The 288,358-nt window shown below is 43.1% G+C and overlaps 1 protein-coding gene and 1 non-coding gene across 2 annotated transcripts; one reads left to right on the top strand and one right to left on the bottom strand.

The window, feature by feature from the left end:
* Positions 1-101,916: 101,916 nt before the first annotated feature.
* Positions 101,917-236,004, bottom strand: LOC124606540 (nuclease SbcCD subunit C-like). Its single transcript, XM_047138525.1, has 5 exons — positions 235,997-236,004; positions 222,195-223,523; positions 221,225-221,708; positions 120,783-120,896; positions 101,917-102,096 (listed from the first exon to the last, which is right to left on the bottom strand). Exons 1-5 carry the CDS (start codon positions 236,002-236,004, stop codon positions 101,917-101,919), a joined length of 2,115 nt encoding a protein of 704 aa, XP_046994481.1.
* A 28,457-nt stretch (positions 236,005-264,461) lies between these two features.
* Trnas-cga lies at positions 264,462-264,536 on the top strand. Its single transcript has one exon. It is a non-coding gene; the product is annotated as a tRNA-Ser (tRNA).
* The last annotated feature ends 23,822 nt before the right edge of the window (positions 264,537-288,358 follow it).

The raw sequence follows: 288,358 nt of genomic DNA, 5'->3' as shown, positions 1-288,358 counted from the left end.
TGTGGGTTCCTCTTCATAACACAAACTTATCCCTTTAAATTCTTCCTCTTCTTTTATTGCACTACCCTCAGCAAATTTTAACCTCTTCTCTTCTCCCTTTCTTCCTTTGACCTTGATAGTACCGTCATCAAAATTCACTATCGCTTCAACTTCATTCAACCAATATATTCCTAAAATAATTGATGTGTTCAGTCCAGCCACCACCAAAAATATTGCTTCGTATTCGTCTCCCTCTATCTCGAAGGTAATCAACACTTGATCTTTAATAGGTTTACTCCCTGCACCCAACGCATTCACAATTCTCACTCCACTCACTGGGAAACTGGGCAAGCCAATGTTTGCTTTCAGTACCTGTTCATATTGCCTCTTGGATATTGCACATGATTCACTTCCTGTGTCATCAAATGCCTCAATATTCAGTCCACATAGTTTGATCCCTATCATGGGTAGTATGTGTTCTTTGGGAATCCTACTTCTTTCCTCCAGTAGATCTCCTCTTAGATCTCCACCATTGTCGTGTCTTAGTAGGTTTATTATGGTCCTTGTCGCTCTCACTCCTGACCGGACCTCATCTGGAGTGTCATTCAGTTTTCCGGTCTCTCTGCCTCTTCTATATGCACTGTGTCATTCATTCGCCTATCCCTTCCTCTCTCATGATCTCTCGGTTCTTCACTCCTTCTCCAATCATTTCTCCATTGCCGTTCACCACCATGGTTCCTATACCTATGGCCACCACCACTTCCTCTATAATCAGACGAATTATTAAAATGATTCCTTTGGTCACTACTTCCCTCTCGGTTTTGATCATTAGCTTGGTTGTGTTCCTGTGATTGAACAGATTCCAACTGTTCCAGTATCTCCATCAAGGCCTCCCTATCTTTAATTAGGCTCCCAGATACAGTTTCTTGCATTCTCCGGCTCAATCTTCTTTTTATCGCTGATACCATTATGTCATCACTCAGGGGTTGTTCCAAGGTCTCGTTTAATTCCCACAAATGTTCGGCAAACTCTCTCAACGTTCCTCTTCATGTATTAAGTGACTTGCGGTGTAATAGGTCCTCAAGTACTGCACACTGATGACTTTTGGACCAGTATTTCTTCAAGAATTCCCCTTCAAACTGATCATAATTAGTAATCCCTTCCTTCTTCCTGACTCCCCAAGTGAAGGCCTCACCTTCCATCCTATCTATTGCAAATTGAATCTTGTCTGCGCCTTTGAAATTTGCTGGGAAAACTCCTTTTAACCATTTCATAAATATCATTGGGTGCACCCCTCCTTTTGGTTTCTGCCCTGTATTGTTTTGGATGTACCGACTATTACTGCTCATCAAGGTAACGACTCTAACTTCCCCAACGGTTAAAGTTGCATTGCTAATTCGTTTATCAATTTCTTCTGTCTTGCTCTCCAATTGTTGCACTCCATGTTGTAATTGCCTGACCTCCATTGCGACCCTCTTGTTATCCTCTTCTCGTTGCACAGCTATAGCATTTTTCAGATTGACAGCCAGTTGGTTTTGCCTATCTCCTATCCCCTTAACCACATCATTGCATTGTTTCTGCATCTGCGTCACCTCGGCGATTTGATGATTGCAATTTGTTTCCACTTCGGTGATCCTTTCTTCCAATATCGTGTTCTATGTTTCTTGTTAACTTTCCTTCCATCTTCTCCGCATGTCCCTGGACTTGGTCTATGCTCTTCTGTAGCTTTCTCTCTCGTTGATGTCCATCTTCAGTCGATCTTGTAACTCCTGCATTTCCTTCTTCAGATTATATTCTATCTTCATTTGCGATGTTTTGATTTCTTGTGCTAGAGTTTCCTTAAATGATTTTTCTAAGCTTTCTTTTGTTTCTTGTAAATCTTCCTTTAATGATTTGAGAAACATTTCTTCCCTTTCTTTAGTTTCTTGTAAACCTTCCTTTAATGATTTGCAGAATATTTCTTCCCTTTCTCTAGTTTCTTGTAAACCTTCCTCTAATATTTTGCGGAATATTTCTTCCCTTTGTCTAGTTTCTTGTAAACCTTCCTTTAATGATTTGCGGAATATTTCTTCCCTTTCTCTAGTTTCTTCTAATTTCTCTTTTGTTGCCTTGGTTTCCTTTAGCGAGTCTGCTAACATCGACCGTATATCCTCACCCTCTGAAACTGGCTTATCTCTCGTCGTTTGTCCCAGTGTCTCGGGGTAACTAGTTGAATGTGATAATGGGCTTTCTAATGACAATCCATAATCACTGATTCCTGAATCATCTCTGTCTTCCTGTCCTATCTCTTTCCTTTCAGCTACTGCCTCACAAACCTGCTTATCTTCAGTAGACATGTTTGGTTTATTCTTAATGCACAAGCAAGTAATATAAAATAACCTCTTGTAACCCAAAACACTCCTAATTACCACTAAACAAATAAAACAGTAACTGCAGTATCTTCAGTTAACCCCAAAATAGATACAATACGTATGAGTACTGAACATAACGACTCTCAAAACCTAATAAATTCAAATATCAATTTTCACACACTCAGTTTATGTAAAATGTTTTAAATAAGACAAATCATACCATTCATTTAATCTATAAATGTAAAATCTCCAAAAACAATTAGCATATCTGTATAATCACCATTTAGACAGTGCAGTATGCATAAATAAGCATGCTATATTTCAGGGTATGTTTCGTATAATTCTCTGAAATTACTGTAATTGGGCCACTTGTCCTAAGGCAAAACAGAGTTTGAAACTGTTTATTTATTGTGAAGATAGTATATTGCAATTTAATGTTATGCTAACCAGTTGTCTTCACTCACCAACTGATGTTACCATGAGTCACGATGTTTTGACGTTTGAAGTGGGCGTGGCGCTTTTGTGACGCACCGCTGTACTGCTGCCAGAGTCGCGCTGAAGATCTGTGGTGAGTCGTCGTAGTTCTCAGTCGGCCGCTCCGTGGCGCTGCAGGCGGGCGTAGTTTGTAGTTCGGCTGCTAGATGCCGGGTTGGCGCTCGGTGTCTCAAAGTCGCGCTGGTAGCTGTCCAGTGTAGTGCGTGTGCGTCTGACCTACTCCTTGCACAGGTAGTTGAGATGATGTGTGATCACCTCGCAGATCGAAGATCTTTGGCGCAGCTGCTGCACGGGTCTGCGTGACGTCATTCAACAATTGCGTCGCCACATAAATTGTCGCCTGCATAACAGTTTATGGGTCCACATGAATTTGCTCGATTTTCGTCATTCAAAAAGCAATTTCGGTCACAACATTACTATTAAACACTTCTTTAAAAGCTTTCGTGACGAATTCTTGGCTCGTTTTGTTGTGGTAATCTTCACACGTGTCTTTCTTTGGTGTTCACTTTTCACAGTTTTTCGCGCGGATTTACGCGTTTGCACATTATAACACAGTTTATCGACACTACTACTCTTATCTAATATGGTGAAGAAACAGTTTATTCACAATCGTATTTCAACAATGGCCTTCACACACACACACCATTCCCGCTAACCACACAGGCGCAACTCGACACTCGCTCTCTCAACACGCCACAATCGATTGTTCGCCCTATCGACCTGTGCCGAGTGCAAAGTTATAGTAAGGGCCTACGGACCCCTTACAACTCGCAGGGAGAACTATGTAGCCAAACCACAGGATTTAAAGTTCACTGTTAGTTTATTCAGATGAAACACAAGTTACTTCAGTTTGTGGCCTTATTCAGGCATGTATTTAATTGCAGCAAGCAACAAGAGACTAATCAACCGAGCTAACAGAGCAAGCCGAATATCCACACACACTGACAAACATAAGCCAAAGCCAGCGCACCCAAATTACTCAAACCGAATAAAATACCTACATTTCAATAAGTACATTCAAGACTATATACAATAATCAGCTCAATATTGCAAGGTTCAGTCAATGAAAGCTATACTAGCACTCACTGTCCAATCTAAGTTCTGAAACTGTTCCATTAAAATTTTAATAACAGGGTAAGACCACCAAATCGATGTCATATTTTAAGGACTAAAAGGCACACTTGCAAGATGCCAACCCCAGCAGTCGCTCCAGCGCGAAAGTTTGGACTATAATTGCTATAACAGGCAGTTGTGATCTGCTGAATGTACGGATTTTCAACCTCACGAGCACCGGTCGTTGCTCCACCTCTCTGCAGCCGCTGAACGCTTGTGCGCGAAGTACTGTCACAACCAGAGGCCACCTCTTTGTGCCATATTGACGAAGGAAAGAGCAGAGGGTCACTCCTGCCTAACGTTTTACAAGGAAAGAGAGTCCAGTACATCAACCTTACGCGCTTATATATTTCAGGGAATTACATTTTACCTGGAAAAATCAAGGAAACCTCAGGCATTTGAGAACATTTATCGTGGAGAACAGTGGTTTTTCTTAGTACTTTAAAATGAAGGTAAACAGCCTCGAGCGCAAGAAACCTTTTTTTTTGTGGTTACCGGTTTCGGTCTCTTTCTGACCATCTTTAGACCTCACACCATGATGGTGGGCGGTGGCGGTTAACGGAGCAAGCGTTACTAACTCCATGATCGTCAACTGCCACGCCTACCATCATGGTACGAGTTCTGAAGTTGGTCACAAACTGACCAACACCGGTAACCAAAAAAATAGGTTTCTTGCGGTCGGGGCTGTTTATGTTCATTTTAAATCTGAGGGAATTTCATAAAATCTCAGGAAATATCATAAAATCTCAGGGAATTCTGGGAAAAAAAGAAATTCCTCCTTCCTTACTCTCACAAAGTATGTATATGCACAGAAACATAATTAAATAGAATTACACACATAAAAAAGGCCGGCCGGAGTGGCCGATTGGTTCTAGGCGCTTCAGTCTGGAACCGCGCGACCGCTACGGTCGCAGGTTCGAATCCTGCCTCGGGCATGGATGTGTGTGTCGTCCTTAGGTTAGTTAGGTTTAAGTAGTTCTAAGTTCTAGGGGACTGATGACCTCAGATGTTAAGTCCCATAGTGTTCAGAGCCATTTGAACCATTTTTGAACGCATACAAAAATAAATAAATAGAAAAGGTTGTAGGTCAAAGACAAAGTAGTGGAAAGGTTATGTCGGCAACACTACAAAACACAAACCACAACACATACTTAAAATTTCCCGATGTAAGCGAGAAATCAAGCGAAAATCACTGTAAGTACAAATCAACATATTTCTAACGATCAGTTTTTCGATCTAGAAGCAAATCCAAATGTAAACAATTTAATTACAGATCACTGATGATGCATTACCTCAATAAAGGGAAACGCATCTGGTGAAAAAAATTACTCATTTTTGTAGTTAGAATGACAGAACAAAAATACCCTAAAGAAGAGTAAATATTGTTATTACATATCAGGTGATAGAAACTGATCTATGTGTAATTTAATTTTAGTGAAATATTACGCTACAAGAATTATGTAGTACTTTTGTGTCGTATCAAATTTGGTATTTATATACTACTTACATGTTTTTACTTATATCCTTCGACAGTCGAGAAGGATAGAATTTGCTGTTGTTTAGTATGATAAATTGGCTTAATTATAGGTCACTGCATGCTATTGCTTTTCACTGAAGAGCCAAAGAAACTGGTACACCTGCCTAATATCGTGTATGGCCCCCGTGAGCACGCAGAAGTACCGCAACACGACGTGGCAGGCACTCCACTAGTGTCTGAAATAGTGCTGGAAGGAACTGTCATCATGAATCCTGCAGGGCTTTCCATAAATCCGTTCAGAGTGAGAGGAGATGGAGATCTCTTCTGAACAGCACGTTGCAAGGCATCCCAGATATGCTCAATAATGTTCGTGTCTGGGGAGTTTGGAGGGCAGCGGAAGTGTATAAACTCAGAAGAGTGTTCCCTAGCCACTATGTAGCAATTCTGGACGTGTGGAGTGTCGCATTGTGACGCTGGAATAGCAGAAGTCCGTCGGAATGCACAATGGACATGACTATATTCAGGCGATCAGACAGGACGCTTACATAAGTGTCACTTGTCATGATCGTACCTAGACGTATCAGGGGTCCAATATCACTCCAACTGTACACACCGCACGCCATTACAGAGCCTCCACCAGCTTCAACAGTGCCCTGATGACATGCAGGCTCCATGGTTTCATGAGGTTGTCTTCATACCCGCACCCGTCCATTCGCTCGATTCAATTTGAAACGAGACTCGTCCGACCAGGCAACATCTTTCCAGTCATCAACAGTCCAATGTCGGTGTTGATGAGCCCGGGCGAGGCGTAAAAGTTTGTGTTGTGCAGTCATCAAGGGTACACGAGTGGGCCGTCGGTTCCAAGCCCGTGTCCATGATGTTTTGTTGAGTGGATCGCAAGCTGACACTTATTGATGGTCCAGCATTGAAATCTGCAGCTATCTGCGGAAGCGTTGGACTTCTGTCACGTTGGACGATTCTCTTCAGTTGTCGTAGGTCTTGTTCTTGCAGGATCTTTTCCAGCCGCAAGGTTGTCGGAGATGTTTTAACGGATTCCAGATATACACGGTACACTCGTGAAATGGTCATAAGGCAAAATCCAGACTTCTTCGCTACCTCTGAAATGCTGTGTGCCATCGCTCGTGTGCTGACCATAACACCACGTTCAGACTCACATAAATCATGATAACCAGCATTTGTAGAAGCAATAAATGATCTAACAACTGCGCTAGACACTTGTTGTCTTATACAGGCGTTGCCGATCGCACCGCCGTATCCTGCCTGTTTACGTATCATTGTATTTGAATATGCATGCCTATACCAGTTTCTTTGGCGCTTCAGTGTATTACTACCAGAGATGCCAATGTCACAAATGTGTTAGAAAAGAAACAGTGTTAATTATGTAGCATTTACTGGTGTATCTGTACATATGACTGTAACAACCGAGTCCGATCCATGTATGCTGCTCTCATATTCTATCTAAAAGACACTTACAGACCTGCACAAGTATTCAGCTCTCTATCAACAGCATATTAGTACTACTTTAGATGCTTATACCTTAATATGGATTGAATTCGGAATATCTGAAACTTTCCAGATGTGATTTATCATTTCTTAGTATGTTCCCCCCAACTGCCTTGCCGCAGTGATAACACTGGTTCCCGTCAGATCATCGAATTTAAGCGCAATATTTTAACACGGCTGTTTCGTTCAGTGACCATTCCAAATAAAAATTGAAACAAATGAGCCCTCGGTCACTGTTATCTTTAGTCTTATTGACCAGGTTTCAACACTTCTAAGAGTGCCTACGTCAGAATTAAAACAATTAAAATGGCCTATAACATAGTTACAAATTTATAGGAAAAGACATTTTTTTGTTCTTTATATCTAGATGTAAAGGCACATCCTCAAAAAGAAAACTACTAAAAGAGTTACTATGATCGGCAACTCTATCATTGAATCTAACCCAAAAATCTATTCCTTTCTTGGGGCTCATCTCCTATCAGATCCAACACCTTCTTCGTAATAAATACAATGGCAACGTTGCATTTTCTCCCAATAATAATTTGAAAAAGAAATTGATTCATAATTTAAAATCGATCCTTTCCCCTTTAGAAAGTTCTGTCGTCTATAAGATCATCTGTTATACAGCTCTTCTTACTACATAGGACCAATAGGGCGTGCCTTTACATCCAGATATAAAGAACACCTTTTAAGAAAAAATGGCACTACCCCCCAAAATTCGCTTTTTCCGATCATCTTCTGATTACAGGTCACTCGCCTAAAGCTATTTGCGATATCAGCATTTTGCATACCGAGAAGAAAGGACGTAGATTAGATATTCTGGAAGAATTAGAGATTTTTAAACATGTTTCTCGAAGTGGTAGTCTCATTCTCAATGGACAGCTGCAGTTGCGTAATAAAAATTTATAGTATAAAGCCGTTACTTGACATTTAATTTCGGCTCTCCTTGTACAGTGAAACGTCCCCTTTTGAACAATTATACACGAGACTGTGCTTAAATTGACACACAATATTTTTAGCGCAACGCAATCTGACTTCCAAAAATCCCTACAAAAAAATGGCCCTGACTAACATTAACCTATACGTTTCACAAATCGCTTACCTCACAAAAATCTTGGTTACTCGAACTACTGCAATACAGCGAGCGCCACTACTGCCAGCTAAATAAAAGATTCAAACTACGGAAGGCACTAACTACCGATAGGGATAGTTAGCAAATGAAAGATTTTAATAGAGAACAATCAATGTATGTACCTTAATATCATCAAAAGTCATAATATATATAGCAGTTCATGACATCCAGTCTTACAAATTTCAAAACTCCACCATCTCTCTCCCCATATCCACCACTGCTGGCGCCTCACCTCCAACTGCGCAACGCTACGCGCTGTTCACATCCAGCTGCCCAACACTACAATGGCAGACAACAACGCAAACTAGCCACAGACTGCACACAGCACAGCCAGTGATTTTCATACAGAGCGCTACGTGGCGTTACCGATAAGAAAACATAAACAGCCTACTTACATAGCCCCCATGCTCCCCACAAAAAATTTTACAAAATATTTTGGGCACTGGCCAATACAGATTTGAAAATTTTTTTCATAATTACAGTAAGAAAGATATCAAATGCACACAGTTATTAATACAATATTGGTCAAAAGCTAAAATTTTCTCACAGTCCATAAAGACAATCCTGATCATTCATCACAGTAAAATAGCAGTGTTTTTCTCAAAGTCTGAGCAGTAGAAGAAAATGCACACAGAAGTAGTGGATTTCCATGCAGTCTTGAAGAAGTAGTGTTGTCCTTCCAACGAAAAGACAGTGCTGACTCTTGACATGCAGACAGGTAATGGGCCACAACAGAGCAAACCACCGCAGAGTCAGTCGAAGTTTTGAAGAATATTGGTAGGTAAGTCATCACAGAGTAGACCCACTGTAGTCCTGGTGGAGATTACGGTATTGGTGGGCCACCAGATGTGCAGACCCACTGTAGTCCTGGTAGAGATTGTGGTATTGGTGGGCTACCAGAGGTGTAGACCCACTGTAGTCCTTGTAGAGATGACGGTATTGGTGGGTCATCAAAGATGCAGACCCACTGTAGTCCTTGAAGAGATGGCCAGCAGCCATCTGTTGTGACTGTGCAGGTGCACAATCACCACTAAAGAGTCTTGCGGATAATATAGCAAGTCCATAACCACCACTTGTGCACTCACAAAGTTTTTGGAATTGTCCTTAGAACCAGCAATTCTGTTATCCAGTGCCTTGCTGAATTATTAACACACGTGCAAACACTAACAGTCCCTACTTCTCACATATTGTCCATATACTGTGACCAACAGAAATGTGTGCAGTGAAATGAATGCTTACAAGTTACTGAATTTGATGAACTGGTGTCAATTACAATATTATAACATGAAAATACAATAACAAAGGTACAAAATACATCATTAAAAACATAACAATACAGATAACATTTGTAGTAATAGGGGCTTTACAAAAGAATAGAAATAAACATATACATCAGTGTTACAGGAATTATGACATAAGTAAATACATAAAAGATCAGAATAATTACTGAAACATCAACTTTACACATGAGCATTAAAACAGAACAGAATTAATAATGTCTAACATCTCTACAACATAAATAACATATTATTAATGCAAATTATATTTGAGGATAACAGTATTCCTCACCATAGTAAATGTAGCTTAGTACTAGAAAAATTCTACAACATAAATCTTATTAGCTAAACACATAAAGACAGGAAAAACATAAAAATGCAAGAGTACACAAACACATAGCACAATAACACAGGGGGAAAGGACAGGGTTTGTTTTCTGTGTAACATTTGGTACTGCAGTATTTTGCAAACAAAGCCTTTTTTTTTTCTTGGAGATCCCCCTTCGTTCATCATTATTCACAAAAGGTCCTATCTATACCTGCTTTCTGTACTTTTTTCGTATAACTTCTCAATGCATTTCTTCCAATTCATCGCAACTCATTCTCTTATATAGTCTACCCCCTCTTAAGCTAACTTAAATCTACTGAGCTCAGATGCTTAACTAAGGGACGAGGCAATGCAGCAGTACAAAACAATTAACACAAACAGCAATGACAAAATATTCAAATTGGCCAAGCAATCAGCAATATTACAACTAATATGAGCCAATGTGCAGCAGCAAGAAAAATAAATCAGTAGTAAAACTAGCTTAACGGAGTAATACAAAGTGAAATTTAGTAGCACTATGCCTGGCAAACAGCAGCAGCAAATGCAATAACTTATATCTAAACATGACAAAGCTCAATTAGAAAAAATATTACACTAAAGATGGCCATGTCTAATACCTATGTCATATCTTAATACTAGAGTGATGCATCACGATAAGTTACTGTAGCAGACAAGTTACCAAATCGTTTAAAAAATTATTTATGCAGTTCCTGTGAAGGGAAATGTCTATTTGTGCTCTCTTTTCTAAGAAAGTATATCATAAATGTATTCTCTCCTGGGTCTGTAGACAGAAAATAGTGATATTAGTACATCTATTAAATTTTATAATATCCAATGCTGCAGTGCAACTAGAAACTACAAATTCACCTTGACGAGAAGGCCCTGCCCTGTTTGAAGCTCGCCAGTTATGATGGAATAATTCAGGTCTGTCGTTTTGTCGGTAGTTTACATAGTTTCTTGTTTGTCGGTCATGTGGTGGAGAATTTCTCCCGGAATAGTAACTGCGTGGTGGACCGTTGCGTCTGAAGTTATTCTGTCTCCCTTGATAATAATTATTTTGGTTCCCATATTGTCTGTTTCTATGGTTGTCTCTGTCACATTCATTACTATGGAAAAGCGATCTTTCTCTGTAACTATTATTCTGCCAACGGTTGTCATACGGATAGTGTCCTTTTTGGTCACGATTTGTGTTATGAGAATAGCCTTGTCGTGTCCAGTTATTATTTCTTTCGTCGCGGAATTGTGACGGATGTGACCTGTAATTTTTGTGTTCCTGTTTTTGCGTTCCGCGATTTCCGCGATTGTCAGTGTCAATTTCCAGTTCTTGTAAGAGTCCCTGAAAAGCTTCAATGTCGTCTTTGCAACGTCCTGCTAAAATAATATGTCGTAAATGTTCAGGCAATTTGATTAAGCAAATGCGGATGAGTTCTGAAGGGCTGTATGGGTTTGAAAGATATTGATTCTTATGCAACATGTCTTCAAAATATGTGACAAGACTGGAAAATTCAGATTGTTCAAAGCGTTTCATCATCATGATGCTATGTTTTACTCTGTCTTGTGTAGCTTGAGACCAATATGCTGAGAGGAAGGCATGATAAAATTCTCCTTCACTGTGACAATCGTGAATGACCGATCGCATTCTTACACCTGGTTCATTCTCTAAGTAGCCACACATAAATTCTAATCTGTGTTCTAATGACCAGTTGGGAGGAAAACAATGAGAGAATTGATGAAGCCACGCTTCTGGATGAATGTCGTTGCCAGAAATCTTAAATGTTTTGAATTTACGCGTAGTAATGAACAGCTTATAGTCAAAATCATCATGTCGGCGAGTCGCATGTCGGTCATTGTTACGTCGTTTCGGCGGTTCCATCTCAAAATTCGGTGTACCTTGCCAATTTCTTTCATAATTTCCGAAGTGCCCTGTGTTATTATTTTGTGGCTGTTCCGTATTTCTATGTCCCTCTTCCCGTATTGGAGCGCGAGTGTCCTCTGAAATACGTAATTCTTGTATTACCTGTGTCAGCTGATCTTGTACTTCCCGGATTTCTCATTGGTGTTGCGTATTAATTTGATTCAGATTTTGTTTGAATTTCCTAATTTGTTCGTACTCTTCTGTGTCATTAAAGGCTACCGGTTTTGTGTCATTCAGATTATCATCTACCTTCGTAGATAAATTATTTAGCTGATCTGAAAGTTCACCTACTTTCTCTGATAATGAACTAATTTCCTCCATGTGTCTTTCTACTGCGTCCTTTAAGTTTTCTTGCGTTTTTGCAAGTTGCGTAACCGAATCGGTAGATGCAACTGAGTCAATTTTAGCTTGCAAGGTCTCATGATTTTGATGAACAATAGTTTGCAGTTCTTTTATGGCTGCTTCGTGATTCTGTAATGCATTTTCATGCCGCGAAAAAATAGGTTGAAAATGCTCACAAATCTGTGTTTTTACGTCATTACAGACTTTTTGATACTTCGATTCAATGTTATGTAACTCACTAGTTAAATCTTCACGTGTTTGTTCAAGTGTGGTGTCTAACTTTTGAAGCTTTTGCTGTGTTTGTCTCTGATTTTGTTCCATTGTGTCTAACTTTTGAAGATTTTTTTCCATTGTGTCTAACTTTTGAAGCTTTTGTCCCATTTGTTGCATTAATTGTAATAACAATGCACTGGTGTCTGAAACATGTTCCTCAGTGCTATTCGGCAATGCATTTGAACCGGCAATATTCGCAGTTTGAAAAGCAGAAAATGTGTCTTGACTTATTTGAGGAAACGGTGAGGATGCAAAACCTGAATCTACAGTATTTGCAAGATTGTGTCCTGTCATTTCGGATTCCTGAGGCAAGCTGTTGCCGACCCATCGATCGATAATGCTTCCCTGTTCACTAATTGTTTCACTGTCTACACCATTGTTTGCAGCCCACTCCATTTCCCTATGTACAAGTACCAAATTACTACATTGAACATTAGTTAATTCATTACTCGGTGGCGCTAACACACTGCTTTCGTCTTCACTGTCATTTCTCAGTTTACTTTGGAGCCTAGTATTACGTTTTTCACACGCCATTATTGTCACAATATTTCACACGATAACACAGAAAAGCACAATCTGAAGAGCGAAATAAGAGAACACATTAACATAGCACTGAAAATAATATCTAGTTAATTGCAAGCGCAGCTGCGAAATACTTGCTGCAAATCTACATGCATGCCACAACTGTTTTACTGTACAACAATGAAAAACTACAACTACAAAGGAAATTCTCTCTATGATTACGCGCTAGCAATAAACAAAAGCTACACTAATTACACAAACTACAAGAAAAAATCAGAAGATTCCAGTGAGGTATCCTCGGCTAAGGGTCGCCATATGAAACGTCCCCTTTTTGAACAATTATACACGAGACTGTGCTTAAACTGACACACAATATTTTTAGCGCAACGCAGTCTGACTTCAAAAAAACCCCACAAAAAAATGGCCCTGACTAACATTAACCTATACGTTTCACAAATCGCTTACCTCACAAAAATCTTGGTTACTCGAACTACTGCAATACAGCGAGCGCCACTACTGCCAGCTAAATAAAAGATTCAAACTACGGAAGGTACTAACTACTGATAAAGATAGGGATAGTTAGCAAATGAAAGATTTTAATAGAGAACAATCAATGTATTTACCTTAATATCATCAAAAGTCATAATATATATAGCAGTTCATGACATCCAGTCTTACAAATTTCAAAACTCCGCCATCTCTCTCCCCACATCCACCATTGCTGGCGGCTCACCTCCAACTGCGCAACGCTACGCGCTGTTCACATCCAGCTGCCCAACACTACAATGGCAGACAACAACGCAAACTAGCCACAGACTGCACACAGCACAGCCAGTGATTTTCATACAGAGCGCTACGTGGCGTTACCAATAAGAAAACATAAACAGCCTACTTACAACAGTTTACCGAAATGTTTTTTTCCATCTAAGTCAACTCATAATTTTTCATTTACTAAATGGTTTATTGGCTGTATTTCATGTTATATCGATTTCCACAAGCTGTGTCATTCAGCCCTTCCTGTATTTTCTATAATGACGTTTGTATGCTTCAGAACAATATTCATTATACTTTTCGTCTGTCTACACTTGAATGTTAAGTAGCCAAGTTGTACTTGCGACTACTAGATGGCACTCTCGATGCAATGTCATGTTCACCTGCGCGCACTTGTTGACGTGGGCGCGTCAGTCCGTTGCAACCTTTGGCTGTACAGGTAAGAGCAGCCCGTAGTGGCTCACCTTCACGCATTCCTTTTTATATATTTTGTGACTAAAGCCCTTTTGGCCTGTTAATTATTTTATATGTGACTTGTAAGTACTGCCTCTGTCTTTTGTTAGTCAGTGCTTATACTTTTTAGATAAAAATGTCTTTTCCTATAGCCGGGCGCGGTGGCTGTGCGGTTCTAGGCGCTCCAGTCCGGAGCCGCGCTGCTGCTACGGTCGCAGGTTCGAATCCTGCTTCGGTTAGTTAGGTTTAAGTAGTTTTAAGTTCTAGGGGACTGATGACCACAGCCGTTGAGTCCCATAGTGCTCAGAGCCATTTGAACCATTTTTTGTCTTTTCCTATAAATTGGTAACTATGTTATAGGCCATTTTAATTGTTTTAATTCTGATGAAGGCACTCTTAGAAATGTTGAAACCTGGTCAGTAAGACTAAAAATAATAGTGACCGAGGGCTCATTTGTTTCAATTTTAATTTGAATCTAAGCGCTGTCGGGCTGGGGTCACCGTCCGGGTCTGCTTAATGCTGTTGGCAAACGGGATGCACTCAGCCCTTGTGAGGCTGATGAGCTGCTTAACTGAGCCTTAGCGTCTCCGGTCACGAAAACTGACAACGGCTAGGATAGCGGTGAGCTGACCACATGCCCTTCCTTGATGCGTAAGGTTTGAGGATGACAGGGTGGCCGGTCGTTACCTTTGCGTCTTCAAGGCCTTTACGGACTATGTATTACTTTACCAGCAGCCTTTTTATATCCTGTGTTACATTTTGTCTAGTGTGTTCATTTCAGTTTCCGTGGATGTAAAATTTGTTTAATGTCAGAATCTGTCCTTTGTTAAGCCTATGTAACGTTGTACCAGGGTACTACTTAAACTAATGTATACTCTGATTTATCTAAACAAATTCTAAAATAACATTTCGAGGGTCCGACAGACAATAAAGTAAATAAAAAAAATTGTGCTGCAAACTAGCAGGCTGCATGGTCTACGTAAAACAAAAGTCAATAAAAAACGGAATCATCGTATGATATTTGCAGGAACATTAAGGGCAGCGAGGAAGCATTAAATCAACAAAGAATATTGTCAACATTAACCCACTGTCATTTTTTCTGCGCTACTTCAAAAATGGTTCAAATGGCTCTGAGCACTATGGGACTTATCATCTGTGGTCATCAGTCCCCTAGAACTTAGAACTACTTAAACCTAACTAACCTAAGGACATCACATACATCCATGCCCGAGGCAGGATTCGAACCTGCAACCGTAGTGGTCCCGCGGTTCCAGACTGAAGCGGCTAGAACCGCTCAGCCACACCGGCCGGCTCTGCGCTACTTCTCCACGGAGCACGCAATATAAGCGTTCATACCGCAGCTTTACAAATCGAATTAAGTTTGACGTTGGGCATTTGCCAACAGAATTACCCGTAAACCAATATGATGTGATACGTCGTAATGAGCCATCGCGCTCCATTTGAGAGCGCATGTTATCGCAGTCAAACGCAGCACACACCGGCCAACCTGATTTAGCCGGCGGAAATTGCGTGCATTAGCGCCGTGTCCGTGTGTCCGTGTGTGTGAGTGTGTGTGTGTGTCACATCGCCGCACTCCCGTGGTATTAATATCTTCAATTATATGGACAGAGTGGAATTAAAACCGTTGCTGGGGTCACTCGGGTTCGCTATCCAGCTTGAACTTTGCAAAGATGATCTGCGCTGCTGACCTAAAAGCACCAGAAAGTCGTCGGCGTAAAGAGATTTTTCGCCAGCAATGACTGGGTGGAAAAGTTCCCCGAATGATTTTCGAAGGGCGTCAGTTCTCAGTAGAGCTCTGCGAACTCCCATGCCGCAAATAGCCTGCTTACTAATGTATGTCACTGCTAAATGTGGAACCCGAGATGAAGGAGAATAAAGTGCATCAGTGTTGCAGGGGCCATTTCCAATTATTGAGGCAGAAAAAGAGTATGGTCGACATTTACGTTCCTCAAAAGGGGTGGCAGGGTATACTATCATTTATTTTTCCCCATAAGATCTTCTAATGGAACAACATACGCTGCTTATTAAAATTTTCAATTCTTTGTCCACATATGAATAAATCAGTACACTACAAAAGTGGAGTTCTCATCTTTTTGAAAAGTTTGAAATATTAATTTTCATTTATGCCTGTCTTCATTTTATCATGTGCCAATCGTACTGTCATTTCATCTTACTCGGAGCTTGAACTTTCACGAATAATGTAGAACACTAGCGCTAGTAATTTGCATTTGGATTTTGGTAGGCAGCTCGAAGGGGCGCAGGTTAGTCGGTTGGAATCTTTGTTTATACCGAGACATTGAATATGTAAACTTGGAACCCACATTGTGAAGAAACACGCTAGGCGGAATGTTGCTGCACTAGTGCCGATTTGTAAGTTCTGTGTCTAGTGTACAGAATGTCCCAAGAAGAATGGTCAATATTCAGAGATATGATAGGAAAGATAATTTGAGGCGAAAAGCTTCATATGGACATACGTCCTATTCCGAATGGTTTCCGAGACAACACATTAGACGTACGTTGCTTTTTATTTTCTGTATTATTCAATACATTGTGGGTTTACACTTGTACAACAGTTAGTAAAAATTACAACACGAGTATTACAAAGCATCAAACTGAAAAATAAGTGTGTGTAGCAAATCAACGTTTAAGCATTATCGTACTCGTCAGCTTACAGCTGGTGTACAGTTCACAACAAATATTTGAATATTCCCGCGTCAACTTCATTGCGTTTGTGCACTCTTGGGAAAAAAATGTTGTGTTGCTTATATGGATGCCTCTGAACGTCCCCTAATGAGGACAGGAGGGTCCATAATGTGACCAAGCGGTTCATCTCGCGTATTTACCTTTCCAAGGCCCCTCCCGCCGGAGGTTCGAGTCCTCCCTCGGGCATGTGTGTGTTGTTCTTCGCATAAGTTAGTTTAAGTAGTGTGTAAGTCTAGGGACCGATGACCTAAGCAGTTTGGTCCCTTAGGAATTCACACACACTTGAACATTCACCTTTCGAATCTACATCTCAGACTTCATCCTATGCCCGCATCTCGTGGTCGTGCGGTAGCGTTCTCGCTTCCCACGCCCGGGTTCCCGGGTTCGATTCCCGGCGGGGTCAGGAATTTTCTCTGCCTCGTGATGGCTGGGTGTTGTGTGCTGTCCTTGGGTTAGTTAGGTTTAAGTAGTTCTAAGTTCTAGGGGACTGATGACCATAGATGTTGAGTCCCATAGTGCTCAGAGCCAGCCACTTCATCCTATCCAATAAACAAAAGTCTAATGCCGTAAGGTACGGCGATGCTGGTGGCCAGTTAAGTGTACTACCACGACCAATCCAGCGATTAGGGTAAGTGCGGTTGAGACATTCCCTGTCATGTCTGGTAAAATGTGGAGGGATTTCGTCATGCTGGAAGTACACTGCAGTCCGTGTGGCCATAGGAACGTACTCAAGGTGTTCAACAAATGCATTTTGTAAAAATGTAACTCATACTGGCCCGTAATTCGCTCTTCTAAAATAACTGGACCTATCAACATGTTACCGATCATGCCGCACCAAGTACTGATCGAAAACCGAACTTGGATATTGGTTTCTACTGTAGCGTCCAGATTTTTCTGCGACCATCAATGATTATGCCGTGTGTGGTTGATTCCATTCCGTGTAACCATGGCTTCGTCAGTGAATAGTACTAATGTAAGTAGGATGTTTAGGTTTTTATGTTGGTAACGCCACTTAGCGGTCTGTATGAAAATCACTGACTGTGCTGTGTGCAGTCTGTGGCTGGTTGTTATCGTTGGAATATTCAGTATTGTAGTGTTGGGCAGTTGGATGTGAACAGCGCGTAGCGTTGCGCAGTTGGAGGTGAGCCTCCAGCTGTGGTGGATGTGGGGAGAGAGATGGCAGAGTTTTGAGAGCGGACGATCTGGACGTTTGTCCGTCAGAAAAAGGAAATTTGTAAGACTGGATGTCATGAACTGATATATATGACTTTTGAACACTATTAAGGTAAATACATCGTTTGTTCTCTAACAAAATCTTTCATTTGCTAACTATGCCTTTCACTAGTTAATGCCTTCAGTAGTTAGAATCTTTCATTTAGCTGGCAATATTGGCGCTCGCTGTATTGCAGTAGTTCGAGTAACGAAGATTTTTGTGAGGTAAGTGATTCATGAAAGGTATAGGTTATTGTTAGTCAGGGATTATTGGAAGTCAGATTAGGTTACGCTAAAAAAAAAAAAAAAAAAAAAAAAAAAAAAATTGTGTGTGAGTTTAGTGATGAACAGAATAAGTAAAGAGAGAAATGTCTGAGTACGTTCAGTTTTGCTCATCTGTTTGAAAATCAAATAACGTAAGAGGCTTATCAGCACAGTCATTTATAATTTTTCTAAGGGGACGTTACACTAATGGAAACAAATGACGATTGTCATTTAACCAGTGACAAAATTCAAGTCTTGTGGCTTGTCGCCCATGTGAACATTGTGGACACGCAGTCTGTGGATGGATACAAGTTTTCTGCATGGAATGTTCGCCATACACATGCTCGTTGGACATTGATAACTGCAGAAAAGCGCTGTCTGCTGGCAGTAGTATTACGCTGCACCTTTTCAGCAATGTGTTGCTGTCCATGCACAAGTTGTCGTGCTACACGTTCAGAAGAAAAATGGGAATGTGGAAGAATGCCTGTTTCACGCAATTTACTGAAAACTCTGGTAGATACTCTACGATCAGTAATTCGACTGTATGGAAAACACCGACGGTATTCTTCGACAGCAACACGAGCGCTGTCATCGCAGAAACCGTCAACAGACACCATATCTTCATATTCTTCATTAGTGTAGATGTGAGATGTTTTAGCCAGCGCGAACCTTCTCTCTGATAGACACTCGATACTCCGCAGTATTTCACTCACAGCACACCACGGACAAATGCGCGTTCAGCGGGAGAGTTTTATGGCAGAGAGACAGCCCGAACAAAGAAACTGAATGCAAAGAGGTTGGCTGGACTAAAGTAAAACATCAAAGAGTAAGTAGGTAAGGCATATACGCGCGCGCCACTAGCCCGGGAACAAATGTACCTTAAAGGGGGATGTAACGGAAAACGTAAACATTTATTTAAAAAATCAGTACAGACATATTTATTAATGTACAAATCTAAAATTTTGCATATGTAAAGCAACAGAGCTGTGGTTTAACAGAAAAATATAATAAAATATGCAGGATTAATATTATGCCAGAACTTAGAATTTTTAATTTCTTGTTCTCTTTTTTTATAAAAAGCCATAATTCTAATTCTAATCATGCAATTAATCTGAAAATTTTATTGTAGTGTCCTGAGAAGGTTATACGAGAACTGAACTGCCGTTATTAATCTACGGTACAAAGTGTATCATTAACAGAGTTTTTAATTTTGCAAAATTAACTTTTTTCTACGTACATACAGAATCAGCAACACGTTGCGAACAGTTTCTGAAAATTTCATAGCATCAGCACATATACTATTTGAGAAAAGGCTTCTAATAACGTAATAAATGTAACAGAGAAAATGAGGTTCAAAGACTTTCTCCTCACACTTCTACATGTAATAAGCTTAACTCAATTTTAAAATCCTCCACACTGACACTCCTCATTCTCCAGGTTTCTCTTCCAATCTGCCTGGCCTGTATTTGTAGTTAACGCACTGATCAGTTAGCTTTCTTGACCCTACTCTCGTCTGTGGTGTAAAGTGCTCTTGTTGTAAGTACACCAGGATCTACACCAACTCGCTTCAGCACTTAAATTCTGCCATTATTTCTGTTATTGCAACATAAAACTGCATCATAGACACCTATTTTGAGTACTTCAAGTCCACAGAATGTCCTCTCTGAACATCTAATCCAAATTAAATTATTTAGGTTTTTATTTGCATTTTGTGTCTTTCCGTGAAGACACTGCCTCAATAAATCAGGGTTTACAAGAAACGTGCATGTGGGCTTCATTGCATTCATAACAGGTTCTGATAATGAGTATTTGTGTGGATACGTCTCATTTCTGTTGTTGAACATACACCAATCATCTTTCGGACACAGACTGTGCATTGGTGTTTGGTAAGTGGATAGGTTGTGGAAAAAAATTGCCCACACAGCACGCGTCATTGTCTCTAATTTACGTGTGTTTTTCCTGATAGGTCTCCCATAAAATAACTAAAGAGAATCAGTTTCTTTCAGAGTACGCCTGCCTTTTCCTCCTAGTAGTTTTCCATCCTCAAGCACTTCACCTTTCTTCTCTTTCAGCAAGCGATGAAGCCTACCAAAAAGCGTCTTTCGGTTGTGGCCAACACGTTCCAACTTTTCTATTTTGTATTGTACGGATTTTTATCTGTTACAGCTTTGAACGAAGACGAGTCCCCGTCACCAAGGTATTTAGTATATCTAACACTATACTGGTCCTCAGATCTGGAGAACACCCTCACAACTGCAGCAGCCTCTATGCCCGCACTTGAGACACTATAATTTTTAGAGCATACATACACCCCAGGATATATTTCTGTTTGGTTTATTTCCACCAATTCAGCCACTGCTTTCTTCATAGAAACTTGGCAGTGTCGCCTACAACAGCAGACACTTCTTTATTTATTTTTTCAGATCTTGCACAAGGTGGAGGCATGTTCGGAAAAGCTGCTCTGAAAAGCTAATTATTTGCATACCACAGCATCTTCTTCCTGTCGGTTAAATTTCGCTTCTGTGGCACGTCATCTTCGTGGTGTAGCAATTTTAATGGCCAGTAGTGTACTTTTATGCCACGCATGCTAACAGTTGTTCTGCTTTCGAATTCTGGAATATTTACTTTGTCTTCTTTCGTGAAGGAATTTCGGAAAACTGTATTTAGTAACTCCGCACTGGGAGAAGCCCGCGCATGGAGAGACTGCACTGGAGACGACCCGCATGCAGCCATCGAAGCCGTACTAAAAGCAACCGACTGGCGCTTCTACATCTACATCCACACTCGGCAAGCCACCTGACGGTGTGTGGCAGAGGGTACCTTGAGTACCTCTATCGGTTCTCCCTTCTACTCCAGTCTCGTATTGTTTGTGGAAAGAAATATTGTCGGTATGCCTCTGTGGGAGTTCTAATCTATCTGATTTTATCCTCATGGTCTCTTCGTGAGATAAACGTCGGAGGGAGCTATATACTGCTTGACTCCTCGCTGAAGGTATGTTCTCGAAACTTCAACGAAAGTCCGTACCGAGCTGCTGAGCGTCTCTCTCGCAGTCTTCCACTGGAGTTTATCTATCATCTCTGTAACGCTTTCACGATTACTAAATGATCCTGTAACGAAGCGCGCTGCTCTCCGTTGGATCTTCTCTATCTCTTCTATCAACCCTATCTGGTACGGATCCCACACCGGTGAGCAGTATTCAAGCAGTGGGCGAACAAGCGTACTGTAACCTACTTCCTTTGTTTGCGGACTGCACTTCCTTAGGATTCCTCCAATGAATCTCAGTCTGGCACCTGATTTACCGAAGATTAATTTTATATGATCATTCCCTTTTAAATCACTCCTAATGCCTACTCTCGGATAATTTATGGAATTAACTGCTTCCAGTTGTTGACCTGCTATATTGTAGCTAAATGATAAAGGATCTTTATTTCTGCGTATTCGCAGCACATTACACTTGTCTACATTGAGATTCAATTGCCATTTCCTGCACCATGCGTCTATTCGTTGCAGCTCCTCCTGCATTTCAATACAATTTTCCATTGTTACAACCTCTCGATGTACTACAGCATCGTCAGCAAAAAGCCTCAGTGAACTTCTGATGTTATCCACAAGGCCATTTATAAATATTGTGTACAGCAACGGTCCTACAACACTCCCCCGCAGCACACCCGTACTTCGGAAGACTTCTCTTCATTGAGAATGACATACTGCGTTCTCTTATATGGGAACTCTTCAGTCCAATCACACAATTGGTCTGATAGTCCATATGCTCTTACTTTGTTCATTAAACGACTGTGGGGAACTGTACCAAATGCCTTGCGAAAGTCAAGAAACACGGCATCTACCTGGGAACCCGTGTCTATGGCCCTCTGAGTCTCGCGGCTGTCAAGAGAGGAACATGTGATGCCTTCAGTGACTGCCGTAGCAGAATATTGTCAAATGATGTTTCACAAAACCCAAAGAAATTCCGGTCATATGCAAAGGCTGTTAGTGGTACCAAAGATAGTTTCCAAGGCAGGAACTGAAATTTGAGTGTAGCAAAGCAAGATGGCACTCCACGCAGAGATGGAGGCAGCCTGCCAAATGCTGAGAGAGGCGTACCACCGCAGGCCGCGTATGGAAGCGACGGTGGTGCGCAACTGTGCATTATTGCAGCGTCCCAGACAGAAGACCGTATGGCACAAGATCAAGCCATGCAGACCAGCACACAAAAGAATATGATAGCAAATCGCACCTCACACACGAAGAGCGGCGGCAGAGAAGACGAGATGACGCACGCGCTGACACTGCCCGACAAGGAAGTGCGGACGGAAGAGTTCGCCACAGACATTAGCTTTCTGGTGAACATCGAACTACTGGAAATAAATTATCCAAATACAAAAGATCCAAAAGGCTACGAAAGCTGCTGGTCGGAGTTATGGAAGAAGAGGTAAACAAGAAACAGAAGAAGAAATACGGGGACAGCACCTCGACAGATACAGTTACCGCTGCCAGGTGTGGCGAAATAAATAAAAAAGAATTAAATTTATTGATTTTCTGAAAAGAGAAAAAAATTATGGATATGGCACTTTAACTTTAAAATCTCTGAAAGGCTTTTTTCAGACTGTATTGACCGGCTTGAATGCGGACAAATTCAATGCTGTGTGAAATTCGCCTGTAATATAATTTACCATTCCGATTAATTACATTTTTGAATTCTACGTCATTGTTGATTTATTCAGAGTTCTCGCCTTAGACGTAGGATTCGTCCTTCTGCCACAATATTAATTCATTAGTCGCCATCGATGTTCTTTTCTTTCTTGACCGTGTGTATCTTCCTTAGTCGGCATCGGTCCACTTCACGAAGACGGTTGAAACCAAGGAATACAATGCTACTTCGCTTTAAATAATTTTCGTAAAACTTAGATACTTCTCACTATTTTTTTATTCACAAGACAATAAGACTTGCTCTGATCGTCGCACAAACCATAAATACTAACAAGATGGATGCCCTTCCGCACACCCCAAAAATTACGTCCATCCTCTACAAGGTAACAATCGAAAGTGTCTCTTAACTCCTTCTTGGAGTACGAAACAAAAGAGAATCCAATATGAACATTACAGAGGTTATATTCTACATCCCTCTCAATTTAATCTTTGGCGCAGCCTTTAGGGTATTGTATGTCTCTGCGTCGGAATGTGTCATTACAACTGCCCCCCTACTGTATACTGTCACTAGAAAATTTTATTTGGTTGACAGGATACAGCAGTCGACCTTGCAATTGATAGGTTTGGGGGGTCTTTTATTTACAAACTTCATTTTCACTGTCTCGTTTACGTGGCACTGTGAATTCTGTGGTATTACTGAGTGTGTGTCAGGTTTTTGGCATAATTATGCTAATATTTACAAACCTTAATCCTAATACACAAACTTTTGATTTGTACTGAGAAAACGACGTCACTTAGTAAAGTTCGTACAATAAAATATACAATGAATACAACGTTACTTACAAATGTTTCCTTCCTCATCAGAGGTGAAAATTAAGTCGTTGTATTGCTTTCTGTATTTATTCTGGGGCGACGAGCTTTGTTGGTTAGCCCCAATGTTGAATATGGGCGGGCGATACGCGCGCCTCATTGTTTGGTCGTCCGTTAGCGCAGTGAATATACATCGATGTGCGGGTACCGTCTAGACTTCCGAACCTCAGTATGCGTGTGCTTTTTGTAGTTCCTTCCAGTACTTAGACTGGATACGACGAGGTACATTGGAATATGTGCCCCGAAGAACACACCACACTATGTGCGAGGCGGAGGGCGATCCCGTCGATGCAGCTCCAGGTAAGAAGCCTACGATGTCAAACTGGTTTGGCATTGTCGTTTCTTATTGTGACGCCATGGGTCGTTTGACGATACAAGCTTCAATTTTCCATGTCACTTGTTTAGGCTCGCTGACACTTGCATCGTAGCACTACTTTGCACAATTTTAATTTCTACACACACCACTTTAACCGGGAGTATTGCGATCAAAACTTTCTTTTTCACTACACTTTTTTCTTTGCGTTAACCCCTTTTACCTATTCCACCGAGATTCATTCCCCTCAATAGTTCTGGTCAATCTACATAAGTATTCACAAATTTGTAAGTCGCGGGACTTGGCATGAAATACAAAATACATCACATACAATGGAATAACATATAACACATACAATACATTGTTTACATTAATTACAGGAAAAAACTATCGACGAAAATTGAAAATTTTTCGACCACTCATAGTGGCTTCTTCGTCTTGGATTTTACTGACACACACACCTTTTTCCATTAATCTGTTAGAAGGAACAAGTCCTTTGTTTTCATTCTTGAACTCGAGTGTAAGTTAAGGTTTACCTTCCGTTACGTATTCTTCTTACGCAACTACATGCATCAGCATGCAGAGAATACACCTGTAGCCGCTCCACTGAAGCTTGGGAAGGGAATTTTCTACCTTCTACTTAGGGTAATGGCAACGACTACGTGTATTCTACGGTTTTTTTACGTATAAAATCTGAAAATGCACGAAATAATCATTTATATGCAGCATAACCCTAATATGTACAGTGTTTTGTGCTTAAGCACGTTCTGGTGTGCTTGTAAATCATTACCCCTAATAAAACTTCCCACATTAACATGGACATATAAACCGTACCTTCCTTCTGCATACATGAGTGAAGGATCGCTAATGTTGCACTGTGTATCAGGTTTTTCGTATTTTCTCGTAAACTCGTAGAGTCTCACGGTTTTCATTAAGCTGTTTCTTGACGTTAGGTATACATATTCATACGAGGTTGTCTTAGAGTTTAATTTTCCTTAAACACTTCTATGATGCTTAGGTTCCGTACATGTACAGAGCTTCTTTCGCCTTTCACATATTCATACATACGTTTATACACACAAGAAATATCTACCACCATAATATACACTTTGCTGGTGGGGCCCTTTTTCGGTACCCTGCACCATTCCCTCAATATTCCAAAATAATTCAGGGTGTGCTGAGCATCGTCCCCTCATACTAATAATACTTAAACTAAATATTTCTTCTTACATACATAACTGACTTACGGTCCATTAATGCGCAATCATTCCATATTTTCCTCCTTTACACTTTAGCTTTCGTACATGTACCCTCGTGTATAGGTTATATATTCTACAAAGTTGTTTGCTGAGTGCTTTAGGTGTTTCCTAACGTTAATATGTTTCTCTCTCTATAAAGCCTAGGTATTTGTTTTGAGGGCGATTCAGTTCATTACTCACGTTGCATGGATCTGTTTATTATTTTCCTATTTTAAAGCTTGTGTCATTCGCTTCCTTAGTCACAAAAATTCACCCGTTTATGTTGTTGCACATTCTGAAAATCGCTCGCTACTGTGTAATGAAGAAGTATGCGTTATCTCTTTGCTTTCCTCTTTGCTACTAGCTTTTCCCTATATGTAATTGTGTGTTGTTCTCGTGTACATAGCCTTTCTTCCGGTTATGTAGCTGCATTATTTATTTGTTCTATTGTGCTATTTTCTTTCTCCTTCCGTACAAGCTAAGATTTTAATCATTATAATATAATATTACAACACCGTCCATGACCGGTATGTAGTTGTATGTTCACTTTTATTACTTAGTACCAGCTCATAATTAAATTTTCTAAGCTACTATTTACAAGACTTGTGAACCCTTTTCTTTCTTGTTTTTGAATGACTTTCGTCACAGCGTCTCATAGTGAGCGTGGTCTCAAAAACTTTTAAACGTTCCGCGCATGCGCGCTTATGTACCACGACTGTACTGTAGGCGCGGGGAAAACTCTGCATTGTTGGTGAACATTATTCGTGATAGCCGCCATCGTGTAATATGAGTCACGTGTCAACTGGACTCGACCGCGCATGCGCCTTCGCGCTTTGTATACACTCAGCTGATCGGACAGGGAAGAGGGAAGATTTCCTCCCGGCTCGCTGCCTACAGCGCGGCCAATGCCCTCGTCTTGCCATGCAGCTATCGCGTGCTCATGAGCTGAGCGTTGGATTGCAACTTCGACGCGTGGTTTCTTGCTCGTCTCAAGCGAACAAACTCTGACCTTCGCGCTAATTTGTTCCTCTCTCTTAAATAACTGAGTTACACTACACAAGTACCGTATGGTTTATTTTATAGTGTTAAGACTCACAGTAACACATGTTTCACTAGGTGTCGTTAACTATGCGTTTTTAAGCTGGCATATGCCCCCAGTTGCTTACTAGTTTCGATGTTTAATTGACACTTCAGTTATGTTTTCTAGTTTAATGCATGTTTTTCACTAACTGACTGTAATTTTCAATGTACTTCTTAAACTACGAACACCAGACTTAGAGTATTTTTTTCGTGTTCGCAAGTTTCTTAGGTTAATGCCAGCAATTTTACTATGTGATCCAAGGTTGTATAATTTCAATTTTGTTAAAATAGCATATAACCTTTAATGAAAAAATTCCTTGATATCCTTGTGGGGGATAACCCTTTCACCTTGCCCGTTCGTGTGTTACCTAACAGATAACATCCTGGGTGAGGTTTGTCTATTATAATGAAAGGGCCATCATACAACAACTGCCACTTTTTGTTTAATGCCTTAATTTTAGATCATTTTGGGTGGGTACGTAATAGTACTTCCTGTCCAATGTTAAATTCTGTAACCTTTCTTTTTCTTGAACTGTTTTCTCCTTATTTCTGCTTGTTCTTCCATGTGTAGCAATGATTGACGTACCTTTTCGTCTAGTGTTATTTCCTTTGTGGCTAATTTAGGTAGAGGTTTAGCCCATTCGTCAAGTTCTGTGCCATGAAACATTAACTCTGTAGTTGCAAAGCCTGTTGAAGTATGAATTAAATTATTTACAATATGCTGAAATCTACCCATTTTGTCTGTTTTCTTATAAAGCGATTAAATTCTTTAAAATTTCTCTCACTTGGACTCGATTCTGGGTGAAATTTGGATACCAATACATGTTTTATGTTTTGAGATTCGAGAAATGTTTTCCATTTATTACAAGTGAAGTTTGTTGCAATATCAGTTAATATAATTTTCGGTTTTTCCCGCTAGTGGTATGTAGTCTTCCATCATGCGTTTGATTATTGATCCCGACAGTACTGCTTTTATAGCATACATTTTTAAGTACTTTGTGAAGACATCATAAAATGCGATCACATATCTAACTCCTCCCCTAGCTCGTGGATATGGTCCTGCTGCGTCCACGGAAACTAGTTCTCTTTGTCTAGTTGGAATGATAGGGTGTAATACGTCCTAACAAGATCTATTAAGATGTTTAACCTTCTGGCATATTGTACACTTTTTTATTATTTGTTCAATCCTGCGTCTGAGATTCGGAAAGTAACAATACATTGATATTTTCGCTGTACATTTTGATACACCATAGTGTCCCCATACTCTATATGTGTGTCTTATCAAATTGTCTACGTATTCTTCCGGGATGCATACACACCAGGTGTTGGATTGTGGATTGCGCCTGTAGAAAAGAGCATCGTTTGACAGTGTGTAATATTGTTTCAGTATACTATTATCATCTGCCTGCAGTTTTTGTATAACTTGTCTCCATCTATTGTCCTCATTTTGTAGTTTGCTCATGTCCTTACACATCTTTCTGTAATATGGTTGAAATGTGCCATCATGCATCAGAAAAACTGTAAAATCGAAAGTCTGTTCGAACAATTCATTCCACTCGCTCAAGCCTTGTGGAAGAAGCGATAATGCGTCGGCAATTACATTCTGTTCACCCTTGATATAAACTATCTCAAAATCAAATTCCTGGAGGAACAAACACCAGCCGGCCGCGGTGGTCTCGCGGTTAAGGCGCTCAGTCCGGAACCGCGCGACTGCTACGGTCGCAGGTTCGAATCCTGCCTCGGGCATGGATGTGTGTGATGTCCTTAGGTTAGTTAGGTTTAAGTAGTTCTACGTTCTAGGGGACTGATGACCACAGATGTTAAGTCCCATAGTGCTCAGAGCCATTTAAACCATTATTTAAATAAACACCAACATGCAATCCGTTTTTGCAGCAATTTACATGTGAGTAGAAACGTTAATGCTTGATGGTCACAAAACACTCGTGTATGCCTTCGCCAGAGATAGTATTGGAACTTGCGGAAAACCCACACTACAGCTAACGCTTCAAGTTCAGTTGCCGAATAGGTTCTTTCGCATTCTGTTAACGTTCTACTGGCAAAACTAATTATGTTTACTTTCTGTTCTCCATTATCATTTACTGATTGGAACAGACAAGCGCCTAATCCCTGACATGAGGCGTCCGTGCTCAAACAAAAGTTGTAGTTCATGTTAGGACGCTTCAAAATGGGTGCGTTTATGAGTGCCTGTTTGATTTTTACGAAATCTTACTCACATTTTTCTGTCCACAACCACGTGTGGTTTTTCCTTAAAAGGTTGAGTAGGGAATCACTATTCAGTAACTGTTTGGGCACGAATTTTCGGAAAAATGACATGACCCCCAGAAAAGCTTTCAATTGTTTACATGCTTGTGGTGAGGGGAAATATTTTATGGCATCAAGCTTTTTTGGATGTGGTAAAATTCCGCCTGGTGAAATAATGTGGCCTAAAAATTTTATTCGATTCCTTCCGAATTCGGACCTCTTAAAATTTGCTGAGACGTCATATTCTCGGAACTTTTGGAACACCTTGTGTACCAATTCTATATCCTCTTGCCAGGTCTCCGTGGCTATCAAGAGATCGTCTACATACAACGTCACTTTGCTAATCAGTTCTGGACCCAATACTCTGACTAAAACCTCTATAAACACCCCAGCACGAGTCCGAATGGCAGCACTTGGAACTGATAGCTTCTACCAGCATAAATGAACGCAGTATATTTTCTAACACTATGTAGGGCTATTTGCCAATACGAAACCTTCATGCCAACGGATGTTAAATACTTCACTCCATGAAATATAAGCAATTGCTCATCTAAGTTTTCCGGCCTAGTGCGTGTTGGTGCGATGATCTTATTAATTTCCCGCGCATCAAGTACTAATCTGACTGACCCGTCAGGATTGCTGACAGCTAGGATGGGACTGCAGTACGGTGAATGTGAAGGTTCTATCACCTTCCACAGAACCATTCTATCTATTTCTTTGCGAACCGCTTCCTTCTTTGCCCATGGTATCGCATATGATTTATGGCAGTACGTTTTATGTGGGTAGACTTCCATTTTGTATTCATAATTTTTGATTATTGTCGGCTGTTTTCTAAAAATGTCTCGGTATTCATAAATAAGATCTGCTAGTTCATTTTGTTGAGTTTCTGAAAGACAAGTGGATTTTCCTACCTTCTCGTGGGCGGCCTGTTCGTTAATTATTTCTGTGTCTAATTGTTCGGGGAAAGGAATATCTATCAATAACACTTGTGGGTAAACTAATTTTACTTCAGCTTGTTTCTGTAATTGGCCATTACGCTCTATTGTTGACTTTACAAGATTGACCTTCACACTACGACTGCCCACTCGGAAATAGCAAGTCCACTGCCTATGTCGATGTTTACTTTATACTGCCGGAAAACTTCCATACCTAAAATACAATTAACGATTATATTGTAACAAATAAGCCCTCGGTCACAAATATTAAGCCAAAATTGACCTGGTTTCGACGCTGCTATGAACGTCGTCTTCAGAATTAGACTAACTGTACTAAAACATTAGGTATATAGTACATTAATACAATTAAAGTTTGTACTGACTCGAAACGATGCAGTACTTACAAGTCACATATTAAAAAACATCTCGGCCGGAAAGGCGACGTCATGAACACCTGTCAGATGGCGAGCCGCTAAGGGCTGCTCGTACTGTGGACAGGGGTTGCAACAAGACTGAGGTGCCCACTTTAGAAAGTGTGGGCAAGTAAACATGGTGTTGCTACGAGCGCCATCTAGTAGCCGCAGAAACAACTAGGCTACTGTACAATCAAAATTGGACACATGAAATTGTGATGCAGCTGATCCAGGCACAACGTAAGCATTAATAATAACAGGATGAAGTTACATATTTATCTGCTTTAACTAGAGATACATTTTGTAACGTAAAACGTTAATTATGACATACAAGAAAACAGCAAAGATGTGACAGGAAAACAACATTTCGGTAAACTGCATGAGGAAATCTGAATCAAAGATCAAGCAATGGCTTTATACAGTCAAAAAAGTTTTTATTTCGCAGCTGCAGCTGTTCGTTTAGAATGAGGGCATCATGACGAGTGAGATGGTCCTCTAAGACATCTAACCTACGCCCCTTCTTTTCGGTATGCAGAATATTGTTATCGCCAATGGTTTTAGGCACGTGTCCAGTAATTAAGAGATGATCGGCAAAGGATGAATTTAGGGGACTGGTGCCGTTCTTTCTCAAAAGATGTTCTTTATATCTGGTGGTAAAGCACGTCCGGTTTGCCCTATATAATAGGAGGAGCAGGTATCGCAGATGATCTTATAAACGCCAGAACTTTCTGTAGGGCAGCGAATGGATTTCAAATTATGAATGAAGCTTCTCTTTAGATTATTATTAGTAGAGAAGGCAACATTGCAGTTGTATTTGTTGCGAAGCATGCGCTGAATCTGAGAGGAAATGGGTCCTATGAAAGGAATAGAAAAACGTTTTTTGGATTAATTTCAGTGCATGAGGTGTTGAGCGTGGTGGTTCTTGCAGTTTTCTTTTTTAGGATATCGTCCACTATGTTAGGCGTATATTCATTATTGACTGCTATGGTTTTAAGTAAATTAATCTCCTCATTAAACTTTTCTGTTGAAAGTGGTATGGAGGTGGCTCGGTGGACGGCAGAGTGAAAAAGGCTATTTTTTGAGACTGTGGATGAAAAGAGGGAGCAGGCACGATTTCGTCAGTATACGTTTCTTTTCGAAAAATATTGAAAGTGATGTTATTGTCTTCTATTGTAAGCGTCAAGTCTAAATAATTTAATTGGCGGTTATCGTTTTCGAGTTCAACAGTGAAAGAAATTTTTTTATAACGGACCCGCCGATAGAATTGATCATATTTAAACTTTTTAACGACCTCCATGAAAAAATTCTGACACGGTCACTGAACCTTTGCAGCCATGTTCAAAAATTAACGATTAACTTGTCAACGATTAAGAATGTACAGTTTATTGTGACATCGCTAATGGTAACAGGTATTTGCGTCTGCCACTTAATACTTTTTGACTTGTTACCCACAGCTGTCATGATTTTACAATTTTCCGTTGGTAACACTGGTACTTTTAATGCTTTCGAAACTTCTTTAAATAAACTGTTAGAAATAATATTCGTAGATGCACCTGTATCTAAAATTACGTTGGTAATTATAGTTCCTGTCTTTGTTGTTATTACAGCCTGCACGAGGTCACTTACCTTGTTCGGTGCTTTCATCTCTTTTTCACATAGATCTTCTTCTACGGTAGCATCCTGATCATATCTTAAGATGTAGTGTGTGCTTGTTTGTGACCCCTGTTGTCAAATTGGTCGGCCGGTGGGGGCTCATTGCGACCGATTGTTGTTTACCGCGGGGGGGGGGGGGGGGGGCAACGGCGTTGCTTGATTACTGTCCGTTACCTCTACGAAGTGTACTGAGTGATTATTCTGCCGCCAATTAGTTTCCAGACCGCTGCATGCAACATTTTCTTGCGGCCGGCCGTCGCTATTTCTCCTTGGTCGGTCATTCCTATTACTGTAACTATTGTAATTTTCATTTGTGTGCCGCCTTTCATAACGCGGACCTGACCTATCATTAACGTGATTTCTATCATTTCCATACCGGCGTGGACCGTAATCTGTATTATATCTTCGGTCTTCACGTCTCTGTGGCGCCGAATTCCTCCGATTTCCGTAATTCCAGTTTCCATTATTTGGCCTTGTCGCATACGGATGCCAACTGTGTTGGTTTTGTCCTCTGCCATTAAAATGATTCCCGTTACCGTTGCTTTGATTGGTTACGGAGTGTTCATTCCGATTACTTGTGTTCGGCTCTTCTTCGTATGTTAGATCAATTGAGTCAAGCCCGGAAAGAAAGTATTCAAGGTCGTTCCCCGGTATGGTTACCAATTTTTCGCGTAAGTTCGCGGGTAGTCTGTTTTTCAGAATTTTGAGAACATCTACCTGCGGTATTGGATTGTTCCAATAGCACGTCTTATTCAAATACTTATCGAAATACTTTCTCAACCCGCCGTTTTTTAGGTTGAACGGTTGTGGGTTGAATACCTCACGTCGCAATCTTTCTTGGACCCCAGTAGACCAATATTTCTCCAAGAAAGCCTGTTCGAATTGTTCTTAGGTGACGCACTGTTCAGCCATGTCTGTGGCCTACAAAAGTGCGTCGCCTTGTGTGAAGCCTACTACATATATAATCTTCTGTGCCTCACTCCAGTTTCTTGGTAAGACATTTTTAAATGCTCTTGCGAATACGACTTGATGGGTTTTTCTGGATTCTGTGGAGAAAACTGAAAACTGTCTATGTTTTAACAGGCTCTCATCGACTACAATTGTCGAGATACAAGGCGGCATGCCTACTGCCTGTTGCAGCACCGCGTTTGGCGAATAGCCATTGTTTGCCTGCGCCGGTGCGTGCACATACGCCGGACTGGGCGCGTGATGTTCTGCGTAAATGACGTCTAATCTGGCACGGCCGAATAAGTGTCACGCTGCCTGTTGCTTGACGTAGGCAAGTCATTTGAAACATTCAGTCTACCCGCAATTTACTTACGTATTCTGTCCTCGGCTACTTTGATTTCATTACCTAATTTCTCAAAAAGTTTTGTTTCCCGGTCAGTTATTGCTTCATTTACATAACCGGTTTCTAACGTTTCATGTATTTTGATAATGTCCGCGTTAATATGTCGAGTCTCCTGTTTCAGAAGACCGACTTCTTCGTTAACTTTATTAACTTGGTCAAGTATTTCTTCACATACGGACTGTACTCTGGTTAAATTTAATTGAATAGCCTCTACGTTTTCATGTATTTCTTTTTGTACCGTTTGTGTTTGATTGTGTGTTTCTACGATTTCTGACAGTTCCTGTTCCCGTTTCTTTGTAAGATCCGAAAATTTCTTTTCTATATCATTTGCCAATACATTGTATACACTATTGACTGTTTTGATGTCTTGATCTTCGATCTTTTGATCGATTTAATTGGTGAGTTTATTTAAGCGTTGATCGAAATGTTTGTGCATATTTTCAAATTGCGTGTTTACACTTGAAAACTGCTGTTTGAATCCAATTTCCATGCTTGACAATTTTGTGTTTGTCAAGTTGTGACTGATATCTAGAGTCGACAGTTTTGTGTTCGTTATGTTGTGACTGATCTTTAAATCAGTGTGCTCACGTTTGACATCAGACCATATAATGCCTCAAACGTAACTGACGAAGCTTGTGTGTTTGTGTTTATACCATTATTTTTAACCATTGTTTCTCTACCACGTTCTGATTGAATCGAAACCGGGCTAGGATCACGGATTTCACGCGAAATATTTTCATCTGATCTGATAATCGATGCTTCATCGACTGTGTACAAGGTTTCATTTGCAAGTGAATCGTTATTGTTAATCCCTTTGGAGTGCAATTGAATTGTATTTACTTCTACATTATGTTGTGCTGGAAAACTAGCTGCGTCGTCATTTACTTCACTATTGTCTGAATCGGTGACGTGTCCATGAACATTTGTCAAATTAAAATTCTCCGATTCCAGATATTATTTTTATCTGGACTTTACTGTTAATCTAAATCTTTAAATTCTCTCGCAGTTGAATTAATAAAAAATATCTCGCGATTGTTATTTGTTGCGCGTCAGAAATTTACAAGAAGGAGCACTACGTCTAATAATTCTGCGATCCCAGAATGAGATTTTCGCTCTGCAGCGGAGTGTGCGCTGATATGAAACTTACTGGCAGATTAAAACTGTGTGCCCGACCGAGACTCGAACTCGGGACCTTTGTCTTTCGCGGGCAAGTGCTCTACCAACTGAGCTACCGAAGCACGGCTCACGGCACGTACTCACAGCTGTACTTCTGCCAGTACCTCGTCTCCTACCTTCCACACTTTACAGAAGCATGGCTAAGCCATGTCTCCGCAATATCCTTTCTTTCAGGAGTGCTAGTTCTGCAAGGTTCGTAGGAGAGCTTCTGTAAAGTTTGGAAGGTAGGAGACGAGGTACTGGCAGAAGTAAAGCTGTGAGTAGCGGCCGTGAGTCGTGCTTCGGTAGCTCAGTTGGTAGAGCACTTGCCCGCGAAAGGCAAAGGTCCCGAGTTCGAGTCTCGGTCGGGCACACAGTTTTAATCTGCCAGGAAGTTTCAATTCTGCGATTGTTTAACATAAAGAAGTAATTATCAAAGTGTAATTGTGTGTTGCCACCAACACTACCAGGATTTTAATATGGAAAGGGAAAGGTTCTGCTTTAAGTGGAGATAAGCCAAGGTACAGTCGCTGCACGCGTTTGCGCTTTCCTACCTTAATTCCGGCTGAACTGCGTCACTCACGATTACGATAGTTTTGGATATCCTTGCCCTTGTTCCTTCTGGTTATTGTGCCATCCTTTTATACAATTAACATTGTTTCACCTTATTCGTCATTTTCCATGTGCGTCATGTATCAGAGAAAGAATAATTAGTACTAGTACATTTGTAGTACAACAATCAAGTACTTATTCTTTGTTCCACCAGCAATGTCCTGTCACGGTCGCCAGAGTGGCGAAATAAATAAAAAAATTAAAATTATTGATTTTTTGAAAAGAGAAAAAAATTATGGATATGGCACTTTAACTTTAAAATCTCTGAAAGGCTTTTTTTCGGACTGTATTGACCGGCTTGAATGCGGACAAATTCAGTGCTGTGTGAAATTCGCCTGTAATATAATTTATCATTCCGATTAATTACATTTTTGAATTCTACGTCATTGTTGGTTTGTTCAGAGTTCTCACTTTAGACGTAGAATTCGTCCTTCTGCCACAATATTAATTCGTTAGTCGCCATCGATGTTCTTCTCTTTGTTGACCGTGTGTATCTCCCTGAGTCGACATCGGTTCACTTCACGAAGACGATGGAAACCAAGGAATACAATGCTACTTCGCTTTAAATAATTTTCGTAAAACTTAGATACTTCTCACTATTTTTTTATTCACAAGACAATAAGACTTGCTCTGATCGTCGCACAAACCATAAATGCTAACAAGATGGATGCCTTTCCGCACACCCCAAAAATTACGTCCATCCTCTACAAGGTAACAATCTAAAGTGTCTCTTAACTCCTTCATGGAGTATGAAACAAAAGAGAATCCAATATGAACATTACAGAGATTATATTCTACATCCCTCTCAATTTAATCTTTGGCGCAGCCTTTAGGGTATTGTATGTCTCTGCGTCGGAATGTGTCATTACACAGGCCAACTACGAACACTGGCGTTGAGATGAGAGCGACGTAGGGGTACTTTCGCCACGCGAAACGAGGCAGCCGCACCAGCACTGACGAACCGAGACGAATGACGACGTAGCTCTCCCAGAGAGGACGTGCGAGAAGCAGCAAATGTTGGCAACACCAGCAGCTCCAGCCAGGCTTGGAGGTTTTCCCTCAGCGGTAAGGTGAATGCCGGAAATGTTCCCAACATTCTCCTCTTTTTCCCAATTGAGAGAAACGAAGACTCAGTTCCTCAAAAGGCCTAGAAGCCAAAAAACGGAAACCAACCCGTAACCCCAGGAAATATGAAACAAACAGATGAAAAACCGATCGGAAATCCTACCCTAGCCTGGCTGAATACGGAATACGCACGCATTCGAAAGCTTCTAAAAGCACGCTCGCCTCCTTAAGAGGCAGAAATATATACGCTCAGGAGCTCAGTTCGTCAGGGCACCTGACGATGACGACATGTTTGATCGCCAAAATTTTGTGCTCGTTGGACACTATGAATCGGCAGTATACCTGTGGCGGACTCTTCAAGCATGTGAAACTACTTCATTCGTATCAAAGAATAATTTGAAATTATCATCCCATGGAATTATAATGTTCCAGAAATCATGAACGTTTATCAGATCATGTACACATATCATCAGCAGAAAAAGCTGAGTAGCGCAGTCACTGTAGTGTAATAGTTGTAATACTAGACCGTTGTATCGGGGGTCCTGAGTTCAAAACACAGGTGAACTGTGAAATTTTAATTTCTATATTCGGTTCGAGTACTTTCTAGAATCATCCACAAATGTCAAGAATCACTGTACTGGAATGTTCTGTAAATGTACGTATATACACCGTATGTGTTCTGGGCGGAGGCAGTTCGCTCCGCGCTCTTGTATGTGGAAGTGCTGAATAAACCTTTGCTAAGTGAAGTTAGCGTTCGTCATTCATCTAATTACACCTTCTTCTACGTGACATTATTCTGGTGGAGACGCTGGGTATTGGAACTTTTGACAGTGCACATTATCGACATCAGGCCACGCCAGAGCTGCCGTTTACGTGGCGAGAAACCCCAGTTCGAGCCATATTCAACAGATCACAACACACCGGAGACAGAAGAAGAAGAGGACGTTATGATGACTGCGATGATGTGCCACCACATGAGACATCCTTCCGGGTTCTCTGGTGACGATGGCCAAGATCCAAACAAGTGGCTGAAGGTATGTGAGTGTACAGCCAAATTTAACAAATGTGATGACACTGTGTGTTTGGGTAACGTATTTTTCTACTTGGAGGGCACTGTCAGGCAATGGTATGAGAACAACGAGGACAAGTTCACAAGCTGCGAAGTATTCCAGGCGGAACTGCGCAAGTATTTCGGCGACACACAAAGACAGAAGTGCAAGGCTGAAAATAAATTAAAGTACAGGCCACAGCGTCCAGGAGAAACTATATCATCCTACATTCAAGAGTCTTTTAGCTGTATAAAATAGTGGATCCTAGAATGAAGGAGGAAGATAAGGTTACACATCGCATGAAGGATGTTGCTGAGGACATGTATCAAGCCCTACTCCTGAAGGAGGTTTAGACAACAGACGACTTCATAAAATGATGCACTATATCGAGATAATGCTTCACAAAAGAATTACACGCAATAAGTTTGAATAGCTTCCAAACGTCGTATAGATGTCTGTGATGGAGGAAGCAACTGATTTCACAAGTGTTCTTCGTCAGATAGAGAGAGAGGAAGTTCAGAAGGCACTTGGATTCCACGCCGAGCAACAAAGCGAGACGCTTCAAGATGTCATAAGGGAGGAAGTGGAACCCAATCTCTCGTCCTTCATTTCGCTTAAAAACGGTGAAAAAGTCGAGACCCAGGCGAAGTTACGTTCCTACAAGGCCGCATGAGGAGCCTGTTTGGGCACCAAGGAGGACTGACTTCTGGAGGACCCAGGATAACCAACCAGTTTGTTTCTACTGCGGACGACCGGGACATGTGGTGCGCTATTGTACAGAAAGGCGGTGGATATATGATGACGGCCGCGCCACAAGACAGCAGACCCATCTTAGCCGACGCCAACTCCGGGACGACGAAAATGAACAAGAAGATGTGGGTGCAGGACGACGTAGGTCACCATAGCCACAAGCTAGCCGCTGGAGAGGACGCTGCCCAACACGCCGATCAAGGTCTCCATCGCCGTTTAGAAGCTCCAGCCGATCACCTAGCCGCCGCAACCTGGAAAACTCCTTGAAGGTGAGGCCACCGAAGAAAAAAATCCTCCGCCGTCGATCACTACAAAAACGATAGGAAACTACGTCGATGTCCTCATGGATGGCCGACCAGCCCAAGCTCTTGTGCACTCTGGAGCATCTTATTCAGTTGCAGAAAGTCGTATTCGTCGACAACAAAACATCTCTGCTGAAGGTGGCTAATGGGAAATACGTAAAACCTACAGGAAGATGTGTCATTCGTGTGGGTATAAGTGGCCATACACAGCCCTTAGAATGCATCGTCTTACAAGAGTGTAGACATGACTTCATTATCGAATGAGACTTTTTGAAAGCTTCTCAGGCAGTTATAGATGGAGGTCGCTCGAAGATTATGCTAGACGAGATGAGATACTGTGGACTGAAAAATGCGCAAAATGGTTCAAATGGCTCTGAGCACTATGGGACTTAACATCTGAGGTCATCAGTCCCCTAGAACTTAGAACTACTTAAACCTAACTAACCTAAGGACATCACACACATCCATACCGGAGGCACGATTCGAACTTGGGACCGTAGCAGTCACGCGGTTCCGGACTGAAACTCCTAGAAGATGCGCATCCGACTGAGTGGAGACTATGTGTGCTGGATGAAGTGATCATTCCTGCAGTCAGCGCTAGAAAGGTGACTGTCATGTGTCATGCCATGCATCAACCCATGGATCTTGTAGTGGAATGTAAGAGAAGCATACCGCTGAAGAATAACTGGGTCATCTCAGCCTCTGTCGTCTCGTTTAAGAACGGATTCAGTGAATCGTGGATAGTTAACTGTCGCCGAGAACCGCAGGTACTTCCAAGACGCATGTGTGTAGCAAACGCTGAGCCGTTAATTGAAGAACAGCTGAGAGTCATAACCCCCCCCCCCCCCCCTATGCCGAGTCTGTGGGCGAAATTGGCGCTACCACTACGAGACAAGATCTTCTCGCTCTTCTATCACCAGATCTGACTAAGGAACAACTGAAGAAGCTACTTGCCATTCTTCAAAAGTTCTCTGAATGCTTCAATCCACAGGTGAAGAGAAAATTAGACAAATCGACGGTGAAGCACCGGATTAGCACTGGAACCCATCAAAAAATAAACCAGAGAGCATACCGTGTTCAGCAATGGAACGTAGAATAATTCGCGACGAAGTAGAGAAAATTATGAAAAGTCACATATTTAGCCTTTGCAGAGCACATGGTCGTCACCAGAGGTTCTCGTCAGGAAGAAGGATGGCAGTTGGTGCTTTTGTTTTGATTACAGGAAGCTTAATAAGATAACTAAAATGGACGTTTACCCCTTTCCACGTATTGACGATACACTAGATTGTCTGAAGGGAACTAATTTTTTCTCAACTATGGACGTGTGTTCGGGATACTGGCAAATCGAAGTAGATGAGGCTGATCGTTAGAAAACTGCATTCATCACCCTTGAGGGCCTGTATGAGTTTAAGGTGATGCCATTTGGTTGGTTTAATGCACCAGCAACTTTTGAACGGATGATGGATAATCTAAGTCACCTGAAGTGGACGGTGTATCTTTGTTATTTAGATGACATTATAGTGTTCTCAGAGACATTTGATGAACACGTAAAAAGACTGAGGGCCATTTTTAAGTGTCTCCAACAAGGTGGACTGAAACTTAATTCAAGAAGGTGTCTCTTTGGAGCAAAAGAAATCAAAATACTTGCACACCTTGTGTCAAACGAAGGTGAGCGGCCAGACCCAGGAAAGGTGAGATCTATAACGGAATTTCCTAGTCCAAAAGTATTAGAGATGTGAGAAGATTCCTAGGATTATATTCTTATTACCGTCGTTTTATAAAAGACTTTTGTATCAAAGCCAGGCGACTCCAAGAGTTGTTAAAAGCCATGCTACATACTCGTATATCTGGGGTGGTGTTCAACAAGATTATTTCGATGTGCTGCGAAGAGTCTGACGACTGACCCTATACTTGGTCTGTATGATGAGAGAGCACTTACAGAACCACACACAGAAGCCAGTGGGTATGGAATAGGTGCTGTTCTGTTCCAAATTTCGGCTGGAGAAGAGGAGGTTATTATCTATGCTTCTAGGACGCTTACAAAAGCCAAGAGAAACTACTCAACTATAGAAAGAGAATGTCTTGCTGAGATCTGGGCAATGTGGAGATTTCGACAGTATCTCTAAGGAAGGCCATTCACAGTTATTACAGACCATCATTCACTTTGTTGGTTGTGTAACCACCCTGTTAAATAGTTGGAAGCTTAGTCAGCCTGTGTCGTAATTTTGAAATGAGAGTTGTTATGGTGGTCGCGTAATAAATTGGTTGACAGGTCTTAAGGATCCAACAGGACGACTCGCCAGGTGTGCACTACGTCTTCAAGAGTATGACATTACCATAGTGCACAAAAGTGGAGGAAAACACCAAGATGCCGACTGTCTCTCAAGTAACCCCTTGCAAGACCATCAAGACTTTGATGAAGATAATGACTGTCTCGCTGCCCTTCAGGATCTCTCTGCTGTGCAGAAGAAGGACGCCAAGATATCTCAAATTATGCTTGCCTTAAATCGGTCAGAGGATGTTAAAGGACAATTTGAGGTAGATAACTTATTACTTTGCAAAAACTTTGATCCGTTTGGAAAGAGGTGGCTACCAGTGATTCCTAAACACATGCTCTTAGACGTTCTAGAGAAATTCCATGAGACACCTGAGGGCGGACATTTAGGATTTATTAAGACATACGATAGGACCCGCAAGAGATTTTTCTGGCCAGATTTATTTAGGAGTGTTCGTCACTACGTGTCGCACTGTCGAGAGTGCCAGAGGAGAAGGCAGTTCCACAGAAACCAATACCACCAGTCGAAACACCTTTCCATCGTGTTCGGATTGACTTCCTAGGACGATTTCCAACGTCTGCTAGTGGAAATAGATGGCCTATTGTTTGCACTAATTATCTGACACGCTATGCCATTACAAAAGCCGTGAAAACAGCCGAAGCATTCGAGGTAGTCAAATTCATCGTGGAAGATGTTGTATTAAAATACTGTGCCCCAAGATCGTTAATTACGGATCGAGGGAAAGTTTTTCAATTGAATCTTGTGACAGAGATAAACCGTCGGCGCAAGATTACTCATCACAAGACGGCTGCCTACTATCCGGAAACTTACGGGCTTACTGAACGCCTTAATAAGACATGCTATCAATATTCGCCAATGTTGGGCAGAGCAACTGGGATGAGGTGCTACCTTTCGTGACGTTTGCCTTCAACACCCCCAAACGAGACACTACAGGATTTACGCCGTTTTTCCTGGTGCATGGGCGTGAGGTGACTACGACGATGGGCCGGCCTCGGTGGCCGAGCGGTTCTAGGCGCTTCAGTCCGCAACCGCGCGACTGCTACGGTCGCAGGTTCGAATCCTGCCTTGGGCATGGATGTATGTGATGTCCTTAGGTTAGTTAGGTTTAAGTAGTTCTAAGTTCTAGGGGACTGATGACCACAGATGTTAAGTCCCATAGTGCTCAGAGCCATTTGAACCATTTTTGAACTACGACGATGCACACTGTGTGTCCGTTACATCCTGATGATGTGGACGACGACTACACCGGCTAGGTGTTAACCAGAGCTGACAAAGCTCGGCAGTTAGTTGGACTCCGCACCCTGCAGGCTCAAAAAAACGATCGCTGAAGGTATGAAGTGAGCCACCGCCCTGTAGTCTACCAGCCTTTTGGCCTCGTCTGTATCTTTACTCCCGCTGGGAAGGTTGGTCTCTCTGAGAAGCTCCTCAGGCGCTACTTTGGACCTTATAAGGTTGTAAAACAGTTGTTTGATGTTACTTATGAAGTTGAAGATTTCGACCCCGACACAAGACGACGAAAGATCAGAGACACGGTCCACGTCCTTCGAATGAAGCCCTATAAAGATCCTGCAACCCAGGGTAAACTCGAAGCTCCAGCGACAGGCAACAAGGTGAAAGGTGATGAAGAGCGTAGCGGCAAATGAAGTTCTAAGAAGATCACCGCCGAGGCGAGCATCAGTCATCGGGAGTCGGAGTATGCAAGACCGACCACTCGTTCCCGGACTAGGACGACACACCACCGAGACGCTGTTCTCTTAAGGAGGGAGCAATGTCGCAGAAGAAGCAGAGTAGAACAGCCATCGTGGTGTAGTGGTTGTGGTACTAGACTGTTGCATGGAGGGTCGTCGCTTCGAAACTCACCTGAAAGGAAAAATTTTAATTTCTGTATTCGGTTCGAGTACATTCTAGAAGTATCCACAAATATCAAGAATCATTGTACTGGAATTTTCTGTGTATATATACAGTATGTGTTGTGGCCGGAGGCAGTTGGCTCCGCGCTCTTGTATGTGCAAGTACTCAATAAATCTTCGTTAAGTGAAGTTAGTGTTCGTCATTCATCGAATTAGACGTTCTTCTACGTGACAATATTATTAATAAACTTTGATAAGAAACTGTTGGGCATTCAGATTGCAATGTCATCGAGGCATCATGCAATAAATGCCAAATTTACATGAAACGCATTAGTTGCTTTGATATTTTGCAGCGATTAGCACAACACAGTCGATGTCCTGCTCCATTCAGCAGGTAATGCTGAGGCTGTAGAAAGTTTCTCGCTGCAGGCGGGAGGGCGTGTGGATCATCAAAGGAGTCCGCTGTTTAAAGGCCGGTTCCCACTAGAGCGCGGCAGCGCGTCGTGCGGCAACGGTAGCGGTACGCGTTTTCCGCGTTGACGCGGCGGCTTGCGGAATTGGCGTTCCCATCTGGTAGCGGCAGACGCTAGCGGTAGCCAATGACGGACAGCCACTGAGGTACGGGGCGAGACCCACCGAAACGACCGGTGTGTTTGGATAACTATATCTTACACCTACATGAAGGAAAGACGAAGTTGGGTGAAGACATACCATGTTTTCACTTTCTGTACAAATGTACTCTTTCACATATTTCATTATTCATGTTTTCTCATTTCACCATAAACAGATTTGATAACTACCGTTCATGATTGTTCACTATCTCCTAACACATTGAAACAATGTACGACAAAAGAGATTATTCAGATAGTTAAGCGAGACAAAAATTTAAAATGTGATACGGTAGCAGGTACAGGGAAACAGTAAGAACACAAAGGCTTGGGGGGAAGGGATGAAAGTGGAAGCCACCAGATAGAATTTCGCACAGAGCATAATGTAATCATCGCCACCACCTTCCTTAAGAATCATGAAAGAATAATACATATTTGGAACAAAGTTTTCAAAACCAGATTTTAAATTATAAGACATTTCCTGGTGCAGGCGCAAACCTACAATAATTAGTTGTAAACCGCAGCTCGTAACCAATAAAAGAGACAGTAAACGGTGGCAAATTAAGGAAACGGAACTTGAATAAGTCAAGACCCACAGTTATTCGATAATCTTAAAGTTACCGTAATGCAACGACTGACTGAAACAGAGGAAGGAATCCGCTAGAATACGAATGGATATCTTTGAGAGAAGAAGTGGTCAATGCAGCAGAGTATGTGAATGGGAAGAAGGTACAGTAGAAATCATTAGATAAAACGTGATATATTAAATTTGATACGAGGGAAAAATATAAAAATGCAGCAAATAAAGTAGGCCATAGGAAATAGAAATGCCTAAACATGACGTTGACAGAAAGTCCAAAATTGCAACGCGATTTTGCACTTGGAAAACATAAGGGAATGAAACTGAGAAAGAACAAAGAAAACTTTGCTTGAAGGAGAAGCAACTGTCAAGAACTCATTTGGCAAGTCAGAACTAAGCAAATAAGAGAAGGCTAGAAAGTGGAAGGAATATGCAGAGAGGAGAGGGGGAGGGGTTGTACAAACTAAAATAAGCACAATGTTAGATTCCTGTGAGATGTCTGAACACGCAAGGCAATACTGATCCTACCACTTAGCTAAGTAGACAAACTGAAGAACTGCGAAACTTTGTTTATAGCATTTGCATGTTAAGAGAGAGATTTTGACAATCTTCATTAAAACATTCTTTGAAGCTCTGGAGATGTCATCGATAAAACACAGGGCCACAAGATTATCTGCAACTTGTACTGAAACCAAACTGCATTTCTAAGACTTCAATGACTTGAAAGGGAAGCAGTAATTGAGAAGGCAGAAGTAGAGAGGATATAAAATGAAGTCAGTGAATAGCAAGAAAAGCGTTCTAAAAAAGAAAATTTGTTCACATGGAATATAAATTCTAATGATTGGATACTATTTTACAAAGGTATTTGTGTGGTGTGCAGCCTCGTATGTAAGTGAAATGTGGGTGATGAACAGTGCTGTCAAGAAGACAATGGACACTTTCAAAATGTGATGATCAATTAGAATACTGAAGATTAGATATGAGGATCGTGTAACTAAAGAAGAGGTACGGAATTAAATAGAGGAGGAAGAGGAAATTATGGCACAACTCTGACTTCAAGAGGGGTAAGTTGACACGACATATTATGAGGCATCAAAGATTGAGGACCAAAGGGGTTGGGTGATAGTATTCTGATAATAATCATCTGTTGAAATGCTGTTCTACTATTTTATCTATTAATGTAAGCAGTGAATTTACTTTTCCATGCACTCCTCCACAAAACATTTAAACCAAAACTGAAAGTGAATGCAGTAGTTGTCAGACAGTAGTTGAAAGATTTGGTGTTCAGCTGATTTCAACTTTCTATAACTATCACTGGCTAGCCACACACACATACAGATATAAGAACAGAAATAAACAAACATTAGTTTCCAGCATATAATACTTTAGGCTGGCAACATGTACATAAACAAACCAAACAGGAAGGGACATAAGGTGGACACACTAGTTACGACTTCAATTCAGTGTTTTCGGTAAAATGTCTACAGCTAGTTACAGAAGAAAAAAGAGAGAACACGAAAATGTGCCTATGTTCCACAAACTAAGTTTTAGCTCAACCCCCAGCATGTGACCAGGTGAGGAGAAACGCAGATGTCCGCCAAAAACTCGATTCACTGTAAGTAATCAGTTATTCACGTAAAAAAAAAGTGAACTGTTTTATAATCTGCAAGCATCACATATCAAAACAAAACAATCATTCTAGATTCCACCGAAGATGCCTTAAAGTAAAAGGCAAAACGCGTCTTGAACCAATAAAGTACACTGGATATAGAAAAAAACGTTTGCTACTTCCAAAGGAAATAATCAATAGCTGTGGATACTTAGCAAATTACATCTTATGACATGCCAGCAAATTAGTCTCGGTTTCACTTCTCATTCCACATGCTATTAAATGCCGTTTAAAAAATTCATCTATCCCTTCTGAAAAACTGTGGTTACTTTCATATCTTGGTAGATAAACAGATTTTGGATATTTATCAGGCGATGAAATACATGACTTTTTACAAGTTATCGTTTGCAAAAAAACGCGTTTCGATTTCTTGAACCGTTTACGAAATTTGCGGTTGATACAACCACATGGTTTACGACGAGCAGGACGAAGTATCGGTCGCGTCGCGAGCGACCGCGCGCGGTCACGGCATAGCCCGTCCGCCGACATTACAGTCAATATCTCGAGAACGGTGATAGCTATCGATCTGCTCTCAGCTTTAAAAACAATTTCGATATGTTGACTAAATTTCATACGCAATAATGTATTACCTAAAATGAACTGTACGCAAAGTCCACGCAATGCGTTTTTACCTCTGCACACTCATTAAAATTTCGTGTAAAGGTTTACGTAAATGCGATACAGCAAGTAACCACGACGAATAACGAAAAGAAATTCGGTCCTTTATCGAGAGAAGATATCAGGCTGTAACATGTCCAAGAATCAAATTTTTCTACCGAATAGTTTCCTTGGAATCGGATGATAAGTATTTCATAGCTGCCGCCGCGTCCGCGCCAGCGCTTCGGCGGAAGTTCGTGTGGCCCGGGGTGCCGTACCTGACGTCACGCTCAGCGCGATCTGTGATTGGCGGCGCGCACCTGGAGCGCGTCACGCGGTAGCGGAAGCGGTTCGACATGGGCAAACCGCGACGCAGAGCCCGCCGCGCCTTGCCGCTGACGCCTTAAAGGCCGGTTCCCACTAGAGCGCGGCAGCGCGGCGTGCGGCAACGGCGGCGGCAAGCGTTTTCCGCGTTGACGCGGCGGCTCGCGGAATTGGCGTTCCCATCTGGAAGCGGCAGACGCTAGCGGTAGCCAATAACGGACAGCCACTGAGGTACGGGGCGGGACCCACTGAAACGCCCGGTGCGTTTGATTAACTATATCTTACACCTACAAGAAGGAAAGACGAAGTTGGGTGAAGACATACCAATTTTTCATTTTCTGTACAATGTACTCTTTCACATATTTCATTATTCATGTTTTCTCATTTCACCATAAACAGATTTCATGACTACCGTTCACGATTGTTCACTATCTCCTAACACATTGAAACAATGTACGACAAAAGAGATTATTCAGATAGTTAAGCGAGACAAAAATTTAAAATGTGATACGGTAGCAGGTACATGAAAACAGTAAGAACACAAAGGCTAGGTGGAAGGGATGAAAGTGGAAGCCACCTGATAGAATTTCCCACAGAGCATAATGTAATCATCGCCAGCACCTTGCTTAAGAATCACGAAAGAATAATATATATTTGGAACAGTTTTCGAAACCAGATTTTAAATTGTAAGGCATTTCCTGGTGCAGACGCAAACCTGACTGAAGACTGTCAATAGCAAGAAAAGCGTTCTGAAAAAGAAAATTTGTTCACACCGAATATAAATGCTAATGGTTGGATACTATTTTACAAAGGTATTTGTGTGGAGTGCAGCCTCGTATGTAAGTGAAACGTGGACGATGAACACTTCTGTCAAGAAGACAATGGACGCTTTCAAAACGTGGTGATTCATAAGAATGCTGAACTTTAGATACGAGGATCGTGTGACTAAAGAAGAGGTACGGAATTAAATAGAGGAGGAAGAGGAAATTATGGCACAACTTTGACGACAATAGGGGTTAGTTGACAGGGCGTATTGTGGGGCGTCAAAGAGTGAGGACAAAGGGGTTGGGTGATAGTATTCTGATAATAATCATCGGTTGAAACACTATTCTACTATTTTATCTATTAATGTAAGCAGTGAATTTACTCTTCCACGCACTCCTTAAAACATTTAAACCAAAACTGAAATCAGCTGAACACCAAATCTTTCAACCACTGTCTGACAACTACTGGACTCACTTTCAACTTTCTATAACTATCACTGGCTAGCCACACACACATACAGATATAAGGAGAACAAAAATAAACAAACATTAGTTTTCAGCATATAATTCTGCAGGTTGGCAACATGTACATAAACAAACCAGACAGGAAGGGACATGAGGTGAACACACTGTAGTTACGACTTTAAATCAGAGTTTTCGGTAAAACGTCTACTGCTAGTGACAGAAGAAAAAAGAGCGAACATGAAAATGTGCATATGTTCCATAATCTAAGTTTTAGTTCAACCTCCAGCATGTGAGCAGGTGAGGGGAAACGTATATGTCCGCCAAAAACTCAATTCACTGTAAGTAATCAGTCATTCATGTAAACAAAGATGTGAACTGTTTTATAATCTGCAAGTATCACAGATCAAAACAAAACTGAGTCATTCTAGATTCCACCGAAGATGCCTTAAAGTAAAAGGCGAAACGCGTCTTGAATCAGTAAAGTACACTGGATAAAGAAAAAAGAAAGGAAATAATCAATAGCTCTACATATTTAGTAAATTACATCTTATGACATACCAGCAAATTAGTTTCGGGTTAACTTCTCATTCGACATGCTATTAATGCCATTTAAAAAAATTCATCTATCCCTTCTGAAAAACAGTAGTTACTTCCATATCTTGGTAGATAAACAGATTTAGGATATTTATCATGCGACGAAATACATGACTTTTCACAAGTTATCGTTTGCAAAAAAAAAAAAAAAAAAAAAAAAAAAAAAAAAAAAAATTTCGATTTCTTGAACCGTTTACGAAATTTGCGGTTGATACAACCACAAAGGTTTACGACGAGCAGGGCGAAGTACCGGTCGCGTCGCCGAGCAACCCGCGCGCGGTCACGGCATAGCCCGTCCGCCGACATATCAGACAATATCTCGAGAACGGTGATAGCTATCGATCTGCTCTCAGCTTTAAAAACAATTTCGATATGTTGACTAAATTTCATACGCAATAATGTGTTACCTAAAATGAACTGTACGCAAAGTCCACGCAATGCGTTTTTACCTCTGCACACTCATTAAAATTTCGTGTAAAGGTTTACGTAAATGCGATACAGCAAGTAACCACGACGAATAACGAAAAGAAATTCGGTCCTTTATCGAGAGAAGATATCAGGCTGTAACATGCCCAAGAATCAAATTTTTCTACCGAATAGTTTCCTTGGAATCGGATGATAAGTATTTCATAGCTGCCGCCGCGTCCGCGCCAGCGGTTCGGCGAAAGTTCGTGTGGCCCGGGACGTCACGCTCAGCGCGATCTGTGATTGGCGGCGCGCACCTGGAGCGCGGCACGCGGCAGCGGAAGCGGTTCGAAATGGTCAAACCGCGATGCAGAGCCCGCCGCGCCTTGCCGCTGACGCCATTTCCATGGCAACCACGCCGCTGACGCGCCGTTTTGACGCGCGGCAGCCCTAGTGGGAACCGGCCCACTAGGGCTGCCGCGCGTCAAAACGGCGCGTCAGCGGCGTGGTTGCCATGGAAACGGCGTCAGCGGCACGCCGCGGCGGGCTCTGCATCGCGGTTTGCCCATGTCGAACCGCTGCCGCGTTACGCACTCCAGGTGCGCGCCGCCAATCACAGAACGCGCTGAGCGTGACGTCAGGTACGGCACCCCGGGCCACACGAACTTCCGCCGAAGCGCTGGCGCGGACGCGGCGGCAGCTATGAAAAACATATCATCCGATTCCAAGGAAACTATTCGGTAGAAAAATTTGATTCTTGGGCATGTTATAGCCTGATATCTTCTCTCGATAAAGGACCAAATTTCTTTTCGTTATTCGTCGTAGTTATTTGCTGTATCGCATTTACGTACACCTTTACACGAAATTTTAGTGAGTGTGCAGAGGTGAAAACGCATTGCGTGGACTTTCCGTACAGTTCATTTTAGGTTATACATTATTGCGTATGAAATTTAGTCAACATATCGAAATTGTTTTTAAAGCTGAGAGCAGATCGATAGCTATCACCGTTCTCGAGATATTGAATGATATGTCGGCTGACGGGCTGTGCCGTGACCGCGCGCGGGTTGCTCGCGACGTGACCGATACTTCGTCCTGCTCGTCGTAAACCATGTGGTTGTATCACCCGCAAATTTCGTAAACGGTTCAAGAAATCGAAACGTGTGTTTTTGCAAACGATAACTTGTGAAAAGTCATGTATTTCGTCGCATGATAAATATCCTAAATCTGTTTATCTACCGAGATATGAAAGTAACTACAGTTTTTCAGAAGGGATAGATGAAATTTTTTAAACGGCATTAATAGCATGTCGAATGAGAGGTTAAACCGAAACTAATTTGCTGGTATGTCATAAGATGTAATTTACTAAATATGTAGAGCTATTGATTATTTCCTTTCTTTTTTCTTTATCCAGTGTACTTTACTGATTCAAGACGCGTTTCGCCTTTTACTTTAAGGCATCTTCGGTGGAATCTAGAATGATTCAGTTTTGTTTTGATATGTGATACTTGCAGATTATAAAACAGTTCATATCTTTTTTTACGTGAATGACTGATTACTTTCAGTGAATCGAGTTTTTGGCGGACATATACGTTTCCCCTCACCTGGTCACATGCTGGAGGTTGAACTAAAACTTAGATTATGGAACATAAGCACATTTTCATGTTCTCTCTTTTTTCTTCTGTCACTAGCAGTAGACGTTTTACTGAAAACTCTGATTTGACGTCGTAACTACAGTGTGTTCACCTCATGTCTCTTCCTGTCTGGTTTGTTTATGTACATGTTGCCAAACTGCAGAATTATATGCTGAAAACTAATGTTTGTTTATTTTCGTTCTCCTTATATCTGTATGTGTGTGTGGCTAGCCAGTGATAGTTATAGAAAGTTGAAAGTGAATCCAGTAGTTGTCAGACAGTGGTTGAAAGATTTGGTGTTCAGCTGATTTCAGTTTTGGTTTAAGTGTTTTGTGGAGGAGTGCATGGAAGAGTAAATTCACTGCTTACATTAACAGATAAAATAGTAGAATAGTATTTCAACAGATGATTATTATCAGAATTGTATCAACCAACCCCTTTGTCCTCACTCTTTGACGCCCCATAATACGTCCTGTCAACTAACCCCTATTGTTGTCAAAGTTGTGCCGTAATTTCCTCTTCCTCCTCTATTTAATTCCGTACCTCTTCTTTAGTCACACGATCCTCGTATCTAATGTTCAGCATTCTTATGAATCACCACGTTTTGAAAGCGTCTATTGTCTTTTTGACAAAACTGTTCATCATCCACGTTTCACTTACGTACAAGGCTGCACTCCACACAAATACCTTTGTAAAATAGTATCCAACCATTAGAATTTATATTCGGCATGAACAAATTTTCTTTTTCAGAACGCTTTTCTTGCTATTGACAGTCTTCAGTCAGGTTTGCGTCTGCATCAGGAAATGCCTTACAATTTAAAATCTGGTTTCGAAAACTGTTCGAAATATATATTATTCTTTCGTGATTTTAAGCAAGGTGCTGGCGATGATTACATTATGCTCTGTGGGAAATTCTATCAGGTGGCTTCCACTTTCATCCCTTCCACCTAGCCTTTGTGTTCTTACTGTTATCGTGTACCTGCTACCGTATCACATTTTAAATTTTTGTCTTGCTTAACTATCTGAATAATCTCTTTTATCGTACATTGTTTCAATGTGTTAGGGGATAGTGAACAATCATGAACGGTAGTCATGACATCTGTTTATGTTGAAATGAGAAAACATGAATAATGAAATATGTGAAAGAGTACATTGTACAGAAAATGAAAAATTGGTATGTCTTCACCCAACTTCGTCTTTCCTTCATGTAGGTGTAAGATATCGTTATTCAGACACACCGGTCGTTTCGGTGGGTCCCAGCCCGTACCTCAGTGGCTGTCCGTCATTGGCTACCGCTAGCGTCTGCCGCTTCCAGGTGGGAACGCCAATTCCGCGAGCCGCCGCGTCAACGCGGAAAACGCGTACCGCTACCGTTGCCGCACGCCGCGCTGCCGCGCTCTAGTGGGAACCGGCCTTTAACGTCGCTAGCGTCACGGGGCGAGCGTCTGCACTCTAGCCGAGAGAAGCGAGACGAGCGGGACAGTCGGAGCAACAGCACGAGGGAGGTGCCTGGCGGCGGGCAGCTTAAGGGGAAGGCAACGTGGAGACGCTGCCGACGACTGCACGGGGGTCACCTGTCCTCACGCCCGAGAGGTGTGTGGCCGAGTGCTCGGCCACTGGCGTGCCTCGTGCTGGACGCCCTGTTTTCAGGAATCTCCACGTTACTCTTTACAGGCCTATGCTTTGTTGTTCTGACACAGAATTGTCCGAATGTAACACCCAGCAGTACGTCTGGAATGATATCTATTTCAGTTCATGTGTTGTTGTGGTCTTCAGCCCGAAGACTGGTTTGATGAAGCTCTCGACGCTACTCTATCCTGTGCAAGCATCTTAATCTCTAAAAACCTACTGCCACCTACATCCTTCCGAATCTGCTTTCTGTTTTCATCTCTTGGTCTCCCTCTACTTATTTCATCTCCTACACTTCCCTCAAATATTACATTGGTGAACCCTTGATTTCTTAGAATATGTCCTATCAACGAACCCCTTCTTCTACGCAGATTGTGTCACAAACTTCTTTTCTCCCGAATTCTGTTCAATAACTCCTCATTAGTTACTTGATCTCCCACATACTGCAGTGTATTTGTAGTGATGTGCTGGTTTCCTGTTGAAGTTACTGGACGCATTACCTCCAGTATTCACCAGGTTCTATGTTTCCTAGATCACCTAATTTTTAACCATCGTAAAGATTTTGTACGTAATTCGCTGTAAATGAATGACCAAAAATCCTGCACGTGAGCAGCATGACTCTCTAAGCCGTCTGCATGCTTCCCACACAGCCACTGCACACTTTCTTAGCGCAAGTAGGGGGAAGAGGGGGAAACTGCGAAAGCTCTGCATTTAAATGGAGATGTAGTCGCGCAACAAATGATTTCGTATTTCTCAACATCATAGAACACAAAAAAACAAATTTTCAGTATTATTTTATTATTTTTGGCGCACTGAAAACATAATATAATTGTCTGGTACACACTGTCGACGTGTGGATAGACTTAGACAACTGCACAGATTATCGAGTTCAGGTTGCCACATAATGGTAATTATCGAAGTCTTTCACATACACATTAATCTAAGTATTTTCTCACGCTTGCAACCTCATTATGGTGACGTGGACGCTCTTCCCGAGGACGATATAGAAATCTTGGACAGTATTATAGCAAAATACTTTGCCTTTTAATAGGGACTTGCACTGCAGATCAATCGGTCCCATCAGCATTTGTACAAAGGTGCTTTCAACTAAAACAGCAAACAGTCTCCAAATCAGTTTAAAAACAGATGTAAGATTGACAAAACGCTTAGAAAAATATTCCTGTCGCTCTTTCAACGCCACAATGAATTCTGCAAAATTCGATTCTTGTTTAAAGCCAGCGGGCTCTGGGAAATGGATGTTGTTTTTTTTTCATGAGAAGTTGCCCCATCCACCATGCGATTTTCTTTTTGAATGTATCCCCAATAAATCAGAAATGTTTCTTCCCTTGGAACATCTTAATGTGAGTGCTGTGCTGTCACATCCCCTCAAAATAAGAGATCTGCAATCCATTCCGGATGTTCCACTTTTCGTTCGTGCACTCCTTTTTCCTTCATAAATTAAACAATAGCGGGTTTTAAATCGAAAAATCTTTCCTGGTCATCTAACTTTGCAGTTTTATCTTAATACTTGATACTCTTCGTTCAGTTCTATCGAAACTGTTCCAACTGATGGTGGAACAATGCATGCGATTACAGATAATTTACTATCCGTACTACCAATTGTACCACGTCCTCCACGCCTGCAAATTTAGTACATAGTGCTTCTTCATGTATCAACCAATAAACCCCGTCTGTCGATCGTAGAAATTTCTTACTCCTTCATCATCAGCAAAATCTTTAAATTCCTTCTGCATAGTGTTGTGATGTTGTTCCATAACAAATCTGCAGTAACCATCGATTATGCGACTGTATTTCGCATAGCAGATACTGAGAATTCTTATCCTTTAAAATCTAGTGACGGTAGATCACAAGGCTGCATTTTTATGTGCAAATGCCTCCTCGTCTGTGTATTTCTTTTACCGGGTGATCAGAAAGTCAGTATAAATTTGAAAACTGAATAAATCACGGAATAATGTAGATAGAGAGGTACAAATTGACACACATGCTTGGAATGACGTGGGCTTTTCCTAGAACCAAAAAAATACAAAAGTTCAAAAAATGTCCGACAGATGGCACTTCATCTGATCAGAATAGTAATAATTAGCATAACAAAGTAAGACAAAGCAAAGATGATGTTCTTTACAGGAAATGCTCAATATGTCCACCATCGTTCCTCAACAATAGCTGTAGTCGAGGAATAATGTTGTGAACAGCACTGTAAAACATGTCCGGAGTTGTGGTGAGGCATTGGCGTCGGATGTTGTCTTTCAGCATCCCTAGAGATGTCGGTCGATCACGATACACTTGCGACTTCAGGTAACCGCAAAGACAATAATCGCACGGACTCAGGTCTGGGGACGTGGGAGGCCAAGGATGACGAAAGTGGCGGCTGAGCACACAATCATCACCAAACGACGCGCACCAGGGATCTTTCACGCGTCTAACGATATGGGGTGGAGCGCCATCCTGCATAAACATCGTACGTTCCAGCAGGTGTTTATGAACCAGGCTGGGGATGATGCGATTCTGTAACATATCGGCGTACCTCCTACCCGTCACGGTAGCAGGTTACAAAACCAGAATCACGCATTTCCTCGAAGAAAAAAGGCCTGATAACGGTAGGTGTGGTAAATCCGACCCATACCGTGAGTTTCTCGTCGTGCAATGGAGTTTCCACAACAGTACTAGTATTTTCGGTAGCCCAAATTCTACAGTTGTGGGCGTAGACAGACCCTCGGAGCGTGAAATGAGCTTTGTCGGTCCACAACACGTTACTCAACCAATCGTCATCTTCCGCCATCTTTTGAAACGCCCACACCGCAAATGCCATCCGCTTCACTAAATCGCCACGTAACAGTTCGTGATGCCGATGGATTTTGTACGGATAGCATCGGAGGGTACGCCTAAGTGCCAACCAAACAGTAGTGTATGGAATGCTGGTGCGACGTGCGACTGCACGAGCGCTGACTTCCCCGTGCATAGACGAACCCGCTGCAGACTCCATTTATTCCTGAACTGTCTCAGCAGCATTACGCCTTGTGCTCGGTCGGCCACTACGCGGTCTATCGTCTAAACAATCCGTGGCTTCGAACTTCGAAATCATCCTCGCCACAGCTGCATTTGTCAACGGACCTTTACCCGTTCGAATCCCCTTCCTATGACGATAGGATCGTAACGCTGAACTAGCATATTCCCAATTCTGATAATACAGCTTCACTAAAGGCGACTTTTCAGATAACGTCAACATGCTGCGACTGCTGGCGCATCTGATTCTCTCTCTCATTACAGCTCCTTTTATACACGATTGTCATGCGCAGTCACTGACGTTTTGCTGTCCAGCGCCATCTGTCGGACATTTTGTGAACTTTGTTTTTTTTTGGTTCTAATAAAACACATGTCATTCCAAGCATGTGTATTAATTTTTATCTCTCTATCTACATTATTCCGTGGTTTATTAAGTTCTCAAATTTATACTGACTTTTTGATCACCCGGTATATTGGGAACATGCAGCGATCGTGATGTCAGCGCTGTTTACCAGTTCTCCCGAACTGAAGAAAGCAGCGACCATCGAAAAATGGCGCACTACAATCCTAAAAGGAATGCCTCGCTGAACCGAGACCTTACGAGAACTAGCGGCCAAAGCTGACACAGGGCGAGTCTCTGCACTTACGCGGTCCTCACATCTGGTTCACGAGCAGTTTGGCACGCCGAGGGCGGCCCTGGTTTACAACATGCAAGTAATCAGATGTATACATCGATATGAATACATTTGTTTGTTTATCATATGTATCAGATGGCATTGATGATGGGCTACATTTCCGAATACTTGGTTAAACCCCACATAGCCTCCGGAAACGCCTTATAGTTTAAAATCTGGTCCCGTTATACAATCAGCCTGAAACGTTCTAGTGTCTCCAGGTCTCTTCGACGTATTCAAACTTCCTTGAGTATTGCTCCTCAATATAAGATCTCTTTTACACTTTGATTAAGAAAAACGATAGATACATCATAAAAGGTGATAAAAAAGTTTCCGGTCGAAACCCCTATAGTCAAAATCGGTATGCCATTACCGTCTTTTAGCGGTGCTTTGTATTTGACGGACAACGACTGTTAAGAAAAAAAACGAGCTTTTCCGCTCTAATGTTTTAATCATATATCACCTGAAGATGTGGCTTTAACACCACGAAGCCGGTAGTGGTACAGTAATAAAGAACCAAAACATAGCTGAAGCGGTTATTAATGCCCAAGATGAAAAACACCGTGAGCACTGAGGCAATCACGGTACCGACGCACCAGGTGAAGATACCTGTTTGGTAAAACGCCGTGTCCCACTGAGTGAAGAGCTTCGTAACTGCCTGCTTCACATCCTCGTGCGACAGTAATCGACGAACCCTCAAGGTTTTTTTTTGTTTAAAACTCTGAAGATGTGATAATCACATGGGAAGAGATCAGGGCTATAGAATGAGTGCTCGCGTGCCTCCAAGTTAATGGATGAGACTGACCTCCCAGATCGACCAGCGTCTGGTGTCGAACCGCGACCAGCACAGAACTTGGTGCACCATTCCATAATGATGGTTTTCGACAGACAGGCTGCCCCATACAAATTATTTGTTCTCTGATGGATGTCTACCGGTCTATGTTCATCGGCAGCCAAGAAAAGAATAATAGCACGTTGGTCCATTTTGGACTCATTTGGTAATAACGTCGCCACAGTTCACTGTTCCTCATTTACTGCCCAAACGTAAAAAAAAAAGAGAGTGCGATGCTGATCCCTTGCTTCTTTGACGTTTTTAGTCCTGAGAATGCATAAGCACATAAGGCAGAGCACTATAAGGGGCTGAGTGGATCTGACGCCTTAGGATTGATTGAAAACGCCAAAGGAGGATGTGCGCGTCTTAGATTAACCATGCAGCGGTTTACATGACAGCGTTACGCTGGCCATTGGAGAGTTCGTAATTGTGACAAAACCTTACACTTTATGCGTGAGGGTAACTGCTACACAAGACGATCTACGATAAAAGATAAGACACGGAACATTTTGCAATCTTTGGTCACAATGAACAGATCTTTAGTGGCAAGCATCATGCTCTATGAATGACCATGTCAACTTCAATACGCCCCATCTGAATACTAACCTCAACTGGCTCAAGTACTAATTAATGAAAATAAAATAATATACACTATGTGATCAAAAGTATCCAGAAACCTGGCTGAAAATGACTTACAAGCCCTCCTTCGGTAATGCTAGAATTCAATATAGTGTTGGCCCACCCTTAGCCTTGATGACAGCTTCCACTCTCCCAGGCATACGTTCAGTCAGGTTCTGGAAGGTTTCTTGGGGAATGGCAGCTCATTGTTCAAGGAGTGCTGCACTGAGGAGACTATCGATGTCGGTCGGTGAGGCCTGGCACGAAGTCGGCGTTCCAAAACATCCCAAAGTTGTTCTGTAGGATACAGGAGTCCGTGCAGGCCAGTCCATTACAGGGATTTTATTGCCCTGTAACCACTCCGCCACATCCCATGCATCATGAACAGGTGCTCGATCGTGTTGAAATATGCAGTCGCCATCCCCGAATTGCTCTTCAACAGTGGGAAGCGAGAAGGTGCTTAAAACATCAATGTGACACTGCCACGCAAAACAACAAGGGACGCAAGTCCCCTCCATGAAAGATACGGCCACACCGTAACACCACCGCCTCCGAATTTTGCTGATGACACTACACACGCTGACAGATGACGTTCATTGGGCATTCGCCATACCCACACCCCGTCATCGGATCGCCACATTGTGTACCGTGATTCGTCACACCACACAACGTTTTTCCACTGTTTAATCGTCCATTGTTTATGCTCCTTACAGCAAGCAAGGCACATTTACCGGCGTGATGTGTGGCTTATGAGCAGTCGCTCGACCATGAAATCCAAGTTTTCTCACCTCCCGCCTAACTGTCATAGTAGGTACAGTGGATCCTGATGCAATTTGTAATTCCTGTGTGATGGTCTGGATAGATGTCTGCCTATTGCACATTACGACCCTCTTCAACTGTCGGCAGTCTCTGCCAGTCAACAGACGAGATCGGCCTGCACGCTTTTGTGCTGTACGTGTCCCTTCACGTTTCCATTTCACAATCACATCGGAAGCAGCGGACTTGGAGATGTTTAGGAGTGTGGAAATGTTGCGTACAGACGTATGACACAAGTGACGCCCAATCACCCGACCGCGTTCGAAGTCGGTGAGTTCCACGGAGCGCCCAATTCTGCTCTCTCACTATGTCTGATGACTACTGAGGTCACTGATATGGAGTACCTGGCAGTAGGGGCAGCACAATGTACCTTATATGAAAAACGTATGTTTTGGGCGGTGTCCGGATACTTTTGATCACATAGTGTAGCATTATTGAGCAGTTGCAAAAATGGTTCTGAGCACTATGCGACTTAACTTCTGAGGTCATCAGTCGCCTAGCACTTAGAACTAATTAAACCTAACTAACCTAAGGACATCGCACACATCCATTCCCGAGCCAGGATTCGAACCTGCGACCGTAGCGGTCGCTCGGTTCCAGACTGTAGCGCCTAGAACCGCACGGTCACTCTAACCGGCTGACCAGTTGCAGATGTCTGTGGATATAAGTCGTTTAATATACAGCCACAGTTGAAAGCGTAATGTTAGTGTCTGTTTACATTCACCCTGAGTTACATTGAGCAGGTTTCATCTTAACTTTTGTCATATAGTTTTATTAATCTTTGTCTGGCGGTGTGCTTCAATATTTCTATAATTGCTGACGATCTCGCTACCTTCTTTGATTCAGTGCTTGTTGGTAATTATTCGTGAGTTGTCCCAATTATTTATTCATTAAGTTAGTTACTTTAATCACGAGTTAATCAAATCAACGCAATGGATAACGGATAAGGAGGGAAAAACCAACGAAAGGAGATAACTGAATGGAAGCATCTGCGCCACACTCTGACACGATAAATAACCACACGAGATTATCATTCAATTAATAACTCAATCAATGTTCTTTCAGGTGATAAATCTGTTTAGGTTTGCATTATTAAATGGGGTCGGGTGACAGAATTTACAAACGTGAACAATGATAAAGATGCAATTTGTTATGGGGGTTTGCCCAAATCTCATGGGAGGAAAAAACATTCAAGTTTAATGCGCTGAGTGCGCTTGAAGTTTTTACCTAAGCGGTCTCGTAATTTACTGTGCATGGGATTCGGTGGAAGAAATGTTGCTGTAGGGATTATGGTGTTTCTCAGGCGTAACCTTCATACCCACGCCACCCGTACACTGGTTAATGGCTACCATTACAAACATTCATGCACTCAACGTGGCTACTGAATGTCTAAATAGATTTGGCGGGTAAAATAAGTACATTAGCACAAGGTATCATAGGGAGGCAAGTGATGGTGAGAGTGTGGTTGTTTGAGGAAGGAGACCAGACAGCAAGGTCATCGGTCGATGGTGAAGCTGAGAAAAATACACGGCACACAGTTCATATAATTCAGCAGTAGATAATAACAAACCTTCACATCATCACATGCTTGGTCTGTCATGAAATTCTTCAAGAACGATCATCGCTCATTAACTGTGCAGCTAAGACCATTGGTTGATTGGGAGTCAACGGCAAAATTATGTACCCACCAGACTGCATCGTTGTTAGATTATTAGCAAAACTGCACAATAAGCACATGCAAGTCATACTTTAACTAATTTGGGAAGCTGATGATCCTTTCTCCCTCAAGTTATGCTCTTGTGAGAAAATGGAGCCAATGACCAAGCAAGATAAAACAAATAAAAGTCTAATTCCAGATGCAAATATAGTTAAATATCTCACACTGTTGACTCGATTATAAGTCTAAATTGAAACAAACGTATAAAAGTGCCCACTCTTCGTTACAATGGTTGCGACCACATGGTTGCCTGCCAGACAATGAGTGAGACCCAAATCACAAAGAAAAAACGTCAAAAAATTTGCAAAAAAGTTAATCAAACTGAATAAACTGGAGTTCACTGTGATGTAAAGTCGTCAAACATTAAATGTGTTGAAGGTGCAACCTAATTAACTTCATTCTGGTGGACTGAAATGAACATAATTGTCTACTTGGAAACCTAAGTCCTAACGAGTAAATTAACTTGGGAAAAAATCGCAGAAGACGGTTGCCACATAATCTTAACTACGACTGCCTTGAAAAACCCGTGTTAATGATTTTAAATACAATATACTTCATACTCTAAATTTACCAATAAACCTGATGGAGACGCACACAGAGCCCGACCACAGAGACATTTCAGCACTTTAAAATACACTAATGGCCATTAAAATTGCTATACCACGAAGATGACGTGCTACAGACGCGAAATTTAACCGACAGGAAGAAGATGCCTTGATATGCAAATGATTAGCTTTTCAGAACATTCGCGCAAGGTTGGCACCGGTGACGACACCTACAACGTGCTGACATGAGGAAAGTTTCCAACCGATTTCTCACACACAAACAACAGTTGACCAGCGTTGCCTGGTGAAACGTTGTTGTGGTGCCTCGTGTAAGGAGGAGAAATGCGTACCATAACATTTCCGATGTCGATAAAGGTCGGATTGTAGCCTATCGCGATTGCGGTTTATCGTATCGCGACATTGCTGCTGGCGTTGGTCGAGATCCAATGACTGTTAGCAGAATATGGAATCGGTGGGTTCAGGACGGTAATACGGAACTCTGTGCTGGATCCCAACGGCCTCGTATCACTAGCAGTCGAGATGACAGGCATCTTATTCGCATGGCTGTAACGGATCGTGCAGCCACGTCTCGACCCCTGAGTCAACAGATGTGGACGTTTGCAAGACAACAACCATCTACACGAACAGTTCGACGACGTTTGCAGCAACATGGACTATCAGCTCGGAGGCCATGGCTGCGGTTACCCTTGACGCTGCATCACAGACAGTAGCGCCTGCGATGGTGCACTCAACGACGAACGTGGGTGCACGAATGGCAAAACGTCATTTTTTCGGATGAATCCAGGTTCTGTTTACAGCATCATGATGGTCGCATCCGTGTTTGGCGACATTGCGGTGAACGTACATTGGAAGCGTGTATTCGTCATCTCCATACTGGCGTATCACCCGGCGTGATGATATGGGATGCCATTGGTTACACGTCTCGGTCACCTCTTGTTCGCATTGACGTCACTTTGAACAGTGGACGTTACATTTCAGATGTGTTACGACCCGTAGCTCTACCGTCCCATTTGATCCCTGCGAAACCCTCTATTTCAGCAGGATAATGCACGACCGCATGTTGCAGGTCCTGTACGGGCCTTTCTGGATACAGAAAATGTTCGACTGCTGCCCTGGCCAGCACATTCTCCGAATCTCTCACCAATTGAAAACGTCTGGTCAATGGTTGCCGAGCAACTGGTTCGTCACAATACGCCAGTCACTACTTTTGATGAACTGTGGTATCGTGTTGAAGCTGCATGGGGAGCTGTACCTGTACTCGCCATCCAAGCTCTGTTTGACTCAATGCCCACGCGTATCAAGGCCGTTATTACGGCCAGAGATGGTTGTTCTGGGTACTGATTTCTCAGGATCTTTGCACCCAAATTGCTCGAAAATGTAATCACATGTCAGTTATTGCATGATATATTTGTCCAATGGATACCCGTTTATCATCTGCGTCTGTTCTTGGTGTAGCAATTTTAATGGCCAGTAGTGTAATTTTCTTCTGTTTTAACCATTCGACTAAGAGTGAATGTGCATCGTAAATATGTAGCAATGTATGTTTGCTGGTAAGAGCATAAACTAGGGCTCTGGGTTCGAGATCCGGTCCGGCACACAGTTTTAATCGCACAGAAAATTTCAAAGTATGAAGGATGTTACACGTGATGAGCCTACTCTCTGAAGCAGTGATCCTCTGTCCTTAAAACCGTGAATGCTATTCTCGCGAACGAGACGTCCGCAGTAGTGGAACGTTGGTTCGGTTCGCCAGGACGGAGCCGGTCGGGCGGAAATTCCCGCAGCTTGTGGTACCTGCCGCGCGCCTTAGCGGCCCGGAGAGCTCTCAGGGGGCGCACTGCGCCGCAAAGAGGCTGGACTGGGGCAGAGCCGCTTAGCGGCCGGCTCCCGGCACTTGGCTCCTCCAGCCCACACCTCACCTCACCCTCGTCTCACCACACCAGCTTCCACTGACCTGTCCTGTCGTGACGAAGAAGTTCTTCGTAAAAAAAGAAAAGAAATCGTTGTCAAGACCTGCTAATTCCCTATATCCTTCCTAACACGAAGGACCTTCAATAAGTAATGCCACATCCTTTTTTTTTTTTTTTTTTGTTCGAAAAAGACGCAGTCAGGTGTGGGACTCAGTGGAATATTGCTACTTCAGCATTTATGGTTTCATGAATTTCCAATAGCTGGGGGATCTATAAGTACCCTTCAAAATAGCGCCCGTAATGGAGGCAGAGAGCTGTCACTAAGTTTCTTTTGGCAGAAAACGCGAGTAATCCAGATATTCGTAGGCACTTGTAGAATGTATACGGAGACCTGGCCGTGAACAAAAGCACGGTGAGTCATTGGACGAGGCATCTGTCATCATCGTAACAAGGTGGCGCAAATCTGTCCGATCTCTCCCACATGCCAGCCATTCGCACCCAGCTCTTAGGACGTACGGAACTCACATTCGAGGTGATCGACAGATGATGATGATGTCTGGTTTGTGGGGCGCTCAACTGTGTGGTTATCAGCGCCCATAGAAATTCCCAACCTTTGCTCAGTCGAATCTCGCCAGTATCATGAATGATGATGAAATGATGTCATCTCGAAGCAGATGAAAATCTCTGACCCCGCCAGGAATCGAACCCGGGACCCCGTGCTCGGGAAGCGAGAACGCGACCGGGAGACCACGAGCTGCGGACCCGACAGATGACAATCCGCTAGAAGTCTCTGTAGATCGTACTGACACACTCGTCTATAGGTTGGAGTACTTAAAGTGAGCAGTGCCGGCTCGTATTTATTGATCAATCGGTTCGGCATGGTGTGATCTTTGGGCTCGGCCGTTTGACGTGGCTTTTGGCCGCGACGGGCGTGTGGCGCTAGAGAGGGACAGCCGAAGAGCCGCGGAATCGGGGGGAGCGTCGTTGAGCAGGCCGGGGCACGACGCAGAGGTTGTGGTGTGTCTGACACGTCTGCAAGACCGAACCTGGCTTGTAGTGTGGGAACTGGACTCGGCCACATTACCCGAAACGAGTCGTGCGGCCCTGATTTGGATCTGTAAAGGATTTCATAAAAGATTTGGCGAGAATTGCTTGTCATGTTTTTGGTGCGCATATTATACTGATCCTTGCTCCCCAAGTATCGGCACCATGTCCGGAAACTGTTGTCTTGCCAACCAAAAGGTCCCATCTATTTAGTGCTGTTTAAGTAAACTCGTGTTATTGTGTTTGGTTAAAGCTCTATCTGGATTTTGTGATGTGTTACAGTCCGAGCAAGCGAGGTGTATTAATTGGTACTATTGCTGTTCGGAGTGACGGACGGCATAAGCCAGTATGGTGAAACTGTAATATTTTTCCTGGTACAGTGAGCCGTGTGGACGTTGTTATAGTTGGTTCAAAGCACAGGCTTAACATTGAATCTGTACGTTCTCTGTTATCTAATTGCATTACTTGCTCACTCGTAAACAGTGAAATGGTAGCCTTACTTTACTGTTTAAGAAGTTTATCAGTATCCTGTTAAGGGGTAATTTAAATGAGCTCCCCAGTTTCTGTGAGCATATGTTAACCTACCAGTGTAGTTTAAATTTCTAAGCTGACTTGGTATTATGCTATTCCCCCTCGTCCTTTAAGGTTACGTCAAGGGCATTAATTATTGATCCAGCCTTGACTATTTTATTTCAATGTTCGTGAAATAGGCTATCATTTTATTTCTCCCCCCCCCCCCCCCCCCCCTTCCTCGGAAATAGTGTAGTAGCACGGGCTCTAAGACCTTTTTTTCAGTGTGTTACAGTGTACTGTGTGCGCCACCCTGTCCAGCTATGAGTTCTGGGTCTAGACGCCTCTGATCTGGGTCCAGTGGGCCCCCCTACTGCTACTTGAATTAGCTCGTGCCTATGTGACGTCACCTGTTGTGAAAATGTGTCACGAAGGGGTGTATCTGTTTGTATTTTATTTTGTGTTAAAAAATTGTGGTAGCCATTATTGGTTAAGTTTATCTCATTATTGTAGTCTCATTTTGGGAGTTTTACTGTGTACAGAATTTAATTAACTTGCGAGTCACTTAATGCTTGTTTAAAGATTAGTGTTGTTGTTTGAATAGGACGGTTGCCCGTGCTTGTAAGGATTTTTTGCTAAATTATCTTATCACAAAAATTATAAAGATAAAATTTTATTTTGACAAAACAATTTAATAAAAGTGTTGTTGTCATAAACTGTGAATGTTGCATATATGGCCCGGCCCTCCCGCTCAACAGCAATTGGCTAATTAGGGTGTGTGCCCGGTGGGTTCCTCTCTGCTAACGGAGGATCATAAAGAGCAAGAACGCCATCTGTGCGGAATTGCTTACACGTTACGAACGCCGGCCGGAGTGGCCGAGCGGTTCTAGGCGCTGCAGTCCGGAACCGCGCGGCCGCTACCGTCGCAGGTTCGAATCCTGTCTCGGGCATGGATGCGTGTGATGTCGTTAGTTAGGTTTGAGTAGTTCTAAGTTCTAGGGGACTGATGACCTCAGAAGTTAAGTCCCATAGTGCTCAGAGCCATTTTTTTAAACGACCCTTGTACACTATCCGTTCAAAAGTATCCATATATCCCCGTGCATGACCACTAGATGTCACGAGAGGGGCACTCGTCAGTGTGGAAGGAGGTGCAGAGTATTGTGTTGTCAGTAAAGACAACCATTCCTCCTCAAGGGCCGAAACCAGAGAAGTTACTGATGTAGGACCCTGTGGTCTCGAGCGAAGTCGACCTAAGCATCTGAAAGGTGTTCCATTGGGTTCCGGTTGGCACTCTGAGCAGAGCATCCGTTTCAAGGATGTTAATATTCTCACACCATTGCCTTACAAATCCTACTCTATGACAGGGTTTATTGTCAGGCTGTTACAGTCAGTGCCTCCGAATGTTCCCCTACTGTACGCAGTACATAGGGCTGAAAATCGAGTCATATCCTCCCACATTTACCGTTTTCGAAAGCACAATAACGGGACGACACCCTAAACACGAGAAACACCCCTATATCATAACACTAACTCATCTGTACGTCACTGCTTCCTGTCCAGTTGACGGCAGGTAACGGTCTCACGGGATTTGTCAAACTGAGACTCTTCTACTGGATTATCGAGGGGTATAGCGTGATTTTCCACTCCAAATCACTCGTTTCCAGTTATCCATTGTCCAATGGAGTCTCTATTTACAGCAGCTCAAACGTCGCTTAGCATTGACTTCGGAAATATGTGGCTTACGGGCTACTTGACCATTGTACCCCATTCTTTTCAGTTCACTATGCTCAGTCACTGTGCCACATGAACTGGTAGTAGCACTGTGGAACTTACGAGAGATTCCTGTTTCAGAACCACCCTCCACAGTACTCGACGGTTATTGTTCGTTATCAAATTGCCTTGATTTATCTGTGGTTGTTCCTTCGGTTTTACATTTCACAGACACATCACCAACAGTTGATTTGACCAGCTTTAGAACTGTTGAAATGTCTCTGCAGTATTTGTTACTCAGGTGACACCCAATGACTTGTTCACGTTCAAAGTCACTGAGCTGCCATGATCGACCACTTGTCTTTACTGACAACACAATAGACTGCACCTCCTTCCATACTGACATTCCAATACCTCACAGAAAGTATCCCCAGTAGAGTTCAAGTCATCATAAAGATCAGGAGTGGACACACCCCATATTAAAGTCCACTAATAGGTCTCCGCATACTATTGATCAGATACTGTATGTCTGACCCACCATGAACGTTCCTTATCACTTAAACGTGCCTGTTTAGTATAAAATTGGGGAGCAGAATCACGTTTGATGTTGACATTACCTCGATGGTACCCCAATATCAAAAATAATATTAGACGGTTTAATCTTTCACTCACTCTCCTTTAGTTTTTCATTGACAATGTTCTCAAAAAGGGGATATCAGAAAATTATTTTGGAGCTAAATTAGATAAATAGACCCACAGAATTACACTATTACTTGCAGGTGATGAAGTAATGGTGCAAGAAAATGAACTCCAGATAATAATACATCGGCTACACTAAACATGTACAAAATACAACACAAAACTCTCATTGAATAACACAAAATTATTTGGCCTTCCACGTACCCAGTACATCCAAATACACTAGTTAAAAAGAAATAATCTCACGAGAGTCAAAGTTTAAATATCTGTGCTGCGACACGAATTGTGACAATGATTCCCTCTGAAGGGAATTTTGTTGAGTTGACCGTGATATATCTAACGGAGGTGGCTTATCGGAAGTGAAACTCAGAATTAATTAAATATTTAAATAGTAACAAACAATAATTTACCTATCCACACTGTCCAAATGATAATAAAAACTGTCACCAGCCTAATTAGGCATAAGAATGAGTAACATTCTTGTCCAAGAAACTGAAAACAAGTAACTTCAATGGGCAAACATAGCCTATACTTTCTCACACGAGAGTGCAATGAACTCGGGTACATGCATATGTTAACGTTAAGATTGGAGCTAGCAGTTAGAGCAGAACAAACTATTTGCATAAATATAGCAGATAATGATACACACTATTACCTTCAGGGCTTAGTCAAACTGAATGGTCTCAATAATATTACTATTAATATTCACTGCAAAATTATGAACTGGGCATAGGTTAAGTCTCTCTCATCTAAATACTTTTCTATTTAGAATGAAAGTTAAATGTATTTCACTAACAAACACTTTCTCACTGACCTCTGAATAAAAGAAGTTACTGTTTTCATAGATAGTGGTCTTTCGATTAATCGTTATTTAGCTTGAGCACAATAGACAAGCTGTGGGTCCTGTTACACTATCAATAAGCACTTTCAATACACAAAAGGAACCCATTACTGTACGGAACTTGACATGAATAGCAAGAGTAACTGAAACTTTCTATAATTAAGTAACTTTGTGCATTTGGACTCCTTTCAATTGGGGGGGGGGGCGGGGGGACCCTTAATCTTGACCACTGTGTAGAGAAAACTAAACGCACTTTCATTACATTAGTGAAACAAGCACTTTGCAAGCATGAACATGTAACTTTCAACAGTTGCAGTTCTGAACTTTTACACTCGGTAAGCACTTTAGCATGGGAGGGGCCCTAAGTGGATATGCGACTGAGGATAAGTCACGGTAGGTACAAGAGTTCAGGTATAATTTACCTTACATTTGAGCACACTGAAATATCCAGTGAGCTGATCCTTCACTGTACAATTCTACTAGTCCATGGTCCCTTTTCAGTGATTGGTCAATATGCTGGCTAGTGCATGTTGTTGGATGTAGGTGCAGATATACAAGCTGGACTCTGTCATTTCTTGGTGGCAAAGATTGATATGAATTTCAGAGTATTGCCAGGATATTAAAACGGCACTAAAAGCTCCTCTCGGCACCAGCACAAATCACATCCTTTACATGAGCTGTTGGCGGTTCAGTAGATCGTTTCCGACTGACCCTTTCTATCCGTGACAACCACATTTTGTGCGCGCTACACAGTTACGTTCCCAAGGGGAACCACACCAATTTTTACATACATATTAACTCAGAATCCTAAGTGAGGATCAGCAATTACATAATAGCAACCGAATATATTAAATAAAATAGATCAGTTACACATATTGGTATTTCTGCAAAAAATTATTCACACGGAAATTAAAATTATATACAGTAAGTTTTGTCCGCCTCCAAATGGAGCAAAGAATTTAAATGATAGATACACTACATTACGTATGATTAAATCAGGACATCAAAGTTACTACAAACTAAAAAGCGAACACTCTTGTGGTATCAGTACAAACAATATTTACAATATCTTAATGACAGAAAGTAGAACAGACAAAAAGGAAAATTTATGTCAGTAGAGCTGTGGAGCTCTGGTGTTACACTACGAGAAGGAAATCGCACGAGTCAACTGCTGGATTGGAATGGCAGAGCCTTATGGACTTGCATCGGCTGCTATCAAGGGCACTCACAGCTTTGGACTGGATGTGGGTCGACGCAGCTACGGTTTCCCAACAAGCGTCGTCACAGAAGCGAACTACGGAGAGGCAAAAAGGAAAGCTCAGCCGCCTTTCGCAACAATAACACTGTGCAGACCACAGATCCTCAGAACGCACCGACATCAACTTGATGTGCAATGTCGGCGCTTAAGAAAGGACTTAATTTCACACCTCCACCGCGGGATATTCATATGTGTGACAATAAGTGGTGTCGAACAGGCAGACCACAATTTCCCATACGAAACAGCGGATGAAATATGGCGTGAAACGAGCTGTGTTCTCACGAAAGCAAAGGTACCAGCACCCAGCATGGCCAGAACTGAGCGCAATGTCCTGCGACCACTGTGTAATGATGAAAGCATTGTGGTTCTTCCTGCTGGGAATGCAGCCGTACTTATGGAATTCAGGGACTATGGTACGACGATCTGCGCGCTGCTCGACGGAGATACTTATTGGAAGCTCCCACGCTATCCAACATCGGTAATAATAAGAAAGACATATGAACTCCCCCAGCGCTCCTCGGTCAAAGACACTGTTGTCAAGGATCCTCTCCCAGAGGCACCTAGACCAGCTACTGCTTATGCTTTACAGAAGTTCTACAACGACGGGACGCCATTCCGCCGCATCTTACCCACCATTTGTTCATCAACATACAAGCTGGTGAAGTACTTGGCCAATCTCCTCGCTCCACACGTGGGGCGCTGCGAACATCATATTAAAATTTGAGCAGATTTTGTCAACCGAATTAACCGTCTTCGACTTAGTGAGTGAGACATTATCGTCAGTTTTGATGTTCTGGTGCTGTTTACGAATGTGCCTATTACAGACTAGTATCCCAGTTCTTTGTAAGTGAAGTGGTCGAGCTATTTAGGCGCCCTCTTACGTCATATTTTCTGTACATTGGCCAATATTACGACTATTCGGACGGCGTCGTAATGGATAATTAATGGGTAGCCCATTAGCTCCAGCTATTGCAAACTTCCTCATGGAGAATGGTGAGGATATTGTCTTAGACAAGCGACATTACAGCCTAGCTATTTCTTTTGGTACGTTGATGACACGATCGTTATTTGACCCCAAGGACGCGAGAAACTTAGCCAACGGCCTTGCCGCAGTGGTAACGCCGGTTTCCGTCAGGTCACCGAAGTTAAGCGCTGTCGAGCTGGGCTATCACCTGGATAGGTGACCATCAGGTCTGCCGAGTGCTGCTGGCAACCGGGGTGCACTCAGCCTTTGTGAGGCAAACTGAGGAGCTACTTGACTGAGGAGTAGCAGCTCCGGTCTCGTAAACTTACAAAGTCCGGGAGAGCGGTGCTGATCTCATGATCCTCCAGTGACACATGTGGGCTGAGGATGATACGGTGGCTTGTCGGTACTGTTGGGCCTTCATGGCCTGTTCGGGCGGTGTTTGGTTTTAGTTTAGACGTGAGAAAGTTGACGAGTTTTTGGAACACTTCAATGGCATTACAGTAACATCCAGTTTACCAGGGAGGTAGAAAAAGAAGATGTATTGCCCTTTGTCGACGACCTCGTCCGGCGCAGACGAAATCGGCGTCCTGGCAACAGCATCTATAGAAAACCCACCAACACCGATCTGCACTTGCACGCCAGCACTTATCATCACTCGGCACATAAGTGCACCGTTTTACAAACATTGCTGCATCGCGAAAGAATGATATCAGACGCTGATAACCTGCCTCATGAGCTGAGCCACCTACGCAAGATCTTAAGAAACAACGGCTGTATTGCCATTAGGTAAACGAAGTGATTTCAAGCAAGACCACCGACGAGGAGAAGGAAAATAAACTTGCATTTTTGGCGTTCTGTGGCTCCGTGTCGGCCAAGATAAGCCCAGAGATCAGTAAAAGACGCTACAGGTCTCAGAATACGAGGAGTCTACAAGATACCTTGCGAGTGTGGTCAGTCTTACGTCTGGCAAACAGTACGCACTGTGGAACAACGCAGGAAGTAGCAGGAGAGTCGTTTTATCGCCTACACAAACCCGAGAAATCTGCTGTAGCTGACCATGCTTTAGAAAACGACGGCAGTATAAAATTTGGCGAAAGATCCGTCATGGCTCGCACAAACGGCTTTTGGGATTGTGTAATTAAAGAAGCCGTTGAAATAACATCATCCATACTCTCGAAGCCTTCAGCGATATCAAATGGGGAATGGCAGTCCATCAATTCTATCTGGATTGCTAAACCATGATTGTAATTTCTTTGGATCTGGTGTAAGGCACGCAGCCCTAGAATTCACTTTTGAGGGAAACAGTCAGGAAACAAAACTGGCATCAATGTCCCAAATATTTAGCAATTTCCGACATCCCAGGGGCGTCTACGAATAATCGCTGGCAGTTGCGTTTTGATGCAGGCGATTATAGTATTTTGATGAATATTAACTCACTGCGTTGTATGTTTAAAAAATCTTATATAATTTCGGTGCATATATTTTTTTGACAAACCCTTTATGTTGAACCGTGATTCTACGCAGTGCAATGCAGTATCAGAACGATGCAGGATAATCAGAAAAGTGAAGACCAAACTGAAAACGAGAAATTCACTCACACATTCGTATCAGCTCACAAATCTGTACACGCATGAGCAAAAATGACTATGAGCACAATACGAAATACTGCTGCCGTGCGCCAGCCGTGGTGGTCTAGCGGTTCTAGGCACGCAGTCCGGAACCGCGCGACTGCTACGGTCGCAGGTTCGAATCCTGCCTCGGGCATGGATGTGTGTGATGTCCTTAGGTTAGTTAGGTTTAAGTAGTTCTAAGTTCTAGGTGACTGATGACCACAGTAGTTAAGTCCCATAGTGCTCAGAGCCATTTTTTGCTGCCGTGCAATGCAGCTGCATTGATGAAAGTATTTTTTAAAGCTGTGAAATTGAAATTAAAATACGTTTTATTTAAAATCCACTCGTACATGCATTAATCAGCCGCACTGAAACCATATTTATCATCATCATTACCACCGATCATGTGACAACCGCTTCTAAGTAAAGGTTCCCGTAGACTTTTCTGTACGTTATGATATTGTACTATTTGTATAATTTTAAACTCCTGCCTGTTTTCTGAAATCATCTACCAACTTTTCATTACTCATCAGTAGCTGTTATCGTTAAATAAATCTGTAGAGAGCAACAGGACAATAACTAGAGGGCAACAACACTTCAAATGCATCTAACTGATACGCATTCGGATCTGTTTTGATATTCAAAAATCAGACAAAATTCCTGAGTCATGCTTACGTAATTATATAATGGCTTTATTAACAGCAGCAACAATGCGACGTTATCCCTTTGTGTTGTAGTAGTTATTCCCTCGTCAAATGTGCATTCAATGGGTTTCTCCACATTATTCTCACACCAGTGTCTTCGCTGTGATACTAAGAACAACCAAACCGTTTTCTGACTGGTTTCCTGCTGGAGGTTCACAATCTGCAGTAACTACCAACTACCTGCCAATGTTCAAATGGTTCAAATGGCTCTGAGCACTATGGGACTCAACTGCTGAGATCATAAGTCCCCTAGAACTTAGAAGTACTTAAACCTAACTAACCTAAGGACATCACTCACACATCCATGCCCGAGGCAGGATTCGAACCTGCGACCGTAGCGGTCGCGCGGTTCCAGACTGTAGCGCCTAGAACCGCTCGGCCACAGCGACCGGCTTACCTGCCAATGTCACACTCTATCTAATAACTACTAAGTAAAAGAAAAGAAAAATTTGAAGTGGGAAACACATCGAAATCTGCAAGCGGTTAGCAAAAATTTTTATTCATCCTCCTATTGCTGTCTTTGTAATACCGTCGTACGACTATTCTACCATAATGACATCATCAATGACCAGGTCTACTGCTTCCGTAGCAATAAACTAGCTTAAAAGCAGATGTACACAACGCCGAGACTACCAAAGAACAGGCCATTCAACAGCAGCATTGATTCAATTGTAGGATCTACTCTAACACTGCGTCAAACGCCACAGTCATATATTTCTGTTCACTCATGTAAGAGGTCAAGACGAATTTGCGATATTGGCCACCGAGTGTGTAGTAATGATAATGGCTGGTATGGCGCTAGTTAGTATTTTAAATATATAACATTGTTAGTTTTACGTTTTCGTTCATTTCAAATGGTAATGACTAAAGTGATACAAATTTTGCACATTTTGAACTGTACTTTTCTACAGCGGTGTTAGTTTCAAATTTCGCTGACTTGGAAAAAAAATTATTTTTTAGTCAGTGCTGTGTGTTAGAAATAAATAATGTATTTTCTGTTCGAGCTGTAATTTTAAAATTTCGTCGAGTTACAAGTCTTTTGTACTGTGAAATATGGTGGGTGCAAGTTCTAATTCTGTTGTTATTCTTGAAGCCAGCGGTACGACGGCCAGTAATATCTTGAAAACTATTATCCTCTACAATAACGGTTTCGTGTCACTCCTGATACGTATGGTAGTAACGGTGTATTGTTGACTGCGCTTGAGATACACGTAAATGTGTATGAAAATCTCATGGATTAATGTAGACTATCACCTGAAGTGAAATTAACACACAACTACACAAGCAAAGAAAATGTCATCAGCAGACTGTGCCCTTAGAAAGCTGTCATCAGTGTGTCACAGTTAATGCCTTACGGTAACATACTATTCATATATACACTCCGTCTTTACTTATGAAATCACTTTTTTGCTCTTACATACGAAATATTGACCTAGTCTTCAAACTACAGAAAAGGGCGATTAAAATAATAACTAAAGCACCAAGCGAACTCCCATAATTATCTGTTTGAACAGATGAGGATTCTGAGTGCATCGTTTAAGTACTTCTACCAATCTGTTATGAAGATCAGCAATTATCTCACTAACGACGGCATTCATGATCATGGAACGTGAGCCAGAGTTAAATTTATGTTTCCGAAGAATAAGAAACAGGAAACACTACACACAATTTCATACAAGTGCATGAAACTGCATAACAAATTGTCCAAGGAGTTCACATGGACAACTGAAATACAAATATTTAAAAAACCAATAGGAGCATATCTCTTACGTAATTCGTACTAAACAGTCAAAGATTATTAAATAATACAAACTAGAGTATGGTAAAAAATAGACATAATTTAATAATAAATAACTGTCGTTCTACAGCAGTCTGTAGTAGTTTAATGAGTCCTACTGTAGAATCCTGTGCCTAGGATCTGACGGATAATTCTAACCTTTTTACATTTTCTGGAGGTCAGCATCTCACTCACTGTGCTAATCAACCTTTACAAACTACCCATGGGGACATCACGAAGAATTCAGTAGAATGGGGAAGTAACTTCAAGAATCTTACACCAACCGAATGTGCGTGTGTGAACCGAAAGTGTGTGTGTGTGTGTGTGTCTGTGTGTGTGTGTGTGGGGGGGGGGGGGGGGGTTGTGTGTGTGTATGTGTGTGTTTGTTTGCTCCAGAACAATACGTCAGAGAACGCTGATGTTTTGAAGCTAATTAACTTTCGCAACCTAATGGAAATAAGCGTCAATGTTTAATGCAACAAGCGTCCTCAGTATTCCCCCCCCTCCCCCCTCCCAGTCCCTCTGTGTCGCTACAGATGACGCGCGTCTGTCAACATCTGTACTGTAAATTCAGAGCATGTGAGTGGCCTAGTTGTACTCTGCTGCATCAAAGCGGATTACGCAATTTCTAAGTCTGTTCACATACCTGCTGTCTTCTGCAAATGTCCCTGCACAGAAGCAGCATCAGAATTCCGTACTGAGTATTGCAAAAATATGCAATTTAAGTAATACATCATAATAAAATTGTCTAAACACCTAGTGTCTTCCTTCCTAAAATGGCATCCTGTCAGTTTGTTTGTCTTTTCGCTATGATGTGTGTAACTATGGTCTCTTCCCGTTGCATATTTTGTAATTAGATGTTGGTGTTATTTAGCAGCTGATTATAGAAAAAACAGTTTTAGAGAGCCTTGATACCATAGTTCGAATTGATAAATATCACATCCTTCGTCGAAAGCTCGTTTTGTAGTTAACCTCTACTACGCCTAGTTTAAAAGAAAATAAAACGCAATATTAGGCTGTTAACAGCATCCATTATATTTTCTAGCGTTAAACCTGATGCATTATCTTTACTTCCCCCACCTCTCACCCCCCTCCCGACCTAAAAGCCGGCCGGACTGGCCGTGCGGTTCTAGGAGCTACAGTCTGGGACAGAGCGACCGCTACGGTCGCAGGTTCGAATCCTGCCTCGGGCATGGATGTGTGTGATGTCCTTAGGTTAGTTATGTTTAATTAGTTCTAAATTCTAGGCGACTGATGACCTCAGAAGTTAAGTCGCATAGTGTTCAGGGCCATTTGAGCCAGCCAACTTAAAATTGTGCTTGCTGGGGTGAAGCATTAATGAAAAACTTGTGAAAACGATAGATCACGACAGTACATTCTACGACCAACCAACAATATTTCCTGAGGTTGAAATGACGACACGCTTTACGTATTTCAGACCTAGAAATACCACAGCAACACCCAAAAAGCACCACAGAATAATTTAGATTTGGAAATATATAATTTGAGGTTGCATTTCGTTATGTACCAAGAACAGGCTATATAATGGAATTAAATAAATTCTACCAAGAGATGCCAGTAATTCAGACCTTCTGTTTATTTATGTATTTGCCTGATTAGCATAATGTTTTAGCTACCATGTGTTTTCTGCAGTAATGAGACTGGTCAGGTTAGTTTTGATATGTCGATCATTGAGATCTGTTTCGAAATGTCATCTGTCTGTTCATCAAGTTATTTGTAACTATTTACGCATGGAAATCCCATTGGGGTGCTTAATTTAGAGTTCAAAACAATATTTTTGGCACCAGTTTGCTGTGTGTGTGTGTTTAAAATAACACTGTAATACTTGATGTCAGGAAGGAACTTTTTTTATGTTGCTGGCTTATTTTGCAGACATTTTAGACACGGAAAAAACATTGTGACACTTGACAAGGATCTAGACCAGTTTAGATATGGAAAATAATTAACTGCTGAGTCTTACACCATCTATGGTACATTAATTGGACTATGAACATTGCCATCTGTTGGCGATGATAAGCAACAGGAACAGAAATCAGCAGTTTATTTTATATTGCCCTTTGTACAATAGTAGTTGAATTAAAATTCGTCATTCGCAGCTGTGTATAATAACATTGCATAAGTGGAGACCGGTTTTCAACTATTTAATAGCTATTAAGAATTATCGTCCCTCTTTCCTGTCATTCCCATTCGTTTTTAATGGGTTGTGACGACAGATCGCTAGAGTGTATCTTTTTGTGCAAATGTCCATTAGATCTGAGAATTTCCTTCTAGCGAAGGGTAAATACGTAGCGCTGACACCGAACTGAAGGGATTTGTGCCGGCTGAAAAGTGCCACACCGCAATGCTAAATGAAACGTCGCGCTGTGCCGAGTACTAACGAGGAGGAACGAGAAAAGACGATACAGGCTATTCCTTGGCTCGCACGCGGGCCTGCGCGCTCTCCCGCAGTGTTGCCAACAGTTAAAGTGAGCTTCCCACCAGTTTCAAGGGCAAAAACCACCAGAAAACTACAAACAAAAGTGCCCCTACTCTCATAATCGCTAAAATTTTCATTAAAACTTTTTGAAACAATTATATTAGTAATTAGTCTCCTTTATTATTAAGTAATAAAATATTCACAGTCATTAAATGAACATACAATAAATAAATCCGCAAGTCAAGGTCAGAGCATATCCCATCAGTCTTCAAACCTCCATATTGACTCTTGAAACTGTACCATAAAATTCGCTCTTCGCTACCTTACCGGTTGTTGCACTCCGTGCACCTGCGCAAGCCGCCTTCGCTCGGAAATGAACTGTAATTAAGTGCTACTAAATACTGTTCATTCTACAGGGAATCCCCGCTTATAGTCTATTGAGTCTGATGGTTCGTTTGGTGTGAGATTGTATTGCATCAGTGTTGTCTTCGCGGTAAAAGTTCAACACTCCTGAAATCAAATAAAGTAGAAATAACGTATTTCGAAACATAAATAGCTTAGTGACTGAGAGCGTATTTTCAGAACTGAAACTAAATTCTTCTAAACCACTATAAAACCCACCATCCACTAGAAGCCATATTTCGCCGCTAAAAGGAGGGTAGAAACCACCAGTTTTAAGGGTGTATGTGTTGTCCTTAGCATAAGTTAGTTTAAGTTAGATTAAGCAGTGTGTAAGCTTAGGAACCGATGACCTCAGCAGTTTAGTCCATAAGACCTTACCTTCTTACGTGATCTGGGCCTTACCACAAATTTCCAAATTCCACCAATTTGGCAAACACTTCTCGCCCGCGTGAAGTTTGTCGTGTCGTGGTCTACCCTGATACGCTGATGTATAGTTCAAACCGAAAATATGTAACACCTGTGTGTGGAATAAGTAGTTCAAATAAGGCTGCAATTAGTGTCGCCTCAACACTGTTATTTACACAAATGACACTCACGCCACACTTGTTGTTCCTACCTGTAACTCTTACACGTTTCCACCCTTTAGCTGAGATAGTTCTTAACATAGTGTCTTATGGTGCCATTGTAACACCGCCAAACGAGCGATGTGTCATAATGATGAATCTTCTAATTCAGTTTGTAATTTATACGTACTGTTCATTTAAACTTAAGGCGATTGTTCACTGCATTGGGAGTCCCTCACGCAATGCTGTTTCTGTCTGCTATTAAACCACATATTTTATTAACTGATTGAATTAGGTTCATGTATGTAAAGCAGTGCAAAAAATTTAGCCTGAAACTGGGAAGTAAAAACTGAATGGACTGCTACTTTGGAAATTTGTGGTAATGTCTTACTGTTATGGACTGGTACTGTTATGTATATCAAACTATAGAACTTCATTTACGAAACTTGTATTTCGAATAAAATTTTGTGAGGGAAATAACAAGAAATTGATATTTTAGTATTCATCTCTTAAATAATTCATACTACTTCCTGCGGCCACTCAAGTGGCGCGAGAACTTTAAAAGGATGTCTTAAAAAATATGAAGAAAAATGATGCAGTGCTTTCACATCAAGCCTGGTGGGATTGGTTGATGTGTGTGAATGAAAACACATAGCGAAAATTTTAATCACATGGTGACAATTAATTGAGCAAGTATAAAAATTTTTTTTAAAAAAAAGACATAAAATTTCGAGGAAATTTTTTATGTAGTCGAAAGCGTATATTGAATTACACCATAAAGAAATTTCGGTTAAAGAAACCAGGAGTTTTATTAGATATCCATTGAGTCCTTGCTGTCAATCTTTGAATGAATACGTCACATGCCACTAGGGCTACCATTGCTTCTGAAATTCGTTGAAACAACAGCTGCATTATAGGCGCTCTCCCTACAAAATAAGTACGTCTGTCTGTATTTATTTTACAGAAATGAGTTGCAGATCACCAATGGTCGGCTTGAGCTCGCTTATCAGCGAAGCGGTCCCGTTTCCTCCAACATGGCGGCCTTCCCCGCCAGACAGTTGGAGCCGTTATTTGTTTTAAGGCCGTCACGTGCCGCGGCAGTTTGCGCGCTCGTTCCGGCAGCAGTTCGTCTTTTATTTCGCGCTGTAAAGGCCGCGACAGATGCTTACGAGCTAGCGCAGTATTACTTCCAAATCGCCCGCTTCTCTTAAGTGCTCGCTGCGAAACAAAAAGAGCTACTTCTTGGCGTCGGTGCACAGTTTAATAACCGTAGCCAGGTTTTCCTTTTTACACGTTTCTTGGAACTGCAGGGAGAACAACGACAAGTGAATGTTTCTACTCAAATTGCAAATTGCGTCTGCAAGATTTAAACTGCTGTAAGATTCCTATTCATTTATTAAAAAATTAACGTTATATGCAAGTATTGCTTCGTTGTACTTAAAAATTCAAAATTATTTTTACTGTTTCTTGGTCATTTTAGTTTTACCAACCACAGTTTCTGCTAATTTTCAGTCTTTCCCGTGGCTACATAGACACCTATCACTTCTACCTTATGCTAAAGCATTTTCTGTATTCTTTTTTCTTTTCTCCAAAATGTTTTTAATATTAATGCTATGAGTTTAGATCTTTTTTATATCATCAATTTTCCGTTATTTTGAAACTGTGCTCAGTCTCTTTTTATTTTATACCAATCTAATCGTGTCTACACACATTAATAAGTCAATACACTCAGTAGTTTGTTTACTGCACTCTTTCCTTTGTCTGTCCATTAGTTCATGCCCTCGAACTTTTCCTTTCTTCTGGTAAGGAGTGTCAGTAGAAGTCTTTGGTTCACTACCCTTTCTAGGATCTATTCATTTCACACTTAATCATTACGCTGAATTTTAACAATCTTCAACAGTATATTTTTATACGACTATACTGCCAACAGAATAAACTGTACATACCTTTTTTATGTTGACACTAAAATACATCACTCACACACAAATACACACATTGCAGAAGCCTATAATTCACCACTGTTGGCAACATCATTACATGGTCTTTGTACTCGTCACTTCTTTTCACACATTCTATGCTTATTTCATCTTATCTAAAGTGGAGGGTATAGAGTAAATACGGTGTGGAAAATCACGTGATTACAGAATTACAGATTACGTAAATATTTGATGTCTTTGTGCCATATCACATCATATGCTTTACTAGCACGCAGTTCGCAAGCTCCCTCTTTCTCTTCCTGTCTCTCTCTCTCTTCTTCTTCTTCTTCTGCTTTTCTTATTTAGCCTTCAGTATTCAGTATTGAGGTTGGATTGCAGAAATCCACCGTTCCATTCTTCTTCTGCGTTCTTCATTTCCACATACGTAGCACACCAGCACTCATAAGCTGCTGCACGTATGATATTCTCGGTCTTCTCTAAATAGTGCCTTCTGCTATTTTTCCAGTGATACTGTTGTGTCTTTCAATGGGTCCTAAGAATTTGTCTCTTCTTGATATTGAAATTTGTGGTAAGATCCTAGGGGACCAAACTGCTGAGGTCATCGGTCTCTAAGCTTACACACTACTTAATCTAACTTAAACTAACTTACGTTAAGGACAACACACACACCCATGCCCGAGGGAGGAGTCGAACCTCCGACGGTGGCAAGACGCCTCAGACCAAGCGGCTTCCCTGCGCGGCTGTCTCTTTTTATTTGGATGTTCATCAAGAGAAGTCTGTTTTCCTGATGTCTTTGGATGCATAGACAAACAACAAGGGACAAACTCTCTCTCCCTATATATATACACATTTTGGAATTGCACAGCAGTGTTTCGAAAATAAATTCAACATCATTAAAATCCCCAGTTCTGGTCAAGGTTTCAGGGTGGTTTCCCTTGATTGTAGGGAAAATTACAGAACTGGCAATCCCCTCTCATTCATTCCCAGTTGTGTGTATCTTTGTCCAGTGCCAATCGCCTGGTATTTGACTGAAAAGATCCGCGTTTCTCTAATGGGTTGGATCTCGAATACCCCGCTATAGAAAATGGATGGAAAGTGTGATTCCGTCCTGCGTTGTGTATGATTTTTGGAATAAATAAAATTATGCTCATGTATCGATGCATTTAAGAGCTAAAAAGGATTTTCTGTCTAATTGGGTATAGCCCCATAAATTTTCTTCAGTCACCGATCCCAAAGCGGAAAGAAAACATGATTGCTTGAAATTCATACAGCTAGAAGTTTTTTAAAATACATGTATTAAAGCTATTAAAATAAAACCGAATGTAATGTCCAATGGTCCGCTGTAGCCGTATTTGTTCAGGTGACTTATTAACCCACACAACCGGTTTCGCAACTTTTCGGTTGCATCTTCTGGTGCAAATATAAATGCTATGTCGTAGGTTACAGAATGCCACAGAGTAATAACTGCCGTGGTTAGGCAAAGTTTTCAATCGGTACGGTGCTGTTCAAATAACTGATGAAAATACAGCCGGTTGACGCTGCTGTTCCGACAGGTGCACACCCTGTCATTTTCAAGGCAGAATAATTTCAGCTAGTAAGTGCTATGCGGGGGTATTTAACACCTCTCTTTGCAGAGTAATTCTGAAAAGATAACACACACACACACACACACACACACACACACACACACACACATTAAACACTAGCGCCATCACACAACCAAAGGTGACCGACATCAGAAGTTATCGATAATGAAAATATATTACCAACGGGTGAAGTACACTTAATTATGTCCCTCTGTTTTTTGACGACGGACATAGCAGGATTCCATGCAGAATTTCAACAAAATCCACCTTCTCTACTCATAAGGTTACTCACTAATTTATTTTCAGCAGCTTCCTTAATAACACTATCCCATGCTAGAATCTGTGTAGGTACATAATGAAAGACCCTCAGGACATCGTAAAGTTAAAATTTATTAAAAATAAAATATGAAACACCGATCGACCATAGGCGTTGGCAAAGACGTTAATTATGAAAGCGAGGTAAGACGCAGACAAATGAAAGAAACGATCATTCATTTTTTTGTACATGATTTTGTTTCTCAATCTCTCGTATGCAGAAGTTCTGTTAAGACGTGCCGTTCTGAGGATGAAGGGGTACGATTGTTTTGTATCATACATGTTTCGGAATAAGAGGAAATTCGATACCAGTATAAAGTTTTCTTTTTATTCAAGTGAAGTGAAATCAAGTAAGGAGGATTTTCTTATGTATGAGAGACGCTGGTGTACGTGAAGTCAGCTGCCTGCATCTACAACTGCAATGTGAGAGAAGAAGTCCGATAGCCTAAAAATTCGTACAAGCACAGAACATTTCCAGTAATGCAATTGCATTATCCTCTTAAATTTTTCTCATATTTATTTATTTATTTATTTACTTTACCACACAAATGTGCGTGATGTTGTTTTCCATAGGATGACGGGTGCCACGGAAACGTTCTGCAATAGCAGATAATTTCGGCTGTTGTAGGCGTGTGAAACTTATGCTCCATACGTCGGTCCTCCAAAGTCCTGTTAGCGAGACCAACAAATGATATGCGGTAACTGCAAGCAATACGGTAGACACTCGCCTTATGCAAACCATGATCATCCTTTATCAAACCTAAAGGGACTCTAATTTTAGAGGGTAGTTCTATTTCCTTAAAACAGAGCAATAACGTTGGAAATACTCCCCGAGTAAGAAAAAAAGACCCACACGTCATCTGAGACCCTGAGAGTTTGTCAGTCGAAGTAGTCAGCTGATTTTCTGTCAAAACGGTTATAGTGAAAGACAGGTCAGACGTGCGTTGCACTATCGACCAGTCGTGCACTGGGGGAGTGATGATAATACCGAGGCACCGACGTTATGGCGTTTCTAATTACACAGGGAGCATGATATTAGTTGCGAAGACCATATCCTCGTAACTATATGGATGTCGTTACATACACCTTTTGTAGCCAACGGCACAGTACTAGAAGCTGGAAACATCATGCACGCCACCCACAACGTGCGAATAACATTAGGAGGTCTCTATATTATTGTGGATGGGATAGAGGGACGGAAATGTCAGTCACATCACTGGCCAAGGAAAACGAGTGGAAACGAAAGAAGATGAGGTGTCGTAAGAAGAATGAAACACTAGATTCAGTTCGTACTATGACTGTCGAAACAATGAAAATTTGATGTAGTTTCAGTGATCAAGCAGTTATTAATAGACAGACTGACGCATATAGTTCCAGTGAAATTGACGAGTTTAATTGCAAGTTCTTATATACATTGCTGTTATGGGCCGGTGCTCATTGACTTGTATCAGAAATGGTGACACAACACTGGCACATTAACTGTGGCATTTTATTATCCCAAAACCTTCAAAGTGTAGAGAAGTCTGCATTCAAGTGAAAGAATGATCACTAGCGACTCACTTTTTTAAAAATTCTTTTCATTCTCGAGGTTTTTTCTAATTACGAACCACCGTGCAGTCATTGTATTTTTGGCAAATAGCAGTGATGTAAAATTGAGGAAGAAGGAGTGCCAGTTGGGAAAGAATTTTTATTTCTGGGATTTGCCTTACAACCAATGGAACCTTCCCGAAACTTTTGGTCAGAATCGTACGATGGGAATATTGTTAACTTACATCTGCAAAAACAGAACCAGAAAAAATTATGAAAACCTAGTGTACAACTGAGTCTTCCGTTTTGTGTATATACGGTAAAGTAAATGACCTACCAGAACTGTGAAGCATATTTACGTCTATACACTGAGGTGACAAAGGTAATGCGATAGTAATAGACACTTATACAGATGGCGGTAACATCGCGTACACAAGGTACAAAAGGGCAGTGTGCTGACGGAGCTGTCACTTGCACTCAGGGGGTTGATTTGAAAAGGTTTCCTACTGATTATTGCAGCACGACTGGAATTAAGAGATTCTGAACGCGGAATGGTAGTCGGAGTTGACGCAGGGAACATTCCACTCCGCGAATCGTTACGGAATTCAGTATTCCGAGATCCACAATGTCAAGAGGGTGCCGAGAATACCCAATTTCAGGCATTACCTCTCACCACGGACAACGCAGTGGCCGACAGCTTTCTCTTAACGGCCGAGAGCAGTAGTGTTTGCGTAGCGTTGTTAGTGCTAACAGACAAGCAACACTGTGTGAAATAACCGTAGAAATCAATGTAGAACATACGACGCACGTCTCCGTTAGGACAGTGCGGCGAAATTTGGTGTTACTCGGCAGCAGACGGCCGACGCGAGTGGCTTTGCTAACAGCACGACATCGTCTGCAGCCCTTCTTTCTGACCATATCGTTTAGACTATAGACAACTAGAAGACAGTGATCTGTTCAGATGAGTCCCAATTTCAGATAGTAGGAGCAACAACCAAGAGGGAATAATAAGAGTGTACGATCAAGAACGAAGTGCTCGTATTAAGAAGGGTGTAAGACAAGGGCCGGCCGAAGTGACCGTGCGGTTAAAGGCGCTGCAGTCTGGAACCGCAAGACCGCTACGGTCGCAGGTTCGAATCCTGCCTCGGGCATGGATGTGTGTGATGTCCTTAGGTTAGTTAGGTTTAACTAGTTCTAAGTTCTAGGGGACTAATGACCTCAGCAGTTGAGTCCCATAGTGCTCAGAGCCATTTTGTAAGACAAGGCTGCAGCCTTTCGCCCCTACTCTTCAATCTGTACATCGAGGAAGCAATGACGGAAATAAAAGAAAGGTTCAGGAGTGGAATTAAAATACAAGGTGAAAGGATATCAATGATACGATTCGCTGATGACATTGCTATCCTGAGTGAAAGTGAAGAAGAATTAAATTATCTGCTGAACGGAATGAACAGTCTAATGAGTACACAGTATGGTTTGAGAGTAAATCGGAGAAAGACGAAGGTAATGAGAAGTAGTAGAAATGAGAACAGCGAGAAACTTAACATCAGGATTGATGGTCACGAAGTCAATGAAGTTAAGGAATTCTGCTACCTATGCAGTAAAACAACCAATGACGGACGGAGCAAGGAGGACATCAAAAGCAGACTCGCTATGGCAAAAAAGGCATTTCTGGCCAAGAGAAGTCTACTAATATCAAATACCGGCCTTAATTTGAGGAAGAAATTTCTAAGGATATACGTCTGGAGTACAGCATTGTATGGTAGTGAAACATGGACTGTCGGAAAACCGGAACAGAAGAGAATCGAAGCATTTGAGATGTGGTGCTATAGACGAATGTTGAAAATTAGGTGGACTGATAACGTAAGGAATGAGGAGGTTCTACGCAGGATCGGAGAGGAAAGGAATGTGTGGAAAGCACTGATAAGGAGAAGGGACAGGATGATAGGACATCTGCTAAGACATGAGGGAATGACTTCCATGGTACTAGAGGGAGCTGTAGAGGGCAAAAACTGTAGAGGAAGACAGAGATTGGAATACGTCAAGCGAACAATTGAGGACGAAGGTTGCTAGTGCTACTCTGAGATGAAGAGGTTAGCACAGGAAAGGAATTCGTGGCGGACCGCATCAAACCAGTCAGTAGACTGATGACAAAAAAAAGGAGCAAATGTTAGCGTTCGGGTGTGGCGCAGACTCCACGAAATCACAGACCCAAATTATCAACAAGGCACTGTGCATGCTGGTGGTGGTTCCACGATGCTGTGAGCTGTGTTTACATGGAATTGACTGGGTTCTCTGGTCCAAGACTGGGTTCTCTGGTCAAACTGAACCGATCATTGACCGGAAATGGTTATGTTCGCCTACATGCAGATCACGTGGAGCCAAACCATTTTTATAAATGTCAGTGCGTCGTACCACCAGGAGCAATTGTTCGTGATTTGTTTGAGGAATATTCTGGACAGTTCAAGCGAATGATTTGGTCACCCAGATCACCCTACATGAACCCTATCGAACATTTATGGGACTTAATTCGAGATGTCAATTTGCAGAAAATCCTGCACCGGCAACATCTTCGCAGTTATGGATGACTGTGGAGGCTGCATGGCTGAAAATTTCTACGAGGGACTTCCAAAGAGCTGTCCATACCACGTGGGTTCGCTGCGCTTTGCCGAGCAAAAGGAGGTCAGACACGATATTAGGAGGTATCTCACGACCTTTGTTACCGATGTCAGGCGTTGATATCGACAGCGACTTGTGCCGAACCAGTCACTTTTTCCACCGCTGGTTTGTTTGTTCAATAACACCATACCGGTTTCTGGCTCTCTTAGGACGTCTTCGGTGGTGCACAGACATTTAATGGAGACGCATTATCTTAGTTACAGTATTTTCTATTGACACATTCTTGTGTCTAACGGTCGAACAGTCGAAGACCAAGCGCATTTACACTGGTTCTTTAACACAGTAATTTTTGAGAGATTACATTGTTCCTAATGCATCGACATTAATTGCTCGTATCCAGCTAGATCGAACTAGGAGAGACTGAAACCGATATGGTGTTGCCGAAAAAATACATAAAAGACAATAGCAGTGACAAGTTTTCCATTTATGCATCCCGTTTCCCACTCCAACACCATTCTCCCACTCGCAGAGCTATAGACACATTTATCCATATTAGGGCTCATCTCTCCATCGTTGCTACTCACAGAGCCTGTTCTGGGAACAGAACTTGACTGAGCTGCTGCATGCGTCATTATCGTTACCGCCAACGTTACCGGAACAGTCACCGTCAATGTCTTAGCACGATCCACGCCATCTCCATTAGCTTTATAAATAACCATCAGTGGGAATAATTTTTATTGTATTTGAAACTTAGTATTCTAATACTTACATGCAGAAATGCTCCGCTATGTACAGGGTGTCCCTAATGATTATATAAAGTACAATCACCCACAATGCGACAATCTTCCAAAGAAGAAGGACCACTAGCCTTCACCCATAAGTGAACGCTGGAATCAGAATTTATTTTACATCGTCTACGACAAGACAAAGACAAACTCCCGTGCGGTAAAAGGTAGGAACCCTCACTAGCAATAGTAATCTCAGAAACAGGTACAGTACGGTAAGCCAAGATTTCACGAGTTTCAAAGGATTCCAAACCGGCTCTCCCTGCATTGTTACAAGCAACGAAAGCAACTGTTATCCATCCGTTACCCAAACTAGAGGAAGAAGAAACTTTCATTAAAGAAGAATTTAACCTCGCACCACAAAATAAAGTAGGTTCATGAATGAGAACAAATTGAGTAGTTTTACCAACTCCTCTTCTTTCGTTCTTTTTACCCTTCGCAGAAGATGTCGAAGCACCAAGAGTGCCGTCCACATTGACAAGTGATTTGTAAACCAGCATTCGCCGGCGACGACGAAAACAACGTTTACGCATCATTGTAAGAAGCAGTGCCTCAGTGGCTGTAGAAAGAGAACCGCTGCTCAGAATGATGTCAGATTTGAACAGCATATTATTGTCACAGGGAGAAACATCGTGGAGAAACAATTAACGAAAATCTGACCAACAGATGGTGTTGCAAGAGTAAGAATATGCCCGCCAATAGACGCGTAGTACAGGCCTGTTCCTCTGTATGCATCCAATACGCCCAACATGACTGTCCATTATGGATCGCGCGCTGCTGGTAAAGCAATTTTACAAGAACGATGACTGTGCGCCAATAGCCCTACAGAAGTTTCGGACACTCACGGGTATGAAAAAAAGGCATTGGTCCGACGTCCGCTAAGTGTGTGGAGAAAATTATTACAACTTTCGAAAAGACTGGTTGTTTTGAAATGCTATGTGGCAGAAGGAGGAAAGTAGATGGTATGACGCTGTCGACGATGTGGCCCCAACATGCAGGAGGGGTCAGGCAGTGGTGTGCAAAACATGCCGTGCACAAGTCATTGCCCTACCATTCCGAATGAAATGCGTTTGGCTGTCAAGAGAGCAATGCGTAATGCATTCAGTGACCACCGTAGCAGAATATTGTCAAATAATATTTCAGAAAATGCAAAGATATTCTGATCGTGTGTAAAGGCTGTTAGTGGCGCCAAAGTCCCTAGTGAATGAGACAGGAACTGAAATTGACGGTTGCAAAGCAAAAGCTGAAATGCTTAACTCAGTTTTCAAATGTTACGTTATAAAGGAAAACGCAGGACAACTGTCCCAGTTTAATACTCATACCACTGAAAAGATGAATGAAATAAGTGTTAGTGTCCGTGGTGTTGAGAAGCAGCTGAAATCGTTAAAATTTAACATAGCTCCAAGACTCGATGGAATCGCTACCAGATTCTATACTACATTTGCGGATGAGTTAGCCCCGTTTCAAACAATAATCTATCGTAGATCCCTCGAACAAAAAGCCGTTCCCAGTTTCTGGAAGAAAAGGACAGGTCACACCCGCCTTCATGAAGGGTACTAGATGTCGTCCACAGAACTACTGTCCAATATCCTTGGCATCGACTTGTTATAGAATCTTAGCACATATTCTGCGCTCAAACATAATGAGGTATCTTGAAGAGAAAGACCTCCTCTATGGCACCAGCCTGGATTCTGGAAACATAGATCATGTGAAACCCAATTTGCACTTTTCCCACATGACATACTGAAAGCTTTGGATCAACACAGTCAGATAGATGCAGTATTTCTTGATTTCCTCAGAGCATTCGACTCAGTACCACACTTACGCTTATCGTCAAAAGTTCGACTGTATGGGGTATCAAGTGAAATTTGTGACTGGATTGAGGGCTTTTTGTAGGGAGGACGCGGAATGTTACCTTGGAGGGAGAGTCATCGTCAGATGTAGAAGTAACTTTCGGTGTGCCCAGGAAGTGTGTTGGGACAACTGCTGTTCACGTTGTATATTAATGATATTGCAGATAATATTAATAGTAATCGCAGACTTTTTGCAGGTGGTCTGTATGAAATAAACTGCATAAATATTGAGCCAGATCTTGATAAGATTTCAAAGTGGTGCAAAGATAGGCAACTTGCTATAACTGTTCAGAAATGTAACACTGAGCATTTCAAAAAACGATAAGCGTAGTATCATATGACTATAATATCAGTGGGTCATTGCTGGAATCGGCCAACTCATGCAAATACCTTTGTAGAGATATGAAATAGAATGATAACATTTGTTCAGTTGTGAGTAAAGTAGGTGGTAGACTTTGGTTTATTGATAGAATACTGGGGATGCAATCAGCTTACAAAGGAGACTGCTTACCAATCGCTCCAACGACCAGTTCTAGAATATTGCTCAAGTGTGTGGGACCAACACCAAATAGAACTAACAGGGGATATTGAACGTATACAGGGAAGGGCAGCACGAATGGCCACAGATTTGTTTGGTCCGAGTCACAGAAATAGCGAAGGAACTCAACTGGCAGATTCTTGAAGATAGACGTACACTATCCCAAAAAATTCAAGTTTCAAGAACAGGCTTTAAATGATGATTCTAATCATATAGTACAACCCTGTACGTATCGCTCACATAGGTATCGCGAGGATAAGATTCGAATAATTACAGCACGCAGAGTGTCATTCAAACAATCATTCTTCCCGGGCTGCATACTTGAATGGAACGGGAAGGAACCATAATAACTTTTACAATGGTACGTACCATCTGCCATGCGCCTCACTGTGGTTTGCAGAGTACAGAGGTAGATGCAGATGTAGACATTACTGCGAAAAAGCTGCATAAAATACTACGAAACATCCTGCATTGTTATCCACAGAAAGTCACCCATTTTCAGGAGTTGCTTCCTGCTGACCTGCCAGCAAGACAGACCTTCGCTCGGGAATTCCTTGCTCGTATGGATGTGGACGAAGAATGATCGTGGAACATTCTCTGAACAGATAAAGTCCATTTCTCCAAGGGTATGTCAGTATACAGAGTTGCAGAATATGCGCAACGGTAAATCTGGACGCACGTCAACCGATACCACTTCATTCTGGAAAGGTGATTGTGCAGTGCGGGTTGACAGCATCGTTTATTGTGGGATCGTATTTTTTCGAGGAGATAAGTCCTGTGCGTCTTGTCACCTGTACTGTTACTGGTAAACGCTATGCAGCAGCGTCATTCCAACCATTCAATAGCGTGGATGTGTAATACGTCATTTGCCTACAGCCTGGCTGTCCAGATCATCGGATCTTAATGCGTGTGGCTTCTGGCTGTGGGGTATTCTGAACGATGTCGTGTTCAGTGCCCCAGTAACTCCGAACTTTTGTGGTACATACTGTTTCTCGATTTGAACGCCGCGCAGGGTAGCTGCGCGGTCTAAGGCGCCCTTGCAACGGTTCGCGCGGCTCCACCCGTCGGGGGTTCGAGTCCTCCCTCGGGCATGGGTGTGTGTCTGTTGTCCTTAGCGTAAGTTAGTTTAAGTTAGATTAAGTAGAGTGTAAGTCTAGGGACCGATGACCTCAGCAGTTTGGTCCCATAGGATCTTACCACAAATTTCCAAATTTTTTTCGTTTTCAACATGTGGTAGAAAACGGTGGGCTGCATACTGCGCCAGTCTCACGACAATTAGAAACTGATGTTATGTTGCTTTTTATGCAGTTTTTGGCACCAGGAAAATTAAAAACCGTTGCGGTTCTTGGCATCAGGACTATTAGAAATCGATTATTCCTATCCGATGTGGTACTACCTTGCCATAAAGGATGGGTTTACCTAAGTAACTATAAAGAGGCAAAGGACTCCACTGAATGTCGCTGAATTCGAACGTTCGTTCTCTGCGGCGCGGCAGAAAGGGGATGGCGGGGGTGTGTCCACGGATGGCTCCTGATGACAGAACAACATTTATTGATAAACTGCAATACATTGTTTGTTGGTCCTCTGGGCGAGGTTTGCTTCCTCTCTTAATATTCCCGGCGGCGACAAAGATGGCCGGCGAACACTCACACGTGCGCCCATTGTTTCGACTGTAGCTGCGCTGGTGTAACTGGTCTCCAATGCCTCGGCAGCGGCGCTGCGGTCTCGTGGGTCGTAACGCAGCGGTTAGAACCACCGTTACGGAACTCCGTTGTGATGATGGCAGCGGCGGCTGTGGGACAGATCTGTGCCCAGCCTCAGGGAGCATCCCCAGCCGCGGCTGTCTACCAGGGTCCCCAGTTCTGGCCCCGGTCACGGTGTTTGTGGAAGCAGCACCTAGGCTCCAGAATGAGATTTTCACTCTGCAGCGGAGTGTGCGCTGATATGAAACTTCCTGGCAGATTAAAACTGTGTGCCCGACCGAGACTCGAACTCGGGACCTTTGCCTTTCGCGGGCAAGTGCTCTACCATCTGAGCTACCGAAGCACGATTCACGCCCGGTACTCGCAGCTTTACTTCTGCCAGTATCTCGTCTCCTACCTTCCAAACTTTACAGAAGCTCTCCTGCGAAACTTGCAGAACTAGCACTCCTGAAAGAAAGGATATAGCGGAGACATAGCTTAGCCACAGCCTGGGGGATGTTTCCAGAATGAGATTTTCACTCTGCAGCGGAGTGTGCGCTGATATGAAACTTCCTGGCAGATTAAAACTGTGTGCCCGACCGAGACTCGAACTCGGGACCTTTGCCTTTCGCGGGCAAGTGCTCTACCATCTGAGCTACCGAAGCACGACTCACGCCCGGTGCTCAGATGGTAGAGCACTTGCCCGCGAAAGGCAAAGGTCCCGAGTTCGAGTCTCGGTCGGGCACACAGTTTTAATCTGCCAGGAAGTTTCAGCACCTAGGCTGATGGCGACAGTTGGTTACCACAGTGAACTCCAGGCGATGACTCCCATGTTAGGTGAATGCCTGCTGACGGCGTCAAACGATAGCGACTGTGATGGTTACAGCGGTGGCGTCACTCTGGCTCCCCCTAGCCGACGACCTGCATTGTCACGATGGCTGCGGTGACAGTGACAACTCTGAACTGGTGGCGGCGCTGTATGACTCAAGCTCTGCATCATTCCAACTCCTCACGACAGTCGCTGATGACGAGCTGGCTGCTGCTCTTTAAATACGGCTCTCTGCCACTGATGTTCGCTATTTTCCTCTCCAGAGATTCGGTGAAATATTCTGAGCTGGCACAACACACCCGATTGCCATCCTCGATGTTGATATCCTGGCGTGCAGCGAGCTGCTTCTTGTCACATCCTCCGTTGGTCAGTGATACAGTGTTCTCCTTCGTGTTGGCACTTCGCTGACCCACGTGCGTCATGGTACCATACCTCTGAGCTGCGCAACAGAACGTAACACATGTTCGACTTCTGTCTCCTAATATTCCTTTACATTTCAACTAACTTCATCACTACAACACTCCTACCCTTAAGTAGCTTGATCGCTCTAACCATTTGACCCTCTACATAACAGTGCCACATCTGTAGACTGGGGAATTCTTGCAGTGATGCATGCTGAACGGTGAGCGTGGTATAATTAGCAACTCAAACTATTGTGATCATATTGCGATTCATTAGGCATTTGTAAATTTTGGTTTGGTCCATGACTCTTCCCCCTGTGCCAATAATATGCTCTTCAAACTTGACGTCATTCTGAGCAGTGGCTATTTTTCTACAGCGTTTTCAAAGTGAAACTTTAACTATGGATACACTGTATATACGCTAACACCATCCAGTTCAAATGGCTCTGAGCACTATGGGACTTAACTTCTGAGGTCATCAGTCCCCTAGAACGTAGAACTACTTAAACCTAACTAACATAAGGACATCACACACATCCATGCCCCAGGCAGGATTCGAACCTGCGACCGTAGGGGTCGCGCGTTCCAGACTGTAGCGCCTAGAACCACTTGGCCACCACGGCCGGCTGACAAGTTTGATCAAAAGATGTAACTAGTATGCAAGAAGCCATACACAAGGCTACACCAGCGCTCCGAGGCCACGACAGGAACCCAGCAAATTATATTTCAAGATTTTAAACATGGCTGCAGCAGCAACTGTTAAAATTCTTCACAATAAAGGATGGCTCTTACAGCACACGCCAAGAGAACTGGACGACGTAGAGCTGCTTCATGAAGCTGATAAAGGTGACAAACTAGACTTGCTCGAAGAATTAGAGATTTTCAAGCATCTGTCTCTAAAAGATGGTTTTGTTCTTAATGAACAGGTGCAGCTTCGAAACAAAAATTTTTTAGACAGTTTCAAACCCCTCATTGCCTTAATGTAATATAGTCTGGCTGACTAGGAGTTATTTTCTTGCTTGTTGATGCCGGTGAAATGCGCTTTTCCTATCTTGTTGGGATCTACATATTGTGATGTTTGTTAATTATGAATTTCAATGTGTATGTGTGGTTAAATGACTACTATGTTTTATTCATACAGACAGATGGTTTCGTTTTATTATAACATTTTGGTTGTTTCGCTAGTATGTATTTCACTGCCTACGTTACGCGAGACTCTCGCGCATCACAGTAGTGCCCTCTCTCGTTAGATGTTCCAAGCGCAAGCTTTATCCGTTTGACACTAGGACACAGGTAAATTTGGTTCTATATTTCTAGTTTACATAAATGTCTTTAATTGGCGTGATACGCTTTATTTATTAAGACAAAGTTTGAATTAACACAACCTTTAATAATTTTTGATGCGCTTATGTATGTATTTATGGATTGTAATATGCGCGAGTCTGGCACATGCAAGTGCCCTCTCTCGGCGAAACAATCTACCTTAGTGCCTTCACACTCGTGTCTCAACAGTTCATAGGCGAAGTAACATTGTTAAACTGTTCGCTTTGATCCTGTGCCCATTACACATGTTGTACAAATGGAGATGATATTTTAATTACTGACGACGCCTTTTGGCATAATTGTTTCATTATTCTCCAGTGCATGATGTAATTTTAGTAAGTACTAAAGATTGTGTGCCTGTATTACTTTAGCAATTTCACCGTTATTTAAGCTTCTGTTTCTCACTTTCGTTGATATGGCTTTTCTAATGAATGTGTCTTTCTATTCAGGAAGTTTACTTCTGATGAAGGTATATTTATATGTACCGAAACCTTGGTCAAGAATTTTAATAAAAAAATTCTATCCTGCAACTGTTTTTGGCTGCCATCCTTTATTGTGAAAAATTATATTTCATTTTTAAAAACAGTTCCTAATAGCTGCATTCTGCAACCCCGTTGCACCGTAGAGTTCTTTCGCTTTTTTTTAAATTATTTTCCCTTGGCTGAGCAGAACAAAACATATGCAGAAAAGTAAACGGCATCTGTGTCCACACTTGTGATATACATTTTCCTTACAAACTATAGTATCGCCTGAATTGTCTTATGTTGAGAAATGAGAGTGAGCGATGTTCAAAATGGTTCAAATGGCTCTGAGCACTATGGGACTTAACTGCTGTGGTCATCAGTCCCCTAGAACTTAGAACTACGTAAACCTAACTAACCTAAGGACATCACACACATTAATGCCCGAGGCAGGATTCGAACCTGCGACCGTAGCGGTCACGCGGTTCCAGACTGTAGCGTCTAGAACCGCACGGCCACTCCGGCCGGCGGTGAGCGATGTGTTTTACGCGATAAAAACCTTTCTACGGCCAACATCACATAAATACTTCTTTATTATCGACAACTGGTTAGTACAGAGTTTGCCACAATCTGATGTTCAAAAAGTTTTGTCACGAAACGTGTTCGTTTTAAGTGGGAATGTCCTGTCAAGTTGTCATATTAGTGGATAAAATGTAACACATTATCCAAAGGCTGGTTAGAAATAAAACATTTACAATAAAAAATCACCCTGTGGACGTAGCTATGTTCGTAGATGTAGCAATCACAGATGATTGTCAAGTATTGAAACTCACGATATACTTGGGCATTCCCATTGGCACATCTGTTTACGTTAGCTCGACATGTTTCATTCATTGATGATCCAACACGAATGTCAATAATGAAGAGGTATTTACGTGATCTTGGCTATAAAAAGTTTTTTACTTTAATATCGCATTCACACAACATGTATGTTTTAATATTATTTTTCGTTATGTAATGTATTTAATACTACACATCTTGTAAACTATAATCTAACCTGTTGGATGCTTAGCACTAGTGATGACCGCTCGATTTGACATTTCTCACCTAACGTTATGACCAAAGACGCTGTGTGTGTTAGCGGTATATTCGTGCCTATCATTTGGCTTGTTTCATTAGTGTTTCTCATCCGACGATGGCCCAAGAAGTCGGTAACCAGTTCGAAATAAACAAATATTAACAGAACAAAAGCACAGTTTTTCAGACTTAAAAACGAAATTGTTCTCACAGAAGTTAAGTGGAATCCATGAATTTTTAATTGTTTCTTACCATTTTTATTAAGTCATCAGTCTTCTGACTGATGCGGATCTCCAGGAATTCCTCTCCTGCACCATCCGGATGAAGAGGAAAAACAATGTTGATATCACCCTCCTCTCCCTCCCCACTGTGTGTCCATGTGGTGGTGGGGGGGGGGGGGGAGGAGGGGGCGGAATGGGTGCTGGGATGAAGTGATTAATAAAGAAAGAGAAAAGACCGGTTAGCTTTATTTCATTCATTTTAATTCTACAGTTCATCTGATTCGTCCCTTCATTATGGATAAAACATTCAGAATGTTTTCAGTAGGAGAGCGTGATACGCACGTACAGACTGCCATGATTTATTTGTTTCTATAGCTGACAAACAAAGACTCAAGACTTCGATGTGGAACCTACATGAAAGCCTCAGCCACTGACGTCAGCAGTGCATGTCTGATCGCAGCAGTCGCACGCCACGGAAGCGGTAAACAAAGCCGCACGCTCTGAGTGACGTCACCTGGGCTGGAAGCGAATAGCTGCCGGCCAGGAGCCCGGGACAATGATCCAGGTACAACAATTCCGTCTGTAGCGCCATACTCGCTACCACAGACACGGCAACATACTCCTCCCACCTCCGCCCCCCTTTACTGCTGCTGTGAATTCGTGAAGTATGTAGTGAAGTGTCGTATGGAAGTCAAGTACTCCCCTCACCCCAAAGTGCAAGAAAAGTAATCAAAATCTAATAGCCGATTTGGTGTAGTGATAAGTTGTTGCTACAACGGACCTTAGTTTTATGTCTCTAATTATTTTCTTCCTGTCGAATTTTCACATAAAGAAACAGTAAATACAGTTACGTCATCTGTAAAGACGAGTAATTTGAGTTAGCAGTTCCAAAACCCATCATGTAGATCGAAATTTATCTGGAGTTTTCGGCATCGCCTTACAGATGGCTCTGTTTTATAACATTTTAAACTACAGTTAGGGACTTATATTCATGTTACAACGCTGGAGCAAAACCAATTAGCTGTAGTAGAAAAATACTCTCTAGGAGTTGCTGTGCCAGAGTACACTCTGTTCACACATCTCCTAGGGCATTTAACTGGAACTAATAAAACTCTTTAAACTATGCATACAAAATTGTAGTGTTTATTACTATGTAGCTTCCTAATATCAGCCGGTATCTGATGTGGCGGTATGTTGGTACAACTGTAAATTGTATGTGATTTGTCACTAAGCAGAGACACTGCGAGTCGAAAACTGTGACACTCAGTATGGTCTTTCTCCTTTCTTCAGCAGCAATTATTTCTCTTAAGTTTACTTAATATTTCTACTGCAAGACTGCACTGGACTTGGGGTATGTTTTGGAAGGCGACAGGCGATTTACGGCCCTGACAGCAATCACTTTAACTAATAAACCTCGCACTTGAATACCTGCCCCATGCGTCCGCTAAACTGATTTTGCCTTTTAACTGTATTTGTTGCTGATAGCCTCCTTTGGAGGTTATCACGGTTACCAGAAACTAAATGAATTTGAATGCTGAAATAGTATTAATGAAATGATAGGCCTGCCATTACTTTTGTCAATTATTGATGGGTGATTAATATATCAAAACTGGACAGTTATTATAATAGTTGTACCATACGTTTATTGATTAAAAATTGGATAACAATATACATTAAGGCTGATTACAAAAATCAAACACGACCTGACTGCAGCACAAATATACATCGAACAGTTAACAACCCTGTGTGGCGGCTGGTTGGCAAAGACTAAGCTCCGTCTGATTGATTTACTTTGACTCAAAATATGGATAACTCCATCTGAAATTATCTAACACTGAATATAGAGAGCATGGTGGATTTATTCTACGCAGAAGCTGTACCATGCTGGTGCAGTTGAAAACAAGTGGTGAGACTGTGATCTTGTTTTCCCTAACAAGGTGGAGCAGCGATACAGCACCTCTTTTCTGGATGTGCGGCGCTGTCCCAAGTGGCAGTAGTGGTTCAAGCGTCTGCAGAGCACCGATATCCGGCGCCTGTAATTCCCTATTGCCGGCACGAAAAATCCAAAGCTGCGGCTGGCGATCTGTTAGACGGATCGCAGTCACTCTCTAATGAAGTCCTGAAATCTCGGCAGACTCCATCGCGTAACATTCCCGTTCACTGGTCACGCACCAATTTGACTCACTTATACGGCGGTGCGCACGAGGAGATCAACGTCAGAGCGTAGACTTGTCACGAATAAGATTGCCCACAGCACAGCGAGTTTTCCGAGATGACTGAGGTCTAAATTGTCGGTACAGTAGAGCCCCCACCACAGGCTCCCCAGTCAAGACAAATGCCAGTGCAAAGACACGCCCAGGACAAGTACCCCTAGTGCAACCCACGTATAACACAAATCGAGACCACAATCCTCTCCAGACTGGAGACTGAATCAGAAGACCCACTCCAGCCCGGATTATGAATCGGAAGACCAGGTTTCTCTTGCCCTCACTTCCCATCAAACCTCGGTAAACTGCCCGAAAGCACTCACGCAGCCTGTCCAGTCCCAAGAAAAAACAAATTAATAATGATTTTATTAAGCAATATTTGTCAGATAAAATGAGCGGAGAACAATTGTCACTTCTTGAAGTTAGAAGCCTCGGAGTTTAAACATTGAGAAACCCTAGTGGAGGATATTTGTGAAGGGGAGAGAGAGAAGACGCATACGATCAAAAGCCGGTCGGAGTGGCCGAGTGGTTCTAGGCGCTACAGTCTGGAACCACGCGACTGCTACGGTCGCAGGTTCGAATCCTGCCTCGGGCATGGATGTGTGTGATGTCTTTAGGTTCGTTAGGTTTAAGTATTTCTAAGTTCTAGGGGACTGATGACCTCAGAAGTTAAGTCCCATAGTGCTCAGAGACATTTGAACCATTTTGAACCATACGATCAAGACACGCACATTAAGACATTAGTTGAACCGCAGTTGGACGACAACCGAAGTTTTCCGTATGTTATGTAAAGTAGGGACCTCCAGTAGCCCGCCAGATCACAGACTAAACACGTGATGGAACTATTTGAGACTGTGCCATGGGATACAAACCCTGACGTCAACTTTCCAGTGTACGTAAGTGGGAACATCGAGTGGAAACCTCTAGCAGAAATCAAAGCGAGGGTCAGCCGCGACTTAAACGGTATATAAGAGATAAAATGAGAAGAGTCAGAATGATGGAGAATTCTGGTGGAGTAGTCCGATGGAGGAGTCCGAAAGCAGTAGTACGCCAGTCCACCGCGCAACATGAGTACGCAGAAGTGATATCCGCAGCGAGAAGTCGGTGATCAGATCTGGAGACACACACAGCAACTGCAAGATAACTAATCATTATCTATTCTGGGGAATAGCTCTGAACAGAGACGTTCTGTCTTTGTCTCAGGGAACAGCTAGCCATTTGTAGCTTCGTAATTAACATGAACAATTTACGGAATATGTAATTGTCTCTTGTAAGCTTAGTCGAGTGGCCTGCTGATAAAGAGTAAACTGAGTCTGATAAGTAGTGCAGAAAGGGGTTAGGAACTGTCACCTCTTTTATTAGTTATCAAAGAGAATAAATTTATTACTTAAATGAATACTGAATTCTTCAGCATACCCAGCCTGCCATTAATCCTAAAAGATTACCACTGTAACGAATTACCACCCTGTCTACCTCGGAGAGCTTTCTCCCTCTCATCTCCGACAATAAAGGTGGACACTTAAACAACCCTCAGATTGTCGTCAACGTTCCGATCACACTACAAAACTGTGCCGGGACGCGGCAGACCATCACCCGCAAAGGTTTCGTGCATGTCTCTACTAGCCGGCTAGTCTTAATCGAAGTAAACAATATGCTTCTCTGTTCAGGAGAAGCAGCCAATCGTTGACTCGCAAATTCCCGCGCAGAGAGGAGATGTTGTACTGCTGACGGGCAGTAATGCTTCAATATTTTCACTCTTCACATTTGCGTCCGTTTTTAATAATTAGTTTCTGTGGAGATGTGTTTCCTTCAGTGGGTCTCGCAATTTCGGCTCAACTAAAAGAAAAATAAAGAAAGTACGTAACTGCATAATACTCATAGTTTACCACCTGAATGTTTACTTGGAGCTTATAACACACAATTGACTAATCCAAGCCTGCAGGTCGAGGTATCTACAGCAGAATTCGTCAAAGAACCAGTGAAACCTCTGGTTTAGACTCTCCATTGTAGACCCCACAACACTGAAACAACTGTGCTGAGCCCTTACGAGTGAGTTTAGTTGCCTTCCCCACTTCCACCAGTCTCTGGAAATAATCGAGAATACTCTCAGAATCTAGACGATTGATGTCTATGGCGCTATTGAGAGCGACAGTCTGCTTCAAATGACTGCAACCCATACTTTCCAGTGCTCCGAGGATGGTATTTTCCACCTGCTGGATAATTTCGCTCGGCATATGCATCGATACACTTTAAGTTCGTTCCTTTCCTGCTGTTTTAATAAAAAGGAACACATCACGCACCTTGCTTTCAAGCTGCCTGCAGCTGACAGTTCTTTCTCTTCACTTTGTGACAATTTGCACCTTGAAAAAGGACCGAGCGGCAGCACTATGGGACTTAATTCTGAGGTCATCAGTCCCCTAGAACTTGGAACTACTTAAACCTAACTAACCTAAGGACATCACACACATCCATGCCCAAGGCAGGATTCGAACCTGCGACCATAGTGCTCAGAGCCATTTGAACCTTGAAAAAGGAGAGAAAATTGCTTGAGGAGGAGACTGAAAGCCACCGACTCAGCTCCATTATCTTCGGAGAAAGGAAAAACTCTGGCCCGTTTATGTACAGGTCGTTTTACCTCATAAAAGTGAAACAGTTCCTGATCTAGGCACCACCCCCAAGTGACCATTTGGTGTCAGATCGCAGTGCTCTGAGCCATTTGAACCATTTTTTTCAGCATTCTTCTGCAATACCACATTCCAAAGATGCTCATCTGTTCTAGTCTGAGCTGTTTATCGTTTACATTCCACTTCCGTATAAGAGTACTGTCTAGACGAATACCTACAGAAAATAGTCCGCAGTTCACAGCGGCCGTATGAGGCGGATCAACTGTTGCCAGTTCAGCATCGAAGTGTTTGGAGACAGCAGTCAGTTACTCCATCGGGATACGTCAATGGCCGCAATTACGTAGCTACGTGAACTTGCAAGGACAGAAACAAGTAAAAGAATTAAGGACATTGACCGAAGTCAAAAGCTGGATACTGACTACGTCTACACACAAGCACATAAAGAACTAAACTAGCGACAATGCACATGCCACCAGATCTCATGATATTTGTGAGTTTCAGTGGACAGCAGGACATTCTGTTCTGTCGTTTAAGAGTACTCAAAATCCACCCAAAAGAGTCCCTTTAAAGAAGCTAAAAATATCTTTGAAAATCATGTGCCGTGTCGAACGACACGCTCGATTACCACGCCACCACAGATTCTTTCCGAGTACAGTGTCGTACTTGTGTCACGAGAGGACGAGCAGCGCGGGCCCATGATGGACATGAGTTTTGCCGTAGCTGAGTGGGGCGCAGGCGTGGACGGAGAAAGTCGGTCACCTGGAGCGACGGTAAATGGCAACATATTCTGAGGCCGGTACTGCATCGCATTGCCCGAGGCTGGTTTGGTGCATCGGCCGAGGTGTCAGTAACGGCGGACTGGGCCTAAGGTTTTTGGAGTGGTCAGTTGGAGGAATGACCCGATGAACACTGTTCCAAGGCGGACCCAAGTCCAAGGGCCTCAAGTAGTTGGTGAACGGGACAGCTACCGGACGAGACGATGGTCAGTACGTGCGGTGTTGCTGTGTGGAGTTACAGCCTGGTGCTGCGGTTGCTATCTTTTCTGGATAGACACGTAGCAGCTCCAATGGAGACAAAGGAACGGCTTTGGCCTCTGATAAGGAGTACTAGCTGAGTGCTTTTGAGACTTATGGTGACGTCCGGGTGGCGTTGTGACTGAGGCTGTTGTTGCCAGATAAAACGGCTATCGTCCAGCCACAATGGTGGGTTCTGTGATCGGTCTGGAAGCTAGCTCATTGGACCTACAACATTTGAAATATTAGTTCACTTTATTACATGAGTGAATAAAAAGGTATACTTAACATTATACAGCCATTTGCCAGGAGTACTTGATAATTTATGACTGTCAGTGATTGTTAAAGCATCCCTTGATGCACTAATTCCGTAAATGTTCTCTTGCGGTATAATATTCAACATTTACCAAAGTACATTTACGTCTGAGATTTGAATAACTCTGTAACGCTGCTCAATGATGTTAACTAATTCAGCTGAAGTCAAGGACCAGGAGAGAGTGCTCTCGAGCTCGGCTCTATGTTGACCTCCGTACGAGGGTGCTGCTGTGCTGAGACTGAAGGTGTGTCGCCTTCGGCCTCACTCATTCATCGTTACGTCTGTAGTATCGATGCGCGTTGGCAACTTTGGTGTGGCGCCGCAGTCTCTCGACGATACCGCAGAAGTGGAGCACCGTGTTCCGTGTGAACCGTGCATTCAGTGTAGCCACTTGTAAACTTGCTGCTCAGCCGTTTGTGGATGACGTGTAGCTAGTTGCTTGTTTTTTTTTTTTATGACATGTAGGGTGAGCGACAGTGTGATCTGCGAGGCAGAGACGGCATAATTGTGTTATTTCACCCTGTGGGCACGATTTAGTGCATTAAGTAGAAACAGAGTCTTTGTTGCTGTGAGTGCAAAACTTGGTGACTCCAGTGGCCTTAAGAGTTAATTGTGTTATTGATTTTACGTGACGGAGTCTGTGGCTCACTCTTGTTGTATTAATATTTTGTTATTTCTGCTACGAATGAGCTGCTAGGTATGTTACTGTATGAGTAGTTATTCAGAAATGAGCGTGGCTAGGTTTGTACTGGTGTGGGTAGCCAGTGTTTTAGTTGCCTGGTGACGGTTGTAATACCAGATCAAGGTGTAATTAGACGTAATATTCCGTGATCCTAGATAAGGTTAAGTATTCTTTGGCATAATAGGTTTTATAGTTTTTATTTCTGGAGATGGCCGAGTGTCAGCCACTTAAGTCATTATGTTGTTGCCCAGCTATCTGCATGGGCAAGATTGAAATTGTTGTTGATTTCGAATTTATTCTGTTATTGTTATAAGGATAATAGTTCTGTTGCTTAATTTATCCATAATTAAAATTCATTTGTATTACAGAAATACGTCTTTTGTTTTGTTGTAGGTGGTTTTCTGTTCTGTTATTTGAAGTTTAGATGCTTACTGAAATAACGGCTACACTGAGCCTCGTGTCTGCACAACGTCTTTCCTCTCCTCTCCACTTTAGTTCTCCATCACGGTCATGAAGCGGTTCAAATTTTGAAAATATTTTTCTTTTTAGAATTCCTCATCGTAGCCAGCATATTGTGTGATAAATTCTACGCTTATTTAACGAGCTGCATAACTATGATATACAACTCTGATACCCAATATCCAAGGTTGCAAAAGCGAACCCTCTACTAAAGAGGAGTAGTTGCTGTACAAGGTAGATGGCTTCTCCGCTAGCGACTGATATGCTCACAGGGTGTTATTTCCTCTCCTTGAACTTAATTTCGCTTTCTAAACTCCTCCTTGCTTACCTTTACTGGTTGCTCAATGTACAGACTGAATATCATAAGGGATAGTGTAGTGGGACGCGAAATTGAAGCGTCACCCATCCACCAGTGTCAGCCCAGTTTGCAGGTGAATATAAGTTTACTTTAGTTTTGTTTATGTAATTTTTGTAATATTTGTGAATTGTCTAAAGTTTTGTATTTATTTTTGTTTCATGTACGGAGAGGGCGGCGCAACGAACGGAGACAGCATCTTCGGTGCCGGGACCAGACAGAAAATTGCTGGCCACTATACGTCGCGGGTCGACAGCCAAAGAGCGACAGAAGATTCTGAAACCGATTTGTTGCGTCGTGCTTCTAAAAATTGAAAATGAATAATTTGTAATGTTTTGTACAACAATGACGTCGTAGAGAGTTTAATCTCATTGATAATGTTAGTTTTGTCTCGTCAAGGCTCAGGTTCACGTCTGTATGTAGGAAGATAATAAACTAGTGGATGCTACTAGAGTTGAAATACGTGTTCTGAGGATTTATTTATGAAGAATTATGTGAATGAATTAATAATATATTTGACAAGATTATTGAATTTTGATAGCGTTCATCGCGATTTCGAATCTCAAAAAGTTTATTCAATGTGGTTCTAATATCGATTAAATCAGATAACGTGTATCAATATAATTTCTGAGGAGAAACAAACGTCATCTAAAATTGAAAAGTTTTACGCAAACCAATTGGACTGAGTGACGTAATTCTGTGCATACGACTCAAATGATGTTTTACAGTTTCGTTCAAGAACCATTCTGAGACAATTTAAAAAGAATATAGATAATTTTGAAGTGTGTTGTAACTAACGTAGGTGACGAAGTCTGCACATGGTCATATGTCGAAATGAAAATCATTTAAACAAATCTATACGTCGTTACACTACACCGTGGCGACCTTATAAACAGGACTTGTGTGCAACTAAGGCACACAGGTACGAAACAATTAAAACATCAAGAGTCCTTCGGAAGTCCACGCGAGTTTTCGTGGAGCCTTCACCAGCCAGCGGCGACTTCGCGGGTGTGGGCATCTGACGGAGCGCAGCCAAGCAGTACGGTCACGCAGTTATTCCACGAGAAGGCGCATCTGTTGGGCAGCAGCTGAACGCTGCAAACCCCGACAACCCTTTTTCTCCCTGAACTAACAGGCCCAGTACGTCAGCTGGGGGGCGTTCCTCCGGCTGGTATTAGAGGTGTTGCTGAGGGCTTCGCCTGTCAACGGTGGGCCGGGCGTGGTTGCAGCCAGTGACGTCTCCGGTGTTCGACTCAGCGTCCTGCCGGTTGCGGAAGCGGGGTCGCAGCATCTCAGCGGCTGCATCGTCGGCTGTTACATCTGCAGCCCATAGCAGCACACTGATAATCGAGAACTACAAATTACAATATTAGTGTCCGGTGAGTCTGTTTTAAGTTGGAAGTGGTGTGTTGTATGTAGGGAGTGTGCTTTTATAGGATTGTTGATTACAAGTCTGCGTGTGTAACTAGTTAATATCTTACAATAATGTCGGGAAGTGAAATGTCAGACGAAGAGCAATCCATGTCCGATAGGAGCATGAGATCCCTTTTCAGGGCGATCGCTAAATTAAAACAATCTAACGGGGATTTTCTGGCTGAATTAAAACAGTCTAACGAAGAATCTACTGCTAGATTAAAACAGTCTAACGAAGAATCTTCTGCTAGATTAAAAGAGGAACTAAAACAGGAATTAAAACAGTCTAACGAAGAATGTATGACTAGATTAAAACAGTCCAACGACGAATCTACGGCTAGATTAAAAGAGGAACTAAAGGGGAGCTAACAAAGTCGACAGACAGGTTACAGGAACATCTTAATGAAAGCAGTCGAGAATTAAGTGATAAAATAGAGGCTTCTAAAGTTGAAATGCAGGAAAAACTAGTAGGACTTAGTAATTGTAAAAGGTTAGAAGAACATATCCAAAATCACGTGAGGAAAAAGCTCGCATGCGAAATGATATTATTGACTTAACCGAGAGACTAGATAATGTCAATATCTTAGTTGTAAATGAAATAGAGAAAAATAACGATAAGTTACGAGATCAATTTTCTATGCAAACAGAAACTGTTCGTAGAGAATTATTAGAATCTATTAAAGAGGTTTCTACCAAACCTGTAGAGATTTCTTCAATAGATAATGTAGAATTAGAGATACTAACTCATCGAGTAGAAAAAGATCATACTGAAATAGAAAACATGAAATATTTAATTACAGAAATATGCAGTAACCTAGAAACTTCCAAAGATAATAACATTGATGAAGGTACAGAGCGTTCACATCGTGAACACAGTGAAGAATCGATATTAGCTAATCGTGTATCCAATACAGAAATGCGAATACAGGAAATTACTAAACGGTTATCGGAATTAGATAATAATGAAAACATTTCAAGTAGTAGAAGCAATAACGTAATCAGACACAACAGTCGCATCGAGTTTGCTAGCTTGGACGCCAACAATGCGAATAAAGAAATCATGGCAAGCCAATCCGATGCAACTCCGTCTCTGCAATCTAAACAAAATCCAACTATGTCTCTCGCAGAATGTTTGGATGATATAACGACAAATTCAAATGTAGGAAGTCGATTTCCTGTATTCAAACCAGGAGGCGAACTTCACCCTATAATCTTTATAAGAGCTTTTGAAACTTCATTATGTCCTAAATGGAGTAATGAGAAACGGATTCAATTTGTAATAGGACATTTAGAAGCAGAAGCTGCGGAATGGGCAGTACTGCATAGAACTGAATTTGGGGACTGGGATGATTTTGTTAAGCAGTTTAAACAAAATTATTGGTCAAGAGGAAAGCAACAACACTTAACTTTAGAGTTGTTAGACCCTCCTCCTTATTCTAAACGATGGAGAGGTTATAGAAATTATTTCAAATGGCATTTAAACCGTGCTAAATTAATTGAAGAACCAATTATTGAAAGTCATCTAATACGAGTCCTGATTAGTAGGTTACCGTATTACATAAGTGAAAGAAAAATCTTATTCTACGAATTGTCTATCCGAACAAGAAAAGGAAGAGTTGGAATCTTTGTTGTTAGAACTTAGAGCCGTCTTCTCAGATGAACCGGGGAGAATTAAAGATTACGTTTGTAAACTTAAGATTAAAGATCAAAAACCATTCTTTAAGAAACCTTATCCTATTCCAGTAAAATTCAAAGAACCGGCTAGTAGAGAAATAAGTAAGATGCTAGAACAAAACATTATCGAACGATCATGTAGCGCTTTTAACAGTCCTCTGTGGGTAGTTAAGAAAGCTACTGGTGGGGTACGACTGGTTCTGGATGCCCGTGAATTAAATAAAATTATAGAGATGGAAAGAGACAGACCTATTCCTATGGAGGACGTACTTCTTAAGATTGCTGGTTCTCGTTATGAGTACAATGGATTTAACTGCTGGCTACCATCTAGTAATATTACACCCGGATTCACGGCAATATACGGCTTTTCTTTTTGAAGGCAGATCATATCAGTTCCAAGTTTTACCTTTTGGACTTAATATATCAGTGTCAACTTTTATTAGGGCATTAGATTCTGCTTTGGGTCAGCAATTATTACAAAAGATTATTTTATATGTAGATGATATTTTCGTAGCCACTAAAACGTGGGAAGAACACGTAACGATATTACGGGAATTGTTTAACCGTTTAATTGATAGAGGAATTACTTTAAAATTATCTAAGTCTTACTTCGGAAAGGAGGAAGTGAGATTTTTGGGGCATATAGTGGACAGTAAAGGTATTAGGCCAGACCCAGCACATATTGAAGCTATTGCTCGATGCCCGAGTCCTAGAAATCGGAAACAACTGAAATCATTCTTAGGAATGGTAGGATTTCTGAGAAGGTTTCTTCCAGAGCAGGATATTGTTAATCCTAAATTACTGGATTTATTAAAAGATAAGTCAGTATGGCTCTGGGGAAAAGAGGAAGAGGAAGTTTTTAATAAGATAAAAGGAGCGTTAACAGAAGCCAAAATGTTATACCACCCAGATTTCAAGCAGGACTTTTGCATGTGTACGGATGCCTCTGATTATGGTGTGTCTTGCGTAATATTCCAAGGTGATCTGACCAATGAAAAGGGATTGTATCGGCCTATTGGATTCGCTAGTAGAACTTTAACTAAACATGAAAGAAATTATTTTGTAACCGAGAAGGAAGCTCTCGCAGTGGTATGGGGTTTTCAACGATTTAGAGGATTATTAATGGGATGAAAAACAATTGTATATACTGATCATCAGGCTTTAACCTTTTTGAACAATTGTCGGTTACTTCACCGTAGATTGTTACGTTGGGTATTATGCTTGCAAGAATTTCAATACGAGATTAGGTATATAAAAGGATCTCAAAATGTAGTTTCGGATGATTTGTCGAGACTTCCAGTAGGAATGCAGAATATTAACATTGCAGAAGAACCAGGAACAAATTACCATGTTTATTTCCTTTTAACTCAGGAGATCGAACGTAAGGTTAAACGGATAGTAACTGCTATTAGATGCAATCAAAGAAATGACGATCAATATAGGTGAGCCTTTACTAGCTGCTCTACCTTGGCCACCAGTAAATGAGATCCAACAATGCATCCCAGACGAAAAAGTTTGTGAACAGATTGTTAAAAATGCTGAACGGAGAATTAAAAGTTGTAATCAACACGCTATAGAACCCTCATTTCAGGTAGGAGATCTTGTGTTAGTACGGTCTCATCCTAAAAGTTCGAAGAACAATAAGGAATGTAGAAAATTCTTCTTTATCTTTGAAGGTCCATATGTTGTACATAAGATTGTACATCCCAAATCGTTACTTCTTATGGAACCTTCATCAGGTGTAATTAAAGGATTATATAGTGTTGATGAAATGAAACCCTTCATTCCTAAATAAGTTAATATTTAGTATATGTTACATACGGAAGAGCGTTCATAGTTTATTTATGTGAAGTTTTCGTGATAGTTACGTGTTATTTTAAAGAAATGACAGGAAGCTTAAACAAGTGTTCTACAATAATCTACCGGTACTCCAAAAAGAGAAAGGTAACTAAAAGGGGATTTATATGGAAGAAATTTTGTTATTAGGTCAGAAGGAATTTTGTATATTTTTATATTTACTCGGATAGTAGGAACCAAAGGGGATGGTTAATAATTTTAGGGACCATGGGCGTCCAGAGCTATATGGCTCACGAGAACATAGCAGAGTGCCTTTAATAGAGATTTGTAATAGTGTTAATATAGAACACACCAAACGGGGCTCTCTCGCTTGGTTCTCCTAAATAAATTGCCATTACCCAACAAGGTGTCCGAAGGTAAAGAAAGCCGTGCCGAGATTCTAAAGAAAGTTTTGCTTGATTTCTTCTTGACCTCAGGCATAAACAGGGCATTAGGGAAAAGAATGACGTAAAGTAAATAGTACTATTAGTTATTGTGAGAAACTTATTAGTAATATACATTTTTGGAAAGAATAACTCTAGTAAACGAATAAAACTGAAACTAATCTATCACAATTTGAACGCTCTGTCCTAACGTAACAACGTTAAAGAACGTTCTAAATTAGTATTTACTAGCAACTATTAAATGAAAAGGAGTAATCTCCATATATTCGGTTATGAATTACTATAATAGCACAATTAAGAGTAAATGACAAATAGTCACAACAATATCGTAGTAAAAGGATTAAATCTATCTAAGAGCAAGAACTCTAGATTACGTAAAATGTGAGGAAAATGTATTAACAGTCAAATATTGTACATAGAAAAAGTTTTATTTTCGGTTAAAACCTGACAAACTGAGCTTGTGGGTGGGGTATGTAGTGGGACGCGAAATTGAAGCGTCACCCATCCACCAGTGTCAGCCCAGTTTGCAGGTGAATATAAGTTTAATTTAGTTTTGTTTATGTAATTTTTGTAATATTTGTGAATTGTATAAAGTTTTGTATTTATTTTTATGTTTCATGTACGGAGAGGGCGGCGCAACGAACGGAGACAGCATCTTCGGTGTCGGGACCAGACAGAAAATTGCTGGCCACTATACGTCGCGGGTCGACAGCCAAAGAGCGACAGAAGATTCTGAAACCGATTTGTTGCGTCGTGCTTCTAAAAATTGAAAATGAATAATTTGTAATGTTTTGTACAACAATGACGTCGTAGAGAGTTTAATCTTATTGATAATGTTAGTTTTGTCTCGTCAAGGCTCAGGTTCACGTCTGTATGTAGGAAGATAATAAACTAGTGGATGCTACTAAAGTTGAAATACGTGTTCTGAGGATTTATTTATGAAGAATTATGTGAATGAATTAATAATATATTTGACAAGATTATTGAATTTTGATAGCGTTCATCGCGACTTTGAATCTCAAAAAGTTTATTCAATGTGGTTCTAATATCGATTAAATCAGATAACGTGTATCAATATAATTTCTGAGGAGAAACAAACGTCATCTAAAATTGAAAAGTTTTACGCAAACCAATTGGACTGAGTGACGTAATTCTGTGCATACGACTCAAATGATGTTTTACAGTTTCGTTCAAGAACCATTCTGAGACAATTTAAAAAGAATATAGATAATTTTGAAGTGTGTTGTAACTAACGTAGGTGACGAAGTCTGCACATGGTCATATGTCGAAATGAAAATCATTTAAACAAATCTATACGTCGTTACACTACAATAGGCTATTACCATGTCCCTCTCCCTTCTCAATGACCGCTTCCATTTCACGTCCTTCGACTCATACATGCTGTTGGTTTCTGTACAAGTTACAGGTAACCTAGCAGTCCTTTTATTTTATCCCTGCTACCTTCAAAGTATCAATCAGTATTGTTAAACGCTGCCTATAAATGTACAAATGTTAGCAATGGAGGTTTAGCTTTCATCAGTCTGTCTTCTGAGATAAGACATGGGGTCAGTATCGTCTTACGTATCTCTTCATTTCTGCGGAGTAGAAAGTGATCTTCACCGAGGTTGGCTTCTACCAGTTCTTTTTTTTCATTCTCCTGAAAATAATTCCTGTAAATATTTTGGAACTGTGGCTTATTAAACAGCTGATCAAGTGGTATTCACACCTGACAGGAACCTTCCTTTATTGGAAATGGAGTTATTAAATTCTGCTTGAAATCTATTTCACATTTCTTGCGCAATAGATGGAGTAGTTTTGTTATGGCTGGCCCCCGAAGGATCGGAATAATTCTGTAAAAATTTCGTCTGTTTCAGGGGCCTTACTTCCACTTTGCAGTTTCAGTGATCTGCCAAATTCTTCTTGCACTATCGTGTCTTACATAATATTTGCACCTATTTCCTCCTCTCTTTTTATAATAATGTCCTCAACTTTGCTTCCGTTGTGTAGACCCTCCGCATACCGGTTGGTCAGTAACAGTCTAAAAACCTTGTAAGGGTTCAGTAGGGGAGGTTGCGCTGAAAAATAATTGTTCAGAAAAACATTCGATACGTTGCGCCGTTTCCGAGATGTTTAGCATCGAAGTTAGCCAATCAGGTCGTCGGACGGGCAAATCCAAGCAGCCTGCCAGAATGCGCGTTGCCAAATGTGGTTTTCGTTTGATTTCCTCAAGTCGAACGAACTTAGCGTTTGCTCACCTAGATAAAATCTATCCCTTCCAAAAAGACACATTTTAACTGGTAATGAGCATTACAATATGTGTTAATGCACGGGCCGACATATGTGGGTGCATTACCGGGGTTTAGTGCGAGAAAGTGTTTGAATTTGCGCGCCGGAAGACGTGATTGGCTAAAGTCATTGCGAAATAATTCGATAACGGGGCTATCAATGTTTTTTCTTGACAACTTGACAAACCGTCCCCCCCCCCCCCCCCCCCCCCGACCCTGCAAAACCCTTACTAGCTTTTCAGACTGTTTCTTACCAGCCTCCACACTTCAACTTGTGCTTCATTGTTTAGCACTGGCTTTTTAATGTGAGCTCTTGATATTGATGGAGCTGGTCTTCTTTTCGATTTTTCTGTAGGTGAAACCTATCGTTCATCTATCCAAGCATGTTTCCACAGTCGTCTAGCCCTTTTTGGTTAGCCATTTTGCATTTAGACGCATATAAATGAATGGACAAACGATTTAACATGTCCTACAAATTAAAACTGACAAAAATAATGAAAAGTTACAGAAAATCAGATTTCTGAATATAAAAATTGTTAAACAAACAGTAAAAGGCACCAGAAGAGATGAGACAACAGGAGATGACATAATGAAAAGTAAGAAAAAGAAGTTCACTTTGACAAAGAGCTCAATGGAGTGCAAAATTTAACATGCCATTGTAAAAGATGTCAGGAAGTTCAAATCAGGAACAAAGATCGTGAAGAAGTTTAAAACATTTGTCAATAGTTCAGAAGCTTATAATTTTATTACCACCTATTTATTACCACTGTCAGCCATCTAGTTTGCGTGCACAGCGCGGATGCTACTGACACATCAGGCTGGAATGCTAAGTAGTTCAACGATTGCATCGAAGAGCGATCCTAATTCAGGTTCGGCTAAAGCCGATACACTATCTGCTTCGAGAACGATCTGGAGCATGTGCAGTGATCGGACCTGCCTGCTTGGCTTTAGTGCACCGGACACAGCGTTCAATTTCACATAGAATATCTTCATGTGCCTAATTATACTAGCTCTTCGTTCCATTTTGTCTCAAAGTTATTCATTCCTTACACGATCAGTTCATCTTCAACAGTCTCCTGTTAGAGAAGATTTCAAAGATTTCTTATCGTTCCATTTCTGTCTTTCTGGTTGTTCACCGTCTGCGCTCATAAAGAGCTGTAGCCCAGACAGAACCTTTTATGAAACTTTTCTGGTCGCTTTTTAATGTTGGTACTTGTTCATAGAACGCCCCCTTACCTTGTGGAATCCTTGCTGCAATGCCTTTTCCGCATATTTTTTCTTTATCTCTTCTAGTTCCGAGAAAACAAAACTCCCGTGCCCAAGTTTAATAATTAGCGCCCTCCAGCATCGAAATCTGCTGCGCGTAGCATTACCTCAGTTTCCTTTTGGTTTATGTGAATATTATAGGCATCAACTAGCACAGGTTCCATTTCAATAAGCTATAGACTCAGTTTCTGTTCATTTTCGGCGTCTAGAACTGTTTCATCAGCGAATTACAATACGCCGATTTTATGTCTGGGACAAGCAACAGTTAAAAGTATCTCAGAACGAACGACATTTTTTGGATGTGATTTTATCAATTTTTGAAGGTCTGTGACCTCTGCGCTTTGCAGAGGCAGTAAACAGTTCGGAAAAGAGACTCGTAACAAATCGCGGAGAGACAATGTCATGATGAAGCCCTGGGAGGGGATGGGTAGGACCGTGAGAGGACCTGCCAACGCAGCCAGCTGTGAGCTTCCCCCTCTCCCCCCCACCCATACCCGCCTTCCTCTCCCCCACAAACACACACATACGCGCCTTAGGCTCGCCTGGGAAGTTCCGCTTGCGTGTCGAGAGTGGTGTGTGTGTGTGAGTTTGTGTGTGTCTGTGTGTGTATATGCCCTAACACAGAGGGCAGGGCAAGGCAAACTGCGACACCTGCTGCTCTAGAGTTGCTACTTGTCTGCAAACAAGAAGCGAGTCTCCTGAGAGCAGGAGACAATCGAGGCAGCTGGTGCGAAATCCTTACCTGGAGAAACAAGACGCGTTCACAAGTGTTTAGATTAGGGCGAGTGAAGATAGCTCACAGAAGTGCCTGTGCTTGTGGCGTGCTGTCTAAGAAGTGTTTCAATGTGCTTCTCGCGTTCCGCAATGTACTTTTTTGCCCATAGACTGTTTTGAGTCATAAGAACGTTTCTGTTACTTTGTGATAATTAGCTACGAAGACTGAAATTTCGGTGTCACCTAAAGACGTTCATTCAGAACGAAACCGGTTACGGCGTAATAAACATACTAGTCTCTATAGAATTCATATGCTCAAGGAATACTTGTAATTCATCCTTCCCGTGAGGCAATATTACAAATGTGTAGTCCACGTACCTCCAGAAGAGCGTTGGTTTAAAACTTGCCGAGTCCATTGCCCTGTCCTTGAAGTCTTCCATAAGTAAATTAACTACCGTTGGCATTCCCATAGCAACTCCGTCGGCTGCTCATAAAAATCACCATTAAACTGAAAATAAGATGACAGGTTTACTTGCTGAGGCAAAGCAGTGATGCTTTTATCAATATATTGGGTGATAAGAGACAAGAAATGCTTTAAAGGTAGTTCGGTATATCGTAGTATTTGTGCTGCTGGTTGCCCGAAATTTAATAGATTATTCATTACGCCAAGAGTAGTGAAAAAAACACAGTAAGGGATATGTTTACCAAGTGTGATTGAACTCGATCCAGTGATTTAGGAGGAGATGTGGAACATACATACGTACATAATTACGTACATCCACTTTTACTGTGTGTATGGATCTGCACGAATTTTTGATGAAACAAGAGTGAATGGAAATTGTGTTAAAGAGTGTAGTAACTTTGAATGAAAGAAGATCAATGGCTTTTACATCATAAGCAGTTCACACTCTGCTCGATGACATACACTACTGGCCATTAAAATTGCTACACCACGAAGATGACGTGCTACAGACGCAAAATTTAACCTACAGGAAGAAGATGCTGTGATATGCAAATGATTTAGCTTTTCAGAGCATTCACACAACGTTGGCGCCGGTGGCGACACCTACAACGTGCTGACATGAGGAAACTTTCCAACTGATTTCTCATAAACAAACAGCAGTTGACCGGCGTTGCCTGGTGAAACGTTGTTGTGATGCCTCGTGTAAGGAGGAGAAAAGCGTACCATCACATTTCCGACTTTGATAAAGGTCGGATTGCAGCCTATCGCGATTGCGATTTATCGTATCGCGACATTGGTGCTCGCGTTGGTTGAGATCCAAAGACTGTTAGCAGAATATTGAAACGGTGGGTTCAGGAGGGTAATACTGAACGCCGTGCTGGATCCCAACGGCCTCGTATCACTAGCAGTCGAGATGGCAGGCATCTTATCCACATGGCTGTAACCAGTGGTGTACATGTTCCGCTTTTAACCCGCCCATGCTTGCCTGATGGCCAGGCGGGCAGGCCGCCGCGCGTTGTCAACAGAACGGGCAGGCTGCTTCACTCCCAGCCAAGCCAAGCAGAACCCAACCCGGGCAGGCTACGGGAAACTTGCTTGCCTGTCGATATTACTGCTGAGCTGCGCTACGCAGCCGTTTAGTCTGCGCGCGTCATTGTCGTATTATGAACGTTAATTAAAAGTTTTTATTTTACCTGAGCACCAAAAGACAAACCCCAGCGTTATATAATTATATATGTATTAATTTCAAGTCAAAAAAATGTTGGGTTTTATTTGTACATTCTTCCTTTACGAGTATATTTCGGGCTTATTATCTATATAAATAAAAATGAATTGCCAAATGTGTTGATAAGCGTAAAACTCGAGAACGGCTGGACCAATTCGGCTTTTTTTTTTTTTTTTTTTTTTTTTTGCTGTGTTCGTAATTCTCAGGACAAGGTTTTTATGAAATAAAATTTTGGAAAATCGACCGAAAAATCGGAAAATTTGAGAAAACCTGAAAGTGCGTTTTCATTGTGTCCGTGTGTTTGTATTGGATACAATCTTCACGAAATTTTGCACACTGTACCTTGAAACCAAGAGGAAGATCACAGTCTACATAAAATTTCGTTGGGTGCATGGCAGGGGTTACTTTACCTAACGGAATTCGACAAATTGTACGTTTTTATTCCTATCTTGATGAAATTTGTCACACTTGACATTTAAAGCAGGATGAAGGGCGCTGTCTGCTTAAAATTCTGAATGGTGCATGGGGGAGGGTACTTTACTTACACACTTCTACACCAACGTACAGTTTTATTCGGATCTCGAAGAAATTTTGCACGCTTGACCATCAAGAGGAACATCACTGTCTACATAATATTTCGGACAGTGCATGGAATTGAGCACCTTACAAAAGATTTTGACATCGTTTGCGGCCTCATAAACACACGAAAACGTTTCCCATGCGGCACTTGAGCTCTGTTTCGTTCAAATGGTTCAAATGGCTCTGAGCACTATGCGACTTAACTTCTGAGGTCATCAGTCGCCTAGAACTTAGAACTAATTAAACCTAACTAACCTAAGGACATCACACACATCCATGCCCGAGGCAGGATTTGAACCTGCGACCGTAGCGAACGCTCGGTTCCGGACTGTAGCGCCTAGAACCCCACGGCCACTCCGGCCGGCTCTCTGTTTCGTTACCAACATGTCTTCGCCAGTTGTCAATTTTTTTCAATCTCACTAAAGTTCGACCTATTCATTGTGCTGCCCCCACCGTTGCGATAAATGAACTGCGGGATAACTACCTGGCTACTCTAGTCACGGTAGCTTGACAGCGCAACCTGTTGTCAGACGCAGCAAGCTGAACGGGTCCCGAGAAGCTTGGCAGGCCTGCGGGAACCCAAGTAGCCCGGGGTTGCGGGAGCCCAAGTCGGCCGCATTACCCACTATGCCTCGGTACACGCGCACTCTTGTGTTTACGTTGCGGCAGGCTGACCTGCATGAATGGTTGCAGAGGAGCTGGGGGCAAGCAAGCTGCAAGGGGAATTTGTACACCTCTAGCTGTAACAGATCGTGCAGCCACGTCTCGATCCCTGAGTCAACATCCATCTGCACGAACAGTTCGACGACGTTTGCAGCAGCATGGAGTATCAGCTCGGAGACAATGTCAGCGCCTACCCCTGACGCTGCATCACAGACAGGTGCGCCTGCGATGGTGTACTCAACGACGAACGTGGGTGCACGAATGGCAAAACGTCATTTTTCGGATGAATCCAGGTTCTGTTTACAGCATCATGACGGTCGCATCCGTGTTTGACGACATCGCGGTGAACGCACATTGGCAATTCTAATGGCCAGTTATGTATTTAACAGTGATTAAGATAAGCAATATTAATTTTCTTTGTTTGGTACTATTCAGTGAATTCTGATTATTTGTTTCGCTAATTTCATGGTAACATCCGTTTTCCTGGAGGATATGTAGATACTCTTGGGGAGGGAACTTCGAATGCTCTAAGACATCAGTTCCTGCAGAACAGCTTTACACGAGCTTCTGTTCGCCAGTCTAGCTATGGAAAGTTACACAACGTGGTAGCGTGGATCATCCGTGTTTTCGCTCGGATTCCACCTGCGGCAGGACATGATATGGCGTCCTCGACACACAGAAAGTGCTGAAGAGCCAACGCGAATGATGAGCACTCATCTGGTGCCTAGGGTCCTCAGAGACAAGTGGTTGCTGTGTCCAAGGTCATGTCCCCTTGCTCGATGATGCACAGCCTGTCCTCATTATAACAGCTGAGGTTACCTTAGGAGTCGAAAACGCATTCTCATGTTAGTGAAGCGTTCCTCAAACCTTTATGGCAACACAGGCACTAAAAGTATGGTGCTTTGTCCTGACGCTGAAATTACAAGTGGCCTGTACAGTGCAATAGAAGAGCCGGCCGCGGTGGCCGTGCGGTTCTAGGCGCTGCAGTCCGGAACCGCGGGACTGCTACGGTCGCAGGTTCGAATCCTGCTTCGGTCATGGATCTGTGTGATGTCCTTATGTTAGTTAGGTTCAAGTAGTTCAAAGTTCTAGGGGACTAACGACCTAAGATGTTAAGTCCCATGGTGCTCAGAGCCATTTGATTTGCAATAGAAGAACAAACAGATGCATGTGATAAGATGGTAGGTTCCTTTGATCGTCTGCCGATGAGAGACGATACCGACAACAGAGGCCTCCTTACAACCCGAGTGAATATCTGCATGTGAATATCCACCATCTGTCTGAACAGTGTCCAGGTGGTAAACAGGATACATGGTCTCGTGTCGTTTTCGCGGTACATGTACCCTACCATTTAACTGTACATATTTGAACCTTTCACCTTTACCATCAGTAGACGATGATAAGTCGATGGCAGAGACCACAAACGTTATAGGTTTAGCGGGTCCGTCACAAGCTAGGTGACTACGACACGTGAGTTCCGGTCATGCAAGACGGCCACCTGTGGAAATACGAAAGTTGCCATAGAAACGGCCTCAAACAGAGGAACGTCACCTATACCCATGCATTCACCCCGAGCAGGTCACTGCCAACTACGCTAAGCTACCGTCTTCCCACCGCAACTGCTGCTGGAATCTGAGAACGACATCGCTCTGCTCTGATGAACACCAAATTCATCATCTCGGGCTGCTGTGCTTCCGCGGTACTTCGACTCTGCCAGCGCTGCTCGACCAGGCTCCTGTGATGTGTGTCGTGCAAAACACCACGAACTGCCCATGTCATTGTCAAAGGTCACTCACTGCAGCATTTTGATGAGGCTAAAATTCTCGAACTTTATGTGACTATTCCGTTCACTTAGTTAATTTTTCTTGGGGACTTTGATTTTTGCTAGATGCTAGATGCAAATATTAAGTTGCATTCATATTATACGGAGAGTAAATACAAATGCAAATATCTGGCGTATTAAGTCTCATTCATATTAAATGGGTGGTGAATAGTGTGAGTGTAAAAGTGTATATTTCACGTTTAAGGTTATAGTAGTGTACCCTGCCTTTTTTCAGGCTTCGATCATCCAGTGGCGGTTTCCCCATACCTGTGTTAAACTCTGTGTCCATCGAGGTGCAGTGAAGAGAAACTCGTGGGATGATGCCTTCTCTGACCCAAAGTGAGGAACGGCTGTTCACCTGTTGTGGCTGCAAAACACTGAAATGACAAATGCTTTTCTGCTCTGTGGGCCGTTAAACCACAATTTCCGTCCAAGGTCACTGACAGTGACTCCAGCCACTGACACATTGTTGTCCACATCAGTTGGTAGTTACGGCTCCAATTGTAGCTACTCGCACAGCAGTCCATCACGTGTCGACACAGATAAGTCCCAAGATGCACAACATCGAGATAAAATACCTTTGCACTTTCGATCTTTTCTCTCATCTTTTCTTTATTTCTTTTGGGTCATTAGTTTGCTGACTGGTTCGATGTAGCGCACTACGAGTTTCTCTGTTGCGCCAGACTCGTCATCTTAGAGTAGTTCTTACACCTAAGATCCCGAATTACTTGTTGGATTCCTTCCAGTCTGTGTACATTATTGTGCGGTTTTGTTAATTAATGTCTCAGTGATGTATAACGATATGAAAAAATATTTCTCGTCGTTTCGTTTTGCAACGCTGATAGAGGTGAGACAGACAGGGTTATTCGTAAGTACCTCTGGAGTTTCACAAGACGACTGCGCAAGAACTACAAGCCGTAAGAAAGAAAGACACTCATCTGTCGATCGAGCAACTCTCTACTCATTACAGTTCTCAATATGGGCACCACTTGCGATGTGGGGTAAGTTCAAATGGTTCAAATGGCTCTGAGCACTATGGGACTCAACTGCTGAGGTCATTAGTCCCCTAGAACTTAGAACTAGTTAAACCTAACTAACCTAAGGACATCACACACATCCATGCCCGAGGCAGGATTCGAACCTGCGACCGTAGCGGTCTTGCGGTTCCAGACTGCAGCGCCTTTAACCGCACGGCCACTTCGGATGTGGGGTAAGTCAATAAATGTCTGCAGTTCATTGTAGTCGCTAACACGAATTTCCTACAAAGGCGTGACAAGTCTGCTTCATTGGGTTGTCTACTTCCAGGTGCGAACTAATTCCTTGCGGTAATATGGAGCAGATAGTTTAGATATTTAACAATGAAACTTGAAGACAACGCAATCTACAAATGTAATCTGTAAATAGAAGTCTGCGAACCATTACCAGGTCTCCCTTTACCAGTGGGACATGCAGCAAATTCGCTCTGGCACTGTGACATCCTATTGTGAGACACACATGTCCCTATGGTAGTGAAAGTGTCAAACATGTCCCCTCATCCTCTCCCTTGTTCTAGTTAGCATTTTCGTCATATTCCTCCCAGTAAGTACTATCCATTACTCGAATCTGTTCTTTAGCATGTGGTACATAAAAACGGAATCCTTGAAACTCTACTTTAGATGACTAACTATGTTCAACGTGTGAATGGTGGAGAAATAAATAACAGGAGGTGTGTGTAATCAATGTGGTATATTCCTCTACAAGCGAAGACAGAAAACTGACCCTGAGACGGCGTTCAGCAAGGTCCATGGATGAACCCAATGGCTTGAGTGTTGAGTAGTAGTAGCAGTCCCTGAATCGTCCAGTTTCAGGAATATTCGATAGCCCAGATGAGAGTCAACCAAACTATGTGGCGTAGAGGTGCCAGCAACAGTGAAGTCCAAGATGACACTGCCGTGTACTGTGCTGCATGCACTTACGAAGCCCTGCAGTTGATGAGCATACGATGGCGTGGGAGAGCATCATTGGTGCGGTACTGTCGCGTTGTTATTTGACGTGCGTACGCTGGCCGGGTGTTACTGCAGAGGCAGCTATGAGTGGTGTAGTAGGTGTTGCCTATCCCCCAGGCGCTAGAGCAGCTGTCAGGCTGAACTGTCGAATTTGTAACGTGCTCAACAAAATTGCGTGGGTGGCACCGAGGGCATTGCCGAACTGACGGGGCTTAGAGGGATTCTTTGCTGTTTTATTGGTGCACTTGTTAATATTGCGCTCCTCGTGATCACAGCGCAGGAGGGTGGAAAACACGACGGCTGAAAAGCAACCTTTGCTGCGTCAGGCCACTTTCAGATTCCGTTCAGTGGTTTTCAGTGGTCTCTAGTGGTTCCAACCTGTACACGAGAGGGAAAACTGCGGTTGGGTTGCACATCAAAGGAATGGCATCACGTTCTCTGGGGATGTAGCCCCGCAATTTCCTTAGGGAAACGTGCCACCAGTGTCAAAGGTTGTCAATAACATCTTCCTGTTGCTCCTCGCCCTGCCAACTACTATTTCCACCGCAAAGTGTGTGAAAAGAACGTCATAGGGAAAGTGGTGGTTTTATTCACGCCATTTGTGCCACCACATGAGACCTTTTAATGTCGATTCTGATCGGCAGTGTGTCTGAAATGTTTTGCTCGGCCACCCATAAGAATACCACGTGGTATCAACGCCGTGCGTCGTGGTTCTGACCTCCACTGCAGAGACGTCAAAATAAGGGGTGAAATGTGTATAAGAGGGGCTGTGACGATCTTGTCATCGTCTGACAAGTCCTCAATGGCACTGGGCGCAATTGTGTGAGCTTTAACCTGCCTTACAACCCACATGAACTTTTGAGCTGTGGCCTTCTTTCTCGAGTGTCAACTCCTTGCTGATCGAAGCGTCGCCAAGCCCGAGGATGGGGTCGCAGGACGCCACGCTTTTGTACCATCACAGAGGGAGGTTGTAGGCACCTTTGAGATAAATTTCAAACTCACTTGTTGCAATGGGAGAAAATTACGGGCTTTCTAAAAAGCGGTCCTTTAATTCTGTTGTGCAGTGTACATCTAAATCATCTAAAAACGGTTCAAATGGCTCTGAGCAATATGCGACGTAACTTCTGAGGTCACCGGTCCCCTAGAACCTAGAACTACTTAAACCTAACTAACCTAAGGACATCACACACATCCATGCGCGAGACAGCATTCGAACCTGGGACCGTAGTGGTCACGCGGTTGCAGACTGTAGCGCCTAGAACTGCTCGGCCACCCTGGCCGGCAAATCGTCTACAGTATCGACAGCAATAGATAGATCCATACCGCGTAAGTTAATAAGAGACGGGACTGATCCACCATGGTACACAAAACACGCCAGAACACTGTTGCAGAAGCAATGAAAAAAGCATCCCAAATTCAGAAGAACGCAAAACCCCCAAGAATGACTAAGTTTCACGGAAGCTCGAAATTTAGTGCCGACGTCAATGCGGGGTGCTTTTAATAGTTTCCACAATGAAACAATATCTAAAGATATGGTAGAAAACCCAAAGAGATTCTGTTCATGTGTAAAGTAGACCATTGGCAAAAAAAAAAAAAAAAAAAAAAAGGTCAAGATCGTCACTGCGCGATAACGATGGAAATGTTACCGATGATGGGGGCCACTAAAGCGGAGTTACTAAATACAGTTTTCCGTAATTCCTTCACGAAAAAATAAAAAGTAAATATTCCAGAATTCAGAACCAGAATTGCTGTTAGCATGAGTGACATAAAAGTAGGTATCTTAGGTGTTGCGAAACAAACCACTTAAGAAAGCCAAGTCTTCCGGTACAGATGGTATACCAATCAGGTTCTTTCAGAGTATGCAGACACAATATCGCCTTTCTTAGCAATCGTACAACCGCTCACTTGACGAAAGGTCTGTTCCTAAAGACTTGAAAGCACTACATGTCACTCCAATATTCAAGAAAGGAAATAGGAGTAACCCATTGAATTACAGAGCCATATCACTGACCTCAATTTGAAGTAGGATTTTGGAGCATATACTGTACCAAAATTCCTACATTTTCGGAAGGTTTTTGATATCGTTCCTCACAAGCGACTATTAATCAAATTGCGTGTGTCTAGAGTATCGTCTCAGTTGTGTGACTGGATTCGTGATTTCCTCTCAGCTTAGTCACAGTTCGTAGTGATAGATGGTAAATCATCGAGTAGAACAGAAGTGATATCTGGCGTTCCGAAAGGTAGTGTCATAGACCCTCTGCTGTTCCTGATTTACATAAACGATCTAGGTGATAATCTGAGCAGCCCCCTTGGACTGTTTGCAGATGACGCTGTAAATTACCGTCTAGTAAAATCATGAGACGATCAATTCCAATTACAAAATGATCTAGCGAGAATATCTGTATGGTGCGAAAACTGGCAGTTGGCACTAAACAAAGAAAAGAGTGAGGTCATCCACATGGGTACTAAAAGAAATCCGATAAATTTTGGGTATACGATAAATCGCACAAATCTAAGGGCTGTCAATTCTACTAAATACCTAGGAATTACAATTACGAGAAACTTAAATTGGGAAGACCACATAGATAATATTGTGGGGCAGGCTAAACAAAGACTGCGCTTTGTTAGCAGAACACTTGGAAGATGCGACAAACCCACTAAAGAGACAACCTACATTATGCTTGTCCGTCCTCTGCTGGAATATTGCTGCGGGGTATGGGATCCTTACCAGGTGGGATGGACGGAGGACATCGAAAAAGTGCAAAGAAGGGCAGCTCGTTTCGTGTTATCGCGCAATAGGGGTGAGAGTGTCACTGATATGATGCTGAAACAAAGGCGGTTTTCTTTGCGGCGAGATCTATTTACAAAATCTCAGTCACCAACTTCCTCTTCCGAACGCGAAAATATTTTGTTGACACCCACCTACGTAGGGAGGAATGATCATCATAATAAAATAAGAGAAATCGGAGCTCGAAAGGAAAGATTTAGGTGTTTGTTTTTCCGACGCGCCATTCGAGAGTGGAATGGTAGAGAAGTAGTATGAAAATGGTTTGATGAATCCTCTACCAGGCACCTAAGTGTGAATTGCAGAGTAACCATGTAGATGTTGATGTAAATGTACGTCAATACTGTGCAAGCCACCCGACAGTGTGTGGTGCAAGGTACTTGTGGTTCCATTAACTGATTCCTCTTTCCCCTTTCCACTCAGAAATGGCGGCTGGAAAATGGGAATGTCGGTAAGGCTCTGTATTTGCTCTAATTTCTCGAAAATTATACGACATGGAAATATTACGTGCAAGGGTAAACGGCTTTTACAAATTGCTTCCCTTTTTGTTTACAAAACGGTTCTGTTTGTTTCTTGTGGTATTGCGTTCAGAGTTTGCGGTTTTTATGTTCACCTCGGCTTTTGAACTGGTGTAATTACTGTCGACGTTATCTGAGAAAAGATTTCCGAGAATTCTTTTCGCCGCCGCTTGGTAGTGAGATACGTTTCAGCCCATTACGCTGAGTCCAGCACCGTGTACATGTCGTTCCTGGAATGAACTTGGCGAAGTGAATGCTCTTCCACGCGAGTGCACGCTTTACTGCAGTACGGCCGTTCCCGGCGGGACGCTGTTACCGGCTGAAACAGTAATTTTCCGTGCCGTTACGCCTATTCGTCATATTACGCCTTCTCCGCAAAAACGGGCCCCGGTATTCCGGCTGACTTACGGCCGCCTCCCCCCGCCGTGCCGCGTACCAGCGCACGCACAACACCGGCTCTCTCATTTCTAAAATTTCCCAGAGGCCTTGCCCCGACATTTCACCTCCAGCTGCATCTGCATTCTGTGCGAGATAAATGCAATTACTATGCTGCTCACAAAAACAGCTATAAGCTATAGGGAAAGAGGAGTGACATACAATACGTACTAGAACTATGAGGGAACAATAAGAATGGAAGATCAAGAAAGAAGTGCTCATATTAAGAAGAGCTTAGGGCAGGAATACATTATTATCCTCTACTGTGCAATCGGTGATTTTATTAAATGAGGTCAAACTGGACGAAACAGTTCCTGAGAGGACAAGGTAGGGATGACAGCTATAACTGGAACACCTAATTTTCCGCTGTATCGATTTCTTTCGTCCTGATGTTAAGCTGACTGTTAAAACCACTCGAAACAACCGGTTTATGAAATAACCGAGTTTTAGTTTCTTTATTGCTGTTATTTCCAGCAAATAGAGTAGCTTTCAAAGGAAGACTAATAATTCTAGTGACGGTAAAGGGGTAGGAGACACCGACTGATGTGAGGCTGTGGCTGTGGCAGACATCGGTCTCAGTTTCTCCAACCGAAAGATTGCGAAGACGAAGGAAACGAGCGCTGCGACAGCGAGAGCAAAATTTCACAAGCTGCATCATCACGTATAGGTAGCATCATTTTCTCACCTTGAAATTAAGACATCAGTAACTATCCCAGTTTTATAGAACATCGATAAAATTATAGGCCTATCAGTCACATTCAACTTCTCTTCTAAGGGACGTGGTGGATGTTATCTCCTTACCGGATGTCTCTGGTATGTTATGCCCCTCCTTTTATAATCTCTGAACGGATATGAATGATTGTGCTTCACTGCTACCTTTCTTTGCAAAGCACTTCAAAACTAGGGATGGTGTCATTCCGCAATAGAACCGACGTCCAGTGACGACAGCGAGAAACTGCCGTCTTGCATGCACATGCGTCCCGTGCAACTAAATACTTCTAATACACATTCATCTAAATACTTAGGGATTTCTATTACCAATACTGTTACGCCGTCGCCAAAGTAGCCCCTGCGGGCCGGCAACATATCTAACACGACACAGGACCGGGGTTGCCTATGCCCATAGGCGTAAGAAATGGTAAACATTGGCTGTTTTGGAAACAAACATTCCGCGTACTACTTCCTACAGAGGGAGTTCGAGATGGCCTGCAGGAAGTATTACTACACCAACATCTGATTCACTGAATACTATTTAGAGGCTAGAACCAGCATCGGACGTCAGTTCACGCCGAATACCGACCTCAAGGACGTCTCCACGGAAGACTATGTCTTCGACATCGGGATAGGGCTTGGAATTAAGTGTATGTGTGTTACAGCGGACTCTTGTGGGAAGCTTAGAAGTTATCTTTTGTTGCCTCTAGTGGCAAATTCTGACTGGCTTTGTGATTGTGACTTTTCGTTGTTATTCAATCATTTGCATGTAGATTCACGTCAATAACAGTTGTAAAAACGTTCGAATTGTCAGTTACAACAAATACAATAAGTTGGAACAGTCACATAGATAATGTTGTGGTTAGAGGGAACCAAAGACTACGATTTATTGGCAGAACCCTTACAAAATAGAACACTGTGCTTGTCTGTCCTGTTCTGAAGTACTACTGTGCAGAGTCGGATTCGCATCAGATAAGATCAACAGAGGGCATAGAAAAAGTTCAAAGAAGGGCAGCTCGTCTTGCACTATCGCGAAATAGAGGAGAGTGACGCCGGTATGATATGTGAATTGGGGTTGCAATCAATAAAAAAAAGGCGTTTTTTGTTGCGGCAGTATCTTCTCATGAAATTTCAATCACCAACTTTGTCCTCAAAGTGTGAAATACTTTGTTGGCGCCTACCTACATACAGATAAATGATCGTGATAATGAAATAAGAGTGTTCGTTTCTCCCACGCGCTTTTGAGATGGAACAGTGGAGAAACAGGTTGAAGGTGATTCGGTGAACTCTCTGCCAGGCACTTAATTTTGAATTACAGAGTAATCATGTAAATGACTACTCTGTAATTGACACATTATTGTTCCAGTAATGATGTACAGATTGTTACGTATTTATTACTATTTTCTAACTGTCGGTGTTGCTATTGAATTAGCACTGATCGATTTCCCCATATTCTATTATAACTCAATATTTCAAGGCAACAAAAATTTTGCTAACAAACATTATTGATTTGTAAAAAACGTTCCACTTAGAAAGTAAAAAGTTTAGCGACGCTGCTATGCCAAATTGATATGCCAGTTTATTTCCCGGTTATTAGCAAAAAATGAAAAACCTGTTATCCACTCTATTTACAGATGAGGCTACTTTTACGACGGGGTGTATGGTGGCGGCGAACTATCATACCGGTTCCGCGTCAGTGTGTGGCGGAGATTACTGGCGAAAACCTCGTGGGACCAATCGTCCTTCCACAATACATAACAGTCCAGGTATGTCCGCGCTTCCTGTTGGTGACTCCGCCTCCCGTACTGAAAGACGTGTCTTCTTTGGTACGAACGGTAACGTGGCTGCTACACGGTGGTGTTCCAGCTCACTGCCCTCTTCATTATGGAGCTAAAATAGTAGTGCAGACATAACATTCCCGCTTGCTTGGTGTGATTCCAGGTGTGCTTTCAGTAATTGAAAACTCACTGTCAAAGATCTTTTATTTCCATATTCTAGTGGATGGATCTCCGCCGGAACTCATTTCGGGCAATGTGCCCATATGACCTTTTTTTTGTTCCTTAACATCTCAGGACTCATTGCCGGCAGTTGGTCCCCATTTAGCAAACTCATCCTGAAGCAAAAGCAATGACGAAAATAGAGAGGAAGGGTCACAAGCAGTATTAAAAATCAGTGCAAAGGGATAAAAATGCTAAGATTCGCCGATGACATTGCTATCCTCAGTGAACGTGAGGAAGAGTTAAGGGATGTGCTGATGAGAATGAACAGTCTAATCAGCACATAATACCGATGGGGAGTAAACAAAACACAGAGTAAAATATTGACGAGCAGCAAAAAGAGATTCCTGAAAACGTACTCCAGAAATGGGATTGAGATCGTAAGCTCTCTAGCAAGGTTTTCTGAAATTTTCAATTCGTCAGTCAACAGCAGAACATCAGTTTTAAGGTGAAGATCGTGGTATTCACCAAGATTTTCTACATCAAATCTTTTCCAATCTAACTGTGCATGGTACTAATATTCATCACTTGTGTTTCTTCAAATTTCTTCGAAGAATAAATGTCATCATAAGGACGAACGCTTTTTTCGTCACTAGATCGACTAGATTCTCTGGACCAAATTTTCCCACGTTTTCATCTGTTCTTTCTTCAGATTCGAGGAAAGTTGTCAAGACTTGATGTCATGAACCTAAACGTGTCATTAAGTTTCATCTTCAGATTTTCTGCCTTCATGCTGAAGCTGATGTATCCTTATTCATTATTGGGAGTCAAATCTACGAGTATATCTTTTACGTCGTGACCAAGCCCATCCACTAACAAAGTGAGTCACATCCCATCAAATTGTGTAAGTAAGTTGGTACAAAAGTTAGATGCTTTAGTTGTACATTGCACTGTGGGGCAATGTATTTTCCAGTCAAATGAACGTGATGTCGAACTTTTGTGTTCTTTCGTGAGTAAAGATTCCGACAGAATGGACATTTTCTAGATTTATCATACATTGGCTGTTCCTCTCGCGTGAGTTGTCTCATTTCTTCAACTTTGGAGTAAATTCTTCCGATTTTTTCAGTCTCTCTTTTCACACACTCAGTGAAGTTATTTATGACACTGGTTTTCCTCGGTAGATGAGTGGTTCCTTGCAGTTTCCGTTGAAGTCCTTAATGTAGTAACGAAACCCACTTGGTTCATGTTTTTGATATTTCATTGTATATGGTGTTTCTGGATTTGGTTGACAGTTGCCTGTCTTTAAGAGTAAACCTCGAAATCTGCATAGATGACGAAAGAAATCTTCGTTGTGTGTTGGTAGTTTTCGAAGACTATGTGTTAACCCTTCTCGGGTAATTCAAATGCGAATGATTTTGAACTAAACAGTTTGATAAGTGTTCAATCAATTTTTCCTTCTTGTTTAAGAAAAGTAGACAAATGTCACAGATAAATTTTTTACGTAAATTTTTTTTAGTGATTTCACTAGAAACAAGGCGTGATAGATACCTAATCCAGCAGTTGTGGGAGTTCTCATCTTCTTTGAAATGGAGATATAATTAAATGTTTTTCGCTCTTATTCTTCCTTGTTTTTAATGGGTACCCCTGGTATTTTTCATCAAATGAATAAACGTTGATGGACACATTGATTTTTCTCTCAACCTCTGGAATGTGATCAACTACAACGGGAAATAGGATGGATCTGTCAGGATTTTTCCGAACCACCGGATTTAACGTTGGAGCCATAGCCCATACATGATTTTTTTATCATTACTCTCCGTTGATGCAAGCTTTCTTGTCTCTATACTTTTTCTGGCAGTTTGTGATGATCCTCTCAGTTGGAGCGTTTCGATTGATTGCCAGTTGAAGGCCGACAATTGTATTTAACGTCCAACCTGACCCAAGGGTTTGGAAATGAATCAGTTTCGATAAAACCTCCTTTTCTGCTGTTCTGTAGAACTTGAGTCTCTCTCTTTAGTGATCTCGTAGTTTTTTGTCTGGAAACCAAATCCCATGATTCTCTCACTTCTCTTCATTCTGAACTCGCAGAAGAGGAACAGATTGGTCTTCAACCCTTAATGAATACATTTTATTTTTTACGGTAGGTCCTACCTAGTGCGTTCAATAAAAAGTTTGGTTCGTGTAGATCACGATTGTTTTCCAAAATTTATCATGTGTAGTCTGTCGGTAAATGTTGTGCTCGTAGGTACCTGTCACCAATATTTCTTCCTCATCCTTTCCCGAAGATACTCGCATGATACGGCAAGATTTCATAATTTTTTGTGATTGCTTACTGTTGTGTGGGTTCAGCACTTTTGAAGACTTCGTTGCTATTGCCAAGTTTTGAGTAGGGTTATTTCCAAAATTTTTCCTTGAGTTTTTCTTTGATCATCGAGATGTTTACCATAGAATGTAATCAGTTTATTTTTCCCTCGTGTACTGTGGACCGTAAGTCCTTCGTCCTTACACGTGGCACGAAGTTGAATTACGGTGAATTTCTCCGGTAGGTCAGTCATTTACAAGGAGAAAATTTAAGGAAAAAAAAAAAAGAAACGATGCTCGAGAGGTCTGGTATACACCAGCAGATGAAGGTAAATCAATAAGGAAGAGTTCCCTCCCATCCACTCGTGCTTATCAAAACCACGTCTGCCTGTCTCATCATAGCAGACACACACGAGGAGTTAGTTCCTTAAAGCCTTCATAGATGTCTCTGTTGAGACATACGAAGTTTTTGACACGGGAATATGCATACTTTTACATATAAATTCCTCTTTTTTATTAAAAATTTGTGGGCCCACACTCATATCTATTTGTTGGCTACATTTCTTCTCTTCTTTAAAAAACACTAAAATGTGATGAAAAACTTGTGTTTGCATCAAATAAACTGATGAAAATGGTTCAGTTTTGAATGAAGTTCTACAGATGTGATGCGCTATAGATAAGACGTTCAAGGCTTTTTTTTTTCTAAACTCTATGCAAACACGTTGACTGAAGGAAATGGCCGTGACTGACGACGTCTTATATAATGTTGTGTGTGGGGAGACAAAAAACGATCTTCATCCTCACCTGTGTACTTAATAACGACTTGAATGAATGAAGCACTTCAGTTAATCCTGAAGTTGGTCGACGTGAGGAGTCGTGTACGTCGGGTAGGGGCGTTAGGAGGAAACTCCGGTGAAGCTCGTTTTACACATTACTGTGTGAAAATTCTTTGTTTCTCCTTCATGAGTCGTCCTGAACGAGATGTTATCTTTATATTGTAAAAGCACTTATTTAGAAAGAAATTTCATTGTGTTTCACCAATTCAATCATCTTTTTTTTCTGGAGTTTTGAGTTGGGGGGGAAAAGTGGGGTAGAACCGGCTTTACATATGTGCTATCACTCGGACCTGGTATCCCAGACTGATGAACAGTAATCGAGAATCGGTCGAACAGTCACTTTGTAAGCCACTTCCTTCGTGGATGAGTTACATTTCCTTAAGATTCTTCCTATGAATCTTCCTGGCATCTGCTTTTGCTACTATTTGTCTTATGTGATCATTTCACTTACGGTCGCTCTGGATAGTTACCCCTACATATTTTACGGCAAATTCTGTCTCTAGTAATTTTTCATCAATAGCGTAGTTGTGCAGCGAAGCATTTCTTGTCCCATGTATGTGTAATATGTTACTTATATTTACGTTCAGTGTCAACTGCCAGAGTCTGCGTCATTCAACAATCCTACCTTCTGGCGTTGCTACTTTCTAATAGGCAACCATATCATTTGCGAACAGTTTTAATGAGCTTCTAACGCTTTCTACTTGACCATCTATGTAGACTGTAAACAGCAATAGTCCTATTACACTTCTTTTGGGTATTTTGGGTACTCCGTAAATTACCTTTATATCTGTCGATTTTGTTGTTTTAAGTGCGACGTATTGAGTTCTTTCTGCATTGAAATCTTGAATCCAGTCGTAAATCTGGTTCGATACTATGTAAGCTCAAACTGTTTGGACTAAACGGCAGTGATGATGATGATGTTTGGTTTGTGGGCCGCCCAGCTGCGAGGTCATCAGCGCCCATAAAAAGTCCCTACTTTTATATAGTCCAGTTTTTTTTCACACAGTCCAATCTAGACATTTTCACGAATGATGATGATGACGAAATGATGAGGAAAACACAAACACCCAGTCCCCGGGCAGAGAAAGTCCCCAACCTGGACTAAACGGCAGTGAGAGACGGTGTAAAATACCATACTGAAGTGAGGGAACACGGCATCACCTTGAGCGTCTAATGTTAACGGTACATCAATTTTGTAAGACTAACGAGAGAGCTAAAGTGGGGAAACGTAAGGAAAAAACAGATTGTAGGCGAGTGACTCAGATATTGCGCATTTGGAGCAGAACACCGTTAAACTGGAAAACAGGGAAATGGATAACACGAGAGAAAGATATAGAAGAATTTGAAATGTGCTATTAAAGATTACGTTAAAATTTAATGGTCAGGAAAGTCCAAAACGGAGAGGCCTTTAGTCTGAAAGTAGGGATTGCGGCATTAGCTACCACATGCTAAGGTACAGAGTACATACTCCAGCCAACTACGAAGGTTAAACAGTTGTGGAGCAAAGATTAACGAAGTTACGAACTATAAGAAACAGTGAGTCAGTGACAAATCAACCGAAAAACTGAGACGGGGAAAGAGAGAGAGAGAGAAGAGAAAATATTAGTAAAGACAAAGGCGTCGGGTGTAATGAGCACATGGTCTGAGTGCAGACGGCATTTCGTAGTTGAATTTTCATATATGTCGCCAAAAGCCTTTGATCTAGAAAGGCAATTCTCTGTGCCGGTGACTGGAAGTAGATGTCAGGTTTGTTGCAGCCGACTGAGGGAAGTACGACACGAAGATGGTAAATGACGAAAAATACAGTTAGTTCTGGCGAGCGGTGTAAGAGAGCTCTCAAATCACAGGCGTCGAAAATGAAATTGACATTTCTTTTTCCAGTCCGTGTGTGACGATAAAAGCTTTTGAAATTAAACAGAATAGTAATAGCGACCGCTGCGCTGTGTAAAAGCACGAGTTGCATTTCAGCGGCGTCAAAGCGAATGACAGCGAAAATTTAGTCACTTTGGAGGAAAATTTAGCTGGTAGAGGTGGTAGGGACTGTAGCGGCGTTTTGTGACGGTGTTCCGAGCTGAGCGACATCAAATGTTGACGATAGATGCAGATCACCAAGAAGGGTATGTCCTGTAGATTTCGGATAGGCGACCGACACGGTATCAGTCATCGACCACTGCCCGAGATACATTGATATTTATTATCCTCGCAGATATTCACTTGGCTCTATGGTTATTTGACTAATACAGTCCAGTGTGTTCTGCTGTGCGGAGAATGCTCAACACAAACCAATGTAACATCGGCCGTGCCCCGCGAAAGTTAATAGGACTACTGGCTTTCTCAGTATACCTAAACGACGTATCAGACAAGATCACTATAAGACATAACTTCCGCTTGTCATAACTGGAATCAGTATTTTTGCTGTGTATAAAATTGAATAACGTAAGATGAGAACCCAAATAAGCCATAAATATGTATCATATACATTTAAGTTGCAAATAAGTTAAAATAAACGAAACTTTTACAGTGACGGTCAAGTGATCAAGTTGAAAGTTGCTATATGGAGTAACTACGTTTTTAAATAGGCAGTAGAGAATAGTTTGTGGTTTTTTCGTGTTCTTTGATTGGTAAGGTCGGATTTTGATAAAGTTGTACGACCGCAGAGGTGTTTCGGCTTAAGAGATACTTGGGACTTTGAGCTATTTCGACGTACTCCAGTTTGGCACTTTAAAATATTTTGTGTACCTCAGCTTGGGACTTAAAGGCACGGTGAGATTGTGATTACTAGCTGCGCTGTCAGTTTGTGAACGTTTCTGCCAAGATGAGTCTGTTAATGTATAGAGACTTGTGCGTGCTGACTGGACTTTAATATTTGTAGCTATTTAAGTTATTTGATGCACGGCTCCACGCCTTAGTTCGTGAGCGTCATTGCTGACGAATGCTCTACTTGCACTGTAAAGCCAAACGACTTCCTTTTTATTTCAATTATGTTCAGTAACTGCAATATCTTTCGTTTGAACTGAATAAATGCTCGGTTAGCCAGCGACCTTGCCGCAGTGGTAACACGAGTTCCCGTTAGATCACCGAAGTTAAAGCGCCGTCTGGTTTGGCTAACACTTGGATGGGTGACCATTCGGTCTGCCGAGTACTGTTGGTTAGCGGGATGCACTCAGCCCTTGTGAAGCAAATTAAGGAGCTACCTGACTGAGAACTAGCGATTCGGGTCAGGAAAACTGACAACGGCCGGGAGAGTGGTGTGCTGAACTCACGCCACTCCATATCCGCATCCAGTGACACCTTTAGGCTGAGGACGACACGGTGGTCGGTCAATACCGTCAGACTATTCCCAGATCTGTTCGGACGTAGGGGAGTAAATGCTTGGTTAATACCAATCCTTCGGTTGTGGGCCATTTACTGTCCTGCAGGATCACATCTGAATATTTCTCCTTTACTGCTGGGATTTTTGTTAATTTGTTTATATACCCACTAATGTGTCTGATCTAAATTAAGGTGCCTCATGACTGATATTTACACTACTGGCCATTAAAATTGCTACACCACGAAGATGACATGCTACAGACGCGAAATTTAACCGACAGGAAGAAGATGCTGTGATATGCAAATGATTAGCTTTTCAGAGCATTCACACAAGGTTGGCGCCGGTGGCGACACCTCCAGTACTGACATGAGGAAACTTCCCAACCGATTTCTCATACACAAACAGAAGTTCACAGCGTTGCCTGGTGAAACATTGTTCTGATGCTTCGTGTAAGGAGTAGTAATGCGTACCATCACGTTTCAAGATCGGATTGTAGCCTATCGCGATTGCGGTTTATCGTATCGCGACATTGCTGCTCGCGTTGGTCGAGATCCAAAGACTGTTAGCAGAATATGCGATCGGTGGGTTCAGGAGGGTAATACGGAACGCCGTGCAGGATCCCAACGGCCTCGTATCACTAGCAGTCGAGATGACAGGCATCTTATCCGCATGGCTGTAACGGATCGTGCAGCCTCGTCTCGATCCCTGAGTCAACAGATGGGGACGATTGCAAGACAACAACCATCTGCACGAACAGTTCGACGACGTTTTCAGCAGCATCGACTATCTGCTCAGAGACCATGGCTGCGGTTATCCTTGACGTTGCATCACAGACAGGAGCGCCTGCGATGGTGTCCTCAACAACGAACCTGGGTGCTCGAATGGCTAAACGTCACGTCACGTTTTTCGGATGAATCCAGGTTCTCTTTAGAGCATCATGATGGTCGCATCCGTGTTTGGCGACTTCGCGGTGAACGCACATGGGAAGCGCGTATTCGTCATCGCCATACTGGCGTATCACCCGGCGTGATGGTATGGGGTGCCATTGGTTACACGTCTCGGTCACCTCTTGTTCGCTCTGACGGCACTTTGAACAGTGGACGTTACATTTCAGATGTGTTACGACCCGTTTCTCTACCCTTCATTCGATCCCTGCGAAACCCTACATTTCAGCAGGATAATGCACGACCGCATGTTACAGGTCCTGTACGGGCCTTTATGGATACAGAAAATGTTCCACGGCTGGGCAGGCCAGCACATTCTCCAGATCTCTCACCAACTGAAAACGTCTGGTCAATGGTGGCCGAGCAACTGGCTCGTCACAATACGCCAGTCACTACTCTTGATGAACTGTGGTGTCGTGTTGAAGTTGCATGGGCAGCTGTACGTGTACACGCCATCCAAGCTCTGTTTGATTGCATGCCCAGGCGTATGAAGGCCGTTATTACGGCAAGAGGTGATTGTTCTGGGTACTGATTTCTCAGGATCCATGCAGCCAATTTGCACGAAAATGTAATCACATGTCAGTTCTAGTATAACATATTTGTCCAATGAATACCCGTTTATCATCTGCATTTCTTCTTGGTGTAATAATTTTAATGGCCAATAGTGTATAAGTAAGTTATTAAAGCAACATTACAGGGCCGTATACCTTCTGTACAGATGAGCCACATCCAGTTTTAAGGTTGTGTAGTTGCCCTCTAGTGGTTACCTGGAATGAATCAACGCAGACGGCGATTAATTTTTAATCGTTAATTTGCTACCAAGCCCCAGTGACGTTGCTTCATATAAAGCATTCACTTGCATCAATTTTCTGCATGAGCGTCATGCAGATTTAACGAATGGTTGAATGTACCTTGTATTAGCAGTATGCATCACAGAATATTCACAAACTACCTAATCGTAATCTACCATAGTGTAACGGCGAATGTGAGAAGTCGTAACGCTGATGGATCGCAGGATGTCAGGTAGCATCTATTCAAAAATATTGCGTATGAATATCGAAAGAAATACTAACAATAATATGAATAATAGCACTAATAAACCGCTGATGGTAAACACGAATGAAGCTATGCTCAGTAAAGTATAAATAAATATTGTCAAAATATTGTGCCTAACGTTTAAAATAGTTCAGAGATATTTATGAGCGTGCTCTCACAGGTAAAAATATTAACTGTGAGCAAAATTTATTATGGGAACAAGTATAGGTTTCGTTAACTGGACTAGAATGTAAGAAAAACACAAAATAGCCACATCAGGTGTCTTCACTATCCTAAACATTGTGGTACGTTAGGGACTGAAATGTGACTGGCTCACTCTGGGCACCAAAAATGCAGTAAACCCACGGAAATAATGACATAGTCCACACTATGCATCAAAAAGTAGTCGGCAGGGAGACACAAAGCCCGTCTCCAGTGAAATGTAGTGAAGGCCAGTCGTTGTCCACATAATTATGTGTGTGGAAGATCAACCGCAGCGTAGTAAAAAACAATTATGAACAGATTTCGAATAAATCCGCAGCGATATGACCGTATAGTGCATTAGAAAAACTACAGATTTTCAAGGGAGGACAAGGCGCACTTACAACATAAACTAGTGTCCTCGGAGTCTTTCGTGGCGGCATGACTGGATAAAATCCAGACAAAAACTGGTGTTTGCGTGTTTCAAGATTGTATGATAGTGACCTATTACGCCATGCATATCAAATTGCGTGCGACATCGATTAGAGTAAATCCAAAGGAAGCAGTGGATGGTTGCATAACTCCAAGCAGTGCTACACAATTGGAAGAAATAAGATAACGATATTTCAAACAAAGCGTCAATCTGACGATGAATTGCAAACTGCGGAATCTGCCCGAAAAATTGTAAGATGATATAAACACACATATTCTTACGTTCAGTAAGTAATCTGAAGATGAAATACATGTGAAACGAGCCCTGGAATTTCGAGATACCAAGAGCAACCAAGAAAAGCATTCGTGTACAATTATGCCAACTCTTAATCTGGATGGTAAATAGGCTGGTAAGATGCTGGAGGTGCTCTGTCCTCTTCGATTCTTTCTCGTGTGCCTGATCTTACAAGGGCAGTATGGAATGTTTACGTCACAGCAAGTAAGAGCGGCAAAATGGGCGTAACAGTACAACTATGGCAAGAGGACTGATTTTGGCCAATAGCTAGTCAAAATAACTTGCTTTTGCTTGATTCCTTGTCTGCGCCGCGGTTGGGCAGCCGCATGGTCCAGGGCGCCTTGCCACGGTTCGTGCGGCTGCCCCCCATCGGTTCGAGTCCTGCCTCGGGCATAGCCGTGTGTGTTGTCCTTAGCGTAAGTTAGTTTAAATTGGATTAAAAAGTGTGTAAGCCTAGGGACCGATGATCTCAGCAGTTCGGTCCCATAGGTTCAAATGGTTCTGAGCACTATGGGACTTAACATCTATGGTCATCAGTCCCCTAGAACTTAGAACTACTTAAACCTAACTAACCTAAGGACATCACACAACACCCAGCCATCACGAGGCAGAGAAAATCCCTGACCCCGCCGGGAATCGAACCCGGGAACCCGGGCGTGGGAAGCGAGAACGCTACCGCACGACCACGAGATGCGGTCGGTCCCATAGGAACTTGCCATAAATTTACAAAAAAATTTCCTTGTCTGCGTATAAGAATCATACTCTTTTAGAGCAAAATATCTCTCCAGAAAAGTGTGGGACATTAAAGTTCGTACCACCTGGAATCACGGTACAAATTCAGCCTCTGTGTGTTTGTATTTTCCGTGGCTATAAAACATATTATCGCACTATCTGCGACTATACCTTAAAGAGTAACCAGATTCACGATAAGCTCCACGACAGAATGTTTCGCATTCGGTTGCTTGCCAAGACATTGCATCAGTTCTCATCACCCCGTAACACAAATACGATTATATATGCCTTCTCTAAGAGCGGATACTTAGCTGAACGTACTGCATGGTCTGTAACTCTCAAGGTATTCGCTTTTGATGTTGATGGTGCGAACCTCCGTGATCTACGTCTGCATCACATAGGTAATCAGCAAGCCACCGTACGGTGTGTGGTGGAGGATACCATGTACCACTACTAGTGGTACATGGTATGGCTCCACTCGCAAATACGGCAAGGGAAAAAAGACTATCTATATGCCTTCGTATGAGCCCTGATATCTCCTATCTTTGTGGCCCATACGACCAATGTATGTTGGCGGCAGTAGCTTCATTCGGCAGTCACCTGCAAGTGCCGGTTTTTTCTGTAAATTTTCTCAATAGTGTTCCTCGAAAAGAAAGTCGTCTTCCCTCCAAAGATTCCCATTTGAGTTCCCGAAGAATCTCCGTAACACTTAAATGTGAACCTACCGATAACAGATCTAGCAGACCGCCCCTGAATTGCTTCTATATCGTCCTTCTGTCCGCCATGATACGGATCCTAAATACTTTAGCAATAGTCAAGAAAAGCTGGCACCAGCGCCCCGTACCCGATATCCTTCACAGATGAACCACACTTTCCTAAAAATTCTCCCAATAAACCAAAATCGATCATGCTCCTTCCCTGCCACAGTCCTCATATGCTCGTTCCATTTCATATCGCTCTTCAACGTTACGATCAGGTATTTAACTGACGTGACTGTGTCAAGAGCTACACTACTAATGCTGGATCCGAAAATTACAGGTTGGTTTTCTCTACTCATTCGCATTATTTTATATTTTACAGTTTAGAGCAATATGCCACTCATCACACAGCTATAAACGTTGTCTAAGTGAACTTCCATCTTCCTACAGCCTCTCAACTTCGACACCTTAGTGTACTCCCCAGCATCATCAGCCTGTCAGCCTGTCAACCTGTCAGCCAAATAATTTATGTATGCAGAGAACAACAGCGGTACTATCACACTTTCCTGGAGCACTCCTGACTATACTATTGTCTCTGATGAACGCTCGCCGTCGAGAACAACATCTTGGGTTCTATTACTTAAGAAGTCTTCGAGCCAGTCACATATCTCTGAACTTATTCCATATGCTCCCACCTCCGTTAACAGCCTGCAGAGAGACCCCGTGTCAAATACTTTCCAGAAATCTATAAATATGGAATCCACATGTTGCCCTTCATCCACAGATCACCGTGTATCATGTGAGAAAAGGGAAAGATGAGTTTCGCACGAGTGATGCTTTCTAAGACCATGCTGATTTGTGGACGTAAGCTTCCCAGTCTCAAGAAAATCCATTATATTCGAACAGAGAATATGTTCAAGGATTCCACAGCAGACCGATCTTAGGGACATTGGTCTGTAATTTTGAGGGTCCGTTCTTTTATCCATCTTACATACAGGAGTCACCTGTACTTTTTTCCAGTCGCTGGGTACTTTGTGTTAGGCGAGAGATTCGCCATAAATATAAGCTAGGGAAGAGGCCAGTGCAAAACCGAATTGGAATTCCGTCCGGACATGGTGACTTATCTGCTTCCAAGTCTTTCAGTTGTTTCTTTACGCCAGGGATGCTTATTACTATGTCGCCCATACAGGAGTCTGTCCAATGGTCAAATGACGGTATGTTTGTACGACTGTCCCGCATGAACAAGATCTTGATCACGAAATTTAAAATTTAGGCTTTCACAAGCTGCGACATGGTCGTGAATCAAGCAGTGACCCGAGTATAGAAAAAATTTCCCTTCTTCTCGTCTGTGGTCACAAATTATTTTGTCTTCGGACTACCGGTATCGGTCTATAATGACCATCATCAGATCTGTTTTATAAAAACATGTCCTAATATACTGGAGCCATAGTAGCATCGTCAAATTTTAAACACAAAATCAACACCAGCATTGTCAAATATATACAAATAACATCATATGCAAGAGTCATCTAGTCAGTGTTGCTGGTTAGCACAATGGAATCGAATACGGGAGGACGAGGTTTCAAACGCTCCTCTGACCGTTTGGATTTAGGTTTCCTGCGATTTCCCTAAGCCCGTCTGCATAAACACCGGGAAGGTGCCGTTCAAAAGGGCACGGATAATTTCTTTCCACATCCTTTTCTAATCCGAACTTGTGCTCCGTCTCTAATAACCGCCTTATCGACGGGACGTTAAACTCCAAACTTCTTTCCTTCATTTTATTTCGCTTTTGCTTCCTGCTCCTCTCCTCTGATCTTAACACACTATTTAGTTCTCCTGCAGTTATCTCGCAACTACCACCACAACCGCATCCAAACTTCATCCTGATGAAATAACTGACAGCATCAACAGCATACTGCTTGATTCAGAGATGTCTTAACGATAAATTGTGTATCTCCGTAGCTGAAGTCATTGAATTTGACTACCATGAAAAGGATCTGGGTTCAATATCCGGTACTGCCTGGGATATTTCCATCGGGGAAAGACTGGAATGGGTGCATACAGCACGTGAAGCAGTTGAATGAGAAGTAGCGGATCCAAGGGTCGGAAAGTGGGCAAAGATGGCGAGAACGGTGTGCTACATCTGTATCTACATCTACATAGGTACTCTGCAAACTCACATATAGGTGTCTGGCAGAGGGTTCATCGAATAATCTTCAAAATTCTCTATTATTCCAATCCCGTATAACGCGTGGAAAGGACGAATACGCATATCTTTCCGTACGAGCTTTCATTTCCCTTATTTTATCATGGTGATCGTTTCTCCCTATGTAGATCGGCGTCAACAAATATTTTCGCATTCGGAGGAGAAAGCTGGTGATTGGAATTTCGTGAGAAGATTGCTCCGCAACGAAAAATGCTTTTGGTTTAATGATGTCCATCCCAAATTCTGTATCATTTTAGTGGCAGTCTCTCCCCTATTTCGCGATAATACAAAACGTGCTGCCCTTCTTTGAACTTTTTCGATGTACTCCGTCAATCCTATTTTGTAGGGATCCCACACCGCGCAGCAGTATTCTAAAAGAGGACGGACAAGCGCACTGTAGGCAGTCTCCTTAGCAAATCTGGTACATTTTCTAAGTGTATTGCCAATAAAACCCAGTCTCTGGTTAGCCTTCCCCAAAACATCTTCTATGTGTTCCTTCCAATTTAAGTTGTTCGTAATTGTAATTTCTAGGTATTTAGTTGAATTTACGGGCTTTAGATTTGGCTGATTTATCCTGTAACCGAAGTTCAACGAATTACTTTTAGCACTCATGTGGGTAACCTCACACTTCTAGTTATTTAGGGTCAACTGCCAATTTCAAACCATACAGACATCTTTTCTAAAAATCGTTTTGCAATTTGTTTTGATCTTCTGATTACTTTATTAGTCGATAAACGACAGCGTCGTCTGCAGACAATCTGAGACGGCTGCTCAGATTGTGTCCCAAATCGTTCATATAGATAAGGAACAGCAAAGGGCCTATAACACTACCTTGGGGAACGCCAGAAGCACTTCTGTTTTACTCCATGACTTTCCGTCAATTACTATGAATTGTGACCTATGTGACAAGAAATCACGAATCCAGTCAGATACGAGTGTTGGTCCTTTAATAATGGCAACTACTTATTTACAGCTCGTATAAAATAGGTACATGTTTCAATGTTTTACTGACCTTCAAAATAGTCACTAGCATTGCCAGAGATCTGGGAGTCGTAGGATGCTCTTAGCAGTGCCAGTTGTGTTGAAAGTTCGAGCGGCGTGGTCTATTGCCCGACGAATTTGTAGCAGTTCTGAAACGAATGCCGTGAAGTGTTTCCTTCAGTTTAGATATCGAGTTGAGCTCACGAGGGCTTAAGTGAGGGTAGTGCAGTAGGTGGTATAGCACTTAGCAGCCCCATCAGTCAAACAAATCAGTAACAGCTTTGACTGTACACGCTTGAGCATTGTGCTGCAAAATGATGGTCAGGTCGTGCAGAAAGTGCCATCACTTCTGTCTCTATGCTGCTCATTTTTGGAGCAGAGCCTACGGATAGCTGTATATACCCTTTTCAAGGGTTACTAAACCAACTAAAATTTTTGTATCCCTTAAAGAAAACGAAAAGCTACACGAAGATAACATTATTACGTCGAATATCATTTACACCGAGGTGTTGTAATGCTCAGTAGATAATTTTTTTCTCAAAATTACGTACATGAAAATGTATACAGAGTGGTCCATTGATAGTGACCGTGCCGGCCGGGGTGGCCGAGTGGTTCTAGGCGCTATGGTCGCAGGTTCGAATCCTGCCTCTGGCATGGATGTTTGTGATGTCCTTAGGTTAGTTAGGTTTAAGCAGTTCTAAGTTCTAGGGGACTGATGACGTCAGAAGTTAAGTGTCATAGAGCTCAGAGCCATTTGAACTTTTGATAGTGACCGGCCCAAATATCTCACGAAATAAGCATCAAACGAAAAAACTACAAAGAACCAAACTCGTTTAGCTTGAGGGGGGGAAATCAGATAGCGTTATGGTTAGCCCGCTAGATGGCGCTGCCATAGGTCAAACGGATATCAACAGCGTTTTTTTAAATAGGAACCACCATTTTTTATTACATATTCGTGTAGTACGTAAAGAAATATAAATATTTTAGTTGGACCACTTTTTTCGCTTTGTGATAGATGGCGCTGTAATAGTCACAAACGCATAAGTACGTGGTATCACCTACCATTCCGCCCGTGCGGACGGTGTTTGCTTCGTGATACATTACCCGTGTTAAAATGGACTGTTTACCAATTGCGGAAAAGGTCGATATGGTGTTGATGTATGGCTATTGTGATCAAAATGCCCAACGCAGCTGATATCCGTTTGACCTATGGCAGCGCCATCTATCGGGCCAACCATAGGCGCCATCTGGTTTTCCCCTTCAAACTAGACAAGATTCGTTCTTTGTAGTTTTTTCGTTTGACACTTATTTCGTGAGATATTTGGCCCGGTCACGATCAATGGACGACCCTCTATAGAGGGATTTTTCATAAGTTCATGATTGTCATTTTACATTGTTCGATTCATTTTTATAGATTTTTTCTTCATTTCCACTTTCTTTATACCAACGACTACGCTGATTCCAAATACTGCCATTATTTAAAACTACAAAATTGTTGAAGTTCTGCCCTGATGTGTATAGTATTATGCGACTGAGGACTCCAGCGCTGTAATTTGGTGAGCTTCGATGAACGAATAAACGAAAAAATAATTGACTGGTCTACTGAGCCTCACATTGCAGACTACTTTATTGTTACTACTATTTCGAAGCACACATGCGTTTCCGTTACTGTTTACACACTGCTTGCTCTTTTTCTTCATCTCGGCAGGAATATTTAACTCCACTAGCGAACTTTGCAGTGTACACAGTTGCAACTGGGAACTGTACAGATGGAGCTGCGCAGCTACAGCAATTTGGCTGGTTTTTCACCAACACTCGCGATCCGCCTCTGTGGAGCAGTGATAACGAGAGGTTGGAACGCGAGCCGGTTCGTGCGCGTACGTGACTGCGACGCATATTGGCTGTGCACATCGCGAGGTAAAGCGAGGCGCGGCATCGGCATAGAGTGCTGTTAATCAGGGAGGCAATAAAAGGGGCGCCGATGGAGGCCGCAGGCGGTCGGGCCAGACAGCGCTGGGGGTGGATGGGAGGCCGTGCTGGAGCGGCAGCCGCGCCGCCGGCGCTCGAATGCTGATGGGCGGCTAACTGGCAGCCCTGCGCCTGCGAATCAAACACCGCGCGAGGCGGAAGCGTGGTGCGGCCGCTTCACGCAGATCATGGTACGCCAGCGTGTGCCCGCCTCACTGACACACCAGCGGTCTCTCTCCCTCCCCCCCCCTCCTCCCCCCCACCCACACCAAATTCGTCGCTCCCACCCCCTATTTTCTAAAGGATCGAATTCTATTTAGAGAAAAGCTAGTTCTACACGCACTTCAGTGTCTATGAAGTCATGTCTCCTGAAGTATGTGTCGTACGGTGTTATAATTTTGCAGGTGAATTTTAGAAAAGCTAGTTCTTCGCGCACTTCAGTGTCTATGAAGTCATATCTCCTGAAGTATGTGTCGTACGGTGTTATAATTTTGCAGGTGCATTTTAGAAAAGCTAGTTCTTCGCGCACTTCAGTGTCTATGAAGTCATGTCTCCTGAAGTACGAGATGTGTTGTACGGTGTTATAATTTTGCAGGTGCATTTTAGAAATGCTACTTCTTCACGCACTTCAGTGTCTATGAAGTCATGTCTCCTGAAGTACGAGATGTGTCGTACGGTGTTATAATTTTGCAGGTGCATTTTAGAAATGCTAGTTCTTCGCGCACTTCAGTGTCTATGAAGTCATGTCTCCTGAAGTACGAGATGTGTTGTACGGTGTTATAATTTTGCAGGTGCATTTTAGAAATGCTAGTTCTTCGCGCACTTCAGTGTCTATGAAGTCATGTCTCCTGAAGTACGAGATGTGTCGTACGGTGTTATAATTTTGCAGGTGCATTTTAGAAATGCTACTTCTTCGCGCACTTCAGTGTCTATGAAGTCATGTCTCCTGAAGTACGAGATGTGTTGTACGGTGTTATAATTTTGCAGGTGCATTTTAGAAATGCTAGTTCTTCGCGCACTTCAGTGTCTATGAAGTCATGTCTCCTGAAGTACGAGATGTGTCGTACGGTGTTATAATTTTGCAGGTGCATTTCAGAAATGCTACTTCTTCGCGCACTTCAGTGTCTATGAAGTCATGTCTCCTGAAGTACGAGATGTGTTGTACGGTGTTATAATTTTGCAGGTGCATTTTAGAAATGCTAGTTCTTCGCGCACTTCAGTGTCTATGAAGTCATGTCTCCTGAAGTACGAGATGTGTCGTACGGTGTTATAATTTTGCAGGTGCATTTTAGAAATGCTAGTTCTTCGCGCACTTCAGTGTCTATGAAGTCATATCTCCTGAAGTATGTGTCGTACGGTGTTATAATTTTGCAGGTGCATTTTTAGAAAAGCTAGTTCTTCGCGCACTTCAGTGTCTATGAAGTCATGTCTCCTGAAGTACGAGATGTGTTGTACGGTGTTATAATTTTGCAGGTGCATTTTAGAAATGCTAGTTCTTCGCGCACTTCAGTGTCTATGAAGTCATGTCTCCTGAAGTACGAGATGTGTCGTACGGTGTTATAATTTTGCAGGTGCATTTTAGAAATGCTACTTCTTCGCGCACTTCAGTGTCTATGAAGTCATGTCTCCTGAAGTACGAGATGTGTTGTACGGTGTTATAATTTTGCAGGTGCATTTTAGAAATGCTAGTTCTTCGCGCACTTCAGTGTCTATGAAGTCATGTCTCCTGAAGTACGAGATGTGTCGTACGGTGTTATAGTTTTGCAGGTGCATTTTAGAAATGCTAGTTCTTCGCGCACTTCAGTGTGTATGAAGTCATATCTCCTGAAGTATGTGTCGTACGGTGTTATAATTTTGCAGGTGCATTTTTAGAAAAGCTAGTTCTTCGCGCACTTCAGTGTCTATGAAGTCATGTCTCCTGAAGTACGAGATGTGTTGTACGGTGTTATAATTTTGCAGGTGCATTTTAGAAATGCTAGTTCTTCGCGCACTTCAGTGTCTATGAAGTCATGTCTCCTGAAGTACGAGATGTGTCATACGGTGTTATAATTTTGCAGGTGCATTTTAGAAATGCTACTTCTTCGCGCACTTCAGTGTCTATGAAGTCATGTCTCCTGAAGTACGAGATGTGTTGTACGGTGTTATAATTTTGCAGGTGCATTTTAGAAATGCTAGTTCTTCGCGCACTTCAGTGTCTATGAAGTCATGTCTCCTGAAGTACGAGATGTGTCGTACGGTGTTATAATTTTGCAGGTGCATTTTAGAAATGCTAGTTCTTCGCGCACTTCAGTGTCTATGAAGTCATATCTCCTGAAGTATGTGTCGTACGGTGTTATAATTTTGCAGGTGCATTTTTAGAAAAGCTAGTTCTTCGCGCACTTCAGTGTCTATGAAGTCATGTCTCCTGAAGTACGAGATGTGTTGTACGGTGTTATAATTTTGCAGGTGCATTTTAGAAATGCTAGTTCTTCGCGCACTTCAGTGTCTATGAAGTCATGTCTCCTGAAGTACGAGATGTGTCGTACGGTGTTATAATTTTGCAGGTGCATTTTAGAAATGCTACTTCTTCGCGCACTTCAGTGTCTATGAAGTCATGTCTCCTGAAGTACGAGATGTGTTGTACGGTGTTATAATTTTGCAGGTGCATTTTAGAAATGCTAGTTCTTCGCGCACTTCAGTGTCTATGAAGTCATGTCTCCTGAAGTACGAGATGTGTCGTACGGTGTTATAATTTTGCAGGTGCATTTTAGAAATGCTAGTTCTTCGCGCACTTCAGTGTCTATGAAGTCATATCTCCTGAAGTATGTGTCGTACGGTGTTATAATTTTGCAGGTGCATTTTTAGAAAAGCTAGTTCTTCGCGCACTTCAGTGTCTATGAAGTCATGTCTCCTGAAGTACGAGATGTGTTGTACGGTGTTATAATTTTGCAGGTGCATTTTAGAAATGCTAGTTCTTCGCGCACTTCAGTGTCTATGAAGTCATGTCTCCTGAAGTACGAGATGTGTCGTACGGTGTTATAATTTTGCAGGTGCATTTTAGAAATGCTAGTTCTTCGCGCACTTCAGTGTCTATGAAGTCATATCTCCTGAAGTATGTGTCGTACGGTGTTATAATTTTGCAGGTGCATTTTTAGAAAAGCTAGTTCTTCGCGCACTTCAGTGTCTATGAAGTCATGTCTCCTGAAGTACGAGATGTGTTGTACGGTGTTATAATTTTGCAGGTGCATTTTAGAAATGCTAGTTCTTCGCGCACTTCAGTGTCTATGAAGTCATGTCTCCTGAAGTACGAGATGTGTCGTACGGTGTTATAATTTTGCAGGTGCATTTTAGAAATGCTACTTCTTCGTGCACTTCAGTGTCTATGAAGTCATGTCTCCTGAAGTACGAGATGTGTTGTACGGTGTTATAATTTTGCAGGTGCATTTTAGAAATGCTAGTTCTTCGCGCACTTCAGTGTCTATGAAGTCATGTCTCCTGAAGTACGAGATGTGTCGTACGGTGTTATAATTTTGCAGGTGCATTTTAGAAATGCTAGTTCTTCGCGCACTTCAGTGTCTATGAAGTCATATCTCCTGAAGTATGTGTCGTACGGTGTTATAATTTTGCAGGTGCATTTTTAGAAAAGCTAGTTCTTCGCGCACTTCAGTGTCTATGAAGTCATGTCTCCTGAAGTACGAGATGTGTTGTACGGTGTTATAATTTTGCAGGTGCATTTTAGAAATGCTAGTTCTTCGCGCACTTCAGTGTCTATGAAGTCATGTCTCCTGAAGTACGAGATGTGTCGTACGGTGTTATAATTTTGCAGGTGCATTTTAGAAATGCTACTTCTTCGCGCACTTCAGTGTCTATGAAGTCATGTCTCCTGAAGTACGAGATGTGTTGTACGGTGTTATAATTTTGCAGGTGCATTTTAGAAATGCTAGTTCTTCGCGCACTTCAGTGTCTATGAAGTCATGTCTCCTGAAGTACGAGATGTGTCGTACGGTGTTATAATTTTGCAGGTGCATTTTAGAAATGCTAGTTCTTCGCGCACTTCAGTGTCTATGAAGTCATGTCTCCTGAAGTACGAGATGTGTCGTACGGTGTTATAATTTTGCAGGTGCATTTTAGAAATGCTACTTCTTCGCGCACTTCAGTGTCTATGAAGTCATGTCTCCTGAAGTACGAGATGTGTTGTACGGTGTTATAATTTTGCAGGTGCATTTTAGAAATGCTAGTTCTTCGCGCACTTCAGTGTCTATGAAGTCATGTCTCCTGAAGTACGAGATGTGTCGTACGGTGTTATAATTTTGCAGGTGCATTTTAGAAATGCTACTTCTTCGCGCACTTCAGTGTCTATGAAGTCATGTCTCCTGAAGTACGAGATGTGTTGTACGGTGTTATAATTTTGCAGGTGCATTTTAGAAATGCTAGTTCTTCGCGCACTTCAGTGTCTATGAAGTCATGTCTCCTGAAGTACGAGATGTGTCGTACGGTGTTATAATTTTGCAGGTGCATTTTAGAAATGCTAGTTCTTCGCGCACTTCAGTGTCTATGAAGTCATATCTCCTGAAGTATGTGTCGTACGGTGTTATAATTTTGCAGGTGCATTTTTAGAAAAGCTAGTTCTTCGCGCACTTCAGTGTCTATGAAGTCATGTCTCCTGAAGTACGAGATGTGTTGTACGGTGTTATAATTTTGCAGGTGCATTTTAGAAATGCTAGTTCTTCGCGCACTTCAGTGTCTATGAAGTCATGTCTCCTGAAGTACGAGATGTGTCGTACGGTGTTATAATTTTGCAGGTGCATTTTAGAAATGCTACTTCTTCGTGCACTTCAGTGTCTATGAAGTCATGTCTCCTGAAGTACGAGATGTGTTGTACGGTGTTATAATTTTGCAGGTGCATTTTAGAAATGCTAGTTCTTCGCGCACTTCAGTGTCTATGAAGTCATGTCTCCTGAAGTACGAGATGTGTCGTACGGTGTTATAATTTTGCAGGTGCATTTTAGAAATGCTAGTTCTTCGCGCACTTCAGTGTCTATGAAGTCATATCTCCTGAAGTATGTGTCGTACGGTGTTATAATTTTGCAGGTGCATTTTTAGAAAAGCTAGTTCTTCGCGCACTTCAGTGTCTATGAAGTCATGTCTCCTGAAGTACGAGATGTGTTGTACGGTGTTATAATTTTGCAGGTGCATTTTAGAAATGCTAGTTCTTCGCGCACTTCAGTGTCTATGAAGTCATGTCTCCTGAAGTACGAGATGTGTCGTACGGTGTTATAATTTTGCAGGTGCATTTTAGAAATGCTACTTCTTCGCGCACTTCAGTGTCTATGAAGTCATGTCTCCTGAAGTACGAGATGTGTTGTACGGTGTTATAATTTTGCAGGTGCATTTTAGAAATGCTAGTTCTTCGCGCACTTCAGTGTCTATGAAGTCATGTCTCCTGAAGTACGAGATGAGTCGTACGGTGTTATAATTTTGCAGGTGCATTTTAGAAATGCTAGTTCTTCGCGCACTTCAGTGTCTATGAAGTCATATCTCCTGAAGTATGTGTCGTACGGTGTTATAATTTTGCAGGTGCATTTTTATAAAAGCTAGTTCTTCGCGCACTTCAGTGTCTATGAAGTCATGTCTCCTGAAGTACGAGATGTGTTGTACGGTGTTATAATTTTGCAGGTGCATTTTAGAAATGCTAGTTCTTCGCGCACTTCAGTGTCTATGAAGTCATGTCTCCTGAAGTACGAGATGTGTCGTACGGTGTTATAATTTTGCAGGTGCATTTTAGAAATGCTACTTCTTCGCGCACTTCAGTGTCTATGAAGTCATGTCTCCTGAAGTACGAGATGTGTTGTACGGTGTTATAATTTTGCAGGTGCATTTTAGAAATGCTAGTTCTTCGCGCACTTCAGTGTCTATGAAGTCATGTCTCCTGAAGTACGAGATGTGTCGTACGGTGTTATAATTTTGCAGGTGCATTTTAGAAATGCTAGTTCTTCGCGCACTTCAGTGTCTATGAAGTCATATCTCCTGAAGTATGTGTCGTACGGTGTTATAATTTTGCAGGTGCATTTTTAGAAAAGCTAGTTCTTCGCGCACTTCAGTGTCTATGAAGTCATGTCTCCTGAAGTACGAGATGTGTTGTACGGTGTTATAATTTTGCAGGTGCATTTTAGAAATGCTAGTTCTTCGCGCACTTCAGTGTCTATGAAGTCATGTCTCCTGAAGTACGAGATGTGTCATACGGTGTTATAATTTTGCAGGTGCATTTTAGAAAAGCTAGTTCTTCGCCCACTTCAGTGTCTATGAAATCATGTCTCCTGAAGTATTTGTCGTACAGTGTTATAATTTTGCAGGTGCATTTTTAGAAAAGCTAGTTCTACGCCCACTTCAGTGTCTATGAAGTCATGTCTCCTGAAGTATTTGTCGTACGGTGTTATAATTTTGCAGGTGCATTTTTAGAAAAGCTAGTTCTTCTCCCACTTCAGTGTCTATGAAGTCATGTCTCCTGAAGTATTTGTCGTACGGTGTTATAATTTTGCAGGTGCATTTTTAGAAAAGCTAGTTCTTCGCCCATTTCAGTGTCTATGAAATCATGTCTCCTGAAGTATTTGTCGTACGGTGTTATAATTTTGCAGGTGCATTTTTAGAAAAGCTAGTTCTTCGCCCACTTCAGTGTCTATGAAGTCATGTCTCCTGAAGTATTTGTCGTACGGTGTTATAATTTTGCAGTGCATTTTTAGAAAAGCTAGTTCTTCGCCCACTTCAGTGTCTATGAAATCATGTCTCCTGAAGTATTTGTCGTACGGTGTTATAATTTTGCAGGTGGATTTTAGAAAAGCTAGTTCTTCACCCACTTCAGTGTCTATGAAGTCATATCTCCTGAAGTATGTGTCGTACGGTGTTATACTTTTGCAGGTGCATTTTTAGAAAAGCTAGTTCTTCGCGCACTTCAGTGTCTATGAAGTCATGTCTGCTGAAATATGTGTCGTACGGTGTTATAATTTTGCAGGTGCATCCGGATGTACATGTGAATACAGTTTGGAAAATTTGTTGTGAACGAAGTTAGCAGTGTGGGTTTAGGCCTCTTAGAGGATGTCAGGACCAGATCTTTAGCTTACGGCAAATAATGAAGAACTTTTACGAGTGGAACAGGGATTTGTATCTATGCTTTATAGATCTAGAAAACGCATATTACCGGTTTTCCTAGGAGGAAGGTATTGTCTGTTCTACGAGATTATGGAATAGGAGGCAAACTTTTGCAAGCAATTGAAGGTCTTTACATAGACAGTCAGGCAGCAGTTAGAGTTGACGGAAATTGAGTTTGTGGTTCAGAGTAGTCTCGGGGCTAAGACATGGCTGCAACCTGTTTCCACTGTCGTTCATATTATTTATGGCTCATATTGTAAGTAGGCTGTTGAGGTTTTTATGTTGGTAACGCCACGTAGCGCCCTGTATGAAAATCACTAGCTGAGCTGTGTGCAGTCTGAGGCTGGTCAGCATTGTTGCAATAGTCGCTATTGTAGCGTTGGGCAGTTTTGGCTGTTAACAGCGAGTAGCGTTGCGCAGTTGGAGGTGAGCCGCCAGCAGTGGTGGATGTGAGGAGAGAGATGGCGGAGTTTTGAGAGCGGATGATCTCGACGTGGGACGTGGGTCCATCAGAGACAGTAAATTTGTAAGACTGGATGTCATGAACTGATATATACACTCCTGGAAATGGAAAAAAGAACACATTGACACCGGTGTGTCAGACCCACCATACTTGCTCCGGACACTGCGAGAGGGCTGTACAAGCAATGATCACACGCACGGCACAGCGGACACACCAGGAACCGCGGTGTTGGCCGTCGAATGGCGCTAGCTGCGCAGCATTTGTGCACCGCCGCCATCAGTGTCAGCCAGTTTGCCGTGGCATACGGAGCTCCATCGCAGTCTTTAACACTGGTAGCATGCCGCGACAGCGTGGACGTGAACCGTATGTGCAGTTGACGCACTTTGAGCGAGGGCGTATAGTGGGCATGCGGGAGGCCGGGTGGACGTACCGCCGAATTGCTCAACACGTGGGGCGTGAGGTCTCCACAGCACATCGATGTTGTCGCCAGTGGTCGGCGGAAGGTGCACGTGCCCGTCGACCTGGGACCGGACAGCAGCGACGCACGGATGCACGCCAAGACCGTAGGATCCTACGCAGTGCCGTAGGGGACCGCACCGCCACTTCCCAGCAAATTAGGGACACTGTTGCTCCTGGGGTATCGGCGAGGACCATTCGCAACCGTCTCCATGAAGCTGGGCTACGGTCCCGCACACCGTTAGGCCGTCTTCCGCTCACGCCCCAACATCGTGCAGCCCGCCTCCAGTGGTGTCGCGACAGGCGTGAATGGAGGGACGAATGGAGACGTGTCGTCTTCAGCGATGAGAGTCGCTTCTGCCTTGGTGCCAATGATGGTCGTATGCGTGTTTGGCGCCGTGCAGGTGAGCGCCACAATCAGGACTGCATACGACCGAGGCACACAGGGCCAACACCCGGCATCATGGTGTGGGGAGCGATCTCCTACACTGGCCGTACACCACTGGTGATCGTCGAGGGGACACTGAATAGTGCACGGTACATCCAAACCGTCATCGAACCCATCGTTCTACCATTCCTAGACCGGCAAGGGAACTTGCTGTTCCAACAGGACAATGCACGTCCGCATGTATCCCGTGCCACCCAACGTGCTCTAGAAGGTGTAAGTCAACTACCCTGGCCAGCAAGATCTCCGGATCTGTCCCCCATTGAGCATGTTTGGGACTGGATGAAGCGTCGTCTCACGCGGTCTGCACGTCCAGCACGAACGCTGGTCCAACTGAGGCGCCAGGTGGAAATGGCATGGCAAGCCGTTCCACAGGACTACATCCAGCATCTCTACGATCGTCTCCATGGGAGAATAGCAGCCTGCATTGCTGCGAAAGGTGGATATACACTGTACTAGTGCCGACATTGTGCATGCTCTGTTGCCTATGTCTATGTGCCTGTGGTTCTGTCAGTGTGATCATGTGATGTATCTGACCCCAGGAATGTGTCAATAAAGTTTCCCCTTCCTGGGACAATGAATTCACGTTCTTATTTCAATTTCCAGGAGTGTATATTATCACTTTTGAACACTATTAAGGCAAATACATTGTTAGTTCTCTATCAAAATCTTTCATTTGCTAACTATGCCTATCAGTAGTTAGTGCCTTCCGTAGTTAGAATCTTTTATTTAGGTGGCAGTAGTGGCGCTCGCTGTATTGCAGTAGTTCGAGTAACGAAGATTTTTGTGAGGTAAGTGATTTGTGAAAGGTATAGGTTAATGTTAGTCAGGGCCATTCTTTTGTAGGGATTATTGAAAGTCAGATTGCGTTGCGCTAAAAATATTGTGTGTCAGTTTAAGCAGTCATTTATAATTTTTCTAAGGGGACGTTTCAATATGTTGAAAACAATAGACTGCCTGGGTGGGATTAAGATATGTGAACACAATATAAGAAGTCTCGCATATGGGGATGATTTAGTTGTGATGCCAGATTCGATTGAAACTTTTCAAAGTAATATTTCAGAGCTAGATCAGAAATGTAAGGACTATGGTATGAAGATCAGCATCTCCAAAACGAAAGTAATGTCAGTGGGAAAGAGATATAAACGGATTTAGTGCCAAATAGGAGGAACAGAGTTAGAACATGTGGACGGTTTCAAGTACTTAGGATGCATATTCTCACAGGACGGCAACATAGTGAAAGAACTGGAAGCGAGGTGTAGCAAAGCTAATGCAGTGAGCTCTCAGCTACGATCTACTCTCTTCTGCAAGAAGGAAGTCAGTACCAAGACCAAGTTATCTGTGCACTGTTCAATCTTTCGACCAACTTTGTTGTATGGGAGCGAAAGCTGGGTGGATTCAGGTTACCTTATCAACAGGTTGAGGTTACGGATATGAAAGTAGCTAGGATCGGAACAATGGCACGAGGGCGTCCACAATGAGGAAATCAAAGAAAAACTGGGAATGAACTCTATAGCTGTAGCAGTCAGGGTTAACAGGCTTAGATGGTGGGGTCATGTTACACGCCTGGGAGAAGCAAGGTTACCGAAGAGACCCATGGGTTCAGCAGTAGAGGGTAGGAGGAATCGGGGTAGACCAAGGAGAAGGTACCTGGATTCGGTTAAGAATGATTTTGAAGTAATAGGTTTAACATCAGAAGGGGCACCAATGTTAGCACTGAATAGGGGCTCATCGAGGAATTTTATAAGGGGGCTATGCTCCAGACTGAACGCTGAAAGGCATAATCAGTCTTAAATGGTGATGATGATGATGATGATGATGATGATGATGAAGTTAGCAGTAAAGCAGTAATATACGAGAGTAAGTCAATTATTATCCGCAAAGTAGTTATAAAATTTTGTCGTATTAAATAGGAAACTTACAAGACCATCATTTTCCGACTTAGTGTCCTTGCGTTTCAACGCACTTGCACCATCGTTGTACAAGCTTCCTGATGCCCTCACAAAGGAAGGTTCTCGACTGAGCTGCGAGCCAGGAATGCACCGCTTCTTTCACTGCTTCGTCCGTGGCAAATCGACGGCCCCTTAATGCCTGTTTGAGTGGACCAAACAAGTGATAGAGGGGGCAAGATCGGGACTATATAGATGATGATCCAGTACTTCAAATTTAGGTTTCTGGAGCGTTTAAGCAGTGTGGGCAGCAGTATGCCGACGGGCATGGTCGTGCAACAACACAGTCATTCTGACAGCAATCTACGTCTACATCTATATCCATACTCCGCAACCCACCTGACGGTGTGTGGCGGAGGGTACCTTGAGTACCTCTATTGGTTCTCCCTCCCATTCCAGTCTCGTATTGTTCGTGGAGCGAAACATTGTCGGTATGCCTCCGTGTGGGCTCTAATCTCTCTGATTTTATCCTCATGGTCGCTTCGCGAGCTATACGAAGGAGGGAGCAATATACTGCTTGACTCCTCGGTGAAGGTATGATCTCGAAACTTCAACAAAAGCCTGTAACGAGCTACTGAGCGTCTCTCCTGCAGAGTCTTCCACTGGAGATTATATATCATCTCCGTAACGCTTTCGCGATTGCTTAGTAATCCTGTAACGAAGCGCGCTGCTTTCCGCTGGATCTTCTCTATCTCTCCTATCAACCCTATCTGGTGCGGATCCCATAGCGGTGAGCAGTATTCAAGTATTGGGCGAACAAGTGTACTGTAACCTACTTCCTTTGTTTACGGTGTTTGCCTGGAACTGCAGGCTTTAGCCCGGCAGTAAGCATCTCACTGTAACGTACACTATTTTTTTTGCTATGCCCCTTTCCCCATAAAGTTCCAGTACTGGACCTTGTGCGCCCCAAAAAACCGTAAGCATCAGTTTTCCTGCGGACAGTTGGGTCTTGAACTTTTTCTTTCACGTCGAATTTGAATGTTTCCATCCCACACTCTGCCGTTGACTCTCCGGTTCGTAGTGATGGATGCATGTCTCGTCACCAGTAATGATCCTGTCTAAGAAGTTGTCCCCTTCGTTACCACAGCGATCCAAATGTTTTTTTGCAGATGTCCAAGGGCGTTTGTTTATGTTACTGTGTGCGTTGTTTTGGGACCCATCTTGCACAAACTTTATGAAATCCAAGTCTGTTGTGGATGATTTCGTAGGCAGAATCGTGATTAATTTGCAGACGATGTGCCACTTCGTCAATAGTTAATCGTCTGTCTAAGAGAATCATTTCACGTGCACGCTCAGTGGTTTCTTCATTTGTGTCAGTAAACGGTCGTCTGCCTCCTTCTTCGTCCGTAACATTTGTGGACCATTTCGGAATTTTTCAATCCATTGTAGACACTCCGTTGTGGCGAAACACTGTTCCCGTATTGTACCGAAAGTCTTCGATGACTTTCGGCCTCTGATACCTCTTCCGACCACAAAAAACGGATCATTGAGCGTTGCTCTTCTTTGGTGCAAATAGACAGCGGAGCAGCCACGATTAACAGCACGGCAGCGATAACGAATCTAACCTATCAGCTAGAAAACTGCAAAGATATAACAACAAATAAACAAAGCATGTGTGATCAACGTAAAACGACAGTACTACCAAAATAAACAAAAATGTAACTAAATTGTGGATAATAATTTGACTTTCAGAATGATATTTCCACTCTTCAGCGGAGTGTGCCCTGATATGAAACTTGCTGGCAGATTAAAACTGTGTGCCGTACCGAGACTCGAACTCGGGGCCTTTGCCTTCGCAGGAGAGCTTGTGTAAAGTTTGGAAGGTAGGAGACGGGGTACTAGCAGAAGTGAAGCTGTGAGGACGGGGCGTGAGTCGTGCTTGGGTAGCTGAGTTGGTAGAGCACGGCAGCTTATCATGTTCGGTCAGAGGCCGGTTGGCCTCTGTAATAAAAAACTGAGTGGAAGGATCAACAAATGAACTTGAACGCATGTCATGTGACGTCCGCAACGACCAAACACAACGAACAACAACGAACAAAGTGAGGGGAAATGAAGATGGCAGAGCACTTGCCTGCGAAAGGCAATGGTCCCGAGTTCGAGTCTCAGTCCGACACACAGTTTTAATCTGCCAGCAAGTTTCAATAATTGACTTACTCTCGTATTAGAGCTCCATGGCTGATGTTGTGAACAGCGTGCTTGAAAAACGAAAATTTTTTGGGGTCTCAGCAGAAAAAGCTTAGAGAAGGTTTTTAAATGATTTGTGAAGTTTTTTGGAAGTCACAAAGTGCTCTCATTCTCTGATACAGCATGAGTATACAGTGCTGGAAAAAAAAAAATTGTAGACCGGTGAACCCGACGTCGATTGTGATCCGATGGCGGCATACGCCACCTGGGGATAGTAGAGGTACTGATAATTGTTCAAATGGCTCTGAGCAATATGGGACTTAACATCTGAGAACTTAGAACTACTTAAATCTAACTAACCTAAGGACATCACACACATACAAGCCCGAGGCAGGATTCTAACCTGCGATCGTAGCGGTCGCGCGGTTCCAGACTGAAGCGCCTAGAACAGCTCGGCCATTGCGGCCGGCTGATAATTGTTTCGACGTTGTCCGCCAGCACATAACTTAGTGGAATAGCTACCAGTGCGCCATATGTGTGTATCCTCTAATAGGGAATGCTCAAGCCAGAAGGCTCAGTGAAGCACAGATGTGTGAAGCGGGCAGACAACCACGCCACGGAAAGGAGTCGTGCTTCTTACAGACAAATGAGCGAGTTTGAAAGGGATAAAATTGTAGCCTTCCGAGTGACGGGATGGTCCTTTCGGAGATTTGCCATGCAAGTTGAACGTGCTGCGTTGGTTGTGCTACGATGGCGGTATCAGTGGTCACGTGAACATTCTCACACACGAAGATGAGGTTCTGGACGTGCAAGCAGCACAGACGCCCGCCAAGTGCGTCGTGCTGTAAGGGCAGCCGTGGCACAGCGTACAGCTGTCACAGCACGGATAAGAGGGCTGGTGAGCCCAGATGTGTCAACACGAACTGTTGCGAAACGGTCATTAGCAGTGGGACCACGGTGACGCACACCTCTAGGCTGTCTTCCACTCACGCCGGAGCATCGACGCGCACGGCTCGATTGGTGCCGTCCACAGGATCTCACGGAAGATGGAACGGCCCTCTGTGGTCATCAGCGATGAAAGCAGATTCTGCCTGCACACAACTGATGGTCGTCTGTGAGTATGGCAAAGACCTAGTGAGGGCTGTCTCGTCCAAGACACACTCGCCACATCCCAGGCCTTGTGGTCTGGAGTGCGATGTTGCAACCCCTCGTCATCTTTGATGTTTCTGGAGGGGACGTTAACCAGCTCTCGGTACCTGCAGAAAGTTGTTAGACCCGTTCAAATAGTTCAAATGGCTCTGAGCACTATGGGACTCAACATCTGAGGTCATCAGTCCCCTAGAACTTAGAACTACTTAAACCTAACTAACCTAAGGACATCACACACATCCATGCCCGAGGCAGGCTCTGAGCACTATGGGACTTAACATCTGTGGTCATCAGTCCCCTAGAGCTTAGAACTACTTAAACCTAACCTAAGGACATCACACACATCCATGCCCGAGGCAGGATTCGAACCTGCGACCGTAGCGGTCACGCGGTTCCAGACAGAAGCGCCTAGAACCGCACGGCCACACCGGCCGGCCCCGAGGCAGGATTCGAACCTGCGACCGTAGCGGTCGCGCGGTTCCAGACTGTAGCGACTAGAACTGCTCGGCTACCCCGGCCGGCGTTAGACCCGTTCTTCTGCCTTTTTTGCAACAAGGTGGTGATCTGTTTTCCAACAGGATAATGCTCGGCCACACACTGCCCGTGAAATTCAACGTGCTCTGCAACACTTGCGGCAATTTCCACGGACAACACGACCTCCGGACTCGTGTCCAATCGAGCGCGTGTGGCGTATGGGACGAGAAGTGACTTTTGCGACTCTTTCTTATAGAACTAAGCGAACAGGTGGAACAGGCGGGGTGTGACGTATTCCAGGACAGTATTCGCCACGTGTACGGTGCACTGGATGGCAGAGTCAGCGCCTGCTGTGCTGCCCGTTGATGCTACACCACGAACTAATTTGGGTGCTGTAGCATCGGTCGATACCTGGTGCCTCTGAACCGCTTGTGCTTTTGATCTGTAAGTATAATCATTTCATGTACTCCAAATTCACTGTTGCAACAACAAAGTGAACTGGAGACCTCTAAAGAAATGTACAAATTTTTTTCCGGTAGTGTTGTCTGGGTGATTTGCATGTCTGAGTTACCCTTCCTCCCGGGATACATACAGTTTCCAACTTTAATCTTTGCCTTATTGTGTTAAATCTTTAAGGAAGATTGTATCTCTTAACAAGTAGATGTAACAGCATTTTAAATTTTTAAATTCGACCAGTAGTTATGTGACATACTGAGAATCAAATTTTTGTTGCCTTGGAAGCTGTTAGATAGGAACCTGTAACTAAACTTGGGTACCGTTTTAGTAGTTTAGTATTACAGATTATTAATAATATATTCATCAGTTAGTTCCACTAAGAGATTCGTCAAATGACTAGGAGCTGGCGGCCCTTAAAGCCTTTAGTTTCCTCTTAAAATGAACTTTGTTAGAACCAAAAATGTTTGTGGCTGCTGGTAAGTTACTGAGAATGTCCGACAGAACAGACACCGCTGTGTGAAACAGCGGCTGTTAATTATACGTACCGGAAAAAAAATGGAATGAAATGAAATGACTGCTCGGGGGCCAATGTGGGCAAGGGTCGAATCCCGGGGACTGGCCACTGCGTCCCTCTCAACGCCAGTGTGGCTGTGGGGCATAGCGAAGTGGGGGACATGAGAACCAACAGAATGGAAGGCTTGTTTTTGATTAATTGGTATTTTTAAATTTTTTGCTATTATTTTGAAATTACGTACTACCGACGTCACCTACGTATACAAAAACTGGAGACCGGGTAAAAATTTCGGCGCATTTACGACGTGCTTGCGGCGGGGCGAGATCGGTGCTCTGCGTTTTTGTTAACACTTTCGTTCAGTCCACCTACCTCGATAGGACTCTTGCCGATGTCTCTTCACCCTGTGGTAGCAGATACGTGCTAGGCAGTGCAAAACAGTGTTGATGAAAAAAATGATTTAAATCGCTCTAAGCACTATAGGACTTAACATCTGAGGTCTTCAGTCCCCTAGACTTGGAACTACGTAAATCTAACTACCTTCTCTTCCCCCAAAACAACCCAACCAACCCCCCCTCTAACTACCTTAAGGACATCAGACACATCCATGCCCGTAGCAGCCGCGTGGTTCCCGAGTGAAATGCCTAGAATCCGCTCGACCACTGCGGCCGGCGGAGCGTTGATGAAACTATCACCTAATACCTACCACACAGAGGCCGCGTAATTCTAGTTGAAAGTCAGTTCCTGAAAGTTCATGATTAAAAAATCGGACGTTCGTGATCTTCAGACTACTTCCAGAAAAGCATTTAAAATTAGAATAATTCTGCTTTTTATTCATATTGAAACATATAAAATGGCTATCAAGTTCATATTTAATATGGTAAAACGTTATAATTCAAAGTTCACTGTTTGTATAACAAATATTCACTCGAAAAGCAGCCAGAATTTTAGTAAGTCCGACCCGACTAATTTTCACGTTCTACCAGTCAGAGACCCACAACTATCCGTGAGTTAAGCATTCGGTCGTTTCAGTGGTGTTCTCCGTAAGAGGTACTCGCCAAAATATTCCGTACAGAGCACGAAACACGCCACGCGGAGTTGTTACTACGACCAGAAAGTTCACACGCACATATCTCTCAAACCATTTAATTTAGAGACGCCGAACTTTCATTAAAATGTCCGTAACTCCAATCGCTTCAGTCACGATATGTTCGAACCGAAATTAGCTCACTATTTCCTCATCTTACAGAGTATTTTTAAGGCGGTATCTGACATCGTGCTATTCGTACACCGGCTAGCATGCGACTCTTCTCGAAGTACCCTCCTCGTATATGCCCCACCATTCTTTTCGCGCGGGAACAGCTTCGTTCTGATAGGCTGTTGATCTAAGCGACCAATCAGAACGTCCCTTCCAGGTCATTCTCGTGGCAAATCTTGCCTTATCCAGTCACTAATTTGATAGTAATTAATGTCAGCAAAACTTCAAATTCTTGAATTTTGTTTAATCAGAATAAACGAAGTCCGAAATATTCTTCAAATTGATAAATAAAGTTATTCCGCCTCTAACTTCCGTTCTGGCTGCTTTTATACGAAAGCAAGTACACACCGTCATACGTCACCTAACTCGTGGTTGCAACGCTTCGTTTGGACAAGGTTTTACGAGAAATGAAATACTAAATTTTAACGTATGTCCCACATACAGTCTCTCAATTATTCTCAAGCACTCACTCAGCAAAATATAATCAAATAATAATTTTGACCGACTTTTGTATTACGTAATGCACAGTGATCTATGTTTTAAAAAGAAAATTCTAATTAATTGATTTTTATGCACTGATAACTATGGAATGGCTTCAAATGGTAATGAAAGTCAATCCGTTATTGTTGCTAACTTGGTTTTAAAAAACAAGCATAAGTTTTAGAAGTTTTAGGTAATTTTGTTTACCTCCAGAACTACAATAAATAAAAATCTGACATTTTGACAGCATCATTATATTAATAACAAAAGGCTATGTACCACATTTGAACAAAATCGGATAATAACTAATATGGATTATTTAGATTCGTAGAGGGTATGAATCTTCGTATCGACTAAATGTTACGCTACGCAGTTCTCATGGCAGGCAGCATCAGGTATGCTGTGAGCAAAGCGAAAAAAATAAAACATAGCCCTCCTGCAGCCACCGTACTAGATGGTTGCGTGCCTTACTGCAACGAATGTTATCTCTTAATAACTTGCTGCGTTACACGCTTTCCCATTCGCGGAGGTCGGCGGTAGAAGCGATCATAGGCGGCTGAAGCTCTGGCACCGTCCGAGTGGTGCGAGGGGGGTAAGTGCCTTCAGCTCCCGGTACTCCTAAACTAAGTGGAGGTATAAGAAAGACCCGTCGAAGATAGTTGGCAAATAAAAGTCGGTGACGTGGTGTGTGATCGAATGCTGCAGGGGCTCTTTGTAAATAGGTCCAGAAGTCGAGGCGGGATTTTGCTCCCTCGCGGGACCGCCCATACCTTGACCCACGCAATCACATGGTGTTTGGTGGCTAGAAAATATGTGTCTTCCGGGTATAGAAACATTCGCAGTTCGATCTCGTCCGGCGGCATTCTGGCGTAGAAGGCAGTTATTTGCCGCACGAATCGCGAATCGCCAGACATCGTAGGAAGAGGCGCAAGTCAGACGGTGTTGGTAACCGTTGTCGAGTTGCCGACAAAGAAGACAAAGAGGGGAATCTGAGAAAACGATGTTGTGCAGTCGCTGTTTTGTGGCAAGTTTTCTGTTGACTATGCGAAACCATATTGCTCGAACGTCCGTAGGGAGGAAGGGCTGGTGGAAGGTCTCCATACTATGGAATATCGGATGGAGGGATATTTGGTCTCCAGCACGTTACAGGGATCACGGCGCAATAGTAGTTTGTAAAAATCCTTGGTCCCGGGAGGCCGGTGAGTGTGTAACTGAGGTCGACGACAAAGGCCGAAAAGTGAGGCAGGTGGGGTGCGTTGTGGCCGGCCACTCAGCTAGTATATGAATTGTGAGACACGTCAGCCGCATTCGGGCTTTGACATAAATCCAAAGACGACAGGTGAAAATTAGTGCCACACCGAGACTCGGTTTCGGATTTCCCGTTTAATGCGAGTGGTCGCCTTAACCGCATCGGCTATCCTGACACACTCCCACCAGACGCAAATTCCCATTCTGTCGTCCGCAAGTAGGGTCCCTGTACATTCTCCTTCTGCTGGCAGCTCACGCTGATTACCACAGGCGTTCGCACTTAGTGTGGATTCACTCTGTAATAGAAATATGTCGCACTGATATACATGCCGATAGGCTATGCACACGTATCTGTTGGCGTCTGTTCTTTCGGACGTGTCCGACAGTACAGACACCGTGCGTGTAAGTATGTGTGTGTATATCTTCTTGACTACAATTTACAAAAAGAGTGAAGAGTTCAACAGAATTACTTCACAATGGGGATGAGGAACTTGGAAATGCACGTTTCGGCATAAATATTGTTATGATGGCAGATAGTTTGTATTTCCCCCTTCGTTGACGTAAGTTTACTTAAATCGTATAAGTAACAAAAATTCTAACGTTAAGGGGCAATTTTCAAGAAACGTTTTGCGCATCTACATACCTTGCATATGTTCGTGTATCTTCAATAATTTGATCAACTTTCTGAACATTTTTTAGACCACAGGAAATTGCTATATACAGCCGCCTTTGAAAAATACATGCATTCTTATACAGTAGAGCACGTTGTCCCCAGTTGTGAACGAAACACAGATTGTTAGTTCTGTCCTTCAACACACCTAGGCAGGTCAATTAAAGCTCAGAACATGGTGGAAAATTCACTTTACGACAAGAGGGGTTGTCAACACGGATATTGCTCGCCAATGTGGAGTACACCAGCCGTTCGAACATTCAGCTGCAGTAGCGAGACACTATCGACTGAAGACCACATTGGGGGACACCACCTTGATGAAGAACTGTCCGTCCGGCTGGAGAGGCTTGCGTATCCGCGTGAAGCTGAGGGCTATGCCGTAGGTAGAGGACCTACTGCCAGAAAGGCCTTAGCTGATGGATCAGACTAAGAGTGTCCCGTAACGTCCCATCTTCCCTATCCACTCCTAGTCCTTACCCAATTCCCTTTCACAACCCAAGGTGTGATGGAATCCGTGCCGAGGGGTGCGTGGCACATGCGAAGATGTGTCGCAACCGGAGCCTCAGGGATACTGGACGACCTCCCTGAATAAGTAGCATTACACTGCGCGGGGTTTTCGTGGTGTTGACCGTGTAGACCACAAATCTCGTGGGACCAAGATGAACACGACTAAATAAAATAAATTAAAACAGAGGGGCAAAATGAGACGTCAGATACCCAAACATCGGGGTCATGACCCATGGAAGACATTCCCACAACTGAATCATGGTCTAGACCTGAGCCAGAAGTGGGAATTGTAACCGAGAAGTTGGACCAGATCAAGATTAAAACCTTGTCTGGGGCCCAGAGGAGGAAACTACTCAGGGAACAGAGATAAAAGGAAGGAAAAGAAGGGCTTCCCGAAGACAAGTGGACTCCTCGGAGTCTTTCTGCTTACGTATTTTCGGAAATATAGCTTGCGAAATCTGGCGGTTGTAACCATTTTCCTTGAATACTTTCCGTAAGTGGCTCAGTTCCTTCGGCAAGTTTCCTGAATCTGAGACGGTTTCGGTTCGATGCACTAAGGTCCTCAGAACAGAACGTTTCTGCGACGAGTGGTCATAAATGTTAGCGTGCAGATATCGATCTGTGTGGGTGGGTTTCCGGTAAACGCTGTGGCTGAGACACCCAGCTGCTTTGCGGCGGACGAGGACATCAAGGAACGGCAAGACACCTTCTGTCTCTGTCTCCATCGTGAACGATGTTGCCACGGATGTTGTTGTTGTGGTCCAAGAATTCTCCCAGCTTTTCACGTCCGTGAGATCAGACAACCAAAGTGTCGTCGACGTAACGATAAAGGCAACTAGAATTTTCAGGAGCCGTGTCCATGGCCATGTTTTCAAAGTACTTCATGAACAGAGTGGCTACAACTGGAGCTAATGGGCTTCCCATCGCAACGCCGTCAGTCTGGTTGAAATATTCCCCATCATACAAGACATACGATGACGTCAGACTATGCTGGAATAAATCCACAAGTCGTCAAATAACTGTGAGAGCAGATCTATAGAGTCTTAAATGGGAATACGCGTGAACAATGACACTGTATCAAAGCGGACCATAATACCCCTTTCTCCAAGACATAGGCATTTAATTCAACTGATGAAGTCGGCTGTATTCATGTTGTGGTGCACACAGTGAACAAAGTCCGGGGTAAGGAGATTGACCTGATATTTCACGAGTCTGTAAGTCGGCGATGTAAAAAGTGATGCTCACGATGGGGCGTAGATGAGTGTTCTTCTTGTGAACCTTTAGAAGGCCATACAATGTAGATGGTCGAGGTGCCCGAGGAAGGAGATTTTTGATGACGTTCTTTTCCAGCGTAGACCTATTGAGAAGCACATTATTCTTGAGGTTGGGTCCATCGACAGTTTTTGATATGTCTTCCCCGACATCTCCGCGTTATCGTCGGCTCGTTCCATAATGACGTCTGCATTGCCCTTGTCAACTGGTAGGACTACGAGGTCTGGATAGTTGCGGAGTTCATGAAGACCATTGCGCTCAGCTTTTGTCATGTTCGAAGTTGGCGGCTTGGGTTTAGAAAGAATGCGGCTAGTTTCTCGGCGAATTTCTTCTGCAGTTTCCCTGGGAATATTGTGAACTGCTTGTTCCACGCCACTTATTATGTCAGCAAAAGGTATACTCTGTTGCGATGGAGCATAATTAAGTCCCTTCTTGAGAGCCGACATGGCACCCGCGTCGTTGAAGCGGGCGCGGCGGCCGCACAACGCAAACATTACCAAATATGGTGCCGTCACGGAAGGCAGCGTGGCTACATAAGGACGTCAGCAGCAATCAGAAGACAGTCACCACTTGACAGTGGCCAAGGAGTACTCGGCCAAGAGCTCTTTGATTTTAAACCACTTGACGCGGCTGGAAGCCCGAGAAAGACCTGAAATTGTTTTTAGGGTTCTCGCAGGTCACTGTCAGGGTTATCACAAACCTCAAAGGCAATGATGGCAGCAAGACGGAGACTGAAGGTGCTGCAGAATAATCTGCAGCACAGTAAAGGGACCTCTGCTGCCTAAGGAGGCGGGAAGTGGACGTGGCCCTGATGCAAGAATCCTAATTATATAAAGGGGGCGTATCGGGCCTCTGTGGCACTGGAGGTAAGCTGATTATTGCTAGAAAGCTAAGAAACTCCAGAACATGCATCTATGTAAGATATGGAATTTCTTTCATGCCAGTGATGGATTTCTGCTCCAGGGACCTAGTGAGCATCAGAATGCAGCAATGTGAGGAAGGTAGACTATCACGAGGGAAATTGTTTTGATCTCTGCATACCTTCCTTACGAAGACAGCTCATCTCCTCCTTTGGAGGTGAGCAGACTGATGGAAGCTTGCCATCAGCAAGGTGACCGGCTGTTGGTTGGTTGTGACTTCAATGCCGACAACCTAGTGTGGGGCAGCAAGGGCATCAACAGTAGAGGTGAATATCTTCTTGAATTTCTTTTAGCTAACAACTGTGGCAATGAACATACGTTCAGGAATATCAGAAGGAAAGAAGTGACATAACCTATAACATTCAGTTCCATGAAGATGGGCAGCTGTGTCAATCAGTGGCATGTGGCGTTAGAACCATCCTCATTGAGCCACATGTACATTAAGTTCAAGGTTGAAATGGGAATCAGACAGACCATGACCTATAGGAATCCCAAGAAAACAGACTGGGAGACACATAGGAGGGACCTTGACTTAAGCTTTTCGGAAATTAAATTCTTGATAAGGAGTTTGAGGAAGTAGCAGAGGCTGTTACCTGTGCCATAGTGACCTCATATCAGAACAACTGCGCAATCACCAAGAAGTGCACAAATAGGAGTGAGACTTGGTGGATTAATAACTTGGAAACGCAAAGAAAACAGGTAAGAAGACTGTTTAATCTTGCGAGGCGTAGAGGACAATGGGCAAAATATCATGAGGCCTTTGCAACTACAACCTTGCAGTATGACAAGCAAAGGAGGCACTGTGGAAGGCATTCTGTGAAGAAGTGGACAGCATGGTTGCTGAAGCCAGATTTCACAGAATCCTCACTACAGTACCAACCAATGCAGAAGGTACATTGAGAAAGGAGGATGGGGAATATACAAACACACCACATGAAACGCTGGAACTGCAACTCAAAACTCACTTTCCTCAATATGCTCTGCCAGACAACACAGGCCAGAATGTAATCCTGGGGAGACAATGGTTCTCAGGCACTCGAAGACAGGACTTGGAATCGGTGAAGGAGTGTGTGGACTTCAATAAAATCCAATGCGCAGTGGGAACATTCCAACCATATAAGTCACCTGCCCCAGAGGGAATCTTTCCAGCTCTCCTGCAACAGGCAGGAGAGAATCTCATAAGAGTCCTATGCAGGCTTTTCAGGATTAGCCTAGCGGTAGGAATAATTCCCAATCCTTGGAGGGCAGTGAAGATTGTCTTAATTCCAGAGCCAGGGAGAACTGATCATACCAAGGCCAAGGATATGAGACCAATCATTCTGTCCTCCTTCATTCTCAAAACATTGGAAAAACTGGTTACTGTGTACTTTGGGGAGAGGAGACTAATTAGGGCCTCTCTACATACAAACCAACATGCATATCAACCAGATAAATCATATGAGACAGCTCTCCATCAGCTTGATGGGAAGGTGAAGAAATCACTTCACTTCAAAGAAATAGCCCTCTACATCTTCCTGGGCCTCGAGGGGGCCTTCAGTAACACGACCTCCGATTCCATGGTAAGGGCTGCAGAGGTGCATGACCTAGGGACCACTATATGTAGGTGGACCAGGGCCATGGTTAATAGAAGGAAGGTAGAGGCTACCATGATGAATGAAAAGATGGTAATTAACACCACTAGAAGTTGCCCACGAGGAGGAGTTCTGTCCTCTTTATTGTGGAATCTACTGGTGAACGAACTCATTGAGGAACTAAATTCCTGACAGTGCTTTTGCCAAAGGTACTCAGATGACCTTGTCATAGTAATTCTTGGCAAATTTACTGACACAGTTAGAAATATGACGCAAGGTGCATTGGACATGTGCAAGACTGATACATTAAATAGGATCAAAGGTTTAATCCTAAAAATACTGTTGTGGTGACATTCACAAAGAGGAATATCCAACACTTAAGTTGGAATCTAAATCTCTTCGATGAAACTCTACCTGTGAAGGGGATACTGAAATATCTAGGGGTAACCTTAGATGAGAACTAACATGGACCTCTCATATTAAGAGCATCTGCTCCAAGGCGAAAGGTACTATAGTGAGTACCAGAAGGGCTTGTGGTAAAAACTGGGGCCTAAGCCCCAGAGGTATGCACTGGATATACACCACAGTGGTTAGACCAAGGATTTCCTAGAGGCCCATGGTGTGGTGGAAGAAGGTAGAACAGTGGGCTGCAGCTAAGGAGCTTGCTGAGATGCAGAAACTAACCTGCTTAGCCATAACAGTCTTAATTAGCACCACACCAACCGCTGGTATGGAAGCCATGCTGTACATGCCTCCACTAAACCTTTGGGTCAAGCAGCTGGGACATACAGACTTAAAATGTAAAAACTGAATCTCATTGGGATACCCATAATCACACACTAAGATAGCGAGTGAGGTAAATATAGGAATGGTTGGGGATATGCCAACCTACTACATAATAACTCCCAACTACTTCAACAAGCCTTACAATAAAATAATTGGAAGCACGGAGCAGTGGGAAAAAACCGACACCATATGGAGGATATTATTTGGTTCACTGATGGGTCGAAATCAGACCAAGGCGTTGGGGTAGGGGTGTATGTGGTTCAGACAAGATTGGAGGGCATCATTTCTCTAGGAAGACTGGCCTGGATATTCCAAGCTGTAATTACTGCAATCAGTTCATGTGTGGAGGAGAATGTGCGTAAATGCTACAAGGACCATAGCATCTACATCCATTCAGACAGCCAGGCGGCCCTGAAATCACTGGCAGCTTCTGCAACGAAATCTAAGGTTGTTGCAGAATGCCACAGTGCTCTGGTGGAGCTAGGGGGAAGCAATAGGGCAAACCTAGTGTGGGTCCCTGGCCACTCAAGGATCTTTGGCAATGAACAAGCTGACAGTCATCCAGGATGGGGGCAGCGACTCCATTTATTGGACCGGAACCTATTGTGACAATCAGCAAGGTTATGATCAAACTAGGGCTACGTAACTAGCTTAGGAAACAGCACGTAGAATATTGGACCAAGATCCAGAAGCAAAAACATGGTAAGGTAATGACATAGCTCCATGCAGTATATCAAATCAGACTTTCAAAGCAGTGCATTCAATTAACAATATAAATATTGCAAACTTTAGGGAAAGCCTGCAGCAGCTAGACTGGGATGAAGTTGAAACGTCCCCTTTGAACAATTATACATGACTGTGCTTAAACTGACACACAATATTTTGTTAGCGCAACGCAATCTGACTTTCAATAATTCGTACAAAAGAATGGGCCCTGACTAACATTAAACTATACCTTTCACAAATCACTTACCTCACAAAAATCTTCGCTACTCAAGCTACTGCAATACTGCGAGCGCCACTACTGCCAGCTAAATAAAAGATTCAAACTACTGAAGGCACTAACTACTGATAGGGATAGTTAGCAAATGAATGATATTAATAGAGAACAAACAATGTATTTACCTTGATATCATCATATACAAATATAGCAGTTCATGACAAATTTCAAAACTCCGCCATCTCTCTCCCCACATCCACCACTGCTGGCGGCTCACCTCCAACTGCGCAACGCTACGCGCTGTTCACATCCAGCTGCCTAACACTACAATGGCGAGTATTACAACAATGCAAAGCAGCCACAGACCCCACACAGCACAGCCAGTGATTTTCATACAGAGGTGGCGTTACCAATAAAAAACCTAAACAGCCTACTTACATAGCCCCCATGCTCCCCACAAAAAATTTTACAAATTGGATTGGGCAGTGGCCAATACAGATTTGAAAAAATTTTTCATAGTTACAATAACAAAGAAATCAAATGCACACACTTATTGATATTATGTTGGTCAAAAGCTCAAATTTTCTCACAGTCTATAAAGACAGTCCTGATCATTCATCACAGTGAAACTGCCGTTTCTTTTCTCAAAGTCTGAGCAGTGAAAGACAATGCACACGGAAGTAGTGGATTTCCATGCCGTCTTGAAGAAGTAGTGTTGTCCTTCCAACGGAAAGACAGTGCTGACTCTTGACATGCAGACAGGTAATGGGCCACAACAGAGCAAACCCACAGCGGAGTCAGTCGAAGTTTTGAAGAATATTGGTGGGTAGGTCATCACAGAGTAGACCCACTGTAGTCCTGGTAGAGATTACAGTATAGGGGTGCAGACCCACTGCAGTCCTTGTAGAAATAATGGTATTGGTGAGTCATCAAAGGTGTAGACCCACTGTAGTCCTTGTAGAGACGGCCAGCAGCCATCTGTAGCGACTGTGCATGTGCACAATCACCATTGAAGAGTCTTGTGGACAATATAGCAAGTCCATAACCACCACTTGTGCACTCACAAAGTTTTTGGAATTGTCCTTAGAACCAGCAATGCTGTTATCCAGTCCCTTGCTGAATCATTAACACACATGCAAACACTATCAGTCCCTACTTCTCACATATTGTCCATATACTATGACCAACAGAAATGTGTGCAGTGAAATGTAACTTAATTTGAAGAACTGGTGTCTATACAATTTGATAACATAAAAATACAATAACAAAGGTACAAAATACATCATTAAAGAACATAACAATACAGAGAACATTTGTAGTACAGGCTTTACAAAAGAATCGAAATAACATATACATCAGTGTTACAGGAATTATGACATAAGTACATACATAAAAGATCAGAATAACTTTCGAAACACCAACTTCACACATGAACATTAAGACAGAAGAGAATAAATAATGTATAAACATCTTTACAAAGAAAATAACATAGTATTTGAAAAATTCTACAACATAAATCTTATTAGCTAAACACATAAAGACAGGAAAAACACAAATACACAAGAGTACACACACAAATAGCGGAATAATACAAAAGGAAAGGACAGGGTGTCTTTTACTGCAGTATTTTGCAAACAAAACTTTCTTTACTTCTCGGAGATCGCCCTTCGTTCTTCATTATTTCCAAAAGTCCTATCTATACCTGCTTTCTGTACTTTTCTCGTATAGCCTCTCAGTGCATTTCTTCAAATTCATCGCAACTCATTCTCTTATAGGCTACCCCCTCTTAAGCTAACTTAAATCTACTGAGCTCAGATACTAAACTAAGGAACGAGGCAATGCAGCAGCACAAAACAATTAACACAAACAGCAATGATAAAAAAATCCAAAAGGCAAAGCAAGCAGCATAAATTACAACTAATATAAGGCAATGAGCAGCAAACAAGAAAAATAAATCAGTAGTAAACTGGCTTAGCAGAGTAACACAAATTATAGTTCAGTAGCACTACGCCTGGCAAGCAGCAGCAGAAAATGAAATACCTAAACATGACATAGCTCAAGCAGAAAAAATAGTACACTAAAGATAACAATGCAGATAAGGGAAATGTATAATCACATCTTAATGTCTAAGTAATTAAAGTGGTGCACCACAACAACTTATTGTAAAAAAAATATTACCATGTACTTGAAAAGAAAATTATGTGTCCAGTTACTGTTACTAGTCCCTTCTTATTGTTCTTTCCTTTCCAAGTGCTCCTTTTTTAAAGAATGTGGATTACAAAATTATTATTCAATAGATCTGTTGACAGAAAGTGTTCACATTAGCAAATGCATTTTATTTTATAAAAGAAATGCTGCAACACAGCTGGAAACCAGATATCAAGTGAAATAAGTACCTTTCACAAATCACTTACCTCACAAAAATCTTCGCTACTCAAGCTACTGCAATACTGCGAGCGCCACTACTGCCAGCTAAATAAAAGATTCAATCTACTGAAGGCACTAACTACTGATAGGGATAGTTAGCAAATGAAAGATATTAATAGAGAACAAACAATGTATTTACCTTGATATCATCATATATAAATATAGCAGTTCATGACAAATTTCAAAACTCCGCCATCTCTCTCCCCACATCCACCACTGCTGGCGGCTCACCTCCAACTGCGCAACGCTACGCGCTGTTCACATCCAGCTTCCTAACACTACAGTGGCGAGTATTACAACAATGCAAAGCAGCCACAGACCCCACACAGCACAGCCAGTGATTTTCATACAGAGGTGGCGTTACCAATAAAAAACCTAAACAGCCTACTTACAAAGTGCATAAGGAACCCGATGCAAACTTGAAATACAACTTATTTCACGATACATTTTTAAGGGTATTTGAAAATTGTTTTCCCAAGAAAATAGTTAAACATAATTCCAAGAAAACATATAAAAAACCTTGGCTAACTAAAGGAATATGAATATCTTGCAACCGTAAAAGAGAACTGTATCCAACAGCAAGAGGGAGTACTGACCCCGAAATTGTTCAATATTATGAAAACTATTGTGTGGTACAAAGAAAAGTTATTAAAAAGTCCAGAAGCATGTGTATCATGTCTGAGATCAGTAACTCTGAAAATAAAATTAAAGCAATTTGCAATTTTATTGAAAGGGAAGCAGGGCAACCAAGGAAGACTTTAGTACCATGAAACTGAATGACAAGTGTACTAACAAACAAGCAGAAATTGAAAATATTTTCAAAAATCATTTTTTAAATGTTGTGGAGAAAATAGGATCTTGATCTTCACTAGAAGAGGCAAAGCTACTAATAGAAGAGGCCATACCTGTGCAGTTTGAAACAACTGTAATTCCACCAACCTCTCCCTCTGAAATCAGTAAAATAATAAACTCACTGAAAAGTAAAAGCTCTTACGGAATTGATGGCATTTCCAGCAAGGTACTTAAAGCTTGTTCCCCACAGATAAGTAGGATTCTCAGCCACGTGTGTAATAGCTCTTTGGAGCAGGGTGTTTTCCCTAATATACTGAAATATGCCATTGTAAAACCATTGCATAAAAAGGGGGATACGTCGGATGTCAACAACTACCGCCCAATCTATCTTCTAACAGCTCTATCAAAATTTTTGAGAAACTAATGTATTCAAGAGCAGCCTCCTATATTTGTAAAAATAAAGTAGTAACAAAATATTAGTTTGGTTTTCAGAAAGGCTTTTCAACAAAAAATGCTATATACACTTTCACCGATCAAATATTAAATGCTCTGAATAACCAGACATCACCCATTGGTATTTTTTGTGATCTCTCAAAGGCCTTTGATTGTGTAAATCATGGAATTCTTTTAGATAAGCTAAATCATTATGGTTTGAGTGGGGCAGTGCACAAATGGTTTAATTCATACTTAACTGGAAGAATGCAGAAAGTTGAAATAAGTGGTTCATGTAATGTTAAAATAACAGCTGATTCCTCAAACTGGGGGGCTATCAAGTACGGGGTCCCACAGGGTTCGGTCTTAGGTCCTTTACTGTTCTTGATATACATTGACTTACCATTCCACATTGATGAAGATGCAAAGTTAGTTCTTTTTGCTGATGATACAAGAATAGTAATAACATCCAAAAACCAAGAACTAAGTGATGCAATTGTAAATGTTGTTTTTCACTAAATTAATAAGTGGTTCTCAGCAAACAGACTCTCTTAAAATATTGATAAAACACAGTATATACAGTTCCGTACAGTAAATGGCACAACTTCAGTAATAAATATAGACTTTGAACGGAAGTCTGTAGCTAAGGTAGAATTTTCAAAATTTTTACGTGTATCCATTGATGAGAGGTTAAACTGGAAGCAACACATTGATGGTCTGCTGAAACGTCTGAGTTCAGCTACCTATGCTATTAGAGTTATTGCAAATTTTGGTGATAAGAACCTCAGTAAATTAGCTTACTATACCTACTTACATTCACTGCTTTCGTATGGCATCATATTCTGGGGTAATTCATCGTTGAGTAGAAAAGTATTCATTGCTCAAAAACGTGTAATCAGAATAATTGCTGGAGCCCACCCACGGTCATCCTGCAGACATCTATTTAAGGATCTAGGGATCCTCACAGTAACCTCACAGTATACATATTCACTTATGAAATTTGTTGTTAATAATCCAACCCAGTTCAAAAGTAATAGCAGTGTGCATAGCTATAACACCAGGAGAAAGGATGATCTTCACTATGCAGGGTTAAATCTGACTTTGGCACAGAAATCGCTAAATTATGCTGCCACAAAAGTCTTTGGTCACCTACCAAATAGCATCAAAAGCCTGCCAGATAGCCAACTAACATTTAAAAATAAATTAAAAGAATTTCTAGATGACAACTCCTTCTACTCATTGGCTGAATTTTTAGATATAAATTAAGGGAAACAACAACAACAACAACAACAACTTAAACGTTAGTGTCATGCAATATTTGTGTAATGTAATATCTTGTAGAGACATCTTTTATTAACCTGACATGTTCCACATCATTACGAAGTGTCGTATTCATGATCTATGGAACAAGTATTAATCTAAGCTAATCTGATGCCTAAGCCGTGTTTTAAAAGAGACTCTGTAATCCTGGGATTGAACACGGAAGAATTAATTCATGACTGGAGTGATGACTGGCCATGGGAATTTCAAAAAACACCTACAAACGATGGATATAACGGAAGAAGGCCCTAAGTCTAGGATCTGTGCTGATGAAGAAATTGCATCACACCTAATCTTCGAATGCATGGCATTGGACAGCAAAAGATACAGAATCTTCGGAACAACTAGACCTGAAGAAATTGTGCCTAACAAAAAACTATTAAAGGGACTGCTTGCACTATTTAAGGGCATCGATTGGCGTTACTAGAGTTGCACGGAGAGATACCACACAATAAACTCGGTTTCGGTGCGGGCAGTGGCGGGTTGGATCACAGCTGTTTTAACTTCCCTGTCAAAATCAAATCAAATCAACAATTGAAAGATCTATCTCTTAGTGGTCGCCTGCGACTAATATCAACAACTAAAAACTGCTACCTACAATGTTTGGATTTTAGATACCATAACAGAACTAAGTACTGCCTCTTTGGACGCATCTAGAAGATACGTGGCTATCTCGACAGCACGAAACCGTCTCCACACGATCAGTTTGGTGTATAAGCGTCCGATACCAACAATAGGATACAAATCTCAGCATCGTGGTGCGCGAAGTAGATGAGCAAGTGAGCCCTTGCAATGGAATCTGAATCCATGGACTCTCTTCAGCGATTTCCCCTATGCACGATATTTGTCATAGGGGAGTATAGAGACGGACAGGTAAAAATGTATATCTCATGCTTGCAGTCCTATGGGTTCAGTAGGGAGGTGGGTTCAGTAATGTTAAGGGCAGGTAGCATGAACGGATGTCGGACGTTACTCATCGCTAAAGATGGGAGATCGTGCAGTAATGGAACAGTACCTTACAATCTATCACAATGCCCTACAGTCATTATGTCGACGATGGGTTCGTATTTCAAGACGATATCCCAACAGAACAAGGCACTCATCTCGTGATCACCTTCCACGAAGAGGCAAGAATGGAATGGCCTACGGTGTCTGCTGATACTAATGAGATACTGGGTCACAAGTGCTGTAAAATCTAGTGCTAGTCTTAGACATGTGCTAGGGGATACTGATGCACTCAGTCAAGAGGACCAGGTATTAATAGTTCGGGGGCAGCCAACAGCCTGGAAAACAAAGGAGAATAGTATTAGTAGTCACATGGAGATTCTAGGTGCAGCCACACCACGCACATCTGTGAGATATTTTGATTTTACCGTGGCGCGATCAAGCTGGATGAACAAAGCTATCAGCAGAGTTAACCAGGAACTAACAGAGCTGCTGCTGACTTTGGGTGTGTTTCGCATTGCAGAGTGCTGGTTGCTGTGTACCAGTTGCTGTTTTTGGAAGATGGGAACACACGAGATATGGCTTGTACCTTAACAAGAAAGGAACAAATAGGTTAACTGAACAGGTTGCCGGAAATATAACGGATGGGTGGTGGTGAGACACCATTACAAATGGTATTAAGCCTGTGACCATAGCTATGAGGTATAAACCTTTGTTGGGTTAAATACTTCATTCAGACAAACTACAACAAAAGAGGTCCAGATAAATGACGTATCACTTACAAAAGATGCTTGTCTGAATAACCTCGCTACCTTACATCAAAATATTGCAGAATTTATGAGGAAAGTGTACGAACTTCGTATCTGTTTACACGATCTAGAATGTCAAAGAGAAGTTGATATATTGTGTCTGTCTGAGAACCATATAAATACTGGAAAACGGATGTTATGCAGGAAAAATATGGAAAAAGAGGAGCTGTCATGCAAGTAAGAAATAAAATCTAGATTAAATCCATAGATACCAGTACTTTTTGCCTAGATCAGCTACTGGAAGCCTGTGTTTGTGAAATGCAGACATTGGAAAGGTCATTTATAACTGTCACAGTAATAGATCTCCACTGGGAAATCATATAAATTATTTCTCAACGGTGTTTTTGTCGGTGCGTCATATCTCTCCTATTACTTAACGAAAATTAATGACTGAAACATCATTTTCAAGATTTATTTTACCAATAATGACGAAAAATACAAAAATAGTTTGAAGTTAATTTTTTTGTTTCAAATCTTTATTTTGAAACCATTTTTAAGAAAAGAATGTAGAAGGTGCAATCTGTTAACAGTCTGTTTAACTAACAGGCACGACAGCTGTCGCAGTTTTTTAAATTCCTTACGCAAGCGTAGTCTACCAAGAATACATGTCGATATGAAGAATCTAGAAGACGCTATCTGCTGAAAATGTAATTTTATTATTATGCACAACAGTGGTTGCAGCTGTTTATTTTATTTAAGCGAGTGTTGTGTACCACTCGAAAAAACTTAATTACACCAACGTTACTTTTATAACTTAATTTATTTAACTTTTAATTCGTTAATACTTTACAACTTTTGAAACGTTACGTTACACTTCTCCTAACCTCTATACAATTAATCTACTCCAGTAGAGCTAAAACAGACATTTATTTCTGGGAATATTAATTTATTATTAATTCTTCTTAACAAATGAGCAATTACAAAAAACATAAACTGCAAAATGTCTGTTACCTTTTTTCTTCTGTATTACAGATGTCCATGATACCACGAGGTACAACATGCAAAGCAAGAGAGAGACCTCCAACAAGAGGAAGTTTCACACAGACAGCAGAAGTATCAATTTAAGACAATGTGACGAACAAAGACAACATCGATTCCAGCAAGATAGAGAAGCTCAGCACCATCCCAAACAAATCCGATTCAACGCTCAACGGCAACAATTAGTGTAAGACAACGACTTTGTGTCACCAACTTGCCTGTTTCACCTCCATCGAAACAACAGTGCGAGAAGACAACTTCGTATACTTCCTGAAACATGTTGTTCCACCTGTCTTTTCCCGAAAGACAATGACGTGCCAACACACAGTTTTGATAATGTGGACCAAATGAGCGTATGTTACTGTGGAAGGTTGTTTGCAGGCGAGATCAGTGACAATTCGGCTATCATGTGTTGCCACAAGGGAAAGGTTAAATTAGATCCCATTAACGTTGGCGAAGACCTTCAAAACCTCAGAGAGCAAAACAGTGACTATACTAAGAACTACCTAGAAAATATTAGTCAATTTAACAATGCTCAGGCATTTGCTTCAGTTTAGTTTAACTCGGTTGACATACTGGTTAGTGGTCCACACCGTTTGAAACACACGAGCAGGTGTATAATATCGTAGGAAGTTTGCAACTTGCTGCAGCAATTGCGCCAACTTACGCAGGCCTTTAGATTATAGATTTTGGTACTCCATTACAATATCGCCCACACATCGCTCGGCAAACCTTTGCTCTCCTGCAACAGTTTCAGTGGAACATAATCACCCACCCACCCTATAGTCCTGACTTGGCGCCCAGTGACTATCGCCTGTTCCGTAGGTTAAACGAACATTTGGCCGGAAAGCGATTCAGCTCCGACGACGAGGTGAAAGAAGAGGTTCATAACTTTCTGAACAGCATGGCGGCGAGCTGGTATGACACGGCCATACATAAACTGCCACAGCGTCCACAAAACTGCATCGACAGAAATGGTGATTATGTCGAAAAATAGCTAAATGTTCAAGCTGTAGACTGATGTAAACCATTGTAGAAATAAACAGGTCTATGTACTTATTAAAAAATAGGAGACTTTACTTTTGGGATTACCCTCGTATGTACTGTACCTCTTCCGCTACATGACTGAAATGTTCTGTGCTGCAAACCAGGTTGCGAGCTCATCCACGTGGGGTAGTCCTCAACCTATCAACTGAAAGCTATCTTTTGTTAATCGCAGCTAGTAAGTTTGTAGATATCTTGCCATGTTAGAAATTTTCGTGCTATTTTATTCGCCTCATATTAGCTGAGAAAACTGGAAATGTGAAATTAAATGCATGCGGTAAAATGTTCATTGGCACGAGAGGGTAGGAGAGGAGGTCATGATCCTCCTGACAACCCTCTACCCCTCTCCTTCATCCCCAGTTGCACCTGCGCTTGATTTGGATTTCGATGATGAATAATGGGTTTGTACAGCAACACAATTTCTATTTTGCATTGTATGATTCGACTAGTATTGAATATGTTGAGACTGTATCATGTAAATGTTAAGCATTTTTCGAAATAATACCTCATTTATCACGTTAGCCAACATTATCATTGTGAGAGAATAGCAACTGTACTATATTTAAAACAATTCTCATTTATTTTTCAGTCTCTGTTGCACATTTTTAAAAGCATATTGAGAATGACTAGAAAATAAGAATTGTTTGAAACACCTCTTTTTATGTCTGGTCTGTAGACACTAGTCATATAGAAATGTAGAGTTTTATGAATACTTGAGATTAATGGGCGGCACAATGGACACCTAAATATTTTAAAATCATTTCACACGGTTTTAGGCGTTCGAGCAGGGGTGTTTCCGTCATTAGTGTGGAATGCCGACCGCAGCGCTACAACTTAAAAAAAAAAAAAAAGAAACCACACATTAATTTCCCTGGAGGAAGAGTTTAGTTTATTCGTTACAAGCACGAATGACGTGCGATTATTATTTTTATTGGTTGTTTATATCATGACTGGAATTAACGGAGGTTTTAGTGTCCATATTTTGCCCAATATAAGTTGAAAATGTCACACAAAAAGCAGCGTATTTAACACATTTGGGTGTTGCTTAGTGTGAGTTAGCGTCTACATCTACATCTACATTTATACTCCGCAAGCCACCCAACGGTGTGTGGCGGAGGGCACTTTACGTGCCACTGTCATTACCTCCCTTTCCTGTTCCAATCGCGTATGGTTCGCAGGAAGAACGACAGTCTGAAAGCCTCCGTGCGCGCTCTAATCTCTCTGTTGCGTTTCTCGGCACTCAAGCACAGGGTTATAGAAGTGGTCCGGGACTGGCCACTGAGCGCTGGTCAGTATGTCCTCCTCCCCCTTTTTTCTTTTTTTGGCACGGGAGTTGTATTTCAGCAGGAGCGCCAGCTCGCCTGATTGGATGAGACGGCCCTCCAGGCGCCTGGCCCGTACCCCTGACCCCCATCCCCCCGCCCCATCCCCACCGCCATCCCAGAGGAAATCATGACAGGGTGCTTCCGCAAGCGACTGCTCGTCGTTCGTTAGGCTGACGTGTGGGGGCGCGCCTTCAATTCCCACAGAAGCCACCACTAGATGTCCGAAGGATCGATCCAGCTTTAGGACCGTGCTTTCTTCAAACTCATGTTCTTCGTATTCGTCGTCTGCATCTTCATTGCGGATTGTCTTTAACCAACGTATTCACGAACCATCACATTTCCGGTCTATAGATGATATTATGAGGTGCATGAAATGTTTCAAAAAATCAGTAAATGGCCGACAACGACGTAACGAATGGTACTGCACGTGAACGACAAAATCTCAAAGTTTTTTTTTTTTGTATAAATGTTCTAAGTGTACACACTTCTTAACAAGGCACACAAGTAACCGGTAGTCCAATTCCACTCACGTCCGACCCAGCATATCACAAGCGATGGGAAGGACAATTGCTGTCACATGGTGTCGCAAATCTTGGACATTCTGTGGCAGAAGTGGAAAATACACACTATCCTCGATGCGAGATCTTTAGGTCAGCTACCGCAATATGGCTTATCCAGCGACATTGAAATATCTTTTTCAGGGAATCTCATACGCTACTGTGCGTATGCGGAATGGCGCCATCTTGTTGCAATACGAAATCGCTACTACCACTTTCAGGTTGTGCCATTAATCGCAATTATTGTAGCATTTAGAGATAGGTGATACCAATGACGGTTCCTTCAGCAAAGGTGTCCATAGATTGTCGTTTTGTACGTTAACTTTAGTGGAACAGTTCCATGTGGATTCTCTGTCGCCAATATAAATGTGTTGTGTCGGTTCACCTTTCTCGAAAGATGAATAATGGCTTGACCACTACAGGTTAATTTGCTTACGAAGTCGTTAGTTTCCAATATAGTTCTGCTTATCAATGCAGAACTTCAGTCGGTGCATTTTGTCGTCATGGTGTGTTGCTTGCAGGAGCTGCAACTTATACGACTTCGTTCTTAACAGCTTACAAAGGATTTTCCACACTGCTGTATGAGGAATGTTCAGTTCTGCTCTACATCGATAGGTAAACTCTTTTGTACTTCGCAACATCATGTCCCTCGCTCAGTGAGTCCGAAAGTTTTTCATCGCAGAAGCAGCTATCCTCCTCCAGTTTCTTGCATCACTTCAGTAAGGTATTGTAAAATGGTGTACCTTGTGAAGCTTGCCACGGAAAGTTCTTCGAACATTCACTGCCAACTGACATCAGGCAAATTCTAGAACACAGAATGAAATCTCTGTCTGGTTCGCCGTCATTTTGAGCAACTATGACGGTGGTGCCCTGTCGGTGATTTTCCAAACTATCTTGCCTGTAGAACGTTCAAAAAGAGTTTTGAGAGTTTGTCTTTCAGGTACTGTATCATTTGTTTCGTTATGTTCAACCATTTACTGTACCGATTTTTAAGCATACAGTTATTTTATCTCTCACGAAACCAATTCATAACAGCAATCAGCACAAAGTCATCACCAAAACAACTCTCTGCATCCCAAGATAGATTATTCAGATCATTAAAATGAGATAATGGGAAAGAGTACGTGCTGGTGCACCTGTAAGCCAGTTAAAACTCGTCAGCTGTGACCGCCTGTAAATATAACAGCACGGCCGATGACCTCCACCGTATGAAACTTCCAACGTCAAGTCCCTCACACCGTCCGCTGTCTGTTCTGACTTGTCCGGTCGGCCAGAACGATTTATATTGCATAATAAACACGAAGACAACACAACTGTTATCATACACATCAATGATAATTCGTCTTCAACATTCAGGTGGCTGCAACCTAAATTCCGAGAAGCAGTAAGTGTGTGTAATATCCCACCAGAAATGAATTAACTCTATATTTCGTGAATAGTGGCCTTCTATTCTTCTCGACGTTATACCAATAGCATATACCGAGCGGGGTGGCGCAGTGGTTAGACACTGGACTCGCATTCGGGAGGACGACGGTTCAATCCCACGTCCGGCCATCCTGATTTAGGTTTTCCGTGATTTCCCTAAATCGCTCCAGGCAAATGCCGGGATGGTTCCTCTGAAAGGGCACGGCCGACTTCCTTCCCAATCCTTCCCTAATCCGATGAGACCGATGACCACGCTGTCTGGTCTCCTTCCCCAAACCAACCAAACCAATAGCATATCAGAGAGCGGTGGAGAATTTGGATGTGCACCTCCATTGGACGGATAATTATGTCGCGATACATACGATTACATTCCGTAATGTCTTCCAGAAGTTTCACACACCCTAAAAAGATACAGCGCGAAGGAAGTATGCATAATGAACAGTAAAGGAAGTCACTCTGACTGGAACACACGCTTTCGAAAATTTTCCACTGAAATTTACAATTTTGAATCAAATATTTGTTTTCACCGTTCACACAAATATTAATCGGCTGAAGGCACGATTTTGATTTATTACGTCACTAGAGATGCGCTCTACCAAAACTGTGGTCCGGTCATTCTTGTACAATAGATAAGTGACGTTTAAATGGTAGGTTTTGTGAGAGCGAAATTGGTATCCGGCGACATCTCTTTGTTTTTTATTTGTTTTGCACATAATTAGAATAGCACATCCGTTAGTGGCTCAAATGGCTCTGAGCACTATGGGACTCAACTGCTGAGGTCATTAGTCCCCTAGAACTTAGAACTAGTTAAACCTAACTAACCTAAGGACATCACAAACATCCATGCCCGAAGCAGGATTCGAACCTGCGACCGTAGCGGTCTTGCGGTTCCAGACTGCAGCGCCTTTAACCGCACGGCCACTTCGGCCGGCCATCCGTTAGTGTTACTCCATTATGTATCCTATATCCTTAAAAAATATAAATTTCCTTTTATAGGTATTAAAAATTAGCTGTTAGCGTAACTTCTGTGCTTTAATATAATCCAAGCAATTACCCTTGATGCAATTACAGTTTATATGCACAAGCGCAAAAACACCTATATTACTGTTTTTTTTTTTTTTTTTGTACTCAGTAGAATATTCTTCATCATGATCAAAGGCAAGACTTTCCTGTCACTGTGCATAAGTCCGGAAGTTGCTTATGAGTAACAGAAACATGTTTTATATTAGCTAGACGAACTTGTAAAGCGATGTTTGATTCGTTTTTATTCTTCAGATTTTTAATTTTTGAGGTAAACCTTCACTAGCACTAAATGATAAATCTGTATTACTTTTTATTTTCACTACAACACGCCTCTGTTGCACGTTACAAATCAACAATTTTCAGACGAAAATACTGTCAATTTCAATTTTGCTAAAAATGTTGTTTATTTTTAAGGGCGGAAACAATGTAGAACAAAAATGTTCCGTAGGTTACGCGCCCTTTGTATATCCGCGCTTGTATATCCACTCCTAATAAGACACTAATAGCATACGCAGACAAAGTGAAAAGTGACTGAAATCAGGTAATGCTCGATAGGTATGCCACACAGCTAAGATACAAATGGTTCAAATGGCTCTGCGCATTATGGGACTTAACTGCTGAGGTCATCAGTCCCCTAGAACTTAGAACAACTTAAACCTAACTAACGTAAGGACATCACACACATCCATGGCCGAGGCAGGATTCGAACCTGCGACCGTAGCGGTCGCGCGGTTCCAGACTGTAGCGCCTAGAACCGCTCGGCCACTCCGGCCGGCAGCTAAGATACAGGTAAAGCTGTTAAAATCTTAATTAATCAAAGCTGGTAGGAAAACTGCTAGTGTACGTATACTTGCGGTAGCCCACGGTGACTTTACAACTCTAGACATCACACATATTGTTGCAGCGAAGGAAATGCGACATTTTGCATTTCTCCGTATGACAAGGCGGCAGTCCTTGTGGGTGCGAGGACGAGGGGTGATTTCCGGCGCCGCGTCTGGGCCTGCGTCTGGTTGCTTTGCCATACGTCAGCCGGCGAGACAAATGCAATTTCCTGCCGCCGCCGCCGCCACCACTGCCTCCCTACTCCCAGCACGCAGTATTCCCCCGCGCCTCGCGCCACCTGCCGCGCGCAGTCACCTCCCTCAACCAGGCGTCCCGCCCGCTCTCTCCCAGCAGTAGGACAGCGACTCATCTCGTCTCACGTGTGGGGCAACGTCCTGTCTGTCATTTACCTGCACGGTCTGTGCATGTCGATGCTTCGAAGACTAAAGTAATACTGAATAACGGGAAGCAGAATAAGAACTAGAGCCATATCGAGGTGAACCGTATGCCATCTCCCTTACTTTACGAATGCATATGATTTATTTACCACCCGTGCGTTAATAAAATTACTTATATATTGTAAGACGTCGTGGTCTCCTGACCTTCATTGCTTACATGTTCCGCCCTCACAATCATATTCCACACATCAAGACGCTTCATTCGAACCCAAACTCGATACGATAAAGTCAATGTTATATGAATTCATATAAACGATATGCAATTAACAAGTAAGCGCACCGTGGTTGAAATACTCGACGCTAGCATACACATACATTCCAGACATGACAGTCACAGAAGCTTTTAGTGCGGGAGAGAAACCGCACATCGGGACGCCGGTCCCTTCAGAGGACGACCCAGTCTATGTTGGCCGGTGACTGCCCGTGTAGCGGACAGTGTGGGCCCAAGTGAAAGGGGGGAACGACCCTGTGTTCGGCTTAAAAGCAAATTCCGCTACATTGTGTGGGAGTGGCCAGCCTACGCGTTCTTTATACGTAGCACACAGTTTCAGAGATTTTCACAGGGAGACAGCAAACGCCAAATGCGAATGCTACAGGTTTCCAGATTGGTCGCCTTAAACAAAACGTCATTCTCCCGTTTTAGAAGAGCAATGCTGATCGGCAGACGATATTTCTGACACCTTGAGCTGAAGGAATAATGGAAGAGACCGAATGATGTACCCCTTCACGTTTGGCATGGAGAGGTGCCGTTCCGTTGTCACTCTTGGAGCGAGGAACAAGTCTCTCCTCAGTACTTCACTGGGAGAGCACTTCTGTCGAGAGCAAATCGAAGTGCTACTCTATATTGAGTCCTTGTGATTAAGCATTGTTCACTGTGTTGGCCGACACACTTATTGTGCGGTGTGAACGGACAGAGTTATAGTTAAACGCCTGCGAGCGAATTGTGAGTGGCATCGCGGTGGACTGGTTATCTGACTGGTGTACCACGCCAATAGTTAGACTAGGGGCGAATAGGAATCCTTGACTTCATCAAGGCATAGGGAGAGTTTGATTGGCGAATGTCAATCCAGATAGAACGAGAGTTACCTTATTTGTCAACAGCGAGTGGCGCAGACAGCAGTCATCGCAGCTTACGGTATTGTGCGCTACAGCTATTGTGAGCCCCGTATTTCCTCCACAACAGTACACTTCACTGCATTTCACATGCGACAGCCTCGACCATACCTAGCAACAGTCTAAAGCATAATTATTCAAGTTGAGTAGGCGTGCCTGTCAGCCATTCTGCCAAGTCAACAACCATCTTAAACTTTGTATAGAAAATTCATTAGCGAATCCTATCCTTGAGAGGTAACTTCACATTCCAAAAAGAACCAGGATATAAATTGTTCAATTCATAACTAAAAGTGCCAGTGTGTTTTTTTCAGAATTTTAGCAAAATAAAGAATAACTTTCGTTAGTTTCATGTTTGTCTTACACTAACTAGCACTACTCCAGTACCCAAGTATCTCGCTAGTTACGGAAGAAATATTGTGAATTTTTGTGTCATTTCCTTACAGCGGACGACTCCAGAAGATATTTATTGCTGACAGTTTTTCAGGCATTTCTCTTTAGAACGTTAGGAGCGTCTGTCTGACTTCTATAGTAGTGTGGGGGTGGAAATCGCATCTTGCAGGAGCCACAGGGTAAAGGGTACATCTCAGATTAATCCGTTGTGCAGAATAACAGATCAACCCCACACGCTCAGAATATTTGCACCTGGAGTTGATGTAAGTAACGGCGATGCATAACAAAGTACTTTTGTTGTACTTATCTCGTAATTTGCCTGAGTCAGGTAGCTCGTGATTCCTTCTAATTAAAACTCCAGGTCATACAATTTGCGGAGGTTTATTTGTTGATGATAACATTTGTCCAAAGTCATTCCAGAACACATCTAACTTCACATACAGTCTCTTTGACAATCCAACAGCTGACAGTCTGACTTACTGACCGAAAAGGCTTGACTACAAAGTGAACCCCCTAGGCGAACTGACGCCGCACTGCCGCGTTTGCTTAGATATATTCGAAACAATGAGTGTTCATTACTTCAATTATTACACCATCGTGAAATTAATAGCAACAATTAAAATTTACAAATATACAAAAGGTTGACAAACAGATTACTTACAGCATAAAATATTAGTTCATTACAGATGAGTTTTAGGTTAGAAATTGTACAATTTAAGATTGAAAATTAAATATGACTTTATTAACAGTAATGCGTTTCATTAATTTAATAAATACAAATCAATTATCGATCGGAAAATATTGCTAACATTTACATAATATATACACAAGTTGTTTAACGTGTTTAATGGTTCATAACTTCGAAATATGCATCCAAACGTAAGGAATGGAGTTAATTACATGTGCTAACAATGATGAATTAATTATCTTAGTAATGGTATTAATTCTGGTTTACAAGTTTGGATTTGAAATTACATATCACTTGAAATTACGTGAACTTAAATTTGGTTCTTGCTTTTTGATCGATTTACAATAACGTTTTCCAAACTGAACTTTCCAGACCTAATTCCAGTTAATTAACGAAAGTAATAACGATGCTAACATTTATAACTACTTCTAATCAAATGAATTACATACTGATTATTATAGTTCTGAGTAAATGTTGATGGTTCATACTGAATATTATGTTACATATTGACATATTATTTAATTATTCGTAAATTTTGTTTAAATATCACACATAGTATTATATAGTAAAATTACATAACAGGAAAAGGTGCCATAGTGGCATGATTTTTATTCTTTGTGTAACAGAAAGTACCGATACCCGGCTACAAATTCCGGGTACCATATATTATAGTAATGCTGGGGGGTGGGTATGTTACAACCTGTACACCCGTCACCTGCTCCCTGGCTCCTCCCTCACACCCATTACACCAATATCCATTCAACAATTTTTTTCTAAGCAGATTCAGCAAATTCTTTAAGTAGGTTTAATAAAAATGAAGCACAATTTAAAAATATTGCTTAAATGAACTACACTGACGAAAAGCATTGTACACAACTAATTAAATGTATCAGTTTAGTGGTTTTAGTACGGTTTATAGTAAAAAACAATTTCATCTGCTCCTCAAGAATTATTATTAGTGCATAAATGACTAACCCATACATATTATAAAAATGGATGTATGTATGTGTCTGTGCACGTATATTCCACACATACACCTCACTATCCAGTAACAATCGCCGTGGGAGTAAGAACCACCAATTTACCATAATTCATGAAATATGACGTCATGAACAACGAGATGTGCGAAAAACTGCTGCATCAAGCATGACGTTTAAATTTGTTGTTTCAGTAATACAACCTCTATTCGCAATAAATTTAGCAGATAGTAGCCACATAGGCCGCTAAATAGACCTACAGAATTCTATCATTATATGACACATAAATCAGGAGCTATGACGTCATAAACACCGAGATGCGTGAAAAACTGCCTCACCATGCATGGCGTTTGAATTTATTGCTTCTTTGTTAACATTGCTTTCGTAACATATTTTGCAGACAATATCCAATTCTACCACTGAATGTACCTGCAAAGTGATATCTTTGTACGAGACATTGTTCAGAAGACAAGATAGCACAAAGATTGTGCTGTGTGAAAGCGAAAGAGCAGGTCGAAATTCGCTAAAGATACAAATGAAATTTTGTTTACAGGTACGTGTGAAATCTGTTATTCAGGTGAAGGTGATTACTTGGAGAAAGATGAACAGAAGGAGATGGACAAAGAGGAAGGAGGAACGAGCCCAGATAACTGGAGGAGCAGGAGGAGGCGTACAGAGAGAGCGGGAAGAGGAAATTGAAAGAGAAAGGAAAGGGGATGAGATGGACGGAGAGAGAGAGAGAGAGAGAGAGAGAGGGATGAGGAGAGGGACATTTTTGATATAGTTTTTTCATTTTCGGAAATACCAGTTTCACTATCTGTTACGAAGATCTGAAAATGGCTCCCGACCCGAAACTAGTCATCAGGTCGATAAAAAAAGTGAAATTTGCAAATTGGCTGGTTTGTCGTTCTACCAAACAGTAAATTGTCAACAAAGGAGCATAGAAAACATCTATATGGTCCATACTTGAATACTGGCAGACTTATTTGGTGATTAATCCGATACTTACAGGTGGTAGTCTGCTTCTTCCATACTCCTTACTTCGTTCCTCAGCCGCTGCTGTAATTTCAAGATAGGAGAATTTCCTCCTCCGTCTTCTACTTTGTTCACAGTTATCATAAGTTTGGCGCTAAGCTCATTTCTATTGTTCTACAATGTTTTTCATAGTTTTATATTTGTCCATATGCTGTGTTCAACAGACTATTCATCTACTCAACAAGTCCCGCAATTTTTCCTCACTTACTCAAAGGATGGCAGTGCCATCAACTAAACTCATCATTCAGTCCGAATTTTAGTGTCATTTCTGCAGCACTGATTTATTTACTTTAGTGTTCATCCGATGAACAGGCTGATCAGTACAAGGGAGAGGACTGGGTTACAGCCTATTTCGTATCAAAATGGCGAAAATTTTGTTCTCAGTGCTTCTGTCTGGTCTTTGATGCGGTGAATCCGAATTTCTTGTTTGCTGCCTTCTAGGAGGTCGGCTTCACAACGAAAAGCGATAAAAAAACCACAAAACTTTGTCACCTTCTCATTCTTTCGGTTATAACCTGTCGAAGATGACCACCCTATTGAAAATTACGTTGCTCAAAATTTCTTGCAAAATGCATCAGTCACGTTTGATTTCCTGACTAGCGCAATTGGCGGTAGAACGTGTCCCTTCTGTGACATCCTCAGAAACATCCGTTCGAACAAAATCCCCTGCGCCAAGTGGAAGTATAAGAAGTTTCCTACAAGAGACGTATGCAACGTTCAGTTTTTCTCATAAGGAGGGAGGCAGAAAAGCGAAAATTACAAAAAATGCCTTTTGTTCCCTACAACCAAACGAACGACCCTTCCCCCAACAGTCTGTCTCCCACGAGAGCTGTACTGTCGGTGTATTACACTTAAAAGAGGTTGTTCAAAAATGGCTCTAAGCACTATGGAACTTAACATCTGAGGTCATCAGTCCCCTGCACCTAGAACTACTTGAACCTAATAACCTAAGGACATCACAAACATCCATGCCCGAGGCAGGATCCGTAGCAGCAACTCGGTTCCGGACTGAAGCGCTTAGAACCGCTCGGTCACGAAAGTCGGCAAAAAAGGTTGTTCTCAGTCCACAGACTGGAAAGCATATTTGACGAAAACATCAACAAATTATATTTACAACATATTAGGAACACGACACTGAGTATGAAGATGGATATAAAACCTGTATGTAGCAATGTACAGGTGTCATGAAATAAGTGAAAGCTGAGGCCAGGATTGGGTCATCACTTGAAGCAGGACCTCTGTCTGGAGAAGAGAGAAAACATGTAGATATAGAATATGGATACGAAAGACAGATAAGTTGTACTCTCTACTACGATGTATGAGGAAATACTTGTATAGATGTCATGTGCGCAGTGTTTTTAATCATCTCCGTTTGGCTGTTGGTATCCCAGGCAATATTCATTGGTCGCTAGAAGATCCAGGCGAACAGTTTTTGGTAGTGGAAGGTCTGGGCAAAGCGTTAGATGAGGGGGAATGTCCAAGCTGAAGAGTGAGCTGTTCCTGTTCTTCGACTGAAAAACTGTAATTGAATCATTCGTGTAATGATGGACAAGAAATGGAATAGTAAAGACGCCTAATTCTGAAAAATAGTACATGGATTAATACCTTCTGTTATCTCAGCTGCTTCAGGCAGTTCTAAAGCGAGTGAATCGTCCCGGTCGTATTCGTCTTCTATATCCAAACTGTCGTTGCTGTTGGAGCACGACCTTTCACATTGGTGCCACGGTTTATGCAGAACAGTGTTGTTCACCTACACGAACCTCGGAAATCTGTTTTGCATTTGCAACGTTTAAACTGAAAGGTGTTTTGGGAGTCGGGGTTTCAATGTGCTATGTGAGCCAACCCATTTTTGTCAGCTTTCACAACCACTTGTCTTGGCCCAAGTAGCACAGTATACCAAACAGATGCGGGATTAATGGTTCACAGATTTGTGAGGTCCAGTGAGCATAACTTCGAATAAATTTGTGAGTCATATATTCACATATGAAGTAAGTACGGACAGAAAACTACCAAGCCCGTGGGCCGCTTGAGCAGTTAGGCCAAACAGTAGTCTACCGGGATTCGATTTAGAAGCACCACGGCACCAGCGGTTTCGCAAATAAATTTTCTATCGAATGCGAAAAGCAAGGAAGAGATGACAAAATACAATGAAAGTGGAATCGCATCCAGGCAGGCATACGTGTTGCATACGTACTGATAGGGGGGACGGTAGAATCAGTGGCTTCGGCTCACAAGAGTGTCGGAATTGTGGAGGAAGGTGTAAAAATGGTTCAAATGGCTCTGAGCACTATGGGACTTAACATCTGAGGTCATCAGCCCCCTAGACTTAGAACTTCTTAAACCTAACAAACCTAAGGACATCACACACATACATGCCCAAGGCAGGACTCGAACCTGCGACCGTAGCAGCTGCGCGGTTCCGGACTGAGCACCTAGAACCGCTCGGCCACCGCGACCGGCGAGGGAGGTGTAGACCTTCTGGTCTTAGTGGAGAATTTCCAAACTCCTCTATCATCATGGAGGCGCAGTGGACAAGAGAGTTTCCAAACAAGTGCTCTTCTAGAATGCAATATGTAGTTGCGAGTCTACGTCAGCGTTAGGCAACGAGGGAAAGACAAAACTTTTCATGACGCCCTCCCCCAGAAAAAAATCCGGATCTCTAATCATACATTACTAAAATCACTGATCCTTCAGCCTATCCAAAGGAAATTACAGCTGCTTGTGATAAATTTCTCATGGCTCTGTATGGTGCTAACTACCCAACCACAACACTCAACAGCTGAGTTATAAGCAATACGTGACATCAGCCTTCAAGGCAGCAACAACCACAGCTTTCATACCTCGCACTCAAGTTGCAGCTTAACAACACACCTTTGAGTTAGCCACCAGGTGGAACAGTGGACCGGAAACTACTTGGATCCAGAGCAGTGGGGTGACGTTGACAAAACATTTGTTGCCTCCCATTACCACACTGAAACCTCCGACTTCCAACAATCTTCTTCAGTTTAAAATAGTTACTTTTCAGTACTCTCTAGTGCCGATACTGCTCGTTAGGAAATCAAACGTGACAAATGCATTTTGTAGGAAATTTTGTGTACTTTAATTTTGCATCGGAAGGTCAACTTCGAAAAACGCATAGTTCTTGAAATACAAGCGAAACGCTGGAAAAAGTGCCAAAATTTTGTGGCTTTTTACTGTTCTTCGTTGTGAAGGCGACCAGCAAGACAGCAAACATGAAATTCGTATTCAGTATCCCAAATACATGCAGAATCGCTGAGAAAAAAACTTCCGCAATTCTGTTACAGGAAAACGCCATTTGACTCGGTTGTAGCCTTTACTCTTGAAAATACCGCGAATTTTGACGCTAACTACTATTGGTTGTAATGTCCCACACCGCAGTTACTCGACTGTGTGTTCAGGCACCATGTATGACGGGATCAAGGTAATCGTTTTCAAAAGATGATGAATCGAAATGAGAAGTGCGCTCAGCTCACCGCCAAGAGTGGCAGTAACTGCCCACTTAGCTGTGAAAATTTTGAGACGAATCTTTGGCAATTAATTGTTTCATAGTAATGTTCGGCACAAATGGAGATTGAGCTCGGAAGAATATGAAGAGTTTAAAAAGGTCGATAGTCAATCCGGACAGACCTCATTGCAGAATTTATTACATCTAGTGGTTGCGTAATATCCGATAATCGTATTTTCGGATTTTAACAATTTTCGTAATGACACGAAAATCAACCATATTATTGAAAGTCCTTACAACGTTTTCGGAATGAACTTGCTTATTGTAAATGACGTCACCTTGATATTTTCTTTAACCTGCTCAGCTGTTGGACGTCTTTGACACTATACCCCATCTTCTACTGGTCTTCTCGTCTCAACATAAGTATCATACACGACAATCTCAACAATCATTCGAAACCTAGTTCCGAATATACTTTTTAGTTGAGAAAAACATTATACGCAATTTTTACTCTACTGTTAATTTCTGTTCCTGTTAAACCGGCTGTTCTCGTCAGCTGCCTTTTTCATCCATTTATTGTACAATGAGTTCTAATGGAAAAAAGTACCATCGATATACATATGCTTCACTATGGTAACATACCTTAATTCGCTTCTAGTTTCTGAAGGAGCACTTGTACAGACTTTTTTGAAACTTAGTCAAAATCTTTCTCAGATTATAGGAATCCTTGGTTAAATAGTAATCACACTTGTTGCCCATTCTGTGGTTCCGTTCAGCAGTTAAACATTATCATTTACGCGACACAGAGTTGCGATACAGATGACGCCCTCTTGTCTATTGTTGTCTTCCGTCTACAGATTGGTTCGATGCAGCTCTACACAACAGTCTACATGACATCTACATGACTACTCTGAAATTCACACTCAAGTCCCTGGCAGAAGGTTCATCGAACCACTTTCACACTCTTTATCGACTGTTTACTCTCGAACAGCGTGCGGGCAAAACGAACACTAAATCTTTCCATGCGAGCTCTGGTTTCTCTTCTTTTATCACGATGATCATTTCTCTTTATGTAGCTGGGCATCGACCGAATATTTTCGCATTTGTAGGACAAAACTGGAGACTGAAATTTCGTGAAAAGATCTCGCCGCAACGGAAAAAGTCTTTGTTTTAATGATTGCCATCTCAATTCGCGTATCAGATCCGTGACACTCTCACCACTACTTCACGATAATTCAAAACGAGCTGCCCTTCTTTGAACTTTCTCGCTCTCCTACGTTAACCCTACGTGGTACGGTTCCTATACCGCTCAGCAGTAATTCAGTAGAGGACAATCACGTTCTGGACAGTCTATTACTAGATTTGTTGTATTTAAGTGTTCTACTAGTGAAACAAAGTCTTTGGTTGACCTTGCCCACAACATCGCCTAGGTGAACGTGCTAATTTAAGTTGTTCATAATTGTAATCCCTCGACGTTTAGTTGAAATAACAACCTTTATATTTGTGCGATTTATCGTGTAAGCGAAATTTAACTGATTCCTTTCAGTGCTCATGTGGATGACCGCGCATTTTTCACTATATAGGGTCAAATTGCCACTTTTCGCACCATACATATATCTTGTCTAAATCATTGGTTTCGACTTTTCATGACTTTACTTGGCGCTAAATGGCAGCATCATCTGCAAGCAACCTGAGAGCGCTGCTCAGACTCTCTTCTAAATCATTTATATAGATTAGGAAGAGGAGAGGGGCCCGTAACATTTCCTTGGAGATGGCTTTCTGTCAGTTACTACGAATTGTGACCTTTCTGACAGGAAATCACGAATCCAAGCAATCACAGTCCCTGAGCAAGATCAGCCCCTAGCTACTTTCTAACTGAAATCATCTTGCGTTAGCATCTCAGTACTACCACCGTGGGGCTGTGACACTTTGGGCGCCATCCGGAATGCTGCACGCGGTCCGCAGCTCGACATCGCGTCAGGTCAGCCTGCCGTGAGGAACGAGACGTGGAGCCACCCTGGTGCCAGCCGAGTCCTGGGACACAGCGCTCCTGCAGTGGGTTGTGGTCAATGCGTCACCAGCCTCGGCCGCTACCGCCTTAGTTGCCGAATCCAGGGATGCAGCATTGCCGGACGTCACGCGTTACACACGTGGGAGGCAAGTGGAGCCCTCCACCACACTGCTGCTGCTCGTAATGAAATACGGCGGAGAGCCATAGCAAAGGAATCTCTCTGACGCCAGCCCTCTTCATTTCTCATCATCTCTGGACTGTTTATCGTCCATGTTTCACTCCTGTACAAGGCTGCACTCAAGACAAATACTTTCAGAAGAGACTGCCTAGCACTTAAATGTGATGATGTTTGGTTTGTGGGGCGCTCAACTGAGCGGTTATCAGCGCCCGTACAAATTCACAGTCTTTGCTCAGTCCAATCTCGCCACTTTCATGAATGATGACGAAATGTTGAGGACAACACAAACACCCAGTCATCTCGAGGCAGGTGAAAAAATCCCTGACCCCGCCGGGAATCGAACCCGGGACCCCGTGCTCGAGAAGTGAGAACGTGACCGCGAGACCACGAGCTGCAGACGACACTTGAATGTACATTTCTTTTTTGCAGAAACGCTTCTCTTGCTAGTGCCAGTCTGCATCTTACATATTCTCAACTCTGCCCATTGTCAATTATTTTTCTGCCCAAATAGCAAGACTTTAGTGTCTCATTTCCTGCACTCGTTCCCTCAGCATCCCCTGTTTTAATTTGTCTACGCTCCGTTAACGTTGTTTTTTTGTTTTGTTTTTTGTTTTTTTTTTAAAACACAATATCCATTCCTCTAGGCTTCGTACTCTTTTGGCACCTCTGAAATAATAACGATTCATCAGCAAACGCTAAAGCTTCTTTTGTCCCTGAAGTAAAATTACCTTTCCGATTTTCCCCTTGCTTCCCTTTATTGCTTGCTTAATGTACAGATTAAATAACGTCCGGGATAGGCTAGAACGTCTCACTCCCTTCCCGACTACTTCTTCCGTTTCATGCCCTAAATGGATCCAGCATTCCATCACCGTCCCACTGAACGCCAGATTTCTTTTTGATGATGACAACATCCTCCTCAGTAATCCCCAGCAGGAGATTGGACTGGGCAACTATTTTACCGCAAGGATGTTTTAACCACGGAGATGCCATTATCATTAAGTCGTACAGTTGAGCTACAACTAGTAACGTAGGTTGCTAGAAGTTCATGTGCTCTTGCAAGGTTGTAGGTTCTATATGAATGAAGGTACGAACGTGGGATGAGTATTGTCTGAAGCACGGAAACTAAAAGTTTTCTATTTGACCAGGTGTAAGTATCTGGTTCATGCGTTTACTGATAGAGACGTCTCTGGTAGCGCTACCTCGCTCGTTCATATTTTTCCACGGCACTGGGAGGAGCATGGAGGAGCGTTTCGAGTTAGTGAGCTAATACGACGCAAGCGGCGTACGTATTTAACATCGCACGTTTGATATCCAAGGCTCCTGATCTCCAATGTGATTTCTATGTGCGAGTTTGTGAAGGACTGCGTCTACTTGCCTCGTCTTCCTATGACGTTGGGTGAACTGCAACGCCGCATAACAACAGCAGCGGATCCAGCAACTTCAGATATCCTCGCAAAATTATGGGACGACCCTGACTATCGTCTCAATATTCGTCGTACGTTCACTGGAGTACACACTGAAAAAGATATTCCAAGTTGCGTGTGCAGGGATGTACATTAACGTTCTAACATCGGATGGTAATTTTCGAAATTAAGATTTTGTCCATACACAAGTTAAAATGTTCCCCAGTTTTCTGCCTTGGTTCATGAGGGCAAAATAATCTTGTATAAGCGGATAACACTTTTTGGTTCGCCCTGGATAAGGGCCATAGGTTCCCTTTGCGTTCCTCCGTTCGCGGTACCAACAAAGCAAAGCCATGTGGGCTAATGTTACGAGGCCAGCTCAGTCAAGCATACAGACGTAGACGTGGAGTATTCTATATGAAATGTTCTAAGTGTGTGCCAGATGATGGCCTCAAGGTTGAAACTAGGTGTGGTACTAGTTGCTGCAACTACAAACAATAATAAAATCTCTTAGACGGTGGTGTTGGTTATTTAGTATCCTTCTAGTTCGTGATCTGATTGTTTTAAATTATGAAGTGGTATAACTACCACATCGTGTACGGGTATCACATTCATTGATGAAATATACTGAACATCATTTGGTCCATCTCAAGTCCATTTTTCCTTGGAGGAATGTGTTAAGCCCAAATTTGTTGTTCTCGGCAAATTCTGTTATGTATAATATCTTTTATTTCCTATATCATAAACCGACATTCCCACAGAAGAATCGTTCATCTTTGGTGTTAGTTTGCAATAAAATTCCCATTATGATCTTCTCGTAGAATTTACTATCACATATTAGTAACTCTTCTGCCTCATCATAATACGACCACTGTTACATTAACGAGATGTGAAATACTCTTAAAACAAATTTTGCTATTCTTGATGATATTTCTTCTATGCCTACAATATTATTTTCAATCTTCTTATTTAAAGCCTAGACGTAAACCTCGTCCCTGCCCTGTTCATCTATAGTAAAACATAACTTCTGCTGCGGTCTTCGTTTTTGCGCTGTTCTTGATACAACCCAGTTTTATATATATAGTGCCGTGTTAGAAATATTTTTTTTGTGTGTTTATCCATTGCAGCACAGAGTCCAGTTTGTTTTTGAAACCCTCTGTTCTTGATTTAATACAGTTCTTTTTCAAATGGGGTTCCATTAACTGCGGTGGTTGCATACAGTTGCATACGCAGCTGACCTCACCTGCCCCCACGTTTTAAGTTACTCCACAATTTTATACGTTGTTTACTCTAGCAGGAAAAACAAACTCAGAATGTGAGAACCCGTCATATGGAAACTAACAAGAATGAAATTCTGCCATGAGGAATTCAGTATTATTTTACGCAGCGTGCCGCTACGCGCCACGCGAAGCTATGAATTTTGCATTCGAAACATTCTGTGGTAGAATGTCCGTATCAGATTTCGTGGAGGGGAATGAGACGCTAGCAAGCAGCCTCAGGGAATTCTCTGAATAAGGAACGAAGCGTTTGGTGGCTAACCGGCGCCATGAATGTCATATTTTGATGCGCTCACCAGAAGTTTGTGACACGAACCTCATTTGTAGCCGTATATACTGTGCCTGGAGCTCACTAAAGACACCATACACAAGTGTGGCATTTACGTTGCTATTTTTCAGACAAGTGGTAGACAAGTAGCTTGCATCTGTCCAACAAAATTCACTTAAAACGAGAAACTAAAAGCTGACAAGTTTGGGCTGGCTCTGAGCACTATGGGACTTAACTTCTGAGGTTATCAGTCCCCTAGAACTTAGAACTACTTAAACCTAACTAACCTATGGACATCACACACATCCATGCCCCAGGCAGGATTCGAACCAGCGACCGTAGGGGTCGCGTGGTTCCAGACTGTAGCGCCTAGAACCGCTTGGCCACCACGGCCGGCTGACAAGTTTGATCAAAAGATGTAACTAGTATGCAAGAAGCCATACACAAGGCTACACCAGCGCTCCAAGGCCACGACAGGAACCCAGCAAATTATATTTCATTTTTAAAAACAGTTCCTAATAGCTGCATTCTGCAACCCCGTTGCACCGTAGAGTTCTTTCGCTTTTTTTTTTAAATTGTTATTTTCCCTTGGCTGAGCAGAACAAAACATATGCAGAAAAGTAAACGGCATCTGTGTCCACAGTTGTGATATACATTTTCCTTACAAACTATAGTATAGCCTGAATTGTCTTATGTTGAGATATGAGAGTGAGCGATGTGTTTTACGTGATAAAAACCTTTCTATGGCCAAGATCGCATAAATACTTCTTTGTTATCGACAACAGGTTAGTACAGAGTTTGCCACAATCTGATGTTCAAAAATTTTTGTCACGAAACGTGTTCGTTATAAGTAGGAATGTCCTGTCAAATTGTCATATTAGTGGATAAAATGTAGCACATTATCCAAAGGCTGGTTAAAAATAAAACATTTACAATCAAAAAGCACCCTGTGGACGTAGCTATGTTCGTAGATGTAGCAATCACAGATGATTGTTAAGTATTGAAACTCACGATATACTTGGGCATTCCCATTGGCACATCTGTTTACGTTAGCTCGACATGTTTCATTCATTGATGATCCAACACGAATGTCAATAATGAAGAGGTATTTACGTGATCTTGGCTATAAAAAGTTTTTTAATTTAGTATCGCATTCACACAACATGTATGTTTTAATATTATTTTTCGTTGTGTAATGTATTTAATACTACACATCTTGTAAACTATAATCTAATCTGTTGGGTGCTTAGCACTAGTGATGAGCGCTCGATTTGACATTTCTCACCAAACGTTATGACCAAAGACGTTGTGTGTGTTAGCGGTATATTCGTGCCTATCATTTGGCTTGTTTCATTAGTGTTTCTCATCCGACGATGGCCCAAGAAGTCGGTAACCAGTTCGAAATAAACAAATATTAACAGAATAAAAGCACAGTTTTTCAACCTTAAAAACGAAATTGTTCTCACAGAAGTTAAGTAGAATCCATGAATTTTTAGTTGTTTCTTACCATTTTTATTAAGTCATCAGTCTTCTGACTGATGCGGCTCTCCATGAATTCCTCTCCTGCGCTAACTTCTTCATTTGAGAGTGGCACTTGCACCAGTCGTCCTCAACTATTTGTTGGATGTATTCAAATACCTGTCTTCTCCTACAGTTTTTACCATCTACAACTCCCTCCAGTACCGTAGAGGCTCTAGCTGATATCGTAACCCATTTCTTATAGTCAAGGACGGCCGAGGTGTCCGAGCGGTTCTAGGCGCTACAGACTGGAACCGCACGACCGCTACGGTCGCAGGTTCGAATGCTGCCTCGGGCATGGATGTGTGTGGTGTCCTTAGGTTAGTTAGGTTTAAGTAGTTCTAAGTTCTAGGGGAGTGATGACCTCAAAAGTTAAGTCCCATATTGCTCAGAGCCACTTGAATCATTTTTTTCTTATAGTCCTCTCCCTTCTTCTCGTCAGTGTTTTCCACACATTCCTTTCTTCGCCGATTCTGCAGAGGACGTCCTCATTGATTACTTTACCAGTCCATCAAATTTTCAAGTCTTTTATAGCATCATTTCTCGAACATTTCGATTCACTTCCGTTCCGGTTTTTCCACTGTCCATGATTCATTACTATACAACTCTGTGCTCCAGACGTACATCCTCAGGAATGACTTCCTCAAAATGAGGCATATCTGATACCTGTAGACTTCTCTCGTCCAGAAATGCCCTCTTTGCGTGTGCTAGTCGACTTTTAATTTCCTTCTTTCTTCCTCCGTCATGGGGAATTTTGTTTCCTTAACTTCGCGTGTTTCGTGATCACCAATTTTGATGTTAATTTTCTAACTTTTCTCATTTCTGCTGCATCTCATTACCTTGGTCTTTTTTCGGTTTACCTTGAATCCAAGTTCGGAACTCATTAGACTGTACATTCCATCCAACAACTCTAATTTTTCTTCACACCCACTGAGGAGAGCAATGTCAACATTGAATTTTGTCATTGATATCCCTTCATCCTGAATTTTCAAGCTACTCTAGAACTTTTCTTTTAGTTCCGTCATTGTTTCTTTGATGTGAAGACTGAACAGTAGTCCGCAGCTCGTGGTCGTGCGGTAGCGTTCTCGCTTCCCACGCCCGGGTTCCCGGGTTCGATTCCCGGCGGGGTCAGGGATTTTCTCTGCCTCGTGATGACTGGGTGTTGTGTGATGTCCTTAGGTTAGTTAGGTTTAAGTAGTCCTAAGTTCTAGGGGACTGATGACCATAGATGTTAAGTCCCATAGTGCTCAGAGCCATTTGAACCATTTGAACTGAACAGTAGGGGGCGAAAGACTGCAGCCCTGTCTTACATTGTTTTTAATGTGAAAACTTCGTTTTTGGTCTTCTAGTCTTGTTGTTCCCTCTTGGTTCTCATACATATTCTATATTACTCTTCTTTCCCTATAGCTTACTCCTATTTTTTCTGACAATTTCGAACTTCTTGCACTATTTTACATTTTCGAACTCTATTTCTAGGACGACGAATCCTAAGAGCGTGTCTTGATTTTTCTTCAGCCTTGCTTCCATTGTCAAGCGTAACATGAGAACTGCCTCTACATCTACATCTCTGCTACCTTTACCTTTCCTAAAGCCTAACTGATCATTATCTAATATATCCTCAGATTTCCTTTCCATTTTTCTATATATTGTACTTCTGAGCAACTTGGATGCATGAGCTGTTAAGCTGATAGTGCGATAATTCTCGCACCTATCGGCCCTTGTTATATTCGGAATTGTCTGGGCGTTGCCAGTCTCACAGGTTCTACAACCCAAATTGGATAGTCGTTTTTTTGCCCCTTACTCCAACTATTTTAGAAATTCCAATGGAATGTTATTTATCTCCTATACTTTATTTGAACTATAGTCTTCTAGAGCTCTCTTACATTCTGAGTGAAATACTCATCGATTGCAATTTGTTCTTCTATCACGTCATCAGAAAAGTCTTCCCTCTCATAGAGGCATCCAGTATACTTTTCCCACCTGTCAGTTCTCTCCTCTGCATTTAACAGTGGAATTCCCGTTGTAATCTTAATGTTACCACCCTTGCTTTTAATTTCAACGAACGTTGTTTCAACGTCTCTACGAGTATATGCAGAGACAGTCTTCCCGACGATTATTTCTTTTTCGATTTCTTCACATCTTTCCTGCTGGCATTTAGCCTTGGCTGCCTTGCACTTGCTATTTATTTCATTCCTAAGGAGTTTGGGGGTGTATTCCTGACTTTCCCTGAACACTTCTGTACTTCCTTCTTTCATCTGTTACCCAATGTTTCTTCGCAGTTACATTCCTTGTACCTACGTCTGTCCAATATCTGTAACGCTTTTTTAGGGCTGTCTACCGCTCTTCAGCTGAACTGCCTACTCTGATGTTTCTTATCATAGCTTCCGCATCCGTAGCGAAATTCAAATGTATCTCGTCATCCCACTTCCTCTTATACATTTAGTCTGTCCATCATTACTGAACTGTGATCTGAATCCATATCTGAACCTGGCTGCGCATTTCAATCCAATATTTGATTTTGGAATCTCTGTCTGACCATGATGTAATCCAACAGGAATCTTCTCGTGTCTCAGGTGTTTTCCAGGGTTCTTGAACAGAGTATTCGCTATTGCCATATGAAATTTATTGCAGAACTCAATTACTCTTTCTCCTCTCTCACTGTTACTTCCAAGCCCATATTCTCCCGTAACCCTGCAACTGCTTTCCAGTCCCTCATGAGTATTAGATTTTCATCTCCGTTTATGCACTGAACTACTCCGTCAATATCCTCATATACTTTCTCTATCTCTTCGTCTTCTGCTAATGACGTTGGCATATGCACCTGAATTATTGCTGTCGGCGTTGTGTTGCTGTAGAATTTGATGACAGTAACAATATCACTGAATTGTACACGGCAGTTCATTCTCGGCCCTTCTTTCTTACTAATAATGAATCCTACTTCTGTTATACCATATTCTGCTGCTCTTGATATTATCCCTATATTCGTCTGACCAGAAATCCTTCTTTCCATTTCATTTCACTTACTCCCATTACATCTAGACTGAGCTTTTCCACTTCCCGTTTCAGATATCTAGCTTTCCCATTACGTTTATATTTTCGGCACTCCGTGCTCTGACTCTTAGAATGTCATCCCATCATTGATTATTTCACCTTTTCTCATCGTCGTTTCCCCTTGGCAGTCCCCTACCGGAGATCCGATTCAGGTACCAATCCGGAATCTTATGCTAACGGAGAGATCACCATGACATTTCTTCACTTTCAGGCCACGTGTCCTATGGATGCACATTGTGTATCTTTAATGTAATGTTTTTCATAGCCTTCTGCATGTCATACCATTGGTCATTGCTAATTCCTCCGCCTATCAAGGGCAGTTGCCCACCCAAAAGGCAAGTGAGTGCCCTTAACCTCTGTACGCTCCTCTGCCGTCTTTGACAAGGCCGTTGCTAGAACGAGAGTGGCTTCTTACGCCGGAAGTCTTCGGTCGCGATGGCTGATGATATTTATTGAAAATTTAAGCTGTCTTCGAACTGTCTTTTTCCGAACGTGGGTTTTGCCTGGGTTTGAGCGACATGGATTCGTACTACAAGGAATTCAGTTGGTTGACAGAAATGAGATGGAGACTTGATTATCTGACTTAAATTCCGTGATGTGGAGAAACTCGAGGAGATTAAGCATTCGAATGGAATAATTAATACTGAAGTTAGTACAAATTAACCTTCCTGGCTGAAGTACCTCCACACCAAAGTCAAATCCTTTCACAGCCTAACACTGTTCCGTATCCTAACTGAAACCCTAGCCGCTGTCTAATTCTGGTCCAGCAACATCAGCCTATTACTCAGGTTGCCTCTGTCCGCGGTCGCTTCTCGCTCCTATCTCCACTGAAGCTGTCCGCTGCCGTCCTCCACTCTACTGCCCACTAAAAATCTCTCTCTGGATCCCCGGTCCTCGCATTTTGTTCGCCTTTCTCCTTAGACTCCGCCGGTCACTGACATGACGTAGCCTCCAAGACTTTATTGACTATATTAATTTGCTGTTCTTCAAAAACCTTTCAACAGAATCCATCCCAAGGCTTCCACTGGCTTCTCGTGTCGCATTGTAGCCTCCATCATAAACTCCTCTCTCATTCTCTCCCTCAGTTCCGTCTGTAGCCTCGCAATTATTGCCTAAGGACCTTGCTTCATTAATTCCGTCAGCGAATTTATCTTAACGGTCAAAGGCCTTTGCCTCTTTAATTCTGTCAAGTATCTCATCCATAATCTGTACAGGCCTCCCTCTTCGCTTTCCTGGCCTCCAGTAGCCCAACCGCTCGACCTTTTCGCAATAGGCGGCACAAGCTGGCACCAGTGGCCGAACACGCGTGGCCCTTGTGGCTCCTTCTGTCACACGCCAAGTTCCGTCTTTATTCTTACTAATTCTTAATATTGTTCACAGGACTTTCTTTTAGCTAAGGACGCGATAGAATCTGAAATACAGGACATTTTGATTAGTAGTCAAAGACGCTATCCATAGACATCTTCACAACATAATAATGGTTGGTTGGTTTTTGGGGAAGGAGACCAGACAGCGTGGTCATCGGTCTCATCGGAATAGGGAAAGATGGGGAAGGAAGTCGGCCGTGCCCTTTCAGAGGAACCATCCCGGCATTTGCCTGGAGTGATTTAGGGAAATCACGGAAAACCTAAATCAGGATGGCCGGACGCGGGATTGAACCGTCGTCCTTCCGAATGCGAGTCCAGTGTCTAACCACTGCGCCACCCCGCTCGGTAACATAATAATGTAAAGGCCTAAAAGAGCAAGAACAGAGTTTAAAATATCTAAGGCCATGGCAAGAAGCCAAAAATGCAATAATTCGACACGAATGCGGAATAACGAAATGCATTCAACAAATGATATGCAGCTACTGGATTCAGATTTTATTCCTCTAGTCAGATATTAATATTATTTATAAATACAAATACCATAAATATTTGTACCATATTAATTCTACGGGACTCTTTCATGTGGTAATCAATGAAAAACCACTCCCACCAAACAACAGAAAAAATATGAGTCAACCTGAATAAGGAAAGAAGAAATATTAATTGACTGACGTCCACTAGCCAGATTAGGACGTTCAGGTCTCCTCTTAGATTAAAGCAGACATTTTATAGTTTGCAGTGTAGGGGTACTCACTTCTTCACGTCAGTCTCGTATTGCCCCAATTAAGAGTTTTATGCATGTTCAACAATGTTCTATTATTGGAATTGAGACTATAACAAATGGTTCAAATTGCTCTGAGCACTATGGGACTTAACATCTATGGTCATCAGTCCCCTAGAACTTAGAACTACTTAAACCTAACTAACCTAAGGACATCACACAACACCCAGTCAACACGAGGCAGAGAAAATCCCTGATCCCGCCGGGAATCGAACCCGGGAACACGGGCGTGGGGAGCGAGAACGCTACCGCACGACCACGAACTGCGGACGAGAGACTATAGCTTAAATTGCTTAACAACCACCTCAAATCGTGTTCTGTAAAGCGCTTCACTATGTCTACCGCTTACGCTATTACAACGTCGTCAGGTTACGTCGCATTCAACATATAAATAAAAATTAATACAGTTCTGATGCTGTTATGAAAATTAAGCGACTTCCGGAAAAGTTATGAAAATATGGTTACATGTATCAGATGTGTCATTTAAGATTGCATACATACATGGGAAAAAAATTAATGGAATGCGGTTTTAATCACTGCCTCACGGTGCAGCTTTTTCTTATACACAAGACCGCTGTAACATAGTAGCAGCATGCCAAACGAAATTATCTGATAGCAGAAGATCCATAACGGCTTACTGCTCATCGTAATGAAACAGACGAGTAAGACTGAGTCAGCAACATAATGTTACTTAGCAAGTGAGATAAACGTGCAAAAGCGTTAATTCTTCTTGTTAAACTTCACCAGATATGATACTATATTCACAATTTCCTCCTTCAGGAGGATTTTCTGTCACTCACCAGTGCCATTCTTCTTGGAGGTTTCCAACTGACTCATCAGAGTGTGGACAAGTTGGTGCATAGGCTTTCCACGGAATACCTTTTGTTTATTTTTAAAATGAGTCTTACTATTCTGTCTGAGCTTCCGTGAGTGTCTCTAATAATGCTTGTATCAATGTTATTTGATGAACAGGTGCGTGTCAAGATGAGAATTCTGCAGTTTGTTGTCAGGGAAGCTGTAGAAAATTGGCCGGCTGAAGTGACCGAGCGGTTCTAGGCACTACAGTCTGGAAACGAGCGACCGCTACGGTCGCAGGTTCGAATCCTGCTTCGGGCATGGATGTGTGTGATGTCCTTAGGTTAGTTAGGTTTAAGTAGTTCTAAGTTCTAGGGGACTGATGACCTCAGCAGTTAAGTCCCATAGTGCTCAGAGCGATTTGAACCATTTTTTGTAGACAATGTAAAGGATATCCACAAGAAAAATACGAAGCAATGATATTTTAAAATTAGAAGGTACTCTGACGCTGTTGGTGAGTCTTCGGTAAGATATTTGTGCCATGCGGCAGACTTATGTGCCGGTCGTACAACGACTATAGCATCGAAGAACGTATTGAGATAGACCACTGATGAACAATTCCACTGCCAGAAAAATCGTGTGTGAAGATTATTCTAGCTGTTCTGAGGAAAGTGTGATGAAAATCATTCCAAGTGAAATCTTTCTACAGTTCAGAAACTGCCTGGCATATTAAAAATGGGTGCCGGGCTAGGACTCGAACTTGTAAGATTGATCCGTTTCTCAGTGTGCAGTACAGCTTCAGTACGCCAAGAAGTTTCAACACACTTCGACCGTCACTGCAAAAGTAAAGATACTTTGTAAATACACTGATAACCCAAAACATTATAACTGCTGCCAACCGCGACGTTCGACGACGCCTGGTGGTACTGCAGGCATGTGACGCGGTGACAAATATGTGTAGCGGAGCAGACACGAGCGGGGATTACCCTAGCCAAGATATGGGCTGCAAATGGGGAAATCCATTGAGTCGACATTGACAAAGGGCAGGCTATTATGACGCAGAGGCTGTTAACGAGTGTACCGAAAACGCCGGAGCTGGTCGAATGTTCACGTGCTACTGTCGTGAGCATCTACGGACAGAGGTAGGAGGTCAGTGGAACTACCACTAGGCGCACTCTTCACAGTACGTGCGTGAGACGCACTCCTAATCCGCAGGACAGAAAAGATAGTATAAATTGTGGAAAGGGTCCAGAATAAGGGGCTGTCAGTTACACTCGAACAAACAACTTTATTATTTGATCAAACATTACAAGATCACAAGATCCCAGCATGACCAGGAAGGATTCAGGATTAACACTCGTAGCAGCGGAAGTTCAAAAACATAACAAAATAATTTTTTTTTTACATGTGAAATTTCATCATTTTTTCACTTACTATTGGCTGCATTTGTTGCTATAGGCACACTTTTCTTCATAAGTAAGAGAGACTGTTCGATGAATTTTGCACAGCATACAAACAATACTTACAGGTGTCTGAAACTCTAGAATCTATTTAATTTATGAAAAAATGAATGAGCTGTTACGTTTTAAACTTTACGTTTAGAAAAAAATCAAATTTTGTAGTTAATTATCTCAATTTTTACCACAGTTTTTAAGAGATTTGGAAAATTGTAGAGTTTCACACACCTGTACGTTTGGTTTGTATGCTGTGCAAAATTCATCGAAGAATCTTTCTTACTTGTGAACAAAAATGTACCTATAGCAACAAATACAGCCAACAGTAAGTGAAAAAAATGATTAAATTTCATATCTAAAAAAAAGTTATTTTGTTATGTTTTGGCGCCTCCACTGCTATGAGCGTGAATCCCGAACCCTTCCTGGTCATGCTGACAAAGTTTTATGCATTTATTTGTAAAAGTATAGACAGTAGAAAATGAAATGTCCTGTGGTGCCTCTCCTGCTCCAAGTCGGCCCGTTTGAAGTCCTACCCCCCTTAAAAGGCAAGCCTTATCGTAAAACAGTTCTTTAGTTAGGCTGAAGCAAACAAGTTAAATTCAAATCGGCTGAAGGCTGAACACTTAAAACTCCGTAACATTATTTTTTTTAAATACCAAAGACCTTACGTGAAACAGTTCTTTAACTTCGGCTGAAGGCCTTAAGAGCAAAAGAACTCTAATTTAAAAAAAAAATCATCTAGAAGCCATACAAGTACAAACAAAAAGAACAAATTTTATAAAATAGGGCAGTACACCCAAGGGCGCTCAGATGTTGGAGGGTCGGTCTGTAATTCAAACACTAACGCTCTCTTAGGTCAGAGTGGCAGTCGGGCCAACCATTCACGATCCGACGACAATCCAACCGTCCGACAGTCAGCGGACCCACCGACAAGATAACTTCCACTTAACCATACCAGGGCACAACAGGGAGTTCAGCGGAACAACGTTGAAGATACTGGCGTCCACAAGCAATCATACATGGAGCTGTCAAACTACACACCGTGCTGGACAGCAACAACACGATGAAGAAACTACACCGCCCGAAATTTATGTCAGCGCCCAGGTCAGGTAACAGGAACGCTAACGGTCACAAGGCAAAAGATTCCGCTGGTGCACTTCAATGCAAATAACCAAATACAGTGAACCTCCACCGGAGGGTGGCTAGAACTTTCCAACTTGAAAACCACGTTGTTGCTCGCCGGAATATCCCAACAGCCGACAACGAACTCCAAATGACACAACGTGAACAGTCTTGACCTGCTGGTAGCTTAAATCAAAACTCAACTTTCGTGTCCAGAGTCGGTGAGCCACGGACCTCGTAGCAATGGGAACAGCCCCACACACTTCGACACCGCGCCCAGCCTAACTACGTCCCGCGGAGAATTCCTCACTGCTCCACGCCAACCGACCGACTGGTTGCCACCCGCCCAGCTGAAAACTGAAAGCTGAAAGCGCCAGGTCAAAGATAGTCCACGGCGCGAATATCGATACACACCGCTGCTGCCACCCGCGGAAGGAGAGGATAACAGAATAATCGCGATAACCGCGGGAGACCAAACACAGAATCGCAACGAAGGTTTAATCCAGTGCATAGCATGAGCCAGCCACGTCTCAGTGGGGTTCGGAGGCTTGTTTGCTCGTTAAAGCAGGGTGGATGGTGATCTGTGGCATCTCTGCCGAATGAGCACATTGCAGGTGCACACCGTTCTTCGTACATTGTTGAACGTGGAGAACCGCAGCAGACCACCCTTACGTATTCGTATGTGGCCCAACAACATCGTCTGTTACGATTGCAGTGGGCAAGGGACTTTCGAAATTCGACCGTTGATCAGTGGAAATGTATCGGCTTTTCGGGTGAATCATATTTTTGCTACACTAGGTCGATTGTCGTCTCCACAAACGCCGTCATCGAGGTGGAAGGTGGCTCGAAACGTGCAGCGCGCCACGGTCGAAGGCTGGAGGGAGTAGTATTACGCTATGGGTGACATTGTCCTTCGCTGGCGTGGGACCTGTGGTAGGAACTGTAGAAACACTGACAGCTGCGAACGACCTGCATCCCTTCAGGCTTGATGTCTTCCACGACGGGGATGTCATCTTTCAGCAGTATAATTTTCCGCGTTTCAAAGCCAGTGATTTGAGGAGCGCTACAGTGAACTCAAGTTGATGTCTCGGTTACCAAATTCGTCTGAAGTAAATCCTGTGGAAACCATCTGGGTCGCTATCGGGTGCCACCACGGTGTACGCAGATCAACGGCCAGTTATTTACGCGAATTACATGGCCTGTGCGTAGACATCTAATGCTACATACCTCCACAAACGTATCAACAAACTGTCTGACCTCTGAAGCGCAGAATTACGAATGTATTCCGTTCCAAAAGCGGAAAAGCAAGTTATTAAGCAGGAGGTCATAATGTTTTGGCTCATCAGTGTATACAGATCTGCATCGTCAGTGTATAAAGATCTCTAAACAACATCAGGGACTGTTATTTCTTTGTTTGGTTACGAGCTATGTACCTGATCCGTACAAAAATATACACGTATAATGTCTTTCACGATAGGAGTGTCAAAACTACATGCCAAGAAATGAAAACACCATGAAGAAAAATTGCGGGAAATATGAATGAACTCACAGAATTTACAGTATCTGAAAATATATCCGTACAAAATAAAACTCAGTAGACGTGGAAATGACGCTGTACTTTACTTTTCTTCTGGTATTTCGTAACGACAGTTAAACGACTGTCAGACGTGAATGTACTTCTGATTAGAAGGACCAACACGAGAAAATTGTGCGTTCGAAGGAATCCGCAAGGAGCAGCCAACAGTTCATGTAATAACAGTTTGTCCGTAAATCTCGGCGAACCGGTAACCGGGAGTGCAATATCTCCCTCCTCGGCTGTTATCTGCGCCAGCCTTAACTTCCGAAACTCTATGGCTAGCAGTAATTACTTCGCGACTTTTGATTGCAGCTGGAGGCTTAAGAAGCTCAAGTCTGCTGTTCGTTTCAGTCTATATCGACGATTCTTTGTCACGTTAAACTCTAGCCTCTCTGTTAGTTCAAAGGACAAATCCTGTTGTGTCTCTGAGATTGCAGAAATAATTAAAATTTAGGTAATGGGTCTCCGGGACTCATCAGAGAGCTTCCACTCTGTTAGGCTATAGTGTTGCCGTAGTATCTTAAGCAGACTCTTGGACTTAGTTGTAAAGTCTCTTTAAACCTTTCAACAGTAGCTGCTTCTTAGGCCGTATACTAATGCCTTAAATAACGAGATTGATGTTTCGTTAGATTTGTTTCTGGGTACATTAGAAAGAAGCAGTCGTAGACGAATGTAGTCAAGTGAAATATTGGTGCTATACACACAGGAAAATTTGCCTCCCTTCCTCTACATATATTCCTGATATGGACACACACGCACCACGCACGCACACACACACACACACAAACAAAACAAGAGTTATAAATTCGTTCTAGAAGAACAATGTAATAAACGTAATGACAGATATAGGTGGTTCGCTAACCGCTAACAAAGAATGAATGATTCGGCCGTTCTACAAGACAGTCAGCTCTTCTTCAAGCGCTTTCAAAATTGAAATGTCGATAACAACTGCTCCTTAGAAAACTAATTGATTGCTCTGACTAGCACTGCGTGGGTCTTCCATTTAAGTTTTATGACTTAAAATTCTAATGTAAACATAACACACAATCTCGACTACAACATTCATCATCATCATTTAAGACTGGTTATGCCTTTCAGCGTTCAGTCTGGAGCATAGTCCCCCTTATAAAATTCCTCCATGATCCCCTATTCGGTGCTAACATTGATGCCTCTTCTGATGTTAAGCCTACTACTTCAAAACCATTCTTAACCGAATCCAAGGATCTTCTCTTTGGTCTACCCCGACTCCTCCTACCCTCTATTGCTGAACCCATGAGTCTCTTGGGTAACCCCGCTTCTCCCATGCGTGGAACATGACCCCACCATCTAAGCCTGTTCGCCATGACTGCTACATCTATAGAGTTCATTCCCAGTTGTTCTTTGATTTCCTCATTGTGGACACCCTCCTGCCATTGTTCCCATCTACTAGTACCTGCAATCATCCTAGCTACTTTCATATCCGTAACCTCAACCTTATTGATAAGGTAACCTGAAACCACCCAGCTTTCGCTCCTATACAACAAAGTTGGTCGAAAGATTGAATGGTGCACAGATAACTTAGTCTTGGTAACCTTATTGATAAGGTAACCTGAATCCACCCAGCTTTCGCTCCCATACAACAAAGTTGGTCGAAAGATTGAATGGTGCACAGATAACTTAGTCTTGGTACTGACTTCCTTCTTGCAGAAGAGAGTAGATCGTAGCTGAGCACTCACTGCATTAGCTTTGCTACACCTCCCTTCCAGTTCTTTCACTTTCACTTGCCATCCTGTGAGAATATGCATCCTAAGTACTTGAAACCGTCCACCCGTTCTAACTTTGTTCCTCCTATTTGGCACTCAATCCGTTTATATCTCTTTCCCACTGCCATTACTTTCGTTTTGGAGATGCTAATCTTCATACCATAGTCCTTACATTTCTGATATAGCTCTGAAATGTTACTTTGCAAACTTTCAATCGAATCTGCCATCACAACTAAGTCATCTGCATATGCGAGACTGCTTATTTTGTGTTCACATATCTTAATCTCACTCAGCCAGTTTATTGTTTTCAACATATGACCCATAAATAATATGAACAACAGTGTAGACAGGTTGCAGCCTTGTCTTACGCCTGAAACTACTCTGAACCATGAACTCAATTTACCGTCAACTCAAACTGCTGCCTGACTATCTATGTAAAGACCTTTAATTGCTTGCAAAAGTTTGCCTCCTATTCCATAATCTCGTAGAACAGACAATAACTTCCTTTTAGGAACCCGGTCATATGCCTTTTCTAGATCTATAAAGCATAGATACAATTCCCTGTTCCACTCGTAACACTTCTCCACTATTTACCGTAAGCTAAAGATCTGGTCCTGACAACCTCTAAGAGGCCTAAACCCACACTGATTTTCATCCAATTTGTCCTCAACTAATACTTGCACTTTCCTTTCAACAATACCTGAGAAGAATTTACCCACAACGCTGATTAAAGAGATACCTCTGTAGTTGTTACAATCTTTTCTGTTTCCATGTTCAAAGATTGGTGTGATTACTGCTTTCGTCCAGTCTGATGGAACCTGTCCCGACTCCGACGCCATTTCAATTATCCTGTGTAGCCATTTAAGACCTGACATTCCACTGTATTTGATGAGTTCCGACTTAATTTCATCCACCCCAGCCGCTTTATTGCACTGCAATATATTGACCATTTTCTCCACTTCCTCAAATGTGATCCTATTTCCATCATCATTCCTATCCCATTGTACCCGAAATCTGAAACATTTCTCATCGTATTTTCACCTACATTGAGCAACTCTTCAAAATATTCCCTCCATCTGCCCAAGGCATCAACAGGATTCACCAGCAGCTTTCCTGACCTGTCCATAATAGTTGTCAATTCCTTCTTACCTCCCTTTCGAAGACTGCTAATTACACTCCAGAATGGTTTTCCAGCAGCTTGACCCAAAGTCTCCAACCTGTTTCCAAAGTCTTCCCAAGATTTCTTCTTGGATGCTGATATTATCTGTTTGGCTTTGTTTCTTTCTTCAACATACCTCTCTCTGTCTACCTGAGTTCTAGTATGTAGCCATTTTTGATACGCCATCTTTTTTCCTTTTACAGGCTGCCTTGACTGCGTCATTCCACCAAACTGTTTGCTTCATCCTACATTTACACACTACTGTCCGAAGACATTCTTTAGCCACTTCTAGTACTGTGTCCCTGTACCTTGTCCATTCCTTTTCCAATGACTGTAATTGCCTACATTCAACTAACTGGTACCTTTCTGAGATCACTGTTATGTACTTGTGCCTGATTTCCTTATCCTGAAGTTTCTCCACTCTTATCCTTCTACAAATGGACCTGAGCTGCTGCACTTTCGGCCTCACGATACCGATTTCGCTGCAGATTAAATAGTGATCAGTGCCATCAAAGAATCCCCTGAATACACGTGTGTCCCTCACAGCCGTCCCAAATTCCTGATCTGTTATTATATAGTCAATGACAATTCTGGTTCCCCTGCCTTCCCAAGTATACCGGTGAATGTTCGTATGTTTAAAAAATGAGTTTGTGATTACTAAGCCCATACTGGCACAGAAATCCAAGAGTTGTTTCCCGTTCCTGTTGGCCTCCATATCCTCTCCAAATTCACCCAAAACCTTTTCATACCCTGCTGTTCGATTTACAATCCTGGCATTAAATCACCCATCATCAGGAGCCCACTACACGCAACAAGCGGCTACACGGGTAGCAGGGGTTGTGTGGCGTGGGCTGGGCGGTTTTTTAGGTTAGATGGCCTTGGGCAAGTACGGAAAGGGCAACAGCCTCAACGGGTGCGGGGCAAAGTCAGGACATGCGGGGACCAAGCAGCAATCGGTATTGTAATTGTCAACTGTCGAAGCTGCGTTGGTAAAGTACCAGAACTTCAAGCGCTGATAGAAAGCACCGAAGCTTAAATCGTTACAGGTACAGAAAGCTGGCTTAAGCTAGAGATAAATTCTGCCGAAATTTTTACAAAGGTACAGACGGTGTTTAGAAAGGATAGATTGCATGCAACCGGTGGTGGAGTGTTCGTCGCTGTTAGTAGTAGTTTATCCTGTAGTGAAGTAGAAGTGGATAGTTCCTGTGAATTATTATGGGTGGAGGTTACACTCAACAACCGAACTAGGTTAATAATTGGCTCCTTTTACCGACCTCCCGACTCAGCAGCATTAGTGGCAGAACAACTGAGAGAAAATTTGGAATACATTTCACATAAATTTTCTCAGCATGTTATAGTCTTAGGTGGAGATTTCAATTTACCAGATATAGACTGGGTCACTCAGACGTTTAGGACGGGTGGTAGGGACAGAGCATCGAGTGACATTATACTGAGTGCACTATCCGAAAATTACCTCGAGCAATTAAACAGAGAACCGACTCGTGGAGATAACATCTTGGACCTACTGATAACAAACAGACCCGAACTTTTCGACTCTGTATGTACAGAACAGGGAATCAGTGATCATAAGGCCGTTGCAGCATCCCTGAATATGGAAGTTAATATGAATATAAAAAAAGGGAGGAAGGTTTATCTGTTTAGCAAGAGTAATAGAAGGCAGATTTCAGACTACCTAACAGATCAAAACGAAAATTTCTGTTCCGACACTGACAACGTTGAGTGTTTACGGAAAAAGTTCAAGGCAATCGTAAAATGCGTTTTAGACAGGCACGTGCCGAGTAAAACTGTGAGGGACGGGAAAAACCCACCGTGGTACAACAACAAAGTTAGGAAACTACTGCGAAAGCAAAGAGAGCTCCACTCCAAGTTTAAACGCACCCAAAACCTCTCAGACAAACAGAAGCTAAACGATGTTAAAGTTAGCGTAAGGAGGGTTATGCGTGAAGCATTCAGTGAATTCGGAAGTAAAATTCTATGTACCGACTTGACAGAAAATCCTAGGAAGTTCTGGTCTTACGTTAAATCAGTAAGTGGCTCGAAACAGCATATCCAGACACTACGGGATGATGATGGCATTGAAACAGAGGATGACACGCGAAAAGCTGAAATACTAAACACCTTTTTCCAAAGCTGTTTCACAGAGGAAGACGCACTGCAGTTCCTTCTCTAAATCGTCGCACAAACGAAAAAATGGCTGACATCGAAATAAGTGTCCAAGGAATAGAAAAGCAACTGGAATCACTTAATAGAGGAAAGTCCACTGGACCTGACGGGATACCAATTCGATTCTACACAGAGTACGCGAAAGAACTTGCCCCCCTTCTAACAGCCGTGTACCGCAAGTCTCTAGAGGAACGGAGGGTTCCAAATGATTGGAAAAGAGCACAGATAGTCCCAGTCTTCAAGAAGGGTCGTCGAGCAGATGCGCAAAACTATAGACCTATATCTCTGACGTCGATCTGTTGTAGAATTTTAGAACATGTTTTTTGCTCGAGTATCATGTCGTTTTTGGGAACCCAGAATCTACTGTGTAGGAATCAACATGGATTCCGGAAACAGCGATCATGTGAGACCCAACTCGCTTTATTTGTTCATGAGACCCAGAAAATATTAGATACAGGCTCCCAAGTAGATGCTATTTTTCTTGACTTCCGGAAGGCGTTCGATACAGTTCCGCACTGTCGCCTGATAAACAAAGCAAGAGCCTACGGAATATCAGACCAGCTGTGTGGTTGGATTGAAGAGTTTTTAGCAAACAGAACACAGCATGTTGTTATCAATTGAGAGACGTCTACAGACGTTAAAGTAACCTCTGGCGTGCCACAGGGGAGCGTTATGGGACCATTGCTTTTCATAATATATATAAATGACCTAGTAGATAGTGTCGGAAGTTCCATGCGGCTTTTCGCGGATGATGCTGTAGTATACAGAGAAGTTGCAGCATTAGAAAATTGTAGCGAAATGAAGGAAGATCTGCAGCGGATAGGCACTTGGTGCAGGGAGTGGCAACTGACCCTTAACATAGACAAATGTAATGTATTGCGAATACATAGAAAGAAGGATCCTTTATTGTATGATTATATGATAGCGGAACAAACACTGGTAGCAGTTACTTCTGTAAAATATCTGGGAGTATGCGTGCGGAACGATTTGAAGTGGAATGATCATATAAAATTAATTGTTGGTAAGGCGGGTACCAGGTTGAGATTCATTGGGAGAGTGCTTAGAAAATGTAGTCCATCAACAAAGGAGGTGGCTTACAAAACACTCGTTCGACCTATACTTGAGTATTGCTCATCAGTGTGGGATCCGTACCAGATCGGTTTGACGGAGGAGATAGAGAAGATCCAAAGAAGAGCGGCGCGTTTCGTCACAGGGTTATTTGGTAACCGTGATAGCGTTACGGAGATGTTTAATAAACTCAAGTGGCAGACTCTGCAAGAGAGGCGCTCTGCATCGCGGTGTAGCTTGCTCGCCAGGTTTCGAGAGGGTGCGTTTCTGGATGAGGTATCGAATATATTGCTTCCCCCTACTTATACCTCCCGAGGAGATCACGAATGTAAAATTAGAGAGATTAGAGCGCGCACGGAGGCTTTCAGACAGTCGTTCTTCCCGCGAACCATACGCGATTGGAACAGGAAAGGGAGGTAATGACAGTGGCACGTAAAGTGCCCTCCGCCACACACCGTTGGGTGGCTTGCGGAGTATAAATGTAGATGTAGGTGTAGATGTAGATGAGCAGAACACTGTCCTTGTCCTTTACTCTAACAACTATATCACTGAGTGCGTCATAAAAACTATCCACCTTATCTTGATCTGTCCCTTCACAATGCGAATATACTGTCACAATCCTAATTTTCTTGTTAGACACTGTCAAATCTATCCACATCAGTCGTTCGTTTACGTATCTTACTGCAACTCGCTGGATTCCATTTCTTTCCTGATGTAAAGGCCTACACCCCATTGTGCTACTCCTGCTTTGACTCCTGACAGGTAAACCTTGTATTCTCCCACTTCCTCTTCTTTCTCACCCCTTACCCGAATGTCACTAACAGCTAAAACGTCCAACCCCATCTTACTTGCAGCCTCTGCCAACTCTACCTTCTTCCCAGAGTAGCCCCCATTGATATTAATAGCTCCCCATCTCGTTACCATTCGTTTGCCGAGTCGTATCTTAGGAGTCCCTGGTTTGTCAATTGGAGGTGGGGCTCCGTCACCTTCAAAGGTCCGAGGCATTTTGCTCTGATTGTTGCCAACATGATATTTAAAGTACCAGGGAAGCAGGTTGCTAGCCTTACTTGCCCCTGGTCCCATTGGGTTTTACCCCTAACGGTTGAGAGACTAACCGGTGGATTTGGTGGTCTTTGCCGTGTGAGCACAAAGGTGACCACGACTCAGAATATGTCCGAGATGCCCAGCTTTATTCCAAAGTAACTGGTATCCTGACTGTGAGGACCACTTACTTGGCCACTCATACGTTGCCCGTGGTTCATGAACTAGGACATGACAACAGGAACCCACACCATGAACCACAACATTGATTGCTTAAAATTTCCTGTTTCTTTTTTATTTAAGAATGATTGAGGAATTGATATTCTTTTTAGAAAAATCTACGTATCGTTACTAACAGTTTTTTAGGGACTCAACCACGTTTTATTCGCAGTGAGATAATAATACCACTGCCCCGTTTGGGTTTTAACTTTTTGTAAATAACTTTTTGAAGTAAATGTGCGCATCTATTGAGAGAGGAGGACAAAACATTGTGTTACCAAAAAAAGACTATATTTTAGTAACAAATAAATAGAAATCGTGCGTTTAACCAGTAAATAGACAATGGACCATTGCATAATACATCAAAATCAAAACCATGTGCTAAGCACCCCGAGAAATATTTAGTTACGTCGCTATATTGCATGGGTGTATCCATTACACGATACACCTCGTTGATAGCATGCAAGCCGTTATTAGAATTGCGATTTCCCTTTGGAGACTGTTGAAATAATGATTTGATTTAAGATACCCGTTCTACTTAAAAACATTCAGAGAACTTCTTATTGTTTTGCGATAATAGTCTGAAAAACAGCCTGATATAAGAGACCTTTACTGTTAAGTCTGTCAACAATGCTCTTTTGTTTTACTGTAACACCGAAAAGAGGAAGGATGTCTGATTATTGGTTACCAGTAACAATAATTACAACTTACGGATTTACACGGGTATTTAACGTCACTAAATTTAGGGACATTAGTCAATGTCTGCAGTTTTAATTCAGTTGCAATTAATAACGTCTAGACCGTTCGTTTCACTAACTACTCCTTTTCAGTTTAAAAGTAATGGAATGAAACCATAAAAAACACGTTAAACTAGCTTCCGATCTTTCAGCTGAACTCTCTCCAAACTTTACTTCTCTGTTCTTCCGTCTTCGATCTCCAAGTCGACTTACGCAACCGATGGTCTACAGTTTGCCTTCGGTGTTGGCACCCAGCGGCGAAGCCGGGGATATCCGCGCAAAATGCGAATATGTTATTACTGTAACAACCTGAACGATCAGACAGTTGAAGACGCGAACTATCCCGCAAAAGCTTTCTTATAAAATGTCAAGAAACTTTATAAATCAATTAGGCAGTTATTCTTCCCGGACTCCACACGTGGTACTACGGGAAGTGGGCTTTGCCATTGTCTTCACAGTGGTATAAAGAATAAAAAAATAGATGTAGATTAATCAGGAATTGTAACAATAGTAGCAGCTGTAGTTCATCTGTGGGTCACTTTGACAAGGATATGTGGCGTATCTTGGACTTACAGTTTATTCATACACAGGTGTCCCAGAGGAAATGGTCAATCGTCGGAAGATGACGGGAACTCTTATTTGAAGCAAAAAACATCTTATGGGAACATACGTTATTCTAAACGATTTCCGAAGTGGAACACATTTAATGTACAGTTTCTTTGGGCTAGTGGCGTGCGCGTATATGTCTTACCTACCCACCACTTTGGCTTTGGCTAAAATGCCATACATCTACTCTAACGTCTACGGCTTCTGCGATGGTAGTGCTCTTGCAGCTGTCGAAGAGTAACTTAGGCAGTTTCCAGCAAGTCGACTACTTTATTGTAGAGTGCTTACCAGAGCTTTGCACACTACTTGAAACAGGTATTATTCCAAGTTTCAACTGATCTTCTCAACGTGTAGCTCAACAACCTGTCCAGGAATATCAACAAATTGTTCGAATGGTTCTGTGTAGTTGTTCTTTCAGCATCACGACGACTTTCTGCACGTACCAACGTCCCACGAATACGTGTCTGGCAAGCATCACACGTGCGAAACTTGTACCCATCTCACATACATGGTGTCCACGACATTCGCGTTCGCCACAATGCCATACGACTCGAATTTGGTCACTGTTTAAATGAAAATCATTATTCACTTCCATTAGCTCTATTCAGTGATGTTCACACAGAATGGAGTTAATAACCCACGTAATAGTTATCGATGGCCGCAGGAAAATCAACACATTACCAATATCCAACTTCGTTTTTCGATCAGTGTTCGGTGCGTCATGATTGGTAACATGTTGATGGCTCCAGTCACTTTTGAAAATGGGACAGAATTACTTACACGTTTTGGAAAATTCGTTTGTTGAACAAATGGCTTCACGGACTGTAGTGTACTTCCAGGTTGGCGGAGCCCTCGAAATTTTACCAGACGTTTGAGGGAACATTTCAACCGTACTTACCCTACTTGCAGAATTGGTTGTGGTAGTAAAATTAACTGGTTATCAAAATTGCCAGACCTTCCACCAACAGACTTTTGTTTATAGGGTTGGATGAAGTAGTTTGAGGTGTACAAACGAAAGAGGAATACCCGAGATTAACCGCTTGGCCGCTTCATGAACACTACTGCACACAGTCAAGCAAAACAACATGTCCTCCCAAGATTACACAAAGTCATTGAAGCTAACGATGGGATATTTCAACATTTATTGTGAACTGTAAAACAGTTGTAATGTGACGTGTACGCTAATGCTTACATGTGAATGTGTTAAAAATACGTATTTTTCAGTTGATGTTCTAATGTTTAGTAACTGATGTACATATGTTCATGTGTAAACTTGATAACATACTGAATAATCCAGAAAATAAATAACAATGTAAATTAAATGTATTCTGTCTCAGAAACCATACAGAATAAGGCACATAACCATATTAACCCCTTTGCTTTAAATAATCATTCCTGTCATATTCCTGTATAATGACCATTCCTCCTGGGACACTTTGTACACGGGAAGCCAACGACAATCTAATTGCGGATGTTTGGATGGAGATTGGAGCTTCCACACCCCGAATACAAGGTCAGTCTGTTTAAAACACAGCAATCGCATTCGGTTTATCCCTAGTGTACAATACTGTTTTATACAAGACTGTTTCTCGGCGAAGTTATTTAATGATGTGAAATCTATTGCTACTCCGTTCACTCAGTTCTCAATACAGGTCACTGCACACATATCACACACTACAAGCACATTGTTTTCTAATGTAACACTACACACACTACGAGCTAATATCGGGAACTTGACGGGGACGTTTGGTTTCCATTTGTGTACCGGAGCTTCGTACTTGTTTGCTTGAAAAATTGTTAGCTTATGTCAATAATGAGTAACTTGCGAGCTCAGAAAGAGGTTAAGATATTAGTGTTATCCATTGAAGAGCTTCGGGTAAGGTTTTCGAACGAAGAAAAGAAAATATACTGCGAAAGTGCGCAATTAAGTAACACAAATATAACTGTTAATATTCACTTGTGTTACATTTTGTATCTAACGACTACTCATTGTTGTCAAGGTGACCATCCACTGTATAGAAAGTATTCATTAACAGGTACTTCTTTTTAACCGAAATTTTAGATATTTTTGTGTTAGGGTTCTCTTTAGTCAAGTTATACCATTTATTGTATAATTTTATTTCTTGTTAGGAAATTCTGTTTTACGTTTTATGTTTACTCATTCTTGATACCTATAAGTACTGCCTAGACCTTGTCTTATGGTGAAGGACAGAGTTCAAATGGCTCTGAGCACTATGGGACTTAACAGCTGAGGTCATCAGTCCCCTAGAACTTAGAACTACTTAAACCTAACTAACCTAATGACATGACACACATCCATGCCCGAGGCAGGATTCGAACCTGCGACCGTAGCGGTCACGCGATTCCAGACTGAAGCGCCTAGAACCGCTCGGCCACCTCGGCCGGTGAAGGAAAGTGTTGTTCGTGCAATAAGTATCAACGTTATTTTTTTATGTGTAAATTTACCAATATGGTGTAGCTAAAATCCTTAATATTTTCAACGGATCTTTACAATGAATACGACTTTGTTTTCGTTATTATTATTCACATGCCTGATTTTTGTAGTTTGCAACATTGTTTTCAGGTAGCATGAAGTTATTTCTCGAAAGAGCAATCAGTTTTGCGTTCATGAGCAAAGTGGGAGCACTATTAAAATTCAGAGTGGAGGGATATCAGTGTTAACCTCTGATGAGGTTTCTATCCTTAGTGAAAATGAAGAAGTATTACATGATCTGTTGAATGGAATGAATAGTCCAATGAGTACAGAATATGGATTGAAAGTAAATCGAGGAAAGGTGAAAGTAATTAGAAGCGCAGAAACGAATACAGTGAAAAACTTAATATCAGAATTGGTGATCACGAATTAGATGAAATTAAGAAATTGTGCTTCCTGGCAGTAAAATAACTAGTGACGGACGGAGGAAGGACGAGATAAAAAGCAAATTAGTACTGGCAAAAGAACATTCCTGGCCAAGAAAAGTTTACTAGTATCAAATACAAGTCTTAATTTAAGGAAGACACTTCAGAGGATGTACGTTTGGAGCAAAGAACTGTATAGTAGTGAGACATGAACTGTGGGAAAACCGGAACAGAATAGAATGGAAACATTGGAGATGTGATGTTACAGAAAATTGATTAAAATTAGGTGGACTGATAAGGTAAGGAATGAAGCGTTTCTCTGCAGAATGGGCAAGGAAAGGAATATACGAAAAGCAGAGAAGAAGACGGGACAGATGATAGGACATCTGTTAAGACATCAGGGAATAAGTTCCATGGTACTAAAGGGAATTGTTCTCATGTGATGTACTTGTTTCAGGCAATCTGAAACCATGAGGGAAAGAAGCATTGCAGATTCTCATTTAAATACATATATTCTATGCTTATGTTCTGTTTTGATATGTTACAGTTAGTGATGCGTAAGAGACCGGAATTGATATGTATCAGAGAGGAGGAGGACGTTGCAAGAGTAATAATATAAGTAGTCATTCATCCCACACTCCATGTGTGGAGCTCTACTATTTGGTACAACATTAAGTACCCACTGCTGATACACAGTATGTAGATGTACATGTGAAAAGAAAGTGCAGATCTTGAATAAAACCACTAGCCACGGAAGTGGCCCTCTGTTGCATGTTTAATGGGCACGTTGCCTTCCCGCTGCAGTCGCAGGAGTATAATAATTCCTCTACTGGAATACCACGTGGCTCAGGGTGGGGTTCCGGGCCTATTCATCACATTAGCGGCTCGCCACACACGTGCGTCGGACAGCCTAATTGAAATACGGCGCAGGCCGGCTGCACATTTTGTCACGCGTTCCGCGCCATACTTCATCTGGTGGATTTCCCAGCGGTAGCATTCGATTTCTCTGCCGTCTGGAAAACCGCACCTCGCCGGTAGTTGTAGGAGTGTTGCAGCGGTGAGTCTGTGCTATGTCTATCAGCAGTAAATGTTAGTGAAATTCATTGAAAAGAACTGGATATACATGCTATACATTTAAATGGGAAGAACAGACCGACGCAGCACGTCTCTTAAATACTTGTTACTTTAAAAAAATAGAAAAATATTTCCGCCCAAAATAATAGAGAAACTAGTTCAGTCTAGCCTTCTATGCTGTAGTTCAACATAGCACAAATAGTGGTCACGTCATTTCTTCCCATACTCAGTTGTGGTGGATGCGAACGGATACATTGTAACACAACAACACAGTGCGCACGTATAAATTTTTCCTGCTTTATGAAATATTTAAATGAAGTGTATAAATATGTTGATTATATTATTGTGATGTATATACGTTTCAATAATGTCCTGTGCGCAAAATAACCAATGAAAGAGAATGTAAAGAGCTGTAGTAGACGAACCAAAGAGGTTATTGGGAACCAAAGAGATTATTGCGAACCAAAGAGGTTACTGTTATTGTTGTATTGTCAGAGGGCGCTGGAGCGCGGCGCTGTCGGATGGTGTCTCTCAGGTAGTAGCGACAGTCGGTTAGTAGAGAGCGAGCGGGTCGGACGCAGAGGAGGAATTATCCTCCCAGAGGATGCAAGACTTGTTTCAGTGCAAGATTCCATGTACGGTACGGCCAGACATAATGTGTAGAAGTAATTCGGCACAGCGCAAAGCATCAAGGTTAAGCAGTGTTCAAGAGCACTCAGGGCCCAAAGTTAATTGTGGAGAAGAGCCTGTGGCCGCACCGATAGCACCGCTATGAAGCAAGACTCGACCAGTTCACCGTTTAGAATCAAATAATTTCACAAAGCAGTGTTGTTAACAATATTTCATGTTCAGACAGTTTTTCATGAGAAGTAATTTAACTAATAATACGTCAAAGTAGCGAACTCAGTAATCATTTTAAAAACCAGTTATTATTACAGAAGTCATTTTAAACACAAAAATTATTCTTTTCGAAATGTTTACCTTTTGCAAAAGAATTAGCAGTTAGCATAGCAGTAAGAATCGCAGTTCAGTTGCTACGTGACTGCTAGTGTACAGAACTGGTAATTTCGTGAAGTAGTTGCAAGTTCGCTTTTGTCCATGACTGAAATTTTTCTGGGTGATCGTTGAGGTTTGATAACTGAGCACGAGTCAGTACCTTTGCGACTGTCCACGCCTGCCAACATGGTACAATAGTAACTTGATTTGATTTCAAAGTCAAGAGTTTTAATTGATTTAGCTTAGACTAAGTGAGCTGGCGACCATTCATTTATAGTAATATCCAAACAGAGTCAAAATTAATTCATCATGCCGAACCAAAATTTCCCTGGCTAGTCTCCATATTACTCTGCACATTTTTTATTTCTGCTGATCGTTATTGCGCAAAGTCGCACAGTATGAGTCAAGTTGACAGGAGCTGACTTCCTCCGGGTATTATTTTCACTTCGGATGCGACGCCCCATCCCAAATTAATATGAAACCATTGTTAACGTGGCAATTCTTTAATTAGCCTACCACCCTGACTGAAAGGGGGATGTTATACGTGGCGCCACGTGACAGGACAATCGGTCTTGTGGTTGTTCAGCGTCCCGTATCTTGCGGATTTGGTTTTAAAATTAACATTGGGTACTGAAATTTTTGGTCAAACAATGGGAAATCACTAATGTTGAACTCGACAATGGAGGCGGGGTGGCAGCCGCAAAGGCGTGGGCCGAGCTCGAAATTGTTGAACAGTGAGCTAAGGACAGTGTGGTCTACGAGCTCCGCAATTGCTTCTGCCCATTTCATCAGGTGCAGCCAGCCAGGACACTTCGCTTTAGCATCGCACCTACGTACAAAGTTATGTAATCGTTTATCACCTTGTTTTTGCACCACTAAACCATTTTCTTTCAGTATCGACTTGTATTACCTTTTCCCGTTCCTACCCACGCGCCGCCTCCCAGGCAGGAAACAAAATTTTGGCGACAAGGATGCCGCATTTCATCTCCTATCATTTCCTTTTTTGCTCGGTACTGCTTTAGCTTCTTTGTGATTTCCCAGTTGCTATAAAACTTTCATTTGTGTACGCCATGGCTTCGCAACAGGAACAGGCTTCGCTGTCCGATCTTGTCCGTTTTCAGGCTCAGCAAATGACGCAGCTGCTTGCTGCCGTAAATGGACTGGTCACACTACTAACTACAGCTACTTCGGCGCCTCCGACGACACCACCTGTACCGACGCCGTCGCCGACGGCGCCACCATTTCGTGCCTTCAATGCTAATGTTTGAACGCTGGCCAGAATACATCGCCCAGCTCGAGGCACACTTCACAGCTTACAACGTACCAGGTACAGAGCGGCTTGCTTTTTTCATTGCAAACGTGTTGTACCGTGTGCTCGTGAAATTGTTTCCCACCACCCGGCCCGAAACTAAAACTTACGACGAAGTGATTGAAGCTTTGAACTCCCACTTCCGTGACAGTGTAAATTTGGTAGCTGCACGTTACAAATTCTTTCGCCTCCGGCGTGGCCCTACTCAGTCGAATAAATCTTGGTTAGCGGACCTTCAGGGACTAACTTCTGATTGTGATTTTAATTGCTCATGTGGACGCTCATATGCGGATATGTTTAGAGACGCTATTGCGCAGAATGTGGCGGATCACCTCAGCGGCGAACAAATCCTCCGATTTAAAAACCCGTCTTTGCAGGAAGTAGTGGACTTGCTAGATACAGGATACATTAGACATGGCTACTTCTGCGTTCGACGTGACCCCCGGTGTGTGTGCTGTTAGCGCGGCACAACACGTGCCCTCCAAGCCAGCCACGCCGCCCCGCTCGCGCGCACGTAAACATGGTTCAAACCAGGCACCCTCTAAGAAACTGAAATCATGTCCGAACTGCTTTCATGCCCACCCACGGGACAGTTTCACATCTCGTCAAGCACCGTGTTATTTTTGTAATAAGAAAGGACACGTGAAAGCTGTGTGCAGTAAGGGAAACTCTCATTCACGAATTGTCTCCCGTTCGCGTGACTCGCGTGGGCCTCACCGCAACGGTAACCACCATGACCATGATTCACATCAGCGTATGGACGTTAATGCCATTTATTCAAAGCCTTCTGCTTCACGTGCTTCGACAGCTCGTCGTGTGAATCAAGTTTTGCCAGACACTTCCTCTCGCGCCGGCCGCGGTGGTCTCGCGGTTCTAGGTGCGCAGTCCGGAACCGCGCGACTGCTACGGTCGCAGGTTCGAATCCTGCCTCGGGCATGGATGTGTGTGATGTCCTTAGGTTAGTTAGGTTTAAGTAGTTCTAAGTTCTAGGGGACTGATGACCACAGCTGTTAAGTCCCATAGTGCTCAGAGCCATTTGAACCATTTGAACTTCCTCTCCCATTCAGAGCGATGAGAGGAAGCTTTTTGTGACTTTGAACATTCGTGGACGTTCGGTTCGCATGCAGCTAGACACTGGTGCGTCAGTTTCTTTACTGAACAAATCAACGTATGACTTGCTTGGTTCACCCCCGCTTCGTCGTTAGCATTCCACGCTGACTGCATTTACTGGACAGGAACTCTGTGCTCGGCGCGTGTAGTCTGCAAGCCACGTATGGTGCAACGACGAAAACCGTGTCTTTCCATGTGCTCCGCTCTAGTGATGCTACGAACATTTTTGGCATGGGCGCATTTGAACTTTTTGGCCTCGCAGTTCAGGACGATGTACTTAGCATCAACGCTTGTGACCATGCAGACAGTGTTGCCACACTATGCGATGATTTGGCTGAACTCTTTTCTGATGGCCTTGGTTGTGCCACAGATTTTGCAGAGCACGTTGTAGTTAAAGACAATGCCATGCCTATTTTCCGGCGCGCACGCCCAGTACCGCACGCAATGCGCGACGCCATAGCTGCTGAATTTACGCATTTGCAAGACAGTGGTGTAACTGAACCTGTTTCAGCTTCGCCATGGGCTTCGCCTATAGTGTGTGTGAAGAAACCAAAACGGTAGTATCCGTATTTGTGCTGACTTTGTCTGCCGTAAATCCCCAGACAGTGGTCGCTACGTTTCCCTTACCGCGTCCTGAAGACATTTTTGCTCAGCTTGGTGCGGGAAAATTCTTTTCCACGATTGACTTGCGGGGCGCATACTTTGATTCCGCTCGACTAACAGTCGCAGCGCTATTTTGTGATCAACACCCGCCTTTGATTGTTCAAGTTTCGCCGCCTTCCGTTCGGTTGTGCTTAAGATACTGCTATTTTTAGTCTTATTTAAACTGTCCTTGGTTGTTCCAATTATCTGGACGATATAGTTGTCAGGTCGCACCCCTGACGAACATTTGCAGAATTTGCATGCCTTATTTACTGCAATTTTGCAGGCAGGAATAAAGTGTAACAGAGACAAGTGCAAATTTTTTCAAACTGTGATTCAGTATTTAGGACACATGATTATTGGACAGGGAATCCACCCCTCACCGTCACATCTCAGTGCGATCAGAGACTTGCCAGCACCCAGGAATTTGAAAGAACTTCAGTCTGTGTTGGGCAAAATTACGTATTATATTCGGTTTGCACCAAATGCAGCGCAGATTGCAGCGCCTTCGGCGTAAGAACGTTCCTTTTGTTTGGTCTTCGGAACGTGACATTGCTTTCCACAAGCACAAATCTGCTTTGTTGAGTGATCGCTGTTTGATTCCTTTCGATCCCTCCATACCAGTTGGTTTGGCTTTCGATGCATGTTCTCACGGAATCGGAGTGGTTCTCTCGCACCGCATTGATTCTGTCGATCGCCCGATCGCTTTTGCGTCTAAGTTGCTCAATTCTGCCCAGCAAATCACGAAAAATGCTTTAGCTATTGTATATGGAGTGACAGTTTCGTGATTTTTTTGTAAGATCGCAAGTTTTATTTGGTCACCGACAATAAGCCTTTGACGTCGTTGTTTCACACCTCGAAGCCAGTTCCAGCCCGTACGGCACAAAAGTTGAGACGTTGGTCTTTGTTTTTGTCTAACTACAGTTACATAGCAATGCTGATGCCTTGTCTCGTCAACCTATCGGTCCTGACGAAGGGTTCGATTCTTCTGAACTCTCCTGCATGTTTATTGTTTCGCAAGATAAGGAATTAGCTGATGGTTTTCTAGTGGATTTTCGTCGCATTGCTTCCGCAACAGCCGCCGATGCTTCTTTGCAAATTCTTCTGCGGTATCTTCGTACTCAATATCCTCACTCTGCCACGCAGGTTCGTGATCCACTTGTTTGACGTTACTTGGCGCAACGTCGCAACTTGTCTGCACACCACGGTGTTATATTGTTACGAACTGACAATCAGTCTCGTGTGGTTGTACCTCGTTCGTTGCAGACGTAAATCCTCCGATTACTGGACGCTAGTCATTGGGGTATGTTGCGGACGAAGCAATTAGCGCGTCGTCACTGCACATTACATTACCTTGCCGGTATCAAATGATGTACCTGTCATGACACCATTTAGTGAAGTGTGTCCACATTTCTGCCAGCTGCCATCCAAACATGCACAAATATCACCACATTCGCTACCGCCGCCGCTTTCGCCGCCGCCACCGCCGCTTTCGCCGCCGCCGCCGCTTTCGCCGCCGCCGCCGCCGCTTTCGCCGCCGCCGCCGCCGCTTTCGCCGCCGCCGCTTTCGCCGCCGCCGCTTTCGCTGCCGCTGCCGCCGCCGCTTTCGCTGCCGCTGCCGCCGCCGCTTTCGCTGCCGCTGCCGCCGCCGCTTTCGCTGCCGCAGCCGCCGCCGCTTTCGCTGCCGCCGCCGCCGCCGCTTTCGCTGCCGCCGCCGCCGCCGCTTTCGCTGCCGCCGCCGATTTCGCCGCCGCCGCTTTCGCCGCCGCCGCCGCCGCTTCCGACGCCACCGCCGCCACTTTCGCTGCCGCCGCCGCCGCCGCTTTCACCGCCGCCGCCGACGCTTTCGCCGCCGCCGCCGCCGCCGCTTTCGCCGCCGCCGCCGCCGCCGCCGCCGCTTTCGCCGCCGCAGCTTTCGCCGCCGCCGCCGCTTTCGCCACCGTCGCCGCCGCTTTCGCCGCCGCTTTCGCCGCCGCCGCCGCCGCCGCTTTCGCCGCCGCCGCCGCCGCTTTCGCCGCCGCTTTCGCTGCCGCCGCCGCCGCCGCTTTCGCTGCCGCCGCCGCCGCCGCTTTCGCTGCCGCCGCCGCTTTCGCCGCCGCCGCTTTCGCCGCCGCCGCTTTCGCCGCCGCCACTTTCGCCGCCACCGCCGCTTTCCCTGCCGCCACCGCTTTCGATGCCGCCGCCGCCGCTTTCGCTGCCGCCGCCGCCGCCGCTGCCGCTTTCGCTGCCGCCGCCGCCGCCGCTTTCGCCGCCGCCGCTGCTGCCGCTTTCGCCGCCGCCGCCGCCGCCGCCGCTTCCGACGCCGCCGCCACTTTCGCCGCCACCGCCACTTTCCCTGCCGCCGCCGCTTTCGCTGCCGCCGCCGCCGCCGCTTTCGCTGCCACCGCCACCGCCGCTTTCGCTGCCACCGCCGCTTTCGCCGCCGCCGCCGCCGCTGCCGCCGCTGCCGCCGCCGCCGCCGCTGCCGCCGCCGCCGCTGCCGCCGCCGCCGCTGCCGCCGCCGCCACTGCCGCCGCCGCCGCCGCCGCCGCTGCCGCTGCCGCCGCCGCTTTCGCTGCCGCCGCCGCCGCTTTCGCCGCCGCCGCTTTCGCCGCCGCCGCTTTCGCCGCCGCCGCTTTCGCTGCCGCCGCCGCCGCCGCTTTCGCTGCCGCCGCCGCCGCCGCTTTCGCTGCCGCCGCCGCCGCCGCTTTCGCTGCCGCCGCCGCTTTCGCCGCCGCTTTCGCCGCCGCCGCTTTCGCCGCCGCCGCTTCCGACGCCGCCGCCGCCACTTTCGCTGCCGCCGCCGCCGCCACTTTCGCTGCCGCCGCCGCCGCCGCTGCCTCTTTCGCTGCCGCTGCCGCCGCCGCTTTCGCCGCCGCCGCTGCCGCCGCCGCCGCCGCCGCCGCCGCCGCTGCCGCCGCCACTGCCGCCGCCGCCGCCGCCGCTTTCGCTGCCGCCGCCGCTGCTGCTGCCGCCACCGCTTTCGCTGCCGCCGCCGCCGCTTTCGCCGCCGCCGCTTTCGCCGCCGCCGCCGCTTTCGCCGCCGCCGCCGCTTTCGCCGCCGCCGCCGCTTTCGCCGCCGCCGCCGCTTTCGCCGCCGCCGCCGCTTTCGCCGCCACCGCCGCTTTCGCCGCCGCCGCCGCTTTCGCCGCCGCCGCCGCTTTCGCCGCCGCCGCCACAGCCGCTTTCGCCGCCGCCGCCGCAGCCGCTTTCGCCGCCGCCGCCGCAGCCGCTTTCGCCGCCGCCGCCGCAGCCGCTTTCGCCGCCGCCGCCGCTTTCGCCGCCGCCGCCGCTTTCGCCGCCGCCGCCGCTTTCGCCGCCGCCGCGGCTTTCGCCGCCGCCGCCGCCGCTTTCGCCGCCGCCGCCGCTTTCGCCGCCGCCGCCGCTTTCGCCGCCGCCGCCGCAGCCGCTTTCGCCGCCGCCGCCACAGCCGCTTTCGCCGCCGCCGCCGCAGCCGCTTTCGCCGCCGCCGCTTTCGCCGCCGCAGCCGCTTTCGCCGCCGCCGCTTTCGCCGCCGCCGCCGCTTTCGCCGCCGCCGCTTTCGCAGCCGCCGCCGTTCTCGCCGCCGCCACCGCCGCCGCTTTCGCCGCCGCCACCGCCGCCGTCGCTTTCGCCGCCGCCGCCGCCGCCGCTTTCGCCGCCGCCGCCGCCGCTTTCGCCGCCGCCGCTTTCGCAGCCGCCGCCGCTTTCGCCGCCGCCGCCGCTTTCGCCGCCGCCACCACTTTCTCCGCCGCCGCCGCTTTCGCCGCCGCCGCCGCCGCCGATTTCCTTGAGATATTACAAACTTCAGCAACAGGAGTACAAGTCTGGCGTGAGGTCAGTCGTTTGACGGCGCGTTTCGGGGCGGGCCCGCCCGCTGCTGGCGCGCCGTAGGGCACGGAAGCTTGCACTGGGGCGTATCGCTTTCCAGTCGGGTGTGCCGCGGCCGTCCTCGCAGGGGAAGTGAAGCGTCTCTCATAGCCTCTCCTTCCCAAGTGGCTCTTTCCGCCTTCCAGTGGTGCCAGATGTTAAGCTTGGCGTTCTGCCTTGCGACAAAAGGGAGAGCTGCGACCCAACCCGATGCGAAAGCGAAGGGTGCGTGGCACAGGGGGAGCTGTGTCAAGGGACCGAACACCAGTCCCTTTCTGTTCGCAGGGCACAGACCAGCAGGTGCTCTGCATGCCGGCGACCTCGTTTGTCGGCGTGGGATCGCGGCGCGAGTCGGCAAGGGTGCTTCGCCGCGCCCCTGGGTAACCGGGGCGTGTTCTGCCAAACCCAGGAGGTGGTGACATCGCCTGGGCCAGGTTAGATGGGCCCAGACCGCCGAACGACTGGGGGACCGACCCACCACCTGAGTAGGAGTGGGTCCTTGGCCTTCAGGTGGAAACTCGGGCTAGCAGGCGGCGAAGGGCAAGGGGTGCATCCGCCTCTCCGGAGTGCGGGGTGCACTTGCCGAGGAGCGTCGAGTGAAATCGTCGACGACGAGGCCTTCGACGGGGACCAGTGCGCTGGCAACGGCGCGATGAATCCTGCAGCTCTGGAGTGCCCTTGACCTAGGGGAGAGGTCGGTGGGCGAGCTGCAAGAGTCCCCCCCCCATGCCAGAGGAGCCGGTCCGGGGCAAGAGACGGGCTCCCAACCCCTTTTTTTCACTTGTCAACGACATGGCTGAGACAGAGACAAGCAATTCATGCGCGCCTTCGAGGGCTTCTTTGCTTACTGTTCCCTCCCCATCAGGGGGCACGGGGCAGATCGAGGAAAGCATTAGTGAGAGGCATGCCAGGATTACACAATACCTGGAAGCCAATGTAAAAAATGGAAAGATAAGCCAGGCTGCGATCATGACCCTAAAAAATGAACTCGCCTCCTGGGCTATCGCCCATGCGAAGCTCGAGGGGCGAGTTGAAGAATTACAGAAGGAAAACGAAAGGCTGCGCAAGCAGCCAACAAAATCATGGGCTAATGTAGTCGCTCAAACGGCACCTAAGAGCCAGTCCACAAGAGATACCATTGTAAAAGTATCACAAAGACCGGATACTGCTGTCTTTTTGAGACCACTGCCCGGTCAAGACACTAAGAAAGTACAGGAAATTTTTACAACAACGATCAATCCTGCTAAAGATAAAATAAAAATAAATAAAGTAAAAGCTACAAAGAATGTGGTAATAGTCGATGTGGCAACGGAGGATGACCGGAATAAAATACTAAACAACCAGAAACTATGTAAAGCAGTAAAATGTGAGCCACCAAGAAAGAGAAATCCTCTTGTTATTATGTATGACATACCAGTAACATTTGATAATAATGAACTCCAGGAAACAATACGAAATCAGAATTTTGATGATATGAGTACTGATGAATTTAAAAACGAATTCAAACTTAAATTTAAAATGGGGCCAAGAGACAAAGACGTTGTACATCGTGTAGCAGAAGTCTCTGGCCAAATGTGGAAGAGATTAACCTCAATGGGTAGAATCTACATTGGCTTTCACGCCATCAATGTGCGGGACTTTTTGGTGGTACCTCGCTGCCATAATTGCGGCGATCTTGACCATGTGCATAAATATTGTGAAAGGAAGTCGGCTTGCTCCAGGTGTGGAGAAGAAAATCACATTAGAAAAAACTGCACAAAATCTGCAATATGCATCCCCTGCATGAGAAGAGGTAAAAAGACCTGTAATGCCTCTGGTCGCAACTGCCCAACGTACAGGATGCTGGAGCAGAGGCTAATATCAACAACCGACTATGGCTGAGTCAACTACGGCACCCAGGATGCCTAAAAGAAAATCCCCATGCAAGAGGAGAAGGGACGCGGCAAGAGCAGCCCAGTTCAAACAGTTCCTTGCAACACTTGCAGAAGGAAGAGATGGTAGGAAGAGAATGAAGGATGCGTGTGTCCAAACGGATCCACAAGAACAAGCGGCAGCTCCCTCTCCCTACTGCTGGGGATCACGAACGCCAGGAAATCAGGCAACTCAAGTCAGGCGTCCTGTAGCGGTGGGCCGACCAGCATTCGTTCAAGGGAGTCCTGTACTGGAATTGCCGGTGCAGGTCAACACAATTACAAGTTCAAATACACAAATAACCAATAACACCAACGCTAGTACTGACTCGAGACAACCAACAGCTGTGAGAACAGTGGTTGATCCGATCAGAATATACCCTAATCTTGAACATTCTTTACAATTATCCCGCCTGGAGGAGCCGGCTGTCCTGACCACTGCACTGCGACATCTAGTGCGGGTAGGACATAGGTACGGGCGTAAGGTCACCTTCTCGGTCATGGAGGCTGTTGATAGGGTACAACTAAAGACTATGAATCTCCCCACCGACTTTGGCGCCCTGCGTGACCTAGTAAAGAAGGTGTTTGAGAGAAGGAATGAGACCTTCAACTTAGATGAAATATACAGTCAGTCTGTCCTATCCAATGGGAGAATAGCCTACGACTGGACGAAAACCTTCCCAGCATCATATGTACACACATATTTCCCATAATTACAGAAATACAGATAGGGCAGCTAAATGCACATAATAGTAGGCTGGTCATGCAGGAGCTTCGAGGAGTGGTGGAGGAGAGGAGCCTTGATGTGCTCTGTTTGCAGGAGCCATACTCTCTTGCGGGGAATATAGCCTTTGCTGCCATGAGCTGGCAAGTGGTTAGTTTCGGAGATGACCCGAAAGCCACCATCATAATAACCAACAAGGCACTGCGAGTAACGGTGCTCTCACATCTTTCGGACGATCACTGCAATGTCATCGAACTTCAGTCACCAATTGGCGTGATATACTTAATAAACATGTATTTTCAATACGGTACAGACATTGACGTTTACCTTGACCAACTCACGCAGGTGGCAACGGTGCTGAGGGGCAGAAAGGCAGTTGTGGTGGCGGACGCGAACGCCAAATCCCCCCTGTGGCACAGTGGCACCCGAGATGAAAGAGGAGGCAAGCTGGAAGAGACTATCATGTCCCTACAACTCCTCATTGCCAATAGACCAGGAAACCCCCCCACCTACACAGGAGGGGGAGGAGATGGAACTAATATCGACATCACGTTGATGACCACCAACATCGCTGCCAATATACAAAACTGGATTGTCACTGATGGAGAAACAACCAGCGATCACAACTTGATCACATTTACAATTTCAGATCGGGAGTGCCACTGGGACATAGGGTGGGAAGTACAACTAAACTATAACAAGACCAATTGGGAGCGCCTTGCAAGAGAGTTTGACACTCCGACATGGCCAGATGATGACGAAGAAGGGCAGTCAAGGCTGCCGTACCAACCAGGAGGAGAGCCGTTGCGGCTTCTCCATCACCATGGTCAGCGGAACTGGGGCAGATGCGTCAGTCTGTCAGGAGGGCGAGGAGGTATTACCAGCGAAGTGTCGTCTGGGAAGAAAAACAAACATGGCTACGAACATACAGGGAAGCTAAAGAGCAGTTCCAGAAGGAACTGCAAACTGTCAGACTGGAAAGCTGGAAGAAATATGTGCACAGCCAATTGGCTATGGATCCCTGGGGCACTCCTTACAAAATAGTAAGAGAGAAAATCAGGTCGCCAATGGTGCTCTCCACTATCAGGGACGGGAACCGGATGACTGGATCTTGGCAGGAAACTGCTGAGGTCCTCCTCCACTCCCTCCTCCCTGATGATAAAGAGGAAGAGGACACAGAAGAACAATGCCTAATTAGGCAGGCTATGCAGGCTGACTATGAGAATAACACCATGGTGTACCCTTTTTCAGAAGAGGAAGTGGCAGCCCACATAAAATTACTAAAGAAAGGAAAGGCCCCAGGACCAGACGGCATCATCGCGGAGGTGGTGCAATACCTCGCTCCTCAACTGGTGACACCTTTAGCAAGAATTTACAACGAGGCCCTGCGCCTCAGAACATTCCCCAAAATCTGGAAACAGGCCAATGTTGTAATTATCAAAAAAGGGCGGGACAAAGACCCTAAAGAAGCAAAATCTTACAGACCTATCTGTCTGTTGGACCTGTTAGGCAAAGTGCTGGAGAGGTTACTAGCTGATAGACTGATAGCACACCGGATGTTGTGCGGGATGAGCGACAGACAATTCGGTTTTCGGCAGGGGCGATCTGCGTGTGACGCAATTGCCCTCGCATCCGAAGTCTGTGGGTCGTCTCCGCACAAGTACATAGTTGGCATCATGGTGGACATCAGTGGCGCCTTTGATAACCTGTGGTGGCCTTCGCTCTTCTCCTGCTTGCGGGAGAAGGAGTGTCCAGGGCCGCTATACGACTGTCTTAGGAGCTATTGTATGGAAAGAGAGGTCTGGCTATCGTCCCCTAGCGAGCGAATTGGTAAGAAAATCACGAAGGGGTGTCCACAGGGCTCTGTCCTGGGGCCACTCTTTTGGGATATCAATATGGAGCCTCTCCTGGAGAGCTTGGAAAATAGTGTGGATGTGCTAGAGGCGATAGCTTACGCTGACGACCTCCTTCTGCTGGTTGGCGGCCGAAGTCGCGAGGACCTCGAACCTAAAATTAATAGGACACTAGCAATTCTTACACAGTGGTGCCAAAACACAAAAATGACTATTGCGCCTAGCAAGTCAACATACTTGTTATTAAAAGGCCAATTGGCCAGGAATCCAACGGTAAGAATTGAGGGCTCACCGGTGATTCGGCGTCGAGAGGCCCGGTACCTTGGAGTAACAATTGATGAAAGGTGGAACTTTGCCAAACACATCGAAACAGTTACACAAAGATCACCTGAAGCTCTAAATAATCTTATCATGATAGGACACAGTAGGTTTCACCTTCCACCAGAACTCATAAAATTGTACCACAACACCATTCTCGTTTCCATCGTGGGTTACGGATCCGGAGTGTGGGCACACAGGCTCACGAGGGTCGTGCCCGCTATGTCTGTGAGGAGGGTGCAACGTAACATGCTTCTGCGCTCCATCGGAGCGTACAGAACATCTCCAGGAGGGGCACTACTAACACTCATGGGGGTATGTCCCCTGGACATCAAAATCCGGGAACAGGCAGCTTGGTACTGGGTGAAGAGGGGAGATATAGAAAAGACCGAGAGCATCATGGGAGTGCGGGTGGGGGACAAGTTTGCAATTAAGAGGAGAGGAGAAGAGCTATGGCAAGAACTTTGGGACGCAGAAACAACAGGCCGAAGGACTTACCAGCTGCTCCCCAACATCAAAGAACGCCTCCAACTCTCGCATTTTCAACCAAGCAAGGGACTGGTGCACTTCCTCACAGGGCATGGACCGTATCCGGCATATCTTTGCCGATTCGGGAAAAGGGCTACCCCCTCGTGTGACTGTGGAGCTGAGTGGGGCACTCTGGATCACGTGATCTATGAGTGCCCGGTCTTTGATGACGTAGCCGGGGAATTAAGAAACCAGCTGCCTCACAATAACACGTACCAGTTAATTAGAGACCCTACTACATTCACCATATTAAACCGCCTTGCCAGCGAGGTGTCAGAAAAAGTCCTGCAAGAATACCTCAGGGAAAACATAGAAGCCACCAGACATGACATAATTGAAGGCGACCCATCCCATTCCGCCAGGGCGTGGACTGGCCAATCGCCGTGACGGTAGGAATCCGCCATGCCCTGGAACAAGGGGGAGGGAGCGCCAATACCCGAAATTGACAACTGCGCACCGACTGTGACTTAGAACTAATTAACCACTTAGCAGATAGGAGATAGAAGACCCCTAAAAGAACCTGCAGCGACTTTCTTAAGGCCAGCCCAGTGCCAGGGGCATGCTCACTGGGGTTAGCTCAGTGGGCACGGCCACACAGTAGGTTTATATTAAAACAACTGGCACGCCTGTAACGCTGCAGGAAGTAGCCCTTAGATTAGTTAGCTAAGAGTAGAACTAGATCTTACCCAATAAGAAACTAACTCCTCATTTCCTGTAGCAAGTAAGTTCACTAACACTAGTAATAGAAGTTAACAATGCTGCTAACATCAATTACATGTAATGTAGATCTAAGACCCACTAATGTATTAGGTGGTGGGTTACAATGTATGAAATAATTTGAACAGGAGTACAAATAATATTATAGTAAGTCATAAATTTTGCAGGAGGATTTGGAATGTGAAGTAATGCACATAAGAGTTTGCCTGCCTCCATCCCTTTATCAATATATGTGAGACCATAAACCAGCCTTATGTTGTTCTCATATAAATTATCATTTGCCATTTTTGACATCATTGTTGTACCAACTGCACCACATTTTGTACAACTCAATCCCTTGTTTGACACAATCGCTTTATGAAGATGCTGATTCTTACCCAAAGATACATCACCACCACATATTTTGCACACAGTATTTTTGAAAATGAAATCACAGACCATGCTAAGGTTCACCATAATATTTTCAAACGAATGTTCATCTCCACAAGTTGACTGGGAGGTCATGCCTTGAAGACACTGCGGATTCTTTCTTGATGTGCTGATTTTCTTCATGTCTAACATTCTTGGGTCCTTTGACCCACTAACCTCATTTACCTTTGCGTATTTATTTTCTCTGAATTTTAATTTAGGCGAGAATTTCTCTAGTTGCAGCATTTTTATGAAAACACGCGGATCCTAAGTCCAACCATCAACGCTTGAAAACAACAACAAACAACGATCAGAGTATCGATAGTAGCTGCAGGGTAGGAAACATTGAAGTGATAAAAAATAGAAGCATGAAATAGTATAAAAGGAGTAAAAGAATGCTGTGCATTATCTCTGCTTGGGGCAAAAAGGAAGGCATGGCATTTAAATGCCAGATTGCATAGAGCATGAGGAAAACCATCATATCTCACGAAGAAATTGTCGTATTTATTGTTGTCCTGAGTCCTGAGACTGGTTTGGTGCAGCTCTCCACGCTACTCTATCCTGTGCAAGCTTCATCATCTCCCAGTACTTACTGCAACCTACATCCTTCTGAATCTGCTTAGTGTATTCATCTCTTGGTCTCCCTCTACGATTTTTACCCTCCACGCTGCCCTCCAGTACTAAATTGGTGATCCCTTGATGCCTCAGAACATGTCCTACAAACCGATCCCTTCTTCTTGTCAAGTTGTGCCACAAACTCCTCTTCTCCCCAATTCTATTCAATACCTCCTCATTATTTCGGTCAGCCGTTAAGGGAAGACCGAAGGCGAGTGGACTTCAAAAATTCAATTTTTAGACTTTAGTATTTATATAAAACAAAAACTATTTCACACAGGGAAGACCAGACATTTCAAATGTGATGAAATCTAAAAATCGAATTTTAAGTCCACTTGCCTTCGGTCTCACCTTAACGGCTGGCTGCAGACTCCGCAGTCATTCCCTAGTCCGGCTGCTGCCTCACGCAAGTACGTGGCACCTCTGTGTCCTCCACAGTGACCATTAGGCTGTCACGCCTCTTGTGTACCCTACCAGACCTGGTGACCACAGTGACCATGAGCAACACTAATGCACCCTCGTGGCCGTTATGCCGGGTGTGTCTCCTATGGGTTGTCAAGCACATTTTCTCTCGTGTCTCGGAAGATATTCCCAATTTCGTTTTGGTAACGTGTAGTTAGTGTCAGTGCACACGTCTTTCAGTTCTCACGTCTTTCATACGACTCCCAGAGTCGACGGAGTGTGTCGGTTTGTTTCCTGTTTAAAGTAAAATGATTTTTAAATCAGAATTTTACGTGCCCGTTCGATAGACTGCTACCAGATCACACTAGTGCGATATTTGTCTTACCATTGTGTACTAACAGGGACAGTACAAGACGAGGAATAATGAGTACACCACCAGCGACTGAGCAGCGCGCCTCTGCATGGCGGTGGCGGTCAGTGCGGGACAGGGCAGTGCTGTTGCTATTGGGGCACTGGTTATTCCTAGTGTTTTGCTGTTCCTGATAAAACATAAGGACAAAACGAATATCGCACTACCCTGATCTGTATCAAATGGGCACATGAAATTACATTTACAAAACATTTTAATTCTAACGGGAAACAAACCGACGCTTTCCGTGGACGCCGGTCGTCACATGACAGACGTGATGAGCAGTACCTGTTTAGGTTGGCTCCAGCTACCCGTCGCAAAAACGGAATTTCAGATATCTTCCGAAGCACTGCAGGAAATGCACCTGACGAGTCTTAAGAGAGACAGATTCTTATTAATGTTTAAGAAACCCCGAAGCGACATAGATGACGCTGAAATTAATATAAGACACATTGCGTCGCAAATGTCAGGAAATACCCCAAAAGTGGATGAGAAATGTTGAATGTGTGACCGCACGTGCAGCGTTTGGGCATGGGCGTGAAGCGACGATTGAGCAATGCAGTCTTGCATTCGAGCAAACTGTGAAAATTTTGAACACCTTTTGTAAATGTGATCCGTTGTAGACATAGATGTTACAGTAACTGTTCTTATTTTGTGTTTCTTTCCTTTCGACCGTTCTTTTTTTGTTTACAGACATTATTCAGTGAAGAAGAAGCAGATCGTTTACTGGTGACAACACAATTCGGAAGCTTATACCCATTTACTTGTCACGAGAATAAGTAGGTTTTTGTTGTACTGTACAATAAACCAGTGGAGAGCGCGAGACCGGTAAATAAAATATCTCAGTGTAAACACACGATTGTCTAACGTAACGAAAGAAGTACTGCCTGCCAGACGCTAGACTCGAACCCAGAGCCCCACGTGCTTAAGTCGCGCCCGTGGGCCCGGAGTCACAGCGACATGAATACTCAACCTGGTTTGAGAAGATCACGTGCTACAGACGAATAGGTTCAACCGCGGCACGTGCGGTGATGTAGGTCATCTGACGACTTCTGTTATCCGCCTTTGGGGTGTTTCCCGCATTTGTGGCCCCATATGGCTTATATTAAATTACTTCTCAGTGTCATCTTCGACGTTTCGGGGGTTTTTAAGAATTGCCCTGTATGTCACAGAGAATTGCAACTCTGCTTACATACCAGCCGGTGGTGAACAAAGTTACGTTGACGTCCGACTCCTTTTTCTGGGTGCTTTGCTATTTTTGTCACTCAGTGTAAATTCGCAATGTGTTTTACACGGAAACTTTACAACCAGCGTATCCTGCCAGTGATAACTTACAGAAATGAAATACGAGCATTTCTCGAAAAGTCCTCTAGACACATGAAGCCTTCTTAACTGTTAATGTTCCCCTCTACCTACACCTCTTCTCCGTACACTCGTCCCGCTTTCTCAGTAAGAAAGGTGACGCTCATCCTATTGTAGACTACTCTCGGAATTGCCACTATGCATCTGCACCGGGCTAAGGCATGCAACAAACATGCTGCTCGGAAGCTCCTGTATAATTGAGCTGCCCCCGTGGACGCAGACGTACAGCTGCTAAATACCTAACAAGATGGTCCGGCGCACAGGCCGTGAACTGCGAGCTGTGTAATATGGACCAGAATTCAGACTGGCTCACTGGTACCGCAGGGCCGCTGTTACTATCACACAACGCCAGATCCTGGAAGCGGTGGCTTCTTTTGTCATCATTTTTAACTGTAACGCATTTCAAGTCATACGACTTAATTGCAGTGGACTCAGGTTACACAAGGTGTTTCGTAAGTCACACTGAAAACTTTAAATAGGACTACCGGTGCACAAAAAGTTACGAAGCCATCTAAAATCCCTGGGGTAGTACACGGTCTATATAAATAAATTATCAGTACTGACTAAAACAGTTAACGTGCCTACCAAAAGAAGGTATTTTGTGGCGTGTGACCAACAGGAACCCACTCGAATGATATTACTAGAAACGACCTTGTTCAAGTGACAAAACTGGAGAAACCCTGATGCGCCTCCTCTGATGAACATACATTATGTACAAAAGTTTTGAGCTAGCTGAAAGGAAGAATATTTAACATTTCCCACGATTAATTTAATATTACACTCACACTGGTTGAAATAATCGCAAACCTTTCCAACACACGTAATAAACACCTTACGTGGCTCAGGAAACCAAAGAATGACCAGTACTGGTATCTGAATAAATTCAAATCATCACACATCACCAAAACAAAAGCTTCCCACCACCTATGTACCTCACCTTGACTATTTGTGGTTAGCTGCTGTCTGCTAGTTCAATGGTGGACATTGCACAACGCACGTGTTTACTGAACATACGGCAATGACCGTCACGAAGCTGAACACAAAACCAAGGCAGCACGCAAATACAGAAAATACCACTTGCAAACAACACCAGTGTACGTGTACAGTGCGTTTCAAATGTCCGGGAACACTTCAAAAAAATTATTGTAACCGAATCAGTAGCATTAAAAATTAACACTATACATAATTTGAAAGAGTAAAATTGTATGTTTCTCAATACGGATGTGACGTGTAGTTCTGTGTATGGTCGGTAGGTGGTATCATAATCAGGACACCGTCTCTGGAGCTGAGAGGCCTTCCTGCTGCTTGAATTTGACAAAACAAGGAGCGCAACGGATGTCCAACGAAAATGTAGGATGAAGTACAGGAAAGCAGAAAAGCAATGTATAGTTAGCACGTAAGGTTCGTTGAAACAGGGTGTTTGTTTGATAAGAAGAGAAATGGTTGGCCAGGTGTGAATAAAAATGACATTGAAGTCAGAGAAGCTTTCACAAGGAGTCCGGCGAAATCTCTATGCAGAGCTTCACGTGAGTTGGAAATGCCAACATCTCTGTAGCGTGTTTTGCGTAAAATATTAAAAATGAAACACGCAGACTATAACTAGTGCAAAAGTTTATACTAAAGACAAAGATCAGTGATTAAAGTTCTGCTTTGCATTTCAGGTCGAAGATGATGATTTTGTGAATTCGATAATTTTTTCGGACAGGGCAACATTTAATACAAATGGGAAAGTAAACAGGCATAGTTGTAGGATTTGGTGCATACGAAACCAGCATGATACTGATGAACAAATGCAAGATTGTCTGATGGTCAATGTTTTTTGTGCCACGTCTCACAAGAAACTTTATGGGCCTTTCTTCTTTGAAGAACAAACTGTTGCTGGAGATTCCTCCCATCAGGTGTTGCAGAACTGGTTAATCCCATTGTTGCAAACAGAATCAGAGAATTTTGTCCTTCAGTTAGACGGTGGACCCTCGCATTTTCACCGTGATGTTATGATATATCTGAACACAATTCTACGCAGTCTGTGAATTGATCGTCGTGTAACAAATGGCCTCCTAGGTCCCCGGATACTACCCCTTGCGATTTCTTTTTATGGGGTTATGTTAAGGACCTTGTTTATGCCCCTCCTCATCCAGGTGATGTTATGAAGCTGAAAAGGGGAGTCGAACAGGCAACAGCCACAGTCTCGGAAGGTACGTTGGCCTGCGTGTGGCAAGAGAGCGAATAACTCGTCGACGTTTGTTAAGATCCACGTGGAGTGTATGTGAAGTGAATGTTGTTGAAGTAAAACTTAAAAATTTACTCTCTGTTATGTATGTTATTTTGTAATGCTACTCATTCAGCTACAATAAAGTTTTTAATGTGTTTTGGGTTGTTGAAACATGCTGTGGATATGTTCAATAAAGCGAATGAAAAATAAAAACTGAAGATTTTAATATCGCTGCTAATAACAGTACTCATTTGCAATAATAAGGACAGACGAAAGATAATGGGCTTGCAAGATTGTAACTCCATAGTAGAAAGCTGTTTAAGGTAAGAAATTAATTTTAACTTTAACTCTGAAACTTAATGAAAAATGCTGTTCAAAATCGAGCGGAATTTCATATATCTAAAAGACTGTGACAATGAGAAACAGACATATTTTTAATACAAATGATAATTTTACTAAAAAATTCTTTCCAGTAATAGTTCGCTACAGCTGAGCTTTCCTGGCATGTATTGGGTTCATCTTTATTTTACAGGTGCTGCCGGAGTGTAGTCGTCCATGCTGTTTGTCCATAATCCATGGCCGTGCAGTGCAGTAATTATCACCGCCGTGCTACTACTCTTGACCGTAACCGTTTGCTCGTGGATGGAGCAGGACCACAATGTTTGTAGAAGACTCCCGATTAACGTTCCTGCAAGTGGCGACGTGGATAAGACAGTTCAGTCAATTAACATGTGAGGTATCCCGACCATACAACGTTTGTTAGCCGATTAAAGTCATAGTTTCGAATTTTCTGTTTCCCATTCAACAGCGGCTCAGAACGTTTCAAAGCAACGCAAATCACAATAGAAAAGTACATTAAAACTCGTAAACTGTAATTTAAAGCCCATGAAACACACCAAACTGTCTATATTGTTCACAATGATACAGTGCTCACAGCGACATGCTTCTAATTTAAGTGGATGCACTGCAGAGTTTGTGCTGGTCAGACTAGATGCTGTACATGCACAACATCCACACAGCTAGCGACCTGCACCTCGTAATTTCCAACTTGTTGTTTTTGTGTGGTCTTCAGTCCAGAGACTGGTTTGACGCAGCCCTCCATGCTACTGAATCCTGTGCAAGGTTCTTCATCTCCCAGTACCTACTGAAACCAACATCCTTCTGAATTTGTTTAGTGTATTCATCTCTTGGTCTCCCTCTACGATTTTTACCTTCCACGCTGCCCTCCAATACTAAATTGGTGATCCCTTGATGCTTCAGAATATGCCCTACCAACCGATTCCTTCTTCTAGTCAAACTGTGCCACAAACTCCTCTCCAATTCTATTCAGTACCTCCTCATTAGTTATGTGGTCTACCCATCTAATCTTCAGCGTTTTTCTGTAGCACCACATTTCGAATTCTCCCAAAAATCACTTCAGAATGAGAAGCAATGAACCACGTTCGGTTTTTAGTTTCCTCGTCCGCCGTGCACATCGAAATCAAAACGTGTATCACCGATAATACAGCCTTTTAACATCGGGCAAGGTCACAGGACTCCCGTACTCAAGCGACACGGAACTGCCTCCTTCGTCGCACTATAGACTCATTTATTGTTGTTCCCCTATCGACCTCTCGATATATTTCCACAGCTCAACGCATCTCACTGCGGCGTTACTGCGATCAGACACTACTGGCGGTGGATGATTAGGGAAAATGAAAGACACAAAATCAAAGTTACCACAATTTTTTTTTTAAAAAAGTAAGATTTTCATTTTTTCCTGTGAAACGCAGTATTCTCCCACAGAATTTACCACAGAAAGTGATGTGTCGACAGAAGTGCCGACACAGTGTTATTTTGAGGGGGCCGATAGGCACGCTATAAGCTCACGCAGAATATCTTGAAGTCTGAAACAGGACACTCAATGAATTGCTATAAAGAAAAGTACGTTGGTTTGGGAATACTTAACTTTTAATCCGTCATTGGTTTACAACGTTCTTGATGAGACATTTCATACGATAACTATCAAACTATGTAAGGCTAATGGCGCCTTGCTAGGTCGTAGCCATGGACTTAGCTGAAGGCTATTCTAACTGTCTCTCGGCAAATGAGAGAAAGGCTTCGCCAGTGTAGTCGCTAGCAAAGTCGTCGTACAACTGGGCTATTCTGCTCGGCTAAGGAGCGATGCTTCGTCCGTGTAGTTGCTAGCAATGTCGTCCGTACAACTGGGGCGAGTGCTATTCCGTATCTCGAGACCTGCCTTGTGGTGGCGCTCGGTCTGCGATCACACAGTGGCGACACGCGGGTCCGACATGTACTAAATGGACCGCGGCCGATTTAAGCTACCACCTAGCAAGTGTGGTGTCTGGCGGTGACACCACAAAGGGAAGTCAAACGGCGTTCAGAATAGACGCTTCGACTCTCACAATTTCATCAGTAAACTGTCCAAGCATTGGTAATAAAGTTCCCGAATTTACTGTCCTCCAGGGAAGTTCTCTGGCTCAAATTATTATTGGGACAGAGAGCTGGTTGAAACTCGAAGTGGAAAGCTCTGAGATATTTAGCGAGTCGTGGAACTTACATCGGAAAGACGGATTAGAGGCCATAGGAACGGGAGTTTTCACTGCAGTTGACGAAAATATTGTTTCTATTGAGGTCGAAGTTGAGTGTGACCGAGACGTATAACGGCGTAGGTGAAACTAAGTTAAATGTTTGATATTTTTACCGACCACCCGATTCCGTTGTCGCAGTTCTACAGTCATTCAAAGAAAGTCTGTGGTCAATAGCACGTAAATACTCAGATCATCCAATACTAGTTGGAGGCGAATTCAACCTGTCGAGTGTGGACTGGAATGTCAATGTCAATATAGAAACTGGGATAAGCGCTCATGACGTCATTACAGCAACTATGATTACGAAAGTTAATAAATCATTCAAGATGGCTAGGAGAGTGTTTCTGCGTTAGTTCAATTAAGCTCGACAACGTCGAATATGTTTAACTACAGGTCATGGCTGAAGGTACAAAAAATACGAGGGATGGAGACGACCGCAGTTCTGAGTGTCAACTGAATATCACTTGGTGGCGTAGCGCAAGCACGAGGTCTACCTTTCGACGGAGGTGGCAGTGGCTGCTGTCGGCGCGAGCTGTGAACCTGAGAATCTCTTCTAAATCTCTCGACTGTTAACAACAGTCTGATACTATTTGGCTGGAATAGCGAGTACGTCGCTGCCCTCAAATCGCTTGCAAGCATTGACAGTCAGTGCTCAGTGCAATTCTCCATACTAGGAGACTTTGCAGTTTAACTATTTAAGAGTTAAGAGGTGCCTGTGAACAAGTGTTTACACAATGACTCTCGCAGTCGTCTCAGCACAGCGCGAGTCGCCTTGCTCGAACATTCGACGATTTGCTGCAAGAGAAGAGCGAATTTTTCTGTTTGCATTTGCCTATATCAAAGCTGATTGCCCCAATTTTTCTTTCTGGCCAATCAACACATTCGTACTTGTTATAACTCCACCGACCAGACTTTCTGTAGCCTATCAAAGGCGTCGTTGCTTCGGTAGGGTCAGAGTTTAACTTCAGCTACGTAATACTGAAACAGCTTTTTTCCAGGAGGGTTTTTACGCAGGCAGCCACACTGAGTCACCAATGTTTTGAGTTGGATTTCTATGGACGTTTATCTGCCACCTCTAGCCGTGTTCTTGCAGAAATGCTTTCCAAAGTGACGTCGTTAAAAACAGGGACAAGGGCGGCTTTTTCCGACGCCCTGTGCAGTGGCTCTGGTGTCTCATTGTGTCTGCTGGATGTCCCACTGTGAAGGTTTCGGTCGAACAGGCGACGGGCGTTGCCGTCGTAAAATTCTCCTTTCCTTAGAACTGCGCCTCATAGTCAGGGAAATTTTTTTTTTTTTGGTCGTCAGTCTACTGACTTGTTTGATGCGGCCCGCCACGAAGTCCTTTCCTGTGCTAACTTCTTCATCTCAGAGTAGCACTTGCAACCTACGTCCTCAATTATTTGCTTGACGTATTCCAATCTCTGTCTTCCTCTACAGTTTTTGCCGTCTACAGCTCCCTCTGGTACCATGGAAGTCATTCCCTCATGTCTTAGCAGATGTCCTATCATCCTGTCCCTTCTCCTTATCAGTGTTTTCCACATATTCCTTTCCTCTCCGATTCTGCGTAGAACCTCCTCATTCCTTACCTTATCAGTCCACCTAATTATCAAATTCGTCTATAGCACCACATCTCAAATGCTTCGATTCTCTTCTGTTCCGGTTTTCCCACAGTCCATGTTTCACTACCATACAATGCTGTACTCCAGACGTACATCCTCAGAAATTTCTTCCTCAAATTAAGGCCGGTATTTGATATTAGTAGACTTCTCTTGGCCAGAAATGCCTTTTTTGCCATAGCGAGTCTGCTTTTGATGTCCTCCTTGCTCCGTTCGTCATTGGTTATTTCACTGCCTAGGTAGCAGAATTCCTTAACTTCATTGACTTCATGACCATCAATCCTGATGTTAAATTTCTCGCTGTTCTCATTTCTACTACTTCTCATTACCTTCGTCTTTCTCCGATTTACCCTCAAACCATACTGTGTACTCATTAGACCGTTCATTCCGTTCATCTAATTCTTCTTCACTTTCACTCAGGATAGTAATGTCATCAGCGAATCGTATCATTGATATCCTTTCACCTTGTATTGTTATTCCACTCCTGAACCTTTCTTTTATTTCCGTCATTGCTTCCTCGATGTACAGATTGAAGAGTAGGGGCGAAGCTACAGCCTTGTCTTCCACCCTTCTTAATACGAGCACTTCGTTCTTGATCGTCCACTCTTATTATTCCCTCTTGGTTGTTGTACATATTGTATATGACCCGTCTCTGCCTATAGCTTACCCCAACTTTTTTCAGAATCTCGAACAGCTTCCACCATTTTATATTGTCGAACTCTTTTTCCAGGTCGACAAAACCTATGAAAGTGTCTCGATTTTTCTTTAGCCTTGCTTCCATTATTAGCCGTAACGTCAGAATTGCCTCTCTCGTCCCTTTAATTTTCCTAAAGCCAAACTGATCGTCACCTAGCGCATTCTCAATTTTCTTTTCCATTCTTCTGTATATTGTTTTTGTAAGCAGCTTCGATGCATGAGCTGTTAAGCTGATTGTGCGATAATTCTCGCACTTGTCAGCTCTTGCCGTCTTCGGAATTGTGTGGATGATGCTTTTCCGAAAGTCAGATGGTATATCGCCATACTCATATATTCTACACACCAACGTGAATAGTCGTTTTGTTGCCACTTCCCCCAATGATTTTAGAAATTCTGATGGAATGTTATCTATCCCTTCTGCCTTATTTGACCACAAGTCCTCCAAAGCTCTTTTAAATTCCGATTCTAATACTGAATCCCCTATCTCTTCTAAATCGACTCCTCTTTCTTCTTCTACCACATCAGACAAATCTTCACCCTCATAGAGGCTTTCAATGTATTCTTTCCACCTATCTGTTCTCTCCTCTGCATTTAACAGTGGAATTCCCGTTGCACTCTTAATGTTACCACCGTTGCTTTTAATGTCACCAAAGGTTGTTTTGACTTTCCTGTATGCTGAGTCTGTCCTTCCGACAATCATATCTTTTTCGATGTCTGCACATTCTTCCTGCAGCCATTTCGTATTAGCTTCCCTGCACTTCCTATTTATTTCATTCCTCAGCGACTTGTATTTCTGTATTCCTGATTTTCCCGGAACATGTTTGTACTTCCTCCTTTCATCAATCAACTGAAGTATTTCTTCTGTTACCCATGGTTTCTTCGCAGCTACGTTCTTTGTACCTATGTTTTCCTTCCCAACTTCTGTGATGGCCCTTTTTAGAGATGTCCATTCCTCTTCAACTGTACTGCCTACTGCGCTATTCCTTATTGCTGTATCTACAGCGTTAGAGAACTTCAAACGTATCTCGTCATTCCTTAGTACTTCCGTATCCCACTTCTTTGCGTATTGATTCTTCCTGACTAATGTCTTGAACTTCAACCTACTCTTCATCACTACTATATTGTGATCTGAGTCTATATCTGCTTCTGGGTACGCCTTACAATCCAGTATCTGATTTCGGAATCTCTGTCTGACCATGATGTAATCTAATTGAAATCTTCTCGTATCTCCCGGCCTTTTCCAAGTATACCTCCTCCTCTTGTGATTCTTGAACATGGTATTCGCTATTACTAGCTGAAACTTGTTACAGAACTCAATTAGTCTTTCTCCTCTTTCATTCCTTGTCCCAAGCCCATATTCTCCTGTAACCTTTTCTTCTACTCCTTCCCCTACAACTGCATTCCAGTCGCCCATGACTATTAGATTTTCGTCCCCCTTTTCAATATCCTCATACACTTTCTCTATCTGTTCATCTTCAGCTTGCGACGTCGGCATGTATACCTGAACTATCGTTGTCGGTGTTGGTCTGCTGTCGATTCTGATTAGAACAATCCGATCACTGAACTGTTCACAGTAACACACCCTCTGCCCTACCTTCCTATTCATAACGAATCCTACACCTGTTATACCATTTTCTGCTGCTGTTGATATTACCCGATACTCATCTGACCAGAAATCCTTGTCTTCCTTCCACTTCACTTCACTGACCCCTACTATATCTAGATTGAGCCTTTGCATTTCCCTTTTCAGATTTTCTAGTTTCCCTACCACGTTCAAGCTTCTGACATTCCACGCCCCCAACTCGTAGAACGTTATCCTTTCGTTGATTATTCAATCTTTTTCTCATGGTAACTTCCCCCTTGGCAGTCCCCTCCCGGAGATACAGGCCACATGTCCTGTGGATACACGTTACGTGTCTTTAATGCAGTGGTTTCCATTGCCTTCTGCATCCTCATGTCGTTGATCATTGCTGATTCTTCCGCCTTTAGGGGCAATTTCCCACCCCTAGGACAAGAGAGTGCCCTGATCCTCTATCCGCTCCTCCGCCCTCTTTGACAAGGCCGTTGGCAGAATGAGGGTGACTTCTTATGCCGAAAGTGTTCGGCCGCCAATGCTGATTATTTATCAAAATTTAGGCAATGGCGGGGATCGAACCCGGGACCGAAGACGCTACCCCTAGACCACGGGTTCCCCCATTCGGGAAATTACTAGCTTGCAATTACTAGTGTTGATGGATTATACTGAAAAAATGTTGGCTTGTTTATTCTGTTTGCATATCAACCAAACAAGTACATTTTTAAGTAACTAAGTTGTATGACATATTGATTTAACCAGAATTATTTCAGGAATTCAATGGAAGGTGTGTTATTTGTTTGACACCTTATGTATCCCCTGACTTTAGCCATCTGCGTGTATTATGACTATGCAAATTATCAAACTTCATCCTGGATATCTCAAAAAAATGGTTCAAATGGCTCTGAGCACTATGGGACTTAACTACTGCGGTCATCAGTCCCCTAGAACTTAGAACTACTTAAACCTAACTAACCTAAGGACATCACACACATCCATTCCCGAGGCAGGATTCGAACCTGCGACTGTAGCAGTCGCGCGGTTGCGGACTGCGCGCCTAGAACCGCTAGACCACCGTGGCCGGCGGATATCTCACTATACAGTCGTCTATAAGGTTGTAATGATATGGTGAAGATGAAGCGACTTCTTCAGTTTCTTCAGACCTGCTTTCTCGATTTCCTGGTGGGCAATTAGTTTGCCTGGTACCATGATCTTATTCTCTGCTAAAAAATTTCCCAATTTATGAGTGTTCTTGTGTTATTACTGCTGAATCATTCGAAGCTATGAGACTGTTTAAGAGGAGGAGATGACCACAGTGAGCTGGTGCCGTTTCCAACTGCACTTTTGAAGCTTCAATGTAAAGCGACTCGGTTCCACAATTACGTTCACTTTCTCTTGCTGTCGAAGTACCAGCCACATCACTACATTTACTTGTAAATCAAGCATCTATGAGCGTTGAAATGCACTACCTTGGGTGCTATCAAGAAATGAAATACACTATGGGTTTGTGCACTATGTGACATTTCTCCTTCCAGCAAACGAAAGTCGTTTATTCATACGGTTCCATTTCTGGTGGGTCAAAACTACCTGCAGGAATAACTGGAAAATGGGATCATACGGTGAGTCGTACCGTACCTAGACGTAAACCAAGAAAATGGGCTCGTGGTGGCTCGAAACGTACCTCCAGGAATACAGCTATAATGAAAAACTATCTTCAAAATTTGATAGAAAAATCTGGATTTTCGAGGTAAAGATTATGAAAATAATAAAGAATTCATTTAATTTGCGTATTCATAGTAAATATGTTGTCATAATTACGTGGGAATGTAGGAAAAAGTACCGACAGCGAGATTCGCCCCAGAGACCTCGTGCTACTGAAACTAACTGCTTACTCGCTCCGCTACATCTTCCATGAGTGCTACCACCCCTAAAATTCTTAACCTCGGTTTTCTCTAAAACAGTTGGGAGTTGGGTCTTCATCTTTACGCATGTCGAAGTCCTAGACGCGCCCTACACACCATGTCAGTATGAATGAAACCAGAGAGGGTAAGTTCGTAATGTCCCCTCGTTAGCGTGACACCGAATACAGTGGTTTACAGTGCCATATAAAGCCACAGTTTCATATTATCATATTCATGGAAAATAATTTGAATAATATGTTAATGAACGTACAATGAAACACATGAAAAAATAAAAATAGCGATTCCTTGAAGTATATCGAAACAAATTGCACAAAGAAACGAAATTACAAAATGCATATTGAATTAAATCTTCAACGTATGACGAAAAGAAAGAAGGAAACAAGAAAAGAAGAAAGCATACGAAAAAGAAACACGGATGCATGAATCTGCCCTACGGAAATAGCGTCCACCTCCATTCCACTGCCGGGAAAAATGCGACACCCTCAACGAGTGTGTTCAGTGGCACCAGGGTATACTGAGGTGTGTAGTCTTAGTGAATCAATGTTGCGATCACCGGCGACCAGATGGACACCTGACTGTGCTAGCATTATTTTCATTCTGAACGCAGTAACGGTGCTGAGTTTAAAGGTGAACAACGTTTGCAACACTCATTCCAGGATACAGCCACGCCCCACCGGCGTGTACGTTCTTCTGTTGAACAGCTTCAACCATTTGAATAGGGTCGCATTGTAAGCCAGCGGAAAACTGGATGGACGTATCCTCGGACTGCTGCACATGTGGGGCACAATGCATCGATGATTTTCGCTGCTTTCAACAGAGATTTGTGGAACACTCCCACATCTGCAGACCAGATTGTTGACGTCCGCGTAATACGAAGGCAGTTCAAGATCGACCCGTTCTGGGAGCAGCAGTGGCCAACCGAACGTCATCCAGGGAAGAAATCCGGGCGCATGTTGCACCTACTGAGTCGTCAAGAGACCATGAGAGGCAGTTTGCTTGCAGCAGGATTAAGATCACTTGTGCCTCTGGTCAGGCTACCGATGAAACCACGGCCGGCCGGAGTGGCCGAGCGGTTCTAGGCGTTTCAGTCCGGAACCGCGCGACTGCTACGGTCGCAGGTTCGAGTCCTGCCTCGGGCACGGATGTGTGTGATGTTCTTAGGTTAGTTAGGTTTAAGTAATTCTAGGTCTAGGGGACTGATGATCTCAGAAATTAAGTCGCATAGTATTCAGAGCCATTTGAACTGACACCACGACACAGCCAAGCGTTGCTGCTCTGGTATCGTGAATGAGTTGACTGAAGAGCAGAACGGTGCTCTGTTGTCTTCAATGATAAGAATAGGTACTGTCTGTGTGCAAGCGATGGCCATACACATGTTCTGCGTAGACCTAGTGAACGGTCTATTCCAGAGCGCATTCGTCCGCTGGTGGCAGGCTCGCCGCGTCAGCCGCGCTGTGCGGACATGTGCTGAGTTTCGTGCACCGCAGTCTGGTGTGGTTCGGCGTGGTAAGTCGCAGTGCTTCTTGCAGAGTTGCAGACATTCTACGCTTATTGAAATCTGAAATATGATACCGAGATGGCCCACTTGAACACAAAAGATACTTTGAAATAATCTTTTGATCGTAATTACTCCCGACCCAAGATACACGAAATCGAAGATTGGTTAGAATAGAAAATGAAACTTGATTCAGAGGATATCATTGGAATGCGTCTTTCGATAGTGAGCAGCCTTGTTTTTGTCAAATTGAATAATGCTAATTTATGCTGCAAAGTAGTTGAGACTTGAAGAGGAACTATGAAGTTTAAATATTTTGACGGAAACGTAGGAGAAGTCATATCACATGCAGGATTTGGAATACGGACGACCAGGATATTCGAACTGCCATTCGATGTACCAGCGGAACAGATAACTGCAGTGATAGTGACGTACGGAAATGTTGCCGTACAGTGGTCCCAGCGCTCAATGGAGTGAGACAATTGAAGGTCGACTTGCACAAGCATGTACCATCGTACATCAGCGTCTGTGGCTACTGTGGCATCGTTATATACGACGGCCAGCCGAGGACGTGCGCGGCGTGCAACTCTGCCGGCCACGTCCGCTCTGAGTGTTTACAGCGGCGAGTGGCGCAGCTGCCGGCTGGCGAGGAACCGCGACCACCGGCTATGACTGCACTGGCAACGACTTATGCTACGACTGCCCGCGGCTGAGTCCTGATCGAAAGCCCTAATTTGAATTAGGAAAACCATCCATCCCGAGCAAAAGCCCAGAGCGCTATTACTGAAACAACAGAAGCGAGCCTGCCGGCGTGGCCGAGCGGTCCTAGGCGCTTGAGTCTGGAACCGCGCGACCGCTACGGTCGCAGGTTCGAATCCTGCCTCGGGCATGGATGTGTATGATGTCCTTAGGTTAGTTAGGTTGTAGTTCTAAGCTCTAGGGGACTGATGACCTCAGATATTAAGCCCCATAGTGCAACAACAGAAGCGAGACCACCCGAACCTAAGGACATCGTGACAGCAGACCACGAAGGATATTGGGAACCAGCGCAGATTCTCCGATTCCACCGCTGTTGAAAATATTATGCAAGAGCCAATTCTGAATGAGCAATCTTATAGTGAGTCAATTTCTCTATTGAAACCGTCAACCACAAAGAGCACGCGTGACAATTTGGCTCGAAACACCACCCTCTGCGAAGATTTGAAGAATACTGAGGAACACCACATCGGACAGCAGCCGGTGAAACCTAAACGGCAAACACATAAACAGAGCCCAGAAGAGATTCAAGGGCTGGAGCAAAAACTCTCACGTTCCAAAAGAAATACTCAAAACAGATGAAAGCGGAAAGCATAACGTGGTAGACGTCGCAAAAACACTTCCCAAACACGTACATATGAACCTGGCCCCTACAGTTGAACCAATGGAAACGGTTGAACACCGTGGACCTGATAAGGGGACTGCGTGGTCTGATGACACTGAATGCGATTAGTAAAACTACCGAATGACGCAGGCATACAAGATTGCCACGCTCAGTGTCAACAGAATAGTCTCTGACGTAAAGTTATAATCTGTGAATAGCCACTTATACGCTACCGACATTGCGATGCTACAAGAGGTAGTTACGGCGAAAATAGCGGATGTGTACGGATATGAGGCAATCTTGAACATAGGCAATTCATGCGGAACGGGAATATTGTTCAAACACGGCATACCATGTACAGCACAAGCTATACTTGAATCTGGACGAGGAATAACTGCAAAAATATGTGATCTTCTGCTTGTTAATGCAGCGGGAAACGAGCAAGGAGTAACCTGTTCCGGGACGAAATTGTCCCATTAATAACGGGTTCCCGATTGTGCATACTTTTGGGTGGCGATTTTAACTGCGTATTGCATCCAGAAGATCAAGACCCGAACTTCGAGGAGCTGTTGTTGTTAACTAACGGACTAGATATGATAGATTCTTGGTGCCATCTTCGTCCGCACACCCGAGGATACACGTACGTATCCAGTAATTTGGCAAGTAGACTAGACAGACTGTATGTAAAGGAAAGCTTTATCTATAATCCGATAGACTGCAGAATTTGACACCATAACTTCTCGGATCATTGCGCATTTCATATAACCGCTCAGCACACTAAACAAGAAACATTCCTGGGAAGCTGAACGTCTCACTTTTCGAGGACGCAGAACTGAAACACGAGATCCATGATACATGGACGCAATCCAGATACCCAACACGGATCGTGTGGTAGCTACAGACTGCAAAACCGCAGATAAAAATATGGATCGCCCGATATGGTCGCTTGAAAGAGTACTGGCGAAAACGCACTTTCGAGTAGCACTTTCTTTGCCTCCACGAACTACACTCATGTTCTTAAGTTAAGGATAATGCTGATACATGGTGAAACAAAGCTCTAGTGGGCGGTTTGCAGATTTAAAACACCTTGGGGTATGACCATGCGGTGCATTTCACCTGCGGTCGTCGCGCGGTGGCGCTGGCAGCAGTCCACATATGCAGAGTTGTGTTCTGTTGAAAATGGCTCAAAGAACACAAATTGATGACGTTATGAGGGATAGAATACTAGGACGACTGGAGGCTGGTTAAACACAGCAGGTCGTAGCACGGGCCCTCCGTGTGCCAGAAAGTGTGATCTCAATATTATGGCAACGATTTCAACAAACAGGAAACGTGTCCAGGCTACAGTACGGGACGTCCCCAGTGTACAACACCACGAGAAGACCCATATCTCACCAACAGTGCCCACAGACAGCCATCGGGTACTGCAGGTAGCCTTGCTCGAGACCTTGCCGCAGCCACTGCAACAGTTGCTCCAGACACACAGTATACTCATGACTGAACAGACATGGTTTATTCGCCTGGAGACCTGCAAGGTGCATTCCACTGACCCCTGGTCACAGGAGAGCCCGTAAAGCCTGCTGTCAAGAACACAGTACATGGTCATTGGAACAGTGGTCCCAGGTTATGTTCACGGACGAGTCCACGTATAGTCTGAACAGTGATTCTCGCCGGGTTTTCATTTGGCGTGAACCAGGAACCAGATACCAGCCCCTTACTGTCCTTAAAAGGGACCTGTAGGTCGTAGTTTGATGGTGTGGGGTGGGATTATGATTGGTGCACGTATACCCCTGCATGTCTTTGACAGAGGAACTTTAACAGGTCAGGTGCATCGGGACATCATTTTGCACCAGTATGTCCGCCTTTTCAGGGGTGCAGTGGGTCCCACCTTCCTCCTGATGGATGATAACACACAGCCTCACCGAGCTGCCGTAGTGGAGGAGTACCTTGAAACAGAAGTTATCGGGCGAATTGAGTAGCCTACCTGTTCTCCAGACCTAAACCCCATCGAGCACGTCTGGGGTGCTCTCGGTCAACGTATCGGTGCACGTCTTCAAACTCCTATGACATTTCAGGAGCTCCGACAGGTACTGGTGCAAGAAAGGGAAGTTATACCCCAGCATCTGCTCAACCAACTGATCCAGCGTATGTCAACCTGTTGTGCGGCCTGTGTGCGTGGGCATGGTCATCATATTCCATAATGATGTCGGGGTACATGCGCAGGAAACACTGGCGTTTGGCAGAAAATGTGTTTCGGGTCGGTTTTCTCAACTTATCACCAACACTGTGTACTTAAATACCTGTGCCTTGTGTGTTCCCTATGTGCCTATGCTATTAGCGCCAGTTTTGTGTAGTGCCACGTTCTGTGGCACCACATTCTGCAGTTATCCTTAATTTATTAGCATGAGTGTGTATGATGACCCCATGGGATTCATAGCAAACAGCTCTAGATCAAAACACACGAAAGCAAGAATAACAGCGTGTAACCTCCCCCTCACTTATCGACATTAATGGTAACAAAACTCGCACTCTTAATTTGTGCTTGTGTAATCTAAATATTGTAGCCAGCTACGAATACGTTAACTGAACTTTGAAATTAAGACAGTGAAATGGAATGATATTACTTTAATGCTGGCGTTTGAATTTCAACGACACTCGGGTTCATTCCGGAAAACGAAGGGACCTTGCTTGGTAATGCAATTGGGACAATGAGCAACAAATGTTCATGCTAAGTTGCTGTAATTTTAGTTATGAAAATGGAACAGTTTGAAAAGCTGAGGACTGCCATACAGTTCTAAAACTTTACGTGCTTCCAATCTTCCTTGTTGGTTGATTGAAGGTTTGAAGTCGTCGATCGAGGAGGTGGCGACAGTCACTCATTGTCGGCCGTCGCTGTTGCAGAAGCTGGATGTTGGAGCGCCTCCTTCTCGACACGGTCACCAGGCGAAACGGGCTCTTGATGTGCGCCAGCTAATGCTTCCCGTCCGCGACACCGTGTCAGAAACTATCATAGCAAGTCGAGCGCAATTACATGCTGCCAAACCCCGAAAGCGCGGCAACTCGCGGGAGCGTCACGCAACACACCTGCTCCGCCGACCTATTCCCGCTAGACTCCCCTCTGCTCTGCCCGCGCTCCACGCGGCAGAGTTCACACTACCAAAGACCCTAAACACTTTGCTTCTCCACACGACCTATAGATGTAGTCGTTCAATAGCATAGTTTTCCCTAGGCCAGACACAGCGTAAATATATATATATATATATATATATATATATATATATATATATATATAGTAAAACAATTACAATATATAAAGACACAGAAATGTCATATCTTCAGGTAACAACATAAAGAAAAAAATGTATAGTACTATAGATGTAAATAGGAGGATATGCATTTCCGACGTTACAAGCGTTGGTACGACACTGTCTAGAGGGGAAAAAAAAGTTAGAGCATGTTCTCCGATTGAACTGACTCAGGAGAATACGTCCGTATATCACATGATCCAGGAAGCCAAGAGAAGTCAACAAAAGTTACTTCATACTCTCAGTGATGAACAGGGGAGGGAATACGATCAACAAGTCACAATAAAATATTACGTTGTACAACATTGTTCAGATTTTTAAGCTGAGTCGGCAACTGATTCGACGGCAAGAGAGCCACTTTTATCCTATATTCAACCCATGATCAATCCGACTGAGAACGCCGACCTTGTAGCCAACGGAACTGATGAAGTATTTACCATAATCAAAGATTCGTCTCCAAAGAAATCGGCTGGTTTAGGTGGCCTACCCATAAATTTTATGCTTTTTTTTTTCGAACGTGATAGGACCAGAGCTCACCAAAATATGCAATGAATTATTGGGAGACGTGCAGATGCCATCTCAGTTTACAGATGGACTGGTTGTCCTGATCCCCAAAAAACCATTAACTTTACTCAATTCTGACTGTAAAATCTTCACCCGACTCATACGTAATAGAATGAAGACTGTACTGCCGAAGGTACTTGATTCTTATCAAATGAGTGCTGTCCCAGGCTGTTCCCTTTCTATGACACTCTATGCAATTGCCGTAGAACCATTACTGTTAAACCTGTATCACAGGTTACAAAGTCTACAGGTTTTGGATACGAAAACCATGTGTCATGCTTATGCTGATGACATCAGTGTAGTAGTTAACACGCAATCAGAAATTTAAATCATTCAACAAGTAATCCATGCTTACATCACTTCTTCTGGAACCAAAATCAATTAACACAAATAGAAAACTTTACCTGTCGGATCCCATATGGAGAACATTCAAATAATATGGCTACGAAGGACAGAGAAGACGAACCATTTAGGTATGATTTTTATGTTAAATCCACGAGACGTGACCGTTGCCGACTGGGACCATAAACTCAATATATTTAGGGCTACTTTCATTGAACACAAAACTAGAACGCCAAATTGGATACAGAGAGCTCAGTTGATCAGCAGCTATGCCCTAAGCAAAATATATATCACATCGCAGCAGTGTTAGCAGTACCCAAGGATATAGCGCACAACAATTTTAGCTGCAGCGTATTGGTTCATCTGAAGCGGAAATATCTTTAAAGTGACTATGCCAACATTAGTATTAACGCGCCCCACTGGTGTTTTGGGCGTCAAAGACATCCAGAAACAATGCATTGCCATATATATATATATATATATATATATATATATATATATATATATATATATATATATATATATATAACGTATCCACAAAATACTGCAGACATCCCATCCGACAATTACAAAAACGTTATTCAACAGGTTAGCCCAAACGAGCAAAAAGGCTCCAGTCGACGTTCGTCGCATCGGCGCTTAACTCGACTACGTCCGGACTTAGTACCTGGAAACGAGCTATATTCAAGATACTTCACAGCAGCTTAACACCAGAAGGACCTATTACCACCTCACAGACACCATAGAACAAACCCTGTGGAAGCAATACATCCAGCGGCCAACTGGAGTAACATCTGGAAAAATATTAACAATTCCATCCTCCACTCCAAAATAGTGTCCACATGGAATGGCGTTGTGAACTAGAAGGTTTACACATGTGGAAGAACTGTGTAATACCAAACTGAAGCAGAGTCCGTACTGCGATAATTTCCATACTGTAGATACCTTGGCAAACATCCTAATCTGCCGAGACCAATTCCACATATGGACTAGAAAAAACCTCGCAACAATTACTGGTACTACAGAACTGCTACAACACTTAAAGTACTTCAACCAGACTAGAGATTCTTTCCTGAAACAAAGAACAATAGCCACACTTGGATTATCGGCTAGTTTGCACATTTTGCAATTCAAATGGGTTCAAATGGCTCTGAGCACTATGCGACTTAACTTCTGAGGTCATCAGTCACCTAGAACTTAGAACTAATTAAACCTAACTAACCTAAGGACATCACACACATTCATGCCCGAGGCAGGATTCGAACCTGCGACCGTAGCGGTCGCTCGGTTCCAGACTGTAGCGCCTAGAACCACACGGCCACTCCGGCCGGCAATTTTGCAATTACGACTATACATACGAGTATAGACGAGTATATACAGTACATAATGGAAGAGCACCATAATCTTAAAAAGAATTCGAAATACAAAGCTTTGTTTCAAAATCTCTCACTTTACGCTTAGCCATTGTGAAGAGGTAATTTTTGTTTGGCGTATAACACTAAAGCGTGCCGCTACAAAGTTTGCATCATTTTAAATAAGTTGGCACAAAAATTTTATTGTTAGTAAGCCAAGCCAAGGTACCCCATGACCACTAATTATGGCAGAAGCCATGACATGGAAAAAAATGGCTAGCGTTGCTGCCTCTGGATCACGGGGCCGGATTCGATTCCCGGTTGTGTTGGGGATTTTCTCTGCCTGGGGCCTGGGTGTTTGTGTTGTCCTCATCATTTCATCATCATTAGTGACAGTGGCTAGGTTGAAATGAGTAAACATTGGACTTAATGTTTTAAACATAGTTGCTTAGTTCAGTGACCTTTTACAAATTAAATTTAAAGCAGTTACAGAACTCGGTCACAAAATTGAAGCTTTCGACCAGATTTAAACACTTCTATGAGTGCCTTCATCAGACATTGGCCTGTAACATAATTACAAATGTATGGGAAGCAAATTTTTATATAAAAGTGTAAGTACTGACTAACAATAAAAGGAAGAAACAGTACATACATGTCACGTATAAGATAAATATCAAGTGAGAGAGGTTTTAGTCACAAAAATTTAAAAAGAATACATGGGAGGTGAACCACTATGGGATGTGTAAAAATTGGGACTTCATACTGGCGATGATGAGCGCACAGTTGAGCGCACTACAAACCAAATCTCACCATCCAGAGTGCATTCGACCATGACACACAGATTCCACCCCAGAATCCATGGTCTGGGGGCTATTAGTTACAAATCTCTAACACATTCGGTATTCTTGCAGGGTAAAGTAACCTGTGTCCGCTAATTGCACCGGTTTTTACCTCCTCTATACTACATACTACTGGCCAAGAGAAGTCTACTAATATCAAATACCAGCCTTAATATGAGGAAGAAATTTCTGAGGATGTACGTCTGGAGTAGAGCATTGTATGGTAGTGAAACATGGACTGTGGGAAAACCGGAACAGAAGAGAATCGAAGCATTTGAGATGTGGTGCTATAGGCGAATGTTGAAAATTAGGTGGACTGATAAGGTAAGGAATGAGGAGGTTCTACGCAGAATCGGAGAGGAAAGGAATATGTGGAAAACACTGATATGGAGAAGGGACAGGATGATAGGACATCTGCTAAGACATGAGAGAATGACTTCCATGGTACTAGAGGGAGCTGAAGAGGGCAAAAACTGTAGAGGAAGACAGAGATTGGAATACGTCAAGCAAATAATTGAGGACATAGGTTGCAAGTGCTACTCTGAGATGAAGAGGTTAGCACAGGAAAGGAATTCGTGGCGGGCCGCATCAAACCAGTCAGTAGACTGATGACCAAAAGACAGAAGACAGGTGACGTACTTTTTCAGTTTTTCAGCAGGACAATGCACTTCCACATACGGCTGCTGCAACACAGCGTGCTCTCCCTGGTGTGCAACAATTGCCCTGACCAGCACGATCACCACATCTCTCGCCAACTGAGCACATATGGAACATAATGAAGAGGGAATTTACTCGTTCTCCAGATCCTGGAAGAGCCATTTCCGAACTGAAACAAAAGACGCAACATGCTTGGAACAATCTATCGCAGGATGCCATTCAGTACCTTTATGGTCGTTTTCATGGAAGAATATACGCCTGCAATGCCGCCAAAAGGGAAAACACTGTGTATTGACACAACTGTTTAGACACCTTTTCTGTGACATATGTGTATCATTTGGTCGGAATTAGTTATGCTTTACTCCTACAATGATGAGCTACCTGTTACAGTAAAACGACCTTGTTTTTTACGGTGTTGCATTTTTTTCCGGCAGCGTATTTTGCTCACCAGGCAATGATTTAGTTGTCATTTCTCGAAGCGCTCCAGTTGCCAATTGTATTTAAAAGCTTGTTCAGCTTCACTCAGGGCAGAACGAGTATTTCTCATAATTATTACCAGAGCACTCAACTGTAAATACCCTACACTCGGAACGTCGAACTAAAACCCCAGTATTCGCTGCTTCTGTAGTTTCAGATTTCTGTATTTTTCATTCCTAATAAATACTGCATTGATATTACTCCAGTTATTAAAATATTTCTTTCTCCCCGTGAACCTGTGACCTTGCGTGTCTCAACGATATAGACAGCCGTACCGTAGCTGTAGCGCCATCGGAGGGGAGTGTGTGTAGAAGCAAGGCTAACATATGACTCTTGGAGAGTAACCTTTTGGGTAGTTGCTGGGGTATCAGTCTGGCTGATGGCCTTACTACAGGCTTGTTGCGTGTCACCCATTTTGAGACTTAAATTTCATGGAGAGAGCAACAAAGGTAAGAGACCTCGTGAACAACAGTAAAGGACACTCAACGCTCAATAACCGTTCAAATTATCATGAAAATTATAATAAAAAGTAAAGAATGACGAGGTGCTTCCAGAACACGCATAGCTTTATGAAGGTAATTTGTTCGCAACTACACATCTTACTGTTCACAACGATTAAATTTTCATGGTGTAGATGGTCGATTACGGAGACCCAAAATTAGGGAAGTTATCCACGTTAAGAATCAAACCACACTGGTGGGTTATCGTAATAAAAATCAGTACACAAGCATCTTTTCGGTGCACACAATTTTATTACGACAATGTGGTTCGACTCTTAACGTAGATAACTTCCCGAATGCAAGGACTTCGTAATTGTCCATCTACGTTATGAAAATGTAACCATTACAAACCTGAAGATGTGTAAATACTGTCGTGAATCGGGTAGTTGCGAATAATGCACCTTCACACAGCTATGCGCCTTTTGGAAACACCTCATAATGATTTCTTATTGCTATTCACATTCCCAATGTTATTTAATTAGTACATTGAGCAAGCAATAAAGGAAGCGTAGAGGAAATATAGAACGTGATTTAAGAAGCAGGTAGAAGAAACAAAGAGTTCAAACTTTGAGGACTGCCACGGAAGTAGTGGATTTCCATGCAGTCTTGAAGAAGTAGTGTTGTCCTTTCAACGGAAAGACAGTGCTGACTCTTGACATGCATACAGGTAATGGGCCACAACAGAGCAAACCCACAGCAGAGTCAGTCGAAATTTTGAAGAGTATTGGTAGGTAGGTCATCACAGAGCAGACCCACTGTAGTCCTGGTAGAGATTACGGTATTGGTGGGCCAACAGAGGTGCAAACCAACTGCAGTCCTTGTAGAATTAATGGTATTGGTGAGTCAGCAAAAGTGTAGACCCACTGTAGTCCTTATATAAATGGCCAGCAGCCACTTGTTGCGACTGAGAGTCTTGCGGAGAATATAGCAAGCCCATAAACCACCACTTGTGCACTCACAAAGTTTTTGAAATTGTCCTTAGAACCAGCAATGCTGTTATCCAGTCCCTTGCTGAATTATTAACACACGTGCAAACACTAACAGTCCCTACTTCTCACATATTGTCCATATACTATGACCAACAGAAACGTGTGCAGTGAAATGTAACTTACAAGTTAATAATAAGATGAACTGGTGTCAATTACAATTTTATAACATGAGAATACAATTACAAAGGTACAAAATACATCATTAAAGAACATAACAATACAGATAACATTTGTAGTACAGGCTTTACAAAAGAATCAAAATAACATATCCATCAGAGTTACAGGAATTATGACATAAGTAAATATGTAAAATAATGAGAATAGTTTTCGAAACATTAATTTCACACATGAACATTGAAACAGAACAGAATTGTAAACAACTTTACAAAGAAAATAACATATTATTAATAAAATTTATATTTGAGGATAACAGTATTCCTCCTCATAGTGAATATAGCTTAGTACTAGAAAAATTCTACAACATAAATCGTAATAGCTAAACACATAAAGACAGGAAAAACACAAATACACAAGAGTACACACACATATAGCGGAATAATACAAAAGGAAAGGACAGGGTTTGTTTTACTGCAGTATTTTGCAAACAAAACTTCCTTTACTTCTTGGAGATCTCCCTTCATTCATCATTATTCCCAAAAAGTCCTATCTATACCTGCTTTCTGTATTCTATTCATATTTCTTTCAATATAATTATTTCTCAGTGTACAATACTCATTTTGGCCCAAATATTTTTCATATAGCTTTGCAACGCATTCTTTACCTATTCTCCATAGTCAGTTTCTTATATAGTCTACCCCTCTTAAGCTAACTTAAATCTACTGAGCTCAGATGCTAAACTAAGGGATGAGGCAATGCAGCAGCACAAAACAATTAACGCAAACAGCAATGAAAAAAATGGAAATTTGCAAAGCAAGCTACAGTAAATCTAAATTACCAAGCAATTCAACATTACAACTAATATGAGGCAATGCGCAGCAAACAAGAAAAATAAATCTGGTTTAGCAGAGTAACACAAATTGAAATTCAGTAGCACTATGCCTGGCAACCAACAACAGAAAATGAAATAAATTATACCTAAACATGACAAAGCTCAAGCAGAAAAAATAGTACACTAAAAATGGCCATGTCTAATACCTGTGTCACATCTTAATACTAGAGTGATGCATCACAATTTATTCTACAAAAGAAATTACCAAGTACTTGAAAAGAAAATTATGAATGCAGTTCCTGTGAAGGTAAATGTCGTTTTGTGCTCCCTCATTTTTTTGAAAAAAATTATTATTTACTCGATCTGTAGACAGAGAATATTTATATTAGTACATCTACAAAATTTAATTTAACCAATGCTGCAGTGCAGCTAGAAACTAGATATCAAATGAAATAAGCAACTATGTACAAAGTAAAGCATAAGAACATCATTCAGTAGTCATTAGGCATTTCATAAGTTAGTAGAAAAATCTCTCAACTAGAGAGACAGTAGTCATAATCAGGTGTATAGACATAAAAATATTTCTAGGCATTTCAGTAAATATCATAAATTAAGAGCTCCACAGTGTAATCATATGTTTTTAAGTTCGACCATGTCGTTTTTGCGATGCTTTCTACAAAGGAACATCAATAGTGAGGATTATGGCCTCCCCTTTTTTTTCTCCACCTGTACCTCTGAAAGGCTAATGGCTTTTTTTCGGGCGGCTGTCGCCCAGGTGGGTGCCCGCGACGCATTACGTGCAGGTGGTCACTTAACTTTCTTACGGAAATATTTACGACAGCAGTTTCCGCTACAGTGACAGTCTCACATAAAAATATTTCACAGGTCAAGAATTATCGTTGCAAATCTGTAGAAACAAAATCCTATAAATATAAGTGTCCAAAAAAAATATTCGTCAGCATTGTGATGCAGTCACGCATTTACGCACATTTCATAACTCTTAAAGTACGATTCTTGGTTTCCAACATACTTCTTATTCCTCATATACGGTAGCATCATCTTATTGATCATAAACATATCTCAACAGCATAGTACACATCGTCGTCGTAATAATATCATAACATCTCAGTCAATTCTCAAAATCGTCGTAGCTTCCTCCAATAATTTCAAAACCTAAAAAAAATTCTCTGCTCATTTCAATAGTGTCATCTACCTCAAACGTACTTTAAAATCATGCTCCCTTACCAAATATATCATTCAAAGCTCTCATAGTATCACAATGGTTCCGAAAAAATATGAGCATTTCACAAAGTACAGACAAAATACAAGTTCATAAGTGTGAAGTTATCCAACTGTGTAATTGCGTAAACATCTGTCACTGATGTAATAAAAAAAGTTTATCTCTCAGTTACATGATCAGATAGCTGTGTACTTTGTGTGTTAGAGAAATATGGTACCGATGTGTAAAGTTGTATAAGCAAATACCATATTAGCTAGGGTTCCTTGTGGTTGCCACACACATGGTACACAAAGTAAGCGTGTACCCCCCTGAGGATTAATGTAATTATACCCTCAGGTGTTACAGATTACAGCAATGGAATGAAATGTATCACGGAAAACTTTCTTTGTAATTCAAAAATCTTTAAAAATAAATGTTTTAAGTACAAAATTAATCACTCAAATACGTGTACTGTAGCGCTAAATGTGCGTCTTGTTGCAACATAATCTGTGTGGAAGTGTCGTAGTTATCGTCCTCCGAAAGCTAAGTTCTGCAGAAGTCAATGTACTTACCTCATAATACACAAAAGTGAAATGCTTTGCGTATAAATGTCTTAGTTATTACGCTTATTGCCATGATGAGGAAAGTACTGTGCTGTAACGTATTGTTGTGCTATGGAAAAGGCAGTCTCATTGTAGCTATACCACAAAAGTTACTACTAAAACCTGTTTTACTTTCCAGAATAATTCAGAAAAACTGTGCAGATATAAAACAGATATAGCGCAAAAGCAACATTGTAAATTGTCACTCATTAGTAGCGTCGTGATAAAATCGTGTATCTGTCACATAAACTAATCACTCTGTCGTCTGGTATCTCACAGAAAGTACTTTAAACCCAGAATGTATTTTCAAGTAAACCAAAATGTTGCATTAAAATCTCATTAGCACTACTGGTAAATGTTCTAAGTATGTGAGCCTTATAGTCGTTATGTAATCGTGCAACTAACAAGCAAGAATGTACACACACAATAACACTGTGTCGTCTGTTCACAATAACAATGCATTCGTAATTTCTGTTTCAATAAGTTCTCTTGGTTCTTGACTGGATGTTTCACTTCAAACCTTGTTGCATGTTAACAGATTCTAAGTCTGACAAGCATACTAGTAATGTAAAGTGAAAAATTTTATAGCAAAGACTAAGTTAAAAAGCAGATTATCTATCAATAAACGGTTTTACATGTGAAATCTGGTATAAACCTTTACTCTTCATAGCACTCAGAGTTTGAACTTGAATGCAATTGTCATGCGGTATACGTCGGTAAAGAATACTGGAATTTTTCTGAAGGTTAGCGTCTATGTTATTTTTCTCTGAGCCAGCCGGCGCACGTGGGTGCCTGCGGCGCGAGTCATTGTCTGTCTCTTTGTTGGCGCGCGTTGTTATTGGGATTAGGAGACCTAACTTCTACAAATTCACGCTGTCGAAAGTGCCCTGCTCTGTTTGAATCCCGCCAGTTCTGATGCAATTCAGGTCTGTCGTTACGAATATATCATCTGTCGTCATGTCGGTAGATTCTGTAGTTTCTTCCTTGTCGGTCACGTGGTGGAGAATTTCTCCCTGAATCGTAACTCCGCGCTGAACTGTTGCGTCTGAAGTTATTCTGTCTTCCCTGGTAATAATTGTTTTGGTTCCCATATTGTCTGTTTCTGTGGTTATCTCTGTCATATTCATTACCACGGAGAGGTGATCTTTCCCTGTAGTTATTAGTACTCTGCCAACGGTTGTCATACGGGTGGTGTCTGTTTTGGTCACGATTTGTGTTGTGAGAATAGCCTTGTCGTGTCAAGTTATTACTTCTTTCATCGCGGAATTGCGACGGATGTGACCTGTAATTGTTGTGTTCCTGGTTTCGCGTTCCGCGATTGTCAGTGTCAATTTATAATTCTTGTAAGAGTCCCTGAAATGCTTCAATGTCGTCTTTGCAACGTCCTGCCAAAATAATATGTCGTAAATGTTCAGGCAGTTTGATTAAGCAAATGCGGATGAGTTCTGAGGGGCTGTATGGGTTTGACAGATACTGATTCTTATGCAACATGTCTTCAAAATATTTCATAAGACTGGAAAATTCAGATTGTTCGAAACGTTTCATCATTATGATGCTATGTTTTACTCGGTCTTGTGTGGCTTGAGACCAATATGCTGAGAGGAAGGCATGGTAAAACTCTCCTTCACTGTGGCAGTCGTGAATGACCGATCGCATTCTTACAGCTGGTTCATTCTCTAAGTAGCCACACATAAATTCTAATCTGTGTTCTAACGACCAGTTGGGAGGAAAACAATGAGAGAATGGATGGAGCCATGCTTGTGGATGAATGTCGTTGCCAGAATTCTTAAATGTTTTGAATTTACGTGTAGTAATGAACAGTTTATAGTCAAAATCATCATGTCGGCGAGTCGCATATCGGTCATTGTTAGGTCGTGTCGGCCGTTCCATCTCAAAATTCGGTGCACATTGCCAATTTCTTTCATAATTTCCGAAATGCCCTGTGTTATTATTTTGCGTCTTTTCCGTATTTCTAAGTCCCTCTTCCCGTGTTGGAGCGCGAGTGTCCTCTGAAATACGAAATTTTTGTATTACTTGCGCCAACTGATCTTGTACTTCCCGGATTTCTCTTTTGTATTGCGTATTAATTTGATTCTGATTTTGTTTGAATTTCCTAATTTGTATGCACTCTTCTGTGTCATTCAGATTATCATCTACCTTCGTAGATAAATTATTGAACTGATCCGAAAGTTTGGCTACTTTCTCCGATAGTGAACGCATTTCCTCAGTGTGTTTTTCTGAACCAAGTTTCAGAGTGTCCATTTGTGTTGAAATCGTATCTACTGTGTCCTTTACGTTTTCCAGAGTTTTTGCAAGTTGCATAACCGTATCGGTAGATGCAACTGAGTCAATTTTAGCTTGCAAGGTGTCGTGATTTTCATGAACAATGGTTCGCAGTTCTTTTATGGCTGCTTCGTGATTCTGTAATGCATTTTCATGCCGCGAAAAAATAGGTTGAAAATGCTCACAAATTTGTGTTTTTACGTCATTGCAGACTTTCTGACATTTCGATTCAATGTTATGTAACTCAGTAGTTAAATCTTCACGTGTTTTTTCAAGTGTGGTGTCTAACTTTTCAAGCTTTTGCTGTGTTTGTCTCTGATTTTGTGCCAGTGTGTCTAACTTTTCAAGCTTTTGTCCCATTTGTTGCATTAATTGTAATAACAATGCACTGGTGTCCGAAACATGTTCCTCAGTGCTTTTCGGCAGTGAATTTGCACCGGCAACATTCACATTTTGACAAGCGGAAAATGTGTCTTGACTCATTTGAGAAAACGGTGAGAACCCAAAACCTGAGTCTACAGTATTTGCAAAATTGTGTCCTGTCATTCCCGATTCCTGAGGCGAGCTGTTGCCGACCGATCGATCGATAATGCGTCCCTCTTCACTAATTGTTTCACTGTCCACGCCATTGTTTGCCGCCCGCTCCATTTCCCTATGCACAGTTACCAAATTACTACTTTGAATGTCTGTTAATTCATTACTCTGCGGCGCTAACACACTGCTTTCGTCTTCACTGTCATTTCTCAGTTTACTTTGGAGCCTAGTATTACGTTTTTCACACGCCATTATTGTCACAATATTTCACACGACAACACAGAAAAGCACAATTTGAAGAGCAAAAATAAGAGAACACATTAACATAACACTGAAAATAATATCTAGTTAATTGCAGCTGCGAAATACTTGGTGCAAATTTACATGCATGCCACAACTGTTTTACTGTACAACAATGAAAGACTGCAACTACAAAGGAGATTTTGTCTACAATTGCGCGCTAGCAATAAACAAAGGCTACACTAATTACACAAACTACAAGAAAAAAAAATCAGAAGATTCCAGTGAGGTATCCTAGGCCAAGGGTCGACATATGAAACGTCCCCTTTGAACAATTATACATGACTGTGCTTAAACTGACACACAATATTTTGTTAGCGCAACGCAATCTGACTTTCAAAATTCCCTACAAAAGAATGGCCCTGACTAACATTAAACTATACCTTTCACAAATCACTTACCTCACAAAAATCTTCGCTGCTCAAGCTACTGCAATACAGCGAGCGCCACTACTGCCAGCTAAATAAAAGATGCAAACTATGGAAGGCACTAACTACTGATAGGGATAGTTAGCAAATGAAAGATATTAATGGAGAACAAACAATGTATTTACCTTGATATCATCATATATAAATATAGCAGTTCATGACAAATTTCAAAACTCCGCCATCTCTCTCCCCACATCCACCACTGCTGGCGGCTCACCTCCAACTGTGCAACGCTACGCGCTGTTCACAGTCAGCTGCCTAACACTACAATGGCGAGTATTACAACAATGCAAGCTACCCACAGGCTGCACACAGCACAGCCAGTGATTTTTATACAGAGGTGGCGTTACCAATAAAAAAACCTAAACAGCCTACTTACAAATCAGACGGATTTGTAATGTATCCACAACCTGCGGTAACAGGTAGCTCAGCCTGTTCGGTCAGAGAGCTGTTTAGCCTCTGTAATTAAAAAACTGAGTGGAAGGATCAACAAATGATCTTGAACGGATGTCATGTGGCGTCCGCAACGACCAAACACAACGATCAACAACGAACAAAATGCAAAAAAACGAGGGTTAACTGCCCTCTGTAATAAAAAACTGAGTCAACGGCTTAACACTGAACTTGAACGGGTGTTGTGGGACATCCGCACCGAAAAAATGCAACGAAAAGAAAAAGGCTGAGTGGTAACGTTTTTGCCTATCGCGCAGCGGTACAGGGTTCGACTCCCGGCCGCCTTGTAGATTTTTCTCCTCTTGAGGAGTGGGTGTTGTGTTATCATTTCATCGTCTCCAGCACTCAAGTCGCCTAATGTGGCGTCACGTGAAATAAGACTTCCAACCCAGCGACGGAACTTCTCTGATGGGGACTCCCTGCCGGCGATGCCACACGATCGTTTCTTTTTGCCGATAGTTGACTCATTTACCTGATGTTCTGTTCAGCAATTTTCAAAAAAATGCGTCTATTCTGACGAATAGCGAAAGTAAGTGAATTACTGAAAGTTATAACGCTATTATTACGCTATTATTACGCTAATAACGATGGGAACTAGATAAATGTGTGGTTGTGTTCATTGAATCCAAGTAATTAACGAGAATTTAGCTTCAGCAAAACTGTAGTCATGTAATGAAGTAATACGGTTGTCTGCTCGTATTCGTATTTGAGCAAAAGTTATGAAACTGATTATGTTGAATAACATATGAACTACGCAATAATTAATGAAATTTCTCTGAACAGTGACTGTCAATGCATGCAGATGAGAGAGAGAGAGAGAGAGAGAGAGAGAGAAAGGGAGAAAGAAGGAGACGGAGAGAAAGTTTGAAAATGCGATACATTATAAAATGTTTGTAAGTTAATTAACGTCTGACTGAACACTTTTTAATACAACTACATCTACATGCTTACTCTGAAATTTACACTTAAGTGCCTGGCAGAGGGTTCATCGAAACATTTTCATACTACTTCTCTACCAATCCACTCTCGAATGGCACGTGGGAAAAAGGAACACCTAAATCTTTCCGTTCGGGCTCTGATTTCTCTTATTTTATTATGATGATCATTTCTCCCTACGCAGGTGGGTGACAACAAAACTCAAAAGCAAAATTCATTTACTGTGTGTGACAGAGCACGCGTTAGTAACAGAGATGTTACTTCACCACAAGTCATTGTGTTTTGGTTACAATAATCATATCTTTTCAGTAAATGCAACACGTTACCCGAAACACAGGAAATGTTCTCTAAATACGTCGCAATCAGGGATAATGGAAACAGGCAATGCCGAAAGTATAAAAGCCAAAGCTCATACAACATAAGATAAATATGTAAAGTTACATTGAACTGTTGAAATAAATTATGTACAAGGCGTGCTGAAAAGTATTGCCTCCGAATTTTTCTATGTGAAAATTTTATTAACATTCTACATCTGCATTATCCATGTGTACACATTTGCTTCCCAACATAGTCATCCTGGCGACGAACACATTTCTCACAACGAGGGACCAGCTTTTTGATACTGTCACTGTAGAATGTTTGTTGACCGAGCCACTATCTCACATATGCTTGCACTGCTTCATCACTGTCAAAGTGAAGTCTTCGAGATATGTTTTAAGTTTTGGAAACAATTGAAAATCGGATGAGGCCAAGTCGGAACCGTGTGGAGGATGATAGATGACAGTTGAACCCACGGCGTCGCATTGCTGCAGGTGCCGCAGCGCTCGTGTTTGGTTTGTCGTTCTCTTGCTGAAGGGTGGGTGCTCAAAGTGTGGACGGACTCTTCGAACTCGCGCTTTCAGAAACTAGAGTATAGCATGCTGCTCCTCAGGCACGCACTAAGTAACGTTACAGACAGCTGCAATTGGTAGCCCTCTAGCGGCAGAGGGTTAGAACTTGCTTCAGTGAAGCGGGAAACTCGACTAAGTAATGTACGTGATAATTAATACCTTAACTGATGTTGAGAACAAAACAAAAAATTCGAAGGCATTACTTTTCAGTACTCTCAGTTTGCCAGACAAAATGATTTGTGTGGTTAATAAATCTTTTCCTCAAAAAGATTGTGAAAGTACTTCCTGGCAGATTAAAACTTTGTACCGGACCGAGACTCGAACTCGGGACCTTTGCCTTTCGCGGGCAAGTGCTCTACCAACTGAGCCACCCAACCACGACTCACAGCCCCTCCTCACAGCTTTACTTCTGCCAGTATCTCGTCTCCTACCTTCCAAACTTTACAGAAGCTCTCCTGCGAACCCTGCAGGAAGGTAGGAGACGAGATACTGGCAGAAGTAAAGCTGTGAGGACGGGGCGTGAGTCATGCTTGGGTAGCTCAGTTGGTAGAGCACTTGCCCGCGAAAGGCAAAGGTCCCGAGTTCGAGTCTCGGTCTGGCAGGCAGTTTTAATCTGCCAGAAGTTTCATATCAGCGCACACTCCGCTGTAGAGTGAAAATCTCATTCTGGATTATGAAAGTAGTTATATTTGCAAACGTCGATGACCACTTTCCATGAAATCGTAAATTTTCAGGTTTCACTGCGCTGACTAAATGTGAGATGTACTGTCTGACCCTTTCACAAATTGAAAAGCGTTAAAGTGACACTAGATTATTACAATCATGAGAACAGGATTCCACATTTGGCAGTGACCGTTTGGGATACTTATTAACAATAACAAAACTGATAGTTAACACAGTGTCTATAATGTTCAATGCTGATTTTAATACGCTGGATAGTCTTTTAGATTTTTAAATTTCTGAAATTGCACAGTCTTGTTTTGAAGTGGCGTATTTGTAGGGGTGACGTAACGATTTGATGACAACAACTACTACGCAACAGGCCCTTCCTTCCATTTACCAGTAGAATTAAATATATCTGGCCACAGAGTACCTCTTGTACAATAAAACTCTTGAAAATCTTCAGAAATAATTACTGTACTATGGCCCATATTACTGCTTGTTATCTTCATAATACTTTGGCCAACATTTTATCGCTATGAAGTTCACACACTAAGTTTTGGTCGCGCCTTCGCGGTTACATATGATCTGTGTCACCAACATCAACTTGCAACTTTCTGGTGGCACATTTTCGCGTACCAACGATGTTAGTGGCATGCCGAGATTATCTTTGGTTAAAGATTGTTATCACATAAGAAAGAAACCTGATTTTGGCAACGTGTCTGATACATCAATTACGGAATTGCTTTGAAGTATTTGAAATAAATTTGTGCTACAATATACCAGATAATTAGTACTGACGTAAAGTGAAAAAATACATAATTTATAATCTGAAATTACTATCAAAATTGCAAAAAGAAAAAATGTGAATACTACGAAGGACTATTTTGTAGTGTTACATGTTGAGAAAGAGAAAGAGAGAGAGAGAGAGAGAGAGAGAGAGAGAGAGAGAGCTGTATTACAAAAGTGATACACTAAAATTAATCAAACTGATGGTGGTCGAAGTAGAGAGGATATAAACTGGGGAGTTCAATACAAATATAATGTTAAGAAGTCTTTTGTGAATGTTTTTGGCAGGAGAGTAGCCACGTGTGGAAGAGAAAAGTGGGAAATATACTGAGGTGACAAAAAAAGCGTGGGACAGCGATATGCACATATACAGATGGGGGTAGTATCGCGTACACAAGGTTTAAAAGGTCAGTGCATTGGCGGAGCCGTCATTTGCAGGGTGACACACGGGAGACGGACGGTTTTTAATGAAATAATACTCAGCCAACTTTAAAATTAATGCATGTTTATTTACACAAAATCAAAGCTCATTATTTGCCATTTTAGGTAACAAAGTTATCTGTGAAAAATAATTTTGTCAAGGTGATGTCCATCATTTCGAATGCAGGACTCAAGTCTCTTCTCAAAATCCTCCATCACACGGTCTAAAATCTCTGCAGGGATGGCATCAATTTTTTGAATGATTGCATTCTTCAACTCGTCCAAATTTCGTGGTTTGTGGCTATAGACACAGTTCTTAAGGTACCCCCACAGAAAAAGGTCACATACTGACAAAACGTGAGATAATGAGGCCAGGAAACATGCGTCTAAGAACTGTGATTGAAGTGTTTGTGGTGTGCGATGTTGCCCCATCCTGCTGGAACCAAACGCGTTTTAAAGGGATTAGTCGTCTTCTTAGTTCTGGTTTCAAGAATGTTTCAAGCATACGAATGTAACGAACCGAAATAACAGTAACTGTGGCCCCGTTCTCTTAAAAAAAAATGAGGTCCAATAATGCCAACAGAGCCAAGACCACACCAGAATGTTAATTTTTCTGAGTGTAGAGGACGCTGGTGGATAAGGTGTGGATGCTCTGGAGCCCAGTAACGTAGGTTTTGCTTATTAACAGTCCCGTTTAAATGAAAATGTGCTTCATTGCTCATCAATAAAATTTCATTTTCATTCGATCCCAAAATCACTTGCATTCTGTAAGCGAAGTCTTCTCGCACAGCAAAATCAGTTTCCTTAAGTTGTTGGACAATGAGCATTTTGTAGGGATAGAATTTTCATTCTTTATGCAAAATTCGTCTAACCGAGTCATGATTGATTCGTAACTCACTAGCATGACGTCTAGCTGACCGCCCTCGGCTTCTGACTGCCACTTGCCTCACCCTTTCAACATTTTCTGGTGTCGTTACTCTGCGTCTCGCGCCAGGATGCTTCTTAGACTGTATGTTTCCAGTTGATCTGAAGTTTTCCATCCATCTGAGGATTGTGTTAGGGCTCGGAACAGCTCCATGTCGACCGACATTAAACCGTGCACGAAACAATCGCTGTGTAACAATAATAGACTCACCACTTTTCACATAACTGTCATAGACAAACACTCGACGTTGCAAGTCCCACTGCTCCATAGCGACTGAGTAAATGAAATGGTGTCTTGTGTGGATCAGATTTATCCCCACCACGACCACCTCCCACCACCGCGCCCTCAGTACTACGCAGTTCAAAACCGTCCATCTCCCGTGTGTCACCCTGTATTCATGTGATATATTTCAAAAGATTTCCGACGTGATTAAGGTCGCACGAGAGGAATTAACAGAATCGTAGTTGGAGCTACGGGTATGAGACATTCCATTTCGGAAATATTTAGGGAATTCAGTATTCTGCGATGTACAGGGTCAGGAGTGTGCCTCTCTCACCGACAACGGTCTGGCCGACGGTCTTTACTAAACGACCAAGAGCAGCGGCGTTTGAGTAGACTTTTCAGTGCTAACAGACAAGCAACACAGTGAAATAACAGTGGAAATCAATGTGGGATATACGAAGAACGTATCCCTTACGTCAGTGCAGCGAAATGTGGCGTTAATGGGCTATGGCAGCAGACGACCGACGCAAGTGTCTTTTTTAAGAGCACGACATCACCTGCATCGTCTCTCCTGGGCTCGTGGCCATATTGGTTGGACCCCACGAAACCACGGACTCAAGTTGTCAACAAGGCACAGTGCAAGACTGGTGGTGGTTCCATAAAAGTGTGGGCTGTGTTTACATGGAATGGACTGCGTCCTCTGGTCCACCTGAACCGATGGTTACTGAAGCGTTACATTGATAGATACACGCAATTTTATACAACTTTGTCACAAAACCGACAGAAAGCACAAAAATGTGCACTTTGCTATTTATTTACTGTAAATAGCTTCAAACCTAAATAACTTCTGTAAATTAATTTTGTGAAATGTAGTTATTATTTCACAAATAATATTTCAAAGATATAGCCGCAATCAGCCTGTCGCTGACTAAAATCGATTGTAATTTTTTTTTGGTTTAGAAAGTAAGTGAAGCGCGTTCCTGCTCGGATCTCTGTTCTTGTCTGACAGTCTTTATATTGACAGGTCGCACTATAGCTGCGTTCCTTACGTACCATGAATTAATCTTTCTTTTGTGTTGACAAATATGATGTAAATGTCATGCATTAGCTTTAGAACCATTTCCAATTACATTAATGTAAGCTATTAGCTTTAAAACCATTTGCTATTAAATTAATGTAAGCTAGTTAAGTCTCATGATTTCTCATTTTAAGAGTGCTCCTAATAGGTATGTGATACATGAAATGTTTTAATGCTTCACTGTTACAGCCGACGGTCAATACGAGCTTAATGCCGGCCGCTGTGGTCGAGCAGTTCTAGGCGCTTCAGTCCCGAACCACGTGGCTGCTACGGTCGCAGGTTCGAATCCTACCTCGGGCATGGATGTGGGTGCTGTCCTTAGGTTAGTTAGGTTTAAGTAGTTCTAAGTTTAGAGGACTGATGACCTCAGATGTTAAGTCCCACAGTGCTTAGAGCCAATACGAGCTTAAGGGATCGTGGCATAGAGACGCAATGGCCGAATACATTAATTATTCTGACATTTATTCATTTGTAACTTCCTACAGCGTCCCTGTGATTAATTGCCGTTCATCACGAAGCGGTTTGAAAACTTGAATGCAAGTGCGGAACCTTAACTCCATTTGACTGTACAAAAGGGTTTTATTCCACAGTCTAGATTTCGGCCGCAGGCCATTATCAGGTGTTACAATTGATGTGGTTGTGGAATACAATAGATGACCATGTCACAGCTTCTAAACTGTGGTGCACTCTGTCTAAGCAGCCATTGTCGTAAACATAAGTGAAACGATCGTCAAAGGTTTGATATTCTGATGACGATCTCTGACGATCGTTCCAATTATGATTGCGTCAGTGGCTGCTTAGCCACAGTGTAGCAAAGTTTAAAAGCTGTGATTTGCTCATCTATTTTATACCACAAACATAGACAATCAATTGTAACAGTTGACAATGGCCTAACGTCTACATCTACATCTACATCTAAATATATACCCCGCTGGCCACCAAGCGGTGTGTGGCGGAGGGCACAATTCGCACCAATATCATATTTCTCCCCCCCTGTTCCACTCGCGGATCGCGCCAGGGAAAAACGACTGTCTGAACGCCTCAGTACGAGCTCTTATTTCCCTTATCTTTGAATGGTGATCATTGCACGATTTGAAAGTTGGTGGTAATAATATATGCTCTACATCCTCGGTGAAGATCGGATCTCGTAATTTAGTGGGTCGGCCCTTCTGTTTAGGTCGAAATCTAGACTGTGGAATAAAACCTGTTGTACAGTCAAATGGCTATCGTATCTTCCAGAAAGTTTTGTACGACTGTGGCTCCATACAAAAGTAATATCCTTAAAGTATCTGGCCACAGATCCCAAGGTATGATTCCGTTTCCCCCTACCGACTCCGAAAAATTGATGGTGGTCTTAGACGATGTAATCTTTTCTAAATTTTACAGCATTTTTCTAGAAGTAGAGTAAGCCACTAACAAAATGCAACCACCATCAACAATGGCTCTCTCTCCAGTTAATTATAAGAGCTTTCTTTCCAGTGATTAACTTCAATTTCTACTTAAAACGAAGTTATCATTTCTTTTAGTAATCTTGTAAGAGCAGATACGTCATTGTTTTCTGTTACTTGGAGACCATTTGTAGCCATTCATGGACTTAATGTTCCCATGCCAATGCGCTGTTGGTTCGGAGAACATTCTGGACAGTTCGAGCGAATGGTTTGGCCACCTATATCGCCGACATGAGTCTCGTTCAGCTTTTATGGGACATAATCGGAAGATCACAAAATCCCGCACCGGCAACGCTTTCTCAATTAGAGACAGGTATAGAGGCAGCAAGGCTCAAGACTTCTGCAGGGGACTTCCAGCAACTTGTTGAGTCCATGCCATGTCGAGTTCCCGCACTACGCGAGGTGAAAGGAGGGCTGGCACGATATTAAAAGCTATCACATTCTTTTTGTCATCTCAATGTGTATTTTTCAGACAAGAAAAGAATAGAAGGTTTAGAAATCTGGTACTTTGGAAGAATGGTTAATATTATACGTGTCTATAGGATAAATAGTGAAGAGGCTTTTAATTGACTTGGGAGAAAATAGATTTGTGGTGCAAATAAAAGGTGGGATAAGTTGGTGTGACACATCCCAGTCATCAATGAGTTGTCAGTTTCGTAACGTATGGAAATGTGTGTGGGGGCGGAAGGAAGGGTGGGTGGGGGGCGGGGGCGTAAAAGTTACTTAGGGAGACCATAACTTGAGTATGGTAAGCAGGCTGTAATGTTGAAGTTTACGTCGACTGCAGTAGTTATGCAGAGATGAAGACACGGTGTAGACCGGTTTGGAGAACTGAATCAAAGCAGTCTTCGGCTGAAGCCATCATAACAACAACCGCGAAAACGTAACCCAAAAACGGAAAAAGAGTTATATTGGGCGTTAAGTCTAAATTTATGGATGTTGCATATAAGGAATCCGCACTGAGTTCTTGATCTTTGTTAGCAACATACAAAAGAATCACGAACTCCACTTTCTACATAGTTATTCGGACACAATGAATATCTGAAACTACACTTTTGAATCTATTACTGATACATTACGCCCACGATTGGCTTTCTACTGATATTTACTAACTATTCCCGTGTCAACTTTGGTAAAGCAGATACAGCATTCCATAAGGCAGACTGACTGCGCGCGGAGAATATTGGAGCAGTTGTGAAGCGCTGTGTACACTACGACAGACGTCGTGGGAGGATAAATTCACCAATCGTTGACTGTATAGCCCGAGTTATATTTTTATGCGCGCTTCAAGGATGGCCGTATGGGAAGACGGATGGAAAAATGGGCAGCGAAAGATAATAAAACGCACTCTTTTTTCACATTCTGTAGAGCAAGTTAAATATTTGGGAAGGACGGACAGTGCCGGCAGTAAGCGAGGGAGATTCTCTCTGTCTGTCTCTCTCTCTCTCTCTCGTTCTCTCTCTCTCTGTCTGATGGGAGGGCAGGGTTCGAGAGACTAGCCGAAGGAGGCAGTTTTTTTCAGCACCGAGTTATCGTGGTCTCCTCTAAATCCTAAAAATAGTAACGGCTACATCTGCGAAATATCGTCAGGTAGAATAAAAGTACAAAGAAATTATATCTAAAGTACTGAATAACGATGATGTGCTTCCGAAATTCTTTGAGGCCGCGATCATACAATAATGAATACTATAGGAGCTGGTACATTTGGTGAAGAATCGATATCTCTCTGCAAGGATTACCACTGACGTTGGGCAGACAAGTGTAAGTGAATGAAGCTGCGAAGGAATTTTCGGATCACAGAAAGAATATTTCAGCTGATCGACGAAAGAAAAGCAAATACACAAAAGTTAAAAGAAATAGAATAGAACGTAGCAATACAAATTACCTAGACATGAAATCACTAGGAAATTTAAGGAACCGGAAGTGGAATCGTTGCAGGAAAATTTCGAAAAAAAAATAAAATGCATAAAATGTATGTATGAACCATCAGCTGTTTTTATTTCACTGCTTTTGGTCTTGTACTATCTTCACCGATGAAGGGTTAAAATGGTTTAAGCCACCGTATTGCATTTCAACCCTTCACCGATAGATGTTTGGGTGTGAAATAAAAACAGCTGACGGTTCAAATAGGAATTTTATACATTACTTAATGGCTGTTGACAGTAACCTACCAAAAATGTTTAAAATAAAATGCTATTGTGGAGAATACATTGAAAAAGAGATTTTCACTCTGCAGCGGGGTGTGCACTCATATGAAACTTCCTGGCAGATTAAAACTGTGTGCAGGACAGAGACCCGAACTCGGGACCTTTGCCTTTCGCAGGAAGTGTTCTACCATCTCTCTTTTCTTTTCTTTCTTTTTTTTTTTTTTAAATCTCATTTTTTTCTATTTCGTTCGTTGCATCTGCACGGTGCGGACGTCGTAAGACACTCGTTGAAGTTCGTCGTTGATCGATTAACTCAGTTTTTTATTACAGAGGGTAGCTAACCCTCTGACTTTTTTTATTTTTGACCTTTGCCTTTCACGGGCAGGTGCTCTACCATATTTTTTTTGTTTTTTTTTTGTTTTTTGACCAGCCTCACAGTCCATGACTGCAGTGCCTTAGACCGCTTTTATATATATATATATATATATATATATATATATATATATATATATATATGTTGTTTTTCCGCATTCAAGCACTAAAATGTATCAATGGATATAGGTGAAAATTTTTGCCGGACCGTGACCCGAACTCGGATCGTCCGCTCAATGAAAGCAGCCGTCTTAACCGCTTTTTTTTTTTTTTTGTTACATACATATACACATACGTACATATACATATATATACATAAGACGATGACCTTTATAAAGTAAAATACTTCTGGGAAACGTAAATAAGCAGAGTTTTCTTACATAATGGTGTAACAATAACAAACATAAACTGCTCCTTGCATTTTTTTTAATATATAAGACGGTGACGTGTATAAAATAAAACATTTCTGGGAAACGTAAATAAGTGGACATTCTTTTTACATAATAATGAAAAAAATATCCTGCTTCTGTCAGTACAAAACAATAACGGACCATGTTCCTCATTGGGCGCGTACCTCGCTAATCCCCGTATACCTCGCGTTGGTGTTGGGTACGTCTTCACGTGTGGTGGTGGATCCTCTCCACTGTCCTGGTCCTTTCTTGTTCTGATACTCATAGGCAATAATTACATTCTCCTACCCGGGACACCCCAACTGGGTGGGGGATCAAGCAAGGCACTCCCTAAAAAATTAGCGTAATATGTTCGATATCTCGGATGTCTCATAAGCTGTGACTGATGTTCTTGTAGTATGGCCCAAAAGTCGAGCACATTCTTATTGCCGTCTCGGAAAAGATAACGCACAGTCAAACCACGAATCCAAGTCACTGCGTTTGTCCTTGTTCGGGGATAATATGTCCTATCTGGGAGGAGTAGTATCCGTGGTTCTATTGCGTGCGGTCCCACCCGAAGGAGGAAGGCGATCATTTTTTTGACCAAACACCATACGTCCGCCGAAGGCCCGCATATCAGGCGATGCTCCTCTGTGTCTATAACATTGCACTGCGGACACAGTGGCTCGTCAGCAATATGAATTGTATGCAACCTGGAACGCGTCACGTATTTCCCATTTACCACCTGATACCACAGTGCGCGCGTACCCGTATCAAGGTGTGGGTGGTGCACTGTACGCCATACCACTGACCACGTAACTGTTGGTTGGCGGCGCTCTACGGCGTTATTCGGCCGTCGTCGAGTCAAGATGTAATATATATCACGTGCCGCTGCCGTCCTGGTAGTCGGTAGTTCCATATGTAAATAACTGTGTTCCACAAAAAAGGTTCGCATATGGGCAAGCGATGGTGAGATGTGAGACACCGCTACCGGAGCCGAACGAGATGGTGGAGCGAGTTCGTCTATCAAGGTGCCCGTCAGACTGGTCTGGTGTCGTGTCTACATCTTTATCATTGTGATTACATAAATAGCCACTGCTCGGTCGCGTACGTGGACTAGTCCAACACCTCCACGATTACGAGGAAGGGTGAGGGTTTCGTATTCTACCTTAAAAAGCAGACCTGTGCTCACAAAATATCCTAGTGCCGCCAGGATTCGGCGGGCCAACACCACCGACATAGGAAGAACTTGTGCCAGGTGGGGGATGCGAGAAGCTATATACGTGTTGGCAAAGGTGACCCGTTGTATCATATCCAATGCCCTTAACCTGTGACTACGGACACTCGCACGAATTGTTTGCAGAAGATGTCTGTAGCTCAAAGCCGCCGTGCGTCGAACGTCTGTAGTGAAGAGAATTCCGAGGCATTTCATCTTGTTGATCGGCTGTAATGGTGCAACACTTCCTGTCGGGAGTCCTCTCCCGATGTTCATCGCTCCCGACTTAGCCATGTTCAGGCGACTTCCCGTAGCCATACAATACAAATTAATCCAATGCAGGGCCGCTCTTGCCTCGTCGTCTGACCGTGCTAAAAACAGTAGGTCATCCGCGTATGTTCTGCATATAAACTTGTTGTGCGTTATGGTCATTCCTTGGAGTCGATTGCGGAGCCCGCAGAGCAGCGGCTCGACAGCGATGGCATACAATATCGTTGACAGCGGGCACCCTTGTCTGACCGAACGTGAGATGGTGATGGGCCCCACTGAGCGTCCGTTGATGAGCACTTTGGATGCGGCTCCGTGGAGTAGTCGCATGACGACTGTGACAAAACTTTCCGGAAACTGCATTTGCGTCATCACTTCCGTGAGATAAGTATGGCTCAGCCTGTCAAATGCGCGATCGAAGTCTATCGATACCAATGCACCCCGGAGACGACATGTTGATGCCAGTGCGATAACATGGCGGTAGTCGCTGAGTGCCGTTTGTATATTGCTATCTCCTCCTAGCTGGGTTTGGTCGAGTGAAATCACCTGGCGTATTACGCGTTTAAAGCGTAAGAAGGGTCAGTGGCCGGTAGGCCTGTATCCCTGTGCCGCCGGATGGTTTGTGGATGGGGATGATCATTCCTTCCACGAAGGAGGGTGGAAGAGGCACGTTGGGAGACATCAGTTCGCAGTACATGGCAGTCCATCGTGGAGTCATGTGATCTTTAAATGTACGATAAAACTCTAACGGAAATCCGTCGGGCCCCGGCGATTTGTGGGACGCTCCCTTATCAATCGCTTCCATTACGTCGTCAACTGTGACTTTACTTGTTAACGCCCGGTTGGCCGTCTCGTCGAGACACGCGGAGAGCGTTCGGCGGACCTCATGAAAGGCTGCCTGATCGTGTTGCGCTTCTTCGTAGAGATGACCGTAGTGTTCCACAAAAGCGTTGGCAATGTCTTTTTGCGTTGTCATACGGCGACCATCTGGCAGTACGACCGTCTGTATTAAGGTTCTGCGGCTACGTTGTTTTTCTCTGATGACGTGATACATCGACGGTGATCCTCCTCGGCCTCGTTCAAAGGCCCTTGCACGGACTGCGACACCCTCCAGACGGCGGCGCGTTATGGAAATTATTTGGGCCTGTGCTCGTTTTATACCGGCACGACGCTCCTGTGAAGGTGCTTGTACAGAAAGTTCGCGGAGCATCGTGAAATAAAATTCCGTCGTGTGTCGCCTCCACATCATCTGCTCTCTTCCGTATGCAATTAACGCTCGGCGCAATGCAGGCTTAACGCATTCCAGCCACCACTGCAACGTCGTAAGATATGTCGGGAGGCGTCGTTCACACACATGCCAAGTGTCTTCGATTAAGCGTCTGCACGCAGGTTCCCTGAGGTGTGCTGTATTCAGTTTCCAAACACTGCGACTCCTCCACACTTGTTGACGACTCAGGGAGACCGTGCATATATATGCTATGTGATCTGAAAAGGCGACAGGCCACAATTCCGCATCGAGGATCGCAGGTTCGAGACGACGTGTTACGTAAATGCGATCGAGACGACTTGCAGAGTGACTCGTGACGTAGGTGTATCCACGTCTGTCGCCATGTATCGTCTCCCATGTATCAATGAGATTCACGTCCTGTATGAGTTGCCGCAGCTCCGGGCATGAAGTATAACGTGGGTGTTGATCTCTTGGTGCGAGCACGCAGTTGAAGTCGCCTCCAAATAAGACATGTTCATATCGACCTAAGAACAGTGCTGCAATCTCCACTGCGTAAAATCGGGACCGATCGCGCCGTCTGTCGGATCCCGATGGTGCGTAAATGTTAACGAGCCGTACTCCCAGCACTGTGAGCGCCAGTCCTCGCGCTGACGGCAGGTACACCACGTCCTCGGCTACTACGCCGCTACGTAGAAGTATCGCCGTTCCGCTGCCGCCGTCGGTAGTAGGTGTAATGTACGTATCGTACTCATACAGGTCGGGGAAGCTCTCAACACATACTTCCTGCAGAAGCACGATGTCGACGTCTGACGCTTGCAACATGTCTCGTAATAATTGCAACTTGACAGGCGTTCGGATCGTATTAATATTAATAGAGGCTGTTCGATATGCCTGCCTGTGTTCCGCAGTGCGTAAAGAGCACATGAACGTTTACATTATTTGTGTGCTGCTGCTCGGCGACATGCTGTGCCTCAGTCTGCATCTTCTGCGTGGTTAACATCCGGTGGACGCAGCACTCGCCATGGCGGGTGCGTCGTCGGTGTGGGGGTCAGTATCGGATTCGTCGGCCCAGTTCCTGTGCTGGAGGTCCAGCTCCGGTCGTGTTTCTCCGGCCTGGCTGACCGAAGGCGGTGACGTTGCTCCGGTGGGTGGAGGGACTCCTTCCGTCGGCTTTCCGTCCGGTGTGTCTGTATATCATTCGCATCGTACTGCTGCGTGGGAGGTAGAACCTCTCGTTGCGCATCCGGATGCACTGTATCGACGTCACACCCATGCCTGTCTGACGTGGACTGCAGTAAGCAGGCATCCGACGGCGCTAGCCGTCGTTTCTTGTGGCGTTTCGGCGATCGTTGTTTGCGCGTGTGCGCCTCTGTATCCGAGTGTGGAAGAGACTCCCGGTGCTCAGGGACGAAAGCAGCTGTCGGCACAACAGCAGGATCAATTTCCATACCACCTACCGATCCTTTCCGCTCGGTGAAGGGTGTCGTCGGCGCCGGAGCGGCAGAAGTGTGCATCGTTTCGTCACTGGAGGCGGTCTCTGCTGCAATCGGTTGCCGTAAACTGTCAGGATTCTGTAGCTGGACAGTCTTTGGGATATGATCTGTTCGAAACGCGTCCGCATACGTTAGTGGCAGCGGCGTCAACTTGGACGGAGGCACGGGTTCGCCGTTTGGAACTTGCACTATCCTCCGCTGCATACATTCGGAACGGACGTGGCCCTCTTTCCCACAGCCTGAGCGTGTTTTGGGTTGTCCATCGTAGATGACTATAGCTCTACATCCGCCGATGAACAAGTACGAGGGTACATGTTGTGTCAGTTCTATTCTGATTTGACGCACCCCATTGAGAACGGGGTAAGTCGTGAAGTTGGACCATTTTTCCCCAACGTGGCTGAGCACTCTTCCATATGGGCGTAGGGCGTCAATGACCAAGTCAGACGGAACCTCGAAGGGAAGTTCGAAAATACGTATGTTTCGTAAGCCCAGTCCTGCGTGATCAATAGTTACTTCTCCAACACGTCCATCTGAGTGTCGAAATTTGAGTCCATGTTTAGTATCGTGGATGATTCTGTCACATACTGCATCGTTAATCAATTTGACGTAAACGACACTGTTCACTATGGAGAGGTGTATCCCGATAAGTTCGTTGTAGTCAAGCTTAACTTCGTCTTGTAGGAACCTTTCGATTTCGTAGGCTTTCGGTCTCGCATATTCATTCGAAAAACTAATCTTGAGAGTCGACTTTCGGTATGCATGTGCCATTCTATATCGAGTCTTCTAAACGCGCGAGTACGGCTATGAAGTAAACAACCGCGCGAGCGCGAACTTCCACGGCAGGGACGTAAACAGACGTCCGTGCCGCAGCACCGCCGAAGGCAGACTGCCCGACTGAACACGCTGAGCTACCGTGCCGGCGAAATGATGATGGACACACAACACCCAGTGCCCGGCCGAGGATCATCAGAGCTACCCAAGCAGGACTCACGCCCCATCCTCACAGCCTCACTTCTGCCAGTACCTCGTCTCCTACCATCCAAACTTTACAGAAGCTCTCCTGCGAATCTTGCAGGTCCCGAGTTCGAGTCTCGGTCTGGCACACAGTTTTAATCTGCCAGGAAGTTTCGGAATACATTGAACTTACAGAAAAGTTAGTATTGTGAAAAGCTTTCCCTAAATCGCAGTAGCATGCTCAACATCATTTTGCCCTCAAATTTGCCGACATTTGTCAGTTTCTATAGTTGATAGTAGTCTTATTCTGCGTCCTCATCAGAGTGCGGGTGTATTTTCTCGTAAATGTAGTTGCTTCATGTGAAAAAGATTTCAATTATTTTTGAAAGAAGTCTACCTCTTCTATAATACAGAGTCTAGTCACATTAACGAGACAAGCTCCTGTGTTCAAGGTCAAAGAGAAATGACCGCCCACAGACGGCAGGTGGCAGTACTACCAGAGGGGGTTACGGTACAGAATGGGTCTCCAGGGGACGCGGAAAACAGCGCAGTCTTTGTCTCAATGCAGAAATGAAGCGGGTTATGACGTCCAAAAAGGCTTTCGGGCCGAGCGTCAAAGAATTTCCGAAACGGCTAAGTTTGTAAGCTGTTCGCATGCCACCGTGGTTAAAGTATACCGTCCATGACAAAATGGCGCTATCCAAAATCGGCACCGAGGCAACTTGCCCACCACAGGCTATAGCTGACAGGACTGACCGGCGGCTGCGCAGATGTCTGCAACTGACCGCCGAGATGAACCAAGCGGCTGGCAACAGTGTCTCTTCAACGACTATTCTGCAAACGCTCCTGCGAATGGACCTCTGCAGAAGCCGCCTGATTCGTGCACCCATGCTGACTGCCGCTCGTCAGCGACGAAAGCTGGAGTTTCTCCGTTAATGCCGTAACTGGGCGTTCAGATGACACATGGCCGTTGGCGTATACGCCGTGAAACGTCTGGAAGAAAACACTCTGTAACAATCGTCGGAAGGGTCCGGGACGGACGAGAGAGCGTTATAGTAACGGGAATGTTTTTGCGGCATTCCCTACATAATGTCGTCTTTCTAAAAGGCACTATGGATCAACAAAAGTATGCACCTGTCCTTGGGAACTATGTACACTCCTGCATGCAATTAGTTTTTACTTTTAACGGTGACATTTAATAGCAGGACAATCCAACGTGTCACATAGCTAGCCACGTAGGAACATTTTTTTTAATTTTTTAAAAGTAAGAGGTGGAGCCCCTCCACGCCCACACCGGCATGATAGCCAACGCAAAAGGTCTACTGCCATCTCTGCATAAGGGTTAGTATTCACTAAAGTGAGGTGTCGCAGGATGTAGGCACTGCGATGTTTGCAAACGTCTGGTTGGGTTTAATCATTTATACGCGCTCATCTGCAGATGGATTGGGTCGAAAGTTGAACGAAAGGTAGCGGTTTGAAGGTCAGAGGAGAAAAATTGCCAAGGGAAAAAAACCTCTGCGGTAGTTGAGTCGGGTTGTAAGAGCAGTAGCGGTTTTCTTGCTGCCTGCGACAGGTCAGGCAAGGTAGGCTTTGTTAATAGTGGGTATCATGCAGGTCGATACCTTTCTCGTTGAAACTTCCTCGCAGATTAAAACTGTGTGCCGGACCGAGACTCGAACTCGAGACCTTTGCCTTTCACGGGAAAGTGCTCTACCAACTGAGCTACCCAAGCACGACTCACGACCCGTCCTCACAGCTCTAATTCCGCCAGTACCTCGTCTCCTACCTTCCAAACTTCACAAAGCTCTTCTGCGAAACTTGCAGAACTGGTACTCCTGGAAAACAGGATATTGCGGAGACATGGCTTAGCCACAGCCTGGGGGATGTTTCCAGGATGAGATTTCCATTCTGCAGCGGAGTGTGCGCTGATATGAAACTTCCTGGCAGATTAAAACTGTGTGCCGGACTGAGACTCGAACTCGGAACCTTTGCTTGTGAAGTTTGGAAAGTAGGAGACGAAGTACTAGCGGAATTAAAGCTGTGAGGAGGGGTCGTGAGTCGTGCTTGGGTAGCTCAGTTGGTTGAGCACTTGAACGCGAAATGCAAAGGTCCCGAGTTCGAGTCTCGGTCGGGAACACAGTTTTAATCTGCCAGGAAGTTTCATATCAGCGTACACTCCAGTGCAGAGTGAAAATCTCATTCTGGAAACCTTTGGCGTTGTGCGACGTTTACTCTGCGGCTGCTGCTGGGTGCCAGTGTTGATTTCTCAGTCAGCATCATCATACCTGTAACAGATTCATCGTTTTTTTCCGATAGGTCATATATTACACTCACAGTGTAGGGTAATGTTGGCGATTTGTTTGAGCGTCAGTGTGCGAGGTTGTCGGTTTCCGTGCTGTAGCCTGTTGGTCGGCTTTAAAAGCAGCTGGCATATCCAGTCAACGTTGCTCATATGCAGGGGCTTGCCGCTGTTGTCGCTTGTGGATGTATGTTAGCTTGCCGTAGGTGGTTATGCCCCAGCTAGTAGAGTCTTCGGCCGCTTATGCTTCCGCCTATGGTTGTGATCGTATGTACGTTGTTCGAAGAGCATCAGGATGAATTTAGCGCACTCCTTTGGCCACCATACTCTACAGACTTAAATCCAGTTGAGAATCTGTAAGATCATCTCGATCGGGCTGTTAGAACCATGAAATGTAGCACAGCTGTCCACGTGACGAGTCGGCGAGGCTCCACATCCCTGTCGGTATATTTCAGGACCCCATTGACTCTTCCTGCACGTGTCGCGCAGCATGAGATGGTTATTCATGCTTTTGACAGGGGGTCACTTTAATGTGACGAAATACTGTACCTTTGACTATAAGCCTACTCTCAAAAATAGCAGTAACCTTCTAAGTCGATTTCAGTCTGCAACAAACAACAACACAGCACTGTATAAACCTTATGTCAGTAGTAAGGTATCATATGCAATGTACACAGACTTGATTTACCCTGTCATTACACTTCAGAGCTACATGGTCCCTGTCACTCAACTTTAAGATACCAGAGATATGATTCTGGGATTAATAATTCCCTGATATGTAGGCGTTGAAATGACATCTCTGGCATTTCTCCGCAGCTCGTGGTCCCGTGGTCGCGTTCTCGCTTCCCTAGCACGGGGCCCCGGGTTCGATTCCAAGCGGGGTCAGGGATTTTCACTTGCCTCGAGATGACTGGGTGTTTGTGTTGTCATTTCATCATCATTCATGCAAGTGGCAAGATTGGACTGAGAAAAGGTTGTGAATTTCTACGGGTGCTGATACCCGCGCAGATGAGCGCCCCACAATCCAAACATCATCAGCATCATCTCTGGCACTGGATCTGGGGACAAATGAAATCTCCTGGATGGAATGTATGAACTACTGCCTACAATCGTTCCGAACTGGAACTCAGTCAACCCCCAGTCTAACATATACATCGCGACAGTCACCATTGTAAAAGATGTTGGATGTTGCCTGACAGTTGAAGGGACAGTAGCGCTCCAAACGGCGAGAAAGCCAGCTGTCACTTAACGCCATATGTGGCGAAAATTAATGTTTGTTTTTAATTACTTTTCTACCTAATTTATGAAACAGTTACTATTTTTTTGCGTCCCAAGCGTTACTGAAGTATCAAGAGACCAGGACCATTTTAAAATTAGTGTAAATAGAGACAAAATTCACCACAAATGATATAAACTACAATTTATTCTTGAGAAATATCCTCGACGCTGTACATAATTGCATCTTACTCCGATGAATGCATGAGGGTATAACTACTGTATTTCATGTCTAAGAAACATATATTCTTGTTGTTGACCGTTCTTATTATGACACGCATTTTCTTTGACATGCATACAATTTTGCACGGAGGCCCTTGACTGGCACATTCTTCCAATTCATTCAACTTCTCAATACACTAATAATTTTGATATAATTACTTCTTCAAAATACGTGTTGAAAAGATCACGACATTTGTGTGTTGATGTCGCAACAATTGCGGAATTATTTCTTCTGGATCAGGATACACGTTTATTGCTTTTAACGTTTTATTATCTCACGTGTGTCGTAATTTTCTCTTCAGCTACATTTGTAGTGGCTTGTATAACACGATGAATTGTTTAAATATTTCATTCCATACCAGTTTCCTGTTATGCGCATTAAAATGTAAATGCTGCATGGCGTTGTTGGCTGACTCTCCCTGCTTGCATATTGGCCCCTTTCCTCGCGGATATCTAAGAGTTGTGTCATGTGTGTATTTGTAGAGTGTAGGTCAATGTAATGGATGCGTGTACAGTGTAGTGTTATCAGAGTGTTGTATGATGTTGATGAGAGAAGGAAGAAGGTGAATCCCGGTGCCCTGACACAGTCTGCTCCCACCGAATAGCACCAAGGAGGCCACCGAGGTTAAAGTCAGCATCTGGCGGACGGCTTCACCAACAATAGTGTCACATGCCCTCACTGTATGAGATGCTGTGGAGAGGTTTGGAATTTAATTCACGACGTTGGCACCAGGAACTTGATGCAACCATCTCTGCCACCCCGTTGATCGCAAAATACTGTCTGCGAAAATTTGATCCACAGCCTTGAGTCGAACCGGCTTACCTCGTAGTCGAGCATCACCGCTCAGGCATGCGTTAGCTACCCTTTTTTTCTTTTATTATCTCATTTTTTTCGTTATTGTTCGTTCTATTTGTTCGGCGCGGACGCCCCATGACACTAGTTCAAGTTCATCGTTGTTCAAAAAATGGCTCTGAGCACTATGGGTATGCTGCTTAGTTCATCAGTCCCCTAGAACTTAGAACTACTTAAACCTAACTAACCTAAGGACATCACATACATCCATGCCCGAGGCAGGACTCGAACCTGCGACCGTAGCGGTGGCGCGGTTCCAGACTGTAGCGCCTAGAACCGCTCGGCCACGCCGGCCGGCCATCGTTGATCCATCAACTCAGTTTTTTATTACAGAGGGCAGGTAACCGTCTGACCGAAAACGCTGAGCTACCGTGCCGGCATAATTCTTCCTGCTGCTACCTCGGCTAAGGAGACAGGTTTTTTACACACTCATAAACTGGTACGGTTCGAAGTGTAGCGAACAAAACTTAACGCTGTTATGGGCATCTGTGGCGTTTCTCTGCAATACATCATGTCTTCTTACATTTACTATCCATTTCTTGTCATAGAATAAGTTCAGGAAACCTCTGTAGCACTGTAACATGCTATTTGATACGTATCATAGTATGAGATTTTCACTCAGCAGCGGAATGTGCACTGATATGAAACTTCTTGGCAGATTAAAACTGTGTGCCGGACCGAGACTCGAACTAGGGACCTTTGCTCCACCAACTGAGCTACCCAAACACGACTCACAACCCGCCCTCGCAGCTTGGTGGAGCACTTGCCCGCGAAAGGCAAAGGTCCCGAGTTCGAGTCTCTGTCTGGCACACAGTTTTAATCTGCCAGGAAGTTTCATATCAGCGTACACTCCGCTGCAGAGTGAAAATCTCATTTTGGAAACATCCCCAGGCTGTGGCTAAGCCATGTCTCCGCAATATCCATTCTTCCGGGAGTGCTAGTTCGGCAAGGTTCGTAGAAGAGCTTCTGTTAAGTTCGGTAAGTAGGAGACGAGGTATTGGCGTAATTGAAGCTGTGAGGGAGGGTCGTGAGTCGTGCTTGGGTAGCTCAGTTGGTAGAGCACTTGCCCGCCAAAGGCAAAGGTCCCGAGTTCGAGTCTCGGTCTGGCACACAGTTTTAAAGTGCCAGGAACTTTCACGTCTCATAGTACTCAGGAGACCGATATAATGGCCATCGTGATATTCTCTTTTTGTTATTGCGGGAATATATTGCACTGCGTAGGCTTCGTTTTGTGAGTCTTGTTACCAATGAATATAAATAGCCCTATTCGCATTCGTCGAATATTGTATTCAGCAGTGTAGCTTAGTGTCAACTTAGCATGCTGTTGTTGCTGTATATAACAAAAAGGAGTAGGAATGTCGCGAAAATATGTTATAAAGGGTGATCAAACCCATGTTATGTCGTTGCATTGCTCCTGTAGTTGTATGCAGCTTGAGACAAATTGCACGACAGCACAAAACGTCTGTTGATTACAGTCTCTGTTGAATTTTGGCCACAATGTACATTACACTTATCTGTGACGTGATGTTACAAATTTCGAACGTACCGTTCTCTTCTTCCTACTTAGCCAAGTGGCACCTACGAGAGTTGGGTAGTTAGAAAAGTTCGTGTAGCCCTGTGCAGCACTCAACCGTCGTCTCGTCAGTCAGCCGTGAAGCCGGGGAGATTGTCACGCAGAAGTTGGCAATGTTCACGCTCGAACACCTCGCGCCAAACTTCGGCAGCTCTCTCGCCCATTGCCTGCACCGGTCTGCGATCCCATCGCGCGCGGACGGACTGCGATTGGAGACGGGAACGAGGCACCTAGACGCTGGAACAGTACTTACTTTGAGGGTGAACCTCTCTGGAGGCGGGAGTAAAGGATGCTAGCAGCAGGAAATGCTCCAAGTCGCACTGCTCAGAAAAGTAACCCGGATGCTATTGTGTACGAACTGATACTTTTGAAAATCAGCTGACAATGAAAAACATGTAAATAATACATTATGCATTTTGTAGCTTCGTAACAACGCAGTACAACGCGACTCAGATACGTATAGAAACAAATATAATATTTTACATTTTTCGTAAAGCAGATACTGTTTTTACCGTGAAATCTATTGTAAATGGAACGAGGTAGCTGCTGAAGATAAGATGGGAGGCTCACACAAACCATAATAGGAACGTGATGTAGTATGTTTAAACAGAACTATTCCTAAACATCTTCGAGAGATGTAGAGTCTAGAATGGAAATTTGGATAAATAAACGATTGACAAATGTTCGAAGAAAACAACACAAGAACCAGTGCTGGACAGATAATACGCTTCAACGACAAGAGGGCAGATGGCGCAGTCATTAAGAGAGAAAGTTGCACAAACATTCCAAGATTTGTGTAAATGTTCGTATAGTTACATCAGAGTCGGAGAAAGGAAGTTATGAAATGGGGTGTACAAAGACATTTCAAGCTCGGAGAAATATAAAGTGCTGGCAGATGCATGATGTCTCTCTAATGATGATTGACGCTGGAGGAAAAGTCGCGCAAAACGAAATAAGTAAACTGTTCACACAACGATTGCAGTACGACAGAATTTCTCTGAATTGGTACAAGGTTCTTCTTCAGTAAAACATAGAAGTAGAACAGCAAAAAGTTGTAGACCCATAAGCCTCCTCTACATAATATAAGAGTCATTCACAAAAATTATCATCAACTGCGTGGAAAAATCTTGTATTTCAGTCAGGCAAAGGAAGGAACCGTCTTTATCTAGAGCTCAACAGGTGATGCGCAAGTCGTGAACGAAACTGTACAACGGAATATTATCTGTGAATTTCCAGTTTGTATAGGATTAATACACAGAAAGTGTTTGCATTTCAACAAAATCTGTACTTACGACGCATGAGAGACGAGCCGTTGAGTTTCAAACACCCCCCTAGAAAAATAATGAATGACAGTGCTGGTAAACCTCTTACGTTATTTGATTTTCCACCAGCTGAGTAAAACTGAACGTACTCATACATTTCTCTCTTTACTTATTCTGATCAACAGTAAACTGACACGGAATATTTTTTTTAACGCAACGCAATCTGACTTTCAATAGTCGCTTCAAAAGATTGGCCCTGACTAACAATAACCAATACCTTTCATGAATCACTTACCTCACAAAAATCTTCGTTACTTAAACTACTGCAATACAGCGTGCGCCAATACTGCCAGCTAAATAAAAGATTCTAACTACTGAAGGCACTAACTACTGATTGGCACAGTTAGCAAATGAAAGATTTTGATGGAGAACAAACAATGTATTTACCTTAATAGTGTTCAAAACTCATAATATATATAGTATATCAATTCATGACACCCGGTCTTACAAATTTCGTTTTTCTGACGGACACACTGTAACAACAACAACGCTGTACCATTGTACATATAATAATTTTTTCTTCTGAATTTCGATAGATTAGTGTAATCGATGTTCTGATTTCATTTCTTTTTTCTTTCATGCCATTATTTTAAGGAAACTATAAACAACTTTCGATGTGAATATTAATGTTTATGTCAAATTTCAAGCAATATTATAACAGAATTGAAATGTAAGAAACGTTGGAACTATTGAAAGATGTCAAAGTTGTAATTGTGCGTCTGATTTGCCTCCATTCAGGTATACGCGGTCAACATCTACACAAAAATCCTTTCTCTTAAGGTGAAGCCCGTCAACTTACCATAGTACAGGCTTTAAAGAGTATCGTGTGCATTAGCGGATGTTACAACACGTCCAGATCGTCCGCTCTCAAAACTCTGCCGTCTCTCTCCCCACATCCACTACTGCTGGCGGCTCACCTCCAACTGCGCAACGCTATGCGCTGTTCACATCCAACTGCCCAACACTACAATAGCGAAAATTCCAACAATGCCAACCAGCCAGAGATTGCACACATCACAGTCAGTGATTTTCATACAGAGAGCAACGTGGCGTTACTAACATAAAAAGCTGAACAGCCTACTTACAAGTTAAACTGCACTGATGTGCAGAACTTACGGACGAAAGTAACTTTCGCATGATATGTTACTACCAAGTAACATAGTTCTATGAAGTTTGCACAATACATAGAAAAAAACAGCTACAGTTCACCATCAGATAACTGAAAGAAATACCCGGTGAGACGAACACAAATTATTTTTACTGAAAGACAGAAATTACAAAGAATTCACCGCGATTTACGATGGTCCCCCGGATATTACAAAAGGTGGCATCTTCATAGGTTGCATGTTCTGCAACGTGCTCCCTTGCTCGCCACAATGCTGGAAAGTAGTTTTTGTGACGGGGCGTTCCATTCTGCCACCAGTGCGGTTGCCAGCTGGTTGAAGTCGTTGATGCGCATGAACGTGTTGCGATACAACTTCCCACCAACAGTTTCGGGCAAGCTATCGTAGCGAGCACTTTGTGGTGCGTTCCGCGAGGTCGTGTGTTGTTTACGTTGCTATTCGTACTCTTCACAGTCTTCTTAGTGTTTCTATACTCGTATCGTCGTACCTGTAGAGGAGAAACGTTTTTGCATACTAGCCACACTTTTGCGGCGGCAGTGATTCATAGTTAACTTTACAAATAGCCTGTCCTACTGACACTGGGCGTGTCATACAGGCGGCAGTCGTAATCTGCCACCAGAATGCATCGGTGGATATCCAGTTGTCGACGACGTCTGCAATTCCTTGTGAAGTCTAGCAAGGCCAATCACCATACCCGGACCTGCAATGTCTACAACAATGGGGGCTACATTGTCATCAGGAACTGCAGCTCCTGTACCAGAATTATCAATTACTACAACTTCCGCAGCAACAACTGGCCCACCAGTAACAGTTTGAGCTACTGAAATTTCAAAAAAATAACGACAATAACAACAGCATCATCATCAAGAACGGTAGCAACTACACCATGGTCAGTCAGCAAGTAAGCCATCACTGTGAGCGTAACAGTTTAGCTCTTGACGTCGATGCAGATGACTACCAGCAGTAGCAAAGCAGTCCCCTTGGTAAACAGTTCTGTGTCGACTCTAACACTGTCCCACACTGTGGTAAGCTTGTCTTGTGTGTTCGGATCCACTTTCTACTGGCGGCACAGTGTAAAGAAATACAGAACACTCCCAAGGTCATCCTTCGACCCTTCCAGAAGCGGTTGGGCAGGCGAGTGTCTACAGTCGCTACAGTCGATATAATGCAGGCCTTTACATTGTCTTCGTGGAAAGCTTGGATAACAACAGCTGTTTTTTAAAGCACGATATTGTCAAAATTATCCCATCGGCCAGAAACAAAGATAGAAATGATGTCCACTGCGTCTGTTAGCTGTTTGATGGAGGTCTCCGTTCTCAAAGACCATAAGTTCGATGCCTATATCTGCAATTTCCTGCTCCACACGCATGGCATTATTCGTTAGTCTGACGTTAGTTTGACAGATAAGAGGCTAGTGGACGAAATGGAAAGCACGTACTCTGTTGAAAAGATCGAGCGCTACACCTAGAAACATCAGTCAAATCCTGAATTAACGGCGTCGCCTCATGGCTGCGTGGTAATTTTTCGTCCGTAAACTTTACCCTAAAATTTTGCCATCTTGGGGATACGCTGTTTGGTGAAACCGTACGTCGCCCCAATATATCAGTCGCTGGTGTTTTCCTCACTTGACGAACCAGTGCAAAAGCCATACTCGTTGCAGCAGGCGCTGTAAGCAACAGATACCAGATTCGTGCACAGCGACGTTTCCAACTTGGTTAAATTGCTCTGGTCAGCACCCAGTTTCAGGTACGTCGTACGCGGCATTTCTACGTCCACAAGAGCTCCAGCCTGCACAGCTCACACCACACTTAATCACCTCCCCTACAACAACCTCCCAGAACCCAAAGTCGCATGGATTTTCTGCCACTACCTCCAAGGCTGCCACCAGAAAAGCCATTCGCTACACAGGACTATTCCTCGAGACCATCACCGCCTTTGGTGCCACCCCAGTTGGTTTCTCTCCGTCAGGAAGCCGGGTATTATCATAATGACTTACAGCCAACAGACAGATCGAGTTCCGTCTCTGGCACGAGAGGTTCATCGAAATGGCGACGCTCCCAGACGCGACTGACGACAGAGATTTTCAAAAATTAGACAATATTATATCTCTCACCGTCTTTGAAAGTATTCTCTACCACACATCTCATA

Source organism: Schistocerca americana, chromosome 3 (assembly GCF_021461395.2).
Source record: "Schistocerca americana isolate TAMUIC-IGC-003095 chromosome 3, iqSchAmer2.1, whole genome shotgun sequence".
Taxonomy (NCBI): Eukaryota; Metazoa; Arthropoda; class Insecta; order Orthoptera; family Acrididae; genus Schistocerca; species Schistocerca americana.
Note: the sequence above shows the minus strand (reverse complement) of the source record. Positions and strands in the feature narration are given on the sequence as shown.

Excerpts from the sequence above, each read along its gene's own strand:
- LOC124606540 (XM_047138525.1), bottom strand. Across the intron at positions 221,709-222,194 it reads GCAGCGGCGGCGGCGGCGGC|AGCGGCGGCGGCGGCGAAAG; the intron begins GAAAGCGGCGGT and ends GACGGTGGCGAA. Across the intron at positions 102,097-120,782 it reads CACGGCGGGGGGAGGCGGCC|TTCTCGATTATCAGTGTGCT; the intron begins GTAAGTCAGCCG and ends TGTAATTTGTAG.